Source organism: Bombyx mori, chromosome 17, assembly GCF_030269925.1.
Source record: "Bombyx mori chromosome 17, ASM3026992v2".
Taxonomy (NCBI): domain Eukaryota; kingdom Metazoa; phylum Arthropoda; class Insecta; order Lepidoptera; family Bombycidae; genus Bombyx; species Bombyx mori.
Window position 1 is genome coordinate 9,007,107 of NC_085123.1, and position 288,358 is coordinate 9,295,464.

Consider the following 288,358-nt stretch of genomic DNA (forward strand, 5'->3'; position numbering starts at 1 on the left):
ATTAACCAAAATATAGCTACTCATGATCCTCTGTTATCTTAAACAATACAGTGATAATATAATATATTTGATATAAAATTTATTGGTGGTGAGGCTTAATGTAAGCTTGCGCTGGAAGTTACCGACTTTTGGCCTGTTTGTGTTGCGGAGCAGTCGTGTATTCTGATTCCATTAGCCATGCCGCTCGGACTGAGGATCTGATATTGTGTCTCAAAGCGATTGAATACACTTTCTTATGTCTATAGGCTCGGATGACTACTTTATTATTAGTAATGAGATCGCCGGAAAAATATGAAAATGTAATAAATATAGCATTATCACAATTAGAAAAAACATAGCGCAGCGCTAGTGTAGCCTTTGACAGCCACGAACTACTAAGATAAATCTGTAAAAAAAAAATCCTTAGCGGTAGGCAGCGGTATCGACTTTTCTTCTGGCATAACCGAGGAATGAGGGGCTGGTATGCTTTTCATCAGACGGGCCGCTACACGCTTGTCTGTATTCAAAAAGCAACATTTTAATGACTAGGTCTAAAGCGTTTATAGCTGCAGCTGGACTGCGCCCCTCCTTCTGCTTATGTCCATGAGCGAAACTGACTATTTCCCATCGGATTAGCCGTATGTTCATCTATCTACAATGCCAACAAAAAAGTCCTCCCCAAGATTTGCTGTTAACACATTCACCGGTATATATTGCAGCAATAAAAAGGTATAAATCTCAATGTAAGTGCAGTGTCTAGACGTAGTGTGGTTTTAGGCGAGTCGTGAAGGGGATTTGTCGCGTGAACACGGCTTCTTAGTGCTGGCAATCTCGAGCACATTTGGTAAGCTTCTGCGCGCACTCGAAGGCAGTATAAACTTAGACATTGTGTGGGTATATAGCTGTAGGCGTGTTTTCTAGGTTGGATCTCGTAGATTATTTTATACGCAAAATATATAAAGTATATAAAAAATATAAAGTCTTGCAATAATTTTCAACTTTATTGTATTTAATGTATTGATTTTTTGTATACAAAAGCATATTCTCTCTGTAAATCTTATTTTAAGCACCGATATAGAAAAAAAATGGTGCAAATTGTAAGCATCTCGCTGATAAAAAAAAATCATTACATGTATTATATATTATATAACACTTTTCCGTCAAGTTCTGCAGTGACTGTGTACTGTTTTATTGATAGAATATTAAACTAACTTAAAGCCCACTTGGTATGAATGATCATCCAAGCTCATAGCCATTACAATAGCCATTGCTTTGGGGAATGACGTTAAGATTTTAATTATATTATTTAACGGTTTCCCCAAACCTTTACAGCGGAATCTGTAACTGCTCATGGCTGAAATATGTAGGTTAGTAGTACTATGACTTACAATGAATTCATACATACATACAGTAACCAATGTTTGGCGATCGCATATTCAAAGAACGTTACCACTAACTTTCCGTTCGAACTACATTCCCGATCCAAGTGCCAGATGTTGGATCCTCCCGATCCAGACTCGGTGCGCTAGTTACTCCGAGCACTGGTCACCGTTCTCGTCGGAATCATCGAATGGTACGAAGAATTCGAAGTGCAAACTGATCCGCACACAACCCACTGAGTTTCTCATAGAATTTTCTCAGTAGGTCGCAATTTTTTACTGGTGGTAGGACCTCTTGTGAGTCCGCACGGGTAGGTACCACCACCCCGCCTATTTCTGCCGTGAAGCAGTAATGCGTTTCGGTTTGAAGGGTGGGGCAGCCGTTGTAAGTATACTGAGACCTTAGAACTTATATCTCAAGGTGTGTGGCGCATTTACGTTGTAGATGTCTATGGGTTCCAGTAACCACTTGACACCAGGTGGGCTGTGAGCTCGCCCACACATCTAAGCAATAAAATAAAATAAAAAATCAATTTCTGTCAGGCTAGGCAGGCCCCGTGAGTTCGCCTGCCAAACTCCACGTAGCTGGTATTACCCCTCGAGAGCACCAGCGACTTGATAGATACAAAACAAAAACTATATAGCATCCACAGGAAGAGACTGGAAGGGTTGGTGCTTTTTTAGATAATACATAGCCGAAGTAATTTTTTCAACAACAAAAAGAAAAACATTTGGTACAGTTTATTTATATAGAAGTGATAAAATATATTCATATTTTACCTAAAATAATATTAATTTCCTATTAGTATAGGTATTAGTTGTTTTAGGTATACCAACCATTCTGTTGAGTGCCAAATTGTGTCACATGACATTACCATTACACGTCAGTTGAGTTCGAAGTGCCGGTCGAACCGGTAAAAACAAATTCGCTTACTTTAAGAATGACGAATTAAAATTTAGTTTTTGTATTTAAAAAAAACACTAACTAGTTTCACTGACTCAGGAATGAGTGTTTTAAAATCGATTCTCTCAATTGCTAACAAAATTTAATTTAACAGAACCAAACCAAAGTGAAACTTAAATACTATTCTAGTACTTAGCGAAGCTAACAACTTACCGTCTGTGTACAAACAGCTGTCCCAGCAATTATTTCAAGATTAGCATAATACGCGTGACGCTTTCAATCATAAATTAAAAAAAATATTTATTTAAATTTGTCTTTGACGGTTAAACTCGCATTTTTATTGTCTTTATTATATTTCAGATTTTTTTAATACTTTAAAATATTTTTCGAATACTTTAAATAATAGTGAATGTAGTATTAATTATGTATACAACTTGCTAAAGTTGCGAAGAAAATAGTACTTTTTTACTGATTAGTTTTTTTTATTATATCTATTTCTGTGGACGGGAAAAGAAGAAAAGATAAGCAATAAGTTGTCATAGCAAACTGTTCATTAATATAAAACATTACATAATTTTCTTTGACTAATTGCAAACACAAATAAATTTATAGTATACCTAAATGCATCGACTTCGCTTCGCTAAGACGGTAAACCGCTTAATAAAATTTTGAATGTCTGGAAAGTTTCTGATATAAAATATCTTTAAGTATTCTTCTTCGAAATCAAATCACGGGGCTTCCGTCGAGCCACTGAAGACACGACATTAGAACTTGTTGATGTTCTCTTGGAACGTTTTGATATTTTTCATCCTGTCCTCCCCGTCAGGTGTGTCTGACGATGATTTATATTGCAGCTCCAATGGTACCGAATGAATACTCCATTCATGCCGGGCCTTTTTTTTTTCAACGCGTTAATACAATTTCGTTTTCTAATAAAACACGCACTGTACCGTTTTCCCGGGGAACAACGTTTATTAGATAGTAATCCAGGAAAATAATGGTAAACAATTCCCGGTAGCCGGTCGGAACTCGTGAATCGGGAACAAAGGTGAATTGAATCTTTGAAGAGAAAACATACAAATAAGGAAATCGAATATCGTCGTTCATCTGATTTGGAATTCGTGTAGGTAATAAAGTGGGAGGGTGACGTCTTCCGCTTCGCTACCTTCCCTCTACAATGCTACCCGTATAATATATTTATTTATAGACATCATATTTTTTTATTTCACGCGTATCTTTCCTAGTATTTTTTCAAGGGAATATTCGTAGTCGACTGGTATGCGTATTGCGTTTTACAGTTTTTGTGTGCAAATATGATTTTTTATTTATTTGTTGCTTAGATGGACGAGCTCACAGCCTACCTGGTGTTAAGTGGTTACTGGAGGCCATAGACATCTACCTTGACATCACCTTGAAATATGAGTTCTAAGATCTCAGCATAGTTACAAAGGCTGCCCTACCCTTCGAACCGGAACGCATTATTGCTTCACGGCAGAAATTGGCAGGGTGGTGGTACCCACCCGCGCGGACTCACAAGAGGTCCTACCACCAGTAATTACGCAAATGCTGCCGGGTCAGCTAGGCGCTTATAAATAGATAGAGAAATATTAATCTTACTATTTTTATACGTCTAGACAATAACAACACTCAAAATTACGAAACTAAAAGTTTTTAAAAGTGCCGCTTCTAAAATATGAAAAGCGTGTCTTTAATGGGGCTTAGAATTGTTAATTATGTTTCAGAAAAAAAGTAATACGAACTGAGCTTAAAAGTTCTCGGTGTGTGCTTAACTGTCGCTGTTAAAACTTAAGTGCTTTCATGCTGTTTCAACGTTCGTCGAATAAGTTTCATACATGTAATTAATTATTCCGAATCAAAGTTTGGCTTTTAAAATAGAATTTTGCTTTTGTCATTTAGAGTTATGAAAGATTATGTTATAAGTAGTACATTTTCTGTACCTGCAGCTTAACCGTCTTACTTCTTCAATAGTACTTCATATTGAGATATTTATTTATGGCATATAATGTTATATGCAAGTGTACACATGCAATGTCTCGTATCCATGCATAGGAGATATTGAATGTAATACAGGGTGGCCCATAAGTCCTTTGAAAAGTAAAATTTGAATAAAACGAACAGGGCGCGCGTGAGCGGTGCAGGGGAAGCGGGGGGAGTAACTTCGGTTTCTGGGAATTTAGTCGCGATGGAGCGTTTTACCGGAGCGGACCGTGCGTTTTGTGTGCGCGAGTTTTATAAAAACGACAATTCGGCAACCGTTGCGCGGCGTAAATTTCGAGAACACAAAGGTTTACACAACTTTGACGACACTCCAACTCTTCAAAGGATTAAGAACTGGGTTGCTAAGTTCGAGGAGACCGGTTCGACGTTAGATAAACCGCGGTTGGGTCGCCCAAGGACGTCACGTACGGAACAAAACATAGACACAGTGACACAGTCTATTCGCGAAAATCCGACACAGTCAACTCGTAAGCGCGCCAGAGCATTAAACGTATCCAGGACATCGTTACAACGGATTTTGAAGAAAGATTTACATATGCACCCTTACAAAATTCAGTTGGTTCAAGAATTAAAGGAAACTGACGGTATTCAAAGACAAAATTATGCGAATGAAATGTTGAATCGGTTTACTTCCTTCAATAACATAATGTTCTCTGACGAGGCTCATTTCCATCTTAACGGGCATGTTAGTAAACAAAATTGCCGCTATTGGAGCCCCATCAATCCAAAACTTAAGCATCAGAAGCCTTTACATAGTCCGAAAGTGACTGTTTGGGCCGCTATGTCAGCCCATGGTATCCTAGGGCCTTACTTCTTTGAGGATGGCAGAGGGCGCGCAGTTACTGTTACGTCGGAGCGATATGTGGCTATGATCGAAGAGTTTTTCATACCAGAATTGCAAAACTTTTCAGGCTTTAATGCCAGGACGTGGTTTCAACAGGATGGGGCCACTTCTCACACCTCTAACACTGCTATGCCCGTTATCCGTCAACTTTTTCCTGGCAAAGTTATCTCTAAGAGAGGAGACATTTCCTGGCCTCCACGTAGTCCAGATCTGACCCCGATGGATTTTTTTTTGTGGGGCTACCTTAAGGCTAAAGTATACGACACAAACCCGCGGTCAATTGAGGCCCTAAAAGAAAACATCCGCAGAGAAATGACAAGCATTTCAGCAGTGACGTGCCGCGCAGTCATCGACAATTTTAGACGTCGTTTGCAAGAGTGCCGTGATCGCAACGGATTACATTTAGGAGATGTTATTTTCAAAAAATAATTCCCGTTTTTTAAGCTTTTTATGTAAATAAAAATTTAATTCATAATGTAATTAGTTTTATTTTAATAAATTTTTTTTCATATCAAAGGACTTATGGGCCACCCTGTATTTATTTTTATATTACAGGATCGTATCTAAAAATCATTTGAAATTCATTTGACATTTTGAACCCATGTTTTATGTTATTAATTATAAAATCTGCTGATTTTTCAATACTTTAGAATTTTCGTGGCGACGGATAGTAATTTAAGCGCAAAATGAAACCGTAGTAGTATTTTAATCAAATGTTGGTGACAGGTGAATTAATCGGCACAAAAACGACAGTCTGAAAGAAAGAGATCCATTTAATTTGGCGTCTAGACCCATCTACGCAAGTACAACTCAAGATTATCGTCTTCCAGTCCATTAGATTCGCAGCCAGACTAGTTCGACCCCGGAGAATTCTTTCCAACGTTAATTAATCAGGAGACAGGTGAAGTCACAACAAATGGGCACAACGCATTAGAACTAAGACGTTTCTGCCGTGTTTAATAGCCCCAGTATAAGTTGTTTTAGTCTTACGAGCTAGATGAAATATACATTTGATGTGGATATTAAATTTTGCTGACTTTTAAAATACAAAGTATGAGTACGACTCATAGCTGAATTGAATTTTTTAGCTTAGAGTATTGTTTATTGGAATGTGATTTCGAAACGATCCCACTTCTGAGTGGCCCAGGAAAATATATTTTATGCGAGAGATATAGGCCCTAGCCGTGTCATGTGGTTATATTAAACTTCTCAGAATTAAATAAGTTTGTAGCGTGAAATGTATCCGAGTCCGGGTTTTCCATTAATACTAATCTCTTTCCGTAGTAGCAATTATTTAAATTGAACTTTATTTCCTAACTATATATGGCACATCTTAGATGCGTTATTCCCAATTTTATGTAATGCTGTATTTAAAATTTAACCACAATATGTACAAGTACGTTCTGTACCATCCCTGCTAGCAAAATAACGATCTACAATTTAAATTTCAATACTCACGTAGTAATTAAAACCTTATTTGTAAATTTTCTGTGCACATAATTTTGGAACAGCAAGCCCTTTTTTGCCAATTCTTCTCAGACTAGAAACTGTATTCCAAATCGGTGGTGAAGTAATGACGAATAAAAACTTTTTTGATTTATCATTGTAAGCAGACTAGTGGTCCCGCAGTAGTCGAAATTCGATTATAATGAATTGAAATTAAAAGTTTTAAAATTATTATGGTTATATTGTCAAAGACTATTATACTTCTATTATATAATCACAGATTTCGCCAAGACTACACTATAGACAAATAATATTAAAGATAAACAATATTCTCAATTTGACCACAGACTTTAAGCAATAAGAAAAGGTTGACAGTAAACAAAGAGTCAACAAAATGGCGTCGCATCGCGAGAGCATCGGTATCGCAGGATTCGACTGATGCATGACCACGACCACTCTGTCAAGAGTGTACGAATAGGAAGAAGAAACAAAGAGTATATATATGTGTGTGTGTGGGTCAAATACATGGTAGTGTGTGTAATCTACATTCTTTATAAGTGTGGGAAATTTCATACTCCTCCGTCCGCGTAATTTTCGTAAAAAGGGGTACAAAGGGAATTTTTGCTTCATGGATAAGGTCAGAAACAATTGATTATCTCAGAATTCGAAGACGACAAATAACAGTTTAACTAATTAACATTCAGCCTTTGTTTTTCTTTGGGCTCAGTATCGTAGTAGAATGTCATTAGTAGCGAGTGGAGGCTCTCGTTATATTTTACGAGCTTATACAAAGCACGAGCAACCCTTTAAGTGAATCAACTGGCTCTTAATAGACGTTATAATAAACTTTAACGATACACTCAATGTTATTGTAACAGTATATAATTTCATCATATAATTGCGAGGTTTGTTTAGGTTTCTATTGTTGTTGTTTGCTTTAATTTTACTAGTTATTTTACGATTCATTTTCATATTCAAATTCATCATCAGATGTCTCTGAATGTTAATGGTTGGCAAGCGATCGTTGAGATTTTGTAATCATTTCACGGGATCTAAACCTTAATTGCAAATAAGTTTTCGAAAACACGAAACTTCAGAAAAGTCTTTATAGCTTTATGTCATTAAATTAACGTTAAAGTAATTAAAATAAACGCTATTAACCGCTTAGTGGCTTACTCAGAACTGAAATCACAATAGAAATTTTCAATTCACCAAAAATAGAAAACAAAAACCAAATATGTTGTATTTGTTATTTTAGTTATGTGTTATTTGTTCTACACACACTCATCACTTTTTATTATTATTCTCATTTCATTTTCATTTATTATTATCCTCTCGCAGGTCTGCTGGAAGAGATTTCTTAAAGAAATAAGCAGTGCCTTTGTACATAATTTTCCTATTACTCTGTACTATGTCTTGTTTTCTGTGTGTACATAAAAAATAAATAAAAAAAATAAAAAATATGATACAAATAGTATTTTTATCTATCAAAAGGTTTGTTCGCTTCAAGATTCAAGACTTAAGGAACACACAGATGTGGTCATTGGTAAACGTGATTTATTTTATTACTTCGACCGTTTACACGTTGTGTAACACTGAATCGATTTACGCCACTGATATAACTTCGAACGGAATAGCGGTCCTGATTTAGTATAGTACCTTAATAGAAAAATAGCCTTCTTCTTAATATGTATCTAATGATAATTTTTATTCTAGATTTAAAAAAAAAACATCTTTTGTGTTTCTAATGGTTTCTAAGATCATTCTGTTTCTGTTGTTATCGGTCATTGAAAATAATTATTGGAAGCTTGAATCGTCTGACTTATTTTTTTAAGCTATTGCATAGCTTCTATCGCGGGCCTTAAGCGCGGCGACTGAATCAAGAAATCCCGTAACGAAAATAACCGGACACCGCCACTACGGCTTCTATGTAGCTCGCGTTCACATTCACACGTTGCACTGGTGTAGTGTTTGTGAATAAGCGCGCGGCGTGACGTCGCACTGCATGAGTATCATGAAAAGTCTGCCCATCTCTTTCTCACACGGTCTAGCTTATGAGTGTGAAGGGGACAGTTAATGTTTTGCTTTTGTTAATGTTTATAAATATAGCGTGGTCTTATTTTTATTATTGTTTTCATATTAAATTATTATTGTCTAATTGTAATTGCATAAGTTGATAAAAAATGCTTTGCTTTACCTTACCGCGGCAGTCCCCGAGTGCCACTTGTCTTTTTTTGTCCAATTTGTATATATACTGAGATCTTAGAACTTATATCTCAAGGTGGGTGGCGCATTTACGTTGTAGATGTCCATGGGCTCCAGTAACCACTTAACACCAGGTGGGCTGTGAGCTCGTCCACCCATCTAAGCAATAAAAAAAAAAACAAAAAAAGTTGGTATATAACTTTAGAAATTATTTTTTTCACGTTATTTGAAATTAATATGAAGAATGGCGGTGGCAGGTTTTGGTCATAATCGTTTTTCGTGTCGTCTAGTCACGTCCTTTTTAATGGAACCCAGAGTAAACATGTCGAATATCTTGATAGGAACACGTTGTAAAGTTTTAAAATAAAGGGAATAGTTAGCTAAGACTATATTACTGATAATTAGTCACACTTGTTATTTAGATTCGAATATTCGACGAATAAATTTGCCTTACAATCTATCTACTCTCAATAGTAGACCTTATTTTTTTAGTGGAAAATCTGTTATCGCATTCTATAGATGAAGAAGATATACATAAATATATGTAACTTTATATGTATAAGGTTGAACTCTCAGTTGCTTTAGAAAACATCTTCGAAACTAATATAACTTTAAAAAATAGCAGAATCATCATCCTGCTATTTTTTATCCTATTTACCCGCATATAACATAATTTAAAATACTCGGAAAAAGTATATTATATTTAAAAACGGTCCAAAAATTTTAATGTGAATAAAAAGGTCTGTAATTGATATTGAAATTTATCTCCATAGACAATTTATGAATGCAAATTGTTGGCCTTTAGTTTTCTTGAAGCGTTTTATCTTTGAGCGGTAGCCGCAAACTCTGGCCGCCTCAAACGCAAATCGAATAAACTTGAATCTTTCTTGAAGATCTGATAGAATATGTATCAGTCGTGTCGTAGTGAGTAAGTTGAATAAAAATCTTCAGTAAATCTTTTCGGAAAACTACGTTACAAAAACAAGCCGTGAATCAGAATTAATAATTAAAATAATAAGGCATTCCACTCGATTGGTTTCGAGAAGTGACATCCCTATGCGTTGTCTTTCTTTCTGTATCTTCGTTATCTTAAGCCGATTCTAAATATTATAAAATAATTAATAATGAAGTCCTAACAGGGTTATAAAGATTGTCAAATGACGGGCTGTCCACACAATGGCGGAATAAGTCTACTTTTTTATTAAAATATCATAGGGAAACTTTTAAACAACGTCATTGCCATTATTATAGTACAGTGTTTCTTGAACACCAGATCTCAAAAATATTAAGTGTATTATCTTTTTTTTTTTTTTTTTTTTTTTTTTTTTTTTTTTTTTTTTTTTTTTTTATTTTTTTTTTTTTTTTTTTTTTTTTTTTTATGATTGAAAGTTTACTGGTGGCCCGAAGGCCTTTCCAGTTTCACCAGGACAGGTGGGCGAGCAAAGGCTCAGCCAAGAGGGGTGGGATTTGCTAACAACTGCCCGAGCGCCTCCGAAGGAGACCTAACAACTCAAGAGCAATTGTTTCGCGAATGAATCTACTACCGGATCGGAATCGCGACCCGCTGAGAAGATCCGGCGAGAAACTCAGCGGGCTGATGCATGGGTTAGGTTGCACGTCGACCTCTTTGTCGAGTTCGACGAGTACGGTTACCGGGGTCCCTAAGCCTGCCCCTAGTATTAGAGCTGAAGGCATCTAATGCAAAGGTTATTGGATCTGATGGATCCGTAAGGACGTGTCTAGGGCGTCGACGGTGACTGGCTCCTGCATGATCAGGATTCGGGGAGTAGTCAGCGGCGGCAACGATAAGGCGATTATCATGACGCATAGCCTTATCGAAGTATCGTTCCGACGCTGACTTCATGTATTTCCGAATTGATTCGAGGCCCAGGTCGTCGTGTAGGTCAACGTTCCTCACGAACCACGGAGCCCCGACAGCTAACCTGCAAAAGCGGGATTGTAGGGATTGGAGGGTGTCTATGTGTGTGCGGGCCGCGTGAGCGAACACCACACTCGCGTAAGTCATGATGGGCCTTATGCAAGTTTTGTAAAGTGTCACCTTGTTCCGAAGGGACATTTTACTCCGCTTACAGATCATGGGGTAGAGTCTACCGAGAATAAACGCGGCACGGTCACGGACTGATTTTATATGCGGGCGGAATGTCATCGATGCATCCAGGGTAACGCCCAGGTACTTGACCTTCCTGGCCCAGGGTATGGGTTGTCTAAAGAGAGTAATCGGGGGTGTGAGATTCCTCCTCCTAATCCGGGAGGAAATCCGTGTGGAGCTTCCCCTCTGAAATAGCACCGTAGTACTTTTCGCTGGGTTGATGTCTATGCGCCATTTTCGGAACCACTGTCCTAGGGCTAGGGCTGCGCTCTGAAGCTTCTTCGCGATTAGGGACTTATTTCTACTAGAATAGTAAACAGTCGTGTCGTCGGCGAATAAAGCTAAATGGGTCGGCGGCGACCGGGGAATATCGTTGACGAATAAGCTAAATAGGAGGGGTGAGAGGACAGAGCCTTGCGGGACTCCAGCTGTGAGAGGTCGTGGGGAGGAGCGGGTTCCCTCGACTCGATATCGAAAAGAGCGGTTCGACAAAAAGTCCCGTATGATGAGCACGAGACTATCCGGTACGCCCATGTTGAATAGTTTGAAAATCAAACCATTGTGCCAGACTTTGTCGAACGCTTTTGCGACGTCGAAGAAGAGAGCTCCCGTGTATAACGGTTTTGGTCGATTAAGCCCCACAAGAATGTGCTCCGTGAGGCGGTGCACCTGTTGAACGCATGAGTGATTTGTACGGAATCCGAATTGTTCATCGATAAGAATGCCCTTGGATGAGACGAAGTCTCTGAGGCGTTTGTAGAGCAGACGCTCATACAGTTTGCCTAGAGACATGAGGAGGCTAATCGGGCGGTAGCTCGTCGGATCATTTTTTGGTTTACCGGGTTTATGTATGCCGATAACGTCCGCTTCTTTCCACACCGCGGGAAAGATACAGTTCGCCATAGCGGCATTGAAAATAGATGCCAACATCACGATGAGTTGGACGGGTAGAAGTTTAATAACGCGGTTGGATATACCGTCGGAACCGGGAGCCTTGCGAGGACGTAGGTCTTTGATCAAGTCTTTAACTTCCATCGGGGTGACGGGTGGTAACGCATCAGAGGGTGGCAAGGAGGCTCTGCGTTCTACCTCACTGTCTACTAATTCTACATGAACAGGGTCCACGGATTGAGTGCTGGGCGTGCACTGGGTTTGCAATGTATCGGCCAGCAGCTCTGCTTTTTCGTCATCATCGAACGCCGCGAGTCGGCCTGAGGGGCCTACGAGGGGGGGCATAGTTACTACCGTATCCGATTTGAGAGTACGAGCTAAGCGGTAGTAAGACCTTTGGGAGGGCGCGAGTCCTTCTAAGAAATCAGACCATCTGGCATCTCGGACTTCGGCGATGCGAGACTTTACGTCGCGTTGTAGGGCACGCATTCGAATACGATTTTCCGCGGTAGGATACCTGTCGTAGGCGCGTATCGAGGCGTTCTTAGCTCTAAGAAGTTCCCTAATATCGTCGGACAATTTGAAGCGGTGAAGGAAGTCCTCCGCTACAACTTGTTTCGATGACCTATCTAATGTCGAGGTGATGTGTGACGTTAAGATGTCTATGGCTTCAGCGGTATCCTGAGGAGACGGGATAGAGTCCGGGTTAAACGGGAGCGATGGTGGATCAGATTCAGCCAGGCTGATGCCCAGCGTGTGCCAATCCACCACAGTCCTCGTGACGGGAACGGAATCGGGAGCGCGACCGAGCTTCATAACGACGGGACGGTGGTCTGAATCTAACTCTGAAACTACTTCGATCGAGTGTAAGCGCAGAGTTACGTTTTTTAATAACGCTATGTCGAGTATATCCGGGCGATGCGCGATATTTAGCGGGTAGTGAGTCGGGGTTAGCGGAGCGACGATATCGAAGGCGAGATCATCGACTAACGCGTCAAGCCGCCTGCCATTCGGGGTTGTGGTGTGTGAGTTCCACCTGATGTGTTTACAATTTAGGTCGCCCGCCAGAATGACAGAGCTCCCCATACCGAGCAGCGCCTCGATATCACTGCTTAGAACGATCTTATGCGGTGGAAGATAAACGGACGCGATAACGATCGGCGCGTGTCCCGTCAGTGAGATTCGGCACACTGATGCTTCGATATTAGCGAGCGCGGGAGGATCGAGCGGGACGCAATGCAGGGCTCTTCTATAGTAAATGACGGTACCACCACCACGGGCAGAGAGCCTGTCGTTCCTGACCATGTTATAGTTCGCGATTTTAGGGTCACGGCGCGCGGGCTTAAGTAGGGTCTCCTGCACTAAAAAGATATCAATTTGGTGGTCACGCAAAAAGTCAGAAACCTGATCACGTTGATTTGCGAGACCGTTGTATTATCTATGACCAGATCGAATTAGAGCTCGCTCATTCATCCCGCTACTATCACTACATAGTATAAAACAAAGTCGCTTTCTCTGTCCTTATATCTGTCTGTCCCTATGTATGCTTAAATCTTTAAAACTACGCAACGGATTATGATGCGGTTTTTTTAATAGATAGAGTGATTGAAGGGTTTTAGAGTGATTGAAGGGAAGGTTTATATGTATAATGACATCCATTAAATAGTGGAGAAATCAATAATAAATTACAGTTTCCGAAGCGAAGTGTTTAACACTAGCGACCCGCCCTCACTTATTTAAAATAAAGTAAAAATATCACAACTACGACGCTACTTCAGTTAAACTTTATAACATTGATTTACCGTGAGGTTTCAAATAAAAATAAAAACACTTTTTTATGTAAAACATGGCTTGAATCACCTTTTATTTGAAGAAAAAGCTGAGGTAATAAACAAAAAAGTTTAGGTAAGTCTGAAGAGTAAATATTTTCACACTACTTGTCGGTGGTTGTGGAACAAGAAGCCCTCGGTACGGGCACTCTTCCCCTGGAGGGATCTCTTTTGTACTTTATTGACATTTACTTTCTGAGGGTAAATAGGGCGTGAGGGGTCTTTCGTGTTTTTGCCGCATAATGCCACTTAACTCTTCCTATGCAGTTTTAATATGAAACTTGGTTGTTGTATTTTCGTGTCGTTTCTTCTATTGATTAAAAAAATCTTAGACCAGAATACGGTCCACGGTCAACGTCGTTTGTGGATATCAGCAATGCCGAGAATATAGGCAAGCAGTTGGGTACCGTTGTAGAATCTGTCCTCAAAGTGCATTGTTGTTTCATAAAAAATCTTTATGATCTAATATGATGATATTTACGAAACAACATTTTACATATATATATGTATTATACCACATATTATATATTGATACATGATTACTTAATATTTTAATGGCCATAATTTTTTTTAATGCTTACAACGTAAATTCGCCACCCATCTTGAGATATAAGTTCTAAGGTCTCAGTATACAGTACAATACCAGTATTACCTCACCCTCCAAACCGAAACGCATTACTGCTTCACGGCTGAAATAGTCAGGGTGGTGGTAGCTACCCGTGCGGACTTACAAGAGGTACTACCACCAGTAAAAATGGTGTCTTCTTTATGCTACAAACAGACTAAGCTGTGTTACTGAATATAGAGATATCCTTTATTTCACTAGTCTTTCATAAAACACTGAACCAGTAACGTCATTTACTTTCAAATCCAACCATAATATTTCTCAAATCAAAGTAGTCTTCAAAATATATTTCTGTATTACGGAGCTCGGTGAATTGTTACTGAAAGAGGTTTAAGAACGTTTTATCTATGCGAGCCGCCCTTTTGTTTTAGTCCAGCAACTTTGCGAACTAACTTCGGTTCGAAAGGAAACTTTGAGTTAATCTTTTGAATAGTATCGGAGATTTTCCGTTTCAGCCTGAGTAGTTTCACTGAAAGGTGGCTAGAACAGTGTGTCGGGGATAAAACTTGATGGAGACGAGGCGGGTAATGCAATATGTATCAGTTCTGGAGGACAAAAACAACGAAAGAAAATACTCCGTGCATCGGCATCGAATAGTTTCAGTGCCTATTTTTGTTTATGGGAAAATTTATTGTATTGCGAAATATAAATTCTCGGAAAACGTTTTTAGACTCTTTTTTTTAAATTTAATGTCTTTTTTACGTTTAAATCATACTAAAAAAGTGTAGATAAATATAAGAAAAGGGTAAATTAAAAATCAGTTTTTTTTTTTGAACACCCAAATTTATAGACAAAACTATGGCCCGCATAGTAGCCCCCGCTTATAAACATTGTGTGTGTTGTGTTGTAGTCCTAGGGTACCCCGTTGGTACATAGGGCCCTCACAAGTTGTCTCCACTTGACCCTGTCTTGCGCTTGCTCCTTGATATCACTCCAGGTCACGTCGGCATTCCTCATCTCTTTCTCCACGGTGCGTCGCCAAGTATGTACACGGGCGACTAGGTCTTCTCCTGCAAAACGGTTGCCACTCAAACGCGATTGATGCTGCGTTGACTCCGCATTTTAAATATTACTAGTGGTCCCGCAGAAGTCGAAATTCGACTATAATTAATTGAAATTATAAATTTCAACATTATTATGGTCCTATTGTTACAGATTTCGCCAAAACTACACTATAGACAAATACTCGTAATATTAAAGATAAACAATACTAACCTATTCTCAATTTGACTACAGACTTTAAGCAATAACAAAAGTTTGACAATAAACAAAGAGTTTATGTGTGTGTGTGTGTGTGTGTCAAATACATGGTAGTGTGTGTAATGTTTCTTTATTGATTTAATTTATCTTATACGCATAATTAAAAAAAAAAATAGCATTGTGCAGTTCTTCTCTATATTCTCTATAAGTATGGATAATTTCATACTCCTCCGTCCGCGCAATTTTCGTAAAAAGGGATACGAAGTTTTTGCTTCACGTATTAATATATAGGTAAACATTAGCAATGTCAAATAGTAGTCGTCAAAAAAATACTCTCTTAAAACCTACGTTTTACGGCTGCGGAAACCATTTCTTGGCTATAGTTCAAATGCGACAATTTCGAATGAGGACGATACATAATAGACTAGCAAATCAGTCCGATAAGTTTTTGTTAGTCTAGACATTTAAATTATTCCAAAAGAGTCGCATGGCTCACTTCGCAGTTAACATTTAAAGCGCTCGAAAAAGTGATAGACGTAAACACGTCCTTACGGATCCATCAGATCCAATAACCTTTGCATTAGACGCCTTCAGCTCTATCACTAGGAGCAGGCTTAGGGACCTCGGTAACCGTACTCGTCGAACTCGACAAAGAGTTCGCCGTGCAACCTAACCCATGAATCAGCTCGCTGAGTTTCTCGCCGGATCTTCTCAGCGGGTCGCGATTCCGATCCGGTAGTAGATTCATTCGCGAAGCAGCTACTCTTGAGCTGTTAGGTTTCCTTCGGAGGCGCTCGGGCAGCTGTTAACAAACCTCACCCCTTCTGGCTGAGCCTTTGCTCGCCCACCTGTCCTGGTGAAACTGGAAAGGCCTCCGGGCCACCAGTAATCCTTCAATCATAAAAAAAAAAGATGGACGTAACATGTAAATATTCGTTTACTCGCGAAAGTAAGCAAATCCTTTACAAGCCAATAAACCTACTTCTTTTGTCGGCAGATTCACTTTTACAGGTGTGTGGCAGGCAAAAGAAAAATATGATGTAGGGAAACGAATGCAAATATGTCAATGTCTATTTTTGGCGTTGATTAATCGCGAACCGTACACTTCCCGTTGCTAACATTCGAGAAGTTTTTGTTCCTCTAGCGGATTCGTGAAACTAAGCACACTGGTTTCCGGCTACAAAGCAAGATTTGACGGATTGAAATTTATAGGGTGCTCTTACGATTTTGTTTTGTGTTTTTCTGACACAGTCAGATATAGTCTGACCTACTTTTTGTACTCGTATGAGATATTTTTATTAAGCTACTTACAATGGAAGAAGTGATGTAGAAATAAGCGTTTCTGTGACAACGATGTGCAATGTTGTTGTTTGTTTTTATTTTCTATATTAAATAAAATTAAACATACTAAACTACTGAAACATTTCAGAACTATTTCAGTGTAGGTAAAATCACCAGAAATATTATTGTGGGAATTATTATAAATATTATTATTTATATATAGTAGGATATATACCTATACATATTATACATATATTTATTTATTTATTTATTATAGCATAGTATAGGATTTTTATATCATACAAGTGGCCCGCCCGCTCCGGCTCCGCTCGGGTATTTAACAAATATTTCAACGATATTTAACTATGTTTTATTTTTTTTAATAAAAGATTACTTATTACGGCATAACTATAATAGTTAGTTTATAGTAATATATATGCTGTCGTGACACTTTTTGTAAATAATAATGTGTTCTACAAAGTCGTGGTACATTATTTTATTCTATCATCAATAGTTTTCGCAGCGCACGCGATGTAAAGAATATTTTAGATAATTTTTTTACACCTTGGGTTTAGATTATTGGAGTTTTAGTAAAGATCCCTAATTTTTTTCAATATAGATTACAGCCTATGTCACTCGGGAATAGTGTAGCTTCCAAACAGTGAAAGAATTTTTCAAATTGGTTCAGTAGTTTCGGAGCCTATTCAATACAAGCAAACAAACAAATCTTTCCTCTTTATAATATTAGTATAGAAGTGTAGATTTTAAATTATAGGAGTATTTAATTTACGCAAATGGATAATACTCAGAGCATTGTCCTCATATTTTTACAGGAAGATGAATTAGGACACTTTGACGATAGTAAAACCACAATTTACCATAATTCGGGCCAACGAAACTAAACCAGTGGTCCGTGCTGCGTGTGGGTTGGCATCGAAATGTGATAGAGGCCTGTACTGGTGCCAAATTGCCCTGTACGCTTATCATGTGGATTACGTACAACGGTCCGCAGTCAGGCTTTGTCAGAAAAATATTTACGCTTTATATACAGCAAGTCTTAAATATAGTATACATTTCGATCGTTTGGAAATTCCATTGATTGGAAATGATGCGATTTCAAAGTTGTGACATCGATTTGAAAAATGATTTTACATTACACGCATCAAATCGAATCTCTCGACCTTCATTGAATGAAATATATTAATACTTATACTGTTACTAATTGATGATGAGTGAAAAAAAAGTTATGGCAAATAAAAAAGCAACTACATAGTGCTGTGTAGATTTTTTGTAAAGCTTTATCACTATGACGCCCATTTGCGTATATATTTTTTTACAGCGAGCGGATTAAAATAAAATCCCAGTTTGATGCGATGCATCGCTGATGGGCACACGACGTTGAAGCTGCTGCATATTTTTTTACATGAAATTGTGGATTTTTCCAGGCCAAAGCGCTTCTAAAAGTCGATGAGTCGGAAAGCATCGGTCTCTTCGCTCGATTTGCACTGCAAATTGATTTTATGTGAGAAGGCTACGGGCTTTCTTAGAGTTTGTTTGTCATCATTGCGGTCGATTTAAAGTGTATTTTACATACACTTGGTCTTTGTTGAGTATTTGTTGTTATTAGTAGCTGGATTTCAAATACCTCATACTTTTCTTGACCAGTTTTTATTAACGTAAAGGTTTCTTAAGTTTACCTTTAAAGAATATTATTCTCATGATACCTTATATGCTCTACCGATTTCTTACTACAGCGTTATTACTTGAAACTTGTTTTAATTTTTTAATGTGTGAATTTTTCTATGTTGTCTTTATATTAGTGGATATATTGGGTTAGTTTGAACGGGTTTACAAGTATCGTATACTTCTGCATTAAGTATTAAGGTTGTATTTTTGCATAAACTTGATACATAGTGATAAATAATTTTTTACTTCGAAAGTCTTTTCTGCGTATAGCGTTATATTTACATTAAACCAGAATTTATTTCAGTTTTGTCAACCTAACTTTCTGAAAAGAATAAGAGCTAAATAAAATACCTTTGTAGAATACGTTGAATTTAAATGCGGAAGTACCACGTTATCATAATGGATAAAGATTCATGCGATACTTTCTTGGAAATGAAATTATCTAATTTGAGGCTGATAAGGTTGATTCACGTATTGTGAAATGTAAATATTGTGAATTCATTTCATTACGGACAAAATTTTATAAGGTCAGTTGACATGCTTAGCGAAAATGAAATACTTTAAATTATTAAATTTTCTCTTAGATAACAATCAAAAACATTTTAATAAACATGAAATTTATTGGCGCACTGACAGATTAATATCTAGGTTTGGTTGTCACTTTATAGTACGGGCGGAACTTTTTACGAGAATTCTTTAAAAATATTTTTCCCTTCCACCCTAACATTTTTATTTTTCCACCCATAACATTTCTATACAATCGAGACGAGTTGCGAAACGGTCCCTTGGAACACGTAACATATCGTAAGGAATATTTCTATGGTGACAGTGGCGTATCTTCCGGTTGCATCCCACAGGATACGGAAACACAATAAATCATCGGCCATTGTTGCGAAAGCCCAATTGACGTTGATGTCTCGCTCTCTCCTCCGCTTTGTGTACTCATCGTTCTAGTAACAGTGGGATTTTCGTTTTTCTTTCTAAACATTTTTTTCTTTTTACTTGGTAATTCTATGTTGCTCAGATAAAATTTCAGAACTTTCTGGAGTGTTCCTAATTGAACCCAATTTAGTATTTTAAGATTTCAGTTACTGTACTGAATTTGTTTTTTCATATTTTAAAAGGTTAAAAGTTTTGTAATGAAATGAAACCAGCAGTTTGGGATTATATTAAAAATTGTGATATATTTCTTGTTAGACTATGAATATTTAACTGTACAAAATACATGATGTTCCTAATTTACATTTAATATTAATTAACAAAATATTTGTAATTATGTATCGTATAAGTATCATAAATATTATTCAATGGCAGGTGACGAGCGATCGTTTGTCAATGCCTTCCTTAACTTTACCGTAGCGAATTGTTGAGGCCTGAAACGTATTTTATTCCCTAAATTAAATAATATAATTCCAGATATATAACAAGTATTCTATGTACATACTAAAATTTTAAAAACATTACGAATCTCAACTGTCACTAAAATGTACTAAAATAATAATAAAAACCCAGAATAATAATAATAAATTGCAGAAAACCAAAAACAAAGAAATGTTAACTTATCTCTATCTACATAAACAAAGCGAAGTGATTAACATTCACAAAACAAACAAAACCTTTTAAAAACTACTTGTAAACAACGGCTTCCCTTCCCCATAAATCATACCAAGGCCCGAAAGTGTGTCCTTCCTCTGGCAAATCATTACCATCTGCTGCCCGTTTCAGCAGCTTTGTTCGAGGCAATAGCTGTGGTCTTTGTTGTTTTAAAGCTTCATTGAACTTTTGATCGTCGGACTCGCTATACGGGCCTTCGCTACGTCTATCCACAAATCTTCTGGCTTCCAATCGAGCCTCCTCTTGACGTATTTTCGACTTCTCAGCTTTCTTCGAATCCGTCTCGTAGTCGTATCGTGAGACACGTCGTTCTTGGTCACTGAAGTACGATATATTGGTCTCGTAGTATTTATCTTCTCTACGCCCGTTGTATTGTAAAGTGCTATCGTCGTAGCTTCTGTTTGTTCTGTTTCTGTTTCTTGTGTCTCGGGACTTCGACTCTGTGAATTCTTTTCTGACTTGACGTCTGTCTAATGAATAGTCGATCCTTGGTTCTCGTTCACGGCTCTCGAATTTCGGTCTTGATTCTTTCGTTGCGTTCCTGGATTCAGCTTGTGGGTATTCTTTCTTGTGATTCTTGTTGTTCTCAAAATTATTCGGCGAACGGTTTTTGTCGTCGACACTGGAGCGTTTTTTGTTGTATTTAAGAGTTCCTTCGTCATGTCCGTTGTATGTATTTTCGTCATGTGTTTCAATGTTATTACGTTCCATCGGAATACCGTAACGGTCAGTTGGCTGTTCGTTATCTTTGTACTTTAGGGTTTCTGATGAAGCCGAAAATGTTTTGATTTCCTTCGATGTATCTTTAAACGTTTTGAACTCCATAACCTTTGGTGGTGAACGTTCGCGTGTTGATGCCTTCACTTTTTCTGAAGATAACGTAGCCCTGACGTGTGGCTTAATAGGAGTTACTTCAATTTCTTCAAATTCTGGCATATAGGAGTTTTCTTTACGTTTCTTTACCTCTTCATCGCTCATCTGTGCTTGCCTACGCTTTTCAACTTCTTGTTGCTTCCTGGACGTCATATGATCATCAACTATAATGCAGTCATACGGGTCGGTACTCGAAGCTACAGAATTGACTTCTGAACTACTGTCATTGTCGTATCTCTGTAATATTTCTCTTCTTTTTACGGTTTTCATAACGAACCCTTCACCGTTCTCATCATTGTAAAAACTATTCTCAAAGTTAGTCTTTATGGTACTCGTATTGGTCAAATCAGAATGACGTGATTCGTTTCTCTGTACGAAGTCTTCGTGCTTCTCTTCGGCAATGGACTTTTCTGACATACTCTTCTTATTTATATTTTGTGTAGGTTGGTATCCTTCACGATTTTTACGGGCTTTTTCAATTTGTTCTTCGGTTTGTATCGATCCCAGGCTCCTTGCTTGCCGTATACCGTTGTTCATTTTCATTTCCTTTCTATCAATGGTTTCTTTTGAACGATGTTGAATGTTTTCTTGGACAGCAGGCGTTTGAATTTTCTCAGGTATAGCTTGTTTTCGTGTTTCGGGAACCTCGGGGGCAGGTCTAAGCTCTTTTTTTATTTTAACAAAAAGTTTCTTTTTGAATTCAGGTACAGTGTCAACAATATCTCTGTGCTGCCACAATGACATGCCTTCCATTATTTCCTCTGCGGTAGTCCGTCCGAACTTCCAGAATGATTTGGTTCTTTTGACTTTCTGCGAATCTTTGTCCATATCCAGCATGTTGCGTAATATAAGTTGTTGGTCGTCGGTCAGGTACCCGTTCGTGGTATTGTTGTTGTGCTTTGGACCTCGTTTCAAGCTTTGGGTTTTGAGTAGATATGCTTTGTGTTCAGCGGTTTTACTAAAACAAAACAAATAAAAGGAAATAAAACACTACTAGCGCTACTACAACATAAATAAAACAAAAAAGCGGTAAACAAAAAAAAACACACTACTCGAATGAACTAGCATTTACCTGATGGGCACTCGCAGGCGTTGAGCTTCTTCGTCACTGTAATCGATGTCTGGCTGCGGCGGAGGCTCGTTTGAAAATCCAGAATCATTAGAGCTGTGTAGCGATACGTTTCCCACAGCCCCGACTGCGCTCACTACGGTTTTAGCGGGACCAGTTTTATTTTGGGCCATCTATAAAACACATGTTTCGATTAATACAGATTAGGAAGCAAAACAGATACGTTTTAGGATTACGCTACTACCTGAGAGCGCATTGGTAGTGTTTGTGGTCCAAAGCTTCGGGTCTCAATGACAGCGTGGGTGGTGAAGCTCGCTGCTGAAGTCGAATTCTTTATAGCACTGACGCCGCCCGCCCCTGGGGTCGGAGCATGGAAAGTTGCACTTGCTGATGAGCTGAGCGCACTAGGAGACGGAGCCGGTAATGTTGGTGGAAGACCAGGAGAGCCATTCCCAAGACGACCCTATCACGGAAGAAAAACTCATGAAAACAAAAATGCTGAAGTATGTAACTCATCCCTTTACACATCATTTGGTAAAGCCCTGTTGATCCTATTAGAACATCAATGTTCGCATTGAGCCTTTTCAGATGTGAATGAACGCTGATGTGGGCGTTCGATTTATATTTACTTGAATCACGATTTAATGTCTCAGTTGCGATCAGATGAGGGTAATCACTTAAACGAATATGGGACAAAAACGAATTTAGAATAAAATAGCAATCTACCTAACGCTTCTAAATGCAAAAAAAATATTTTCTTTTCTTATAAACTTAAACCCGAAACTTTTGAAAGTGAATAAGTTGGGTTTTTTTAATGAACCATAAATTAGAAAGGATTGGGCAAAATGTTTTTTTTTTTCCTACCTAAGCCGATAGCCTTGAGAGGCTATTTCAGCGTAACTTTAACTAGTAGTAACCTGACTACGTTGCTAACACGAATCCTAGCAAGAGTCGTGCTTCGCAGAATGTACCGCCAACCCGCCGGACCGGAAACACGACCCACTAAGAAGATCCGGCGAGAAACTCAGTGGGTTAATTTACTCATCGAGCGACGGGTTTGACGAGAACGATGGCTGGGCAAAATTGGTGTATGCTTAATTGATATCTAAACAGAGTCGATCGGTAATCTTGAGTAGTACCTTAGAGACATGGTGTGCAGTGACCGTGTCGCCGAACATGCGTGCGGGGGGGTGGGAGTGCGGGGTCGGTGGCGCGGCGTGCGGTGTGGTCTGCGCATGCGCGAGCGGTGCTGGCGGGGGCGCCTCATTCGGCGTCTGAGCGCTGCTCCAACGCGCCGGAGACCCACTGGAACAACACCGACTTGCAACCTTGCGACTACCAGAGCTCACCGCGAATGAAGCTCCCACGTGATCCCAAATGGATTACAAGAACGAGAAGCCGTGCAAATTTTGACGCCCAATCGATTCGTACTGGTGGTAGGACCTCTTGTGAGTCTGCACGGGTAGGTACGAATTCGAGTATGTAAGTGTCTTAGGTAGAATGTGCTGTCACTTTTGTGAGCCCGCACGGGTAGGTACCACCTTCCTGCCTATTTCTGCCTTGAAGCAGTAACGTGCTTCGGTTTGAAGGGTAGGGCCAGCCGTTGTATTATAAAGGTGAGACTTAGAAGTCATGTCTGAAAGTGGGTGGTGGCAAGTACATTGTCGATGTCTATGGGCTCCGGGACCCACTAAAGACCAGGTAGGCCGGGAGATCGTACGCCCATCTGAGTGATTTTTTTTTTATTGCCCTTGTAGGCAGACGAGCATACGGCCCACCTGATGGTGAGTGGTTACCGTCACCCATGGACTTCAGCAATGCCAGGGGAAGAGCCAAGCCGCTGCCTACCGCGAAATTACATTAACAACATGAATTTGAACATACGTAGGCTCCTCGTTCATTATCGGTTCGGTGTACGCAAGAGGGAACCAGCCAGCGTGGTGAGTCCGCAAATTTTCTCCGTACTGCCATCCTTTGGTTCTCTCGCCGAGCAATGCTAAAACGTCTCCTTGTTGGAAGCTGAGCTGGTTGTCTCCGGCCGCAGAGTATGCGTACAAGGCTCTAGCCAGAGGAGGGTCCCGAGTGGTACACGTTGGGGGGGCTAATGAAGATGGACGGGTATTCGGACGCGACTCAGTTTGGATATCTGAAAAGCAATAGATTTGTTTTTGTATTTTTTTAATTTTTTTTATATATTTTGTACACACAGCTCTTAGAAGAAACACGACAATAAGGATACAGACTACAAGGGCGCGGAATAACAAGTTGACATACAGGTGTCATTTATATTAAGCAAGCCTTTCAAGTTAATGTAAATTTAAATCTATAGTAAGTATATTATGTAGGTAAAGTAGTATTTTTTTTATTGCCTTAGTAGGCACCATCTGATGATAAGTGGTTACCGTCGCTCATGGACGACAGCAATGCCAGGGGCAGACCCAAGCCGCTGCCTACCGTAGTAGTATTATATAGTAGTATTATTATATGCCATAGTGTTTTATTGGGAGATCGTAAGCATTTTGAGTCTCGCGTTGTTTTGGTGGTCACAAATAAATAAGGTATAATTTGAGGTGTAATTGTGAAATGAAAAGTGAACGGGAATATAAATAAATAAACAAAAACTTTTCAAGGCTCTCAATTATTTGCGAATTATATTACTCACCACCTTCGTTGTGTGAGCTTGCTTGTAAATTAAAATCGGATTTGGCACGAGACAGGCCCTGAGCAGGAGACCCGAGCTCTCCAATGGACCTCACATCGAGACAAGACGCGTCCACTGATCTCGTTTTCCTCAGAGCCGAACCTACTGAAGCTCTGTCGTCATCGTCGCCTGCACGAGGACTGGCGTATACATCTTCGTCGGCCCAAAATGAGACTTGCTGTTGACACAATCATTCACTATTTGATCCACAAGAATTCTGAATCACTGGACAAGTTTTAGACTAATAAATATGTAGTTAAAAACACCTAAATAGCAAATTGAAATAACCATTAATTTCATATATTTTTTATCCCGTTTATACTGGTCCGGATATTACAACGAAATCATAAAATTGCGTAGGTAAATTATTAAGTTAATCAAAACTCTTGAAGTCGGTAAAAACGAAATTCCAAGATTCACCTGCGTTACACACATACCAAACTAATAAAAGCGCTTCGAAATAAGAGACATGTTTTTATTCTACAGGGGTAGACCAGTTGACGACTTACTGGATATTAAAGTACTCCACATGCACCAAAATGTGAATAGCATTATCCACCTTAAAACATGAGACTGAAGTTTCAATTGTGCTAAATGGTAGAACCCTTCAAATCGGAATCGATGAATTCTTCGCGCTTGAAATAGGCAGAATGAGTGGTAGCTATGCGATCCCGATCGCATATCGATCTTACAATATGGTGGGTTAGGTATTTATCACACAATTTTATTTATTCTTTTGCCGTGAAATCATTCATTATTGAATTTAGCACAATATCTGTCGACCCGATTCGAATACCGGCCCAGTCGCAACGTTTATTACAAATATTATGTACCAAGTTTATATCGATCTTAAGCCATGACGATTTTCGAAATATAACACTGCTACTAAAATCCTCATTTTGATCTACATAATTTAAAAAGACTTTAGTGTCTTCCATTCCAGTATAAACTGCTGAAATATTTCAAGAGGGATATTTTAAAGTGACCATCGAATCTTACCCGCATCCTGCTAACGAACATCGCTTCGACGTTCGGTGGCAAGTACTCTCTGGTTCTAGAAACTTCGAGCCATTCGTCCAGACCCGCGCTGTACGCCGCCCCACCGGCGGTGTGGTAGGCGAGCCAATGCTTCGCAAGAGAGCACTGGCGTTCTAAAACGAAGCCGTAGCGGCGACGCTCTTGGGTCATAGCCTGAATGTAACACCGAAAGAGAATTTAATCAATATGAAATTTTGTAAGTGATTCATAATGTATTATCATTATAGGGTCCCCTTGATCTCTTAAACACGCGAAAAAACTGTGCGTGTCGTTATTGATTTCGAAATATTTTCGGATGGATTTAGTAAAATTGGCATTTCAAATTAAGTTTAGAACTGTATAATTTGTAATAGTACATTAGATAGATTGTACTAGACTTGAGAGTTGTAGACCTATTTCCATAGAATTTCATTGGCGTTCCATTACATTTAGTTACCTATGATGTATTTTTTCTCTATTTCAATAATGTCGTTGATGAGATTTGATTAGTGAAATCCGGGCACTATCTGATCAAAGATTCAAAGTGATACATTCATTTGTTAAAATAATAACGCACATTGATAGCATAAAATCAAACCTCTTTGAAATACCAACAAAAAAAATTGTACAGCGGTTCTCGACAAAAATATTGAGATAAAAATCGCGCGAACTCTAGTAACAAAGTGATAATAATTAAACAATTAAAATTAACAAAACAGGAAGTTGACATCATCACAATGTTAAAGGTTAAATGATCATCGTTAAGGATCTAATCTAGAAACATTTCTGAGGTGACACATATAAAACCCCCCTTTTTTTAAATCTGTTGATAATAATCATAATCATAAATCAATTGAATCGTAGCAAATATTTCTAGAATTTATACCAATAGGTGGCAATTTTAGTAAATAAAACTTTTCACACAAGTCTCCTTATACTCACATTCTTTAAGCTTTGTTCGCAGAACGCATCCAGTTTTGTTTTCTCTTCTTCCAAAATTTGCATATTCTGAGGAAAGAAATTACCAAATCGATGTAGGAACTTGATCAAAGTATGCGATAAAACACAAGATTTATCGGAGGACAGTGCATACCTTCATTTCTTTATCCATAGCAGAACCCACTTTGGTCACGTTCGTTTTCTTTTTCCTCTGTTTCTTTATTGTCGCAGCAGCCTTGCTGTAGCTCTCAGAACGCAATTTGTGTTGCTGTAAGAATCTCTTTTGTTCCGACTGGAAAATGTTTATGAATATCATAATCAAACTATTTACCTAACTTAGCAAGCTAGAGGGAGGTATGCTCGTGCGCACTAGGGACCACACAAACATCTATCTAAACACGACATCTATCTATAGAAACATCTATCTATGGACTATAGTCCAGTGGCTCTCAACCACCGTTACGCGATACATTGGTGTATCATAAACCCCTATCAAGTATGTTGCCACATTAAAAAAAACGATATTTTTATCGTTAAAGCGTTATTCCATATCTACGTACATACTGGTTTAATCTATAACAGTCTGCTAGATGCTAACCCCACAACTAAGTATAATAGATTAATGATGTAAAATTTAATTAATTTGTTTCTACAACCATAAATAAATACATGGAAGTATGTAAGGCTGCCCCGAATTTGTAAAAAGTATGTTAGTGAGTTGTTGGGTAAAAAAGATTGAGATCCACTGATTTATAGTGCGGGCTGTAAAGGCAATAAAGATTGAAGAAATTTGAAATTAGTCACGCTTCGATCTCGCAAAAAGCTCTTATTGACATGATCTCCGCGGCAGAGCCCGATAGCGGTCCCCAGGCAATTACCATCGTCAGAACCAACGTTCACTATTTTAGTCCATCGCTTTCTTGTATATTTTCACAAATCTAATATTATAAAGTATGGTGTTTGTCTACAGTACTTTGAGAATGACGCCACTATTAAGAATAAAAAATATAGAATAACAGAAATGTATTGAGTCATCATACCCACGACAAACAATACAATAAAGTTTCAAGGCTGAAACATTTGAACTGTTTAACACGTACTCTCACAGAATTAGATTCGTAGTTTATGTAATTTAAGAAACAATAGCGTTCATCCCTTTACCGTTATCCACTTATTATCTGAAATCGAGCACGTACATTCGTAAATAGAAAAGAATACGAACATTGCAATTTATTTCGGGAGGTCACTTACATTGTCCGAAAGTTTTTTAATAGAACTTCTTATCTCACGGGCGAACGCGACGCTAAGCTTATTTGAAACGAAGCCCTCTCAATCCAGTAAACAATCCCTTGTAACTTGGAACAGTTCACATAAAAGATTATGAAAGGGAATCCTATTGACTAACCTGCACTACTTTTGTATCTTTCTCGAGATTAGTTTCCAAGGGAACCAGTAGATCTACGTAGAACGCCTTCAACTGTAACAAACAAATAACTTTTATATTAAAAGTGGGTGTACGCAAATATTACACAAAATAATCAGCTTTTGTGTTCTATCGTTAGTTTATTTTGTTGGATCCTCTGTCGGAAATAATTGGACAAGCAATTACACAAATTATGGCTAAATACAACAAGTTTTAAAATAAATCCAAAAGTTATATTCCGATGCTAGGCTAAATAAGATAAAACTGCCAAACTTTTGAGGTAACATATCGACGCTTGAAAGGCAAACGTGACTAAGCGACAATGCGTGAACTTTACAGTAGACTAATTTATAGTTGAAATACCTGAAAAAAAAAATATTTTAACGAATCTAGCTGTAGGACTGAAATTAGTTTAATATACCTACAAATATATTTTTTTTGCGCATCGAATATGGTTATTGCCTATCATTTATGTACAAAGCAGTAATTGTCGCTTAGTCACTTTACCCTTCCAAGTGTCGATATGTAATTTTGAAACAACGTATCTGTGAACACACTGTTGATTTGTTCCTTTTGATTCTTTTTCTATTATATTTATTTCAGTTGATTACATTTAATACAATACAGCTGAATTTCGCTTAAACGTGGTTAAAACTTACTATGTTCATTTGTTGATCTTGTATTTCCCTGTACACTTCGACGACTTTCATGAGCGCCGTGCCTGTGAAATTAGTATTAATTTGGTTTGATTTTTCAATGTCTGTTTGATTTTGATATATCAAGTTGCGAAGCTCATGCTCTAGAGTCACGCGGTTTCTTCATCTTCCCTACAATTTCTAACAATTGAAATAAGGTTAGATTTAAAAATATATTATATTTTAATACTAACTAGCTGTAATACGTGTTACGCAATTATGGTCCTTTAGAACTTCTGAGTAACCGATTATCCGTTCTTGATGTATTTTACTAACAAGTGTTCTTTCTAACTCCTATGTTAAGTGTTGGTACCAAGATCAATTACAGGTGAGTACGGGTTGATCTCTTTAAAGTGTTATTTTATTTTTATCTCATTTATTCCAATGCAATTAAAACATCGGCCTTACGCATGAAAGCGGTATGATGGATAATCATTCATTAAGGTATCTACGGCCTTTGTTGATCAGTTGACATTGTATTAGTCGTGATCTTGCCTGTTTATTTACCATAACAACTAAATATACGTTATTGAAGCGAACAAAGTTTCAACGAGATAGATTCAAGAACTTCGATTGAAATAACATAAGAAACACACGAAGAATTTTTTTTTAGGTTTTTCTTATATTATTTTAGTTACCGTTATGGGCGTCTACCTATCATACACAAGAGAAGGCTAACCCTACTATAAACCAGTGGTTAAAAAAATCTTACCCTAAAAATGGTCGTATGTAACATTAGAGCAAATAAAAATTCATTATGTTTGTTGTATGTCCGAGCATATTATTTAGATATGCATTTTTTTTCCCTTGTAAGCCGACGAGCATACGGCCCACCTGATGGTGAGTGGTTACCGTCACCCATGGACTTCAGCAACGCCAGGGGCAGAGCCAAGCCGCTGCCTACCGCTTAATACTCTCCACAAGCCTCGTTTGAAGAAGGACATGTCTTAGCGCTCGGAAAACACCGAATGGTCGTATGTAACATTAGAGCAAATGAAAATTCATAATGTGTCCTGGATGTCCGAGTATATTATTTAGATCTGCATGCATACCTATGTCGGCGCAACCGCCCCATGTTCCTTGTTGCGCCTGCCTGCCCAGCTTCCCCACTGCGTCCACGTAGAGACGAGACGCCGCCGCCGCACCTACGTGCGAAATAAATTAATGGTTTTACTTCGTGACTGTACTCGACGAAGCTTTTGTAAGTAGCTTCTCAGTTTTCGTTTTCGGTGAAAAGGTAAATACGAAAACAAAAATAATATTAATGATATAATCAAAATGACTTTTTTTTCATAGTTTTAAAGTGTGCTGGCTAGGTGGTGCGATGACCTCCGCACGGTGGCCGGCAAGAAGTGGATGAGGAGAGCCGCAGACCGGGCTCAGTGGTGTGGATTAGGAGACTGTGGGCGACTGTGGGCTGTTGATGATGATGATGATGATGATGTGCTATGTGATAAAGCAAGTAAGACGTATTACGTCTACGCCGAAAACATCGACTATCGCAAATGTAATATTTCTTTTTTTAAGCGATTGGAATTAATATTTTTAGTAATAAAGTTTGTAATATAAATGTATATGTATAATAATTCAATTTTATAAAAAAAAACATTATTAAGCCTACATGTGATTTTTAAGATTGACCTAACAATGACGATTGCACGTGCGCGCCTGTTTGTTGTAAAATGTTACTGGTATGAAAAAGTAGTTGTACACTCCCAACCCCTATTTTCTCCTAATTTCGCAACTCCATTGTGTAGACGGTTTCTAGAATCCACATAATATTCATAGAAACACGAACAAAACAACATTATAAGGCTTCCCTTTCTTGTCATTTTTTCTATTAGCCACCTGATTTGTTCAATAAGAATAAATACTATAAAATTGGAGTAGAAAAAAAATACATTATATATTTATACATTAATAAAATCGATGCTAAAATCGAATAGTTAAAAAGAAACAACGTAATGATACATACATATATTTCACTTACGGCATTAAATTTTAAAATGTATTTATTTTCATCAGACAAATTATGTCGCGATTTATTGTTTAAACTATGTCGTATAGTAATAGTCAAAAATTAAGAATCGATCAATAACACACATATGTACGAGTATATACATGAAAATTTGGTTGGACTATACACAGTAATACTTAACCAGGATTTGAAAGTAGACGCTAAGTATTCACTATAAAAGACCAAAATCGCTTCATAATAATTCCTTAGGCATGAATATAAGTACATTTAAAACATTGTCAATTGTGATGTATTAAATTGAATAATTCATGGCTTCATACCCGTTCCAAGCCTCTTTATGTTGCTTCGTATTTCAAATTTGAGTAAAAGGAAAAATAAGGTGACGGATCTCCTATAATAAAATGGATATTAAATTGTAATATCTCCTCACATTTATATTACGTTTTCCTTTGATGTCTCGAGATACGCGGATTTAATCACATTTTAGTGTCCTTTTAAGAAATTTAGTTCGACACGGACATTGATAAAATCTAACTCGATCGTAAAGGCCGTTCGCGCGGTCATGTTTCAAGATGAAATGAAATTAGCCGCGCGTCGTCGTCAAAATAAAGAACAGGCTTCCGGAGCCGTACATATATATATACTTATATACTTAATATTAGAAAAGAGGAAAGATTTGTTTGTTTGTTTGTATTGAATAGGCTCCGAAACTGCTGAACCGATATGAAAAATTCTTTCACTGTTTGGAAGCTACACTATCCCCGAGTGACATAGGCTATATTCTTTTTGAAGTTATACTTCTTTAGGCGCGTTATGAAAAATTGATGAGAGTGAAATTTTACGATGCGCGCGCACCGTGACACAAAATTAACAGAAATGAAGTTGCCCACTAAATCGCTCATTACAATACGACCGACGTAACTTGGCGAGTCTGAATATAGCCGCAGGTGAACTTTCGCGCATGTACACTCGTAAAAAGTGTTATTAGCATTCATTAATAAAAATAAAGTATAACTTCTTACGCGCGTACATAAGTACACGCACCCTTTTTTTTAAAATAGGGATCCTTGCTAAAACTCCAATAATGTAACCCAAGGTTATTCAAAACTATCTTTATAATTTTCTTTTTTTAGTAAGCTGACCCAAATAGAAGGGTGATGTGTGTGTATTATGATTGTTAATTTGGATTTTTATTTATTAAAGACCCGAGCGAAGCTGGAGTAGGCCGCTAGTCTCATATAAAATCCGAGTTTATTGCCATGAGAGCGCCAGCCATAATACTCTAGATAAGCCAACAGAGACAATTTGGCACAAACTACGCCCCAGTTCTGTAGCCAAGTAAACGCTACACTGAGGAACGTTGAAGTTTTGCATATAGATGCGCCTATTTAGCTTACAGTACATAAATTGTTAAGCGCATCTCAGTGAATACATGTCACTCAGATTATCAATGTCACGTGTAGATTTCACTTTCTTAACATTACACAATACCTATTGCGGCGCGTAGGCAATCCAGCCCACACGATACGTTCTAAGCCCCAACAAAACCTTTAACCTTTCTTGTTTATTCATTCCTTGATTCCAAATGGTATTTATATACGTTTTCGAATATAGTTTTTGTTTATTGTTACGGTTCAATTCGATTCTTATATAAAACATTTGACATTCTTTGTTTTGAGAATGTATTGACGACATCTGAAAATTTGTATAGCTATTATAAAGAAAAACCTTTTCAAACTTTTCTTCTGATTCTTTTTTTATTTGTTTGGAGTTTTATTTGATTGGATTGATTCATTTGATCAATTACATAACAGTTTTCTCCTATTATAAACTTGTCATCTAATATATTTTTTTTATTTTTAAAATTCTTTTTATAACCAATCAATTACTTCCTTCGGATGAATTATCAATTTTCTGATTAAATCAAGTATGTTATTGAATTATTTGACCTAAAAGAAGAGAATAGATAGATATATTTATTAAAAGTTACATACCATGTAGAGCTTTTAAATATGCCTTTCCAGCAGTTATCATCTGCCGGGCACCCGGATTGAACTTGTCCAGGATATTCTGAAACAAAACAAAAACATATATTCACAACAGTACTAAGTGTACAACAACAAACACTCTCGGAATGACCTTAAATGAAACGCTAATCCTAATGTTGACCTTTTTAATCCAAGCTGCTAGCCGAACAAGCTGTTTACGCAACCTTTGCCCATGCCATTTTCAAATACTTAAATAATTGCAACAGGCTGTCCAGTGTGAGTGAACAAACCTAACAACATGCACACAAGAGTATCGTTCTCAAAAACGAAGATGGGTTGCTTGTGTTTATGATTCCTGATATCTAACTAATATTTTTTAAACTGCACAAAATGTAATATAATACAATTTAAAACCAAATGGCCAAATAAATGTATACCTAACATGTTTCACAAATGCGGTTTCTAAATTGTATTATAGAGTGTTGTTGGTCGTATAAAATGCTATGCAGTCATATTTTTACCGTACGTTTGATTCCCTGAACGGATATTTGAAAGCGCTATTTACGCCGCCGTTTCTAAGGACTCCCGTAACCTAATATCATGTTTAACCATGTAAAGTTTTAGCTCGTCTGCACTTATGCAATGCGACAATTATTATTAGTGGTTTCGCGTGAGACAAATTTTTTCGTTGCGGCTTCAAGTGTTATGAACTAAAACGAGAATTATTTTTGGAACGAAGTTCCTTATGGGACGATGTGGAGAGGTACTCTAACCGGGAAAAAACGTCCGTAACGTAAGATTTTTATTAGTAATGCTAAAATTGTACGACTTAACTTTGTAATAACGTACAAAAAATAATATATTACTATTATCTTGGATATGATTCTTTACATATTTGGAGATGCTCCTGATTTTACCACTTCAATACTTAATGCACATGAACGTAAGTGATTCATAATAATAAATGATTCATGAACTCATTTGTATATGGTTCATTAGATTTAAAGCCTACATTACATTAAAAAACTATTTTGCCCATAAATTGACTTTGGATTTTCAAAGCTGTTAGTAAATATTGACATGTTTCTACATGTAGAAATCGGGGACTTGGGCCGTAAATAGACTTTGATACTGGAATGTGGCCTTTCAAGGATGCTGCTGAGCGGTGCGCCGGCCTCGTTTGCTAGAAGGTGTGGCCGACTCGAGTTTGCCGTCTCACAGACTACATTCCTATACAAATAAACACTCTTTAAACCTATAATTCTTGGTAATCTCATAAAACTTTATAAATCAGTTAACTACACTGCACATGTAAAAGATAGCTTCAACGAATACAAAACATCTGCGTGCTTTGACTAAACAAAAGCGGCTATTTATTTACGAAGCCAATTTTTTAACAATATAAAGCGTCATTTCTTTTTACTAGACACTAAAATACGAAAAGGCATACTCTGATGCGATTGGTAAGTGCTCTCTATGCGTGTTTTGAGAGAGCGCGTTTCAGTTTTTTTTTTTTTTTTAAGATTTTGTAATATTTTACGCCATACAATCTTCATTATGAAAACTTTGATGGTGTTTCGCGAGCGTTTGCGCTTGGTAATTTATTTTGCGACGCGTTTAACGTTCATTCCGAGCGTGTAACCACTTTCCAACAAGTAAATATGTGAACATGAACATTTTATAGTATCTAGCTTGCGAAATTACCATAGTCGTTCTAAATGTGAAATCGGAAGTACACGCTGCTGTTAAAGGCATATCGGAGCATGTTCTCGTGTTTAATATCAAATTGGAGTCATTTTTAACTTTAATAAAAGAGTCTAACTGACAATGGCCGAAATAAGGTTCGCTATCGACCGTTCTAATCGCCAGCCATATTATAAAAGTAAATGCATTTTTCCTTTTGCCCCAATACCGCTGGTCTTCCTGTAGCGAGTGTGGGGTTGAACTACGTGCTAATGTGTTTTACGATCCCGCTGACTCAATTTTTTTATGAGGCATATTTGTGTAATGGTCGTTGATGTTACATTCATTATGTTTATCTGTTTTATTGTTGGAATGATTTCGAAGCAATTTGATTAATTTACTTGGTTACTATTACTATTAAATTGGATTTGTATATTTATAAACACCTACAATAAATCTAACATAAAATTTTGTAGATTTGAGTAAAAAAAACTTCTGAGACATACAAATATTTAACCAGTTGAATTACAAACACAATATAGCATCAACAAACTAAACTAGGCATCTCAGTTCTCAGGAGACGTGATTCTTGACGAGTTTAAATAAGTTATCTATCCCCATCTTCGTTCAAATACAGAGCGACTTAAATATATGGATTTTTGGTTGGGGCGGACTGAAGGTAATTTTTTACTGAATTCAGACGTACCTTTTTAAAATACCGTGTAGGCCGTTCCGGGTGGGCCCGTCTTGGCCGCTTATTGCTCGCGTAGGCCGCGTAAATCTTGAGGGTGTACAGTGACGCCCAAGGGTGAAAATAGAATCGCACTTACAAAAATTAAGCAACGGAAGGCGAACGGTGTTGTAGGGGAAAATTGTTGATGTGTTTATTTAAAATGCATTACGCGTGCATAACGTTATTTCGGCACATTTGTTTGGTTTAAGGCATACATTTACAACTGGTGGTAGGACCTCTTGTGAGTCCGCGCGGGTAGGTACCACCACCCTGCCTATTTCTACCGTGAAGCAGTAATGCGTTTCGGTTTGAAGGGAGGGGCAGCCGTTGTAACTATCCTTGAGACCTTAGAACTTATATCTCAAGGTGGGTGGCGCATTTACGTTGTAGATGTCTATGGGCTCCAGTGACTACTTAACACCAGGTGAGCTGTGAGCTCGTTCAACCATATAAGCAATAAAAAAAACATGTTTTATATTTGTTTTTAAAATCCAAGTTATGATATATTTAGAACAATAGCAACGTTATTTTGAAAATAATCTAACAAAAAGCTCTAATCTAGATTTAGTATAACCTAAAATCCTGTTTTAGATTTTAAACGTAAACATTTTCCCCCTTATTATCTATTATCTATCTATATATATAAAAATGAATTTCTGTTCGTTAGTCTCGCTAAAACTCGAGAACGGCTCGACCGATTTGGCTAATTTTGGTCTTGAATTATTTGTGGAAGTCCAGAGAAGGTTTAAAATGTAAATAAATATGAAAATGCTCGGAATTAAATAAAAATAACAATTTTGTTTTTCCTTTGATGTGTCGCCCGTCGGACGGATTCCTTTTGTTTGTTTTAAGTTTATTTTATACAAAAGTTTAGGTCTTTTATTTATCGATTGAGGCACTACGAAGTCTGCCGGGTCAGCTAGTTTTGGAATATAAAAGTTCTATTACAAAGTTTTTTCATTGCCTGAATCATACATAGTATGCTAAGCTAACTTTGCAAACATGATACAGGCGAGTTTATCCCATCTTCTTTATTTGTAGGGCACGTAGCGCACGACATTTGGTACCAAATTGCCTCGAGCAGGCTTCGTGACACTCGGCGTTGCCTCCCCATCCCTTTTTGAGCCTAATGCCCCTACGCACACGTACGATATTCTTTTTGCAAGCGCGCCCTGACGAAATAGAACCAACATTGAAATTCATGAGTCTTTATGACAACCGCTTTTAGACAAACATCTATATGTGTACTCAATTTGTATTTAGGCCATTCAAATGGCATGCCAATTCGTTTATAATTTACAATTAAATTTTACTAGGCGAAGGAGAATAATAATCATGCGAAAATCATTTTAATACTTGTATTATAGATACAGATGGAGCTTGCGTTGCCTGTATTACCTGTTATTAACTAATTAAAAGTAAGTTACATGCATTTGTAAAATTGATCATATATTCTGAAAACAAAGATAACTTAGATTTTATTTTATATTTCATTCGTCCAAGCATAGATTACTATTTTTTTTTTGTATTCAGAGTCACATAACAGTGTCATTACATGAGTGAAGACAGACTTGCAGTTTGAGCTTACACTGTTTCTTTATCAATTCTGATATTTGATATTTTGATACTCTTTTGGCGGACAAAGACTTGGTGCTTGTGGCAGAGAATTCAACCTTCAAATGCATTTTAAAAGAAAAACAACAGACCTTCGTTCTACAGTTAATTATGTATCGCCAGTACGTGTAGACATTATTTGTATTGAAGTAATATTTCTAATAATAGGGTGTCTCCGACTATTGAAATTTGTTGATTTATACATCCCGCGTTCAAAACGTTGTTGTTCAAAACAAACAAACTTACTGGTGGTATGACCCCTTACTGGTGGTAGGACCTCTTGTGAGTCCGCACGGGCTGATACCACCGCCCTGCCTATTTCTGCCATAAAGCAGTAATGCGTTTCGGTTTGAAGGGTGGACAGGCCGTTGTAACCTGAGACTTAAGAACTTATGTCTCAAGATGATGGTGCATTTAGGTTGTAGATGTCTATGGGCTCCAGAAACGACTTAACACCAGGTGGGATGTGAGCTCTTCCACACATTTAAGCAATAAAAAATAATAATCATAATGTTCAGTTAAAAACTTTAAAAACTCAAAGAATAAAAATTTTATATTATTAAAGTTCTTGAGATGCTGAAGCAACTAGTTGCTTTTAGCTACTCCAGCTTGACTTCGCTATTTACAAGGAGACAGCACAAACTTAGAGCCACAAACATTTCACGTTTGCTCTTTTATTTTATTGTTTTGTTAGCTTTGCGAAAGATATTTCAGTTCTACAAGTACTTCGACAAGACATTTAAATACATCGTGAGCCATTGCATATTTATTTTATTTTATCTACGCATGGCCATGAAGAGGATGCGTTTCTTGTTTTAACTTTATTAATGGCGCAGAAAGTTAGATCCAAATTCTGCATGTCAACTTAAGACAACACTGAAGTTCCTGATCACGAAGGAGCAAGTCATCGTCTTCGCCATAGATACGTCCGTTCGGATCTATCAGATCCAATAACTGTTGCATTAGATACCTTCAGCTCTAACACTAGGAGCAGGCTTAGAGATCCCGGTAATCGTACTCGTCGAACTCGGCAAAGAGTTCGGTGTGCAACCTAACCCATGCATCAGCCCGTTGTGTTTCTCGCCGGATCTTCTCAGCGGGTCGCGATTCCGATTTGATAGTAGATTCATTGACAAAGCAGCTACTCTTGAGTTGTTAGGTCTTCTTCGGAGGCGCTCGGACAGCTGTGAGCAAATCCCACCCCTCCTGGCTGAACCTTGCTCGCCCACCTGTCCTGGTGAAACTGGAAGGTCCTCCGGGCCACCAGTAATAATTCAAACATAAAAAAAAAACACTGAAGTCTTAATTGCCGCTGGAAACATGATTCCCTAGCGACATATGTAAATAGGTATGATGATGGACCACACATGTACGGATTGTAACATGTATTATTACAGGAAGAATTAGATAAGTGCGTAAGGCAGGGATCCTACTGCTGTGGTTGAGCAACGGAAGAGCTATTAGCCGCATGAGGAATGATTAGCTCGGGAAAGCTGGTTTTAAATACTCATGATACAAATCTGTATCCTAATTATAAGGCAAACCATGATCATATTGCGATAGTGTGTATGCAAAAGATATTTTATAGATGAAGCAATATGATTTCATTTTCAAGGTATTCGAAGCGCGTTGAAGTTTCAATTTCATTTTAAAAAAAAACGAAACGTCAATAACAGTTAAATTCCAATCCGAGCCCCACTTTTCTTCGACATCGGAGTTCTTAACGTAATCACGACTTGCAATTTGTTACGGATTCAACAATGCACCTCTTAAGTTCTACGTTGGAACAAAATAAAAGAGTTTCCTTTTTAAGTTCGCTAAATGAAGCCGACTACAAAAGGCGGAGCGGGGCGTAATTCAAATGAACGCTCGTCGACCGCTCCCCACTTTGATTCTGTACTTTGTAAAGTTAAATTTTTCCAAAGTTTCATTCGCAGGACTCCGCGAACACTCTCAACTTTTATATCAACTTTAAAATCTGACAACGGAATCTCTCTTTAAGTTCAATACAGTTGTTTAATGAGGTGGAAAAATAATCGGCGGTGCCGGAAGCTGGTAATGAAGTTGTAACGATATACCTACTACCGTGTATCTCTTGACGAGGTCAACACCTATGTATGTTATGTGAGTTGTGTTGGTCTGTAGAACGTTCAAGTACAGACATTAGAGTCTATTGTTTAGTGTTGTTGTTATGTAGATATCAACATTATTTATCCGTTCACTGTCGCATACCGTGACAATCATGTTATACACTTTATATCGCTAATGTGTCAATTTGAATAAATGGCAAGGTTGACTCTGTTAATGGCCGAATAATGTTTATAAGCTGCGCTTAGATTTCTTAACTTCATTATTTTGATTTTAGGCAATTGATTTAGATTAACGAATTTAACAAACATTAGAACGGTGATTAATCAAATAATAAATTTATAATTTTTGTAAGTGTATAAAAAAAAAACTTAACGATTACAGCACTAGTAGTTATGTCTTCTCTTGGGATCTTGATTTAGTTTTTAGGATATTATTCGAATTAGCAAAAGTAATTCATTCAGAAACCAATAAATCATTATTTTTATAAATAATTCTGCTGAAACCTTTGATATCTGACCTTATGTTTCTAATTTCGAGTTATTATATCTTAGCCGTATATTGATAATCTCCACGTGTATATCACGGATGTAATTATCGTACACAAGGCATTTGATTAACAGCGGCATTCTTTGAGAAAATTACACGCTATTTCTATTTCTGGAAATCGCGGTACCTTTCAATCTAATGCTCAATCAATAATGTAATAAATTAATTGAAATATCGGGGCTACGAAAGAGAAACAACATCATTAAAATGTTCACGAACAATAACGGGCTATATGTTATTTGAGAGCTACAAATTTATAATGTACAAAAACTTTAAAAAAAAAACTGGCTTTTTATCATACAGTAATAAATAATGTAAAAACGAAACAATCTTTGGCTTATGATCACAATTTATTGTACTATAATTCAATTAATTTGAATGCTATTTATCACTAAAAGTTCAAGTTAGATTTACCGTTGCGGTCCATAATGAAATAGCCACAACGAATTTGATCGTGGTACACGGTAATTTGCGGCTTTAGCATCGAAATTAGCTGATGTATTACAAAACCTATATTTGCGAAATTATTTAATCAACAAGCTTTATTTATCCAATTCAGATATTAATATTATCTAGCGTTCATTTATAAACCTAGAATAAGAACAAATTGAGAAGTTGTTTGTCAAGAAACAAGAGGTTAAGAAATTGTCTTAAAATTTCCACTATTACGAACCACTTACAGAAATGTGAAATAAAAAATATCGGCACCATATCCTTACATAAATGAAGCTATATTTTAAGTATTTACTATGGCACAGTAAAATATACCTAGACAATCCCGGCCCATCTTATATCAAGCCGTGACCTGAGCCGTAGCATAAGGCGCGTTTAACCTTGAGACATGTACCCAAAGTCTCAATGATGAGACTAAAATATGCGCCGAACACGATTATTTGAGGCCTCCGATTCCAACAGTACGGGAAGCTCACTACTAATTTTAATTGATTTAATCTAATCTAATCTAATTTAAACTATTATTAGTTGTTTATTATATGGTGTTGTAATGTGTTGATTATATAGGAGTCTAATCGAGTAGAAGGAATTAGCGTCAGACATCGATTCGACCGCTAGTCACGAAACAGCCGAGGCAGCCGCATTCCTAGCGTTCATGCCGAAGGTATTACAGCCTTCGAAAATGACGTCATCCTAACTACCTAACAGTAGAACTGAACGGATATCTATATATTAATACGTGAAGCAAAAACTTTGTACCCCTTTTTACGAAAATTGCGCGGACGGAGGAGTATGTACCTTACCACACTTATAAAGAATATAGAGAAGGAGTGCAGAATGCCAATTTTTTTTTAATTTATGCAAAAAAAATACATTAAATCAATAAAAAATACATTACACACACTACCATGTATTTGACACATGTACACACGCATGCATACTATTTGTTTATTGTCAAGCTTTTCTTATTGCTTAAAGTCTGCGGTCAAATTGAGAATAGATTAAATATTATTTGTCTTTATAAATATTTGTCTAAGTGTAGTCTTGACGAAGTCTTTGATTATAGAAGTATAATAAATAGTCTTTGACAATAGAATCATAATAGTGTACAGACGTGTAATTTCAATTAATTATAGTCGAATTTCGAGTACAGGGGGACCACTAGTTGACTTAAGTACCTGAATCCGTCATGGGGAAGACACTAAGCAAATGATTTTGAAAACAGATCTATATTTTATGATGCTTGAAAGATTGGACAAGATAAAGAATGAGTATATCAGGGGAAGTGTGCAAGTGGCCCCGGTAAGCAACAAATTAAGGAGCGGACGGTTAGCGTGGTATGGACATGTGATGCGTAGAGAGAAGATGCATGTAACTAGGAGATGTATGGAAATGGTAGTGCAAGGTAGAGGGGGAAGAGGTCGACCGAAGAAGACATGGATGGAGTGTGTGAATGACGATATGAGAGAGAGAGAGGAGTGAGTGTTGAGATGACGGCTGATAGAAGAGAATGGAAGAGAAAAATTAGCTGTGCCGACCCCACCTAATGGGATAAGGTGGAGAAAAAGAAGAGTTGCTTGAAAGATTAATTTCGAATATTTCCTTCTGAACATTTTCATGTGTTTGGTTGGTAAATAACACAAAAGTTGTCTTAAGCGAAACTTTAATAAAACACGAAACGCGGTTGAAACGAAATGAATTCCGAGGCATCTCTAGGAAGAGTTTCACCATAATGAAATTCTTTAAATATCGTTCTCTCCCTCATGGAGATTAAAATTCAAGTAATTGTGCGTGCGGTTTCACTACGACCAGCACAAGACTTTGAATAAAACTCGCTTAAAACCTGTATAATTTACTGAGCAAAATACATATGCATATTTTTTTAATTGACTATAACAATTTTGTACATTTAGTGTAAACAAAACTCAATATATAAACGCAAATAGCTTACTGGCGACTGTATTTTTTTTGTGAGACTCAAATATAATTGGAATATTTTTTTTTATAGGATTTTCATAAAACGTAGACTAGTAGCAGGATGTATAGTAAGCAAACGGCTGCCCCACACTTCAAACCGTAACGCATTACTGCTTCACGGCAGAAATAGACAGGATAGCCGTACCTACCCGAGCGGGCTCCGAAGACGCAAAATTGATTAAAATATAAAATTAATTATTTAAACTTCTAGTTATTATTTAGATTTCTGTTGAAATAACCAAGAGATTAAACTGTAATACTATCTGAAATTAACATTAGTACATATAACTTAACCTTGCATTTTTTGTTAATTTTTTTGTTTCGTAACCATTAGTGACTGTTCACATATAATTAACAAGACAAAGATTTTAAATGGAGCTATTCAAAAGATTTAAAATATGTGTAGACGGTAAGCTGTATGTATGACAGTCGAAGTAAATAAAAAAAATGTAAATAATTCCTCTTCACTACATAGTATAAAATAAAGTCGCTTTCTCTGTCCCTATGTATGCTTGAATCTTTAAAACTACGCAACGGATTTTGATGCGGTTTTTTTTAAAAGATAGAGTAATTGAAGAGGAAGGTTTGTATGTATAATAACATCCATTAAATAGTGGAGAAATCTATAATAAATTACAGTTTCCGAAGCGAAGTGAGGGCGGGTCGCTAGTTGGCTATAAATAACATTATTTTACGTTAATCCGTGTGCGTTGCCATTTAATTAATCAATTATCCCCGGTCAACAACTGTAACAAAACGGAGTTATCAAGCATTGTGCGGACATGACAGTGCTCATTGGATAATAAACTTTGTCGAATAGCACGGAACCCGGGACGCGGACATGATAAATGATTAAATTAATGTTGTGTACAATGAAGTTTATTGAAATTTCAAACACAGGCACGGTCGGGTAACAGTGTCGGCTATTAGTCGCCCGGGACACGTAGCGCTTACAACCTGCCGTGCAAATATTTATCCACATTGGATTTACGTGTTAAACGTACTGAATTGTAATCAGCTTTGATTGGGAACTCACCACCGGTTCCCATTATCCCATCCTGCCGACGGGTTGTAATGATTCATGTTGTGTAAACTTTTACATGATTTTCTGGGATCCGTTTGCTGTGATGTAAATTGTTAGCTTTTGGGACAAAGCTGAACATATTTCGAAGGTAAATACCTAATACAAATAGCAGCATTTGGTGTGGTATTTTTTATATTTTCGTTGGTTGGACGCAGCGTTTTTTAAGGTTTATATTAAAGTCTATTTCATTCTACAGTTAAATTTAACTACCGTTTACATTTAGATTTATTTGCACATAAGAGGAACTAACAATACCTTAGGTCAGGAAATTCAGTTGATTTACAGTTTTCGTTTTCACAGTAAAGATCCCAATTATCCGAAAGTTATTTGAAAGCCGATTAATCCTTAGAAGTAGGTTTAATCATAATACTACCATATATGTCTATACATACATCTATTTGTACCTTGAAAACAGTAGGCAACCAAGGGGCCTATCTTTTACTTCTTCGTACTGTTATTAGTATTGACCCGTTCGACCATAATCATTGGCACTTCAAAATTTACATTGATTTTATCTGTTTCCAAATGTTTTATTGATAGCACTTAAGTTCGTTTTATGGCTATTGAATATATAAAAAAATGGATGACAAATAGCTGAACAAAATCCACTAAGCCATTTTATATTTGTTTATTTAAATATAGATGTTGTCTGATGTGAAACAAATCCACTGAATTAATTTCAAATATTTTTTATGGATTGATTACGCTGAATTCTATTATTATCGTCTGATTTTATTTCACTTCTCCATCTCTCCTCGGGATAAGCTCCCAGCAATTTAATTAGGATATCACTGAGTCGCTCGAACTGTTGAAGCCGTAACTCGATATCCTCCAAACATCGTACGTTTAAAATTTTCACTGGGTATTATTGAGGGCCCGGATATCGCACTGTTTTGAATTCTATGAAAGCGTACCATCGGAGTATACTGGTAAAACTCGGTCACGTTCCGCTGTGATTTTCGTTGGATGTAAAAAACATTGAATTCTGGAAGGAAGAGCCTCATTTATTTTATATCGACCGATATCTATGACAGATACTTTTCCTGAAGTGCCAACTACAACTGCACTAAGTTTCATAACAATCCGATTAATGGGTTAGGAACGCATAGAAGACAAACATTCCTATATCTCTTTTTTTGTAAAAAGATATATTTTAGGAAGGAAGGATTACTGGTGGTTCGAGGGCCTTTCCAGTTTCATTAGGACAGGTGCGCAAGCAAAGTCTCAGCCACGAGCGAGCCTTCATCTATGGTTAGAACTTATATATCTACTTATACTTTTAACTTAACTACTAATTAATTCATGGTAAATAATTATATTGGAAACCTACCGCCACAAAATATTGTTCCTCCCCAAAAAATAACAATAACATCCACATACTTAAAATAAAATAATACTGTTGATTATTAATAGAACCCTATTAACAACGGATCGCATTTATTGTAACTTCAGATGATTATTTCTCTGTTACAATCCATTCACTTTTGCAGAGGACTGTACATAAATTCCGAAAAATAACATTAAGTCTATCGTCCTACCAAGTGCTCGGTAGGGGCCTTCCCTTTGTAGTCATTTGCTATAATTTAAAAATTGTATAATGGTGTGGTATTAGGACACGACAGGCTCGCGAGGGTGCAAGTTTGGCGTTTACCTCTAACCGTTATTACAAAGCAATTAAGACTTTTATCGCATATCTCGAGGTGACTACTTAATGTTCTGTTAGCCACTTGAATTCCAACCGATCGATATATTAGAATACTGGTGGTAGGACCTCTTGTGAGTCCGCGCGGGTGGGTACCACCACCCTGCCTATTTCTGCCGTGAAGCAGTAATGCGTTTCGGTTTGAAGGGTGGGGCAGCCGTCGTTACTATACTTGAGACCTTAGAACTTGTATCTCAAGGTGGGTGGCGCATTTACGTTGTGGATGTCTATGGGCTCCAGTAACCACTTAACGTCAGGTGGGCTGTGAGCTCGTCCACCCATCTAAGCAATAAAAAAAAAAAAGCTTAATAAAATATTGAAGTATAATAGCCGGCAAACTTCTTGAGCATTTGTTGATGTAGTGGGGGTAAGTTTGCGCATGGTACACTCACGTGCAAAAACATTATTTACCCTGCGTCATAATGCAATTAAATTATTAAAATCAACATATGTATTTATTTATATATTTATTAGAACATCAACAAAAAATATAGGTTAATAACTGTAATAATTTAATCTTGGGGTAAAATAGATATTCCTTCTATTAAGTCAAAACTAGAGCTGTTGCCAGATCTTCGTTCAGTTGAAGCGAAGCTGGTATTTGTAATTTTTTCTTCGTTATCATAATCTTGACCATCATCATCATCACTGTTTTCATCACCCGAGTCGCCATCATCGTGATAAGTCGATATAGGGCTCATCGGTGTAGTTTACAACTCGGTCGGTTCGGTCTTCTTTTTTGTCTATAATTAATTATTTTTTGAAGATATTCGATTCGTAGTAATCGAATGTTACTTTTTTCAATTACCAGCTTCCGATTATTGTCTGTTCTTTTTTTCCATTTAAAAATAAAGCCTAGCTCTTTCATAATACGTCGTAAGCTTCATTCCGAGCCATTAAAATTTATATCTTCTTTAAAATTTTCGAAGCCTTTCTACGGTACGGAGTTTCGCTGCTTGTTATGTAGTTATTATGATTACATCTTTTTATTACAGATTGAACGAAACTATGCATTCCGGTAACTTTCTTCTTCCCTGATCTTTTCTTACCCGGAGTCCGAAACACGGCGAGCAAGCCAGAGCCTTTAGTTTCGTTAATAATGCACCTAACAGTACTCACTGATGTTTTTGTTGCTTCCGAAGTCTGTTTTTCTTTTTCCATATCATTCTTCCCCTGTTTTATAATGAAGCAATATACGTCGTACACAGTTTTTCTACCCTTTCTTTTGAATACTATACCAGTTTGTCGCGGCATAGTGTATTTTTTATAAAAAATCAACAAACACTCAACAAATAGCAATGGCAACAAAGTCAACAAGCAATTATAACAAATAACTTAACGATTAATAACGATAGACTTTTCACTGTACGCAAGCGTACTTTTGGGAGCAAGCGGAACGAGGGCGCGGTGCGGGGCGCAAGGTTCGACTGATCTACCAATAACGCGCTCGATACGATTTCCCCTGCCGTCGCGCCTCACCCTCACCACCAAAGTGATCTAAAATTCGGTTCTGCGCAGTCAAGGTCATTTGCTCAAGATGTTTGCCGGTTACTATATAAATACTTAATCGTTCGGAATATCAATATAAAATATATTAAACAGGAAAAGTACTACCAACCTAACTATTTCTGTGGTGAGCACACACGCACTCCATTTCGATGAGCACTGCACTACTGTTGAAGCAACTGAGATATCGACCTCATGTCTCAATCACTCAGTATTAATTAGATCTTGTGTTTTCATAAAAATGCATACTAAAACAATTTGAAACGAAATAAAATTTATAGTTCAACTGAAATGATTTCTACCCTCACTTTGAGTTTAATTATACTTTCAAAGCACACATTTTTATTTTTAAGAAGTATTGTTGCAATTCAAGGAGTTCACTGCATAGACAGTATTTCGCTTAGAAAGCGAAAGGCAATTGTTTCTAATTGTTACGCAAGCGACTCTCAATATTCGTCGCAAACGCGAAGTAAATAATAGAAGCTAACAAAGGAAGCTTCCTTGTTTACATTTAAAAAGAAATTCAATCTGACGTATTTACATCGGAATTAACATTACAAAATACGACACCTACGTTTCACCTAACAACACATGTAATATCAAAAGGGAAACACGATTCCGTTACGATCGCGGCGGCGCGACGATGTAATTAAGAAAATATTTCGTGAAACGGTAGGTAGGTAACTAATTTGTAAATCATGTTTTCAGACGAAGCAGCGGTGATCGTACTGAACGTAGGCAATTATATAAACGACAATCAACGGTACAAAGGCGTCGGGGGAAGGAAAGTCTTCTAATATAATTATACAGATATGGCACGTTAACGCGGCGCAGTGTGACGGCTGACACGCCGCTGGCAAAACGCTGCGTTAACGTAATAATCACGCTCGACAGCACACGCTCCGATTACTATGAAAATTAGCGTCTTTGCCTTATCTCGCTTCTTAATAATCTTTTTTATCCATATCACAATATGTGGGGTGTGTTAGCGGTGCTAATACGCAAGTCGGTCTCAAATAACTGTGGCCGATCTTATGTGGAGCGTATCTGAGAATGTTGGAGTTAATTACGTTGCTACAGAAAATTAAATAATTTATCGTGTTCTAATTTTTTTAACAGTTACCATGAAGTTTACGATGCTTTAAAATGTATTTATTACTTCTAGTTTTTTTTTATAAATTCGTAGAAATTGATTCGATGAGAAGTCATTTCTATCGCTTGTTTGGTTCGAAATATTCTTCATGGAAAAGTAAGTTTTTTTATTTTATTTTTATTGCTTTGATGGGTGGACGATCTCACAGCCCACCTGGTATTAAGTGGTTACTGGAGCCCATAGACATCTACAACGTAAATGCGCCACCCACCTTGAGATATAAGTTCTAAGGTCTCAGTATAGTTACAACGGCTACCCCACCCTTCAAACCGAAACGCATTACTGCTTCACGGCAGAAATAGGCAGGGCGGTGGTACCTACCCGTGCGGACTCACAAGAGGTCCTACCACCAGTGAAAATTCGTCGAAGGTAGTTCCTCAAAAATTTTACACGAAAATCCCCTAATCCCAATTTGAATTTGATTCGTCTGTTAAATGTTTACGAGACAGGTGCTGGAGTCGTTAATTATCCAACAATAAATCAAGTTAATAGGGAACTTATAATGTAGGCGCAATTTTTAACAAGATTAAAAACCCCGGTGTCAAAAGTTAAGCGGATTTCAAAACAAAATTTACGTCTGTTTACAGCCAACCGCAGCGGGGCACTGATAAAACGAAAACGAAATCAGTCATGACTAAATTTGGATCTTTTGGCCCAGTTCCGTAACAATTTTCTCTAATGAGTTATGTCAACACTCATTATTTTTAAAACCATTATTCCATCATTTCGTTACGAGATTATGTCTTTATTTACTTAGCAACGTTAAATCGAGTTTTGACTAAAAAATCATGACCGAAAAATTATAACCGTTTTTAAATTCGGTTTTGTTCCCGAATTGTTCACAGTTTACATAGTAGATTATTCCTCTACGTATTGTTGACGGAATCCTAACGGCATTAAGGTGTGTTTTCACCTCGGGCATAGAATAAACAGTGTTTTATTTTTAAATAACAAAGGGAAAGCTCGGCGAAAACGCTCACAAAATAAAACTTCACGCTTTATTTCTACAAAGGGCTTTGCAGACAATGTTCTGTACTCTTTTATAATCTTCCCGGAAAAATCGCCCTTGATCCTGGCACACCTGTTAGTTTTCCACCTTTGTTGCTATTTTCTTCGATTTTCACGAGCACAATCTTTATTATAAAATATTCATGAAACTTGTGTTCGAAACGCCGGAGCTAAAATAAGGCTAAATGGTTGGTAAATATTACTATTTTTTTTCTAATTATTAATTTCTTATGTGCTATTTCTAGGACCGTTACCGAATACGAAGGTAGCTGATAATTCCAACACGAAAATACTAAAATCGCGAGAATAGTGTTTTAAATATATGTTTTTCATGGCTCCGTAACAGTTGATATACAACTCAACTGAGACAGTGACCTCGTACCTGAAACGGGGTGATAGAATTGACGATATGGAGTATTCCGGCCCCAGTAATCATTTAAGATAATAAGGCCTAGTTCGCTCATGTAAACAATTAATAAAAAGAAAGAAGAAAGTATAATATAATGGATGAGTTGGCCTTTTTCACAATGGACCGCATAATTGTTGCGTTGCAGAATTAGGGAGAATAATGGTATCTACATAGTCGGATTTGCAATACGCTGTACTGCAAAAAATTATGATTTTTGGCTAGTTTAATTTTGTGATACCTGGCAGCATTTTGTACTGTCAGTTTCATGAACAGTTTTCCTACACTTGGTAAATCGATCTCAATACAGTACGATATTACGAGCACTGTCCTCATTTCATTGCCGTTGAAAAGTCGAAATTTGAATTGGAGTAACAGTTATCCTACCAAATTTATAGACATTAATTAATTATCTTCGGTTTTTGCGTGTTCAAATTCTAATTAAAACTACTTTTACCGTTTAATCTCCCATTTTTTACTGTCATGATAATTGATCGTATTATTTTCGAACATTTCGCAGTTTTCGTGATCACGGATGTGGCCGTCCGCAGTAGTTTAAACAACTAATTATTTATCTTTCCAATTAATTTCGTCCTTGATGTGTTCGTAGACTTTGTAGCTTTGAAATACCGCGCACTATGACTAAGATCTCATAATCTACTTAAGCATTACAAGTCACTTTGAATTCGTCATGCAATTGCAAATCTTGTTTTATATGTACCTATGGAGAAAGAAGCTGTTTGTTAATGTTACGTACAGTTCTTAATATTTCTTAATTTATAATGTTGAATTTATTTTATGGATTCTAACAATGTATTACTTATTTCAATACTTCGTAGTCTATTGTTGGGTGTTAGTACTAAAATGCGGTACTCGCCATGATAATAATAATTGTAAATAACCACTTCGATAGAATTTTCAGGATACTTTGGGAAAGCATGAGAACTTTTAATAAGTTTTAATAATTTCAAAAGGGCAAAAATATTAGGAACGAATTGAAACAAAAATTTTTAGTAATAACTCATTAAACATTAGAAGTGTAATTTTAATAATTCTGAAAATTTCGAACTACTCGTAACTTTGAATCTGTTTCTCAAAACCTTTCGTAGTGATGAAGTAGGACTTTTCGTACCTCTCACTTCCATAATGGCACATTCTCGACATAAGCCAAGCAATCCCTGCTTTCACAAATTTGAATACTTCACTTTGTTCAGATTGATGAATATGATAACAACCTTATTAAACATTCAATTCGAATACACGTAAACTCGAGTGGCTCGAAATTCGCCAGTTAAAACTCTAAATAATTTTTGTGTAGTCTTGAAGCAACGCACCGCAGTTCTTACGTCTGTCATCCAGATTTAATATCACATCTCCCGTTTTGTAAGGTTTCTACCGGGAGGCAATTTCCCTCCTAAAATTGTATTTGGACGAATACGCGTGAACTTAATACGTATGCGACCTGAAAGACAAATTTTGCTTTTATATATTGTCGTTCACGAACATGAACGTTGCTTATCTCCTCGGTTTTTATGTTTTCATATTGATGGTTTTATGTTACGTATATATATACATGCCTATTATATAGAAATCTGTGTCATTTATAGGCCGGGCTAAAAGTAAAATCAACATGAAAGGATATGTTAATCAAGTAACGAAGCCACATAAAATATGAAACAAATTAGACGGGGAAATTCGTGATATCAATTTCATATATTATGTATTTTTGGAGCTTCATAATAACATGCGTGTCGTTTATCGTGCTCGTAACTTCTCAATTATAAGTCCTACAAAATAGAGTACCAATAAGAAATTTGATAGTTACGAATTATTTTAATTTGTCACAAAATGTATGAAGTTTTTAATAAAAAGAACCCTGGTCTTTAATGGAACGGCCAACTATAAGAGATTCCGAAATACATAGTTTCCTTTAACAAATCGACTTCTCTAAGGCGACCGGCTGCCGTCGTTTCTCAATCTGAGTTACTAGTGGAAGGAGGTGGCGGAAAATCTTCCTATATCAGATTTTATGGAAGGGTTAAGCGTTTCAAATCTATTCTGACGTTGCGTGTTATCTACTTTCCTTTAAGATTTGGGCTCAATATTTTAGATTGACTTGTTTCAGTTCTGTTATACAGATTTATGGGCATTCCATAAAATGTTGATACTGATATAAAATAATAAAAATCTGGTTTCTTCATATGAAAAATGTACCTCGAAATTTGAGTGCTTAAAATATTTATAGGTTCTGGAACTATAAACTTTTAAAATGATGCTAATCATTTTGATTTAAATGAGATGTAATACTTCTGAAAGCTTCACTTTTACCATGTGTACCTAAAATAATAAATAATAGTTTAAAAAAACTAACAAAATACGCTTTTGTAGAAAATCCAACTAAAAAATAGAAAACATAATTTTTTTAAGCCTGTTAGTTAATGCAAATAATTATGTGTTAACGCTGTTGACTTCAAAAAAATTACCTAAAATCGATGCCTCCAATGAACACTACGCTAGCTCCAAATTCGTAGGTTTACAGGAGAAGCGTTTAAACGAAAAAAGTTGATAAAATCTTTATTATTGCAGATATATTTATGGTTTTTTCTTGTGTAACTAGCTAATTTACTCTTGCTTCGAACCCCATCAATAATGATTTGTAATACTTTTAAAATAGTGAAGCGATTTACGTGAAAAACGAAAATTTCAAAATTTGGAGTTAGAGTAGTGTTCATTGGAGGCATCGAAATGTAAATTTAAAAAGAGTCAAATAAACGTTAGCCAACAAACTTCAAAGACCGTAATTTCATTATTAGTTATTGATTAATCAGTTTTTGATTTATTCAGTTTTATTAATAATGTCCAAACTAAATTTAGGTAAAATATTCTAAAATATATATATTTGAATATTGGCTTATTCAAATACTATGATGTCTGTCTCGACTGACACTGCAAATATTAAAAGTTAAACAGTTCATATTAAGAGCACTTCCTGGCTTAATATTGTACAAAAAGCTTTGTTAGTTTATTTTAAATGAACATTTCAATTTAATTTTATTGTGAAACTATCTTAATGAAACAAAAATGGCATTTAATCATAATAAACAAAGTTGATAACATTTGCATTATCCTCCAAGTTCGTCTTATCTTCTATCTGGGGAGGGCCGAGATTCCCTTATAGTAAGCCCTTCATTGTGGGGAAATCGCACGATTCTGACTGCCATCACTGACTAACAGTCATACAGCACCAGAGAAAATTTACATCAGCCGGTTTAATGTCGCGAAGCAATTTCATTTCGTGCAAGGAACGGGGCAAAACACGTCCAGCCAGCTCTGAGATTCGCAGTCCTGTAGTAAGCCTTCACGTGCGAGACCACGTAGAATGGTCACGTCAAATCGGTAACGATGCGTCGGGTGATACCGCAGCAAGACAAATGTGTCGCATATTCTGGAGGCGTCTTCTGCTATCTCAAAACCTTGAATTTCCCATTTTCTTTAACAACGTATAAAAAGTGAAGTAAATTGGTTTATTGTGCACTCTATATTGAGCCTGTTTTGTTTTGTAATTAACTTCAAAAAGCTCTGTAATGTTTTTTTTTCAGTCGGAATCCATTTATTAAACATAATGGTGTGCTTGAAGTATTAAGTTTTATTTTTTAATGTTAAATTGATCAAAGAATCAGTTGCAATCTTAAAACATTGGTGTGCCTTAAATTATGTAAACCTAAAATGTTATACTGAATTTTTTTTCGTATAGTTTCATAGTATTTGAAACATTGATGCCCCCCCCCTGAATGTAATTTTTTAACCTCATTCTTATTATTATTCAATTTCTCTGCTGTTTTTTTTTCATTTTGTTATAGAATTAATTAACGTACATGTAGGAAATCTTAAAAATTTTTTTTTGTTGGACAATTAAGCCGTATCATTCCTCCTAATCTATGTACCGCTAATCCTTTTCGTCAGGTATCAAATATGAAAAGATGACACATGAGTCGGTAATAATGTCATTTGGTAAACAATAGCTTTCAGCAGAGAACAGCACAGATAAAATTGAAAAACAGGTAAATATTAGCCACCGTTAGAAGCAATTTACCACTTTTATGGACGTTAAGTGACTTCATTACTTGTTTGATTTGCATGCATAGCGGCATAGCCTTATGCATATTAAATCCTAAATGGAATATATTAATAAAAGAATTCAAAAGAGTGCACGTTCAAAATTAAAAGCGAATTTTATTTTATTTTGCATTTGATGGTTTATTTGGTCGTTTTATGTGTGTATTAAAATTCACTGAGTTTCTCGCCAGGTCTTTTCTTAGTGGATCGCGATTCCGATCCGGTGGTAGATTCTGCGAAGCACTGGTCTTGCTAGGGCTAGGTGTTAGAAACTTCTTAGTCGCATACTTCATTGCTGAAGGTCGTGCCCCTTCAGCAATGAAATCTGCGACTAAGAAGAAGAAGAAGAAGAACCCGTGAGCTCACCTAGCAGTTCGCAAGAAGCTGGAATAACCCCTTAGGCTACCAACGAATAGGTAAGTAAAAAAAATGTGTGCGAAAATGAAACCTTATTTGAGTTGTTGTTAGCACGTCAGGGAAAGTTGCTACTATAGTACTATAAAATAATCCGGATCTGGAATGAAACCATTTCCTCGGTGCTTCCTAAGCACTATGATGTGTGCCTCACACGGGTCTTGAGAGAAATTTCCGTTGTGACCTGGTTGTGGTGTGGTCATGTCCGACAACGATTGCTTGCCATCTATTGAAACGTATACTAATCTATTTACTAATACTATAATAATAATAAAGAAATGACAGACAGATAAAGAGAGAAAGAACATACTCTATTGCACACCAAAACACAATCAACATCAGAAAACAGTCAACAAGTATATAATGCGGTCTTATCGCTAAAAGCGATTTCTTCCAGACAACCGTTTATCTCTCTCTCTTCAATCGGTCCCTCATTGCTGACGATCGTGACTCCGTTTGATTCCGTCAACTAGCTGCCTCCAATTAATTTATATTATTATATTAATAGTTTAATTACCCGAAATTCTGGACAGATAAAGATACAGCAGGTAGGTATGTTGCGGTGTACTATTAATAATTCATTCAGTTTAACGATTCATAAGCCTAATATTTATTGTTCTGAACATAGGAATAAAACTTCTAATTGTCTCGCTCGCGTTTACTTCAAGTAACAACATAAAAAGTTTGTAATTTATTGTGTCATGCGCAATACCATCAGAATTTTTTAATTATCCTGTCATCCTTTTTTTGTTTAGTCGCGTCCTTAAATACGGAAATGACGCTTCACTGTTGGCCAAAGTAATTAAAAATGCTTTTACTATTTATACTCAAAGTTGTATGTAAATTACGAATTTCATAACAGACTGAACGTATGCATAACTTGCATTAGAAATTTTAAAAGATAAACGTGATGCACATAATACTATGTTTACTAATTAAAATAAAATTAATTCATCACATAAAATGACGTTGTCATCTTTATTATGCAAGGAATACTTTCTCCAAACCTTAAAACATCTGCTTTGGCTGTATATGACATACAAATATTCACAGTACGTACGTATTCTACGTATAATATATATTAAACCAAGGATTTAGAGGATACGGAACGTGTCAACTGACAACAAAGCTATTTAGTTATGATGAGGCTAACATTTCAATATAAGGTGCCTAGTTTTTAATGAGAAACAAAACATCGATTTTATAAATAAATAAATTTTAGATAGCAAGCAGCGTAACCTTCGGTCTTTTAAAAGCCAATAAAATGTTCAATTAAGTAACTCGACGAGTACCGAGTGCCGACCCATGTACCCGAAATAATACACCTAACGAAATTAAAAGACCTCTAAAGATTTCCCCTCGCCCGTAATATTTTCGCAATGCTTTCAAAATTTAATAGCTACAATAACAATATTTTAACGTGATTTACTCATTTAGAATCTTAATGAATTTCGTGTTATACAACATCTCATTTACGTCTTTAATAATATGCATTCTGAGTATTAGATAACGCTCTGTGATTTGTATCGTTCGCGTTTTTAAAGATCATGTTTCCGTACGTTTTGTTTATAAATCAACCGATTTTTTTTTTTGGCTTTTCTACTTTCGCCGATTATTAATTGTCGGTCGTCGTCATAATATTCAAATAAACGTTGATATATACGATCCAATCAACGCTCTTTATGGCGTTATTTGGGTTACATATTTTTCATCTACATCCGTGTGAATGACGATTAAATATTGTGACATTAGAATGCTTAAACACAAAACGATTTTTAAAGTTCATCATTAATTAATTCGAAAGCCGAATCGTGATCGCTCCCGATAAAGAACCAATCTAGTTTGATAACACGAAGGAAATTAATTATTATTATAATGAAGGAATCGTAAAATCAACGACCGCTTTCGGGGCATATCACATTACCATATTTCGTCTAAACTCGTTTAAAGCCTTACAAAGTGACAAAGGAAAGTCCGTACGAGTGTGGAATGCCATATATACATATTTATAAAACACAATGTAGGTAGGTGCCGGTGAAATCGACTCGGAATTCTGTTATCGGCATTTAAGTTTCGGTGACCGTTTGACCTTCACATTTAAAGCGGTCGTGTATACACTGGCATCCTGATGAATGAAGTGAATTCACAATTGAGTTTTAAAATAATTTTAGTCATTATAGATCTCGGAACAAAATGAAGCTTAATCTATACTAATACTAAATATCATAAAGAGGAAAGATTTGTTTGTTTGTTTGTATTGAATAGGCTCCGAAACTAATGAACCGATTTGAAAAATTTTTTCACTGTTTATAAATTACACTATTCCCGAATGACATAGCCTATAATATTTTTTGAAAAAAATTAGGGATCCTTACTAAAACTCCAATAATGTAACCCAAGGTGTAAAAAAATTACCTAAAATATTCTTTACATCGCGTGCTCTGCAAAATTTTTTGATGATAGAATAAAATAATGTACTACGACTTTGTAGAACATTATTATTTACAAAAAGTGTCGCGACAGCATATGTCTAACTATTATAGTTATGCCGCAGTAAGTGTTCTTTTATTTAAAAAAATAAAACAACGTCAAATATCGTTGAAATTTTTTTTAAAGCCCCGAGCGGAGCCGGAGCGGACCGCTTGTAATAATATCAATAGAAACATTGTGAATTACATTTCACAACCAGAAGAGTTTATTAACAGTGATAATTGTAGTCCAGCTACCAGTAAAACAGCTTTAAAATATACTTAAACTATGTTTAAATTCTAAAATACCTATTGTTTTTTTTAAAGCTTAGATGAATGGACGAAGTCACGGCCTCATTGGTGTTAAGTGACTATCGTAATTGATGCAGGAAGAGCTATTTACTTTAATTAATAACTTTATCTTGTTAATTTTGTATAGAAACAATCTTTCATTCATCTATTACTACTATAAATACAGCTGTCATCGCATTTTTATCTTGGCTAATTTTTTGACTAGTAAATTGAACCTTTTTTTGAGAAATCTAAACACTTTACGAAACATTATGCTAGTATAATAATCGATTCACACTACTGTATAAAACACAAAAATTCATAGTGGGATTTGGAAATAATTTGAATCCACTAAATCTATAAAATTATCATCGTGATGAAATTGTATGTCATAAAAGATTTGAAAAACATGATAAGCCCTTACCTTATAGATTCCATCGACAAGTTTCGTAAGCTCCTCCGTCTCCATGGCTAGAGATTTTCAATAAACTAATATAAAAACTGTAGTTATTACACGGGAAACTTCATCGGGATAAACAGTGTATGCACAAACGAATTTCGACTTTAACACTTCGCACACATAATTCACATTTCAATGCACAGTATACTCGGTGGTATATCCTCGTTCGCTTCTCTAATCACTCAAGCAAACAAACTCACTTTCGAAGACATCTGAAACAAAGAAAAAACACAATTAACTTTCGATATTTAAAACAAAAGTGTTCTAATTTTGAATGGTATTCTTTTTGGTTAGTCAGTTGTGAAGGCGGGAATCTAAATAAATGTCACTTTAAAGTTTTTTTTTTTTTGCACCTGTTTATTTAAGATGTTATCTGTGGAGCGGAGCGTGCGTCCGGCGCGAGAACTATCTGTGTCTGTAGAGTCTCCTATCGCCTCGACTCCGTACGAATGACGATTGTACGTCGTAAAGGCATGCTAAAGAACTTAAGAGGCATATTATGAGATCACTACATACCCGTCGATGTCAACGCTATGTTTACGTGCATGAATTGTGGGTTATTTTATATTTTATACTTTAACATAGTGGATTATTGTGACACTGTGGTTCTTTATTAAAGGTTGAAATAGGTTGTCATGAAACCAGAAGCAGTCACGAAAATATGAATTCCAAACAAAAATGGAGCTTCAATAGTTTTTAATCGCAAATTATAAACTAACAAGCTTTTGCCCGCGACTCCATCCGCGTGGAATAGTTACTTTGGCATAACGTTAAATTTTACCCCCCACTTCATTTATGTAGAAAGTGAAAATATTTTTGAGTTATAGAATATTAAGGAAGCTATTTAAACCCCTATTATGAAACATTCTTTATTGGTGCTCCACTTGTATTGGTCTTACCGTGATGTTATAATATAGCCAACAGCCTTCCTCGATAAATGGGTTATGTAACATTGAAATAATTTTTCAAATCGGACCAGTAGTTCCTGAGATTAGCACGTTCAAACAAACAAACTCTTCCGCTTTATAATATATAAACTAATAAACTAATTTAAGTGTCAGCATTTAAGTTACAAAAAGATATTTTAGAGATTAGAACTATATGACAGATACTTTTTTTATTTTCTATTGCCCTTGTAAATGTAATTGTAATTACTTGTAATTACCAACTGATAATTTAATTTCAAGGGCAATATTGCAATCGACATGTTTAATAAATATCTACATCCAATTTGTTGGCAGGTGGTTTGAAACACAGTTCCGTTCACATTTGGTGATTGTATCTACCTAATTAAATTCAGGCGGTTACTAGACGAGAGTCTCGTAAACCTACGAATACCTACTATTAATTAAGAAAATTGGGCAAAACACAAATTATCTTGATCGATATGGAAATGTCATGAATATTAATTAGAAATTCATCAAATGAATAACGATCGTGTGAAAGGAGAAACAGCTTTAGTAACGTGATTTATTGGTATAGTTTTAATTAGTTATAATATCGTTCACTAATTAATTAAAAAAAAAAAAAAAAAATTTACGATAAATTTGAACAGATATCCACCAAACATTATATACGACAATAAACAAAGTATTGTTTGATACTTATACTTTACGCTTTCATTATTTACACCGCCTACACGGCAAAGGTAGGACCGGAATCGCCCACTTTAAATAATATAGATTGACTTATTCACAATATATTGAAAAAACGATTTGTTAAAACTTTTACTTTCAAAACGATGCTACAAAACAATTCAAAATGTTAGAGAAAATATCCTTAGTTACATAAAAAGCAACACGAAACGCGATTATCATAATCATAATATTATTATGCATAGTTCATTTCCTCAATTTAATGAAACTATCAATTTAAACATAATGAATGGCTTGAGAATTTATAAACATTGCTAATTAAGAGTCAAAGTTATGCAAAAGTTTTAAACTAATTCGCGATGGAACAACTCGTTAAAAACAGAGCATTTTTAATTATTTACATGGATAGAACGTAGTTATGGTCTAATTACTGTTCAATGGTGGAGCTCATAGGAGCTCACCATAAGAGATAAACTCAAAGTTTCTATTGTAGCGTTCTCTAACTATTGTACCAAAAATTTTCAATCATCAATCGATATTTACTCAAGGTAAGGTAAGTTAAGTTTATTTTTGGAAATTGTACATTTTTAATGCGAAAAGGTGATATATACATAGGAAGCCAATAAAAACGTGTTAAAAAGATTCGGAACGGCAGGCAGCCCGAAAACTTTGTTCGCCGCATGCCGCCCGACGAGGAAAATAAAAATACAATTTCACTGTGTATCCGTAACTTCGTTTCGAGGAAGAGATTTGCCGGGGCCCGCGACCCGACGACCTTGCATATGCATCCATTTTGTAAACGGTTTCGTTTCGGCTTTATTTTTTCTCTTGGCCCGAGGCAAGCGGTACTACTGTGATACGTCTGCGTATTTCAGTTCGAACTTACTCAAGTACGCTCCGAATTGTCTGATACGTATTCGGGAATCTTTATCTTTCCTCGTAAAAAAAAAGACTGCTAAAATCAAAATGGATTGATTGCTTTAGGTGCTTTTTACTGGTGGTAGGACCTCTTGTCCGTGATGCAGTAATGCCTTTCGGTTGGAAAGGTGAGGCAGCCGTTGTAACTATACTGAGACCTTAGAGCTCATATCTCAAGGTGGGTGGCGGCATTTACGTTGTAGATGTCTATGGGCTTCGGTAACTATTTAACACCAGGTGGGCTGTGATCTCGTCCAACCATCTACACAATAAAAATCTAGACCGAAGGCATATTTAATTACTAACATTATTTTTAATGTTTGCTCTGTAATTTTGGATTAAGAAAGTAGTAACCTAGGCACTAGACTAAAGCGCTTGTAAATAATAATCTCACACTAAGACGAGAACCCGTTGTAATGGTGAATATAAGCAGAAATCGGCTCGTTCGAGACGCGACGCCTGTTCTGCTGACGAACCTTGTTATCCAAATATGATGCGCTGCACGAAGCATGCATATTCATGGAGCTCTTGTTCAAATTTTCAATGGTAAATTTAATGCAAATATCTCGTCATCTCTAATATATGCTGTCGAACGCTCATATATTTTTGAGGATGATATCCTTTAGATAAGATCCCTCTTTCTGTCTTAAAACCCTTTAGATTAATACTTTAATCATTTGTTCTGTCAGATTACTACTTACACTTACTCCATAGATTTGTTTTATTATTATTATTTATATACACATGTAGGGTGACTTGTGACCCCGCACGGGTAGGTACTACCACCCTGCCTATTGTTGCGTTGAAGCACTAATTCGTTTCGGTTTGAAGGGTTCTTTTTATTTTATTGCTTAGGTGGGTGGACGAGCTCACCGCCCACCTTATGTTAAGTGGTTACCGAAGCCCATAGACCTGCCGCCACGCACCTTAACCAGGTTTAAGGGTGGGACCGTTGTACTGAAAAACTGCGAATTAGAACTCATATCTCAAGATGGGTAGCGGCATTATCGTGGTTGTTGCTTATGGGCTCCGGTGACAATTTAACATCAGGTTGGCCATGAGCTCGTCCACATAACTTAGAAAAAATATGACACCCACAGTGCTACACTTACAAACACACACATACACATACACGCACACACAACATATGAATTATTTGTGCTTATAACAAAATAAAAAATTATACAATTAAGGAAATTAGCGAACCATCCCCACCACAACTATCTGTTAGATTACTAACTGGGAAGACTTCAAACAATTGATTTGCATAATATAAAAAACATTTTAATATATTTTTTACTTGTCACGAATCTTCAGATCAAACAAAAAAAGAACAATGTAATGAATTCGGGAGGGAAAACCAATAACGTGGGCTGCGATCGCGCTCCTCTATGTAGAATCAGTCAAATGTCAAACGCACATGTGGACTGACCCATTAATGAGATTCCCATTCACTCGAGGGAAATTTCCTATAGTGTAGTTCCGCAGCTGGTAGACTGCTATGACTTGAACTAAATCATTCAAAGGCTCTGTCGCTCTATTATGCCACCGTGATCGACGTGTTTAATATCATATTGTTTCTAGACATAAAACTAGATTTTAGGTACTTACGTAAAATGGAACTTAGAAGTTAAAATATTTTTGTGATTCGTTACTTTGTAAGAAATAGCGTGTTGGACAGTTATTTTCTTAAAATTAATCACGAAACCGGTACTTCGTATTGGACATAAAAAATTAGCAACAGTAATCTCGACATTAACTGAAGAAGTTAAGCTTAGATTTTCAAAAATAAATTAAAAACAATTTCAAATTATTTTGTGTGCTACGTCACGTGATTTTTGTACAAATTGGTAAAATAAATTATTGCTTCATCGGCGTGCGATTAAGAAATTGCTAAACTTATATTGCGCATTTATTTGGTGAATGAGTCGACTATTATCAAAGGCGGCAATCTGACTTTTGGACAATGATTGGTAAATCAGAAAAAAGAATTATTGACTTTGTATTCCATTGGCAGTCACAAAACCCTTCGGAACGACATCTTAGATAAATAACAGGTTAACTATTAACCTTTATTTAATGCAGGTTTTGAACCGTATTCTTTGAAGGAGACGATTATATTCAAATAAATCTGTATTGACATATCAATAAAAAATTTTTGTCCAAATGTACAGATTGCCGCCTTTGATAATAGACGACTCGAATATTGTATTCTATCCAATTAGTTACAGTTATTAATGGAATACACAATACTGATTCTAAAACTAGCATTTTACATGGAATGATATCATTCCTTCCACGGTGAAGGGTCGTGTAATAAAAATCAAACCCGAAAAATTATAATTTGCGTAATTACTGATGGTAGGACCTCTTGTAAGTCCGCACGGATAGGTGCCAACCACAGCCCTGCCTATTTCTGCCGTAAAGAAGTAATGCGTTTCGGTTTGAAGGGCAGGGCAGCCGTTGTAACTATACTGAAATCTTAGAACTTATATTTCAAGGTGGGTGGCGCATTTACGCTGCAGATTTCTATGGGCTCCAGGAACCACTTAACACCAGGTGGGCTGTGAGCTTGTCCACACATGTAGAAAAAAAAAAAAATTCGCTAATATTTTTCGAAATAATATAACTATCCATAAAGCTACCAGAACTATAAGTAGCATAATAAGTAAGTAGGTAGAGCATCATAAGTAATAAAAGACAAAAAAAATCGAAAAACATTTTATACTTCTTCGTCTACTAAAGTATTATTGTTGCAATTTTGAATAACTCGCCGTGAGATCGCAGTGCCAGTCCACGCACGGCTGCATTTGACAACTAACAAAATTGAATTGCGTTTGAAAATGGCCGTCTCGCTCATACTCGTGACAAAAAATATAAAAACATGAGGTCATAAGATCGATAATAGAGACGTTTACTTAACTATTTTGTTTTAATTCAACAGCTTAGACTCTGTAAAGATTTGCTTGGATAATATGAAAAGATTTGCAATTGAATCTATAAATTATAACTTATTCAGATCTAAAATATATTTTTTTCTTTTAGGAATAAATAATTACTAGAGGTCACGCAGTAGTCGAAATTCGACTATAATTAATTGGAATTGTAAGTTTATACATTATTATGCTTGTATTTTATACTTCTATAATCACAAATTTCGCCAAGACTACACTATAAAAAATAATAACAAAGACAAACAATATTTAATCTATTCTCAATTTGACAACAGACGTCAAGAACAAAAGTTTGACAATAAATAGTATGCATGCGTGTGTGCGTCAAATACATGGTATGTAGTGTGTGTAATGTTTTCTTTATTGATTTAATGTATCTTTTATGCATTATTTAAAAAAAAAATTTAGCATTGTGCACTTCTTCTCTATATTCTCTATAGGTGTGGAAAATTTCATACTCCTCCGTTCGCGCGTTTTTCGTAAAAAGGGATACAAAGTTTTTGCTTCACGTATTAATATATAGATATAACGTAATACTTAAAAAAACTTAAGAAATAGTCGCAAATGAGTCTCTTTCTTTTTTCACACCTACTTTCGTTCATACGCTCCTATGTGTGAATTGTTTTCTACCAAGCAAATTCGTGCGCATAATTGAGGTGCTAAACACTATTTTCAGATATTTGTTTATCTAAATGGTTTTATATATATATATCGCATGACGACAGCTTGTTTGTATAGTAGTCACAAACCTGATTGGGAACTAACTAACGCAGTCGAGGGACAAATAGGAGTGAAATGTTTTATTGCGATTCGTCATTTTTATAGTGAAACAAAATTGACAGATTGTAAACACGAATTGGATTGTATTCGATTGAAAGTAATAAAGTTTATTGTTGAAAGAAATATTGTATCTGTTGTAATGTAATCTGCTATTTACTCTGACGTTTGACTTTGATTTTGTTTTGACTACTATACCACGGTCGGAATCTTTCTGAAATATTTAGTATTTGAGGTCTGCCTTCCAGTTCTTCTCTAGTACAATCCAATCAAAATGTACTAGAAAATTCTAGCTTGCGGCCGTTGAATGTGAATCTTTTAATAGTAATATATTTTAAATTTATTTATTTAAATGTTACTCACGAACATCAGCCAATTGAATAAATTTTAATTTGTTATTGTGTATCTTATTTTTTTCAAATAAATCTAAATTTGTAACGGATTTTAATGTGTGTTTTGTTTTTTATTATTATTATTTACTATTATTTTACTTAGTATTTTTTATTGGACATTTTAGCTTGACAACCATAAATTTATATTCTTTTTTATTAAATGCGGAAGTTACGAGTATACATACGGTTTGATCTCTTTTAAGTTCTGATACATTAATATAAGGCTTAATAGTTATACGATACGTCACTCACACACGCGCGCAATTACACTTACTCTACAATGTATACCATGATATGAACCAGATTTTAATGTTACAGTCAAGTATCACTACTCCGTATGTAATAATTACGACAGTAACACGTGTTCGGAGAGACACGACAGAGCCTACAATCTGACACTGTCTTAATTATGTTGTTAATTAAATAGCTTTTCCATTAATTACGAATATAATAGAATCGTGGCGCTTATTAGACTTGACTTAGCTAAATTTTAGTAAATTATATTATGCTGTGACAGCCACTAAGCCAATACTTATGGAAATTATATTGTTCATTTTTAATACATTTTACAAACTTAATTTTTTTTTATTGCCTTTGTAGGCAGACTAGCATACGGTCCACCTGATGGTGAGTGGTTACGTCGCCCATGGACTTCAGCAATGTCAGGGACAGAGCCAAGCCGCTGCCTACCGTGATTGAGCGATGTGATTGTGAACATTTTTGTAATCGATTTTGGACTGAAATGCAAATTAACGCAATAGATAGAAGATAAAAAGGAAGAAAAAGAACAAAAGTGCTGAAGAATAAATATATGATTGAGAGAAACAATTACCAAAATAAGAACACCAGCAATTAAGTGGAGAACTAATCTTTTTTCAAATCCTTCAGCACACTTCCATGATTTGAGCGTATCATGAAAAATGACTACCTGTGAGAATTAACAAATTCTACACTTTATCAATCTCAAATATTATTATTATATTATATTCAAAATATCAGAATTAGTTTGTGTTCTAAAATAATAACATTCTTAATAATATTATCATAATATTTAATTGTCAGAACTTCAATTCAAAGATTCAATTTCTATTTTTTTTTCCAGAGATTCCCATGAAGATGTTTCCCCGAAGAACCTGCAATTATCACAGTTCATCAGCTCACTACATGGCACAGACCGACCGGCTTTATTATTAATAATATTTTATTATTGTAATTGATTTTATTCTCGGGTCTAAGGACTATTTTTGAAGCTACATACTGATATACTATACACGTTTAAATATATATAATGATATTGAGTGCTTCAGGATAAATAAACAATAAAAGACTTAATTGCGTTTTCTGTTATATGTATAATGAGAAAACAACATTTAGAGCACTTAATCTAATAAAATTAATATTTTTAAACAAACTGAACTTTCTTTTTACTGAATGTGAAACTTCACTGAATGACATATAAGTTTTCTCTAAAAAGTTTATTAAAGGGAGACGATTTTTTTTAATACCGCTTAGTCGCACCCCCGATGCGTTTGTTCAATTGGCGAGAAATTGCGACGCGACTAAGCTTGCGGAAAATTGGCGATATCGTTAATATTCACCCGAAACCGGCGGTTCACGTGGCGACTACAAATAACAAGTAGACATCCCCTATCGATTTATGCTCCGTCGTTTTAAGTGATGTATAGGCCTCAAGTAGCCAACCCGCAGCTATCTATCGAAGATTATATCGTGTAACTGACGCAGTCCACTGAGATAGATTTGAATTTTGGTAACGCGATCTCTTAATATTTTATCGGAACATCCTTGTTTAGTACTTAATAATTCTGCTATCCGAAAATTTGGTGAGGCCATTAAAGTTGTTTTAATTTTATTTTTTATTGCCTAGATGGGTGGACGAGCTCACAGCCCACCTGGTGTAAAGTGGTTACTGGAGCCCATAGACATCTACGACGTAAATACACGACCCACCTTGAGATATAAGTTCTAAGGTCTCAGTATAGTTACAACGGCTGCCCCACCCTTCGAACCGAAATGCATTACTGCTTCACGACAGAAATAGGCGGGGTGGTGGTACCTACCCGTGCGGACTCATAAGAGGTCCTACCACCAGTATGCAGTAAAGTCTCCATAATTGAATCGTTGTTTCGGGGCGAGGATGCCTGAAAGGAAAATAGCTTATTCAAGCGACGTCCATAAAACATCGATATCTTGACAAAGCATAACAGACTCAGGTGAGAGACTAAGTAACTTTTTCCGGTGCGTTAAGCCGTTCGTCTCAGGAAATTGGTGACAAAAATATTCCGGTCATGCAGAGGCCCCTTGTTAACGCTACCCCAAGAATACAAGAAAATTCACCCCCTCCTGACGCGGCTCGTTTTGGGAACTCCTCGGTCTACACAAAGTTTTTATGGTAACATTGAATGGCTTTATTCAAGATGACACTATTTTCGTGTGCTTAGTAGTACGCTAATAAATAAATGAAATAAATAACCGGCTCAAATTAAGATTATTTGGGAAAATATAACAAGAATCTGACTTGCGTTAAAGACATTTTCAAGAAATATTACATTTTTTTTTTTTTATTGCTTAGATGAGTGGACGAGCTCACAGCCCACCTGGTGTTAAGTGGTTACTGGAGCCCATAGACATCTACAACGTAAATGCGCCACCCACCTTGAGATATAAGTTCTAAGGTCTCAATTATAGTTACAACGGCTGCCCCACCCTTCAAACCGAAACGCATTACTGCTTCACGGCAGAAATAGGCAGGGTGGTGGTACCTACCCGTGCGGACTCACAAGAGGTCCTACCACCAGTAAAATACACACACACAAATCCAAAACAACAGTCAGTGCGTCGGACTTACGAGCAGCAATAAATGTTCATGGAAAATGGTCATCTTTCCTTTGTTCGTACACATTGCTGTTAGCTATTTCATGCTATATTTTTTTTATGAAGGAAGGATCACCCTAGAGCCTTTTCGATTTCACCAGAACGGCAGGGGCTCAGCCAGAAGGAGCAGGATTTGATAACAGCTACCGATGGAGACCTAACAGCTCCAAAGGCAGTTGCTTTGCGAATGCATCTACTTTCTTACTTAATTTTAAACACTACGATTCAACGTTTTTTTTTTTCAATAACTCAGTGAAATTAATATTTATTATTCAGTTTTGAATTAGTAATCTTTAATTCACTCGATTCAATTTTGGTCATTCATAAATAGAACAGCGTTTTTTTTTTACTTATTGCTTAGATGTGTGAACGAGCTCACAGCCCCCCATAGAAATCTACAACGTAAATGCGCCACCCACTTTGAGGTATAAGTTCTAAGGTCAAAACTTTAATGAAATTTTTAGAGACTCCGTCGAACAATTCTTGTTCGTATTTTCAAAACGTATATTTCGACGACAATAACAACAATAACATTCAAAAAGCAAAATGTTATTTATATTTTTGCGTGTCTCTTTTCAGCGCGCTATAATCAAAGTTTATTGCCCATATTTCAAACTGACTAACGAATGGTTGAAAGCATAACCACGAATCCAAAATCAAAATATAACACAACATTACGCTCGGGAAATGATTGTCTGATAGCTAATATGCAAATACAATGTATATAGATAAAATAAATAAGGTTTATTCGTGTGTTTGTCCCTTATACGTTCCTTAGCCATTTGAAACTCAGTGCATTTATTGTTGGCGATTCATAGTTAGAACATTAATATCAAATTGCGCAAGAAAAGTTTTAACGAATTGACGTAGCTCAAACATTTAGCGATAACCATAAGGGAGCGTGGTTTCAGTAGTCAACATTTAAATCTATATATATAAAAATGAATTGCTGTTCGTTAGTCTCGCTAAAACCCGAGAACGACTGGACCGATTGGGCTAATTTTGGTCTTGAATTATTTGCGGAAGTCCAGAGAAGATTTAAATGGTAGATAAATATGAAAATGCTCAGAATTAAATAAAAATAACAATTTTGTTTTTCCTTTGATGCATCCCCCGTCGGACGGATTCCTTTTGTTTATTTTAATTTTAATTTAGGTCTGCTAGGTCAGCTTGTTATGTTAAAAGTATACTAATTACTGTGTTCTAAATAAAGAAACTACAAAATTGTAGAAAGTACCTCAACACGCTTACAAAACAACGCGAGAATCAAAGAACATCAAGCCAGTTAATTGCGCGTACAACTTCGACAGAAGTAGAAAAGTTCGTGTTTTGGTTCGGTATCATTGCGAGAAACGTTTTTCCTCATTAGTACCTTTCCCGGTCTTAATAACTGCGGCTAACGAACGATGCCACGGAAGAAATACTACTATTCCGTACCTACAGATTTGAAAAAGTTTATGTGGTCTCTTATTTTAGACAGCTTCGGGCACTTTCCGCAGAGGTCGAGGGTTTCGAACTAATTCTATGCCGGGAACGGGTTGTTCGCTTACCGTAAACAGATAAATATCCAGCAACATCAGCTTCGTACGTTTAGGGTTATCAAAGTATTTAACGAGGTGTAAATTAAGAGTTTTCTTCATCATGAAAAATATACTTTTTAACACGCTTTTATTAACCTGGTATGTATAATATGTAAGTTTGTTTGTTTTTACTGGTGGTAGGACCTCTTGTGAGTTTGTGCGGGTAAGTACCACCACCCTGCCTATTTCTGCCGTGAAGCAGTAATGCGTTTCAGTTTGAAGGGTGGGGCAGCCGTTGATACTTGAGACCTTAGAACTTATATCTCAAGGTTTTACAGCGTAGATGTCTATGGGCTCCAGTAACCACTTAACACCAAGTGGGCTCTGAGCTCGTCCACTCGTGTAAGCAAAAATAAAAAAGTGACGAGATCATTGAACGCCACGTTCACCGACTTCAAAATGTCCGATTAACTTGGAAATTTCCACACGCATCAAGGACCGATGACGTCACAACAATTTTATTACTCGTTCTAATATCCTGATCAGTATCAACAGAATAAAAAAGAGATGAAATTAATTGTTACGTTTGCTAATTAAGCGCGTTTTTTAGTACCTAAACCACATATATCTTTATATATATATTTCTTCTGTACGTGTGTTTGTCACTGAACTCCTCCTAAGCGGCTGGACCAATTTGAATAATTTTTTTTAAATGCGTTTGGGTGGCACCCTGAATGGTTTACGAATTAGCCTGGCAGATGGCGCTGCAGTCGGTATCTAGGTTATTTATCTTTCCTAGTATTAATTCATATGGCAAAACAACGTTTGCTGGGCCAGCTAGTTATATATAAATTTCAATCATGTCCTTCTGCGGCCACATAATGAGGCGTGCATACGGTATTATTCGTGCTAAGAATAGATATGGTTCTAGAAGGAGTTTGAAAAGGCCATGAATAAGGCCAAGGTACGAGAATGATTCTGAATTAATAAAATGCATGTCTACAGATTAAATATGCCGAAACGATACATCACCATTGTTACAACAGGTACTGTCAAATCCATGTTATATAAGTTAATATTAATGATTCTTTTTCTAATAAATAACTGGCTAGACTGCTATCGTGCAAAACCCTTCTAGGTTAATGCAAATATCTTTACTTATATTATTAATTTGTTACGTAATTAACTTCCCATTAAAATAAACAATATAGTACTCGAATATAACAAAACATGACGATTTCTCTTCCAAATAACCAACCGATTACGACTTAATTGCACCAGTTACATATAATACTGCCAATTGTCTGGCACAATGGCTACAAAACCTTTCGTTATTACGGGCAGGTAGGTATTCAAGGATTCTTCGATTAATGCTATACTCATGTGAAGTGTGATCGTTTATCTGGTACAAATCTTGTTCGAGGATTAATGTTAATATTGTAATGTAACTGAAAATAATTAAATGAAGATATTTTTGAAACATCCAATTATTCTCGACCTAGCTACGCATAGTAAGTACATGAAACATTAGTTATATAAGACAAAACATGAATATCTTCATTCTTTATTTGTACACACTGTTAATAAAATACAGTAATTGGGATAAGATATAAAAAATAGCGAGCTTAACTCAACAATTGAGTTATCTACCAGCTAACCGTTCTCAAAGAAGGAAAGCTTTACATTAGTGGGTAGATGAGTACAATCTAATTAGCAATAGAAATAACAAAAATAAACACTAATACATAATATCAAACTATATACATACACAATTACACACATAAATAACATAAACATATACATACAGATAATATCATGTCTATTAATTATACAGAATTTCATTTTTCATTTATTTTAAGTAATACTGTTTTCATAATTAATTTAATTACTCAAAGTTAAGCAAAAAACGCTATTTCATAACAGACTACTTTGACATTTCATCAGAAATTACCGATGTATCTAATTCCGTTCCTCCTTGACGCTGTTTACTGACTGTTTAAATACAACGTTTATATCCATTAAGGGCACTTCCGACACGTAACCGGGTAATCATATTCCGGGCAGGCACGGCATAAATCATAAGAGGATAACCGGAGGCAAAAAACAACGTGTTCGGACTCACGCACCTCCCTAACCACAGTTTATTGTAGGTTCCACATTCACTTTATTGCAGTGCCCGTACGATGTGGATAACACCTATTCGGCTTATTTAGTGCCCTGTTTTTGTACAGACTCATTTTGGCAAGGAGTTCGTTTAGTGGATTCGCCGCCGCAGGGCGTGAGTCCTGGAAAGGCCGCGTTTCTTTTGTTATACATATAATTCAAGGGCGCTTTTTACAACTGTGTTATTGTATATCAGATCAAAACGACCATTTCGGTATTCTTGTATATCGTGAGCAAACAATCACTTTTTCAAACACACTTTCATATTTAATCGTTTTAAGATTACGTTCGCATTTTTTTAAAGAAAAATATATTTCAAGATGTTGCCGCTCGAAGTCTTAGAGATTAATTAACTTTACTTCAGCCTACAGCACTAGAAAACACAATAGCTTGTACTTGTTCAGCCCTACATTACAAGTAAAACCTTTCAAACTAAAACGTGTTACAACATTTTGCGACAGCACACAGTTTTAACCTAGATACTTGAGTGGAATAGATTAGTAATATCAAGTGAAACAGTGAAGAAGAAAAAAATTAAGTCGACTGTACATGTTACGATTTCGTATCTACTTATACAAGTGTCTTTTGGTTGTAACTAAATTTTTGCTAACTATTCTTTTTATACGTAGCGGCCATATTGAAATCGAAAAAATTGTCATACCCTAACAGTTCGTAACGTAATGAGCCACTGCTATAAACAGCTTACTTAGAAATACATATGGAGTATGAAAGTAAATGGTAATGGACCGTGTCAAAGGACATGCGAGAGAAGGGTGTGAGTGCAGAGATGACATATGTTAGGCCTGAATAGAAAGCGAGGATATGCTACGCCGACCCCACAGACCACATAAGGCCAAAAAGACGAAGAAGGCTTCTTTAAATACGTATGTTAATTGCCCGGTAATAATCGTCTTCTCGCATTAAAACTGTATAATCTCAAAACTTACTCATTTTACAGGAGAGTTTTTTAAATGTTTAACATGTGATATTTTTAATATTAATTATATTTGCAACATTTATTTTTTTATTTTTTAACAGTTGTATTAGCTGTATTTTAAAGTAAGATAAAATTATGTATGAATTTTGTTAATAGTAGTCAAAAAAAATGTAAAGAAAAAAAAACTAAAACAAAACTACGCTCTTTTGACAGTATGAGTAAAATACTGGTGATACCAAATGATTCCGCATATTAATTCAATTTCGAATATTTTTGGAAATTGTACACTTTTAATGCGTAAAGACGTAATATGAACAATGCACTCATTCGGAAACAATATAGAAGGTTTGTTCAATAAATATCTAACGTGTTATCTTTAATTTTGTCAGACAGCACGATTCTATTTGTGATGTATAGATTAATTCTGATACATGGATTAACTTTGTAAGAAATAATGAGTTTCCCAAAGGCCACAAGGAGTGGTGTTAATGGTAAACCATTCTCGAAGTCGAAACCGCAATAAACTACGCTACACTTAGCAGAAATACAGTTCATGTTTTGTGAACCGGTAATGTATCGTGAATAGAACGACGACTGCATCACTTCTTCCAGGTCGCGATTATATTACATTGCGTGCTAAAACCAAACAAGAATTTAATAATTCTTATTTTTTATAATTTAATTTTAGAATACATCACTTCAACGACCTGTCTTCATTTTCAGAAATACTTTTTTTATTCCTTGCTTTTCAGTACAAGATGTTATTCCTTACTCGTGAAAAGTATTCGTGAGTACGTATCCGGTATTAATTTTAGAAGTATCTGTACCTGCCTTCGATATTTGAACCGACAAATGTAGATCACTATGATCAAACATACTGACATCCAAATCAATCATATTAAATTCTTTGCATACTGATTTCACTTTCTATTTCACTATTATTATTTTTTTCGATCTCTTTTCCAATTTTAAAAAGATAATTTCAAATAGGAAATTGTATCAACACCATTTGATATAAAGAACAATTTACCCTGTTCTTTAAAACAAGCATATGATTATTCATTTAAAATTAGAGTTTATAATTTAAATTTTAATCGAACGTTTCTAGGTAAGGAAATATCAACGAACGCCTACTAAATACCGAGGGCGGTAGCTCCTTACCTGTCTACTTTCGGCAGCTACTGGCTTAAAGCTCTTACACAGAATATAAACGTTCTTTAACGACCGTACCCGGGAATCGAGTCGAATATTTACTTTTTCCGACATCCGCATTCGGCAAGCTTAGCCGGCTGTCACCTCGCATCGCCACGGTAATGGATAAAAATGAAATGCTACTTCACGACAGTAAGTTGGATTTGTGACATGCGTTTGTTTTGACACATAGCTGAGACGGGCATCGCTTTAACGTTCCGTGCTGTAAATTAGTTGAGGAATAAATAACAAATAATAAATAAATATTTACTAACAATCACACCACGATAACTGGTCCCGTGGTAAGTTCGTAAAGAACTTGTGTTACAGGTACCAGATAACGGAAATAAATGTAATATTTTTATTATACACATACATATATTTTAATATACATCCATAACCCTGGAAAAGACATTTTTTTTTTACTTTAAAGACATTTTTTAGGAATGAATTAATAATGTGCTTAATTTGTTTTCTACGTTATAAAATTACGACTATTGATTTTTACGTATATTAAGAAAGCACTGGAATGGAGACCTCGCACTCGACGTCATAACGTGGGCAGACAACTAATAAGTTGGACCGACGACCTGGTCAAAATAACTGCTAAGGACTGGATGCGAAAGGCAAGAGACCGAAAACAATGGAGTGCATATGAAAAGACTTACACTCAGCACTGGGTGGACAGAGGTTGTGGAAGAGAGATATTTAGAATAGACGGGCCAACGAATTTCTTACTTGCTGTTAAGTGGTTCTGTTATAAAATACCTATACTACTACTACTACTATTCTACTACCCATCTAATGATTGAATGAAAAATTAAGTAATAGAATAGTGTTCATTTCAAAAAATACCAAACATACTATTGGTATTGTGGTAAGTATTGAAAACTGAAAAAATAGCACCAATCAAATCATACAAAAACGTCTTGTTAAATTACACTTTTACCAGTAAATACCTCTGAACTGAAAGCGTAATATAGCATTATATATTGAAACCAAAACAAATTATCTAAAACAGCTTTCTCAAACAAATACAATAAAATAATGTAGCGATAAAATGCAGATCGAACAAAATCACCGATCTAGACTTCACGGTGATCGCACAAGAATAGTTAGTTCGTTGACTCCGTTGCCAAAGTATAATGTTTTAACTTACGAAAACATGGAACGAAGACATTGTTTTCCATTTAACTTCCGCTGCCGTGTCCGTTTACCGACACAACTTGAGCGTTATTCAACGCAGTTGTGTTCGATCTTTATGTAAACTAAAGTTTTTCGAGAAGTCGTTTGCTGCTTAGTACTGTCGTGTAGCAGTCAGTTTGTTTTACTTTATTGGTGGAGGACGTCTTGTGTGTCAGCACGGGTAGGCTCTGCCTATCATCCGGCTCGAAGGGCCAACTGTTGTATTATACAAATCAATCTGAGGTTTCAGAGGTGACGGGACGTCTTGGCAGGATTTTCAATGTCTGTAAGTTCCGGTAATCACTTAACACTAACTTTAACAGTAGGCAGAGACTTAGCTCTGGCATTGTTGATGGCCATGAGCGATGGTAACCACTCACCATCAGGTGGGCCGTATGCTCTTCTGTCTATAAGGGAAATAAAAAAAAACAGTAGGTGGGATGTGATCAGATACCAAAATAGGGGAATAACATTTTTCTTACGGCTATTATATTAATGTAGAATCAAGATATAAGTTGCAGCTGTGTTAGGTGACGCTAATCGAATTATTATGGGAGGCGTCGTAACGCAGACATCGCACGGCAGCTGATTGAGCAGAATCATTAATGCAATTAAGTACAATACAATTACTGACAGGATTGTCAGCGATTACTTAGTTAGTGTGTCTGTTTAAATAGGGCCCATTGTGTTGATATTTCATTATGAAGGCTAAATTTAAGATGCGTAGGCGATCTCTTCATATTTATCATAACGCCAAAGTGAGCTTATCTGAATGAATATAGTAGTACTGTTCGTGGACCTTAGTGTGGTGTTTTTATTTGAAAAAAAAAAAGAAAACATATTTGAGAGAGAAAGAGAGAATACACTTTATTGCACACCAAAACACAATTTACATTCAAAAAACAATCAAAAAAAGCAGATACATTTGTACAATAGGCGGTCTTATCGCTAAAAGCGATCTCTTTTGGACAACCGTTTAATTTACAGAAATTCTAGAAAATATAAAAATATAGCAGGTATGTCGCGGTGTTTTTTAATTTTTAAATTTTTTTTATATTTTTTTTTAACCTAAGCTGGTAGCCTGGAGCGGATATTCCAGCGTAACCGTGGCTAGTAGGTGAGATCACGGGGCTCTAACCTGACGACGATGCTAACACGAACCCTAGCAAGAGCCGTGCTTCGCAGAATCTACCACCGGATCGGAAACGCGACCCACTGAGAAGATCCGGCGAGAAACTCAGTGGGCTGTGTCTGAAAGTTAATTTACTCGTCGAGCCCTTCATCGCAAGCGACGGGTTCGACGAGAACGGTGACCGGTGCTTGAAGTACCTAAAAGCACCGTTAGTGAATCGGGAGGATCCGAGATGACGTGTTTTGGGCGACGTCGACTGCTTTCCATTCTGTCCGCAGGATGGTGTAATATAGATAATACATTATTATAGAAAATATATACATACAATAAACAAAATATATACCGTCTACATATAATATGAAATATATACCATTATACATATTTACATACAATACATACTAATATACTGATCAAATCTCGAAAAGCACAGTCAAGTTGTTTTCGCGAACTTGGTGATCCACGTGGTGAGTAACGATGGTGTTCACGTTGGAATGCTTCGGTACGTCGGCCGAAAAGTTACCACGGAAACGGTGGAGGATACTTGCACTAATACCTACCCTGTATCTTCCTTAGTAAATAAAACAAAACCCTATCATACGTCACGTCCGTCACGACAAAAATGCTCAATAGCGACGAATCACGACAGGAGATATCCGATTTCCGCTAATGCAAACGTTTTAATCATTAGTTCGAAATAAGAAATCTAAAATTCACTATCAAAATTAGTTGTACGCGATAAAAGTAATAAAAATAAACTAAAATATCTTCATAAAATATTGAAACGTTAATAAACTATCCAATCTTGTAAAAACTACAGGTATTCCGCGGTTCCATCCGCATTAAAATTATAAAACGCATTCTAATTTTGCAGTCTCATTATTTGTTTTCGTACAAAATTAGATTTTTTAACATCGGTCTTTAATCTACAATCGAACAAATACCCTGACAAAACATTAACTAATCGAAGATTTGGTGTGATTTTTAGCCAAGATATATACCGTGATTTTTAATAAATATATCCATGCAAACACTTTTGTTATAATTGAGTATTAATTCGAATTTTAGTTAAGTAATTATTTTAAAACTCGTGGCCTAAAAGATAAGACGCCCGGTGCAATCGTATCAAGCAATGCATCGGTGGTAGCACCCGAAGCAAGGTACCAATTTTTCAAATGAAACACGTACTTAAAAATATTCACGATTGACTTTCACGGTGAAGGAATAATATCGTGTAATAAAAAATCAAACCCGCAAAAAATATAATTCGCGTAATTGCTGGTGATAGGACGTCTTATGAATCAGCGCGGGTAGGTACCACCGCCCTGCCTATCTCTGCCGTGAAGCAGTAATGCGTTTCGGCTTGAAGAGCGGGGCAGTCGTTGTACTGTAAAAACTGAGACCTTAGAACTCATGTCTCGAGGCGGGTGGTGGCATTTACATTGTAGGTGTCTGTGGGTTCCGTTAACCACTTAACACCAGGTGGGCCGTGAGCTCGTCCACCAATTTAAGCAATAAAAATCAATTTAAAAGAATATAGATATATGTATTCGTAAAAATTTAATTATTATACTGAACACTAACAAGTCGATTCTCTTATACTGTACTGTGGTAGAACATTCTAAACTATCACTAATCATAAAATTCAAACAAAAACGCACTTTTAGTTTCTTGAAATTACTTAGAAAGTGATTTCGTAACATTTACCGTTGTTAAAACTCGCCAGAACATTTATTTGACGAGAATAATCATGTTTTTGTATTTCTATCATATTACGAGTGGTTTCTTTTCCTCTACTACTCAATCGCTAGTAACGAGGTAATATTCCAGCTACACCAGTTTGAAAGATGAGCTCACGGGTTTTTGTTTTTTATTGCCTTTGTAGGCAGACGAGCATACGGCCCACCTGATAGTAAGTGGTCACCATCGCTCATGGACGTCAGCAATGCCAGGAGCAGAGCTAAGCCGCTGCCTACCATTAAGTACTCTCCGCATGCCTCGTTTGAAGAAGGACATGTAATAGCGCTCGGGAAACACCGTGGAGAGGAGTTCATTCCAAAGACGGATGGTACGTGGCAAAAAAGATCTTTGGAAACGCACTGTCGATGAACGCAGCGGTTCCAGATAATATGGATGAACTCCGCTCCGATGGCGGGAGGTGCGATGGTAAAAAGCCAATGAGGGGATCAAAGTATGTGCTAGTGTAATATGTGTTAACAAAAGTCAGATCTCAGCATGAATACATGCATGGGTGAAAAATGCAACGTTGGGGCTTAAAGTGGGTTCAAATCTATTTAATTTTTTTTCTCTTAACTATCCTAATCACTGCTAGCCTAAATGCCTATTCCAGCAACCTTCAGACGGGTAGGTGAGCCTACGGGTTCAACCCGGAAGAACTTTCTTCTTCAGAAATAAAGAAATAGGCTGAATCGGGAAATTCAAATTCTCGTTTCACCTCGTGCTCTCCTTTTCTTGTACACGCTAGAGGCCCCAGAATATGTAACAAAGTGTGTTCCCAGTAACGAAAAAGTGGGCGCTATGAAATCTAACTAGATACTACTAGTTGTGGCATCTGGTTAGGTCTATGAAGTATATTTTATCGTACATATTAACTTGGCAATGAGAATAGCAGTAACAGTTCGTTGATCGTCGCTCATTAGATTCCACAGAGGATACGTCATAAGCAAATCTATACTTAATATTAAAAGCCGAAGAGTTTGTTTGAACGCGCTAATCTCAGGAACTACTGGTCCGATTTGAAAATTCTCTCAGTGTTAGATAGCCCATTAATTGAGGAAGGCTTAGGCTATATAACATCACGGTAAGACCAATACAAGTGGAGCACCAATAAATAATGTTTCAAAATAGGGGTTTAAATAGCTCTTTAATATTCTATAATTCAAAATATAATATTTTATATATATATATAATATTTTCACACTCTACGTATATGAAATGGGGGTAAAATTTTGCGTTATGCCAAAGTAACTATTCCACGCGGACGGAGTCGCGGGAAAAGGCTAGTAGTCTATACACATAATTGCGTCGAAAAGAATGCTCTCGTTAAACTTTAACCGATTTCCAAAAAATGAGAAGGTTCTCAATTTAACTTTCTTTTTTATTGTTCCCAGGAGAAACGATTTTGACAATTCTTTCTTTGTTTGAAAGCTGATGCCCCTAAGGTGGTCTCTTTCAATTTTATCAAATCTTACTATGATGGTGACTATGGTGGCGGTTGTTAAGTTACCCTTAATAAAACTTATTTAAATAACTTCGACTACATTAATGGTATTCTCATTTTATTTTGTGATTTTGGTTATATTTTTGGTAAAATTTTGTATTACTATTTGTAAATATTTCGAACGTAAAAAACAAACAGTCTACAAACAGTTTTAAACTAGTCTAACTCCATTTCAGGATTTCAAGTAACAATCGCTGACAAATATTTAATTTAGAACTGCTGGGTTTTTAGTATACTGCGGTTCTCCGTCTGAGGATGCGGTTACCATAGCTCCTAAACCACAACATGAATGATGCGGTTAGATAAAAGGTCGAACTGCTTGGGAACAGCGACGGTCCTACCCTTTAAGCTGGAATTTACGGTTTCTTGACGGTCGAATTTTTGCAACTACCTAAATATATTGACAGTGGAATACTCTCAAATAAATACTAAGGCATATTCTATTTAATGAAACTTGCTGTAAAATAATAATGATACCTTACGTTTTAACGGACTTCAAAAAAGGAGGAGGCTATCAGTTCGCCTGTATGTTTTTTTTGTTTGTTACCTCATAGCTTTTGACTGGGTGAATCGATTTTGATGATTCTTTTTTTATTAGAAAGCCGACGCTTCCGTGTGGTCTCATTTCAATTTAGTCCAGTTCTGATAATGGTATCCATGAGAAAACCATATAAGTCTTAAATTTGCATTAAGTACGTGCGCGACAAATAGATGAATAACTCAATAACTCAATATCACGCCAACACATTTCGATGATTATTGTTTTTAGTGTATATTAATTTGTTTTGGATTATCTTTTTTTTTCTATTTGAAGTCGATTTTTGTTAAAGCATGTCTATTTACAGTTAGGAACTATAGGAAAGTGCCAATGAAGCCCTGAGCCGCACACACTTTTTCCTTGGTAATAAAAACGTCCCGCATTCGATACTAATTTTAAGGCTATAGTTTGAAAACTCTAAAGCTTTTTCGTGTTTAAAGTCTGTAACTATGTTGCGTTGTACCGCAGTAATCGGTTTAGAAGGTGGTTGTCAGACGTGCCGCGCCTAACGGGTGCACGCGTTGACATAACTACGGGCACACGAAAATACACTAGATTTTTTTTATTGCTTAGATGGGTGGACGAGCTCACATCCCACCTTATGTTAAGTGGTTACTGGAGCCCATAGACATCTACAACGGAAATGCGCCACCCACCTTGAGATAAATTCTAAGGTCTCAGTATAGTTACAACGGCTGCCCCACCCTTCAAACCTTTGAGGAGCACAACTAGGACTCCACGCTGTTTACTGCGAAGTATTTTCCTTAAAACTCATTTGAGTGACATGAGCTCTAAGAGAATACAGCAGAGGCCATTCCGGAGATTAGTATTGTGAATTGATTTGTTAGATAATATCGATCGATCGATAATAGCGATTCATGATACAAATATTATTTTCACGGAGGAACCTTTTAAAATGAAACTTGAATGGATTTCAAAACCATTCCCTCGATTATCTTAATATTATGTTGCAATTACTCAAATGATATCCAGTCAAATGATTAAGTGTTTTCGAAAACAAAAACGAAATTAAACAACTTCCTTTATGTAAAGTGCCAAGAGACGCTACCATCTTGGAGTTGTCGGAAACAAAATAAATGAGAATAAATCAATCGACAATGGCGTCTGCCTGTCTGATTTTTCAACAGATAACATGTCCCTCGGAATCTTCGGAGAAAACGAAAGATGTGCGTGATCACATGAATTCTAAACGAAATTGAAAGATATTCAATAACGCTGTTTGGCTCTGAGCTTTGAATGTTCGGTCATTGACCTGGTAGATGTCAGAAACAAACACATATCTAAGAATAATAGTTTGATACTTTTGAATTTCGTAGTATAATACAATGGTTATTAATACGGACACTATTTGTTAGCATTATAAATAATATCAAACATAGTGTTTTTCTATCGATAATAATGCTGCAAGTTATAAAAATTCAAATTAGTAGACCAAATCCATACGCAACTAATACTAAATTTAAATGTTTTATTATATTAATATTATCGTAAAATTAATTTAGTTACTTTTTGATTAGGGAGTAAACAATTAAAGGAGAATGCATTATTTTTCATTATTTTATTCGCGATCGTTTTTACAAACGGTAAACGGTGTTAGGGGATCGGTATACCTACCCGCATCACAAATTCCGTACATCAAGCTAGTTCACACGGGCTGCATTGTAATGGCCTGACCAGCCCAGTTCGCACATAAGTATAGTAAAACAGCGTACAAGACAAATACGAAATAACTGGGAACTATTTCGAAATTCGTAATGAGTACGCTAATATTGAATGATTAGTAAGAACAGGGTAGTACTGAACTTCATAGATAATTCTTTTTAAAATATAATAATATGGTCCCAAGGTAGTATCTGCTACTGTAGAGAGATGAGATTAAAGATGGCGGAGACACACTAACATCGAATACTAAATATCTCTACTAAAGATATTGGTTGTAACAAGGAATCAATCCTGAGCCTATAGTAACGTATAGTAGTAGGTTACACATTTTCATTTTACAAATTTTAAAATTTCAAATCACTAGCATCTTTCGTGGTCAAGGACAAAAAAGGCTTTTTTCATTTAAAATTTTTGATTTCAAACGTATAATCTATATATTAATACGTGAAGCAAAAATTTTGTATCCCTTTTTACGAAAATTGCGCGGACGGAGGAGTATGAAATTTTCCACACTTATAGAGAATATAGAGAAGAAGTGCACAATGCTAATATTTTTTTAAAATAATGCATAAAAGATACATTAAATCAATAAAGAAAACATTACACACACTAGATACCATGTATTTGACGCACACACGCATGCATACTATTTATTGTCAAACTTTTGTTCTTGACGTCTGTGGTCAAATTGAGAATAGATTAAATATTGTTTGTCTTTATTAATAATCTTTTATAGTGTAGCCTTGGCGAAATTTGTGATTATCGAAGTATAAAATATAATCATAATAGTGAACAAGCTCATTATACAATTCCAATTAATTATAGTCAAATTTCGACTACTGCGGGACCTCTAGTATAAGTTAATTCGCTACGAGTCTTCGATTTGTGAGTACGTAAGAATTGAGTATTACGATTGAATATTTATGAAATTTTTAAGAATTTATGACAAAAATACTTTAAAATACGTTCCTTGCGCTTCGGTCCATCGACGCGAATAACTAGTAGAACTCGAACGTATCCATAACGCGTCTGCGATTCGCATATTACCTGCTACTTCTGAAGAACCACGGTATTACTTTATTATATCATAGTTTTAACTACAAAGGAAGGGTCCGGGGGTATGCGGTTATCACTCACCTTTATAGGGCACTAATATTGAGTTACGATCGTTTCCAGAGCCCCCGTCGAGATTCTAATGATAATTGACGACGTACATTTAAAAAGACGAGTTGCCAAACTTAGATCTTATCGTAACGTAAAACGGGACCCTATTCCCGCAATATTTCACCCCTACCAATTTGAATAAGAAATCCTCTTAATATTTTCATTCCATTCGAAAACTCTTTCCGGATTCTTCGAAAAAAAAAAAAAAAAAAAAAACTTCACAGATATTATTAGCTAATGAAAAACGTTTTGATGAAAATTATTCGTCAGTTTACCGTGTTGTCGAAGCGTTTGCGTTCTAAATTAAACGTTGCCGCCACTGGAAAGCAATATTCCCCGGTCGGAGCGGCCAGGAAAGAAATAACAGGACGAGTAGAGACCAATGCAAACAGCTTGTACCGGAGCATCGTTTGGAAATACGCTTTGAGGCATTAAATCACCGTAACACAAATTCGTCCGGTAGCTCTTATAGACTCTTCAGTTTTATTGCTTTAGTTTCGCTATTTGGTCTGCATAAATAATATAGATATTGGCTGTGTTATCTTTTAAAAAAAATATCCAATTCACTAAATTTATTTAGACTTCGATCGAAAATTAGAGATAAAACATCAAATTAAATTATAATTCATAAAAATATATAAATTAGGCGTTCAAACACACTATACTTAAATAACAATATAAGCGACGAAAGGCTTACAATAAAACATTTTTCTATAACAATGGTGTTGTTAATCAAGAATGGGTCATCCGAGTCTCATCTCCTACGTGCTTGCTTAAAGATCAATACCGTCGCACAATTTAAAAAAACTTTTACAAGACCCTGGTTCCATAATAACGGTATAATTATGAACAATAGAACAAAAGACAAAATATACTTTCAAATTAACACAACACTAACGATAAGTTAGAACCGAGATAAGAGGCTACTTTCAGACTAGAGAGTAGCGTCGCTGTACGCTCCATAAACCATAAATCTGGAATGGAAAAGAAAAAAGGCGAGAGAGGCGGCCAAGCTGGTGCTATGGGCTTGTTTGTCGCACTCATATTGATTTATTTACGCTATAAATCTAGCACCGGATTAATCAAGCTAACTTCTGTCAGCCAGGCAATATGTCGATTGTGTTCCAAGGATTCGCGTACTAAATTCCGAACACATAAAACACGGTTGCGATAATTCGGTACTTGACATTTTTGTTATACGATAATATGCATTTTATTCATTCTGGTACATTCTATTTTGCTCACTCTTTTCGTGTTTGCTTGTTTGTAAACTCCGATGAAATCGTAAGATTCACAGCAACTGAGAAAACATAATTTAAAATACTTAAGATTACATCGAAAAATAGCATAGTTATTCACATACGAGAAATTGGTAACATTCTCAAAAAATTGCCATATGATGCCAAGAGTATTTATGTCCCGTTATAATAAACGTTTATAATAAACGGACACATCAAAGGAAAAACAAAATTGTTATTTTTATTAAATCCGAGCATTTTCATATTTAACTACCTTTTAAGCCTTCTCTGGACTTCCACGAATAATCCAAGACCAAAATTAGCCAAATCGGTCCAGCCGTTATCGAGTTTTAGCGAGACTAACGAACAGCAGTTTTAGAAGTCGTCGTGGCCTAAATAGAAGTCGTCGTGGCCTAAAAGATAAGACGTCCGGTGCATTCGTGTTGAAGCGATGCACCGGTGTTCGAATCCCGCAGGCGGGTACCAATTTTTCTAATGAAATACGTACTCAACAAATGCTCACGATTGACTTCCACGGTGAACGAATAACATCGTGTAATAAAAGTGAAACCCGCAAAATTATAATTTGCGTAATTACTGATGGTAGGACCTGTTGTGAGTCCGCGCGGGTAGGTACCACAGCCCTGCCTATTTCTGCCGTGAAGCAGTAATGCGTTTCGGTTTGAAGGGTGGGGCAGCCGTTGTAATTATACTGAGACATGACACATTATATTGAGACTGATCTCTAGGTGGGTGGCGCATTTACGTTGTAGATGTCTATGGGCTCCAGTAACCACTTAACACCAGGTGGGCTGCGAGCTCGTCTCCCCATCTAAGCAATAAAAAAAAAAACAGCAATTCATTTATATATATATAGATTTATCTAGAAGTAAAATTAATTATCAATGATAAAAAACGGGCTGTAATAATTGTAATCCAATGACAACATAAAGTCACTTAAAATTTTTCTTCTATGCTTCTCATCAAACAGCATCAGCGCTTTGCGGAAAAATGAGCATGTAAAGAAATTAAAGCAAGAACAACAGTGAGATTCCGACCAATTCTAATGTATTCAGCCGTATAGAATAGGTAGTTTGTTTTTGTTTTTATGACCAACAGACCATCATATGTAAGTAGATATTTGCTTAAAGTAGGTATCCGTTTTATGACCGCCGTTTATAGCGTCCACTCTGTAATGGAATCCTGTATAGAGGCTAAATTGTGGATCTTTTCGACGTACTAACTTAGGTTTATGAGTTGTTAAGAGTGTAACAGAAAGGGTACAGATGCAATACTTTTTTTTTTTTTTTTTTTTTTTTTTTTCCTGCCCTTCTCCCATTCACCTGGGGTCAGCGCAACATGTTTTCTCCTTCCATACTCTTCTATCATATACCATTTCTTCGCTCACTCCCCTCCTACCCATATCGTCTTTCACACAATCCATCCATTTCTTCTTAGGTCTACCTCTTCCTCTAAATCCTTCCACATTCATAGTTAACACTCTCTTAACAACCTCATTTTCATTCCGTCTCATCACATGTCCATACCATCCCAAACGTGCACTCCTCAGCTTCTCTGTCACAGGTGCCACTTTCAGACTTCCTCTAACATATTCATTCCGTATTCTATCCATTCTCGTTACTCCACACATCCATCGCAACATTCGCATCTCTGCTGCATGCAATCGCCTTTCATCCGCCAGTTTCGTTGTCCAACACGCTGATCCATACAAGACGGCAGGCCTTATTAAGGTCTTATATATCTTCCCTTTTAGGGGAAGAGGGATGTGCGAGTCACATATGGTGCCCGTGACCTGCCGCCATTTCATCCATCCTGCGTCAATTCTGTGCCTGACAGTACGATCCAGTTCACCGTCGCTTTGGATAACAGACCCTAGGTAGCGGAAGTCTTGACATACTGGCAAAGGTGTTCCGTCGAGGGAAATGGGTGCAAAATTGGAGAGACCGCCAAAATCACAGAACAGATGTTCGGTTTTCGATCTGCTGATTTTTAGGCCAACACTCTCCAACTTGCATCGCCATTTCTCCAGTATGTTTTGGACCTCGAGCCCGTTTTCTCCGACGAGCACTATGTCATCGGCAAACAGCATACACCAAGGGGGCTCTTCCTGTATCTCCGATGTCAAGGCATCCATCACAAGCAGGAAGAGATAGGGACTTAGTGCAGACCCTTGGTGTAAGCCCACTGCCACATTGAACTCGTCGGAATTCCCCGCGGCGGTTCGTACATACGTCCTGGCTCGACTGTACATGGCACAGATTAACCTCACATACTTACCAGGTATACCTTTCTCATTCAATGCCCACCACAAAACTGCTCTAGGTACTCGGTCGTACGCTTTCTCTAGATCAACGAACACCATATGCAGATTCCTGTGCACGTCGCGATGTTTTTCGCACACTTGGCGGAGTGCAAATATGGCGTCCGTTGTCCCGCGACCAGGCATGAACCCGAACTGGTTTTGGGTGATCTCACTTTCATCTCGCAATCGCTTTTCTATCACTTTCTCCCAAACTTTCATACTATGAGACATAAGCTTTATTCCCCGATAGCTGCCACAGTCTTGCACATCCCCTTTATTTTTGTATATGGGCACCAGCGTACTGATGCTCCATTCCGTAGGGATCACTTCTTCTTGCAGCAGCTTATTGAAGAATAAAGTCAGCCACTTATATCCGTCTTCTCCCAGTATCTTCCATACTTCCACTGGTATACCGTCTGGTCCTTCCGATTTTCCGCTTTTCATACTTCTCACTGCTTCTCTAACTGCTTCTCTAACTTCATACGTACTAATCTCATTCACAAGTCCGACGTTCTCTGGCTTCCTATTAATCACTCTATTCCAGTCGTTCTCCTCATTCATTAATTTTTCAAAATATATCTTCCAGCGCTCTTTTATTTCGTCATCTCTCATTAAAACTTTACCTGTCTCATTTTTCATACATCTGACATGCTTAATATCTTTCGCTCTTTCTTCTCTAGCTCTTGTAATACGGTAAAGTTCCTTTTGTCCACGAGGTCCATCTAAAGCGGCATACAACCGTTTCTGAGCGTCAGACCTGGCTATAGCAACTGCTTTAGTGGCCTTTTTCTTACATTCTCTATACTCATTCTTCCTAGCTTGCCTCTCACTTTCATTACCTCTTTCTAGTTGCCACTTTTTGAATGCATTCTTCTTTTCTTTCAATTCTCTCTGTACATTCTTATTCCACCACCATGTATCCTTGTCAATTATACCTTTCCCTTTTGATTCGCCGAGCACAGCCTTAGCTGTCTTCCTGACACTATTTGCCATTTCATCCCAACAATCATTCGCAGATTTCTCTTTCATATCCTTCATTTCCAAGATGTTTTCTATCATTATTTCCCTAATATACTTATATCCCTATCTTCCTTATATCCTTATCCTTAACTTATATCCTTAGCTTAATAAAATTGTAGACCTAAAATTTTATTCACAGCGTAGTGTTCGGACTAGTTCGGATTAGAGGCTTGACTCTGCCCCTGGCATTGCTGAAGTCCATGGGCGACGGTAACCACTCACTATCAGGTGGGCCGTATGCTCGTCTGCCTACAAGGGCAATAAAAAAAAGTCTTCGTAAGCCTACATTTGAATGTCATCAGACTACATAGGTTTCTTGAATTTAATTTACTCAAATTAGAAAGGAATTATCTACTGTCAATAAGAAAAATACGTTATGTTGCTTATTAAAATATAATTGCAATTCTGTATTAGCTGATGTATAAAACAGAGTAACTGTAGAGAGCAAAGAGTTACTTAATATTCAGTAACATGTGCTAAGTTATGAATGATATGGTATCAATATGTATGTTGCCGTCACATACTTTTTATTTATTTCCGAAGAAATTTTACTCGAAATTTAATTAAGGGACAGTTCTTACAGTACTGCTGCACCCCCAAAACTTACACTACATTTTTCATTCAAGGCAGATAAGCTAAAAAATTGCCGTCGCAAATAGGCATCAACATTGTTATTTCCATAGCGGAGCTACTGAACCAGTTGCTACTTTTTTTAATTGCATATATGGATGGACGAGCTCACAGCTCACCTGGTGTTAAGTGGTTACCGAAGCCCATAAACATTTACAATGTAGATGCCGTCACCCACCGAGATATGAGTTCTAAGGTCTCAATATAGTACAACGGCTGCCTCACCCTTCAAACCGAAACGCATTACTGCTTCACGGCAGAAATAGGCAGGGTGGTAGTACCTACCCGTGCGGACTCAAAAAAGATCCTACCGCCAGTAGTTACGCAAATTGTAATTTTACGGGTTTGATTTTTATTACACGATGTTATTCTTTCACCGTGGAAGTCAATCGTGAACATTTGCTAAGTACGTATTTCATTAGAAAAACTGCCATTAAGGACTCGTGTTTTTTTTTCTGTTAAGAGGCAGCGGCTTATCTGTGCCGTTGACATTGATACGTGAAACCAGGTAAAGTGTATTGTAATTTTCGAATCATAGTGAATAAAGAAACTAGTTTGCTATTTGGCACGTCTATTATATGATTGATATGATAGCTATAATTTTATATTTGCCCATACTTTCAAATAAGGCATTACTTCCTCTTGCTTAGTATTACATACACACAGTGACTTTCCTTCATTTATGTGTGATGAAAACGTTTTCCGCTTTCTTTTAGAAAATGTCTCTATTAGATTTTTCCCGCGCCAATAATCAATGTCACTTAAGAACCGAAGAGAAAATCTAAAATTATTGGTTTCAAAAATTATTTCAATATTACTTTGGATGATCTGATGATAATTTTTTTTTTTCTTGGAACATAGTTCAATAAGGAAATAGTAGGCGTGAGGAATTAAGTCAATCATTAAATGTTAAGGCAATTATTATAGTGAACAGGAAATCAAATATAAGCTAAATGATAAAATGCTTACAATTATTCTCAAGTAACAATAGTAATACAGAAAACGAGTTTGGTTCAATTAGGAAAATTTATGATTTAATTTTTTTTTTCTAAGTTTATAATGATGTTAATTATGAAGAAGTATTTTCGTACATTTATTTTGTTGTTGTATTACTAATGTTCACAATGCAATACATAGTCTCTTACTAATCTGAATTTTTAGACCGAGGCCTTTTGATATATAAAATTGATTACCTCGACCATCTGCTTTGTCTACATTTTTTTGTTATCAAAGTTTTATGCCTTAATGAATAATTCCTCGAATTCCTTAGCTTAACGTACAAATTTTCATAAAGATTAATTAAAATTCTTTCCTTTTAATCATGACTTAAAATAATAGGGATTCATTAACAGATATTACAAATCAGCTAAGCTATTAATCGGAAATCATCAAGGATATAAGCAGACGTTCAATCGCGATACCTGAAACACAGTAATACATAGTTACTGATTGATAAATGTACTATACATGCCATTATAGGTGCCATGTCCAGTACTTAAGAGTTACGATTGCTTGCAGGGATATCGTCTAGTTGTACCTTGAAGCTTCGACTAGAACGTGTAAGCCCACATCAGAAGCGTGAGCTAAACACGAGTCGAGCACACGGTGCTAACAAAAGCAAACTAATGAGGAAATCGTGTAGACATGTCGCTCAAACTCGATCGACTATCGGGTGCAGTGATTGAGTGAAAGTAAGCGTATTGTACGCCACAAGAACTGGTAACAAGATGTATGCAATACAATACAATAACAATATAACAAACGCTGTGTGTGAACTTGAGAGAAAACTGGAACGCGCGTGTTATGCCACGTTCGCGAGTTAAATTTAATTTTACTCACAAGTTTGACTGCTCTCTCCGTATTACGTTTTGCTTGTAATACGGCGTTTGTAAGCGGGGTATTTTCTGCCGGCGTTTCATCTCACCTTTTCACGTTATTGAACGTCTTAAACATTCCCGAAAGTCTCACAATAGGTATCCGGGAACAAGTTTTTAGTTGAGAAAAGCAACATTTCATTTTGTTCAGATAAAACGCCATTGTATTTCCAACTTTTTCGGACTATTTCTGTTTGGTTATTCAGTGTTTTTGTAACATTAACATTATAGCTATCGTTTCTGAATTTCACTAGAGGCGAACTTCCTAAAAAAAAGTTTGGCTTCGTTTAACAAACGGTAACCAAACAATAGCATTGTACAAATAAAAACAAGAAAATTAATAAACTTTAGTGAACTTTAAGCTCACATGTTTCGATTTAACCAATCGGACTATTTCAGTCGAGAAGGCTTCGTGTGTTTTTATTTGAAGGGTAGAATAGCTGTTCTTACAATGCAATTTGAGGTTTCGGCCTCATGTTTTAAGGTAAGAAGTTCCGCTGCGATTTTATAAATTCCGGCGCACCCACCCACCGCAACTTAAGCCGAATGTCAAATCGAGGTAAACAATAAGACATTCTGAAATATTTTAATCTCCGCCGTATTCAAATTACCCACGTATTATGCTGTTGGCAACTCCAACATTTTAGTATGGAAAATAAAACCATATGACTGGCAACATTGTTGTTGTATTTTCCTTTTTTCTTTTTTCTTGTCACCGCAAGCGTACGTCTTTATTATATTCATTAAATATCTAGTATTCAAACATAGAAATAAACCATATTGCAGCACAAAGCATAAGTTTTCTTTATCATCAGCAACTGGCCCATGCAGCCCGAACTAAATCAATGCGAATAGTTAATCAATGGTTCTACTCGTAGTATTCAGCAAGGATAATAATAATAGTTAGACTATAGTTGGACTATAATAATAGTTTCTCATGTCAAATGTTAATTGCGAGATACATACTACATGACCGTAAGTCGATTGCTACAAAAGTTTAAGCAAAACTTTGCGCAATTGTATATTCTGAAATTTTTTTTTAGAGATAATAAACATTTAGTGACCTATTCAAAATACATAAAATCATCACATAAAATACAATAGCTCTGAGATGCAAGCAATCTTGTTATGACAAAAAAAAAAACCTTTTTGCTTTATTCTTCAGAAAGTTCACCTGTGAATATTTGTCGGCAAACTACAACAGTTACTAAAAATTATACCATTAGAATATTTTCTTAGATTTTTACTTTTCGGTTACTTATCGCATATATTTGTAATATGAAGAGCCTACCTTATTTGGGCCGACTAAATTTAAGAACACAACTGGGTTATATACTAAAACTAATCAAATTATAATTTAAAAAATATTTATAATATTCAGGACTTTTTTTATGATTGAAGGATTACTGGTGGCCCGGAGGCCTTTCCAGTTTCACCAGGACAGGTGGGCGAGCAAAGGCTCAGCCAAGAGGGGTGGGATTTGCTAACAGCTACCCGAGCGCCTCCGAAGGAGACCTAACAGCTCAAGAGTAGCTGCTTCGCGAATGAATCTACTACCGGATCGGAATCGCGACCCACTGAGAAGATCCGGCGAGAAACTCAGAACTGAATATTCAGAACTGTTCAGTTCAGAACAGTTTTAACACAGATTTAACACAACTATAAAGCAACCGGCAAATCGTTTCCAGGCCACAAACCCAATAAGCAACAACGTATGGGAAAATTTTAATTGTTTCATTCGTTATACACGCACAGTTCACACGACTTTGGTATTAATTTCAAACGCAATTGCACTTACATAATTCCACCGGGCCAGACACGACACAGAATATTATTGTTTTGTTTTAGATGAATAAGAGCACTCCGTGCGTCTGACTTCTCGGGTAAATAGCGTTAAAACGTAAATTTAAAATGAATATTTGCGGCTTTCTCTATATTTCTGTATGTGTTAAGCTTCCTGAAGCTTTCTTGAAAGGCTTTTTAAACTGGCTTTTATAAATTTCACTCATTACTAAATTCATTTAGGGTACAATATTTTAATTTTATCTTAAACTTCCGCTGCGATATGTCTACATAATAGACATTATTATTTAAGGGATTTTTACCAAATACTCGACCCGTGATCGTGCTTGCAACAATATTAGGAACTGATGAAATATAATATCAAAATCCTGGCGACAGAACTCATTAAATAATTACGTTTATAATCTTAAACAGCACCTGTAACCGAATTATTTTTTATTTTTTGTTGCTTAGATGTGTGGACGAGCTCACAGCCCACCTGGTGTTAAGTGGTTACTGGAGCCCATAGACATCTAACAACGTAAATGCGCCACCCACCTTGAGATATAAGTTCTAAGGTCTCAGTATAGTTACAACGGCTGCCCCACCCTTCAAACCGAAACGCATTACTGCTTCACGGCAGAAATAGACAGGGCGGTGGTACCTACCCGTGCGGACTCACAAGAGGTCCTACCAATTGTAAAGTAAAGTACAATAAAGTACAATTGTAAGTACAAGTAAAATTGACATAAGTTAACATTTAAAATGTATAAATCTCACCTTCTATTTAGAGTAGCATCGACTGGAGTACACTTAACAGTATCGATATCGATTTAAGGCGTGATTCACAAGTAAAGAAAGCTATAAAAAGTAGGAGTGGGTAATATCGGTTTTGCCGCGTATCGAATCGTATCTATATATTGAGGATCAATATCGGATATTGAATCTATATATTTTCTGAATCTATATATTGATGGATGCTAGTAGATTTTCTCGATTCATGATATTTGAGATTTGAAACGATACGCTGATATAATATCGTAGTAGATATAGATAGATTTAAGTCAACGTTATACGGTTGGTTTTCTGATATCAATTTATAATATGATCTTAAAGTAATAAAAAGAACATGAAAATAAAAATATCAAAAAAACTTTCCTTCATGCTTTTACCAGGCTTAGGACTGGCTACATTATTTTCAGTTTTTAGTATTTTGTGTCTTAATTTAAAATTACAAAATATACCAAAAGAGTGTAGATTTCAAAAGTTTAATACAAACACAAGAAATAAACTCAATTATTTGGATTCAACTAAAAATAGAAATATGTGTACTTTAGAAATTAAACACAAAAAACTTTTAAGTATTTATAAACACTTGTCCAAAAATTGTAGTTCAAGGTCAAAGCGCGTGAAATTAAATTCAACGATGCAAATAGGCTATACTGCATTCAAGTTAGGGTCGAAAGTTGAAACTTCTTTCCTTAATTGTATCCTGCTGATACGCTAAGAATAATCTACAGACATATGGACTTAAATATAAGGTTTACAATTGTATGGATAATGCCTGTTTCTGTTTCATTCATCACATGATATCCCTATCGTGCGCTCACTCACTCTGGCCGATTCGATACGAACCAAACGAATATTGCTGATATTAACGAATCGGTACGATATGCCGATGCGCATCACATCGAGCAATATCGTGTATCGGCTGATATCGAAATATAGATTTCGATTCACGAATCGGTACGATATGGCGATGCGCATCACATCGAGCAATATCGTGTATCGGCTGATATCGATATATAGATTTCGTGCGGGGCGATATCGGATTCAACGATATTGCTGCGATATATAGATATTGAATCTATATACGATTTATATCACCCACTCCTAATAAAAAGGACCTACTTACGAGATAACGGCCCAAAGATATTTGTATCGAACTGTTATCGAAAGATAAAAATTGGATTCGCTTTCGTAACTGCCGATGATAACTTATTCGAAAATACCCATTTTGGTTCAAATTTATGGTTGATTTAAATCGTTTATTCCGCAGAAGAACTTCTATGAGACGACCGGTTATGGTAATGGCGACGTTATATTCGAAACAAATATAGTAGTGTAAGGTTTGTTGTCAAATAATGTAACTTGTTAATGCTAAGATAATTTTCGGATTGTCAAATAGCAACACTGTTGGTGGGAGCAATTACAGTAGTGGGGACGTGGCATAATAAAAAAGGCGGTAATCTGAAAAAAACGGGAAAGAAATCAGTGTATTCGGTAGTGAGCAGGTGTCTAAAGATTGTAAAAGTGGAGGTACAAATAAAGCAATACAGAATTGAGTAAACTACTGCACTCTGTGTATTATTTCCTGACTGTGGGAGTGGAGTTCTACATCAGGTACATACTTCGTTTGAATAATTTCAGACTTACTTATTTACGTTTCGGAGTTATAGTAGTTGTACGTAATATATATAAACGGATCCTCAGGGTGGCGGTGACAATTGAGACAATTTACATCCACACGAAATATTATATTCTCTTTAGTACACGTTACGGTGGGTAGAATACGAATGTAACAGAGATATGCTAACCGTCGGTATTTATACAATCATCTTGACCTATTTTAATACAAACTGAGTAGGTAATATTAAACATTGTTCATCTTAATTACTCTGCTGATTATTTACGTACAATTATTATTTAATAATATCGAATTATGTAACAAATAACATTAAGGCTTATTGCGCCGGAAGCTGTCAAGCGGAAGGCGCCAATAAAATATTATAAGTATAAAGAAAATATGAATGAACTATTTACTTGATTATGAAATTACTAATTATATTATAAGAATAATAAGTTCTATATATTTCCTAAGTTCGTAAATAATTTATTATGTGAGGCCGGAAGTGTTGCTCGATAACATTCGGCCATCCTGTGTATGCCGTGTCCCACGGCGATCAGCGCTGCTATTGGAGCCTGGTTTGTCGCTGGTGTATGGCACCTGAAATTGACATGTTTAAGCAGTAATTATATCTTGTATTATCTAATTCATACGACACACCTTTTATTTATCTTAGATACACACACACCTTCTATTTATCATAGATCACACACCTTTTATTTGTTGTAAATCACACAGCTTTTATTTGTTGTAAATCACACAGCTTTTATTTGTTGTAAATCACACAGCTTTTATTTGTTGTACATCACACAGCTTTTATTTGTTGTACATCACACAGCTTTTATTTGTTGTACATCACACAGCTTTTATTTGTTGTACATCACACAGCTTTTATTTGTTGTATATCACACAGCTTTTATTTGTTGTACATCACACAGCTTTTATTTGTTGTACATCACACAGCTTTTATTTGTTGTACATCACACAGCTTTTATTTGTTGTACATCACACAGCTTTTATTTGTTGTACATCACACAGCTTTTATTTGTTGTACATCACACAGCTTTTATTTGTTGTACATCACACAGCTTTTATTTGTTGTACATCACACAGCTTTTATTTGTTGTACATCACACAGCTTTTATTTGTTGTACATCACACAGCTTTTATTTGTTGTACATCACACAGCTTTTATTTGTTGTACATCACACAGCTTTTATTTGTTGTACATCACACAGCTTTTATTTGTTGTACATCACACAGCTTTTATTTGTTGTACATCACACAGCTTTTATTTGTTGTACATCACACAGCTTTTATTTGTTGTACATCACACAGCTTTTATTTGTTGTACATCACACAGCTTTTATTTGTTGTACATCACACAGCTTTTATTTGTTGTACATCACACAGCTTTTATTTGTTGTACATCACACAGCTTTTATTTGTTGTACATCACACAGCTTTTATTTGTTGTACATCACACAGCTTTTATTTGTTGTACATCACACAGCTTTTATTTGTTGTACATCACACAGCTTTTATTTGTTGTACATCACACAGCTTTTATTTGTTGTACATCACACAGCTTTTATTTGTTGTACATCACACAGCTTTTATTTGTTGTACATCACACAGCTTTTATTTGTTGTACATCACACAGCTTTTATTTGTTGTACATCACACAGCTTTTATTTGTTGTACATCACACAGCTTTTATTTGTTGTACATCACACAGCTTTTATTTGTTGTACATCACACAGCTTTTATTTGTTGTACATCACACAGCTTTTATTTGTTGTACATCACACAGCTTTTATTTGTTGTACATCACACAGCTTTTATTTGTTGTATATAACAGCTTTTATTTGTTGTATATAACACAGCTTTTATTTTTTGTATATAACACAGCTTTTATTTTTTGTACATCACACAGCTTTTATTTTTTGTATATAACACAGCTTTTATTTTTTGTAAATCACAGCTTTTATTGTTAACTGATGCAGCCTCTATCCTGAAATAGTTTAATTTTGTTTTATCAGATACTTGCAATTCTGAGTCAGTAGACTCATTTTTATTAGTAATAATTTCCACGCGTGCTTATTAATCAATTATGTTTCCATTCAATGATTTTGTCTCAGATATTAATTATTTTTAAAAAGCAATCTTTCGACCTTACAAGTCCACCCAAAAGTACATAGGACATGCAGCCCAGCTCAAAATATACAGAATTCATAAGAAATGTTTCATTAGTGTTAATATTGAGATAAACTTGTACCAAAGCAGCACTTTACTGTGATATTATACAGCTGTGTCCTAAATACATCGGACAAGTCTGTCTGTTATTTTATTTCACTAAGAGTACTATTAAAAGTTTCACTACTACCCACGAATTTAACAATTTTGTGGTATTGATATTAATCATTGATTCTCCGATTATTAAATCTATATCAGCGATGTCGTAATTCGTTATTTCCACAAAGCCACAATAATGTTGTCTATATGAACATTCACGGGGATGTTCCTAAAGAGGTCGACGAGTATGAGCCTCCAAAACCTCTCATTGTAACCACGGAAGACAATCTTTAATTTTTTAACTTATCAGCATATGCCACACAGAATATTTAATTTGCTGCCCATGTCTATGTATGCAATGAGACTAGAGCCATTAATTAACACTATTTTTTTTTTGCAAATCTATGCATACGCTGTATGTTGTAAATAAGATATTACTCACTTTTGGGTGTGAAGAGCTGGCCGCATACCATCAGCTGACCGACGTGTGTCCCGGGCGATGTCACACCTCGCAGCGCGGCTCTTTGCAGTTCTTTGTTTCATGACCTTCTCTTCGGCAGGCGTAACATTTCTTTGGTTGAAAGTCGGTCCATCTTGCAACTGGAGCAACAGCACCTTCTCTTCTCCATGTGGTAGCCATTCGCGGATGTGTAGTATAGTTGCGGTGGTGTATCGCACAATCCCTAGCCGACCCACGAAGACATATCTGCATGATGAACTGGCAGTCTTTGTTGCCCCATCCATATACGTGATCCAACTGGTCGATCTTGTGCAGCCATCCCTAGACGTTGTTAGATTTTTCATCCGGCCGGAACGTAGGAATAACCTCCGCATCGGTTTGGGTGACACGTCGCATTTTGTATCGCCTGTGTTTCTCAGCGGTCTCAAATCCGTCAATGCATGGGCCTGGCATAATCCCGCTTCTGAAGTATAAACGGATCCTCAGGGTGGCGGTGACAATTGAGACAATTTACATCCACACGAAATATTATATTCTCTTTAGTACACGTTACGGTGGGTAGAATACGAATGTAACAGAGATATGCTAACCGTCGGTATTTATACAATCATCTTGACCTATTTTAATACAAACTGAGTAGGTAATATTAAACATTGTTCATCTTAATTACTCTGCTGATTATTTACGTACAATTATTATTTAATAATATCGAATTATGTAACAAATAACATTAAGGCTTATTGCGCCGGAAGCTGTCAAGCGGAAGGCGCCAATAAAATATTATAAGTATAAAGAAAATATGAATGAACTATTTACTTGATTATGAAATTACTAATTATATTATAAGAATAATAAGTTCTATATATTTCCTAAGTTCGTAAATAATTTATTATGTGAGGCCGGAAGTGTTGCTCGATAACATATACTTTGTGAAGGTAATAACCAAATTTGATCCCAAAGAATTCCAAGGAACTTCAAACAAATTTCGTTGTATGGTTGATCCGTTGGGAAATATGAATTTGATTGATAGTAATATTGATTAATTGATTGAAAACGGCGAAATAAAATCATATTTTTTTTACTATTGCAGAGTTAAATAATTGTTTTTCATTATCGTTATGCCACTAAAGTATTTCCGACCAGGTGAACGAATTGACGTTGAGATCATCGTTGATGTATAAATATTTCTGGAATGTTCTACGTGATATAATTAATAGAGCCACCAGTAGTTAAGCCAAATAAGACTAGAAATATATTAGGGAATATCAAAATTAATCTCAAATCATCTTTAATAACTTAAGATTATTTTTCGATCAGCGTCTATGTCAATGACAGAACAATGTTTGAATTTTGCTCCATACTGCACATTGGGTGAGTGCCCAGTATTGTCGACCTGTGTCTTCTAGTGATAATTTATAACATTTATTAATTTTGTTGAATCGTACATTTAATTTCAAAAGAGCATGATCTTCTGTCAGATTTTTCTCAGAGGTGAAAACGTAGTTCAAATAGTGGCCAAAATCTTGACGGCTTTAAGGCGCTCGAAAAAACCTTTTATCTCCTTTTCGTGGACCCTAAAAATTAATCGTCAAATAACAATTTTACTAAGAATAATCCTATTTAGAGTAAAGTCAATTTAAAAAGCTAGTGTACAGTGGAGTACAGAAAAGAAATCCAAGTGTAGAGCGTGCTTGTTTAACACTCGTTGTCATGAAAATTTTAGGAATCGAACATCGTTTTATGTTTAAAAATTTTATACATTTTGCAAACAAAGCATTTTCATATGAATGTTAACAAGCACGAGACCAGAATAATGTATACATGAAAATTTCAAACTTCGCTCACTTTTCGTTCTTATCCCAAATATTATTCGTGAATAAATCAATTCACTGTTCCGAGAAACACACAAGAAATTTTAACGTAAACTGTAATACTTCGACAGCGCTTACTTCAAAATAAATTTGATTACTAGATAAAATAATTAAAATAACCTCCTCTTTCTCCTTCTTTTGATTTTAGATTAGATTTGAGATAAAGAAATTAAAGGCTACTACTTTAGCTACTCACTTATTTAAATATCTGTTGATGACGATATTTGTCTTTTGCTCTCTACTCTCTACACATACTAATATTTCAAATAAGTGATTATAAACTAGGCGCCTAATATATCTGTCCCATCTTTTTTTTTTTATTGCTTAGATGGGTGGATGAGCTCACAGCCCACCTGGTGTTAAGTAGTTACTGGAGCCCATAGACATCTACAACGCAAATGCGCCACCCATCTTGAGACATACGTAACTGAAACACATCACTCCTTCACGGCAGAAATAGGCAGGGCGGTGATTACCTACCCGTGCGGGCTCACAAGAGGTCCTACCACCAGTAAAAAATTTTTTCTTTATTTTTCTCCTTTTTTTCAAAAACTAGAGCTCATTTGTACATAAGTAACTTGTTGCATTACTACTGATTAACAATAAATTAACACTTAAACATACAGTACAGTCACCATTCCTATTCGAGTTACAGATTACGTTCAATGGAGAACAAAAACACTCACTACTTGTGTTGCTAATTTTCGATATGCCCCTCTCTATAGACTACGACATTATTTTAGAAGACTACAAAACTAGATATTTTTATTGCCCAGTTGTAAAATGAATTAATTTATATGCGCGTGGAAGTTTCCAATATATTTCTCCCGCAAACGTCCTTTGTAAACTGACTAACTTAACTATGGGCTTGCCTCAGTGGATCTTTCTTTACTACTCTTCTCAATCTTTATAAATTCTGTCAACAGAGTAATGGCTCATACCCAGCGTCATTACGCTGTTGATTCACAGATATGTCATAGAAAATTTCTCTAATTCAGACTTATTCAAGCAATTATTGGCTACACTGGTAGGACCTGTTATCTTGTAATCACTAAAGCGTTACTAAACAAACCTGAGCGCTTAGAAATTTTGAACAGTTGCTTTAGATCTGTTTTAAGATCGTGCTTGATCATGTCTCGTGTTATCGGAAAGAACTTGTAAGTGTACGACGAACCTTTAATTACGTTTTTACTTATCGGTATACTTGTCCTTAAAAACATGGAAGTTTAATGGCTGCTATTTAATATCTTTCATGGTCATTTTATATCTAGCCACTTACGTAATTATTTCTCTTATCCATCGATTATTTCCTATAGTACATATCCGCAAATTGATGAAGTTTCTTAAGCACATAATAGTTGTTACTCACACTCCTTCACTGTTCACATTGTTACGATTATATTCTATACCGTCTTCCTATAAAACTTGCTTTTCTTCTTTGCTCAGTACAAACAGTGATCACATTTTTTTCTTAAGCATCAATTTCATAATGCTCTTTTTTTCCACACCTTTAGAGTTTATTTTCAAACGATGAAAGCGAAGTGTGTATTTGATAACGACTATTATTATCACATAAATGTAAATAATAAATTTTAAGTCTAATAAATTGAATAAAAATTATTAGTTTCATTTGTCAACAATTCTCAGAAATCTTATGTCTATGGCGCTAATTAACTATCCGCTCTAATACCATTGATCTAGCAGTGCATTAAGTGCCGCTCGTCTTCAACGCTTGCATTGAATCTACTGTGATTGCAAAGAGCTGCGTCAGCCAAGATTTACCAATTAAGTGAATCGGGAGCGGAACCGCCCGCCCACTCAGCGAACTGCGAGCGCAGTTGAGCGCACCACCCGACTAGACCTACATATGAATACGTACTAATGTCGAGAGCCACCGAATACCCCACAAGAGCTGTGCTAACGTACGCAAATAAAACCCTAAAACGATTCCTCTATGGCTGTTCGTGAATAACTTCCAGTCAATAAGAGTTCGAAACCTGAAAAACCCCGCTGGTATGTCCTTTAGTTAACCCAAAAAATACGTAGATAAAACTGGAACAACTATGTCGGATACCGTTATGATACGAAATTTACTTTGCGAAAAATCCTCCAAAAACTTTAACACAACACGGATTTTTTCTCATAATACTATTAAATACAATTAGGGCTTTTGCAACGTAAAAGAGTATAAGTTAGGACTCGAAATTTTCATAAAAGTACTTATCAAGGCAAAAAAGTAATTCAATTCTAACGAGGTCGGCATGGAATACGCCAATAATAATGTCGACCGAACTTTCGAACCGGGCGGCACCCTTAGAGTGTTTGCAAAATAATGAGATTAAAGAAAGTATTTCTTTTAAAGTTATTATATACTATATACATATTACGAGCAAAAAACCCTGTACTCGATGTATAAAAAATAGGGGTGGGAACGTGGTACAGGTAAATTAAACAACAAAAATAAATATACATCACGTTTGAATGTGATTCTTTTCGCTCCCTGAGAACGAACACCTATCTTGGGAATAACATCCCTGTATGGAGCAGGGCTTTTATAGGAACGACGAGGAAATGAAGTCGAGAAATAATTGCTTTTGATCTTTTTATTTTTTTATGTTGAATAAAATCTGTGTTCAATTTTTGACGTGACAACGTCTTATAATTAGATGGAGCCGGCTGCACGCACGAAAAAACATGACTCATGCGGCGTCACCTCGCTCTGAGGCGTTCCATTTAAGGCTTGAAGTGCAACCGAGAGCGCGCAACGAGCGATAAAGAGGCACAATCGGCCTCTGCGTTCGGCAGCGTTTGACATCTGTTTCTCTCCTACTTGAGTGAGCGATGCATCCGCGTGGACAGCTGCTATACAATAATACATTTACATGTTTTTGTCAAGTAAGAAGTTCAGTGAAGAGTGAATGTGGTGTCAATTGTTTATAGCAACGATAATTGCGATAATTGAAAAATGAAACCGTTCCATCTGTATTTTCTTATGACATTGCCACGTTCAACTATCGTCAGTAAGCCGACTTTACGGATAACCGATTTTTAACTCACAAGCTGTCACGTGTACATGATGATTCACGCAACTTGGGCCATCAAATTTCCAAGTTTCCGTATACCTACACCAAGACGAATCTAATTTTGCTTAGACGTAAACAAAATAGATTATCTTTCGCTGACATAAACTCGTCTGTCGACATCAAAAATTAATTAAAACTCGATGCTAATTCGAGTAAGGCAGTGACAAATAACTCGACAACTTCCCGAATGTATTCGGCGTGACTCTCTTCGATACTAGACAGCAATTAATGTGCGGAGAAGATGAAATACTTCTGCGAGACAAACTTTAACGATTTATTTAGCTGAACTTAACATTTACTTACAAATAAACTTTTTAATCCGTTACATGTACATACATATAAACATACATACACCATTCCCGAAGCCAAGCCGTTTGATGATTTGTATAGATAAGTGCAAATAACTTGTCGTTTAGAAAAAAAATTTATTGAACGTGCAATACAAAGTGAGGGTAGTGGCCAGCGTTGCTCGAGGCCGTTGACATTGTTATTGTGTTTCATTGCATGTATAAAACATTTGAGTATTAGAAAGAAAAACGTGTCATCTTTCACGAGACAAACTTGAATTAGTTCTTTCGTTTTCGGTAACAGGCCCTTATCTATACATATAAATAAATATGGAGTGTCTGTTTGTAATATTGAAATAACCGCTTGTGACTACGTGCATATGAATATATATATACGGTACATACAACAAAATAACATTTTTTATATTTTTGTCGGTCTGTCTGTCTGTCTGTCTGTTTGTTCCAGCTAATCTCTGGAACGGCTGAACCGATTTTGACGAGACTTTCACTGATAGATAGCTGATGATATAAGGAGTAACTTAGGCTACTTTTTTTAGACTAGCTTCGCCCCGCGGCGTCACCCGCAGTTATTGTCGTACAACATCCGCCATGACTTGCCTATCAATAATAAAATTTAATGTTTCCGAAACGAAGCGATACTCAATAATAAAATTTAATGTTTCCGAAGCGAAGCGAGGATGGGTCGCTAGTACCCAATATAAGCCTGCAAACGTAAGCTACTTAGAATTCCGTGAGCTCGGAACCGATAAACCTTTATTAATACCACTCATCTTGTTATTGTGATCACAGCGCTTCATTCCAATAATTAACCCTTTAATTGAATGACTATTGTTTGCTTTATGTAACACTAAACTTCCTTCAGATATATTCCATCAGCTATTCAACTAAGATTTTGGTAGTTTCAGATTAAATCTTCAAAGGGGTAATAATATATTGACGCATGATCATTCACCTACATAACTGAGATTTTGCACACGTCATTGATAATTGTACAGCAAGTTACGTTAAAAAGTTGCGTTTTTCGTGAATACGAAACATGAAAATTCATTATAAAATGATTACCTATAGTCGGATTTTTTATTAGACGAAGTAAACTGACGTTTACTGTGTTGTCAGGTTTTGATGAAATAAAAATAGTGCTGTGACAAAGTGAACGATTGAAAAAACTCCTGAATTAATGAAATTGCCTCGATTGTCTAGTGAATAGTTGGTGTGCTGAATTGCCGATATCGGGTACGGGGTTCTTATTTTAGGCGTGCTTTGTACATACCAACGAGTTTTCGACGAAATATTTTGTTCCTATAGTATCTACCTGTACTGAATACCGAGTGTTTTAAACATTAAGAAAAACATTGCGAGGAAGCTTGTAAGACTGTCCTATTTCCAATACATCATATAGTTGAAATTATAGATGTATAAAATATAACAATTATAGGTATGTAATGAAAATAAAAAAACTGATTGTAGTTACATACTACTAGTAACATATATTGGAGCACTTTAATACAATTTTATTGTAAAATATAAATAATATTCTTTTATAGTTTGAAATTAATGATTAATTCTTCACACTCATTGTTCATTCATGTGATTGAACGAGAACTGAACGCATCACTATTACTTTAAATATAGCAACATTATTTCACAAAGTGACATTAGCTACTGTCAGCTAGCTTCGTCTAATTAAAAATCCGACTATAATTAAGGTATGATAGCCCATTGAGTTTCTCGCCGGATCTTCTCAGTGGGTCGCGTTTCCGATCCGGTGGTCGATTCTGCAAAGCACTGCTCTTGCTAAGGTCAGGGTTAGTAGCACTCCGGTTTGAGCCCCGTGAGCTCACCTACACGTTAGGGCGAAGCTGATATAGTCTCTCAAGGTTATCGGCATAGGTATGTTAAAAAAAGGTGTGATTTTAACAAAAAAAATATTAATTATTTTTCATTTTTTTTTATTGCTTAGATGGGTGGACGAGCTCACAGCCCACTTGATGTTAAGTGGTTACTGGAGCCCATAGACATCTACAACGTAAATGCGCCACCCACCTTGATGTATAAGATCTAAGGTGTCAGTATAGTTACAACGGCTGCCCCACTCTTCAAACCGAAACGCATTACTGCTTCACGGCAGAAATAGGTAGGCAAGGCGGTGGTACCTACCCGTCCGGACTCACAAGAGGTCCTACCACCAGTAAAATCATCATTAATCAAATGTCACCAGATTTACATGGTATCTACATATTTTCTGAAGCGTCTTACAAAATTCGCGCTACACAATATTTCTACAAACGGAATGTAATAGTTATTTACTTTAACTGTTCACACAAACATATTTCGGTTTGATTGAAACATAATAACTTGTGTATCTGCGTGTTTACAACATCGTTGTTACTGCCCTTATACAAATATCAGAATATATAGCGAGCGGATTGCAATCAACGTTAACAGGGGGATGATTAATTTCCATCCCCTAAACGCGCACTTTGAAATTCCGATCGGCCGCAGCACCCGTGTTACTTGCGGGTATTTGGTAGCGAAATACGCGTGCAATAAATGTCACCCGTGTCCCATGCTCTGGACGGTGTCAGACACAGGTGTCGCGAAATGTAATACACAATATCGCCTCGTCTAGGTTTTGTTTATCCGAAATTGTTCGCTGTACAACGTCCGTATTGCATTCTTTTGTCACAAACTTGTACATAGCTTCGTTCATAAACTTATACAACTTTTATGGATGTTTTAGATATACAGCTTACTAGATAGTATGTAGCTAAGGGTGCGATTAAGAACAGCTATGTAAGGTAAACAAATACCTCTAAGAGTTATTAGTCGTATCATGTATTTTTCTATTTTATTTTGAATTTTTGGGGCAAGGAAAACGATTGATTGCCCGACCCTGCTTCTCGCCTCCAAACATCGCTCGCATCAATCCTGCTGCAACATTTAGAGATAAGATTTTGGGATTCGAGTAACTCTTATCATATTACGATATCGTGCTTATGGCAGGCTGCTGTGTGCCTTCTATGTAGTGCTCTCATTGTTTTGAGTGACTCTAGATTTTTGTAAATTTAGAACTAATCTAAAATTATCTCAAATAATCTATAATATATATTGAGTCGAAACTATAATCTAAATATAATCAGTTTTTATTAAGATTATTATATTACAATAGCGATTTGATATATCGTATAATAGATCACGAAATTGGTTAAATTTAATAAACAAATAGAAAACACTCTATCATTTCACTTTAACTAATACATAGCATCGTTATTATTGACACGCGAACTCAAATTTTGTGCCGCCGACTCCTATTGAAGCGAAACCTTAGGGCCCACGAGACAGTCAAATAAGCAATCCCGGGAGAGGCAATCACGGGAACAATGAATTCCATTAAAACCCATACGTCGTTTACGAGGTAATTTCCTTTTCAAAGACTTTTACTTTGGACTACATTTACCATGCTATTAATGCTGACACGTAACGCCCTCTATTTTATTATTGGTAATATTTTTGACCCCCCTTACCAAAATCAAAAGATTGAATTATGAAATATAACTCTTAGGAATCTAGTCCACTATTCTGCCCAGGAGTGACAGGAAATATTCATATCTTTAGAAGTCGGCATGGCCTAAGGGATAAGACGTCCGGTGCATTCGTGTTGAGCGATACACCGGTGTTCGAATCCCAGGCGGGTACCAATGTTTCTAATGAAATAAGCACTCAACAAATGTTCACGATTGACTTCCACGGTGAAGGAATAACATCGTGTAATAAAAGTGAAACCCACAAAATTATAATTTGCGTAATTACTGGTGGTAGGACCTCTTGTGAGCCCGCACGGGTAAGTACCACCACCCTGCCTATTTCTGCCGTGAAGCAGTAATGCATTTCGGTTTGAAAGGTGGGCAGCCGTTGTAACTATACTGAGATCTTAGAACTTATATCTCAAGGGGGGTGGCGCATTAACGTTGTAGATGTCCATGGGCTCCAGTAACCACTTAACACCAGGTGGGCTGTGAGCTCGTTCACCCATCTAAGCAATAAAAAAAAAATTAAACCTTTAAGTTGTATTAATAGAACAGCCGTTTTAACAATATAAGACTCTTACTTTGTGAAATTTGGCAGCGGCCTTTGCAGCGTGATCTATGTACTTCAATGATTTCATTATTTCCTCTATCAATTTGCTGGTAGCCAAAGAGGCTATTCGCGCTGACGAGCAGATGAGCTCATGGGTTCAACCTGAGAGAATTTGCTTACCACAGCCCCAGCAAGAGCAGTGCTTCGCAGAATCTACCACCGGATCGGGAACCTGACCCACTCAGAAGATCCGGCGAAAAACTCAGTAGTCTATGGCCTATATACCTAAAATCAAACGTCCCAAAATCAAGATCGCGTTCCTATCCACATAACTATAAATAGATTTTTATGAACATTTCAATTTTAACGCAAAAAAAGTCATTCTGTATGTACGATTTACATTCATAAAATTTGCACGATACGAAATTTTATGGCTTTCAATACCATAGGTTTCATGTGGATATTATTTTTCCGAGTGAATTTCGTTGATGCTCTTAATTTTCTTTTTATTGCAGACTTTATCGAGAGTGTATGTGTATATGAAATCTATACATATAGCTAAATTAATTCAAATGATTTAAATATATTGTTTTGTACATCATGCGTTCCTCTCGTGTGCGGGCTGACATTGACAGTATTTTAGCTTTATCTTCTATATATTATCGCACTTCTGGTACTAAAACAGTAAACACAAAAATTGATAATGATAAGCAAATGCATGATGGATCAAATATCAGAAAATCGAATGAAAGCAAACCCCTCGAGTGCAAGCCAGTACGTACTCCGTCCACCACTATCCTTTATAGTTCGCAGTTTGATTCGTTTTATTTGTTGCCGGGTATTTTCCGGTCCCCGTTCACATGAATCAAACCGTACGGACTCATTTATTTGATACCGATGGACAAGATACACTAGACCACGCTAAATTCGTGCGCACCGACAAAATACGAGTGAGAGCGTTGAAATAGTGCGTGGTGGCGTTAAATTAATGTTGCTAAAACGAAATTGATTAAAGATTCTTTTTGAAACAGAAATGTTTCAATGATACATGAGTGTTTTGCAATTCACGAGCAGTTTTTTTATTTTTTTATTGCTTAGATGGGTGGACGACCTCACAGCCCACCTGCCACTTAACGGTTACTGGAGCCCTTAAACATCCACAACGTAAATGCGCCACCCATCTTGAGATATAAGTTCTAAGGTATCAAGTATAGTTACAACGGCTGTCCCATAGGAGTGGGTGATATAAATCGTATATAGATTCAATATCTATATATCGCAGCAATATCGTTGAATCCGATATCGCCCCGCACGAAATCTATATATCGATATCAGCCGATACACGATATTGCTCGATGTGATGCGCATCGGCATATCGTACCGATTCGTTAATATCAGCAATATTCGTTTGGTTCGTATCGAATCGGCCAGAGTGAGTGAGCGCACGATAGGGATATCATGTGATGAATGAAACAGAAACAGGCATTATCCATACAATTGTAAACCTTATATTTAAGTCCATATGTCTGTAGATTATTCTTAGCGTATCAGCAGGATACAATTAAGGAAAGAAGTTTCAACTTTCGACCCTAACTTGAATGCAGTATAGCCTATTTGCATCGTTGAATTTAATTTCACGCGCTTTGACCTTGAACTAGAATTTTTGGACAAGTGTTTATAAATACTTAAAAGTTTTTTGTGTTTAATTTCTAAAGTACACATATTTCTATTTTTAGTTGAATCCAAATAATTGAGTTTATTTCTTGTGTTTGTATTAAACTTTTGAAATCTACACTCTTTTGGTATATTTTGTAATTTTAAATTAAGACACAAAATACTAAAAACTGAAAATAATGTAGCCAGTCCTAAGCCTGGTAAAAGCATGAAGGAAAGTTTTTTTGATATTTTTATTTTCATGTTCTTTTTATTACTTTAAGATCATATTATAAATTGATATCAGAAAACCAACCGTATAACGTTGACTTAAATCTATCTATATCTACTACGATATTATATCAGCGTATCGTTTCAAATCTCAAATATCATGAATCGAGAAAATCTACTAGCATCCATCAATATATAGATTCAGAAAATATATAGATTCAATATCCGATATTGATCCTCAATATATAGATACGATTCGATACGCGGCAAAACCGATATTACCCACTCCTACTGTCCCACCCTTCAAACCGAAACGCATTACTGCTTCACGGCAGAAATAGCCGTGGTGGTGGTACCTACCCGCGCGGACTCACAAGAGGTCCTACCACCAGTACAGCTTTATGCTGTAAATGCAGCTTTGTGCTTTATGCAGTTACAGCTCTATATGGTGATTAGTAAGTGCTATGACACCACTGCATCATAAACTGGGCCCACTTTGTAATAGGAGATTGAAGTCTCAATTCTGTATTGTATTAATCAACTTCAAACGCGAATGTATGAATCTTACAGTAAAATAGGCTAAATCTACTTATTTATTATAGCGGCCCGCCCCGGCTTCGCTTGAGAAATAGCGCACGCGATGTAAAGAATTTTAGGTAATTTTTTTACACATTGGGTTACATTATTGGAGTTTCAGTAAGGATCCCTATTTTTTTTTTAAATATAATAAATATAGCCTATGTCACCCGGGAATACCGTAGTTTTCCAACAGTGAAAGAATTTTTTAAATCGATTCAGTAGTTGCGGAGCCTATTCAATACAAACAAACAAACATTTCCTCTTTATAATATTAAGTATAAGTATAGATGATTTTGATAACTCAGTAGGTCCTTAATCTTTAAGTTTGCAATAATCCAAATCAATCCAAAATAAAACAATAACATTTGTACGTTGTTCAAATACCTTTTTCCGGTTCACTATAAATCGTTCTTTCAAATGTAACGTTGATAATTTCACTAGCCATGTTATCTTTCATAGCTGAAATGAATTTATTTCTCAAATCGTTTATACTTTTGTACGTTACTTAAAATACATGGTGGTATGACCTCTTGTGAGTCCACGCGGGTGGGTACCACCACCCTGCCTATTTCTGCTGTGAAGCAGTAATGCGTTTCGGTTTGAAGGGTGGGGCAGCCGTTGTAACTATACTCGAGACCATAGAACTTATATCTCAAGGTGGGTGGCGCATTTACGTTGTGGATGTCTATGGGCTCCAGTAACCACTTAACACCAGGTGGGCTGTGAGCTCGTCCACCCATCTAAGCAATAAAAAAAAAAAAAAAACGTCGTTTTAAGCGACAGAATCACATTATTTCACAAAATTCTTCAATAAATTTACGAGCACGCTCATTTCCGTAAACCTAAATAACGTCTCAGTTGTAATTCTACAACTACAAAGCAAAATTTTATTATAGCTATACAAATTGGACTACCTCATTCACGAACTGCGTTAACAATTCGAACGATAACATCTATATAATTTACTTCATCTGCCTATTTAACGGCCTTATTTGATAAAAGCTATCTTATTTCATTAAGTAAATGAAGCGTCTTCGAGTAATTTCCTAATTAACACCGCAGAAAGTTTTGTTTAGATAGATTAGACTTGAAGCCTTTAGTAGACTCGGAAATACGATCAAGTTATCTCCCTTATGCAATAAATCAAACGAAGAGTTCTAAACTTATAACGACTAAAATAAAACGACATTTTCATTGTTTTTTTACTTAAAAATGTTTTTTTTTTTTATAGGTTAGCAGTAAATATTTTTATTAGTAATCGATAAGCCCCTAAAATAGTAACTAAAAAGACGGGTTGCGTTTGCAACCTTTTAATACGGCGGTAAATTTAGACACGACTCTCAAACATAAAAAAAACAGGATAACTTAATTTTCAAAAATGTAACACACGTTCCGTAAGAACTGTATAAAAGATTGCGTTTTTTTTTTAATTTTTTTTTTTTAATTGAGATATTGTAATGTAACTAATCTATACATATAAATAAAATTAAACAAAATTAGTGTGTCTATTTGTAGTATTGAAATAACCGCTTTTTTACTAAATGCATATGAATATATATACGGTACATACACCAAAATAACATTTTTTACAATTTTTGTCTGTCTGTCTGTCTGTTTGTTCCGGCTAATATCTGAAACGGCTTTACCAATTTTGATGAGACTTTCACTAATAGGTAGCTGATGATATAAGGAATAACTTAGGCTACTTTTTTTAGACTAGCTTCGCCCCGCGGCGTTACCCGCAGTTATTGCCGTACCGCGCGCACCATGGCGGGCTTCGCGTATCAATAATAAAATTTAATGTTTCCGAAGCGAAGCGAGGGCGGGTCGCTAGTATTAAATATAACGATGGCACAGTGCACTGTAATAAAAACATCTTAATGTCTAATAACAATTAAAATAAAGAAATTCCGGAAATACGAACGTAGCACGGGACGTGATTAGCGATAGACTTTTCGAAAATTAATTAAATGTTGCCTCGGACCTTACCCGGGGCAACTGCGACAATGAACGTGCCCAAAATACTTTCCAACTTCGTTTTTATTCTATTATTTTTATCTGGAATTCGTCGTTTGCAGCTATTTTTAAAAGCCAATGTTTTTTTCTATAGATCTTATTTGCATGTTTTGAATTGTTAAAATTAATATTAAAATTAAATGGTATCTCATGCGTCTGACGGTAATTAGTGTTAAAATAAACTCACTGAAATAAGCTTAAGACGAGACTCAACATGGTTTCTTAACGTAGAAATTCAAAACATACAAATGCGATCTACAAATATAAATATACAATAATAATATCGTATACTGGTTAAAAAGTTCTAGAAAGATCGAGATGCATGCAGATATATAAATTATATAACGATAAATTTAAGAACGGATTCTGTGTAAAATTCGATGTAATTTTTATTCGGTGTGTTAGTATTTTCTTCCACCTAACAGTTCCTGCCTTTTCATTTTTCAGAATTAAATTTCACCGCTCAGTTGGAAAGATGAAGAAGCTAGGACAGATTCTGTATTACTGTTGAGCACATGTTTATTGAGAATAGACTAAAAGTGTTTATTTACTTTGAATCCTATCAGTAAATAATGAAAATGTTAATGTCATACTAATACATTTTTTTTAAATCTTCCATTTACATGCGTAAAAAGATAATGCTTTTATTTTGATTTTCACTTTTGCATGCGGCTTACTTATAGGACATACTATACAAATTTCCTGTATCCAGTACAAATATATTTCGAGTAAAATTCCTTGGAAATTAAACAGACAGACGGTCTTAACGATCTTACGGTCTGGATGAATGTGTAAGGGTTCCGGTTTTCCCATTTTATAGCAGAACCCTAAAATTGCGTAGCGCTGTTTGTTACATTTCAAAATATATTCTCAGACTACTAAGACTTACACAAACAACGTGCATTTCGGCTTTTATAGCTAACATGCCATACCGTTTGCAATTGACGAGCTTATAATAAAACTAGCGACCCGCCCTCGCTTCGCTTCGGAAACATTACATTTTATTACTGATAGCTGAGTCCCGCGATGTTACCTGCGGTTATTGTCGTACCGCGGGAGACGCCGCGGAGCGAAGCTAGTCTACATAAGTAGCCTAAGTTACTCTTTATATCATCAGCTACCTATCAGTGAAAGTCTCGTCAAAATCGGCCCAGCCGTTCCAGAGATTATCCGGAACAAATAGACAGACAGACAAAAATTGTAGAAAATGTTATTTTGGTGTATGTACCGTATATATATTCATATGCATGTAGTAAAAAGAGGCTATTTGAATATTACAAACAGACACTCCAATTTTATTTATATGTATAGATGTATAGATAAAGAGTAGTTACTACGGAAAACATACTTTGGTAATTTACAATTGCATACCTTTAAGATGTTATGTGAAGCTAAAGAGGAAATATTAATTTCTAGTTAATTAATTGCTTATTTAGAAATAGCTTACGTTACAGAGCATGACGCGCCATGGTCTGCTGAATTAGAACAGCGTTCAACCTAATCACTAAGATTATAGTTTTTTTTTTTATGATGGAGAATGAATTTCTGTTGGCCCATAGGTATTTAAAGCTTTACAAGAATAGAAGGGCGGGCTTGGGTTGAGCCAGATGCGGTGGAGTTTGCTAGTAACTGCCTGAGCGTCTCCGAACGAGGCCTAACTGCTAGAAAGTAGCTGTTTAAAATTTGAATGATACCGCAACCCGCTGATTTTTTTGTGTGACAAAGATCTTTTTTTTTATATTGCTTTGATGGGTGGACGAGCTCACAGCCCACCTGTGTTAAGTGGTTACTGGGGCCCATAGACATCTACGACGTAAATGCGCCACCCACCTTGAGATATAAGTTCTAAGATCTCAAGTGTAGTTACAACGGCTGCCCCACCCTTCAAACCGAAACGCATTACTGCTTCACGGCAAAATAGGCAGGGTGGTGGTACCTACCCGTGCGGACTCAGAAGACGTCCTACCACCAGTAGAGCGTTAGCGTTAGCGTTAACGAGAGATCGAGTTGTTGATAAAGGAAGAAGTCGTTTAATGATAACAGAAAGCACATTGAGTCAGTATAGACCATTACCGCATCCTTTACTCCACGGGGAATGCCTTTAGATACTTTCGGAACGAGTTTTTAGCTCCTATCAAAATACTCGACCTCGAAGTGAATTTGCTAGTTTAATCTGAAACCTTCTCCGGTGTCGAGAATTTTCAAATATTTTTCCTTCCTCGTAAGCTAAGCGCCCAACATTACAGATATTCACGAACATCGGTGTTGGTTTTCATCAGTCGCCTGCTCTGATGAGCTACTATTTTTTGTTTTTGGTGCTACAAGTAATAAAATTTCGCGCTGAAAAGATTGATTATCTATATCAAGCATTCTATGAAACTACTAGTGAACCCTACAGACGTTGTTCTGTACACGCGTTTTAAATCTGAAATTTTCAAACTCTTTTGAGTAAGTTGTAATGATCTGAACAATTTTGAGAAACTAAAAAAAAAGACTACTATATTCAATTGTAAATCTAAATGATTCTCAAACTCACTGGATACACACAAATTTCAGCAAAATCGGTCCAGCCATTTAGAAGGAGTTCACTAACATATCACGGACCAAAAAATTAAATATTATTTGTTAATATTACAAAAATCGATAATTAGTCTTATCTTCAATACATTCAATTTTAAAAAAAATTACGTTATCAAAATAAATATTGGGATGTAGCTAAACAAACTTACATTATAACTGAATTTCTTCCCACGGTCCAATCACTTCTTGATTTACAGCAAGATTGTGAATACCTATAAAATGAAAAAAATATATTAATTCATCGTTTGAATCAGAAAGCGCGATCATTTGCCAAACCAATACAGCCAAGCCAAGGGTAACGATCCGTAATAAGAACAGCTTTATGCATTTCAACTTATTAACATCGACTTATTAACAACTTATTAACAACTTATTAGCATAGCTTTATGTGAAACTCAATAGAAAACCGGACAATTGTCATTGTTATTGCCCTTGTAGGCAGACGAGCATAGGCCCCCCTGATGGTGAGTGGTTACCGTCGCCCATGGATGTAAGGCATACACAAATTAATAGTACACACAGCGTAGTATTTCTGGCCATATTCACGGCCTGATTCGCTGCGGTACGATCAGTAGCGGTGTAAACTATACGTAATTTATGTACACTATGCTTTGTGACCATAGGAAATGAGAAGGATACTTATTTATTTTCAGTCGCTTACCGCGACTATGTAGCGTTGTGTGTCTAGGATAATATCACCTCCAAAAAGGTGACTGTTTTTCACGTTGACTCGCATTAGCTTGTTATCTCTGCCTTATTCAATTCATATCAATGTTAGTCCCGCTAGTTAGTTAGTTAGTAAATCAAACCCGCAAAATTATAATTTGCGTAATTACTGGTGGTAGGACCTCTTGTGAGTCCGCGCGGGTAGGTACCACCACTCTGCCTATTTCTGTCGTGAAGCAGTAATGCGTTTCGGTTTGAAGGATAGGGCAGCCGTTGTAACTATACCTGAGACCTTAGAACTTATATCTCAAGGTGGATGGCGCATTTACGTTGTAGATGTCTATGGGCTACAGTAACCACTTAAAACCAGGTGGCTGTGAGTTTGTCCATCCATCTAAGCAATAAAAAAAAATAGTAACTCTGCTTATAATAATTTATAATACGTAGGAAATCTGAAATACGTAAGACAACTGAAGTTCATGAAACAAGGAGATTATAGGACCATTAATATTCAAGTATGCATTTAAAGTATTGACCGAAATCGTTTGCCTCAACCAAAACAATAATGCGATGTCCGTTAATATCAATAAAACATGGCCGTTCTCCGTTTTAATTCCGCTAAAAGCGTCCATCTCATTGTGGTCGCTCCGATGATTTGGAACTACTGCGTCCCCATACAGCTGGTGTGTTGCAGACAGATTCATAAATTTATAATGTGGACGTTTAAAAATACGTATTTATCTGTAACATTAAAAAAAAACTATGAGTTTCGAGAAGTTTCAATATACCGAATAGAAGTATCAATGTAAAAGCCTTTGACCATGTGATTATTGTTGATGGCTTGTCCAATACCTTTTACAAATACAACAAAAGAGAAAATCAACTAAAATATTTTCTTTCGTCTACCATGTAGTGCATAAATAGGGACTTGTAACAAGTAGCTATCATACATAGAACATAAGATATTCGAGAGATGTCTGAATATCGCTGCCGCCATTTCTATGATAAGTTGCATATACATACTTAAACAAGTTCTGAACAATAACATACTCGACCGTCGGTCTGCCGAACAATTTCACTTGCTCGGTGAAAGATCTTTCTTTGTCTGTGTGTCCCTGTTATTATACCCAAAGACTCATAAAAATAAATTTTTGTTAGTGTATAATCGCAGACATTAACAATTTCATCCAAAGTCAAACACAGACCACAACAAAAGGTAGACGAGTACACCATATATCTCATATAGACTCCCATGTGCTCTCCAACGACCATTGTGAGTTAAAACGAAAGTCATTCCACTGATATCCGTAATCCTTTTGTAGTCCCATACCGAACACAAGTTTATTGTGTACGTACTGAATGAATGTTCTTTTAACTGCAAATCGAAGTTTTAAAACGACCGTCTACCGATTTGCTATTTAATAAAAGTAACTCTGTTTGTAAGTGTACCTACGTGTTTGTATGTGCCAATTCGAGCATAGAAAAACTATCGCTGTGTATATGTTGCATATAAACTCAAAGTAACTTTATTTATGCTCATTTTTAAAGTTCATGAACTCTTTTCACAAAAGTTTTTTGAATCATTAAATTTTAAAGGTGTAACCACCTTTTTTGACACAAATGTTAATGTAAACCTGGATTGCTTTTGCCTTCCAAACCAGATAAGCGTTCGGCCCTTCGCCGTTTGTCACGTCTATAGTACCATGAGCAGAGTTAAAATGCTACCCGCCAATAAAGTATTGTAAATCCTCGATAATCTTTTAGTATACAACAAAGATAAAGCCCTAGATCGGTGTTTCCCATCGTGAGGCCCACGCCCCACAAGGGGACAATTTCATAATTAAGGGGGCAATTTCACTAAATTAATATAGAAAATCTGTATTAAAATTATACTTAATTTGAATTTCAGTTTTTTATTATATGTTTTGAAACATTACTTACTGTGTTCTGATAACAATTTCATAATGAATTCTTCCTAAAACCTATCATTTATGTTTCTTAAGTGAACAAAACAAGTTTTTAATGTAAAAAATTATGTATGGTTGGCATAAACATTTTAGAAATGTTACAGTGGGGCAATGCACAAAAAAGGTTGGGAAACAATGTTCGAAATAATAAATTCAAAAAGTATGTTTTACACCCTTACAAGTATAATTATATGATTATCGCAAAAGGGTATAACAAGACAAGCGTGTCTTCCCCACAAAACTGGTTTTATTTTAATAAGGGAAAAACAAACACAGTTCGCATAATGAATAACATAATAATAACACACTCACGATTTTGTTTGACTTTCATGTTCCAATGTAACACAATATTCCAAATTTATAACATACAGATACAGATATTTTTGTGCCTTCTATAAATTATTACTTTTAATTGCGAAAACCATTGATTCTGTTATATTTTTTGACGAAAACGAAGCATATTCTAAACAATGACCATTTGTCGTTTATTCTTTTTAAGCTCGGGCTAGTGTTTTATCTTATACCTTTAAACGAGTAATTCTTGTATATATAGGTATATATAATCTGAATCTCGGAAACGGCTCCAAACGATTTTCATAAAATTTAGTACACAGGGGATTTCAGGGGCGATAAATCGATCTAGCTACAATTTATTTTCAGAAAATGTTGTTTTATTCGTGTTTTCAATAATCAACTTTATGACTCTTCCCGACATCTATTGGCGAATAATAAAACTATTTTTCTTAATTGAGGGCAACTAACCGCTTTAAGGACACAACAAGATGGCGTTATAAAAAAAAAAAACGAGCAAAGCTCGGTCATCATCTGGTTTTATCAAAAGAAAATAAATTAACAGTATTAAGTAAATTTAAAAAGACTAAATAGATTAGCGGTAGCAAAAATGTGACTTAGAGATTCGAATCTCTAAAATTTAGATTAATCACTTAGGTACTTCATTGATTACGATTAAATTCAGTGCTTAAACTCTATGTACATATATAAAATACGTTGCCATCGCTTGATTTCATTGCTCCCACGCAATTAGTATTTAGCCTTTGTATAGGTGTGGGTGTAATTATGTAATTAGTCTATTTTAGAGGTATTTAATTAAGATTTCAAACAACTGTAGATTTTTGCTGAAAACCTTAAGAAGTACCTACTTAGGTACATTTTACTTCACTCTTAATGTCCCTTCACAGTATTATACCCTTAAGCAATGTGGACAGAATTAGAAAAATCACTAACTTTTACTGGTGGTAGGACCTCTTGTGAGTCCGCGCGGGTAGGTACCACCACCCTGCCTATTTCTGCCGTGAAGCAGTAATGCGTTTCGGTTTGAAGGGTGGGGCAGCCGTTGTAACTATACTTGAGAACTTAGAACTTATATCTCAAGGTGGGTGGCGCATTTACGTTGTGGATGTCTATGGGCTCCAGTAACCACTTAACACCAGGTGAGCTGTGAGCTCGTCCACCCATATAAGCAATAAAAAAAAAAACTTAATAATCTCGTTGTGTATGGTTACATATTATATTGGCAAAGGGAAAATCCTCTTTGGAGAGACAAAAGTTATGACTGTCTTATTGCAAATGTATTCAAATTTATGGCCGATGTTGAATAACATGGGTAATGTGTTCGCTAATATTATGTTAATGTAGGAACTGAAATTATCCGTCTGTCTCCTAGTCATGACCCCGAATGAGTGTCCATTTTATGAATGAATCTAAACGATATTTAAACATATTATGTTACAACTCGAACGTATCTTTAGGAAAATAATATAACTATCCATTTCATTACTTAATTATCTAAAATATTATATTCATATAGACAAAATTTTCAATATTCGAAGAGCTTACGGTTCGACATTTAAAAAAAAAAAACACGCTCTAAATAACGAAAGAAAATTATGAAAATCAAAATAGTACAATAAAAATTTATGTTATTAATAAAGACGCCAAAGTACCATGCAACATGCAAGTTTTAATTTAATTATTCTCTGGATAGACCAACGTTAGCAGAGAGGCTCGGTATGTGCGGCGCCTTCCAAATGGGAAAACAATTAAACCTGCGGGAACTTCAACTGAGCGGCCGCATTGCGTATGTGCCTTGCAGTTCAAAAGAGTCTAGCTATTAATTTTTTTGCTCAGAAAGCTTAAAGTATATTTTCTTTGTTTGTGGTAGAGTAAATTGTAGGCACTACTGAACCGGACTATTGTTTGGAATGCAACGGAGTCAGAACAGAATTTAATCTAAATTGTTCTTGTTTTTCAGTGTTTTAATTTTATCCGTTGTACAATATATTTTTTGGGATGAAGTTTCTAATGGGATGGTGCGGAGGCGTACCCTAAGCGGGAAAAAACGTCCGTAACGTAAGATTTTTATTAGTAATGCACACAGTGTACGACTTAACTGTGATAACGTACAAATTAATAATGCACACAGTGTACGAATTAACTTTGTAATAACGTACAAAAAATGACATATTTTTATTACATATTTTTTATAAATCATTGTGAATAAAATAAAGTTGATAACTTTGTAAAGCAGTTTTTATTTTTATTTTTATCAATTAAAAAATCATAATAAAAAATGTATACCCGAATAATTATTTTCTTTATACCTCGAATAGAACTTAAAATTAATATTTTTATAATAAGGAACTTCATTTCTATCCGGTGTCCCACACCACACATTTTTTTTTATTGTCCTTCTAGGCAGACGAGCATACGGCCCATCAAAAAATCGATTATCAAAATTCGATTATCGAATATCGGATGCGACATCGAATATAATTGTAATATTTTTGTGACGTAATGAATAGATATTCTTTATTATATGGCGATATCATATAAAAATGTACATATCTCAAGACACTAAAGTAAACGGAAAGATCAATGTCAGATTATGCAATAAGGCATAGAGAATTATGTGGACTGGTGCCGAATGAAAATCACGAGATATTCGTCGCGTTGTTATCAAAGCATTCCGGATACGAATACTAAATGGTTTTAACAAATGAAATTTTTAAATACATAATGTTTCTATTAGCAAAACTTAAAATAAAAAAACAATAAATCACATTTTCGAGATTACCAGCGTTCATGTATTAATTAACAACTATCAATCGTTTATCGTCGAAGCTATCACCGGCGATTTTATCGGAACAGAATACACAACACGGATATGTAAAGTTGCTGTGACGGGATAAACGCCCAATATTGCATTAGGTCAGACAAATTGGGATCGGCCAGTGAATATATTACGGTCTCCGCTACTAGCCATCGGTTTGTTAATCGCCCTCGGTTATTTATGTTTGTTTTAACTGTTTATCTTTAGGGTGCGTATGACGAAGCCGTGATTGCAAATCGATCGCATTCCTTTTGAATACTGATTACAGGTTTCGAGAGGAAATACCTCAGCTGGATGATCATTAAAAAGACATTAAGTACTTCATTAAATTGCCGTTATTATCTTAGTAACTTGGGCTAATCGCTCAATAATTAGGATTTTAAGAATTAGTTTCCCAACGCTGAGGTATTGCTGTTAATTAAGCTAGTTATACGCGTTATAATTATTTTCGTAAAGTAATTTAAGTAACAGAGGCGATATTACTAATGTACAATAAGCGTCTACTTAACATTTACAAGTTGACACATATTTAAATTATAATAATTAACCAAGCTATATTAAATGGTATAGATATGTCTATACTGACATAAATAGTGCTAGAAGCAATACTGTTGAATATTATTAAAAATATGCTCGCAAAGAATTCTAACTGTAAATGTGTGTGTGTAATAATTTAATTTGTCTACTTATTTTGTATGGTGAAAAAAAATTGAGCCGATAGACTAAAAAGTTGATAACGACAGCCACTTAATTGAATGACCAGTATTATTAAGACAGATAAAAAAGTTATTTATGTAGGTTTATTTATTGACTTCAGGCTCTAATCTCGGCGGCCCATGCTGGAGGCGTGGACCTCGCCGTTTGGCGAACCCGTACTATGGTTTACGGACCGTCAAGGCGGTCCGCCCCATCCTTGCAGTTTGGTTAGGCCGCGACCGAAGACGTCACATCTTCCGGCTGATGCAGGTGCTCACCGACCACGGTTGTTTTGGCCGGTACCTGCACCGTGTCGAACGGAGGGAACCGATGACGCAGTACCACCACTGCGACGACTGTGACGAGCAAGACACTGCAGAACCTGCCAAGTGGTGGTACCTACCCATGCGGACTCACAAGATGTCCTACCACCAGTAAAAACTGCCGTTTGGTGGGTAGGGCCCTAAAACATCCCTGAACCCGCGGTTTGCTCTCAACATCTGCAGCGGTCAAGTCTCTCATACCCCGCGCGCCCACTAGGGGCGGAAGCCTCACATAAGGTTCGGCCCCCTGCCTGAAAAAAAAAAGAAAAGGTGCTTATTGACTATTCTGGTTTGAAATGCTGCCTGTACAGACCACCAACACCGTAGTGTATTCAGAAGTAGATGCATTCGCAAAAAAAACCAGTGTTGTACATTTAGCTACAATACATGCAAGATATACTTTTAAAATAGGTAAATCTATAATGGATCAATTCTATCTAGTAGTCAAACCATGAAATTTGTTTAGTTTCACACAACGTGCGACTGACTGAATCGAGATAATTAAAGTTCCATTTACATTGTATATATTATTACTTTTCCGCAAATAAATAAAGCCTCTTAAAGAATAGCATAAGTGAATTTTGGCCGAAAAATTCTATTTATTACAAGAAACTCAAGCAGGATAACAACGAAATGATTCATGATTAAAAAGACAATCACAACGTTTTGATCGTTTTGACTTTGACTAATATGTTTTTTTTTTCTCTTAAACTTTTTATTGGTACGACACATACGAAACTAAATCCACACACTAAATGTAGATTTGAAATTACAGTGCTAAATAGTAATGAAACTAAATCGCAAGCCAATTATATAACATAATTTAACCTGTTTAATAAAATTAATTGAACAAACACAGACACACAGCTTTATGTATTGTATCGCGAACTTCTAATCTTCTAAAACCATCGCGGGGCTTTAACGAGTTCTCTCCCTAAACATAAAGGCAGCCTAATTTAAAATTACGATAGGTTTAAAGCAATTCACGCTTCCATTTTCATGAACAGAACTTAAAATTACTTAATAATAAGGATCGTTCTTAGACTGTAACGCTCTTTGTATTTCCACTGTATTGTAGACAGTATGTTGATCACACGGCCTGTTTTATACACCATATAGGATTAGTTACCTACTTATAAACCTAATGAGCACTGAAGCAAGATCTACACAATACTATTATTTGTAACTAAGGTTTTGCTACAAAAAAAACTTTACTGGTGCTAGGACCTCTTGTGAGTCCGCACGGGTAGATACCACCACCCCGCCTATTTCTGCCGTGAAGCAGTAATGCGTTTCGGCTTGAAGGGTGGGGCAGCCGTTGTAACTAGACCTTAGAACTTACATCTCAAGGTGGGTGGTACATTTACGTTGTAAATGTCTATGGGCTCCAGTAACCACTTAACACCATGTGGGCTGTGAGCTCGTCTACAAACCTAATCAATAAAAAAAGCGTGATTTTTAAAGCAGCTGTAAGACGTTCCGCGAGTTCATACGAAACTATAAATCCTACGCGTTCTACTCTCTTTAATTACTAGTATTCGCTCAATGATTGACATTCTACTCGATAATCAATGATATCTCAAGGCATTTGATATATTACAATTTCTGTTTTGTTTTTTCATCGTAATTTTTTCTTGTTTGTATGGGAAAAGAGTTAAAAATGTAATCTTTGCGTTACGCTTATGCAACATTGCACCAACAATACGTAAAACCGTATTCTGAATATTATGTTACGAACGTAATAGTTGTAATGTATGAATTGTTTTGTTTTCTGTTTTAGCAGGAACATTAATCCCAAAACACCACAGATTATATACTTACAATCCAAATTATAAAGGGCCTAACAACACTGAAATTCCCGAACGATTGTCTTTCAATGCAATATGGTTCATAATACTAAGTGTCACTAGTATATTCCCAATCACCAACAAATGAACTTGCCTCTCTTATCTCGGCCTACAGATTTCATTCATTGTATGAAAGGATTTGCCTTATTCCTTTTTCGGGCTCTTTGCATAAAGTAGGCTCCAAGCATAAATTGTAGGGTAGGGACAAATTGCGTTTCCCACTGAAACGAATCCCGTGATATTACCGCTCCGTATTCGTATTCAGTTGAATTAAAGTAAATTAAACTTTTCAGGTGCTGCTCGGTTAGCTAACTCACTTCAATGAGTTGGATATGTTTTATTATAAGTCGCGTGCTCTTTTGAATTTTATGCTTCAATTCCGTTCTGTATCTGGAGTTGACTTTTTGTAGCTGATTCTGTAGAAATGCCTTCGGAAGCGTTGTACACGAGTCTCCCGTAGGTTAGATCTTTTTGATACATACGTTCTTTTTCTTTTTAGTGTTGTATCTTCATTTAATCTAGCTTCAAATCACAACGACGCTAAAGAAGTTTTAACTTCAATTCACCCAGAAAATAATTTACTTATATTCATCATAATATTTTAAAATAAAAAGTAACATGATTGTGTTCTAAAAAAGTGATTATGTTACATTAAGCTTTGCAAGTCGTCGTGGCCTTAAGGATAATACGTCCGGTGCATTCGTGTGTAGCGATGTACCGGTGTTCGAATCCCGCAGGCGGGCATCAATTTTTCTAATGAAATACGTTCTTGACAAATGTTCACGATTGACTTCCACGGTGAAGGAATAACATCGTGTAGGAAAATCAAACCCGCAAAATTATAATTTGCGTAATTACTGGTGGTAGGACCTCTTGTCAGTCCGCACGGGTAGGTACCACCACCCTGCCTATTTCTGCCGTGAAACGGTAATGTGTTTCGGCTTAACTATACTGAGACTCTATTTCGAGGTAGGTGGCACATTTACGTAGTAGATGTCTATGGGCTCCGGTAACCGCTTAACACCAGGTGGGCCGTAAGCTTGTCCACAAACCTAAGCAATAAAGAAAAGGTATTTACAAATTCAATGGCAACAAATAAGTTGAATAACTTTTATACGCTAGAACAAGCAAAACAGACGCATAAAGCGTTATTAATATATATTTTACAAAATAGCGAGAGAAAACCCGTTCGGATATTGACTTCGTCGTTTATAGTTTTAAAGGGTACTTAAACAGTTCATAAATCAATACGATATGTCGGGAAAATGCCCTGTTCATCGGAGGCTTTGCTTCGCTGAAATATTACCGGGATCATTTATACTTACAGTGGATATTGCTTGAGATAAAAAAAGTGGTAGTGTGTTCTTGGGAAATATGTTAGCAAGTCCGATCATAATGACACATCTAGAGTTGAGCATAGTATACATAAATGCAGAAGAAATAGTAGCAGTGAACAGCATTACTTTTCTTCTTGTTCGACTAATTAAACCCACTTAATACTCTAATTAGTTCCGAGAACGGTACAAAATATGTCTCATTTAAAACAACAGATAATTTATTAAAGCTACTGACGGACTTTGAGGTAGATAATTGAATCGCAAACGGAGATTAACTTTCCTTTGTCAAAAGTCAGCACAGAAATCTCAGCGCAGATTTCACAATTTAAAAAGGTAGTTAATGAAACGAAAAATAAAAATAAAAAAACTATGTACGTATTCAAAGTGAACGAGTTTTATTGTAGACCAGAAGGACCGCGGCACAGACTTTTAATTAAAGGGTCCCCTTCACACTCTGCATTATACAGGACATTTACACAACCACAGCTCTGTATATGTATGTTTTATCTTTTTCTATCGTTTAGCCATAACAAAACGTTGGAAGTAATGTTTTGACGTGACAAAGTCTTATAATTCGATGGAGCCGGCTGCACGCATGAAAAATCATGACTATTGCGGCGTCACCTCGCTCTGAGGCGTTCCATTTAAGGCTTGAAGTGCAAGAGAGAGCGCGCAACGAGCGACAAAGAGGCACAATCGGCCTCCGCGTTCGGCAGCGTTCGACATCTGTCTCTCTCCTACTTGAGTGAGCGATGCATCCGCGTGGACAGCTGCTATACAATAATACATTTACATGTTTTCGTCAAGTATGAAGTTCAGTGAAAAGTAAATGTGATGTCAATTGTTTATAGCAACGACAATTGCGATAATTGAAAAATGAAACCATTCCATCAGTATTTTCTTATGACGTCGTCACGTTCAACTATCGTCAGTAAACCGACTTTACAGACAACCGATTTTTTTAAATCGAATGATTATGTTCGATACGATGCTATTTCGTCATGGAAATCTTCCCTAAACAAACATTGGCATCGCCATGTACGCAACGAAAAAAGTCTGAGTTTCTCGCCGAATCTTCTTAATGCGTCGAGATTCCGGTCTGGTGGTAGACTCAGCAAAGCTCCGCTCTTGCTAGGGCTAATGTTAGCAAATTCTCTCAAGTTCAACCCGTGAGCTCACCTACGATAACCGTATAATAGTTGTTATATTTTACTGTGGGTATTTTTTTTTTTTTATTGCCTTTGTAGGCAGACGGGCATACGGCCCACCTGATGGTGAGTGGTTACCGTCGCCCATGGACTTCAGCAATGCTGGGGGCAGAGCCAAGCCGCTGCCTACCGCTAAAAGGTAGGGCGTCTTTTGAACTCGCACAAGTAGGTTCCACCAGACTGCCGTTGTTTTCAATAAAACGTTCGGAGTTAAAGGGTAGCACAGCCATTATACTATGCAATTAAAACTTAGACCTCATGTCGCAAGGTAGATGGTGGCATTCTCATCATGGGGCTCCAGTAACTACTTAACACCAGATGGACTATTCCAACACCAATAAAAAAAACATTTTATAATATTCCCATTTCATTCCTAGTACAATTAACAATTTCATACATCTGTGATTCCTATAAAAGAAATTTAATCTACGTTCAGAACACTTAATTAATAAAATTAAATGTAGAAATTATACACTGAAATATATGAAGTCCTTGTCCGCAGTCCATCATTTACATACACATATACATATGTAAGTTGAAGGAGCTCTACATGCGACGATTTGCAGTACTTTTTTTGAGGACCTCAACTCATAGCACTCATAATAAACCTTTTATCAACGATGCCAGAGACCCCACAACTATTCCTGAATTAATACAATAATAAATCTATTGCTCAAACATGTGAAGGGCGTTTTTTTAACGCATTAACACGCAATAAGACACAAACAAAAAAGCAACAAAATTATTAATTTTTTTGATGCATCAGACAATTTATCACGAAGAAAACCCTTTAAACAAAAGCCTACGGATATCACTTGTTATCATTGTTGTTTATATTCAATATTATGTAAACGACGTCTTGCTATTCATTCTGATGAACCATCTTTGTCGAAAACCCACAAAAGGAAGTTGCTACAGTAATTTTTGGTTAGTAATTTTCGTGAGTATTGTTATCACAGCGGGACGCCACAAAGAGCGTTCGTTGCTCTCTTAAAGTAAATTGAGCATCTCAGTAAATGCCTCCGGTAATTTCGAGCTTTACTTCAAATTTAGGACCCACGTAAGCCGCTAAGAAATTTAATCTTGGAAATTTATTCGTCCCTTTTTGTTGAAACGAAACAGTTTCGAGAATTTTAATTCATCGACTCAATAAATTTGTTGACAATGGCATCATGAATGCCCTCTATAGTCTCAGTGTTGCATCATAAGGACCTTAATAAACTAACATACCTACTTGGCTAACGTACTTATTATAGTAAAATCAAGACTATTTTAGAAAATATTTTGGACTCACTTTGAATCCTAAATTTAATACTTAATTAGAAAACAAAAGTTTCTGTTCAGTCTAAAATCAAATAACAGATCGATTTTAGGATAAACAGCAATTCCTAAGTTCATAATTTTTTTATAGAATTTTTTAAAACTAAATAAAAAAGATAGCACGAGAAATTCCGACAAATAGCAATTCAGACATCAACCTATAACCATAACCTAGTGTTGCAACATAAAAACTCAAAGGATCCGAGCTATTTAACTTGACTCGTATTCAAACCAGCATTGTTAATCAACCGTTGCATTGCATTGTGGACAAATGGCAATAATCACGGAAAATTTAATTACGCGAACGGGTCATAGCCCCGGATATCTAAACACAGTAGGACGAGGTATGCTTCGCATTTGCGGTGACGCGTTTTAATGAGATTCTATCTGCTTATTAGCCTGCCCCAATTGTCGATGCACGATTGGTTGTCTAAAACTGATAAAGGGCTATAATTTAATATTAACTTAGATGTTACGATTAAGCTATTGCATAGCTTCTATCGCGAGCCTTGAGCGCGGCGACTGAATCAAGAAATTCCTCTACGACTACTATGTAGCTCGCGTTCAACACATTCACACGTTGCGCTTGTGTAGTGTTTGTGAATAAGCGCGCGGCGTGACGTCGCACTGCCGCATGCACATCATGAAAAGTCTGCCCATCTCTCCCTCGCGCGGTCTAGGTTATGAGTGTGAAGGGGACAGTTAATGTTTTGCTTTTGTTAATGTTTATAAATATAGCGTGGTCTTATTTTATTGTTGTTTTAATATTAAATTATTATTGTCGATTTATAATTGCATAAGTTGATAAAAAATGCTATGCGCGGCAGTCTCCGAGTGCCACACGTGTTTTTTATGAAGAAATAGTTTTTTTTGCTTAGATAGGTGGATACAATTTCAGCGGCTACCGGAGCCCGTAAACATCAACAACTTAATACCGCCACCCAACTTGAGATATGAGTTCTAAGTTTTTAAAATACAATACAAGTAAGTTTTTTTTTTTTTTGCGTTAAGGCCTTACACGAGAAAATGCAACGTACAAAATTAAATTCGTAAGATAAAAAAAAAACGAAAACACGTAATTAAAAACGTATAATTAGAAACTGTAATAAAAAAATTTAATTCATGAATTACATATCCGCTGTTGTGTTATCGAAAGAATTGGTCTTGAAATAGCAATTTATTCAAAAAGCGAATTTCTGTAATGAATCTTACGATTCATACTATTATAATTACAAGCCACTACATGACACGCATATTTTTCAATTTAACGTTCTTAAATTGGAAATACTAATAAAATTAGAAATAATTTAAATTGAAATAATAATAAAGCAGCTGTAAATATGCCAGTTAATTCTGAAGTCTATAGCGTAAGTGCAACGTGAGGTAATTTTAAATTTCACTTAACTAGCGTCGGAGCAAGAGTCGATTTATGAAAAGGGAAAACTTTCCATAATGTACTACCACTTGCATGGAAAGCTGAAGTTTATTGCTAGTCGTGCATGGAACTAGCTACGTCAGTCTTCCGGATATACTGGGACATAATTTCTAAATCCGTTAAGGTTGGAAAATGAACAAATTCACAAAGAATTCACATAAAATACACAATGGGATAAAATATTTTTACTAACCTATTCCAAAGGCATTCGTAACGAAACAATATTATTGGAAGCGTTTGTTGTCTATATCTATACTAATATTATAAAGAGGAAAGATTTGTTTGTTTGTTTGTTTCGAATAGGCTCCGAAACTACTGGACCGATTTGAAAAATTCTTTTTCCATTAGAAGCCGACATTGTCCCTGATGAACATAGGCTACTTTTTTTTATTTTTTTTTATTTTTATTTTTTTGGTTTCATGTGTGTTTTAATGTTTCCGAAGCGAAGCGAGGGTGGGTCGCTAGTATTATGATAATGCAAAACTAGATTGCATTTTTGTTTTTGTACAATTAAATTACTAATAAAAAAAAATTAATAATAAATCCAATATAAGTAAATATGTAGTATTATACAAAATCCACATAATAGTAGTGATTAAGATTTCTTACAATGACATAAAATACCTACTGTAGCTGTAATTTTAAAGAAGTCCATTGAAAATAATTGTAAGAGTTATACAAGCAAATTGTTTTTATTTAATATCTTATATTAATTTCGCAGATAGTCTCATACTTTACTCGGTTTTAAGCGGTTACACTGGAGAAACCCCATTCTGGGCCTCAGCGTTACACGAATGGGATATGTACCAAAAAATTCGTCTATTTTGCTTGATTAACCTATTGAAATCTTAGCTTCATTGACAATGGCCAAGTGCAGAAAATAAGTTGAATTCAATTTTTTGTTTTAAACAATCATTGTAAACATCTGCAACACTTATTTCAATATACGTAACTAGCTCCACAAACGTGCGGATTAGAATTTAAGCATCCATAAAATAGGATCGATTTAGTGGAAATCGAGTGTAAAAAATAATTAATACTCTTTTGCTTTAGGATAAATGACTGTTTTTATAGGATTTTAATCAATGTAAATAGAGTATGGCCATCGAATCGTGGCACAACTACTTACAATGGCGGCAATTCAAAATATCTACAACTGACAACATTAAATATAGCATGAAAGGGTAGTTTGGCATTTTTATATTAATGTGACTATGTCATAGAAAAACACAAATGTATCAAATCGTGTTATGTTATCTTTAATGTTGCCAACTGAAGATATTTTGGATTGCCGCTATTTAGTTGTGCCATGATTCGCTGGCCAGACTATAAACTTAATCTCATTGAATAACGTAACGTAAAGCACCAAAATCTACTAACAAAAATCATTAAAAGAAATAAATAACTGTGCCATTTAGTTATGACACGAAATCATGTCGGCAACTGCGGAAATTCAAAATATTTTCAACTGGCAATCTTAAATATAACATGAAAAAGTCGATTTGGTACTTTGAGTTTTTCTATGGTGTAGTTACATTAATAATTTTACTGGTGGTAAGATCTCTTGTGAGTCCGCGGCTCCTGCCCGCCTATTTCTGCCGTAAAGCAGTAATGCGTTTCGGTTTGAAGGGCGGGGCAGCCGTTGAACTATACTGAGACCTTAGAATTTATATCTCAAGGTGGGTGGCGCATTTACGTCGTAGATGTAACCAGTAACCACTTAACATCAGGTGGGCTGTGAGCTCGTCCTGTGAGGCTGTGAGTTTTTATCTAAGCAATAAAAAATAAAAATAAAAAAGGCATGAAATAAAATGAAATGAAATGTGATGAGATAATATGGCAGCACGTAATGATTTATATTTTATATAAAAAAGTTGTCATATAAATATAGTTTTTCTTAAAAAAAAGTTTTCATTAAAATTAAAATAAGACTGACTGAGAAAAGAAGAAGAAAGGTCTTAGTTACCAGGTCATAAAATCCCTTAAAAAAATCATTTCGTGCGCAGCGCGTTTCGCATTACGTTGTTTTTAATTTTTGGCTTTCGTTCGTTTTCGTAAACAACCTAACGCGCGATTTCTCGTAACAGGTTCCATTTTTATTTTCAAGCAACCTGTTGCTGCAACAGGTTTCGTAAAAAATTACTCATCTTTAGTAGGAAACAGCCTCAAAAATATCGTTTTTATTAAAATATCTCGAACAATAAACATAACCTAAAATGTAAACATTGTCTGATTTTACCAATTTGGCCATTGCTGGGAGACCTGAAAATTGGGCTCATTAAACCTTCTTAGGTATTGCAACTTATGCCCAAATTCTAGCACTGTAACGCCAGGCCCAAGTTTTTATGGATTTCGGGTTTGTCCTTTATTAATTTAAGATCATCGTGTATTGAGGACGATTCGTCCGATTTCAATTCCGGTGGTAGATTCTGCGAAGCACGGCTCTTGCTAGGGTTCGTGTTAGCATCGTCGTCAGGTTTGAGCTCCGTGAGCTCACCTACTAGCCACGGTTACGCTGAAATAGCCTCTCAAGGCTATCAGCTTAGGTAGGAAAAAAAAAAAAAACGATTTCAATAAAAAGCACTTCTCTTTAAAGCAATAATAAGCTAAGATTTTAAGGTTTTATTGCATTTTTACTGCTGATTTTTGTACTGTTTTCACTTTATAATAAATGCAAATTACTGAGAGCGACATGGTTCCATTTAAATGAACTTTAATTAGCGCTAAGATATCATAAACTCCGAAAGGTAAATAACCCCGAAATAGTTTCGACTTCGTTAATTGGAATTAATATTCTTTATATTCATAATCGCCTAACATTAACGGCAGTATCTTAATTCAATTAGACGGATCACTTACCATTGAGGAGTCACTCAGTGCAATATTCATAGTAGGTATTCTCAATAATTTATACAGTACGTGAGATTTCAGAAGAGAATAAAGTTGCAACCTTTTTATTTTTTTATTTTTTTATTGCTTATATAGGGTGGACGAGCTCACAGCCCACCTGGTGTTAAGTGGTTACTGGAGACCATAGACATCTACAACGTAAATGCGCCACACACTTTGAGGTGTAACTTCTAAGGTCTCAAGTATAGTTACAACGGCGGCCCTACCCTTCAAACCGAAACGCATTACTGCTTCACGGCAGAAATAGGCAGGGTGGTGGTACCTACCCGCGCGGACTCACAAGAGGTCCTACCACCTACCTACTTACTATTAATGTAACATTTAAACGAACATTTAATTCTTAAAATGTGTGTAAAAAATTATCAAATTATGATTTATTAAATTTAAACAACCAAATTAAAAAAGTTCAATTCAAGTAGACTATCACGGTATTTTCAAAGATGTGACTTTATCACCGAATCAGAATGCAGTATCACACGTTATCCAAAAAAAAGAAGACCTTCCTTAAAAGTAATAACAAAAAAACAAGTAGAACACAAAAACAACATATTGAATCCTGCAATTCGTGAGAAGCTGATTTGATATTTGTTTTAAATCCTCCATTATTGGCAAAGGTATGTGCGTTGAAACCGTGCTATTAAAAGAAAAAAAACCGAACCGTCTAAAGCTAATGTGGTATTATTGCTGTTTTTTTATTTACTGGACAACCATTTACGACACCCGATTTTAAAATTACTTAACAACTCGAACTTGCATGCAAAGGATTCTTGAATACTTTGGCCACATCGCAAGGAAAGACAGTGACAACTTGGAGAAATTGATGGTCACTGGAAAGGTCGAGGGCAAGCGACCAAGAGGCAGGAACCCGACCCGTTGGACGGACCAGATTCGTGCAGCCCTGGATACCACAGTGCACGATGCTCTGCACTCAGCTGCAGATAGGAACAGATGGCGGTGCACTATGAAAAACAAACTGTTTCAAGGCCATGACCACGACCCTCAGGAACCCGACGCAAGGAGGAGGAGGAACAACTCCAAAACTATAGATGCTGTGCTTAATTACTCACATAATTGGATTTGGAAGTAGTGAGTGCGCCGTTCAACCCACAACCGTCTTTAAGTGTAACACGAACGTAACGCAATTGAATTTAAATTGTAGAATAGTTATGGAATTTGAATCGCTTCGGTCTAATTGTGTAAAGATCAGTTGGCAATATCAAGCAACAAGAGCTTTCGTGACTCAAACGATCTCATTTTGAAGAATCCTTAATTTATAGCAGTGATAGTTTATTGAAATGTATCAAATGAAAATAGTGATTTATTGATAAAATATTATTACTCATTCACTTATATATTGCTAGCTATGACACGCATGATTTTTATAACAAAATACAGTCATGAGATAGATCGTCTTAGACTTATTGTGAAGTTAGCTGAGTCGATGTAACGAAATACAAAATTGTCCACGGTAATTATGTTAAAATTACACTGTATACTTAAATAATTACTGATCTAGAGTTTTTAAGGCTGGGCAAACTATTACCTTACGCTTGTACCCTTGAGATCTTTGTGTTATTAATAAATTATAACCAAAAATTAGATACATCTAACTATATATATTGTTTACTCAGTACGCTTGACTAAGATGACGCCGGTCACCGTTCTTGTCGAACCCGTCGCTTGCGACGAAAGGCTCGACGAGTGAATTAACCCATAGACACAGCCCACTGAGTTTCTCGCCGGTTTTTCAGTGGGTCGCGTTTTCGATCCGGTGGTAGATTCTGCGAAGCACTGGTCTTGTCAGGGCCAGTGTTAGCAACACTCCCGGTTTGAGCCGAATGAGCTCACCTACACGTCAAGGAGAAGCTGAAATAGCCTCTCAAAGCTATCAGCATAGGCACTTCTACTGGTGGTATGACCTCTTGTGAGTCCGCACGGGTAGGTACCACCACCCCGCCTATTTCTGCCGTGATGCAGAAATGCGTTTCAGTTTGAAGGGTGGGGTAGCCGTTGTAACTATACTGAGACCTTAGAACCTATATCTCAAGGTGGGTGGCGCATTTACGTTATACATGTCTATGGGCTTCAGTAACCACTTAACACCAGGTGTTAAAGCCGTCAGCCACCAAAGCTCGTCCACCTATCGGGGCACTAAAAGAAAAAAAAACTAAGATGACTACTATTAACCACAAACGTTGTTCATTCAATGCAGAAATTTAAATTAAAAGATATCATGTCTGTTTGCATTGCATAAACGAGATGAAACAAATTAAGATACGTTTCAATATCAGAAGATGAAAACAAACAAGCCGTGTGTGTGTGTGTGTATACTCTTAGTCGAAGGCCAACTTGTTCGCTACAATCTCTTTGATAAACTTGTTCGTTGAAACTTTGGATTCTTGCACGGCTTGCAAACTTGCACTTAACGTGCGGCTTAATTGAATCGTCCAGAAGTCAATTTGATTCTTCACTGGAAACTTTGTGGCACTGATTTTGTTAGATGCTTGTTTGTAGAAATCCTTTTTATAGTAAATACTCAGCAAGTTATATAGGTTATGGAAACTTTGCTGATTTTTATTAGTTCATGTGATTTTTTTTTATATATATTATATTAAATGCATTCGACGTCATAGGAATGAAATTTTGAAAACAGGTATACTTTATTAGAGAAATAGGAGAAAAAATCGAGTGCAGATTTCCTTTGCTAAACAAATTTGTACGCGAAATTATTTAGACATTGCATTTCGAGATACAGGACAAACATATATATTGTTATTTATTTATTACAAATTAATCATGGTGGTGGTAATACTGGTGGTAGGGCGTCTTGTAAGCCCGCACTGGTAGAAACCACCTAGCCTGTCTATAGCAGCAATGGGTTTCGGCTTGAAGGCTGGGCAGCCGTTGTACTGTAAAAACTGAGACTTAGAACTTACGCCTCAAGGTAAGTGGCGGCATTTATACTGGGTCTATGGACTCTTGTGAACACTTAACACCAGGCGGGCCGTGAGCTCGTCTAACCATGTAAGTTTACAAAAAAAACAGTTTTTATTTGACGTACTTGTTGTTAATTGAAGTTTGTCATGACCTAGTTCCATTACCACAATAGATGGTATCGTCAAATTAATGTAATCAACAACAGCTCGAATTACGAGATAGACATCAGGTGTTATATGGTAAAAGCGCGAAGGGTGCTCGTGTTTGCATTACGATGAAATTAATGGATTTAGCGTAACGAACTTCATATTTAGAAATACATTTTAACGTAATTAGTGCGATGAAATATTGGTCAAATTTATAATCAACGCTCAACGTTTGCCGGCTAAGTGGAGTGTGACCGAAGTGTATTAAGTAAGAAATATTATTATGGTAATAATTTTGTCAAATCCTAAACAATTTCAGGTCATGTTGAGTTAGGATAATATGCAGCGGGCCGGGGGTCGGAGGAGGGCGTTTGTCCAGCTCCGGCTCCTATGAGGAGGCAGTCTCCTCCCGGTGATGGTCACGGGGCGACCTAAGGGGGTTGAGGCTGCGCCGCACGCTACCGTCACTCTAGCGCGCTGGCACCAGGAGGACGGGACGGCGCGTCGGTGGCTGCGGACTGCGATGGGGTCCGCATTTTCGTCGTCGCTGTCGTCGCCGAACATACTGTTGAAGAGCAACCCGGTCGGGGGTGTATCGCGTTCCGACCCGGCAGGCTGGTTCTGGCCCAGCGGGGTATCCCGGAACACCAGCGGCACCGCCCGAGCGGCCTGGTAGGGCCGCCGTACCGCGGAAACTGACGTCGTTGGTCGTCGACTATCGCCTCGACGACCCGTCGGTCGGGCGTCCTCGGGGTGGCGCCGCGTGTCTGGTTGTAGTGTTGACCGCGGGAACCCCCCTACTCTGAACGGGTTCTGACCCCGGACGGAGATCGGACGTCGGGTGTAAGAGTGCAGGGGAGTCGTTTAGTGGGTGGGCCCTAAAATCCTTGGACCCGCGATCTGCTCTCAACACCTGCAGATCGTTGAGTCTCACATACCCCGCGCGCCCCCTAGGCGCGGGGACCCCGTAGGAGGTTCGGCCCCCGGCCCGAGAAAAAAAAAAAGGATAATATGCAGGCTTGTATATTGATTATTTCCTACAGATAAACACAAATTACTTGGAGTTTCATATTCCAAAAAAATATTATCTAACAGAAAACACGTTATTGATAGAACACATTGAATTTTACTAGCAGTCTAAACGGCAATGGATTATCAAAGGCAATGGAAAACCAAGAACCGAAGCTGACGAGTTCTTAAGGGTCAGCTGAGAATTTGTCGGCGTGCAGGTTTTTGATTATTAGCTGCAACAAGCTGGAGCTTTCGGCTTACCTGAAATTAAGTGGTTACCGGGCTCCATTTGTTACTAAAGATGTAATGATAAGAAGGGTCTGATTAATACGCGGACAGAGAGTTATTATCATTAACTTTTGACCGCATTACAATTAGACCGCGGCTTTGGCGAGGCTGAGGACCCATAGAGCTAGGAACTGTCCAACGGCCAGGGCAATTGCGTTGTTAAACGATCTTCTGTCCGAAATGCAGGATGCTGACGTGTTTGCTGATAGTCGGAGAATACTTTTGTCTAAAATAATGTTATTTTTAGCATAATAATAATACTTAATAATTTTGATAATGTTCTTTTGTGTTAACGAGTTAGGCGTTTTGGTGCAAACTGTAAGCCTGACTTTGTATTGAATTGAATAAAGAAATAAATAGTAATAATAATAATGAAAGCCGAACTTTTGATTTACATAATAAACAATACATAATATGAATCTACAATAGTTTTATGTGAGCCGTGATTTTAACTACAAACAATGGAATAGGTAAATTCACTTAGAACTCTTTTCTTAAATATCATACAAGCTCGTGAAACAAAATTGTCTAACCGATTCATAATTCATCAACTCTCATTGAATCCATTTTTATATTTATACAAGCGAAACCATTAAACACAACAATAACAAACCGATAAAGTATCCAGTTGTTTACATCCACCCTTAAATTGTTTTTGGCACTATTTCAGCCATCATTCGCGCACTAAAACATATCATTTCATTAATATTCACTGGCTCTGCCAAAGCGGTTTCCTCTTGCATTGAATATCGAAATGTTGAAGTAGTCATTATTCTTATCTACGACGGACAATATTGATCTGTTTATGAGCGCGTGGTCAGCATTATTCATGATAAATTGATTATATGAATATTATTGTGTATTAGATAGTATCGGTCTAGATTATTCGATGAACGTATAAGGAAGGTTGGATTAGAAGATTTGTTATATTTTATATAATGTGTTTAGTTAGCCGTTATTTTTTTCAGAAATTAGCATTCATTTTGAAGTCGTCGTGGCCTAAAGGATAAGACGTCCGGTGCATTCGTATCGAGCGATGCACTGGTGTTCGAATCTCGCTGGCGGGTACCAATTTTTCTAATGAAATACGTACTCAACAAATGTTCACGATTGACTTCCACGGTGAAGGAATAACATCGTGCAATAAAAATCAAACCCGCAAAATTATAATTTGCGTAATTACTGGTGGTAGGACCTCTTGTGAGTCCGCACGGATAGGTACCACCGCCCCGCCTATTTCTGCCGTGAAGCAGTAATGCGTTTCGGTTTGAAGGGTGGGGCAGCCGTTGTGACTATACTGAGACCTTAGAACTATATCTCAAGGTGTGTGGCGCATTTACGTTGTAGATGTCTATGGGCTCCAGTAACCACTTAACACCAGGTGGGCTGTGAGCTCGTCCACACATCTAAGCAATAAAAAATTAAATAAAAAAAAAGCATATATAAACGGCTTATCGAAATAATTATTATAAAAGATCGGAACGTTTTTTTATGTTTTGTCTGTCTTTATCCTTGTATAGAGATATGTTATTCGGGGGCTTATACTAATCAATTTGATATTAATAAATTTGAAAATATTCTGGTGTTAATGAATATTTATTGATCATTAAATTTACTCAGAATTACGAAGAATTAATAAGACTCCCTTCGTACACATTATAGTCTTTAAAAACTAGAAGAAAATGTATGCGATTTTGAAAAAAATCATTAAGGTTTTCTAAATAAATTAAAAATGAATAGTCAATAAAAATAGCACTTTTAAAGTTCGCCCAAAAAAAAATTTCTGCCTTTAATTTTTCAAGTCAGTAGACAAATTCAGAATGAAAAATGTAAGATACTTCGATGCTTTGGTCGGTGCTTTAGGTAGTACTTTGGTTTCAACAACAGTTTGGACCTTTTTACTGTCTTTTAAAGTCCTGCGATGGTAAATAGTCACTCATGGACATCAGCGATACAAGGTGCACAATCAAACCTCATAACCACGAGAACCGAACTTTAAAATACATTTTTAAAACCTCGTAATGTTTAAATTTTAAATATTTTTTGAGAATTCCACCTGGAAATTCGTATTCCGTGTTACAACTACGGGCCGTAGTCAATTTGGTTTCCGGAACGGGCTTAGATTGTTCTCTAGTGCACGATAGACGCGGCGCGCGGGCTCTTTGTCTTGCAATCTCCTATGCCCGATAAACAAACCGTCCTATAAAGAGATCCGACCGGGAATAATTCGAAGAATCTTCGTAACGTTATGAGGAAAATACTAAGATAGAAAACGTTATCTATTCCGGCGCTGATTGGACAACATGTAGCTTAGATTGATTCCTTTGTTATCTATATATTAATACATGAAGCAAAAACTTTGTACCGCTTTTTACGAAAATTTCGCGGACGTAGGAGTGTGAAATTTTCCACACTTATAGTTTATATGGGGAAGGAGTGTAGAATGGTAATCTTTTTTAAATAGTGCATAAAAATACTTTTTTCTAAAGCTTAGATGGATGGACCTCACAGCCAACCTGGTGTTAAGTGGTTACTGGAGGCCATAGAGATCTACAACGTAAATGCGCCACCCGCCTTCAGATATATGTTCTAAGGTCTCAAGTATAGTTACAACAGCTGCCCCACCCTTCAATCCGAAACGCATTACTACTTCACGGCAGAAATAGGCAGGTTGGTGGTACCTACCCGTGCGGGCTCACAAGTCCTACCACCTGTTTATTGTTACATACAGCCTGTGGTCAAATTGAGAATAGATCAATATTGTTTGTCTTCAACATTATTTATCTATAGTGTAGCCTTGCTGAAATTTGTTATTATAGAGGTCTAAAATAGTCTTTGACAATGGACCCTTAATAATGTTCAAACTTTCAATTTAAATTAGTTATAGTCGAATTTCGACTACCGGGCGACCACTAGTTATAGTAAATCAGCTTAGAAGCTACATAATCTTTATCTGTCCAAGACAAGCGATCGTTTAGCCTACCAGGTGGAATTAGTTACTGCCGTCGGTCGCACCGGCAATACGAGAGCTACCAACAGGCCGTTGTGTGTTATAAAGTACCTTCCTTGGGGAAATAACACTACAGTAATTACGAAAAAGATATTATTACTTCTGGGAACACACATAGGCAAGAGATTTTCAGCATAGATAAAATACACAACTCAATCAAAGAACAAAGATAGACAGGACGGTGGTACTCACCCAGGCGGACTCCTAACATATCCTACCTAGGACCAATAATGAATAAGCTATGTATTTAACTTTTTGTAATATAAACAAAGCTAATTTTTGCGAATCAGTATTAAACTTTGTTAAAATTCAAATGTGTCATGAAATATTAAGCGACAGGCAGGGGCTTGGCTCTGTCCCTGGCATTGCTGACGTCCATGTGCGACGGTAACCACTTACCATCAGGTGGGCGGTGTGATTGTCTGCCTGCGTGGGCAATGAATAAAAAGAAGACTCTGAGCTTTATACGATTACATACATTTTTACTAATTTAGAATATTGAGACAAATCAGTCAAATAAATGCCCATCTTATATTTTAATAGTTTATATAGGCAGAAAAGCTGACGCCTACATCCATCACCGTTTCCAGTCGCAATATAAATACTTTGCTTATAAGCTGCCACCTCTCGGAGTTTCTACACCCACTTTACCGTGCTTAAAAAAAGTGAGAAACTTGAAAATGTAACAGTATTTCCTCAGCGAACCTGCGACCCGTCTCACTGAGTACACGCGTCACACTACATTGTACAGATGTACTTCTTAAATATCACTTCGTTCAGTCAAAATTCATTTCCTTAACACATTGTCGTATTCTGCTACTAAGTACCTGGATTGCCTCACTTTGCCTTTTTTTTGTTTGTTAAAGTACGCTTTAGTCTTTTAGGTCTCTTAGAAATAGTTCTCGGTATTTTCGGATTCGTCTTTCCCAGAGTCTACTAAATATTCCGGCGCTTTATTAAGAAGATCGAAGAGCGATATAATTACTACAGTGCACCGCTTAGGGCACCGGTGACCTTTTTTATTTATTTATTGCTTAGATGAGTGGACGAGCTCACAGCCCACCCGTTAAGTGGTTACTGGAGCCCATAGACATCTACGACGTAAATGCGCCACCCACCTTGATATATAAGTTCTAAGGTCTCAGTATAGTTACAACGGCTACCCCGCCCTTCAAACCGAAACGCATTACTGCTTCACGGCAGAAATAGGCGGGGTGGTATAGTAGACCTACATGGTAGTCAACGTGTTAAAAACGACTCCATTTTAATTCGTTAGAAACTTAATTAAAAATAAACCTTTCGAATTGCAGCTGTCTCCACGGCTATTCATTCTGAGCGGAGATCTCTCGTGACATTCCTCACGTACCTGACACCGACTGCGCGCGGGTCTGTCGAGAGTTACAAAAGAGTTATAAATCTTTACAAAGCTAATCCGAACGGAGTCCGTGAAAGAAAAAGTACCCGCAGAAGTGTATCACGTACTCGGAGTACTTTTATAAACTTAGTACGTTCGCGTTTAATGTTGTATACCATGGAAGCCGGATTGGGGGCTTATTTTGAGAAGGGACGAAATGGAAAGTAAGACTGTTAAGGCGGTATATGAGGCACATGCGAATTTGTTTATGGGGATTTTGTAATGCATTTCAGGAGCATATAGCTCTCTCTCCGGAATAAGAATGAGGATGTATTGAGAAAAGAAGCCTTAGAAGCTGTTTTAGAGCAGCATAGCTACATTTTAAATGTGTTTTGATAAGTTATTGACATTGTGAGACACCCATACAATGATTTTCTATGATACATAAGTCGTAATCAGTTTCATTTTTAACATCTATTTGGCGTTCGAAATATAGTTATTTAGGATTTCTCGATACTAATATGGTTTGAATTCAAATAAAATACACCATCCATTCATTCCATTCCAGTCATCTGTCTTCAGTTTTTCAGTTTCTTTTGCTGTTCTTATACAGACTATCAAAGGTTGTAAGCAAATACTCAGTCAGCTTTCTTCAATCTCCGTTCAATATTAAACAGCAAATATTTCAGCAAGGCGTGCTTGTTTTTGCGTAAATTTCTAACATCCGAAAACCTAGCCTATAAAATGCTTAGGATAAAACACTATTTTTTGTATATACCTACCATTCCTAAATATCGAAAGGCTTATTCTTTCACATATTTAATAGTTGTGTGGAAATCTCCAGTAACACCATCGAAGTCGTCATAGCCTAAAGGATACGACGCTCGGTGAATGCATGTCGTGCGATGCGATTGGGTCGGTGTTCGAATCCTGCAGGCAGGTATTAATTCTAATTTCTAATTAAATATACATCACGTCTAAATATGTATGGCACGTTCCATAGTAAAGGAATAGCATCGTGTAATAAATATTAAGCTCGCAAAATTAATAGTTTGTGTAATAACTGGTAGTGGGGCATATTATGGCCCGCATGGGTACATTTTAACCGTAACGGACAACCGTTACACTATATAATTGAGGCTTAGACCTCATGTCTCAAGGTAGGTGGCGGCATTCACGTACCCACACCTGGTGGGCCGTGAGATCGCTCAATCAATCGTTTCAATTTACCAATTATTTTTAAAGGACAGTGCATCTTCTAATTATGCCCTAGCCACTCAAATTTATACTCATACTAGCTGACCCGGTAGACTTCGTAGTGCCTCAAACGATAAATAAAAGACCTAAACTTTTGTATAAAATAAACTTAAAACAAACAAAAGGAATCCGTCAGACGAAAATAACAATATTGTTTTCAAACAAAATTGTTATTTTTATTTAATTCAGAGCATTTTCATATTTATCTACCTTTTAAACCTTCTCTGGACTTCCACAAATAATTCAAGACCAAAATTAGTCAAATCGGTCCAGCCGTTCTCAAATTTTAGCGAGACTAACGAACAGCAATTCATTTTTATATATATAGATTACTACATAAAAATACCTACTTCACTAGATAAAGTCAATAAGAAATGTAATAGATCGTTCGCTAAGATCCTTTTATATAAAGATGGGCAGCGGTAAAACAGAGGATTTTCCAAGGATTCCGGATCTAAATTGTTTTTCCTCCTTCAGACTGTTGTAGTGTACGAGGGATGAATAATATTTAAGGATGTTCTTTGTACTAATGATTCTAGCATTTTACGTAAATAGCCCTTACGTTGTGCAGACATATTGTTTAGTTTATTAGTCTAGAGTCTAGGAGATAATAGTGAGGCGTCCACTGAGCCTTCACGTCGCCAATACGTCTTCTAGGTTCGAGCAAAAATCATTGCTCATAATAATTTACGAATTACGAATCTTACGGAACTCTGAGAGTGGTTCACTGGGTTCTTTTATAATTATAGCATGAATATTATCATCGACAACTTGTGTTCAGATAACACAACCATTAGTGCTGGTATTCCAAAAGGGTTATTCTTTCATCTTTCAAATCACGGGTTTGTTGTCGCGAAGGATACGTGACATGGCAGTCATAAGAACATCGAACGATGCAAGAAGAGATTAGGTACGTAGTTGGAGAAGTATTTGTAACTGGTCTCCAAGGGTTGATTGATACATTTTCCCTCGCGCTATGAAATGTCCTTTTGAAATTAGGTTTCAACAGAGTTCTTAGTTGTCTCCTGTGAGTTGCGCTATTAATGCGTACTAGTGGTCCCGCAGTAGTTGAAATTCGACTATAATTAATTGAAATTGTAAGTTTGTACACTATTATGATTCTATTTTCAAAGACTAATATACTTCTATAATCACTAATTTCACCAAGACTACACTATAGAAAAATATTAATAAAGACAAACAATATTTAATCTATTCTCAATTTGACCACAGACGTCAAGAACAAAAATTTGACAATAAATAAATAGTATGCATGCGTGTGTGCGTCAAATACATGGTAGTAGTGTTTTTTTTATGAATTTCATGTATTTTTAGGCAGAATTTAAAAAAAATATTAACATTCTGCACTCCTATAATCTATAAGTGTGAGAAATTTCATACTCCTCCGTCCGCGCAATTTTCGTAAAAAGGGATACAAAGCTTTTCCTTCACGTATTAATATATAGATGACAGTAATAGCTTGTTCGAGTTCGTTTACATAAAACAGCAACACAAAACCGTTACCAGGTCGAAGTTGAAATTGTATTTGCATTGAACGCATACCATTCTAACCTTCAAACTGGAAAGTATACTAATTGGCAGAACTAGATTTATTTCACAGTGCTCTCTCATACATACTTTAAATTATAAAAAAAAAAAACGTGTGTCACTCGGGAACTGCCGCGGTAAAGCTATTGCATAGCATTTTTTATCAACTTATGCAATTATAATTAGACAATGATAATTTAATATTAAAACAATAATAAAACAAGACACGCTATACTAAACATTAATAAAAGCAAAACATTACTGTCCCCTTCACACTCATAAGCTAGACCGCGCGAGAGAGAGATGGGCAGACTTTACATGATGCGCATGCAGTGTGACGTCACGCCACGCGCTTATTCACAAACACCACACAAGCGCAACGTGTGAATGTGTTGAACGCGAGCTACATAGTAGGCGTAGTGGGGGTGTCAGGTTATTTTCGTTACGGAATTTCTTGATTCAGTCGCCGCGCCCAAAGTCCGCGATAAAATCTATGCAATAGCTTAAAAATCGTTGTTCGAACGTATTGCAGACCGGCCTTCTAAATTTTCATTTCTTGCAACAAACGCGATAGACATCTGAGTAAGTTATTATCATCATCATAATTGCAATACACCATTAAAATTCAAACTAACATTCAAATGCATTCCTGCACACAGTGTTACAACACAACGACTAAACAAGTCGGTATTTCGTTTTGCTTTTATTAACTACGTTTTGTAAGTAGTGGAATGAATTATGATTTTGATACGGCAATTGCTAGGCACCTGCTCGCAAGCAAGCAATGCGCTTGCGCAATAAATAATTTGACATAATAAATAAAGCCGCCACATTTTTTATTTACTTAATGGTGTATTTATGTCAGTCAACGACACAATCGACATAAAATAACTAACAAATAGAGAGACTTCTCTGATCTCTCTTCTTTATGATAAATTCGAACATTAATTATTTCGACATCACACTCTCGACCTTTGACATGTAAATATAATTATCTACCTGACTTTTGACACTGAAAATGATGGATTATCATAACGACGTGAAAACCTACTTGGTAAGTAATACAGAAATATATACAGTTGAAAAACAATTTCATTTCTAGAACAAGAGAGACACCTGCAGCCTAACTATGTCAAATTACCTAAGAACTTCGTGGTCATTTCGTACTATAACAAAAGCGAATGTTTTGCAATTCTAACCAAACAAAGAGCGCAGCACGTCTTCAAAGGACCATATATAAATCAGTTTTACGGCTTCTTAGACGTTAACTTATTATTGAATTAAAATAAACTGCAATAAGAAATGTTTATGCAAGGCCCGTCGCCCTTGACATATACTTTGAGTGTACTGGTGGCTGCTACAACAACTGGCTTTAATTGCATTATAGGCTCTATCCTCTAAGACATATGGTCCAATTGTAACGATTATGTTTTGGAGGCCCTACTGAGCAGATGTTGACAGGTATTTAAAAGCTCAACCACGTTCTATCAAATATGAATAAGGCCGCCCGCTTCACTTATGAAAAATGCCTCGAGAAATGCGTGTTTCTTTATCGTTAATAGACACGCTGCTTATATGTAGATATAAATGTTGGCGTTTATAAATGAATGAATTCATTGTTACTTTTTGCGAAGGACTTGTATAGTACAGTACTGGAACTTGCTGCGATGTGTTGATATGTTGTGTTTGCTGAAAATGTCCTATACCTACTAATATGAGTCTGTCTGACATGACTGCAGTGGCCTATAGCTACTGCGAATATTTTTTCTTGAAGTCACGAACTTTCTCTCCTTAACTACTTCATTCTCTCCGCTGTAATAACTTTGCTTAAGAAATCGTTGTAGCTTATGTATCAAGCCATTCAACTTTGCCAATGTTTAAATCTGGTATATAAAGCCGATTTTTTAAAGGAGATACTTAGTTAAGACATTTTCATGAACCACTTCCACAATGAAGGATAGTCATGTCATAAAAATATAACCTTTCAAATTTATATACTACTACTACTACTACTACTACTACTACTACTACTATCCGTTCCTGTTCCCATCATCTGGGGTCGGGTCTCCTCACTCTACGGCGCCAGGCTGATCTGTCCTGGGTTGTCGGTTTTGGCAATTGGGCTTTCTTAAGGTCTCTTTCGACGTTTGACCACCAGGTCGATGGCGGGCGGCCTCTACCTGTCTTTTGTTCTGGCAAGCTTAATGCGAACCTTTCAAATTTATATATTTTTATAAATATATTTTATTTATTATTACCAGTGGCTGGGCACACCGTAAGCCCTGGCGAGTAGCTACTGCCCATTTCTGCCGTAAAGCGTTTCAATTTTGAAACTTAGGATATTCACTAAAGAAGCTGAATTTGACATTTGCACATTGCAGCTTCAAATTAATGTTTCTAACTAGAATACTACGTTCACATTGTGATATCTACCGTTAACAATCTAAAACCAAGTATATAGTGAATTCAATGAAAACTAATTTTATCACAATTTAAGAATGAGATGCATCTTTTCCGACTGGTGGTAGGATCTCATGTGAGTCCGCGCGGATAGGTACCACCACCCTGCCTATTTCTGCCGTGAAGCAGTAATGCGTTTCAGGTTGAAGGATGGGGCAGCCGTTGTAACTATACTGAGACCCTTAGAACTTATATCTCAAGGTGGGTGGCGCATATACGTTGTAGATGTCTATGGGCTCCAGTAACCACTTAACACCAGGTGGGCTGTGAGCTCGTTCACCCATCTAAGCAATAAAAAAAATGCGGTCGTGTTAAATCGCGAGGTTGTAATAAATTTATAAAACAAATATAATTTTTTAACGATTATTGTCTGTTTATTTGTTGGCGTGTTTAGTTTTATTGCCGTTTCGTGAAGGATTTTATTAAATACGGCTTACAAAACAAAAAAACTTTCAAATTTTAATATTAAATTAGTACTTAAGCGAAAAATATTATAGCTGCGTGTTAACACAACATTAAATAGGATTATATTTAAATGCCAAATCACACTTTACGAAGTGTACATAAAATTGGTATCTCAACTTTTAAATAAATAAATAAGTGAAATCGGTTATTTATTGAAAACAATATTAATAAAACATTTACGTAATTACACGTTGAAGACGTCGGAGTAAATTTCCGAGACGAAGATGAGATCGTCAATGTAAATGCAATTTAAGGATATCTCTTGCCGCTGGGTAAGATCATTTTGCAAATTGTAGTGGCGTGGAGTGATAGGTAAATACGACCCGCGGCAAATGTAAAATTATCAACACATGTTTTCCTGGAACTTTAACTGCAATGCACCGGTTCGAAAAATAAATTATTTTAGTAGTATAATTGATATCAATCTATATGAAAATTCAAAATAAGCTAAATTTTTTAAAAATGTGTTTTTTTTAAAGAATTAAACTTTTTTGAACGGAAAAACTACTTGATCTTCTATCTCTACAGGTTAAAAATAAAAAGATCAGAAAGCTATGAATAATTTTTTGCTAAAACATTTTTTGGAGGCTATGATATAAAAGTCAACCTTATTTCGTTAAATTAGTGAAATTTGTAAGTTAGAAGTTACTTCACCTTGAAGACATTCGCCGAAGACAAGATTTTTCTAGGGTTGTTACATTACGCCGTAACAGATATCCAATATTTAGTTCTGGTAAATTAGTAGTTTAATACTTGTAACCACGCACTCTTACCACCACCTTACCAGTTTGACGCGTAGGACAGCGGTATGCAGTCTCCCAGGTTGAGCTTCGTGGGCGACCCAAAGTAGCGAGGCCACGCGGCGCCCTTCTGCACTAACGTGCTGCATGGAAGCGGTTTACGAAGCTGCTGTGTGAGAGCAAGCCGTTGGTGGTGTATCGCGTTCCGATCTGGCAAGCTGGTTTTGGACCATCGGGGTTTTCCAGAACACCAGCGGCACCGCCTGGGGCGGCCTGACGGATTGCCGTACCGAGACGGCTGACTTTCACCTCGACGATCCGTCGGTCGGGCGTCCTAGGGGTGACGACTCGAGTCTGGTTCGAGTGTTGACCGTGGAAGCCCCCCTCCCCCCGCGTGCCCCCTAGGCGCAGATGCTTCGTATGAGATGTGGCCCCCTGCCCCAATAAAAAAAGATTGAGCCCCGTGAACTCGCCCACACGCTCAGTGAAACTAGTAACCCCCCTGAGTAACTAGTAGGAAGTAGGAAAAAAAAACAATTCTATCAGTGCTATTGAGATTTAAAAGCGTCATTCCTTGTTGCATTGTTCATAAGCTGCCGAAACATCAGACCAGGTAGATCGTATACCTACTTTGACATAAAACTACTAACAATATACGTGATTAATTTTTAATTTTAACAATTCACTTATAGGCAACATTATTAATGGTTTTTTTTTCGTTTCTGCAAATACATGCGCTGTTAAACGGCACGCCCAAACAGTGCCAGAAAACACTTTTTTTTATTGCCCTTGTAGGCAGACGAGCATACGGCCCACCTGATGGTGAGTGGTTACCGTCCCCATGGACTTCAGCAATGCCAGGGGCAGAGCCAAGCCGCTGCTTAAACTACACTTTAGTGAATCTTATTATAATTAAATCAAAGTTTTAAAAAACAAATAATGTCATAATATTGTAGCGCGTAATTAAAAATGGTTTTCAATATTTGATCGAAAACGTTAATCAAATATAGTTTGTATGCGGATTCCTACGCTCTCAATGCGATCCCACCAACCATAGGCAAACATGAAATATAAATAACACACCTTTTTTTGAATCAATACAGTTTTTAAACGAAGTGCTTTTAAATTTTGTATTGATACACTTTTTGAACGAAGGTATTATTAATAATTTTTATTTGTGTAGCTCTTGCATTATAAGCAAAATTTAAATTACATATCTTATTACATCTTAATCGAATTTGTTTATTGTACATTAAATATATGATGGTCATTACCTAAATATACTATACTGGAGTCTAAAAAAGAATTTCCTGATTATTTTTTTCGATTGATATCTATCTACCTTGCATGCAACCATAAACGTCTACATTCTACAACTACTTAGCATTTGACGGATCATAGGCTCGCCTATCTTTCAATAGTAATAGAAAAAATTAAACCTATGATAAAGTAGATATAACAACTTTGTGCTAATGGTTATGCAAACCTGTATACATACATACATATATACAAACATTCTGCCGTTTTCGCAGTAAATACCTTAAGGATTACGTTAACCAGGCAGCCTTGACTTCATCGACCTATCCACAGAGATAAATAATATGTTTTTTTGGCGTTTGGATAATCTAGTAAATTAAAAAAAATATTATTTAATAATTAAAATAGCTTTTACCACGAAAGCTTTAATGTGGTCCTTAACTAGACCGTAAAAGTAGTTTAATTATGTCTAAGTGGAAGTACTAAATTAATTTAATGCTATTATTATGCTATGTAACATTCAATTATTCCACATGCTAAAGTGTAAGGTAATCGTTAATTAATCGGCTCACAGTAAACCGCGTTATGGTGTTATTAAAGTATATTACCATAATTTATTGCCCCAGCTCATAATGATAAATTTAACAGGATCTAGTTGTCGGTAGAGATTGTGTAATCATCACAGAGCAGACGCGTATTAGTTTCAGTTGACTTACAATTAACGTAATTTCCCAATCGATATTCTCTATTACATAACAAGTATCGTGATATCAAAGGAGTAATAGTCTTAAGACGTAACCACGTGCGTATCTTTGTGTGAAGTGGCACCAAATTCCATAGATTGTAAATATGAATACTGTCGAACATATTCGGAAAATTTCAAACAAATTCGAATTTTTTTTTCGGCTTTTGAGCGGCGGATAAGTTCACGGCTTGCTTAGTGTTAGATGATTACGGATCCTCTTAGAGTTCACAACGTGAATGTCACGAACACCATTAAGACCTCATTGATTATTATCAAAGTTCATCTCAGTTGTATAATATTACAGGTGTTCTGCTCTTCAAGCCGAAACAAATGGAGCATGTTGGAGCAATCTACAACTACACAGAGCAAATTGCTATTACACCACGGATTCTTCAATGTAGCAAGTTTGTATGGTGAGCCGATTTTGGAATTATCAATTTAGGTTTTCTTAGCAAAGTCCTTGCTGTAAATCATAATAATGTTAAGCATAATAATAAATTATATTGCCTTAAAAAAGATTCAGTGGCATAAATTAAACTTTTAACCGATTATAACAAGAATACTGCTTATTCCGCGATTTTATTTCCATTCTCAATTCCTTAACATAGCGCTATTCTCAGATTGTAGTTAAAACTTTGAAATAAATTAAAATACACAATCAATTTTAAACTTTGTTTGTCACAGGCCAAATGTGCGCAACGGAAAAGTGATCTGGTAGAAACTAAGAGCCGTAAATCCGAATTAAGTCAACACCCAAAACACGGGCTGATCAACATTTACATATTAATTACAGAATCCCAAAACATCAAGTCCAGAAGTTAAACGATGTGAAACCACGACACCTGAACATGACATTTGAAAAGCGAAGTCCTCCAAAATTACTAGCCAGTCAGAAGGGCTCAGACAAAATTGAGTCCCTTATTGCGGGGAATAAACCAATTTAGTGTGACAGTAACGCGTCCGGGGGACTACGAAAACTCGGGATTTTGAGATAAATGACTGACCGAACTAGCTATCGTATTGGAACTTAAATTTTATTTATTTATCGCTTTTACATCGAGAGCAAAGTTTTGAGTATATTTTTATATTTTTTACAGGTGGTAGGACCTCTTTTACTGGTGGTAGGACCTCTTGTGGGTCCGCACGGGTGGTTACCACCACCCTGCCTACTTCTGCCGTGAAGCAGTAATGCGTTTCGGTTTGAAGGGTGGGGCAGCCGTTGTAACTATACTTGAGAACTTAGAACTTCTATATCTCAAGGTGGGTGGCGCATTTACGTTGTGGATGTCTATGGGCTCCAGTAACCACTTAACACCAGGTGGGCTGTGAGCTCGTCCACTCATCTAAGCAATAAAAAAAAAAACTTTTACCGTTTTGCTTTACCCACATTATTATTCGGATTACACTTTTCTATCTAAGAAAATGCCCGCGGGAAGATGGCGTGCGGCGTTGTTTACCTTCCCCCTGCCGAAGCAGGTTAACGCCCCACTAATCAACTCACCTGCACTCTCACTCGAAGGTCCAAACCCCAACGGGGACAGAAACAGGGAGTACTAGAGTGGCTAAGGAAGAGCTCTCTTTCTCACACCGCGCTGCTTCTCTCTTTAGTAGCGGCAGGCTGCTCTTCCCAGGTGGGGAGGACAAGCAGCATGAATCCAGAGCGGTCACCGTCCTCGCCGAACCCGTCGCTTGCGATGAAGGGATCAATGAGTAAATTAACCCATAGACACAGCCCACTGAGTTTCTCAGCGGATCTTGCTAGGGCTAGTGTTAGCAACACTCCCTACCTACACGTCAAGGAGAAGCTGAAATAGCCTTCTCAAGGCTATCAGCATAGATAGTAAAAGAAAAATAAAGGGAAAAAAGTGGATCCGTTGTGTTTCTCGCTGAATCTCCTCAGAGATGGTCGAGCGGTTGTTTGTAAATCCCACCACCTTTCGGAGCCCATGTTCGCCCGGAGAAGGGTTCCTCGGTGAAGTGGTAAAGACTACGAGGCACAAATAAATCCCTTCATTTCCACTTAAAAAACCTGGTCCGTAAATGTGAGTACACAAAAATAATTTCTACCTTTTTCCTCTTTTCTACCTTTTTTTGTACCCCTTCCTATTTTTATTACCTTTCTTCAGTGTGTAAAATGATTCGTTTACAAAACAATAGATAATAATGGAATCGCATACTGAAATAAATGACTAATCAAATTTTTTAAGTGAGTATGAGTAAACGAAAATTGGAACCAAAGCATGCTATTAAATAAAAGACCATCCACATTGTAATTATGTTTTGTGTAAAACAAATTTTTAATAACATTAAATAAAAGTCAGGGAATCAAATAAATGGCCACTTCTGTTTATGTCAAGCTCCAATTCAATAATAAAACTGGCTGTTGACTTTAATTGCCTCGTTACCGACATTTCAGTACTTTCTGCATGCTTTTACCGCGGGTACTTAAACGATTGTTGATTAATCGACCATAAATGCCATTTTAAAAGACGTTAAGTTCACCGCAGTACAGAAATGTCTAATAAAAGGGAAATTTTATGATGTAACAATGTCGTTTTAAGAATCATATGAGTTAGACTATTAATTATTGATATGTTTGATTTATGACTATTTTCTATTTCTAGAGATTATGAAAACATCTTCCAGCGCAGCGGTAAATAGTTTCGGAGAAATAACATCTTGCCTCACGCCCCGCTGCAGAAGGATAGGTTCCGAAGCCCAGTCCTGTACTCGGACTGACATAGTAGCGTTTTCATACAAACACCTCAACACTTCGATATACCGATAATCAATTTGGCACCGTTGGAGAGACTGCAACACGGTCCAGATTTCAATCGAATCAAAGGCTTTCTCGTAGTCCACAAATGCTAAGCAAAGCGGCAGGTTATATTCCTCGGTCTTTTGTACAATCTGCCTGTGGGTAGGCCTCCCGCAAGGTGGGCCGACGACCTATTGAGATTCGCAGGGATCCGCTGGATGCAGGCAGCGCAGGACCGGTCTTTGTGACGAGGCTTGGGGGAGGCCTATGTCCAGCAGTGGACGTCCATGGGCTGATAGGATAGATTATGAGACAAACACTCGGGCTACCTGTTGGTAAATGGCTCTGCTGTGGAAAGCCGAGTATGACTTTTTTTATGATCGAGGGATTAATGTTGGCTCGGGGGCTTTTCCAGTTTCACCAGGACAGGTGAGCTAGCAAGGCCTCAGCCAGTGGGGATGAGATTTGCTAACAGCTACCCGAGCGCCTCTAATGGAGATCTAACAGCTCAAGAGTAGCTGCTTCGCGAATTAATCTACTACTGGATCAAAATCGTGACCCGCTGAGCAGATCCGGCGAGAAACTCAGCGGGCTGATGATTAGGTTTGGTTGCACGTCGAACTCTTTGCCGAGTACGACAAGTACGGTTACCGGGAGGCCTAAGCCAGCCCCAACCGTAAAAGCTAAAGCGAGTATGACTGAATGCTGAGAAGCGCCCACCTTTCAGGTATAATCTATTACACAGACATCAATATTCAATTCAACAATAAGTTTCTCTAATCTACCTAGTTCTATTTATTTATAGACTTTTAAAAAAAAATCACTTCAAGGGTGGCACTCATTATCTGCTAGGTTAGAGGGTTGGGCCTCAACATAGCGCTCAGTAAATTGCAGGCTCTGTGTATTCAAGAGTCTCGGGGAAAGCTATCAGCCGATGTCCATGTTCCTGTTGGAGGCGTCCGCATTGAAGGCGGGATACAATCAATTTATTTCGGCTTTACAATAGATACTCGTTAAATTATCTCATGGTCACTTTATTTAACTAGTCCTTTAGCTGTTAGACATGCCGGCGCATTGGATAGACCGTTCCAATGAGGGTTCCATCCGGGTAATACCGTCGCGTCTATATGAGAATGATGTAATCGATGGGCCTGTACCGCGTTCTCATATAAAAATATCATATATAAAGTCAAAGGTTGAATTATAAAACGACACTCTTCTCTTTCAAGGTCGTACGTATATTTTGGCAAAAATAGACACGATGGTGGTACCGACCTTTTCAGACTCACAATACATTCGACCATGAAAAATCCATTGTTATATAATGACAAATGAATATCAATTTACCAAAATAATTTATAAATACTTTTGCGGCTTGAACTCGCGTTTATATTTTTGATTACTGAGAGTCCTCTCTTATTTTCTTCAATTGGCTTTACGTTATTTCGACTGCGAAACCTAAATATCAGTTAACTGTAACCGCAAATCAATATAAAGATTCGAATATCATCAAAGATGTTTACCAATAATAAATTGGACGTAAACACGACCAGGCACAATTTTGTTCTAATAATAATTTGTTTTACTTGCCCGTTTTCATAAATTAACGCTGCCGGCGTCTATCAAAAGGGTTTCACGAATATATTTACGAAAATTATGCGAAACAGAACACAGAAATTAAGCATTAATTTGCTATCCTTCCAGCAGAAATTTACATATTCATCGAAGCGTCAATTCATTATTTGTGATCTACACGAGGAGAGGCGATCGTACTAAATGAGCTTGACTTCCCTATGCGGGCATTTACCGATCAATATTTAAATTCAACTTTGAGTGATGCTGTTAAGCAAACAATTTGATTTAACAGTCGAAGAGTCAAGAACTATTTGTATCTAAACTACATACTTTGTAGTGGTTTGACTGTGCCTGTGGTATTTACTATATAGAAAGACAACGGTAGACACCTTGAAGAATTATCTTGAAATTCTCATTAGATTTTAATACATTTTTACTACCTAAATTTTAAACACTTGCATGTATCTTATAAATAAAATCAATACTTACGATCTTGCATCCAATATTTTACTGAGAATTCTTCAAAATAACTTACCTGAAAATAAAGTGGATTTTATTATAATATTTTGTTTTATTAAAAATGTGTTGTTTAAAATTTTAATAAATTATTTTATTTGTTATTAGATTATCAAAATGATTCGCTTGTAACAAATATGCTTCGAATCAGTGGGATATATAAAACGTATAAAATACTTTTGAATAATAATATCACGTCCCACATTTACTGGATTTATTTAAATTTTATTCGACGATTTATCTTTTACAATCGAATTTAGTATCGAGAAAATGCGCTTCTCTATTAAATTCACATTCAAAACGAATTCTGATTGAATTTCACCAGCGTCTGGAAGTCTCACAGGTAAAACGGTGCACAAGTTTTACGAGTTGTTGTTTTTAGCGCACTAGATTAACATAATCATTCGAGTAGAAAATCGTTTATTGACTCGAATTCCGTTCGTGGCGGTCGTGACATCAACCAATACGTTGAACTAGCTGTAAACTATCTATATATTAATACGTGAAGCAAAAACTTTGTATCCCTTTTTACGAAAATTGTGCGGACGGAGGAGTATGAAATTTTCCACACTTATAGAGAATATAGAGTAGAAGTGCACAATGCTAATATTTTTTTAAAGTAATGCATAAAAGAACCATTATATCAATAAAGAAAACATTACACACACTACATACCATGTATTTGACGCACACACGCATGCATACTATTTATTGTCACACTTTTGTTCTTGACGTCTGTTGTCAAATTGAGAATAGATTAAATATTGTTTGTCTTAGTTAATATTTTATATAGCGTAGTCTTGGCGAAATTTGTGAATTTTGTGATTATAGAAGTATAAAATACAATAATAATAGTGTACAAGCTTACAATTCCAATTAATTATAGTCGAATTTCGACTACTGCGGGACCTCTAGTATATTCAAATTCATAACAATGCTTTTCAATACTTTTTTATGTGTCTGTATTTGTAAATTATGACGTGACCCAGCGTGTTTCGTTCAATGAGCTTAATGCGAGTTTTTTAACGTTCTCGATAGCGTAAAAGTTAACTCAAATACCTGGATAGGTATTCTGTCACGATGTTATATAGAAATATGTTTGTTTGTATGCGAATAACAATCACGTCCTTTCAATATGTTATATAATAAGTGAAGAGTTGAAGTGTATTATCTAATTACGTAGACTCGGAGATAAGGAAGCTAATCAACAAAGTAATAACGGGCCATTGCCTATATTAGTAAACTTGTAATGGATAAAACGATAACTTCTGACATAAAATGGAACGATATTGTAGATGGCCAATTACCTCTAATAAACACGAACCTATCCAAACTTAGGCTGTATTACACAGGTCAAATAATATCGGTAGGTAGACAGCTACTGAATTTCCAAAGTAATATTTTTGTTAAGAGCTGATAATTGATACTCTGAAACTCTCAACTAAGCGGCTTGGCTCTGCCCCTGGCATTGCTGAAGTCCATGGGCGACGGTAACCAGTCACCATCGGGTGGGCCGTATGCCCGTCTGAATACAAAGGCAATAAAAAAAAAAAAAAAAAACACCACATTAAAAGATAATTGGTGAACGAGTTTCAACGTATAATGAACTTTACGAACAATGTTATATTTTTAATATCCTCTTCAATTCGAGCGCTTTAAGGTTTGAATATGAATTCGATATAAAACGAACAGTTAATTGGTGTTGCCAAGATTCAACAGGAAATGAAACATCGAGGACGTCGACTTCAGAACTCGCACCGTACGTGAGCTTTGCGCTGTTCTTTGTTAATACTAACATTTTATCTCAAAGTTTTGCCGGAATTTTGTCTGTGAAAAAGAAAAGCTTCAGAGCTGTGCCTGTACAGGAAACTGATATGAAAACTATTTGGTGCTTAATTAAAATAAACTAAAAATCGACGATTTATTTTTCTTAACAACTGTATCGAGTAAAAAGTAATGCAACACTTCAGAATTTGTACGTCTATACTTAGTCTGGCCATAAATACTGTTACAATTAAAAATAAACAAAATATTACATTTTAATTTGGAATCTGTCATTTTTATATGATTGCTCATTGAGTTTTCTCATTTTGGCGCCAATACACTGTACAATATTTTGCGATATTAAAATGGAGTGGGGTGATAAAGAGAAACGAATCGCTGTAATTGCATTACACAAAGTAGGTGTGGAGCCAAATGCAATTTTTAAAACTCTCCATACGCTTGATATTAGTAAAATGTTTGTGTACCGGGCTATTAATAGGTTTTATTGATAACTGGCCTCAACGTTTAAAGGACTATATTGCAGCCAATGGAGACCACTTCGAATAAGCTTTTTATACTTTAAATTGTTTTACATTTATGTATTAAACTAACACACTGTAAAAGTAATAAATGTTATTTGCAATAGAATTTTTTTTATTTTTAATTGTAACAGTATTTATGGCAAGACTAGGTTTATATAAAAATCTATATATATAAAAATGAATTGCTGTTCGTTACTCTCGCTAAAACTCGAGAACGGCTGAACCGATTTGGCTAAATTTGGCCTTAAATTATTTGTGGAAGTCCAGAGAAGGTTTGGGGGTTGATGCTTCCCGCTTCCGTAGGTTTAACCCACGATTCCCTACAAGTAACCCCTGGGTGGTGCTAAACGGGAGCCGAAAACACAATCGGTGGTAGGACCTAGTCCGACTGGCTGGCGACCACCCTCCAACTAGAGTCTGCCGCCAAATAGCCTAGCTGTGTTCCGGCATGTGGGTTGGAGAGCCAGTTCTATTCCTTTCCTTTCCTCCTCCTTGTTGGGGGTGAGTCTTGGTGATACTTGGAACATGCAGAGCAAACGTGCGCGCAAGTCCGCGGGGCGTGGGTTGCTGACGGGGGTATAGGGAGACCCAGTGAAACGGTGCCTGCCGCCGCCCGCCGGTCAGTAGGGGACCTGAACCTGGGTGTCACAACTAAACTCCGCCCCAGGAAGCTGTCCCGCCAACCGGTGTAAAATCCTGTCATACGGTCGTCGTGCCGGAGTCGGAGACCGGAGTGGATCCCGGCGATCGTATGCAGGGTGGACTGGGGGCCCTTCCATGCCCTGCGTCAGCTTCTCGCGCAACCCCGGATCGAGTGTTCATTGTGCCCTGCGCTTTATTCAGGTATTGCCTTGATCTCACCTCTAGCATCCTACCTCTCCAAATCCTTACTCTCCAACTAAAATTAATAATAATATGAAAGTCGACAAAAGAAAAAGAGTTTTTTCGGCGGATCCCCATTCCACGTTTAATGTGGATTTCAGCAATGTCAGGGGCCTACACAGTAACCTTGACGCCGTACATCACCATCTTGAGACGGCGCAGCCTGCCCTCTTTTTCCTGACTGAGACGCAGATATCTGCCCCGGACGATACGTCGTACCTCGGATACCCCGGCTACGCATTGGAGCACACCTTCCTGCGTAAAGCCGGGGTGTGCGTGTTTATCCGGGAGGATGTCTGCTGTCGTCGGCTTCGGGGCCTCGAGCAACGGGACCTGTCCCTCTTGTGGCTACGCGTGGACTATGGGGGCTGTACCAGAGTCTACGCTTGCCTGTACAGGTCTCACAGCAGTGATGCGGGGTCAGCTCTGTTTGAGCATGTACAAGAGGGGACTGACCGCGTGCTTGAGCAGTACCCATCTGCGGAGGTGGTGGTCCTTGGTGACTTTAACGCTCATCACCAGGAGTGGTTGGGGTCCAGAACCACTGACCTCCCGGGTCGGGCTGCCTACGATTTCGCCTTGTCCTACGGCCTCTCACAACTGGTGACACAGCCCACCCGTGTCCCAGACATTGAGGGGCACGAGCCTTCTTTGTTGGACCTTCTGCTGACCACTCACCCAGCTGGATACAGTGTGGTGGTCGACGCTCCACTTGGATCGTCTGATCACTGCCTTATCCGTGCTTCCATACCACTCTCTCGTCCTAGTCGTCGAACGACGACCGGGTTTCGAAGAGTTTGGCGGTACAGGTCAGCAGACTGGGATGGAATGCGTGAATTTTACGCATCCTACCCATGGCTCTGCTTTTCCTCCGATGATCCTGACGTCTGTGCGGACCGACTTAAAGACGTGGTGCTTCAGGGAATGGAATTATTCATTCCTTCTTCTGAGGTGACCGTTGGGGGTCGCAGCAAACCCTGGTATAATAAAGCCAGTAGGGATGCTGCACGCCTCAAGCGGTCTGCATACGTGGCATTTAATGTTGCTAGGAGATGCCGGGATCCTGATATCTCGGAGAAAAGGCGGAAATTTAACGCCGCCTCTAGGTCCTATAAGAGGGCTATTGCCAAGGCGAAGTCGGAGCACGTTGCCAGAATTGGCGAGCGACTGAATAGCTATCCCTCTGGGAGCCGTGCTTTCTGGTCGCTAGCTAAGGCTGCAGAAGGTAACTTCTGCAGGTCTAGCCTTCCACCACTGCGTAAGTCCAATGACAGTCTGGCTCATAGTGCGAAGGAGAAGGCTGACCTTCTGGTCCAGCTCTTTGCCTCATACTCGACTTTGGATGACAGAGGAGCCACGCCGCCCAACATCTCCCGGTGTGACAGCTCCATGCCTGAGATTCGCATCACACAGCGTGCGGTCAGGCAGGAGCTTCGGCTTCTTGATGTCCATAAGTCGAGTGGGCCAGATTGCATCCCCGCAGTGGTTCTAAAAACATGCGCCCCTGAATTGACACCCGCGCTAACGCGTCTATATCGCCTCTCGTACAATACCAACAGGGTTCCGTCTTCATGGAAGACTGCTCATGTCCACCCTATCCCCAAGAAGGGTGACCGGTCGGACCCCTCGAATTACAGACCTATCGCGATAACTTCCTTGCTTTCCAAGGTGATGGAGCGAATCATAAACATCCAACTTCTTAAGTATCTTGAGGATCGCCAGCTGATCAGTGACCGGCAGTACGGTTTCCGTCATGGTCGCTCAGCTGGCGATCTTCTTGTATACCTCACACATAAATGGGCTGAAGCCTTGGAAAGCAAGGGCGAGGCTCTCGCTGAGCCTTGACATCGCGAAGGCCTTCGACAGGGTCTGGCATAGGGCTATCGAAGCTTCCAGCATACGGGATCTCTGAGGGACTCTGCAAGTGGATCGCTAGCTTTTTGGATGGACGGAGCATCGCAGTTGTAGTCGACGGCTGCTGCTCCGATACCATGACCATCAACGCTGGGTTCGGTGCTCTCCCCCACGCTTTTCATACTGCATATCAATGACATGCTATCTATTGATGGCATGCATTGCTATGCGGATGACAGCACGGGGGATGCGCGATATATCGGCCATCAGAGTCTCTCTCGAAGCGTTGTACACGAGAGGCGATTAAAACTTGTGTCTGAAGTGGAGAACTCTCTGGGGCGGGTCTCCAAGTGGGGTGAACTGAATTCAGTTCAGTTCAACCCATTGAAGACACAGGTTTGCGCGTTCACTGCGAAGAAGGACCCTTTTGTCATGGCGCCGGAATTTCAAGGAGTATCCCTGCAGCTTTCCGCGAGTATCGGGATTCTGGGGGTCGATATTTCGAGCGATGTCCAGTTTCGGAGTCATTTGGAAGGTAAAGCCAAATTGGCCTCTAAAATGTTGGGAGTTCTCAACAGAGCGAAGCGGTATTTCACGCCTGGACAGAGACTTGCGCTTTATAAAGCGCAGGTCCGACCTCGCGTGGAGTACTGCTCTCACCTCTGGGCCGGGGCTCCCAAATACCAGCTACTTCCATTTGACTCCATACAGAAACGGGCTGTTCGGATGGTCGATAGTCCTGCTCTCGCGGATCGCTTGGAACCTCTGGGTCTACGGAGGGACTTCGGTTCTCTCTGTGTTTTATACCGCATGGTCCATGGGGAATGCTCTGAGGAATTATTCGAGATGATTCCCTCATCTCCTTTTTATCATCGCACCTCCCGCCATCGGAGCAGAGTTCATCCATATTATCTGGAACCGCTGCGTTCATCGACAGTGCGTTTCCAAATATCTTTTTTGCCACGTACCATCCGGCTTTGGAATGAACTCCCCTCCACGGTGTTTTCCGAGCGCTATGACGTGTCCTTCTACAAACGAGGCTTGCGGAGAGTTCTTTATGGTAGGCAGCGGCTTGGCTCTGCCCCTGGCATTGCTGACATCCATGAGCGACGGTGACCACTTACCATCGGGTGGGCCGTATGCTCGTCTGCCAACAAAGGCAATAAAAAAAAATAAAAAAAAAAAACGTTTAAAAGGTAAATAAATATAAAAAAAAAAATTAAAATTTTGTTTTTGCTTCCATGTGTCCTCCGTTGGACGGATTCGTTTTGTTTGTTTTAAGTTTATTTTATACAAAACTTTAAGTCTTTTAGTTATCGATTGAGGCACTACGAAGTCTGCCAGCTCAGCTAGTTTATAATAAATACAAAAAAACATTTACAAGATTTCTAGAGTTTAATGTTAATGCGATTCGAGTTTTTTACATATTCCGTATATTTCCCGCTAGATCTCGCTGCAAACAAAAATGTAAATGATAAAATATCGTGCTCTGTATATTCGTATCTTTTTTTTTTGATTGTGTTGAAAAATTGCAGTTATTCTTGACGCCTTAGTAATAATTTCGGCAAAATATTATTATCATTTATGTATGACAGGAGTTTCATGAAATAGATGTATTTAAGAACAGTCACAGCGCAATGCAGCCACGATTCCCTATTTAGTTTGAAATAAAAATTCAGTTTAAAAAGAAAACTTTGGCAGCGCCTTTCTCTATGCAAACGAAGCAGTCGCGTCTAGGGTCCGACGGCGAAAGTTCGGTCGACGTCCATGTCTAACTTGACAACTACGTCAAGAGTCGCCACAGTAGCAACTGCGACACAAGGTCGTCAGAAGAAATTGTTATTTTATGCTTCGTTGGAAGCAGCTATTTAAGCAGCTGATGTTTTTTTTACACAAATAAGAGAAAAGTTCACGACCCCGTTTTGAATGGGTGATTTCTATCTAAGATAATCCTCGTTTTGATACCGTTTTGATCACGGAATAGATAAATAAAGTTGGAATGGTAATGTAGGCGGGGCAAGCGTGCCACAGTTATGATTGTACAAACATAACTCGACCGATCCTTTCATTCACCGCGTTTAGTGCGCTTCGGACTACTTTAGCGAACAGATCTCCGCTTTATAGTGCCGTGTTGTGCAATTATAACTTGTAAAACAAAAAATCAGTCCTCAAGTATAGAGCGAGGAGGTATATCTTTCGATCGGTAAGTCGAAATTACCATTTAATTACAATATTATTTGTCTAAAACATAAAAATATACTGAGCATTATGAAATTCCAAACATTAACAATATTATTGCAGCAAGTTATAAATAGCATACATTGCGCGATGTGTACTCGCCCAATGAACGCAATGACCAAGTCAGCTTCCAATGTACTACATGCATTGCGTTCTCTACACTTCAATCTTTGAAATTTCGGCGTTTGCCCTGATTGGCCGTGGTGCAGTTGTCGATAGTGAGGTGACCATGTGGTGAAATAAAATCATTGACAGAATTCTCGACTATATTTATATTTGACATGGATATTTTTTGCATTATTTTATATTTAATTAATGATACCTAGTATATTCTTAGTGAGACGTATTTTGAGTAAAATAAATATGTATTATTATTATTGAATTATTATCATTGAATTAATGTGAAGGTATAATATAAAGGGACATGTAGACCTCTCATTTACGGGTATTTACTATATTGTCTTAGACGTATTAAAATCTAAGTAAAATGCTATTTGACTTATGCAGTTAATTAAAAATTTTAGGTTTCCTAAAGAACCTAACGCCAGCGAACAATGGATTGACGTGACAGGTAGAGGAAACTGGAGACAAAGACGAGTACTATTTGCTCTAAACATTTTACTGAAAATGATTTTACCATAAAAAAATCAGAATACACTTAGTTTTGAAAAATTCATTCGCAATTAATAGCAAGCGCCAACTGCATAACAAATACGTTTTATTCCAGGGACAGTGACTATTTGTAATTAATAAAAGTAAAATAGTTTTTTTTTTCAATATTTATTCCATGTTTCATTTTCTCCATTCATTCATCAGATAATTTATCGACAAAGATTATCGATTTTATCAAGCACTAGCGTGTATGAACATTTTTATTGCCTTTTTGTGTGTGTGAGTGTATATGTCTACGGGTGTTTTGTGCTAGTTTGCGAACGAATATCTGTCCTGAGATTTATGTGTGGGTGTTTTTGTTGTGTGCGAAATACTTGTAATCACAGTATGTGTATGTGTAGAAATTAAAATAGTGGGGATGAAGCGGCGACACTGGTTCTAATACAAAATTAGAGCAAAGGCCTTTCCAACCTTATTTAACTATTCCGTGGTTTTGATGCTATATTTTTATATTTTCCAGAATTTCTCTAAATTAAACGGTTGCCAGGAAGAGATCGCTTTTAGCGATAAGACCGCCTAATGTACAAATCTATCTTCTTTTTGACTGTTTTTTAATTTGAATTGTGTTTTGGTGTGCAATCAAGTTATTATCTCTCTCTCTCCAAGACCCACTAAATACTTTAAACTAGGTACGTCGTAAGCTTCTATCATAATGTACCACATTATTGTTAGAACCTACAGAATCCCAAAACACGCAAACAAACTGCATTACAAAGAATATGTTTGAAAATTTAAAGGGTGATACAATCTGATTTCGTCTCTTATATTCCGTACAATTAAAAAGTCGTCGTGGCCTAAAGGATAAAACGTCCGGTGCATTCGTATGTAGCGATGCACCGGTGTTCGAATCCCGCAGGCGGGTACCAAATTTTCTAATGAAATACGTACTCAACAAAAATATTCACGATTGTCTTCCACGGTGAAGGAATAACATCGTGTAATAAAAATCAAACCCGCAAAATTATAATTTGCGTAATCACTGGTGGTAGGACCTCTTGGGAGTCCGCACGGGTAGGTACCACCGCCCCGCCTATTTCTGCCGTGAAGCAGTAATGCGTTTCAGTTTGAAGGATGGGGCAGCCGTTGTAACTATACTAAGAACTTAGAACTTTTATCTCAAGGTGGGTGGCGCATTTACGTTGTAAATGTCCATGGGCCCAACCACGTAACACCAGGTGGGCTGTGAGATCGTCCACCCATCCAAGCAATAAAATAAGTCATGTTTATGTAGTCATGAAGACGTCGGTTGTAGACAAGAAGTATATTATCTTGATCCTGAATATCCAAAAATTTTCACAGATATTCTAAATCCGATCGGTAATGAAAATCAAAACCCTTGGTACCGTGGTCACCAACCATTCGACCTACGAGATGTTAATTAGAAGTCCGAGATTCTTTATTTTCGTGCCTTTAACAGCACATAAAGCCAGGGGAGATTTCAGTATACAGTAATTTTTAAAAAGCTTCGTGATGCACGGCACGTTGCGTCATTTTCACTGAGCTTTAGAGAACACTGGGCTGGGCATTTACCTCAACTTTAGTCTCCGAGTATCCATTATTATGTTTTCATTTTTTTACTAAGTAACACAAAAGGCTTTGAGAATTCACCTCGACTGCATTGCGACAAATGTGTGTTGGAGAATTTTAGTTTTAATGGCTATAGCTAGATGTGTGAGGCATTAGAAGTATCGAACTATATCTGGCTTAATTTTGGACATCACGAATGAAAACTGTACACACGAACGAAGACTCACTTCTATATTATTTTCTATAGTAAACATCTGTGTGATTACATAATTTTTGCGGGATTTTCACTCCTTACCGTCAACTAGCTTATCTTCACAGAGCCTGAATAAAATCACAAACTTAAATTGAACAGCGAGCACCGCATGCAAGCCTCGTTTCGCAAAACTTAGTAGCAAAATTGGTAATAGAAAATGCATCAAGTGTGAAGGAACGGATTTTTCATTTGCAAAACCGTTGAATAAAATCCAACGCTCTCGTTAGTTTCAACATGATTTATATTACAAAATGCCTTACACATGTGCTCGGCGAGTGGTAGTTTAATAAACTGTTGGGCTGACAGGGTTATTGCATAGTTTTATAGCTTGTAACGAATTAATTTCAGCTGTTGGTCTTGTTGGTTTGTTTTTGCGCTCGATCAATAAATACAATTCGGTAAACAGTTAAGTCATTTTATGTTAATGTGAATCAGGTTTCAATCGAAATCAAATGCTATTTAAATCGGAGCTAGCTTATGTAGTAAACTGTCAGAACCTATACCGAATAACACTAAGTTCTTCAAAAGTAACCGAAATCAAAGATCCTATGGTGAGCCCATGCTTTTAGTGCGTAGTCTCGTTATAAAACAAACTATCAAACCAATGAAAGCAATGGCCTATCAGATTGCCCTCATTACCAGTCTTCGTGGAGAGCAAGCGATGAAATCTCACATTTATTGCCAAACCCAGACGTGATCGGAATGTCAACATTTCAACAGCCAGCGAATCTATGTGCATTTAATAATTCACAATGTAACTTCTCTAATCTCGCATTATTCGTGTCTTATCCACGACTTAAGGGTGAAACTTCGGAGTCTTGCCGTAATAAAGATCCTCAACTGAATTACCCTTAACGTTTTCTCCTGACGGCGCCTGTGTGTTATCACTAGTTCGGTTCCCCGGGGAGCAGTATTTACACTTGCTGTGTTATTCATGAACATCGTTTGAATAAAGATGAACGATCTCTGTACATCGATGTACTTATAGGTACATCAAACGGGAACGTGTTGTCATAATTATCTGCGTCATAAGAAGTGGAAATACTTTAAGTCTTAAGTCTTAAATGAAGAATAAAGTCCACATATCAACAGGAAAAAAAGGTGATCTCACGTTAGTTTATTTTAAATTAACGTTAAATAAGCAAATAAAAAATTTCAACTCGATGACACTGTAGGAAAAATCAAAATGAAAAGCTTAAAAAGAAACACTGCGGCGATGCCCCTTAAAAGGAACTTTTTTTAAGTTTTGCCAGTTAAAGCAATGATGCTGAAAATTTGCGGGCGATGTTTATGTTGCAGTAATTTATTCAGTGATATGATAGACAGCACGATTTTTCTCACTTCTCACGACGTGAGAATGCGTAAACATACTGCAATATTCAAGAAACGTCGAATAAAGATGACGCCATTACTGGGAGAGAAAAGCCGACAGTCGAAGTAAACTGTTTCGGGTTGACTTTGAAGAGCAGGAAATGACGGAAGGGTGGCACAGATATTCTGCGAAAAACGATTCGTTACACAATTCTAAAGTGCAAATGGTTTAGTACATCGACTTACTACCGTGACAACGTAATATAACATTATCATATGACTTACATAAATTAACGAATTACATCTATCAAACTTAACTTTAGTATTATATGCCCGTCCAAAACATCAAGAAGTGCACTTGCTTGCAAACAATCTATTGCAAAAAAACTAGAATAAATTATTTATCCCTTGCGACTGTTTACTTGTGACTTTGATAAAGCTTCTCTTGTTCTTAATATAATAGGTTGGGGAAAAAGTTTTTTCACATTTTTTAAGAAAATTCACAACATTTTTAATATAGTTTATTTACATTTAACTAAAGTATGTAGGTACCATTTTGTTCGAAAACTTTTTGGCATCTTGTAGGTGGCATACGAGATTTTGGACTGGTGGTAGGACCTCTTGTGAGTCCGCGCGGGTAGGTACCACCGCCCTGCCTATTTCTGCCGTGAAGCAGTAATGCGTTTCGGTTTGAAGGGTGGGGCAGCCGTTGTAACTATACTGAGATCTTAGAACTTATATCTCGAGGTGGGTGGCGCATTTACGTTGTGGATGTCTATGGGCTCCAGTAAACACTTAACACCAGGTGGGCTGTGAGCTCGTCCACCCATCTAAGCAATAAAATAAAATGAAAATAAAATATATGATCCCATTGCTATAGAAATTTTGGGGCTTCTGATCAAAATACCGGGACAATTGGTTTTGGCAGTAATCTCGTGATGTCAACCTGACACTGCCTAAAGAATTCTGAAGAGGCCGAAACAGGTGAAAATCAGTTTTGTGTACCCAGTTTTTTTCAAATGCGCCAAAACTGTTTTGTGGTCAATTCCCAGTTCTTCAGCTACGTCGTAACTACTGATATGCCGATCTTGCTCCACCTTTTCAAAAATGGCATCCATTTTATCCGTAATAGGTATTAGGTAATAGGTATTAAACCAAATTTGTGCTACTCTCGCAGACACAGCACTAGGTCCATAAACATCGCAAATTTTTTTCGCGGCTATTGTTGCATTTTTACCATTTTTGTAGTAAAATTTTAAAATGTATCGAATTTCTTCATTAAATTCACTCATCTTGACAGTACGAAAATATAAATAAAAATCACACATTTTCCTAATTTGAATTTGGAATTATCTTCTTTAAAATTTAAACTTTTAATGATACCAAAACCAGCCAGATGCAAATAGTATTAGTCAAAGAGATTTTATTACAAGTTCATACATACTATAATGCGAAAATACTTTTTCTCCAACCTATTATTCCGCTCACGCTTTATCCTGCATTCATAGTGTAAAGTCAAAAAAAGGTTGTTAATTCTTAAAAGAATGAAATTCATTCTACAGATGTTGCAGTTAATAGGTTCAACAGTAATATGCACGTGGCGCGTTCTGAAACTCCGACAACATTCATTTATCATGAGAGATGAGAGGCATAAGTAGCTGTAAAAGTGCTGCCCGTCTAACTGCAGGGTTGCCGCGTTATTTCTTTCGCTTTTATTAACGAGGATTGATGCGCCAGGTGTTGATGAGATGGGCATATTTCTTTTTACGGCTTAAAACTTTCCTTTTCCCCTAAAAACAAGCCTCCGCTAATTTAATTAACTAGAAATTCGTATATTAATTAATTACAACACTTTCTCGAATTTCACGTTCTTGTTATATTTTTAGGAGATCTTGTTACATTGTTTTGTTTTAGTAACGTTACCTAGTTTATTAGTCTGTTACTCAAAATTCTCCGGAAAGAGGACAGATAGTATTATTTTAAATCATCACATGACCTTTTTTTTTTGCTTAGATGGGTGGACGAGCTCACAGCCTACCTGGTGTTAAGTGGTTACCGGAGCCCATAGACATCTACAACGTAAATGCGCCACCCACCTTGAGATATAAGTTCTAAGATCTCAAGTATAGTTACAAACCTTCCCCACCCTTTAAGCCGAAACGCATTCACGGCAGAAATAGGCAGGATGGTACCTACCCGCGCGGATTTACAAGAGGTCCTACCACCAGTATTATTCGATATCTAAAGAGTGCCTGCGATAACTTCCAAGCTTTATAAAAACGGTAACATCAAGCACGCCTGCTCTCACGGAAATATCTAAACTGATAAAACTTTTTAAGCCGTCCGTCCGCTCCGTATCATACCAGAGCCGGCTTCACGGCAGTTACTAATTAGGGCTCTCGTAATCGCGTTTTGTTTTGTGTTATTTTAAAAGAAGTCACGTTGCTGCGGGACACGTCCCGTAAATTTGTTTTAAACATTTTACGTCTACATGTAAGAGTAGGTATGTTTTATTTTCAAACGTCGGCCAATAAATGAAATGATGGTATATATTGAAAAGTGTTCACTTTGTTTATGCTGTACTTTTTGTAAAGTGGACGTTCCTAACGTGAAAACGAGATAAAGCTGCAATCCTAACGTGTATCTATACAAATAAATAAAATTGGAGTGGCTGTTTGTAATAATACCCACTTTTAACTAAATGCGTAAGTATGTATACCACAATTACATGTACAAATTTTTATTTTTTTATTTTTCTTTATCTTTCGGTCTATTTGTCTGTCTGTCTGTATGTTCCGGCTAATCTCTGGAACCGCTGAATCGGTTTTGACGAAAATTTCTCTAATACGAGTAGGTAGCTGATGAAGTAAGTTTTTTTTGGACTAGCTTCGCCCCGCGGCGTCACTCGCCACTTAACACCATTTGGGATGTGGGCTCGTCCACCCTCATAAACAATAAAAAATATATAAAAATCCGAGTACTGACATTAGCAATGATCGTAAACAGAAAGAGCTAGAGCTGTATCTAGGGGTTAGGAAATTTGTTTGACTTAAACGCAAGATTAAACCTAAAAAGCAGTTTTAATGAGGAGTATAAAACAACTTATAAAAAGCAGAAATAATGCAGTAAATAAATCATGCATATTAAAATAATATAATATTAATATTATTCTGTTAGGAATCACCAAGTCTGCAATTGTCTGAATTGTCTATAGTTACCGTCGATCCTAGTTGTTGAAAAATTTTCCGAGTAACTTTTACCAAGCGCCCATTAGTTACAAGTTGCCATTTTTGGTTGAATATTTTCATCTTTATTCAAACGGGTCCATGAATAAAACAACCGATACGCTGAGTCGACAAGACATTCCTGGTATAACTTTGTTCATTTCGTTAACTTAATTAAAATAGAGGCTATGATATACGAGGTACATTAATTACAAAAACTTCGAAATTTAAATATATGGCAACGATTTTAATTTGAATGCGTTAAAATGATACATCCTTAAACTGAAATTTTAAATTTAGAATAACTTTCGTTCATCTCAATTAGGCTTTTCTACAATTTTATTTTCAACTAGCGACCCGCCCTCGCTTCGCTTCGGAAACATTAAAACACACATGAAACCAAAAAAATAAAATAAAAAAAAATTGAAAAAAAGTAGCCTATGTTCATCTGGGACAATGTCGGCTTCTAATGGAAAAATAATTTTTCAAATCGGTCCAGTAGTTTCGGAGCCTATTCGAAACAAACAAACAAACAAATCTTTCCTCTTTATAATATTAGTATAGATATAGATATTTCAATCGAAGTTAAAAAATAATAATTTTATCAATATAGCTACTTGATAGCAGTAGTAGTTTTATTTTCCAACTGAAAAGGCAAAGGTGTCGCACCATACAGCCGAATCTTTTATATTTATATTTTTTTTAATATGAAAAATGATAATATGAGGTGAAATGAAATGAAGTTGATTAATATGAAATAATTATGACATGAAATGAGATGATATGGGATGAAATGAATTACGTCCAACGGCTTTGTTTCGTTTTCCAACAATTGTGCACTTTCACAGATTTTAAAAAGTTAATAAACCACATTCTTAGACATTCAAGCCTGAAGAAACACTAAATAGACAAAACAAAACAAATCACACAACTTCACTTCTCGCGTTCGCGCCCAAAAGTCTGGCTACTTGGTTGAATGAATTGCCTCGTAGCAACCTTTTTTTTTTTCGTGGCTCTAATTTTGCAGACGAGCTCATGTAGTATTTGGTTTACTCAATAGTATTATAAAATGACTGATTATTTAAATCAATGATTCAAGGCTAGAAATAGGCAGTATTAGTATTTCATACACAGCATTAGTATGTAGTGAATGAATGAATGAATGAATGATTTATTTTATATCAGACAACAACAAGTCCATATGTGTACATAGTATCATTGAAACATAACAACATTGATACATTTATTAATAATAATTATCAGTTGAATACATTTCAAATATTCCATTCAACTGGATACTTACTTCGAACCAACCATTATTATTATTATTTAGTCCGCAAGTGATGCACCTCCCAGAGCAAAACACACATCCTGTCACAAATAATTACGCAGTTTATAGTAAGTTTTGCGGTTGTGAATTTTTTCACAGGATTTTATGATGGATGATGGTGTTGTAATGAACGTTAACATATTTTGTTAAGTAGGTAGGAAAATTGAGTGCTAGACAAAACTGACTCAGCAGAGTAGCAAGAGCTATATTCTTCTTTTTCAGGTTTCAGACGTTCAGACTGGCGGACATGAACCTCTCTCAAGGCCCACTATAGCGACTGATACTTCGCTGCTCACTGTGGGTCAGTGGATTCGAGCCTCAACCTTCAACAGGTCGGGATACCGTACTGACAGTAAATTACATAACAGTAACAGTTCTTACTGGTGGTAGGACCTCTTGTGAGTCCGCATGGGTAGGTACCACCGCCCTGCCTATTTCTGCCGTGAAGCAGTAATGCGTTTCGGTCTGAAGGGTAGGGCAGCCGTTGTAGCTATACTGAGATCTTAGAACTTATATCTCAAGGTGGGTGGCGCAATTCCGTTGTAGATGTCTATGGGCTCCAGTAACCACTTAACACCAGGTGGGCTGTGAGCTCATCCATCCATCTAAGCAATAAAAAAATAATCGTAAATGCTTTAGTTATAACATTTTTTTCTTCAATTTTACACAGGAAGCTTTTAATGTTGAATTTCATATTTCTTCCTTCAAAAGTGACGAACTTCTCATTTAAACTTTCAACCCCTAACTCCCTTCTTGAGGGTGAAATTTGGAAAAACGCCGAAATACGTATACATTTACATATTTCTAACCAGGTTTTAACCTTAGAAAGTATGTTTCCTACTTTGAAACTGACGGGATATAAAGGTTCATTTCTCATATCCCCTTATGGATGATGTTCTCAAAAAAAAACCCTATCATAAGTAGATGCTTGCAACAAAAAGGCATTTACTGTCAAAACTGCCAAACTGTATTAACGAATCTGTCATTCAGGACAGCTAATTATGTATGTATAGAAGAAGTAACGCAATTTTTACTGGTGGTAGGACCTCTTGTGAGTCCGCGCGGGTAGGTACCGCCCTGCCTATTTCTGCCGTGAAGCAGTAATGCATTTCAGTATGAAGGGTAGGGCAGCTGTTGTAACTATACTGAGATCTTAGAACTTATATCTCAAGGTGGGTAGCGCATTTACGTTGTAGATGTCTGTGGGCTCCAGTAACCACTTAACACCAGGTGGGCTGTGAGCTCGTCCACCCATCTAAGCAATAAAAAAAAATCATCTCTCATGTGCTCATATTATGGATGATGTTCCCAAAAAAAACCCTATCATAAGTAGATGCTTGCAACAAACAGGCATCTACTGCCAAAACTACCAAACTGTGCCTTAACGAATCAGTCATTCAGGACAGCTAATTATGTATGTATAAAAGAAGTAACGCAATTTATTCAAGAAAGGGCCCCTTCCAAAGTCACTTACAAGTAAATGTATTTAAAATTGACATCGACGATGACAAAAGGGTCCTGGTTATTATTGAATCAACGAATGTACGTGTGTCGCGGCCCGGAGCGCGTCAACACTTGCCTCCCCGATAAATAAAAGTGACTGAGCTGCGAACACAATTTAACTGGTAATAAAATTCACAAAGGGTATTGCTACTCTGTATCTATTAGGCCGGTGCAGTGCGTAGCGAAGACGCGATGCTCAAACAGAATGAGTATTGAGCTGGAATAACAATATTTTCTTTGGTTAAAACCGAGGGTTAGAGGATCGATAGTACAATTTCCTTTTATTCTAAAATCAGACGATTAAAAAGTCCGTTTAGTTATTATTAAAAACATGGAGTGTCGTTACTAGAATGCGACGAAGACACGGTGGAAATAAAGCTCGTAGTCTGATCCGCCTGGATGGGGCTACGTCGAATCTTCGTCGGACCTGTCGCTACCGACCCTCATGATTACGACGCTCAGCAACTATGAGTTCTGGGAGGCTATAGCATGAAGAGACCTGACACTCGACCCAAAAAATATATATTTAGAAGATACTGGTAGGCTCGTGGTGCGTAAGTCCATTTTTTTTATTGAGTTTATATGCTTAGTCTTTAAAGTGTATCCGATACATCAGAAATTATAGGTTATACAATTTTCAAAGTCCCTGTCTGTTTTATTATTTAAGCACTGACATTTATCTATATTCTATACTAATATTATAAAGCTGAAGAGTTTGTTTGTTTGAACGCGCTAATCTCAGGAACAACTGGTCCGATTTGAAAAATTCTTTCAGTGTTAGATAACCCATTTATTCAGGAAGGCTATAACATCACGGTAAGGCCAATACAAGTGGAGCACCAATAAAAAATGTTTCAAAATAAGGGTTTAAATAGCTCCTTAACATTCTATAATTGAAAAATATTTGCACTTTATACGTAAATGAAGTGGGGGTAAAATTTAGCATTATGCCAAAGTAACTATTCCACGCGGACGGAGTCGCGGGCAAAAGCTACTACTACATAAAACTAAGAATTTCATATCGCCACTGCGCATTCTCGCTCACGACTCGGTCGTGCGCGGACGTGCTTTCCGATCCGTGGCCCGCTTGCGAGCCGCGTCTCTGAACTCACAGTTGTGCTCGACAGTGTAGTGACCGTGAATACATCGTGCGTACAATTCGGTAGTGCGGACGTGCCGATCCGTTGGTTGCTTGCGATCTGCGTCTCGGAGTCCATTTTTGTGCGCTAAAGTGTTGTAACCGCGAACCCACCCTTTACCAACTGCCTTTTTCAAGGCAAAACCAATCGCTACGATCAGGCTTCCTGTGGCACTCACAGGCTAGCGATTTCCTAACCCTTCCCAAAACAACAGTCTTTTTCAAGACTAGACCCCCGCTCGCGATTCTGCCTGCTGTAGCACTATACAGCCCGAGCGGGTTCCTTTCCTTTTCCCCGCCGATTGCCGTTTTCACGGCATAGGCATTCCCCCCCCCTGCTCCTTGCTGTCCTGCAGCACAGGGGGGTTACAAATCCTATCCGGGGCCTCGCCTTTCGGCGAGTTCAACAAAAGTCCCGGGGCCGCCCCCCCCGGGCAAGAAGACCGAAGATGCAGAACAGTGAAAGTGTCAGTGACAGTGATTTTGTCGGGTTCCTCCGGGAAAGGTACCCGACAATTAGGGCCGAATATTTAGCCTATAGGGCCTCCCGTGGCAATCCCTCCCCCCCCGCGTCCGTCGCCGCGTATTTCAACCGTGCCTCGGAGGCACGCCGCGCGCCCCCCGCCGCCGCGTTAAGTTCGAGCGCACGTTCCGACGATGCGACTCACGAAGCGCCTAGCGCTACCCCCACCCCCGCGCCCGCGTCGGTTACGTCATCACGCGCTACGTCCGCCGCGACCTCGATCGTTTCAAGTTCAGGCTCCGATACCGAATCGGAGATGGATTTCGAATCCGCGTCCAGCCCTCAGCCCGGAACCTCGGATGGTTTCCAAACAGTGACACGTGGAAAGAAGCGTACTCGCGCCGTGGAGTCCCGGAACTCCACGACAAAACAGACGAAATCCGCGTCCGCCTCTCGACCGAAAGTAGTAGTTACACCGGAGTCGGACTCCGCGCGCCGCGTAACCCCACCGCCGCGTCCCAAGCCCGCGCCCGCTCCCAAAGTAGCTGCCCCGCCCCCGCTGATACTTCAAGAGAAGAAAGCGTGGAATCGCGTGTCCCAGGCCCTTCAGGCAAATAAAATTAACTACACCCATGCGCGTAACGTCGCGCATGGGATTCAGATAAAGGTCGCAACGCCGGGCGACCATAGGGCCCTCTCTTCATACCTCCGAAAGGAGAACATAGGTTTCCACACCTATGCTCTTCAGGAGGACCGCGAGCTCCGCGTAGTGATACGCGGAGTCCCTAAGGAGTTAGACATCGATTACATAAAGGAGGATCTGACCGCTCAGTCCCTCCCGTTAGTTAGCGTGCACCGGATGCACAGTGGGCGGGGCAAGCAGCCCTACAACATGATCCTGGTAGCTCTAGAACCCACCCCGGAGGCCAAAAAGAAGATCGCATGTCTCACGACAATTTGCGGCCTATCCGGGATCTCGATCGAAGCCCCCCATAAGCGTGGCACTCCCGGGCAGTGCTACAGGTGCCAACTCTATGGCCACTCGGCGCGTAATTGCCACGCGCGCCCCCGCTGCGTGAAATGCCTCGGCGATCACGCTACGATAGATTGCGTCAGAGATAGGGAAACCGCGACCGAACCTCCCAGCTGTGTCCTATGCCTTAAGCAAGGGCACCCCGCGAACTACCGTGGATGTCCCAGGGCTCCGCGAAAACGCCCAACTCACCCAGCTCCGCGAACCGTCGGCCCAAAGACTTCGGCACCTTCAGTGCCGAAACCCGCCTTCGTGCCGGCTGCAGTTCCCACGGTCTCGGCGTGGAAAAAGCCGCTGCCGTATACGAAGGCGGGAACGGAAACCGCACCCCCGCCCCCGCTCGTGACACGCCCCGCGCCCCAGCCCCTGCTCGCACCTCGCCCCGCGCCCGCGTTCCGTCCCCCGCAACCCTCTGCCGTCAACGACTTCGCGCTCGTACGTGACTTCGTCACTGCGGTGAACTTCGACCGTCTGCGATCGTTCGCAGACGCGATACGTAGGTCGGTAACCCCCGAACAGCGGCTCGCGGCCGCATTCGATCACATGGACGTCTACGAGTCCGTGTCCCGCACGTTATAAAAATCTTTACCGGTAACCAATGGCGCAAAAAGGTAGAGAAAAACCGTTTTCCCTTACGTTAGCATTCTATAATGCTAACGGACTCGCGCGGCAACGCGATCAAATTTTTGAATTCCTCCGCGACAATCTTGTAGATATTCTATTAGTGCAGGAAACCTGTCTGAAGCCCTCGCGTCGTGACCCGAAAGTCGCGAATTACGTCATGGTTAGGAATGACAGACTCACCGCCTCCAAAGGCGGGACTGCCATTTACTATAGGCGGGCCCTGCACGTTGTCCCTCTCGATACTCCCTCGCTCTCACATATCGAGGCGTCAGTGTGCCGTATCTCGCTGACGGGACACCAGCCGATCGTCATCGCATCCGTTTATCTCCCCCCGGACAAGCCCCTCCTGAGCAGTGACATCGAGTCACTGTTCGGCATGGGAGACTCTGTCATCCTGGCAGGCGATTTAAATTGCCACCACACTAGGTGGAACTGCCATCGTACAAACGTTAACGGTAGGCGTCTCGACGCGTTTATAGACGACCTCACCTTTGAAATAGTCGGCCCCCCAACTCCAACATGTTATCCGTATAACATCGCGCTCCGTCCGAGCACTATAGACCTGGCATTGCTTAGGAACGTAACTCTGCGCTTGCGTTCCATCGAAGCAATGTCAGAGCTCGACTCAGACCACCGACCTGTCGTTATGCAGCTCGGTCGCCCTCACAACCCAGTCACTGTTACGAGGACCATGGTGGATTGGAATAAGCTGGGCACGTGCCTAGCCGACGCCGCTCCGCCAATCCTCCCTTACGGCCCGGATTCGAATCCATCCCCCGAGGACACCGTCGAATCCATAAACATCATTACCGATCACATCTCTTCCGCGATCATTAGATCTTCTAAAGAAGTCGATGTGGAGGACAGCTTCCACCGCATCAGACTATCCCCCGATCTTAGGAATCTCTTAAGAGTTAGGAACGCGGCAATCCGGGCCTACGATCGTCTTCCCACGCATTCAAACCGGATTCAGATGCGTCGTCTACAACGCGAAGTCCACTCCCGCTTAAGCGACGCGCGTAACGATAATTGGCATAGTTATTTAGAACAACTCGCGCCCTCCCACCAAGCATACTGGCGACTAGCTAGGACTCTCAAATCCGAAACTACCGCTACTATGCCTCCCCTCTTACGCCCTTCAGGCCAACCACCGGCATTCGATGACGATGACAAGGCTGAGCTGCTGGCCGATGCACTGCAAGAGCAGTGCACCACCAGCACTCAACACGCGGACCCCGAACACACCGAGTTAGTCGACAGGGAGGTCGAGCGCAGAGCTTCCCTGCCGCCCTCGGACGCGTTACCCCCCATTACCACGGACGAAGTTAGAGACGCGATCCACAACCTCCAACCTAGGAAGGCACCAGGCTCCGACGGCATCCACAACCGCGCGCTAAAATTTTTGCCAGTCCAACTGATAGCAATGTTGGCTACAATTTTAAATGCCGCTATGACGCACTGCATCTTTCCCGCGGTGTGGAAAGAAGCGGACGTTATCGGTATACATAAGCCGGGCAAACCGAGAAACGAAACTTCTAGTTACCGTCCGATTAGTCTCCTCTCGACGATAGGAAAAATTTACGAACGTCTCCTTAGAAAACGCCTCTGGGATTTTGTTACCGCGAACAAAATTCTCATAGACGAACAGTTCGGATTCCGCTCAAAACACTCGTGCGTACAACAAGTGCACCGCCTCACGGAGCACATTCTGATAGGGCTAAATAGGCGTAAACAAATCCCGACCGGCGCCCTCTTCTTCGACATCGCGAAGGCGTTCGACAAAGTCTGGCACAACGGTTTAATTTACAAACTGTACAACATGGGAGTGCCAGACAGACTCGTGCTCATCATACGAGACTTCTTGTCGAACCGTTCGTTTCGATATCGAGTAGAGGGAACTCGTTCTCGTCCCCGTCAACTGACTGCCGGAGTCCCGCAAGGCTCCGCGCTCTCCCCGTTATTATTTAGTTTGTATATCAATGATATACCCCGGTCTCCGGAGACCCATCTAGCGCTCTTCGCCGATGACACGGCTATCTACTACTCGTGTAGGAAGATGTCGCTGCTTCATCGGCGACTCCAGATCGCAGTAGCCACCATGGGACAGTGGTTCCGGAAGTGGCGAATAGACATTAACCCCACGAAAAGCGCAGCGGTGCTCTTCAAAAGGGGTCGCCCTCCGAACATCACTTCGAGCATCCCACTCCGTAGTAGGCGCGCAAACACCTCCGCCGTTAGTCCCATCACTCTCTTTGGCCAGCCCATTCCGTGGGTCTCTAAGGTCAAATATCTAGGCGTCACCCTCGACAGAGGGATGACATTCCGTCCCCATATAAAAACGGTACGCGACCGCGCCGCGTTTATTCTAGGACGACTCTATCCAATGCTTTGTAGTCGAAGCAAACTGTCCCTCCGCAATAAGGTAACTCTCTACAAAACTTGCATACGCCCCGTCATGACGTATGCAAGCGTAGTGTTCGCTCACGCAGCCCGCACCCACTTGAAATCCCTTCAGGTTATTCAATCACGATTCTGCAGGATAGCCGTCGGAGCGCCTTGGTTCCTTAGGAATGTGGATCTCCACGACGACCTGGAGCTCGACTCTCTTAGTAAGTATCTACAGTCGGCATCGCTGCGCCATTTTGAGAAGGCGGCACGACATGAGAACCCTCTCATCGTAGCCGCTGGAAATTACATACCCGACCCAGTAGACCGAATGGTAAACCGTCGACGTCGCCCAAAGCACGTCATTACGGATCCTCCTGATCCATTAACGGTGCTTTTAGGCACCACAAGCACCGGTCACCGTCCTCGTCGAACCCGTCGCTTGCGACGAAGGGCTCGACGAGCGAACTAACCCATAGACACAGCCCACTGAGTTTCTCGCCGGATCTTCTCAGTGGGTCGCGTTTCCGATCCGGTGGTAGATTCTGCGAAGCACTGCTCTTGCTAGGGTCAGTGTTAGCAACTCTCCGGTTGAGCCCCGCGAGCTCACCTACTAACGTTAGGGTGAAGCTGAAATAGCCTCTCAAGGCTATCAGCATAGGTAGGAAAAAAAAAAAAAAATAAAAACGCCACTGCGAGCTGCCCTCTGCAATGAATAGGATGCTATATGGTTCAGAAGGAAGGGACCTTTCCTATCTCGATGTATATCGGTCTACTCACACATCGTAGTTTCCAATCCTCTGACTTCTTTGTGTTTTATGGACATCTACTTGTGAATATACCGTATTAGGTTAGGGCTCGATTCGCTGTCGGAATTCAATCTCCATTATTACGAATCAAAATGGATAAATAAAAACATTGTTGGTATAGGGCTTTTTCTGGTATCATTAAAATAAATAGTTCTTCTCATTAATTCTTTTTCATTGAACAGCACACGTACATCCAAAAAACCACAGATAACCAAAGAGTGCGAGAAACCTTTTTTAATCATAGACTAAACAAAATTCCAGCTTGGCTACTCGTAAATTTAATATAGTAGATGGGACATTGCTTCTTCCAACAAACATCAAGTATTAACTCAATTTTAAAAGTAATTCTCAAATAAGATCCACCGAAATCCCAACGGGAAAAAAATCGGAAATTATCAGAATTCCCTCCGATCTCGCGCCAAATCGGCGTAACTATATTACGCAAACTCGATATTTTCCCCGATATCAAAAATTTTCCTCGTCCATTAACACGTAAACACGACCGTGGGGCAGCAGTAAACATTCTACATCGGCATCAGTATTAAGCGTTTTCGCGTTACAACATTTTTATCTTTTGTTCGTGATTTCGTCATTGTTATAGCGAATCACTATGAGCAAACACAGCATTGTGTGTAGATAATCTGATATCAATTTCACGCGGCTCACATGAGGAAGACAAGAATAAACAGGACGGATCGCTGCGAATCGACATGGATCCGACACCCGTGTGAAATGTAACGTCTGAGACACGTGTCCATTGTTATGCCCACTACAAATTAATCATTATTTTTCCGTAGAATATTATTATTAAAAAACGTGTCATTCTGTTCGTAGTGCTAGTGAAAGCTAGTTAAATTTATTTTAATAATTCAATTATGCATTGGAGTAGAAAAAATCATGAACTGAGGGCGTAGGGACAGAGACAATGTAAAATCGGGCAATAGGGACCAAAGAATAGAAAATACGAAATAAAGTCTATTTGCATAAATTGAACGCTGCCATTGCAGTTGGCCGCTTTCCATAAGTTAAACAAAAGACGAAGACAATCCAATGAATTTTTATCGTGTTATCAGGAAAGTTTCGTGTCTATAGTGCCGTTTTAAATTAAATAAGCGACATAAGTTGCAATGCGTTTTAAAAAAATTGCAAGGCTTTCTGATATTGAGATTAACTTATTCCGATGATATACTAAGTGTATTCACTAACGACGGCTGTAAGTGAACTCCTCCTGAATACGAAAACAACCACGATAACACAATACTGTGTTCCATGAATTGTAATAATTCAAATAATTTTAGATAGTCTCGCAATCTACGGCAATGAAAATAACGACGAAAATTATGACGATATTCGATAAGCTCTTAAATAGAACAGGGCACCTTTGATTTAGTATTTATCTAAACTTCTGTATTCCTTTGATTATAAGTGATTTTCTAAAAAATATCCATTTTCCTAAATAGAAGTGCCAAAGTCAAGTGCCTCGTTAACAAATTTTAATGTGTATATCTATACTCACAGCATGGTCGGATTTTTTAATGTTTCGCAAATTGGTTTCCATTTATTGAAAATTTAATATAAAATGTGTTGCAGTAAATATCATGACAAATTTCCTAGGACATATTTGTTTTAAAAATTATTCCCTGTGCTGTCGCACAATTGTAATGTTAGCCTGGTCTTTTGCAAGGCGCTCACACATCGCTACAAATATAATAGGTTGGGGAAAAAGTTTCTTCGCATTTTTTAAGAAAATTCACAACCTTTTTTAATATAGTTTATTTACATTTAACTAAAGTATGTAGGTACCATTTTGTTCGATAACTTTTTGCCATCTTGTGGATATGGATGTGGATATGTATCTTGTGGATAGGGACATGATCCCATTACTATAGACATTTTGGGGCTCCTGATCAAAATACCGCAACAATTGGTTTTGGCAGTCCTATCGTGATGTTAACCTGACACTGCCTAAAGAATTCTGAAGAGACCGAAACAGGTAGAAATCTAAAGGTGCAAGATCAGGACTATACGGCGGATGCATTAACACCTCTCAGCCAAGCTCTTTTAATTTTTGCTGAGTGGCTAAAGATGTGTGAGGTCTAGCGTTATCATGATGAAAAACCACACCCCTTCTGTTAATTAATTCCGGCCGCTTTCTCTCAACTTCTTGCTTTAATCGTCAATCGTGAACATATTTTGTTGAGTACGTATTTCATTAGAAAAATTGGTACCCGCCAGCGAGATTCGAACACCGGTGCATCGCTCGATACGAATGCACCGGACGTCTTATCCTTTAGGCCACGACGACTTTTTTTCGCGGCTTGCGTTGCATTTTTACCTTTTTTGTAGTGAAATTTTTAAATGTATTGAATTTCTTCACTAGTTTCACTCATCTTGACAGTACGAAAAATAAATAAAAATCACACATTTTCCTAATTAAATTTGGAATTATCTTTCTTAAAATTTAAACTTTTAATGATACCAAAACCAGCCAGATACAAATAGTATAGCTAAAGAGATTTTATTACAAGTTCGTACATACTATAATGCGAAAAGACTTTTTCCCCAACCTATTATAATAACATATTGTTAAAAGAGAGAGTTGAATAAACATTTAGATAAACTTTGCAGAATTCCAAGTATTTTATTAACATGACAAAGAAATATAACAATTTTGTTTCCGAATTGTCTTGCGTTTATGTTGAAAGTAAAAATATGTAAGTGGGTCGGGTCGAATTCTCGCCGATTCATTGTCCATTCGTTCAACCATTCGATCACAGAAGAATATCTATGATCGACCGCTATGTGAGTGACTAGTGACGCTGATTATTGTACCGTGGACTGAAGGAATATACTCAAATTTCATATAAATAATGCACTTCACTGAACATTGTAATTGTACTGGTGGTAGGACCTCTTTTGAGTCCGCGCGGGTAGGTACCACCAACCTGCCTATTTCTGCCGTGAAGCAGTAATGCGTTACGGTTTGAAGGGCGGGACAGCCGTTGTAACTATACTTGAGACTTTAGAACTTATATCTCGAGGCGGGTGGCGCATTTACGTTGTGGATGTCTATGGGCTCCAGTAACCACTTGACACCAGGTGGGCTATGAGCTCGTCCAGCCATCTAAGCAATAAAAAACATAATATTCCATATATGTATATTATACATAAAACACAATGCGCGATGTAGCTCAATCGCATTAATTGTTCCCGTCAAACGAATAACAGCAGCGGCGTTGTTTTGTTTATCAGAGCAGAGCTCAAATCTCTTTCGCGGAATCGTTGTTGGTTTAATTAACGTTTCCTCGGATGTCACCATTAAGGCAGTGTTGTCTGTTCGCTACAAATACAATGGCAGCAATGAACCTTTGTTTGTGCTACGTAAAGACACTAAGACAATAAGTATGTATATATATATATACGCGTATAGGGGAAGTACAGGTGCATGTACGTGCGAAATTGACTATTCATAGCTCGATCGTAATATTTGTTTGTGTTCAAATGAATGTGCAATTTCGAAAAGGGCACATCTCTGAAAATGTAAAATGTTCACAAATGAAAAAAAAAACTGATTATATTTTCTAAAGCAGTGTAAAATTAAAAATATTAACTTTTGAGATATATTTTAGTGTTAATTAGCAATTGAAAATTACTGGAATTATTATAAAATGGGTGTAGGTAAGCCTCAAAACTACGTGTATATGAAAAAACGTATTTGACAAAATATGCGACAAGTGCCCTTTTCGAAATTGCATATTCAAATGTACGCTGGGGATGCTCATTTTTATAGCAATGAATGTTAATTTAATTAACAAAGAAACGTGTAAAATTTCTAAATTAAAATATTGGAAAACACAATATTGTTATGCTTTATATTATTTGTTCACTAATACTCCGGTATTAAATTCGTCGCACGTGTGTGTGTGTTATTTAAACAGAATGATCACAACCGCTAACCCAGTTCTATCAGGAAATGGGGTGATTTCACTCCAATCTTATTCAGGAGCCTGACCAATTTTCCTGAAACAATATAACACTTGCAATGAGTGTAAGATGCCTTCGTACCTTCGTAATGCGTGTCAAAAACATTTATCCAGCATACTCACCAGACACCTCCTTGAACCGAGTTAGTGGACGCTCAGATTTATCCTCCATTCACGATGTATCTAGCTTCATTTATGTTACCTAAGATGTAGCAGTCTCCTCGCCACAACAAGAGGGAATAAAGTGGGAGAGCTAAGCCATCAGTTAATACCCATTCTATTCAGAACTAAAAATTAATTATTACTTAATTGACCTAATAATTTCGCTTACTGAGAGTAAATAGATTTCACAAATATTTACAATGTTTCTTATAACATAATAAAAGCTCTTAAATATTCTTCTATTATTTATTTAATGTAACTATGAATATATTACTGCATTCTAAAATTCCGGTGTTATCGCTTAATAAGGTTTTGTCAGTAAATTTAGATGAAGTGACTCAATTTCGCGATGATAATAATTGGAATCGCGCGATGTCCCTTGTGTTATCCTTTTGTTCCGCTGAATAATGGCTTTGTAGGAAATTGGAAGCAGAACTAGCCTGAATACTGATACTATTTAAATGATATGCAAATTTCATTTATCTATGTTTAGTAATGTAACTATATTTTAATGTAAAATGTGTGAAGCTTCATGATCAGCGTGCCGCATAATTGCGTCGAAAGTCGAAATTGGCTCTGCATTACGTGCCTGCGACGTGACACTTCACTAGCCAGAGGAGACACTAACGATCTGGATAAGGTGGATGTATTTATAGGTCACTTGGAAGGAAAGTGGAATCGAGGGAGATCTGCAACCAAGACATTGCTAAAGTACGTTACGGTAGGCAGCGGCTTGGCTCCGTCCCCGGCATTGCTGAAGTCCATGGGCGATGATAACCACTCACCATCAGGTGGGCCGTATGCTCGTCTGGATACAAGGGCAATAAAAAAAAAAATTATGGCTCAACGAGGGCCAATGTACCCGCTGCTTGATATTTAATTTCAGCATTTCTTCCATTTTCAGAAGTATTGTCATGAACATCGTTCATGGTGACCGCGACCTTCGGTCATGAGGAATTGATCAATAAGAAAAAACTACTAAAACAATTAAAATATTCATACTATGAATTCAGATTACATAATGTATATTGTTGTTATAGTTGTTTTTTGAAGTTTATTTGTTTGTGATCCATACTCTCGCGTCTGTTTTGCGATCTAGTTGAAACTTGTATAATTATTTTTGGCACTTCTAGGAAGGCTTTCGGAATAGTAGGTATAAATGGTAGCACGTGAGCAGTTTAATCAATAAGGTCTTTTTAGTAGGATTATGGCCAGTTTTGACTAATAATTAATAACAAGATCTCTTGTTTGTTTTGTACATCAGCTTAGTAACTTTTGCTAATGACTAACAAACAAACTTTAAAAAGTACCCGAGCTTGATTTTGGGAGTGGGTAGATAGATAAGAAGCACAACCAATAAAGAAATGGCTTAAAAACATTGAAAATATTCAGCATATTCACTAGAGAAAGTAATTGTTTAACTACCAAGGTAACAATAAGGAAGTACCTATTACTCAAGCTCCGTACAGAATAGTGTGCACTTAAGAGAACATGTTTGTGGATGTGGCAATTTAACTAATCGCACTGAACTTTTGTTACGTCAATAACGTGGAATTACGAAGAAGCAAATGAGTCTTTTGACAAATACTATTTGTAAACTTTCTTTCTTTTTAAGTGGACGTTGCTTGCTTAAAAACACATTGCATTCAAATTCGATAAAGACTACCCATTCACTATTTAACTTTCTGGAGCTCATAGACAGCAGATATTACAATTTGATATTGTATACCTTGAAACATGACCAAGTATTTCTACTTGTCTTTTTTTTTTATTGCTTAGATGGGTAGACGAACTCACTGCCCACCTGGTGTTAAGCGGTTACCGGAGCCCATAGACATCTACAACGTAAATACGCCACCCACCTTGAGATATAAGTTCTAAGGTCTCAGTATATTTACAACGGCTACCCCACCCATCAAGCCGAAACGCTGCTTCACGGCAGTAATAGGCAGGGCGGTGGTACCTACGCGTTTGGACTCACAAGAGGTCCTACCACCAGTAATGTTGTCTAGTTTAAAGATCATAACAAATTGGAACGTCCCAATATATTTTTTAGTTTAAATGTAAAATATATCGGAGGTAATAGGCAAAGGTGAACAGCGAATAGAATAGAATAGTGAATTCTATAGACTAAATATAGTACCTACAAAAGATTTTGTAATTTTGCATTATCACGTCCTCTTATTACAAGAGCTATTGATAAATTGTCGATTTTTATCTACGCACGCTGGCAAGTCATTTTCGACTTTACCACAGTGAGAATAGGTTACTTTTCGAAATTTGTAATTGTTTTTCAATTAAATAAAAACCTTTCCTGATTATCATTGAACTTAAAAAGTAAAAATTTTATTATAAAGTTAAGTTTTGATCGGTCTATTTTGCATTGATCTATCACGACTGCAAGTCCATGGCTACAACTAGAACCTATTCTCTTTTGCTAATAAACAAGCGAACACACAATACGCCTTACTGCCAGCGATTTGTTATTTTTATTTATGACTAGCTGACCGGGCAGACTTCGTAGTGCCTCAATCGATAATTAAAAGACCTAAACTTTATTTAATTCCGAGAATTTTTATAGTTATCTACATTTTAAACCTTCTCTGGACTTCGACAAATAAGTCAAGACCAAAATTAGCCAAATCGGTCCAGCCGTTGTCGAGTTTTAGCGAGACTAACGAACAGCAATTCATTTTTATATATATAGATATATAGATTGATTACCTTAGCTTATTTATTTTTATTTATGCTTAGATGAGTGAAAGGGCACACGGCCCACGCGTTATTAAGCAGTTTCCATAATCCATACAAATTACAAAATACCTTGAGTACTGTCACCCATGAGCTATGAGATCATTAAAGATCGTATGCTCCATGGGAATTGATCTGAGTCATGTTTAAAATAATCCCGCCACTTCGTTTTTGCACTGTGTGCATTACCAGAGATTTTGCCTCATACTATCCGTCTCTGGAATGAACTTCCCTCCACTGTGTTTCCAGAGCGCTATAACATTTTTTTCGTCAAAAAAGGTTTGCGGAAAGCAACAAGGGCAATAAAGTAAAAATTAAAAACGTCAAAATCTAAAATGTTTTTTTTTATTGCTTGAATGGGTGGACAAACTCACTGCCCACCTGGTGTTACCATCTCACACGTAAATGCCGCCACCTACCTCGAGATACAACTATATAAGTATTTTGTAATATAACGGCTGTCTTTATACCTACACCTACTTATGCTTCGAGGCATAAATAAGCAGGTTAGTAGCACTTGGTCATTCTTGAGTAAGACTGTGTGTTCGGGATCGCCGTCGATCGTTCTCATGCTTGTTAAGCGGATTACATGTAAGCGAAGACCGGACATTTTGTGCCAGGGGCACGGAAAATTGTCGTAAATGTTCAAGCAAATGCGTTATGAAACAATGGGACGTTAGGGTTGACAGTGCTACGTTCTAGCCACAGTATCCATGATACTGCCACCGTGATCAGTCCACGTCGCTTCGAAAAAGTGCATTTTATTGTGTCAGCCCATTTATACAAATACATGTATCTGGATTGAAAACCTCAAACGCTCTTAGCTATTATGGAGATTTATGAGCACAAAATAACTATTTGAAACTATCATTAAAATTACAATTTCATTCAGATGAAATGAAATCGATTTTTTTTTTAAATTAATTTTTTTTAAATATTTACTAACAATCACGCCACATTAACTGGGCCCGTGCTAAGTTTATAAAGAACTTGTGTTACAGGTGCCAGATAACGGAAATAAATGTAAGATTTTTATTATACACATACATATATTTAATATACATCCATAACCCTGGAAAATACTTTATATTTATCATACAAATATCTTCCCTTGGCGGGATTCGAACCCGCGACCCCCTTGTGTAGTGACCATGTCACTTACCACTACACCAGACGGCCGTTTAAATTCATATTATATTTAAAGCGTTGTCATAAACATTGCATTTACATTATCTTTCATTATCAAACTTGGGCCACCCGACGCTGAATATCATACATCTTTCTCTTCTCTTCTTAGACTGTTCGCTAATCTTGTGTTGTGAAAAGGCAAGGGAATATGAAAGACGTTTATCCGCCCTTTTTTAACACAAGCGGGTGTGACGGAAGACAGCACTCCCTGCGACAATGTTTCTGATTCAAAGGAGTATCACAACGATCTATGAACAGTCAGTACACCAACGAACAAGATTCGGAAAAGATTTCCGTTCGAGTTGGAGTCACCTTCTAACTGTTTTCCACTTTAGAAAAAAAATGCATGCCAAAAAGTTCATTAAGTCATTTGGTCGTCTTAGGCAAATTGAAATCATAGAACCAAACACGGATGAAGCAAAATAAATTCCAAAAGTAGAAGCAGAAAGTCCCTTCCGATGGCACTTTGCAATGGATATAGAGAGAGGAGAAAGATCCTCAAGAGGGTTGACGTCAGCCAGGCGGCTGGTCTTATAACGCTATGCAGTAGGTATGCTACGAGAACATGCTGCACCGACCACCATTATCTGGGATAAAGGCACGAAAAAAAGTAGAAGGTCGTCTTTTGTAGTCGTCGTGGCCCAAAGGATAAGACGTCCGGCGCATTCGTATGTAGCGATGCAACGGTGTTCAAATCCCGCAGGCGGGTACCAAGTTTTCTAATGAAATACATACTTCAATGTATAAATGTTCACGATTGACTTCCACGGTGAAGGAATAATATCGTGTAGTAAAAATCAAACCCGCAAAATTATAATTTGCGTAATTACTGGTGGTAGGACCTCTTGTGAGTCCGCATGGGTACGTACCACCACCCTGCCTATTCCTGATGTAAAGTAGTAATGCGTTTCGGTTCGAAGGCTGGGGCAGCTGTTGTAACTATACTGAGACCTTAGAACTCATATCTCAAGGTGGGTGACGGCATTTACATTGTAGATGTCTATGGGCTCCGGTAATCACTTAACACCAGGTGGGCTGTGAACTCGTCCACCCACCTATGCAATAAAAATAAAAATTAATCTTAGTGGAAAAAAAAACCAAAATTTTATTATGCAATTATTTCCTCACATATTAACTATAAAATAAAATTACGACATCATTACTATGATGCCTCCATCCGATGTGTCAGTCATTGAACCGTGAAACGAAAAAAAATAACCTCATTAATTAACGAACGGATCGCGAAGTTTCAAAAGAATTTCATGATACAATGAAACAATATTGAAAGGTATTCAGTTTCAGTGATGTTCACAACACATAATTTAATTATAAAATCTATTAATTTACTTTTTTGTTTATTTTTTTTTGTTTTCCTGTTTGGATACAACTTGGATTATCATGAAATGATAATCGAAGTTCATTGACGCGATATCAAATTCAAATTCAAGCCGTATACTGCGTTTTTCATTTGTAGACGACTATTCGCTTTCTGGTTCAACTGAAAAACTTGTCCAAGCGATTAACCTGTGAATATTGCTATAATGTTAATAAGTTGTTATGTGAACACTCATGAAAACAGTTCGCGTCACGTGACAATGTATTGAAAACTCTCCCGAAAGCAAAAACAGTGCTATAGCCCCTAGTAATCTATTAGCACAATAAATTAATAAATAAATAAAAAGCACATAATTTAAACATTGTAACTTTAAAATCTGCCAATCGTATTACGAAAATTTCGCTTCCCTATGACTCTCCATTTATAGACTAAAATCTTGCAAGAAACTGGTCCTTAAGTAAATTTTATCAAGACGAAATAAATCAAATATTTCTCAGCTGGCGCATTCAGTGATCTTGATAACAAGTTTCTGGTGAGTTCTTCTACTATCAATTGCTCCATGATAATTTACGGTATTACAGGGGAAATAAAACGAGGAGTAAGTAGATATTTAGAATGTAATAGTGTAATGTAACTTGCGATAATATAACGCGGACATGATAACGCTATAATATAACTATAACGCGGACATTATGAAATTAAAAACGTTGCATATAAATAAACTTATATTATATCGCTGCTGTTCCGAAAATATATTTTGTTCCGCAAACTTCTTTGTACACTGGTGATAAGACTGGTGTGTTCCACGGCTAATTGCACGGCTAATTACTACCGTGCTTTCCATTTTTGATCATAAAATAATATTGCTTTCCTATTTCAATTTGTTTTTCCGGTTATAAATTGTCTTTAAATATCATTTGTCACCACGTAATCTGTGAACTAATCTACCTATCTAAGCTAAAAACATTAAATTGGACAACTAGTTAAAAAATACATTACAGTTATGTTATTTTATATATTTAAAATTCAATGAAAAATGTCACGAAAATTATTCTTATGTATCGTTTAGAATTATAGAATTTAATGTGAAAGAAGACAAATTATCAAATAACGGTACAATGACCCGGACTAAAGCAAAACGAATTTTGTACTCTGACATCGAGGGAAGATGCGTAACGGTCTAAAGAAAGAGCGTCGCCATGTAGTAAAGGACTTATCTACTTGATTGCGGTTACAAACCAAGATGAACTGCTTCGTTTAGCTTATCATCTTAAGTAAATTCTGGAAGCGATTGTACACCGACTGGGATAAGATAAGCGCTTTATTTTTTTAATTGAATTCATGCGTCATCGAATTCTTTACTATTATATGTAAAAGTAGGGTATGTAAGTATGTACCGTCTTTTAAGAAAATATAAGCTATACCCCATTTTGCGGAAACGTTTTGTATATTATAATGTTTTTTGGAACGAAGTTTTTTTTTTTTTTTTATTGCCCTTGTAGGCAGACGAGCATACGGCCCACCTGATGGTGAGTGGTTACCGTCGCCCATGGACTTCAGCAATGCCAGGGGCAGAGCCAAGCCGCTGCCTACCGCTTAATACTCTCCACAAGCCTCGTTTGAAGAAGGACATGTCATAGCGCTCAGGAAACACCGTGGAGGGGAGCTCATTCCATAGCCGGATGGTACGTGGCAAAAAAGATCTCTGGAAACGCACTGTGGATGACCGCAGTGGCTCCAGGTAGTATGGATGAACTCTACTCCGGTGGCGGGCGGTGCGATGGTAAAAACGAGATGCCAGTATCATCTCGAACAACTCCTCAGAGCACTCCCCATGGAACATACGGTACAAAATACAGAGGGAACCGAAGTCCCTCCGCAGACCCAGAGGCTCCAAACGATCCGTGAGAATGGGATTATCGACAATCCGAACGGCCCTCCTCTGTATGGAGTCAAATGGAAGAAGCTGGTATTTGGGAGCCCCGGCCCAGAGATGGGAGCAGTACTCCACGCGAGGCCGGACTTGTGCTTTATAAAGCAAAAGCCTTTGTCCAGGCGTGAAGTACCGCTTCGCTCTGTTGAGGACTCCCAGCATTTTGGAAGCCAACTTGGCTTTGCCTTCCAAATGACTCCGAAACTGGACATCGCTCGAAATGTCGACCCCAAGTATCCCAATACTCTCGGAAGGTTGCAGGGATACTCCTTGGAATTGCGGCGCCATGACAAAGGGGTCCTTCTTCGCAGTGAACGCGCAAACTTGTGTCTTTATCGGGTTGAATTGAACCAAGTTCAATTCACCCCATTCGGAGACTCGCCCCAAAGAGTTCTCCACTTCAGACACAAGTTTTGATCGTCTCTCTTGCACCGCGCTCCGAGAGAGACTCTGATGGCCGATATATCGCGCATCCCCCGTGCTGTCATCCGCATAGCAATGCATGCCATCAATAGACAGCATCAGTTACTTATGGGACGCTGCGGAGGGATACCCTAACCGGGAAAAAGCGTCCGTAACGTAAGATTTTTATTAGTAACGCACACAGTGTACGACTTAACTTTGTAATAACGTACAAATTAGTAATGCACACAGTTTACGACTTAACCTTGAAATAACGTACAAAAAATAACATTTTTTTTTATCATTCATTGGCCACGATCTCAAAGCGTTCGTTTGCGCAATACACTAACTCTTATGCAAACAACCGTGAATAAAGTGTACCACAATAAGTTCGCACGTTTCCGAATGACCGTGGGTCGTTGTTGTCCAGTTTTATTTTCTTTATATCTCGAATAGAACTTAAAATTAATATTTTTATAATAAGGAGCTTCGTTCCTATCCTGTTTTCTCACGATACGACACTTTTTTTTCTTAGGCTAGGGAAGGTTTTGGGCCCGTCCTGCAACACTCATATAAGTTTTACCTTAAAGTTGCGAGATGAATTTCAATTGAGACTAAACTTTTATGTCAAAGTAAGTGATTTTATTCATGTTACGCAGCGAACATGTTTGTCTAAATATACTGATATAAAAGTTATTACCCAAAGTTGATTTTTTCACAAACTACATATCTTAAAATACTTAAATAGTTTTTATAAATAATTTAAGTAAATTTTACAAGTATCTAGACGGGCGATTCCAGGGCTCAATTGTAAAGTTTTGCTCTAACCAAAACACACATACTTTGAGGAATTCAATCTAGACTAGTACTCTCAGAACGACCGTAACCCACGCCTATCCAGATTACCAGCTTCTTTGTACCAAAGGTCACGAGAACACGACCCGCATTGCGTAACGAACTCAAACTCATATGAAGGATTAAATGCAAGGAATCCTTAGATCGATTGCGTTTCCTTCTAAACCATTAAGTCAAGGAGCATATTGTAAGCCTTCTAAGATTATGAGTAAATGACGTCTGCAGAATACTCACAAGATTACCAGATTTATTAACTCAATCTAGAGCCGAATTGATTAAGATTCGTGATTCCTGAATAACAAATGAAGCTAGATTATTGTGTGCTTAGTTAAAGTTACGGCCGTGACGTTAATAATGTCGTTTTAATGTGACGCGTGATTTTGTTACAGTTAATAGTGTTTTAATGATTGCTCAGCCAAAACAAGATGCATTTCGGATCTTTTTAGTAAGTTCCAAAAAAAATTCTTGAAATATTATATTAATTTTTGTCTCTCTAACTATTTTACACATACTAGTGGGGAAGCTCTTGGGACTGATAGTATTTGCTAACATCTACTCTAACAAGAGGACTGCTTCGCTGAATCTATCAACGGATCGGAATCGTAACCCACTGAGAAGATCCAGCGTGAAATTCGGTGGGTTGTATCTATGGGAAATAATTGAAGGTCGACAAGTACTCACATCTACTTGTTATATATTTTTTACAATTTAAATAAATCAATTTGCTAATATTAGTAGTATACAATATAAAAACAACCAATCGCAGTTACACAGATTAAGCAATAGCATTTTTCTTTTATTGCTTAGACGGGTGGACGAGCTCACAGCCCACCTGGCGTTAAGTGGTTACTGGAGCCCATAGACATCTACAATGTAAATGTGCCACCCACCTTGAGATATAAGTTCTAAGGTCTCAGTATAGTTACAACGGCTACCCCACCCTTCAAACCGAAACGCATTACTGCTTCACGGCAGAAAATAAGCGGGGTGGTGGTACCTACCCGTGCGGACTCACAAGAGGTCCTACCACCAGTGAAAGCATTTGTCTGTTAACATCTAGAATACATATAAATTACAAAATCTCCTAGCTTATAAACATCAGTTGCGTTTAAAAATAAAATAAAAACTCATTTCATATGCTCTCACAAAATTGAAGTGGAAGCGCAGAAATTGTTCCGTCAAACTTCAAACAATAACCAACTGGTGCCATAAATAAAACGTTGGAGTGACTGCTTAAATGTAACGTTCCACTCATATAAATCTCGAGTAATTGGATAAGTTTATGCGAAAGCGAGGCGGCCTGCCCGGGAGTACAATGGCTCTCCCCGAGCCTGCGTTGTGGCATATATTCTCAATAATTTGGCTCGTCTCCACCACTATCTGACTATCAAGAAACAAAAGATTTTTCGAAATAACTATAAAAATACACGATACGTCTAACACAAAGGCAGATTACATAAGCTTTAAAATCAAAAACGTTCCAATTTCATAGTATATAAATATATATTATGTTTAATAGGCGAATTATAAAATTGAGGTCTCTATTCCTGTGTTTATCTTTGTCACAAGCCATGGGCATTGGCTTGGAAATAAAATTTTGTCAGAACGGACACTGTGAGCGTTGACGCTTCGTTTTATGGCCCTCGATTTAACGAAGATTTATTATTTTTCCTTTTGACTTAGTCTTATTCCAGTTCCACTCCGGCCAACGCTTTCGTACCTAATTCTAGAGGACGTGTATCTCTAAGTTTTATGGGATGTAAAATTTGTCCTTCGAAACAAACGATTTAGTGTTTCGCAACAGTGCCATTTATGACCTTTTTGTGTTTGTCTTTCCTTTTTTCCTACCTATGCTGATATACTTGAGAGGCTATACCAGCTTCTTTTTGACGTATAGGTGAGCTCACGGGGCTCAAATCGGGTGGCCCTAGCAAGAGCAGTGCTTCGCAAAATGTACCACCGGATCGGAAACGCGACCCACTGAGAAGATCCGGCTAGAAACTCAGTGGGTCTATGGGTTAATTCACTCGTCGAGGCTCGACGAGGACGGTGACCGGTGCTTGAGGTACCTAAAAGCACCGTTAATGGATCGGGAGGATCCGTAATAACGTGTTTAGGGCGACGTCGACTGTTTACCATTAGGTCTACAGGATTTGGGTATGGGTTTGTCTTAAGACTTTCACCAAGCTTACTGTATTTTGATACTTATCGAAAATCACGAAAAGTTTACATACAAAATATAAACTGCAATAAATTGTCTCCTAATTTTATTATAGACGCTACAAAACTTCGCGACACGTGCCCAAGATAAACAGCTAACCAGGTGCTACGCAGTCTGCTATACTGTATCCTCCGGCAACTTTATTTCATCTCCGACGAGACTCGCGAACGAGAAGCCATATATTTACAACCCCACGCACCTGAGATAAGTTTAATATCATAAGAGTTGCGACCGCCCATACCTGCTGTACTCTATAATGTATTCTCGGGTAATTGTTCTGAAGGGCTCGACTCTGTTATTCGATGAAGTGTAAAGGACCGGTAGATTTATACGACAAGTTTGAAACCGCGAACTACATTCATTATATTACGTGGACTTTTTACTATGGTAACGTTATTCTTTAATGTTCATCGTTTTCAAAGACATTCTGAAATTAAATGACATAGTGTACAAACGAGTTAACATAATTGTAATTTTTTTTTCAGTAATTCACTGAATGATTTATTTTAGTTAAAGACGGGTATTGGTGTATTACGGTTACTAATCAATTTTTAAAATATGTAACGTATACCTAAATATACCAAATAAAATTTAAAAAAGAAATGTAAAATTTTGTTTCTTTCAATGTTATATTTAAATCCTCAGAATATAAATCTTGTTCATTACACAATATCAAATCGGTACGCCTACTTAGAATGACTTTCAAAGGTCAACAATTCAGTTCGTTGTCTTGATCTGCATAATTTATCCCATACCGTGCAAGCTTACCTGAAAACAAAAAGAGATTTTTTTGTCAATATACTAAACTAAAATTACGCCAAAATTATCAGCCATGGCTAGTTAAATAATTAACACCGAAACGAAGTGAGTATATTTGAAACATAATTAGATCAAACGAAATACAATTAATAGTTTAAACAAAAGTAACAACAGATAAAACTTGGCCTATATTAGTCCCTGGCGAGCGTCAGGCCGCACTCATTCGGGAACTTAGGACCATAAAAGATAAAGGGCACATTACGGCAAGTAATAAGCGAACAACGGACCCCTAAATTGGGCAGACGCTAGTACTGGCCTCGATCTCTAAGCTCTTTCTCTACTCGGACGTTAAATATTATTATTCTATTCTATTAAATGCACAGCGCACGATTACTTCAAACGCTATTCCGAATATTGGATTCTGATTCAAACGACTGTACGAAAAAACAATTCGATTTCTGAATTACAATATGAAGGAAGGTCTTACATGGTTATAACTTAAACTAATGTTACATTCTTACATAAATGTTCAGTAAGCCATAGTCAGTCTAGTAGCTAAGTAGATAATTGAATATTTATACACAAAAACGACAAAACAATAAAATATAGTAATTTAAAACCACAGACTTGGAGTCAGGATCTACATAGAAATAAATCTCAGAGTCTTTCCACTAAGCTAATGATTTGAATTAAAAAAAAACGTGTGGCACTCGGGAACTGTCGCGATAAAGCTATTGCATACCATTTTTTATCAACTTTTGCAATTATAATTAGACAATGATAATTTAATATTAAAACAATAATAAAACAAGACCACGCTATATTAAACATTAATAAAAGCAAAACCTTAACTGTCCCCTTCACACTCATAAGGTAGGCCGCGCGAGAGAGAGATGGGCAGACTTTTTATGATGCGCATGCAGTGTTACGTCACGCCACGCGCTTATTCACAAACACTACACAAGCCCAACGTGTGAATGTGTTGAACGCGAGCTACATGGTAGGCGGAGTGAGGGGTGTAAGGTTTTTTTCGTTACGGAATTTCATGATTCCGCCGCGCTCAAGGCCCGCGATAAAAGCTATGCAATAGCTTAACAACAAAAATAAATCATAAAAATAAACCGTTTCGTGCAAATCAGAAAAGAGATTTCGTACAATACATTCACGAAGCGATTCAATCTGAACATCATTTACTGTAGCGTCACGAATACGTGTACTATCGGTAACCGATTTCCCAGTCGCCTTTTTGTCGGGTTGACTTTTTATTCGTCGCTGGACGGGGCCTATCTCGTATCTGCAAAAACTGGACGTTTATAGCCGGAGCCTTTAGCTATAATTTACGGGTAACCTTTAACCGAATCAGAGAAACAAAAAAAATATATATATTGGTGCCGTTAACGAAAAATGTTTTCGCTTTTGACGCTTCAAATATTACGACCGTAATAAAATTAGGTAGCTCTCGAGCGCTTTATAGGTTTGATAATTTTTTTTAGTTTACAAAATACACAGTATATATTCTCACCATTTATGATGGCAGAAGTAGCATGAAAGGATTACGATTTTCTTTTGTTTTCATCAATGAATAAAAGACCTAGTTTTTTGTGTCATGATACACTACAACACTCTATTACTGAGCTATAGTAAGTAACATTCAAAAGACAATGTACGCCGAAATAATAAAATAATTAATATAATTATAACAATTGCATCCGAAATGTTAAGCTCAAAAATTATTTCATGAAACAATAGCTCTAAATTAATACATTCATCTCATCAAAACAATAAAACAACATATAATCAAATAACAACTAAACACTATAAATAAAAATACACAGCTAATGCTTACTTTTCGTGAGTTAAGACCGTTTGCAATTCATTTAGTTTAGCGTTTATTGAAATCCATTCCCTTTCAACATTTATGTGTGGGTTCTAATGTCTTGTCCTACATAGAGCTGCACGTTCAAATCAAATGTCGAAATAGAATACGTAGCTTAAAACATTCACACTTAGAACAGCCATAGACAATTTAGAAAAAATCGTCATAAACTCTCTAGACTCTTTTTATAATTTTCCAACTGTAGAACATCACATTCAAACATATCGTGTTATAATTTAATGTACTAAAAGTGTTTGACGCAATAAATTCAGAAATGAACAAGAAATCCAAACTACAATGTAATGTAAAGCCTTAAATTTAAGCTAATCTTTAAATTGGGTAGTAAAATACATGTAAATAATGTGATGTAACATTGGAATGAGTGTGAATTGGAACAAGTGCGAATGAGTTGCTCGCTCCGGGCATTTCAATATTGTTAAATTGTTATGCTATATATGTTATTACTTATTGTAAAAATGAATATTTAAAAAATCTAATATTAAAAAAAAAAAAAAAAGACTTGCTCGCTGAGTTTCTTGCCAATTCTTCTCAGGACGGAGGCTAATTCTTGTGAATTGGCGGCAGTTCTTTTGACGTTCAACAAGTATGTACTTTCATTTATGTTGAATAAAACTTTTTTGATTTGATTTGATACATACATTTTATTACAGAGGCGCATAACACCTATTTTAAATATCTAGCGCCCGCTGTAGGTGTTGCCTTATATTGTAAAAAAACCTAAAAGCCATATACCAGACCAAATGATAAATTTAAACTATTCAAGGACCCACTTTTTCACAAAAAATGTCTTCGATATCTATCCAGATATTTTCATCTACGTGTTTCACTGGACGACTGGATAGTCGTAAACACGTAAAGTCAGTAGAATAGGTAAGAAAAAAGAAGAAAATCGCGGAGAATAAGATAATTCATTAATATATTTTTCTTATTCATGCTAGAGAAATGACTTTAATTACGACCGACTTCCGGTGAAGCTAGGTTAACCCCTCGAGGTTGCTAGCATAGGTAGAAAAAAAGAAAAATAATATTTAGTTATAATATAATTAATTAATAAAAAATAACGACCTTTTATGTTTGCATAATTACCTACTCGACTAAAGATAAAAAGAAGGTATCGTCAGTATCATAAGATATTGGACATCCGGATCATGTCATTGTCTATAAATAAAATTGCGTAACTCGAATTAAGTGAAAGTTATGACATATGTGCGTATAAAATACACGTGTGGCTTGTGGCTTAAGCCCGTCGCTGGTCATCTATGGGACAAATACGAAAGTGGCGACACGGCATTTTTTGTCATTTTCTCCCTCCGCTAACTTTCTCTGCGCTTGTCGCATTTCCGATACTGCATTACTTACTAACTTTATAAACAAATGATTGTCGTTATTATTATTATAGAGCATAAGGTACCTTTTTCCAAAACTGAAGACAGGGCTTAACGGCTACTTATTTCTAATATTAATATTGAGATATATTCAATGAGGCAAGAACAGTTCAATACATTTATTTCCTTGATCCGTTCGTCAACCGATTTTTTTTCCTTTGTAGCTATTTACGAACTCTAGTGTTATCAATAAAACATTTTCGTATAAGCGTAATTTTTTATACGTCTGTACAAAAAAATGTTCACTAACAAAACAAAAAATGAAATGTGAATCTGAATCTCGAGGTGTTAGTGCTTAAGGTCGAATTTTGACGAGCAAACAGTTTAAATAAAAATACAAACGTTCCACATTAAACTTCTTAAACTTCTGCTGGCTCAATAGGAATTAAATCCAAGCCCCAAGTGGCGAAAACGAAAAAATAATAATAAAAAATGCAGTCCTAAAAATAAACAATTGTGATCTTATTGTTATGAAGCACACAGTGTATACTAAAGTAGTGAACGAGATTAACGCTCTCATGTGACGCGGGGTTAATTTTTCAACTACCTTCGTGTTTGAATTCAGAAAATAAAAATATGTTAGTCGTGTTTTCGATTCCCTTAACAATTGAATTTCGTTTTTCATTGGGTAATCAAGCAGTAACATTACCCATCATCTCACAAACGATTGAATTTATTGATCAATAAAAATGAAACAATATGTGCCCAATACACAAAATACAAAAAGTCTCATATAGCATTAAATATTTTGTGGTTACTATAAAAATGCTACTCAGAAATCGATTTACAGCAAAATTTACAATAACGCTTAGAGTGATAATCTTGAAAGTTTTTTACTGGTGGTAGGACCTCTTGTGAGTCCGCACGGGTAGGTACCACCACCCTGCCTATTTCTGCCATGACGCAGTAATGCATGTCGGTTTGAAGGGTGGGGCAGCCGTTGTAACTATACTTGAGACCTTAGAACTTATATCTGAAGGTGGGTGGCGATTTACGTTGTAGATGTCTATGGGCTCTATTAACGACTTAACACCAGGTAGGCTGTGAGCTCGTACACCCACCTAAGCAAAAAAAAAAGAACAATTATTACACTACTTTTTTTTTTTATTGCCCTTGTAGACAGACGAGCATACAGCCCACCTGATGGTGAGTGGTTACCGTCGCCCATGGACTTCAGCAATGCCAGGGGCAGAGCCAAGCCGCTGCCTACCGCCTACAAGGGCAATAAAAAAAATCACAGACCGTGCTAAAGGCATTAATAAACTGTTTTTCTGGTGCAGTCGGGTAATATCACGCAGCCTATTAAAAGAAGTATCTACGCGCCTGCACCTTATGTCTGTCGGTTACGGCCCATTGCGCACCCCCCAGGTGATAAAGGCGTTAAATACGATTAAGAGATCCCTAATGGAACCGTCCCAATAATACCCGATACTCTTTCTCTCTCTAGCTTATCACGCGCTCCGTCCCAATTTCCTCAATTACAGGATCAAGTAGAAGTAATGAAATGACTCTAATCATTATCCCATTCTTTTCGTACGCCTTCGCCGGTCGCTTCGTGTAACATTAAAGACTACACCGGATTATCGCGAAATTTATTCAGCCGTTTAATTCCACCGGTGGATATTTTATTTCCAACTCAGCGCAATTTAGACTTTACGTTCACATCTATATTAAATGTATTCCAACAACTATACCGAAAAAGTATCACAACGTAAACTACTTTGATACTGGTGGTAGGACGTCTTGTGAGTTAGCACGGGTAGGTACCACCACCCCGCCTGTTTCTGCCGTGAAGCAGTAATGCGTTTCGGTTTGAAGGACGGGGCAGCCGTTGTAACTATACTTGAGACCTTAGAACTTATATCTCAAGGTGGGTGGCGCATTAACGTTGTAGATGTCTATGGGCTCCAATAACCACTTAACACCAGGTGGGCTGTGAGCTCGTCCACCCATTTAAGCAATAAAAAAAGATGTGTGGTGTCGTGGGACACCGGATAGGAACGAAGTTCCTTATTATAAAAATATTAATTTTAAGTTCTATTCGAGGTATAAAGAAAATAAAAATGAAGGTTTCGCAACAACCCACGGTCATTCGGTAACGTGCGAACTTATTGTGGTACACTTCATTCACGGATGTTTGCTCTGAAATCGTGGGCAATGAATGATAAAAAGATTGTTATTTTTTGTACGTTATTACAAAGTTAAGTCGTACACTGTGTGCATCTATACTAATATTATAAAGAGGAAAGATTTGTTTGTTTGTTTGTTTGTTTCGAATAGGCTCCGAAACTACTGGACCGATTTGAAAAAATATTTTTCCATTAGAAGCCGACATTGTCCCTGCTGAACATAGGCTACTTTTTTTATTTTTTTTTTATTTATTTTTTTTGGTTTCATGTGTGTTTTAATGTTTCCGAAGCGAAGCGAAGGCGGGTCGCTAGTTACTAATAAAAATCTTACGTTACGGACGTTTTTTTCCTGGTTAGGGTACCCCTCGGCATCGTCTCATAAGGAACTTTGTTCCAAAAATATTCACTATCAATAGTAATTAAAAAACAATAATTGCATTGTAGAAACTATTCATCACAACAGAAAATGAGAGGGTCCACTTCGAAGTTATAACGAGTTACAAGCGCATTTGGAATTCCTAGTTCCGGGCATCGAGGCTCGTCATGCAGCGCCGAAACATTCAACGGTTATAGAAGTGCAAATACGCATTAGATTGAACACACACATTCCGAGTGCAATCATTAAACTAGCATCATAGACGTGAGCGGGCGCGAGTCGAATGCACGCTGCGATTACTCTCGACCGAGAGGTTGGCACCACAATCGAAACTTTTGATTAAAATCAAGCAAACCTTGGTGCGCGGATCGTACGCTCCAACGGAAAACGAACATCTTTATTTGAACTACATATGAAATGTTCATATTGGGAAATACGATTGGAACACGATGTTTATACAATCGATTAACCCGTAGCGTGACCGTTGCCTCTAGAGCTCACACGTTTTGTAATAAAACGTATTATCGGATTTTGTGTAATACGATTTAATGTTCCCTTTGTAGAACTGAGTGTCTTATCTATGACGATAATATTTATTATTATTTTTCACTTCATATTACTATCAAATATTTGACCGAGCACCACAAAACAACCCCTCGTATTCGATAGCCATTTTCATTCAAAAAGCTCGGCAATATCCGGAAGGTTTTCTTTACGACCCATTCCTTTTTCGCGCCCACTTCATCATTTGTCCAAGAAAAAAAATTAAACATGTCAGCACTGAAAAGATTGATCGTCGTTTGGACTCGAACTCGAAATCATAAAACGCCATACCGCACGCTATGATTTTGTTTATCAATATTTATTGCCGACTAGCCGACTCGGCAGACTTCGTAGTGCCTCCTCAATCGATAAATAAAAGACGTAAAAGGAATCCATCCGACGGGGGTCACAACAAAGGGAAAACAAAATTGTTATTTTCATTTAATTCGGAGCATTTTCATATTTATTTACCTTTTAAACCTTCTCTGGACTTCCACAAATAATTCAAGACCAAAATCAGCCAAATCGGTCCAGCCGTTCTCGAGTTTTAGCGAGACTAGCAAACAGCAATTCATTTTTATATATACATATAGATTGCAATGTAAAATAAAGGGACTGTCTCTCTCTTTGTGAAAGTTGCATTAGAGAGAGAACAAAACGCTACATGCAAGAATCAGTTTAAAAAAACACCGTGATCGGTGACTATAGAAATTAATCCGATTAATGCGTCGGTTAGAGTAGCAACGCGGTGGACTCATCCAGTAGTCCGGACTCCCACCGGACGCGCCCCTATCAGCCTCTGGTGCGGAAATTTCATTAACGGCTAAGAATCTACAGCTATTCCAAGTATTCAGATCGCATTAATTTAGAATAATAATTAACTATTTGTTTCCTAATAATCAATTAATAAAATTGAGAATCAAATAATCATTTGTCCAATGTTATTGTATTCAATAAACGATGCATTCGTTTTCTTGCTGCTAAGGAAGATATCGCCTTAAGTTTAACCACTTAACCCGCCCGCCACACGTAAATATCTATAACGCTGGGGTATAGCCAAACTCTTTGCTAACGACGCGACGCCTTAATAATAGGTGCATAGGTTATATAGTAGCATCTGACTTGGGAGTCCGTTCCTACTCAGGGAAGCAAGGAAGCATGCCTTAGTCAGAAAGTAGCATCTGACTTAATAAGTTAGATGTCCGATGATCTCGTGATTAAACAAATCAGACGTCACATGGGTAAAGTATAATTGTTATCTAAATAATTTTGTGATTTATTATTTTAGCTAGTGTTTCATAAATTATTGGACACCAAGCGTCAACTCATTTAAATTATTAAATAAACACGTCACGAACCACAGATCACAAAAACATACAAAATTTACTTTGATGAAGCACTTATGTTATATGAAATGTCTTTATGTTTAATACACAATATTGTTACAAACGCGTAACCAGAGAATCCATGTATGAAAATTTAATCGAATACAGTGAAAAAAAGCCTTTCAATTATCCTCGTGAAGGTTCTAATGCATCACATACCGAATAAAATGTATTATTACATTTAAAAATGCAAACAAGAGTGATGAAAATTTTGTGGTTTTTTGTGGCAAACAAACTGGGTCGGCCTAAATAGATTGTATATTGACTAATAATAAAAAAAAGGTAGACATTTTTCATTCAGAGCCGTGTCTTTGTGGCCAGTAAGTAACCTTCATAGCTTATCACGGATTACGAGTGCGATTCCCAGTCGTCATGATATAATGTGGAGTTTTTTTAAAAATGGTGAGGTTACTTGTATTTCAGGGACCTTTCTAGACACACCAGGATAATTAGACGAGCATGGGCTCAGCCAGGAACTGTGGGACTGGTTAATAGGTGCCCTAACGGCTCCGATGGAGACTTAATAGCTCAAGGCCGGCTGCTTCGCGAATAAATCTACTACTGGAGTCATAGTGATATCGAATGAATCTTTATCAAATATTTTTGGGTTTGGCAGTCCGTATGTATGTTTACATATCTTAATTGTGATTTGCGATGTCCATAAAACAGGAAACTTTTATCTTAAATCCATTGAAAGCTAGACGATCGTACATTTATCGTCCTAAATTCGGTCAACATTCTCAAGAGTATTTTTTGTCGGAGGTGATTCCAGTACAAGGTTGGCAACGCTTCTTATTAAATATATTACGGAATTTAAGATTCAGCTACCGAAGTAAATATTACTACTATATATTAAGTAAATATTACTTCGGTAGCTTCGGAATACCGGACACTAAAAAAAGCGATTGAACGGAATTTTCTACAAAATATATTAATAATTAAATAGTGTAATGTAACAAAAATAAAAATCAGCCTAAATTAGCCGTGAAAAGTTCTCAGCAGTGGATCAGCTGCTTTGCGAAATACGTCGCGAGCGCGGGCTAATTAAAAAACATCATTAAAACCTTTAGTGTACTGATATATATAAACGGATACTATTTTCTATTTACGTTAAGGTAAAAATAATTACTGTTGGAGATTGGCCAATGGTTGGATTTCGTATTATATCAACAGACGTAACCTACGCAAATAATGTAAGATCCGGTGCGAGTCAACGAACTATTAAATGCTGTTAGCAGTGAAAGGTGTTTGTGGAGCAACTTGTCAATATTAATCGAATAAGCCATGATCATTCTGCTCAAGTTTATCCGCATTATGATTTATTTATAATTAAACCACAATATTAGATGTCTTAAGTTTGATTTTTTTAAGTAATTACTGGCAGTTTTTAGTGCCGAAGTTCTGCATTCTGATACAAAGCAGTAAAACGTCGAAGCATAGGAAATGCAATATTCATCTGCGAAGCACGGCTCTCGCTAAGGTTCGTGTTAGCAACGTCGTCAGGTTTGAGCCCCATGAGCTCACCTACTAGTTAATGTTACGCTGATATGGTCTCTAGACCAAGAGTGTGCAAATATTTTGACAGTACATTGCAGATGAAAATTTGACCTCGGGCCAAAAGTTTTTTTTTTCTAATTTTAAGTATCGTTTTTGCTGGAATTCAATTAATGAATTTTAAAACCAACATTTTTGAATCAAAATATTTATTTATCAAGTCACCAAGACAGACCTAAACAGAGTGTAGAATAGTAATTGGCTAATTTCAATTTCCTTTTTTTTCTCACTGTAACCTTTATGTATGTATCAAGTTAATTAAAAACATGTTTAAAGTGTATAGAGACCATGACGTATGTGCCTACCAACGTTGAGCGGCGAGATCGAAGGCGCATCGTCGTTTTTTTATTGCTTAGATTGGTGGACGTGCTCACAGCTCACCTGGTGTTAAGTGGTTACAGGAGCCCATAGACATCTACAACGTAAATGCGCCACCCACCTTGAGATATAAGTTCCAAGGTCTAAGTATAGTTGCAAGGGCTTGCCCTACTCTTCAAACCGAAAGGCATTACTGCTTCACGGCAGACATAGGCAGGGTGGTGGTACCTACCCGTACGGACTCACAAGAGGTCCTACCACCAGTAATAATAGTATACTATCTGAACTATCTTGACAGTGATGATGGTTCTTATTAAAACGAGCGCATACGCAATACGATCTACCATCATAATTACGCAAATTTGGAATGCTTTTTACTGAATTTAACAATTTTTTTCCTTATCTAAGTAAAAGTAGGCACGAGGGCTATTCTAATTTCGCTGGACTGGATAGTATGCTCACGAGGCTCAGTCTGAGACACTTTACGTTAGCTAGCTGTGATTTGCTGAATCTATCATCGGATCGATTTAGATATTAAAATTCAAAGTTTTTTTATTAGAATAAATGGGCTAAGCTTACTTTTTTTTCCCTACCTAAGCTAATTGACTTGAGAGACCTTATCAGTGTCACCGGGCAAGTAGGTGAGCTCACAGGGCTCAAACCTGACGTTGTTGCTAGCACGAACCCTAGCAAGAGTCGTGCTTCGCAGAATCTACGACCTGATCGGAAACGCAACCCACTGAGAAGATCCGCCGAGAAACTCTGTGGGCTGTGTTTGTGGGTTAATTTACTCGCCGAGCCCTTCGTCGCAAGCGACGGGTTCGACGGGAACGATGACCGGTAAACTTACATCACAATAGAACGAATACTATATATTTCAAAATTGTTTTCCATATTTAATAACTAACTAAAACATTAAAATAAAACACGTAAGAGAGAGCTCGTAAATCAGTTGTTTAATCTGAATCATTTTACATTTCATAATAGGTATTACTTTATTCACCATTTTATAAGTTGATATAAGTGAAAGTGGTAGGAAGTCAATATACCAATTATTTAGCTGGCTTTCGACATATTGATCTATTCGTATTTTGCGTAACACTAAAATATATTACATTTAATTTAAATATCAATATAATGATAGATTGCTTCAAGCTTTGGCGGTTACTTGTACACTTTTAATTTGACGGATTCTTACTGCGAATATAAATTAATTTTTTAGCGTAAGGTCGGAAGCTCATTAAATTTGAATAGCTTAAATAAAGCTATTAGTAATGAATATAACGGAACAGAACATTTGAATAATATCAGGGTATACGGGTCATTCCAGGTGAGCCTTGAAGTCCCTTGAATATTGCAATTTTTACGTAAGCATTTTAAGCCTACGGCGAATGTTAATTTAGTTCCATCATTCACGATTATTTACGTAACTTTATCTCATGAGTACTCATTACGTGTCATCTAATACTCGGTAATTTGCCAGTCTCCTACATGGGCATTTTTGTTAGAAACTGAGCTGCAACATTTCATTCTCATGTTTGATTTAGAATTCATTTAAGAGATACTTAATATATTTAAAAGAGAAATGCCTGTAAGTTTCTGTATTTCGGGCATCGGTGTATTCGCTCAATCACATCATTGAAATACACTGATCACTGCATTTTTTTCAATTAGATGTGTGATTCTAAGCACATAGAGGTCACAGTGTCAATGACGCCACTCACCTTGCGGCATGAAGGCGAATGTTTTTTGCCTGTTTATCTGTCGGTAGTCTCGGAGAGATAGTTAGGCTTCCCCTTACTTAGTGGGCTACTCTGAAAGAATTTGCTAAAATCTGCCCCAGCAAGAGCAGTGCTTCGCCGAATCTACCACTAGGTCGAAATCGCGACCCACTGTCAAAATCCAGCGAGAAAATCAGAGAGTTGTCTGTTAGTTAAGTTATGCGCCGAGAACGATGACCGGTGCTTGTGGTGCCTAAAAGCAACGTTAATGGATCAGGAGGATCCGTAATGACGTGCTTTGGGCGACGTCGACGGTTTACTGGAGCAACGGTGGTTGTTTGTCGCCCTGTCGTCTGGGTTGGGGATGTAACTTGCGCAACCGAAGTCCTCAGTTGTATTTTATAACAGTTGTCTCATACTTCAAACAGAATGCAGTGATTCGTTGCAGATAAAGCAAAATGGTGATATCTACCAGTGCATGCTCATTTATACGCCCTACCACTAACTAGTAAATGAAGTATGGACAATAAACCAGATCTTCGATTCATATTGACCATAATAATAGAAAAATACCAGTATATTGAAAATGTAAATAAAAAGATAAAAATATATCTTAATTAAATACATTTCTTTTGGTTAACTTCAGTACCCGGTAAACTACTTTCTATTCTTTTTATAACCATCATCCATCGTTTTCGTCCATCCTTTTGTAGTCTGAAAGAAATTTCTTTCAAGAAGAACTATCTGTACAATAATATAAGTTTATGCTTACGTAATAGGATCACTATGTTTTCGTGTATAGTAAAGCATGTTATTTGTACAAATTATAGGAAAAATAATGAATATAGGTGAAAAAATGGGGGCACTAAAAAATAATTGTTTCTCAAAGTGGGCAGTAGAGAAAATAAGTTTGAGAGCCCCTGGTCTAAAGAATAAGACGACTGGTGTAATCGCTATATGTAATATAGCGTATTCGTTTTTATTTCTTACTTATATGTGTGGACGAGTTCACGACCCAACTGTTGTTTAACGGTTCCCGGAGCCCATAGACAACTACAAAGTAAATGCCGCCACCCACATTGAAAAATGACTTCTAAGTCTCTATACTATAACGTCTGCCCCACCCGTTTTCTCCTTCCCTTTGCGAGTCGTAAACATAATTAAAACTATTTGTACGGTTTAATCTCGTGTTTATTATTCTCGTTTAATAATTTTAACTAACAAAGTCTGAGTCGTCCGTACCAACCGTATGTAAGTACTGTAAAGTATTCAAAATGTCGGATTACAAAAAATAATCAATAAACACAGAAGAAAAAGAATCAATAAATCTTAAAAATCGTTTTAATTCATTCTTACATTGACTAGTAGGTATATACAATGATTATTAAACTTTTGTAAGTAGCTGAAGAAATACACAGCTCGTAACCGTGGCCTCAAGCAATTCACGCGTGAACTCCAGGTGTGCGTGCTCACAGCGAACTTACGAAATTTGATGACGTAATTTTGTCTTTGAAGAATATTTAGACGCTTTAAAATTCATAGTTACCCGTGGAGCTATTTAAAATTTAATGGACCGATAGTAGATTTTCGAAAACATTCGTGTTTTTTTTTTATTGCTTAGATGGGTGGACGAGCTCATAGCCCACCTGGTGTTCAGTAGTTCCCGGAGCCCATAGACATCTACGACGTAAATGCGCCACCCACTTTGAGATATAAGTTCTAAGGTCTCAAGTATAGTTACAACGGCTGCCCCACCCTTCAAACCGAAACGCATTATTGCTTCACGGCAGAAATAGGCCGGTGGTTTTTCCTACCCGTGCGGACTCACAAGACGTCCTACCAACAATAATTACGCAAATTATAATTTTGCGGGTGTGATTTTTATTACACGACGTTATTCCTTCACCGTAGAAGTCAATAGTGAATACTTGTTAAGTACGTATTTCATTAGAAAAATTGGTATTTGCATCCGGGAGTCGAACACCGGTACATCGCTAGATACGAATGCATTGGGCGTCTTATCCTTTAGGCCACGACGAATTCGAAACTTCGACTTTGACTTGATGGTTGCAGTACCCTTTTATTATACTCAGGAACGCTACTGCCTATTCTCTGGTGATAGACCTTAGTCGTCGTTATGACACTGACGGTGAGAGATGGGGAGTGCTTTTCAAGGCAGAGCACGACCGCTAAAGCAGACTTAAATGCTATGTCTCGATGAACAGTAGTATTAGGCTGATAAGGATAACGCCATCTAACGCCGAATAGTCAAACGAATATCGAAGGATCTAGTAGCATCTAGAAAGCTCGAGAAGTGCAATGCTATCTGTAGTGCTGCAATCTATTGTCAGATAGCGGAAACACACAATACTAGACTATTGTGGAATATTCTTGACGATTCTGGGGATTTCGTCTCGACTATAAAAGCAGTGCAGAAGTGGAACGCATTCAGTTAGTAATCGGAACTACTCGAAGCGAAACAGCAAACGGATTACCTGAAGCGAAGCGGAAGAAGCGAATTGATAGTTTTAAGGTGTTTTAAGTGTTCTAAATGTTGAATACAGTTTTCAATTTGTAGTTCAGTAGAATTTTATTTATCCGGAACCCCAGCGCGTAACAGTAGCATTCAGATTGTATAAAGTAAATTTCACGTAAAATCCATGGAAAGATAATTAACTGTAACGTAAAGAAATGTAAAGTAATTTCAAAACGATCACTTTCTACAATTGAACGCTAATTTGAAACTCACATTACGGCAGAGAAAGCCAAAACAAATTTTTGAAAAAAAAAATTATATTGGTATCCAATGTTCTAGTGAAAGTTTCGGTTTTTATAACGAACATTCATCAAACTATCGATCGTTAAGAAGTAATTTGATGAAAATTCTAAAACTAAATGTTTTCAGAAAGATGGATTGTTTTTTTTAATATTTCTAAATTTTTTTACGAATGTTTATATACTGATAAATTAAATGTTAATTTTTTTTTTTTATTGCCTTTGTAGGCAGACGAGCATACGGCCCACCTGATGGTGAGTGGTTAGCGTCGCTCATGGACTTCAGCAATGCCAGAGGCAGAGCCAAGCCGCTGCCTACTTATAATTAAATGTTTACATAATATTTATAACTGTGAATATATTATTATATTTATAAATAGAGTAATAGTACTTTAAAAGTGGCGTAAGGGACGAAAATTAAAAACTCATGAAATTCAGCTATTTCCAAAGTAAAGAAACTCAATCCTGACGAGGGTCCTTCGACCGCACACATTACTTTTTTATTACACGATGTTTTATACCTTCGTCGTGGAAGTCGTTCGTGAACACGTGTTAAGTACATACTGCCCGTGAATTATTGGTAGCTGCCTGCGGGATTTAAGCACCGGCAAAATCGCATCGCTCGATACAATTACACCAGGTGTCTTATCCTTTAGGCCAGGGGCTTTCAAACTTATTTTCTCTACTGCCCACTTTGAGAAACAATTATTTTTACTGTCCCAATTTTTTCACCTACTTAAATAACACTATAGCGAGGACTCAGTCGGTGTCTAAGAGTCCTCCTAGATGAAATTACAAATCGCCTCCCAAGCTTCTGCACAACGCCCCCATTTTTTTCTGGGTTTCTTACCGCCCCCTTTAGGCCTGCAGCGCCCACAAGGGGGCGTTATCGCCCACTTTGGGAAAGGCTGCCTTAGGCCACGATGACGTTAAATCCCTATGTATAAACAGCATACATTTTAATACATCTTAAAGAATCAACATTAAAACAAATTTCATTATTTTAGTGACCTTAGTAGCTCCAGTACTGGATCGATTCTTGACAGGGGCAGTTCTGTCATTTGGTTTAGCTTTGTAAGTAGATCATTTCTCATACGCGTTTCCCGCACAGGAACAATTCTCGCTTGGAGCTTATAGCAATTTTAGGTCCCGGAATTTTGTTATAGCATCATCAGCATACGATAAGAGGATCGCGAGTAGTCTCAAGAAATCGTTCATTTTCATACAGCTAGGCACATTCACCATGGAGCATGACTTGTTTCACTAGCACTAATTGAAATTTCAAATATATATGCACAATCCATTTTATAAAATAAATATTAGTTCAATACCCAACGAACGAGTTATTGATCCAAAAAATTATATAATTACTACATACTATTAAGAATAAAATTGCAAGAAAAGTCACAAACACCATCGAAATAGTGAAAACAAATCATTTTCACGGTCAGTGAAGATCTGTCGTCAAAATATCGATTTTAATTATGTCCCGTGGCCGAAAATTTAAAGAATCAATTAATCTATACTAATATTATAAAGAGGAAAGATTTGTTTGTTTGTTTGTTCCGAATAGGCTCCGAAACTACTGGACCGATTTGAAAAATTCTTTTTCCATTAGAAGCCGACATTGTCCCTGATGAACATAGGCTACTTTTTTTAATTTTTTTTTTTGGTTTCATGTTTGTTTTAATGTTTCCGAAGCGAAGCGAGGGCGGGTCGCTAGTTATGCAATAAAGAGAATATATGTAACAACACCCTAGCACAATTGATTTTAAACTGATCTGAAGTTTAGCTTGAAATAACAGTAGCGGTAGGCAGCTACTTCGCTGTGTTCCTAGCGTTGCTGATGTCCATTAAAAATGATAACCACTCACCACCACTGCTCTGCCTACAAGACAATAAAAAAAGTTATCTGATCAAAAATACAAATCGATTTTGCTATCCCCACCTTAAAGGTCAAATAAACACATCAATTTAAATATTTCACATAAAATGGTGACATTCGCGTAATTAATGTAATATGGCAATCTAAAAATTCATTTATAGAATAAAAATTGCTTTTCAAACTGGTTCCAAGATACAAGGTTAACAGTACACTCAAAATTGCTTATTGTTGTTTTGCAAAAGTACAACAGGGTACTACTCTATTAGGGGTGTGCATTTAAAGGATTAATTTTGATTAAAAGAAAAAAACAAGATTACAAATCGATTAGCGGCATACTGTGAATAATGCGTTCTTTTTTTAATTACCTTATGTTTTAAGACCTTTGGTATTATAAATAAAATTAAAAAATACCGTAATATAGTTGCTGTTTTATATGTGTTATTGTTTACTCATTGTTACTATTACGAATAGAATAATACCTGACCGTTGGTAGCCTAAGGGGGTAAACCAACTACGCGCGGGCCGTAAGGTCAGCTCAACCTGAGAGAATTGCTAACACTGGCCCTAGCAAGAGCAGTGATTCTCTGAATCTACCACAGGATTGGAATGGCAACCCATTGAGAAGATCAGGCGACAAACTCAGTGGCTTAGTTAAAGTTAAATCCATAAATACGCTCAAGATACTAATTACGAATTGCATGATCATTGTAACTATATATGACCACATAATCGATAATTAAAATGCGCAATGCAAAAACATACTTTGCATCGGTAAAATAATTATTACCTTGAAAATAAAGATCACGTAGATAAATCGTACTATTTAAGTTTGTTACTCAATTCATTTTTAGCAATGGCGCTAATTGACGCGTTATCTTCAGTCTAATTACACATCACTATTTGTGTTAAAGTACTAACCTAAAACAAACAGTTTTGTTCTCATTCGCCGTTCACTTCGAAAACTGTAAATTGGAGATCAAATTTTTATGATTCTATAAAAGTTATTTATAGTTGCGTCGCGAAATATTTGTTTCTATCAATGTTTGAATCGATTTTCATAAAACGATATATCAAAGCGGACATCCCTGGTTGTCAATAACGGTACCGACATGGCGAATTCCGACACGTCCACTAACGGTCCGTTCTCCTGTCTCCTAAGAATGCCACTCTAAAACCGCTCATCTGCCTTGCGTGAATAGAATTTAATAAGAATCGAGATGGCTATGAAATTAAAAAAATTAAAGAATGCCTTTATCGACATGGGAGATGTATCGAGTTAATTACATTGACTATGTGTGTTGGCGGTCAAGTTTATCTTACTGCTTTGTATACGAGTTTGAGCTCCCCTTTATTTTGTTGTTTGATGATCACTGCTCTAAATTGTTATTTCTTGCGTATTCAGCGTGACATGTATTTTCTTGACCAAGCTTACCAAAGTCCTCAACAGAGGAGTCAAGAGCGTCCTCATTAAGACATAAAATGCTATGAAATGCATCTTTAATGAATACGAATGAATGAGACACGAAGTTAATAATTACTAATGGATCAATACGTGAAAAATTACCTAAATAGGTAATCTGGCGAATTGTAGATGTCAAATAATTTCAGTAAAATATGTTTGTTCACATAATTGTTTTTCATTTAGTTCGTCGCCTAACCACAGATAAGAAACGATGCCTTCTCTAATAAATCGCCAAACAGCCTCATTTGTATAGCCGATATAGTTGCCATTAATTCAAAATTACAATTGTTATACGAAACAAGATCTAAAATGAGAACTTTTTGTAAACGTACATAGTCGACAAAAAGTAATCAAAGTTTTCTTCATTAACCTATATACGGGCTGTATACGGTCGAATTCGCATATACAATAGAACCTCACACCGTATCGAACAACCTTGGCGAGCGAACATCTCGCAATCAATAATTTTTCTGTTGCGCACGCTTCAAATAAAAGTGCCGGTTTCCTAGTTTCGAACTATTGTAATCATTTTAACATTGGACCGTGAAATGTTTCTCAATGTTCTTAATTACCAACGTTGAAGTGAGTTTAAAGTTAAAAATAACGCACACATGTAACTCAAATGCTACAAAATTTATATAAAAGGTTTTAAAGCTCCAATTTTAAGCTAGTATTAATTTGCCGAAGTGGCGGAATTAAATATTTAATAATAATAATCAACTTTACAAACTAATCGATTTCTTTCATCGTTCAATTATTGTATATTTACATATATATAATATAAAAATAGTTTTTTCTCTGCAATCCGTAGACAAAGTGTTAACTAATAATTTAAACGTGACAAATCACGCAATCAGCTAACTGCATTAGGAAGAGTTTAAGTGCTTATTATTACAGCTTATTGCGCTTTTACTGATCTAAGCAACGTAATATTATAAAACTCGTCCATGACTTTAAGCCTAGACAGGGATATTGTTATTTAAAAATCGGAGCGACAATCGGATTGATTTATTGTGTGCTTTTACGCGCTAGATGAATACGACCTCAGATTACCACCACAAACCACCAACATTGAGACATGAAGCTGTAATATCAATTGTACTTTATAACGAATGTCGTTTCAAACAGAACGTATAATTGTTGCCGCGCTGGTTAACAATACGTCTTAAACCTAGAGTTTATAGCCGAATAATCTAAACAACCACAGATAACAAAGTCGTCGTGGCCTAAAGGATAAGACGTCCGGTGCATTCGTATCGAGCGATGCAACGGTATTCGAATCCCGCAGGCGGGTACCAATTTTTCTAATGAAATACGTACTTGACAAATGTTCACAATTGACTTCCACGGTGAAGGAATAACATCGTGTAATAAAAATGAAACCCTCAAAATTATAATTTGCGTAATTACTGGTGGTAGGACCTCTTGTGAGTCCGAACGGGTAGGTACCACCGCCCCACCTATTTCTGCCGTGAAGCAGTAATGCGTTTCTGTTTGAAGGGTGGGGTAGCCGTTGTGACAATACTGAGACCTTATAACTATATCTCAAGGTGTGTGGCGCATTTACGTTATAGATGTCGATGGGCTCCAGTCACCACTTAACACCAGGTGGGCTGTGAGCTCGTCCACACATCTAAGCAATAAATAAACAAAAAAAGAATAATAGTTGTGATAAGGAAGACATTGAGTTCTTTGATACTAATACTATGTATAATACATTTAATCTACGTGTACTGAGGTAATAACTAAAATGTCTGAATCTGGGGCGTGACTCGCGGTCTGGTCCTTCGTGACGACTCGCGGTGTAAATGTCGCAACGCAATGAAATGTAACGTAATCGAAACGACACGAAAACGTTTTTATCGACTTACTCTCATTGATGTAAGCGTGTCACGATTTGGGGGTTAACTACTCATTTCGGGCCACTCGATCCCGCCAACTCCGAAAGTGAGAGTTCAATGATTTATGTCTGTTTCCGGCGGTTTTCTAACGTATTAAATATATTGATAGGCAACGATGACACTTTCACTGAAGATTTCGGATTTTGGATACGACGATCGAAACGTACTAACGTGTAATTATTGGAACTAGAGGTCCAGCAGTAGTCGAAATTCGACTATTGCAATTAATTGCAATTCTAAGTTTGTACACTATTATGATTGTATTTTATACTTCTATAATCACAAATTTCGCCAAGACCACACTATAAAAAATATTAACAAAGACAAACAATATTTAATCTATTCTCAATTTGACAACAGACGTCAAGAACCAAAGTTTGACAATAAATAGTATGCATGCGTGTGTGCGTCAAATACACATGGTACATGGTACGTAGTGTGTGTAATGTTTTCTTTATTGATTTAATGTATCTTTTGTGCATTATTTAAAAAAAATATTAGCATTGTGCACTTCTTCTTTATATTTTCTATAAGTGTGGAAAATTTCATACTCCTCCGTCCGCGCAATTTTCGTAAAAAGGGATACAAAGTTTTTGCTTCAATTAAGATTTACATATTATGCAACCAAATTTCTGGCGAATTAAAAACCTCTTGGAACATATCCGTTTTAATATAAATTAAAAGATACAATGAAACGGATATCTCGTGCGTTAGAGAAAGGATTGTTGAATTATCAGTTGGAGAGGTCAAACGGGTTGTATGCGAATCAGAACAATCGAACCCGTCAGAGGTCTATTTCAGATAAAGGCTACTCGTTACACCGTCGCGTAATAATGTTTTTATCGATCGCTCTGTTCGTTGGAGAAAACTCTTAGAGTTCAGTTTTTATCGACATCAATGGCAAAAACAACCGCGCCCAGCTTTCCCTGATTACTGCGTTTAGAATGTAACGGTGTAAACCTGTTATTCTACGATGGTATTTACATGCTGTGGGCAACGACAAAAATAGTATGATGGTCTTAGTGAAATCTTGTCATGTGGCATATGTATGGTTTTTATCGACCGTAAAAGCATTTAAATCTTAATTTACATTGAAAATGCAACAACTCTAATCTACATAAAAAAAAACTTGATTGATTTCACGACATGTATTTTCGTCGAATTGATTTTAAAGCTTTCTTCTGTAAAAGCAATAATGACTGAGTCTAGTAGATTTAATATTCTAGCTATTATATGATTTAGCAAAAATATTTAGAGTATTATAAGTTTTTTTTTTATTCACTACAAATAAATAACCAGTTTTTGTGGAAAAAATAGTTATTAGCGCTGCCTTAAACTCTTTGTCAGTTACTATACTTCTAGTTTTTTTTTATTTATTTTTATTGCTTAGATGTGTAGACGAGCTCACAGCCCACCTGGTGTTAAGTGATTACTGGAGCCCATAGACATCTACGACGTAAATGCGCCACCCACCTCGAGATATGAATTCTAAGGTCTCAAGTATAGTTACAACGGCTGCCCCGCCCTTCAAACCGAAACGCATTACTGCTTCACGGCAGAAATAGGCGGGGCGGTGATACCTACCCGTGCGGACTCGCAATAGCTCCTACCACCAGTAAATTGTAATCAGTAGTTAAAGCTTCGGTGTAAACATAGATCTATGTGAGGAGCTCCACCCCTGTCATTAATCTCGTGTCTCGCTAGCCAAGTCACGCAGCGGAAGGGCGAGACGCGACCGAAACTTCGAAAAATCATGTCTGTCCCGAGTGCCAAATTACACTCTGACCGATCAAAATCAATATCGCTTTACGATTTAAAATTACAATCTCGTCCCTGGATTGCCATTTCGTTCTTGATATTTCCCAACGGTATATCAGTCCATATACCGATTTTAGACTGTACTATATTAAGATCAACTTAATTTGATATTACGGAAAAATGCAAATATTTTAATGTAAAATATACTGGTAGTAAACACTATCATTGTTTAATGTTCCTATGTTAGTAACCTCACTCTAGTAGATTCACCGAACATCTAGACCATCTCACAGGACTCAGTCTGGCGAATTGTCTAACACCAGTCTAAGGAAGGGCAGTGCTTGCCTGAATCGCCCACCGGATCGGAATCGCGATCCACTGAGAGGGTCGGGCGAGAAACTGAATGGGGTAGTTTAATGTCTCAGATATTTCAAAATAAATACAATTTGAGTTGACTATTAAAGACACATGACGCAAATGGTCTTTATTTCTATATAAATAGCTTTCTATCTATAAATTTAACGGATCGACGAATAGAATTTCAATAATGTTATGTAAACGAGACATGATGATTATGATGATAATGTATTTTTAAGCTTAAACTAATAATAACACCATAGCCGGATTGCCTTCAATTAGAATAAACACACGCCTCCGAAAACATACTAAACTATGCAAAAACATTACAAGCAAAAGAGTAGCATTTATACAATGCATATTATACAATGCAATTCAATACATATTATACAATGTATTCAATACAATTTCTTTAAACTTTGCAGTTTTTTTGCTGTTATCAAAATTATTTTGATGTGTGTATTGAATAAGTTTTATAATAATGTTTTCTTTATTTCTATAGTGGTAACTTCATAACTTTGTTAAAAGTACTATATTTTTTATCTATTTCTAAAAAATTATCTAAAATTACCACCGAACTAATAACGCATGTACAACAATAAATAGTAAATACTGAGATTAACTACAAACATAATTGCTTTCAAGCGTATAAAAAAATAATTTTATTGTTCATAGCATCTCATTATTATTACCATTCTCAGTCATTCTGTTGCTTTCATCTGATAAACTTTAATTTACGCTTTCCTACTTCATTTTACGCATATTTTTATCTCCTCCCCCCCCCCCTGAGTAATTACATTTCCAGATAACTTTTCCAAATTCTAAGATACTGTGATTAAAGACGGATTTTTTTTTTCTTGACGAAAGTAAATAAGAAGAATAAATGTAATCACGTCGAAACTTTTATAAAAAATTTTCGCGGATGAAAAGTCGTCGTCACAAATTCGATTTATTTTAAATAGCGTGAGCAGGAAAAATATTTCGAATTCATAAGAGAGCCCCAATCTAACCTCCGTGTCGGACATTATATTACCATAAATTAATTATGTATTCCGTCGAACATAAACATAACTTTTGAAATTTTATTTATAGTCTAAATGTCAATATTTGCGAGTCCTATAGTTGAACTCGTTAATTCCATCCACGGTGAAGGCGTATCAAGCAATACTCTTAGTCAGTTATTAAATGGAGACCTAATTAACGAAAGCCAACAAGTAATTCATTAAAATATTAAAGATATCATACAATAAAATATTCAAGTTGACACGATAGATTTTGTGAATGTATCATAATTATTATTACTGCCATGGTGACACCATAAGCTCGCCAGTCACTGTGCCCCACGTGGATCTATTGTGACCACCTCAGAGTATTAAATCTCTTCTTGTACCAGGCCAAATTCAACATAAACTTAAATACTTTTCTTGAATAAATATTGTTTACCTCCTCGGGGCAGAGAACGTGCTCCCCAAGCAATAAGTATCTTTTTCGGCCTCAGGCCAAGCATCCCCGTAGAAAGTATATAGGGTTTCTTTCTCGCAGTACCTGTCGACTGGATTAGTTCTTCTATATCGTTCCCTCACTACTGAGGATCGCGACCACATGTGACGTTCTTCCACTGTGTTCGATCATGGGTGGCATGGACCGCATGGTACAGACTAATTAGTAGCAAGGTCGAATCTGTGCATGTGCCGTCGCAATGTAAACAGCCCCAAAATAACAATATGCCACACTACACATTTTTGTAATACAAGTAACCCAATATTTAAATTAAGGGAGAGAATATAATATGAAACCGGCATGACGCAGCCTGTTTGAAGTCAGACGTGGAGTCTGTCAATTTTTTTGTGACCCATTTCAAACAAGATAATCTACCCTTTATCTTACTTTCAACTAAAGTCATATCTCAGAAACCATACCCGATACTTCGAAATAATATATAATGTTTGTGATATTAGATGAACGTTTATTCAAAATTGTTTTTTATAGCGCTTTCATTATTATAGCCGACTTGAAAAGAAAAGGAGATTCGCAATTAAAAAACCTGTGTTTTATTTTCGGTTAGTTAGGTGGCCGCGAAGTCATATATGTATGTATATATCCTACTTATCAAACGGGAATGTGTGACTGTCTCATAGCAGAAATAGGTTGGATGTTGCTACCGGTACGAACTCTTAATACGTTCTACCGCAGGTAAATATAATATTAACAATAATGAAAAAACGACATATAATATTTTTGACACTGCTAATAATTTTTTATCACTTTAACACAACCTCTTTGTTGTGTTTTTTATTTTATTTTCCCTATACTTTTTTTTATTACCTGCTGAAGTCGAAACGTTAGCAATCATTATAGAGACAGATATTTTAGTGCAGTAAGTTTCACTTATTGCCTATTACCTACTACGAGTATATCTCACTACATGGCCAAAAACTACATACATATTTTAAATGCAAATTCATGTAAACAGAACAGTTCCAAATTGTATTTTTTATATGTTAACTGTTCCGTCTTTTAAATGCCATGGTAATTTAATACTCTAAGTACATCTCTGCATTTGATACCTACGATGCATACTGATCAGCGGCATGTCAATACACTCCAAATTTAATATTTTTCACACAAGACATTATGTTTGATATGTTCCAACGATCATATTTGGAAGGCTTTTAAGAATAATGTGCTTTGAGATTATTATTTTTTTTGTACAGAAAGGACAGAATAAGCCCTCCTTCAACCTGATACGTGTGAGAGCGAATTAAATTTCTATCCCACAAATACATTATTATATTTTCCTAACCAAAGAACAAAAATCAATCCCGATTTCATTCAGTCCGACCTAGATCAAGATTGGACCTAGATCAAGATGGTAAGTTATGTATAAGCCGCAGTGGAATGATGTATCAAAAAAAAGAGGCTATAAGAGAATATATGAACGAATCATTCCGCTTAGACAACCGCTGGGCAGTGTAATTCTGATTATCAAACCTTGTCTCTATAGCTTACTGATCGAAAAATGTTACAGGTCATTGTTTTATAGGTCCTAATAAAACTCATTACTCAACTGGATCTCTTTGTCTCAAAGGGGATATTAGCATACACATGGTGATACCTATGGCCTCCGAGTACCGTTAACCCATAGCCTATGGCTTCACGCAAATGTCACACTTGTAAGAAGAAAACATGCTCATAACAGCCCTACCTATTCGCTGATAACCTAAGCTACGGCCGGATGAGTAGGTAAGTTCACGAATTCAACCTGAGAGAATTTGTTAAAACTAGCCCTAGCAAGAGCAGTGCTTCGCAGAATCTACCACCGGATCTGAATTATCACCTACTGAGAAGATCCGGCGAGAAACTCAGTGGGCAACAGTTTGATCAAATTAAAAACGCAATATAAACATACATATATTATCTTTATCATCAAAGACCCATCAAAATATAACAGATCGCTTAGTGTATAACAACCCACCACTAGCAAGAACTCAATCAAAACACCATTTTAAGGCGAATCATTGCCAACAGCAACTTTCTTCTAACTTAAAAATTTCTTTGCCGTGGCATATGGACAAATTGAACATTATAAAGATTATTCTTTTAGCCGTTTCGTTACGAGACCCTAAAAAGAAATGAACGTACAAGCGCTTCAATTTTGAATTACAAATATGTTCATAAAATAAATAACTGCCGCGGTATTATAAAATTAGCATTTTTATTTTTCTTGTGAATACTTTTATTTTCCGTTCCCCCATTATAAGCCGGCTAGAAGTCGTTTATAAACCAATTTACATTAATCACCGAGATTTGTGCTTATAAAATTCATGACTTTAGACTAGTAGCTATGTCAAACGTATAATTAATATAGAAAAAAATGTAATCTTTGAAATTTACAGCATTTATGCGACGCATATAAAACTTTTGAATATTGAAATGTAAATGTACTTACCGTTAAAGGGAATTGAACAAGCACATCAATAGTCTAGACACAGTTTTAAATAAAAAACCGTGCTGATATCGAGATGCGTCTAAAAGTTTTCGTTTATCACGCGAAGAAGCCTGTCCACTGTTGCGAAGCACTTCAAATGTTAACACCAAGCAACAAAATCTGTACACAATGTAAAATTTGTCACGTCCTAAAATGCAATTTCACTTTCTTTTCGTCCGTGGTCATTCATGAATAGGGTAAGGACGTCACGATTACGCCGCCGGTGCGTGATCTCGACAAAACTTATGCCGTAGGGAGCAAAAGCCGCAACGAGAGAATCCAGCCGCCCTGATTCATGCACGCCGCCCGACCGTCGAACAGCGACTGTGATAACGACATTAACGACACTTCCTACCAATGAACCTGCAAAACTCATAGACAGTAAGCTCGCCTCTCTCTCGCCGCTTTTCGACGCACGCAACAAACGCTCCTTAACCCGATATGAACTCTCGCGTCAACACAACAAGACACACATTCCCTTTGCTCTCATTAATACGAACGTGTCTCGTTCGAAACGCGTAACGAGTTTACGGTACGTAAATCGTAGTGGATTTGTTTTTCGGAATCGCCACAGTAATCCGGTTCTTCGCTCCGGAGCCCACAGAGCCCTTTTTTCCGAATCAGTTCCCATTAAATAAAGCCTTCCATTCTTACACTAGGTTGCCGCCCGGCCGCTGGTGCTAGAAGCGCGGAATAACTGCGATGGACAAGATGTCAACTTTCTAAACTAAATCTATAAAGTAGTAGTGTTCGAATTGAGAGTTACGTCATTGTGGTGCGCGGTGACCACAATACAGATATTACAGTTTTATTGAAAAAATATTGAGACTAAAACGCTGCGTGTTGTAATTTTGTAAAATGATTTTGTTTCGCGGTCGCACTTAACATTTTCCGTCTCGTAAATTGCGGTTTTGCTTTCGGTGTCAATTACGCGGGTTGCGGTGGAAGCCATACTCGGCGGCAAATTGGATATCAGCCCTCTGAACCAGATTATACCACCTTTTGAAGGCTATGCGTGGTTACGCAAGATGCTCGTGAGTGAGGTATCCAAAGTTAAAATTAGGTTAAGACTTTTTAAAATAGCCTTTTCGTTTATAGAATGCATAGAAATGGCATTATGGTATATGTGATGGATATAGTAAGGAAATACGTAAAGGCAACCAAATATTGGACCCGTAAGCCTTTCCTAGTGAACCCGCAACGATCACAAACTGGGTCAGCGATGTTCCCTCATAAAAAAATCGGTTCAATGCACATGGGACGTAAATCCATTACATTAAAATTTTAAACATTTATTATATAGGTAAAATATTTAGCTTTGTCTTAAGCCTCGCTTAATAAATTGCATTATCAACATGGATAAAAAATTCTCGTTTAGCGTTATTGAAGACTCCTGTTGGTCAGGAGGAAATCACCGAAGATCTGTCTATGAATTAGGAGTCGTAGGCAGGAAGGGTGGGGCAGCCGTTGTAACTATACTGAGATCTTATAACTCAAGATGGGTGGCGCCATGTACGTTGTAGATGTTTATAGGATCCGATAACCACTTAACACCATGTGGGCTGTGAGCTCGTCCATCCATCAATAGCAAAAAGAAAAGAAAGAAAAAAAAGGAATTGAAATAACTAAAAATCCCTATCGCTCAAAAACCAACGTCTGAACCTCAAATGAAACAGGACTAAAATGATGCTGAGTGAGGAGTTTCGCGTGAAGTATCACTAACCGCCACTGTATCCCCATGAGACCTTAAACCGACAACGGTACTATTTATGCCACTAATCATCGTGTCTCTCGATGGGCGGTCTTGCAGTTGCTCTTGTGTAGGAAGTGTGTAGACCAGTTTATAGACGTTAAATAAATCGCGATATGTAAGGGACCCGAAGTATCTCACAGATCGTTTGGAACCTTTGGGTCTGCAAAGGGACTTCGGTTCCCTCTGTATTTTGTACCGTATGTTCCATGGGGAGTGCTATGAGGAATTGTTTGAGGTGATACCATCATCTCGTTTTTACTATCGCACCACCCGCCACCAGAGTAGAGTTCATCCATACTACCTGGAGCTACTGCGTTCATCCACAGTGCGCTTCTAGAGATCTTTTTTGCCACTTACCCTCCACGATGTTTCTCGAGCGCTATGACATGTCCTTCTTCAATCGAGGCTTGAGGAGAGTATTAAGCGGTAGGCAGCAGCTTGGCTTTGCGCCTGGCATTGCTGAAAGCGGACCTTTTGCTCGTCAGCCTACGTACAGCCGTCGTACAGCCTAGATCCCTATCCCATCCTCCAACTTGATGGCTACGGGACGTACAAAAACACTTCCTCCCTCGTCTCGACACTCGCTTCTGCAAGATATTATAAAATTCTAGAGCAACATTCTGGAAAACTCTATAAATAAAAAATAAAAACAAGTTTGTACGAGGCTTAAGTTAAAGATGTGTTCGTTCGATATCATAGGGACTTTCTGCTTCCATAGCTAGTTTCGTCTCCACTTCGACATGAGTGACGACTGTAATAAAAGTGTTTCAAGAGAAAACCAATAAAACGAGTACGTTGTTTTGCGCGGATCACTGAACTGTTAATTCGAAATGTAAGGAAATTGGTTAACTTCGAATGAAATTTACATATAATATTGACAAGCTAACAGGAAAAGAATGAAGGAAAGCGTTTATTTGTTATTTGAAGATGTTTATACGTATAAACAAGTATCAAAGAATAATAAAAACAAATATGTATTGCGATACGAACCTTTTTGATAATCTGAAAAGAAATAACACAAAAATATTCGTTACAAATTAGGACGAATTAATATAAGAACCATTTGCTTTCTTAAAACTAAGTGAGATCAAACGAGTTTTGACTGACAAAATGTTTCAATGAGACAAATAAAACACGTCTTTCTCAAACAACAATAATTTAATTTCATCATTTTCCTGCTCTTCTCCCGGTCACCTGTGGTCGGCGCAACATGTTTTGTCCTTCCATACTCCTCTATCATATACCATTTCTTCGCTCACTCCCTTCTTACACATAATATCGTCTTTCATGCAATCCATCCATTTCTTCTTAGGTCTACCTCTTCCTCAATATCCTTCCACATTCATAGTTAACACTCTCTTACCAACCTCATTTTCATTTCGTCTCATCACATGTCTATATCATCCCAAACGCGCACTTCTCAACTTCTCTGTCACAGGTACCACAGACTCCCTCTACAATCTACGACAATAATTTAATTTATATTGTTTTTTGTTCAGTAAGGTTTATCTATAAGTATATATTATGTCAACCGGTTTCATTAAATTACATCAGGGATATATTTTTTTCATAAAAAATCAAAATCATTAACTATATTATTCGAAAACAAAAATCAGAGCAATTTCGATGGACACGTCTGATAATACGACGCTAGAGTCCGGCCAGTACGATGAGGGTGCCACACATTTTATGACCCTGTTATTTTTTATGTTGTCAGCAGTTTGCACGCCATGGTGATTCTCACTACAATTTGACATGAGCTTGGTTTCATACTCAATTTGTTAGTTATTAACAAAGTGTAAATGCAAATATTAATTGTTATAAGTTGATGGTATCTGAAACTGGAGCGCTCTTTTTACGAACGAACAACAGTATTGTGAATGGCAGTCGTTTAAAATTTGTGTACATAGAATTTCTACTGGTGATAGGACCTTTTGTGAGTCCACGCGGGTAGGTACCACCGCCCTGCCTATTTCTGACGTGAAGCAGTAATGCGTTTCGGTTTGAAGGGCGGGGCAGCCGTTGTAACTATACTGAGACCTCAGAACTTATATCTCAAGGTGGGTGGCGCATTTACGATGTAGATGTCTATGGGCTCCAGTAACCATTTAACACCAGGTGGGCTGTGAGCTCGTCCGCCCATCTAAGCAATAAAAAAGGATGTTTTGTTATTATAATTCTAAAAATTTATAATGACTGCAGGAGTTCTGTCTACGTCATTTCATCGATATTTTAATAAAAATAAAAGAAAAACGAATTATAACATCAATGAGAACATGTAATTTATAAAACAATTCTGCTACACGTCAAGGTTATATTCTATCAGCCTCAAGTGTATCCTCGAATATTTTGGTCACATCGCTGTGAGGTTGAGACCTTAATCACCATGAAGAGTTGTTGCTTGTGGAATGCAAAAGATTACGAAGTCACAGTCGATATATGGGTCCGATTGGATTCGCTCCGCGGCTTGTCCCCCAGGAGAGCCCAATATCATATGGCCTGACAGAGAAGGTCTTAGTCACGGAACTATAGACTATGTATGTTTATCCTTTTTGATAATCTTCAAACCTTATTTTTGCATTTCGTTTCTTAAACACAAAAACGTTTAAAACCATTTCATTAATAACTCAATAATAATTTTACGAAGTATTATATTTTTCTAACATCGAAAATTTTCATAAGAAAAATTTAAGAGATCATGATTTATTTAAGAGTAAACGTGAATTAGATACCGAAACGTTATAAATGTTGGGGAAATCGAGAAATAGAACCGGAATAAAAGTAGGATTTGCGATTTCTGAACGAATCGACAGGAAATTTCCTGTTTCGCAGGAAATCGAGACCACAAACGGGAAAACTACGCACGCTTAGACACTGTTTGTTTAAAATTAATACTGCTTTCATTTTACTCGTTTAAAACATGACAGATTACAGACATGTTTTATCTCTTTGAAGACTGCTGCGGAAGTATCTATATATTAATACGTGAAGCAAAAACTTTGTATCCCTTTTTACGAAAATTGCGCGGACGGAGGACTATGAAATTTTCCACACTTATAAAGAATATAGAGAAGAAGTGCACAATGCTAATTTTTTTTTTAATAATGCCTAAAAGATACATTAAATCAATAAAGAAAACATTACACACACTACATACCATGTATTTGACGCACACACGCATACATACAATTTATTGTCAAACTTTTGTTCTTGACGTCTGTTGTCAAATTGAGATTAAATATTGTTTGTTTTTGTTAATATTTTTTATAGTGTAGTCTTGGCGAAATTTGTGATTATAGAAGTATAAAATACAATCATAATAGTGTAGAAACTTACAATTCCAATTAATTATAGTCGAATTTCGACTACTGCGGGACCTCTAGTAATGAAAATTAGGTGACATGATGTTGCGTACAGTGATATTACTTATCTGTTAAAATTATAAATTTACTGCTGTGTGTCGTTTAGAAAACCACCATTGAATCTCTTCATATGGGTATAACGCTACTCATGAATTCCCAAAGAAAGGCAACAGCGTTCTATGAGTACGCTATCGTACTTCGATCGGCAGTTGGTATTTATTGGTGGTAGGTCATATTGTAAATCCGCACGGGTAAGTAGCTCCATCCTGCCTATTTTAGCGTCAAAGTAGTCGTTTATATTTTCTAGCTTGATAGGAGGGACAGCCGTTATACAATTGAGACTTCGACCTCATATCTTAAGATGAGTGAATGCTGCCACATTGCGATATCTATGGAGTCTGCTAATCACATAATACTGATTTGGCCGTGAGCTCCTTCACCCTTCTAAGCAATAAATGAAAACCGGGGCGTCTTTTGAGCCCGCACGGGTAGGTACTACAGCGCTGACTATTTCTACAGTGAAGCAGTTATGCATTTCGGTTTGAAGGTCTGGGCAGCGGTTGTACCGTAAAAACTGAGACTTAGAACTCGTATCTCAAGGTCGGCGGGTGACAATTACGTTGTTGATGTCTATGTGCACGAGTAATACATAACACCAGGTGGAGCGTGAGCTCAGCACCGATCTGAGCACAAAAAATTTAGTCTTCTATTTTTTTTTATTCATTTTCACTTATAAATAAGCAAAGTACAAGTACTACTGAAATATGATACCATAATTATTTCAGTTGAAGCTTTAAAGCTCATTTGAACGAGAATTAAAAAATTGAAACATATTGTTATACCGGTAAGATTCTTGAATGTTCTAGAATATTTCCTCAGTGTTCCATTTGTATCGAGAGCGTTTAACTGGCTTCAACAATATTTTTAACATAAGCGGAATGCGGAGAAGAAGAATGTTCTAAAAAATTTAGCACATTGTCGAAAAAACCTTAAAGCGTGACATAGGCGACATGAAGTGGTGAGTGGTTACCGTCGCCCATGGACTTCAGCAATGCCAGGAGCAGAGCCAAGCCGCTGCCTAGCACTTAATACTACCCACAAGCCTCTTTTAAAGAAGGACATGTCAAAGCGCTCGGGAAACACCGTAGAGGGGAGCTCATTCCATAGCCGGATGGTACGTGGCAATTAGTATTTTGTAAAGAGACTGACCCCAACTAGTAACAATATTATTAGATACTTAAATAAAATGGGCTAACCGGGCTTAACTAATCTCCGTGAACTTTTAAAATTATTCGTATCGAACAATTCGTTTTTGTATCATATAAATGAGAAATGTGGGTAATAAATACTCAGACGCGACCGTTGCTGGCTGATTGCCCAATTATTGGAAATCGCCAAATTAATCCATTACTAGTTGCGTAATTAACGAAATTTATATTTGTTAGCTTAAAATAATGTTTTAGTGTATGTACTATTTACTGTTCCTCGTTGTAAATTTCGCGCTTTCTATTCGCTTGATATCCAAAATTTCAAAGTCTATTTTGTATGTATACCTATTTTGTATATAACCAAGACCTGCTTGCGCACATCCGACTTTTTTTGTCCCGCGAACTTCGACCAAAACACTTCGAAAACAGTGATTCATAATAATACGACTAACGACTATAAAAGACTACATCAACTAATCGTAGTCAAATCTCAAAACATCACCGTGGTTACTGGTAATAAGATAGGAGGGATGGTGGTGTGGGATTGTACCCATTACCATTCTGCCCATATCTGCCGAATCTACTTTACTCTAAAGCCTAGGATTGGCATCAATTTGCGATCTACTTAGTCTGGCCATAAATACTATTACAATTAAAAATAAACAAAATATTACATTTGAATTTGGAATCTGTCATTTTTATATGATTGCTCATTGAGTTTTCTCATTTTGGCGCCAATACATTGTACAATATTTTGCGATATTAAAATGGAGTGGGGTGATAAAGAGAACCGAATCGCTGTGATGGCATTACACAAAGTAGGTATGGAGCCATAATTTAAAAGAGAATAGGGTGGTAAAATCGAAACCACTACTGAAGCGGTACGCAAAGGGAGGTCATAGAAAATTTTTTTTTACGGATGAGAAATTTTTTACAACTGAGCAACATTTTAACAAACAAAATGACCGTATTTATGCTCAAAGCTCTAAGGAAGCTTCGCAATTAGTAGACAGAGTGCAACGTGGGCACTATCCGACTTCAGCGAAGGTTTGGTGGGGTATTATTAGCTATGAAGGAGTGACTGAGCCATACTTTTGTGAAAAAGATATCAACACATCGGCACAAGTGTATCAAGATACCATTCTTGAGATGGCAGTGAAGCCCCTTAAAACCACCATGTTCAATAATCAAGAATGGTCCTTCCAGCAATACTCGATGCCAGGTCATAAAGCTCGGTCTTCGCAGTCTTGGTTGGAAACGAACGTTTCGGACTTCATCAGAGCTGAAGACTGGCCGTCGTCTAGTCCCGATCTTAATCCGCTGGATTATGATTTATGGTCAGTTTTAGAGAGTAGGGCTTGCTCTAAACGCCATGATAATTTGGAGTCCCTAAAACAATTCGTAGGATTGGCAGTGAAAATTTTTCCCATGCGTGCTTATATTGATAACTGGCCTCAACGTTTAAAGGACTGTATTGCAGCCAATGGAGACCACTTCGAATAAGCTTTTTATACTTTAAATTGTTTTATATTTATGTATTAAACTAACACACTGTAAAAGTAATATGTGTTATTTGCAATAGAATTTTATTTTTTTCCTTTGTCTCAGTATTTATGGAAAGACTAAGTATAGACTACGGTAAACTTATAATAGTAGGTGGGTCTTAGGACACGCATGATACTTCTAAGTCACGATCAAGACTTTTATATTATACTCTTAGAAGTTACGAAATAATATTAATACTAATTTTAGTACCCACTTCACCACCAACATGTAATGTAGCAGAACTATAAAGCACGTGCTTCACCCTATAATCCCTACATTAAAATTAAAACGCTGAACCTGTTAAGAAAACCTCAAAGATAAATATATTATAAGACAACTCACAAAGAACAGAAAGCTTTCAGTATCGACTTGTGACGTCACCGTACATACCCGACAATATACTCAAACTCTCCTCCGCTTCAATAGACGTACATGAATTATTCATAGAACAATGGTCGTGCTGGATAAGAAAAAAAAAATACGAAGTTTTTCTTTAAAAATATATGAAGTGCCAGTTTTTCGGTACAAATTTATCAAATAGATATAAAGTTTTTGAAATAATTGCTTTGAAGCTAATTCAAATAATATTATGGATTCGTTTGTATTAGGGTATTACGCCACTTAGGGTACCAATGACCTACATTGCAGTCAACATGTCAATCAGATCGTTCGTCACCACGGAAAGTAGGCAGCGGCTTGGCTCTGCCCCTGGCATTGCTGAAGTCCATGGGTGACGGTAACCACTCACCATCAGGTGGGCCGTATGCTCTTCTGACTACAAGGGCAATAAAAAAAAAAACTTTGAATGATTCCAAAAATCACAACTCAAACGAGATGAGATCAAACCGTGACTGTATTTTAAAATATCGTTGAGTTTTATAAAGATATGCACAGACTTGGTAATATTTTATTTACTCTTTCTTAATAATAGGCAAGCATAACAGATAAAAATAAAATCTCTTACTGGTGGTAGGACCTCTTGAGAGTCCGCGCGGGTAGGTACCACCACCCTGCTTATTTCTGCCGTGAAGCAGTAATGCGTTTCGGTTTGAAAGGTGGGGCCGCCGCTGTAACTATACTTGAGACCTTAGAACTTATGTCTCAAAGTGGGTGGCGCATTTACGTTGTAGATGTCTATGGGCTCCAGTAACCACTTAACACCAGGTGGACTGTGAGCTCGTCCACCCACCTAAGCAATAAAATAAAATAAATAAATAAAAAATACGATGAAAACTATATGAAATTATCAAATTTCCATAACTAAATTTAATCTTAGGTTTGTTTTAATAATAAATTAAACGAACAGAGATCATATCTTGCAACTACGCGAATCAAAATCTGTCAAATCAGAATTACTAAGTAAATTTACATTAAATATTCACGTTAGATCAAAGATTAACCAAACAGATTTAGTGACTTAAAATGTAAAGCAAATTTACGTTTCATACGAACCTTCTTGTCTTGATATCAGATAATTTTGTATTTAATTACTTTCTGCCAACAAATATTTTCTAGAACTCTTCGCTTATATTCCTATTAAGACGTATGTTCCAACGTAATAAAGCACCCAAAGTGAAACAAACAAGGCAATTCTATTTCACTTTCTTGTTCACAGGAAATAATTACGCAGCATGTGAAATCGTGAACTTTGTAGCAGACGAATTAACAGCTAATCTATCTTATCCTTTCGTGATAATCCAATTAAATTACCTAAAAACTCGTTAGCAAGGGCGTTTCCATGGAAACCATTAGGATTTTTCTCATTTTACTTTACCGAGACAAGAGCTCCTACCGTTCACTCCTAAACTAATTCTCTAGGTAAACAAAAAAATATTTGAACGAATTCCCCTATTGTTCTAACCATTGCATCGGGCAATTTTATCGTAAACAATGAGGCTTTCTTGCGGGAAGTTTCCCCTTCTTCAATGCAATTGCTATTTCTAAGGAGTCAGCGGGTCGGTATAGTGTCGCCAGCAGTGCGATCGATGTCATGTGAGTCGAGACTTAACGGCTAAGTTGACATTCTAGTGGGAAATTTCGCGGAGAAAATGCTTTGTCGCAATTATGTATAAGGGTGGATGGAATATTTGCTTGTATTCGTGTATTTATAAGACAACGTTCCTTCAGGTTTCAATGTAATTTTACACGTACCTATACAGTTCTTCAATTTATTATTTTGAAATTGCATATTATGTTATTGAATGACATATCGCAATGTCACCTTACTTAAGTATTGTTACGCGCTGGGGTTCGGGTATAAATAAAAGTTCGACCAAAGTACAAATTAAAACTCTATTTAACACTTATAACACTCACAGAACACTTTACACCTCGTAATTCCCTTCTTCCACTTCGCTTCAGGTGATCCGTTCGCTGTTTCGCTTCGAGTACATCCGATTACTAACTGCCTCCGTGTCATCTCTATAACACTTTTATGGTCGATTCGACATCCCTAGAATTATCGAGAACAGTCCTGACAAGTCGAGTAGTTTCGACGTGTGTTTCCGCTATTTGACAATAGATGGCGTTGTACTTCTTGAGCGCTCTCGATTTTACTAGTTCTTTGGATGTTCGTTTTTGCTATTAGACGATAGATGGCGTTGCTCTTACCGGCGTAACAGTATTTAAGTATTTTTGTTACTGTCGTTGTTGTTGTTAAATCTTGTTGTTGACTGACTCGGTTATGCAGTAGTTAGCGCCCTTGACTGTTGAGCCGAGGGTCGTGAATTCGATTTCCACATCGGGTAAACGTTCGTGTGATGAACATGTTTGTTTGCTTTTTGTTGGGGTGTTTTTTATCTACATATATGTATATAAATACTTAAAGGTATATAAGTATCTATGTCAGTCTCTAGTATCCATAACACAGGGAATCCTAATTTGAAACTGGATCACCGTGCGTGATTTGTTCCCAGTTATTATTATTATTATTACCTGAGTAACGGTCACCGGATTCGACAGACATGCGGTCGAAAGGTCACTAAACAATGTATACTTCGACATAATATCTCATCGAGACTGTCAGCATTCTAGTTATAATAGCAAGTACAATAAAAAAAACTAATTAGCTTGTTTGTTAGCAACTCATTAAGCTCAAACACGTCTGGAACACACAATACAATGAATCGTCGAACAAAAAATACAGTTCAACAAATCGCGTCGACCGCGGCCCATAAATTCGCAAGAAAAAACTGCAAAGCTTTAAACTCGTAACAAAAAGCTGAAATAATACGGGTCATTTACCACAAGTAAACTTGTTTTAATGGACGGCATACATACAGCGCTACTTAATTATAATGAAGCGATCGTTCACACTGCAGGATCTGCACTGTGAATTAAGTTTTAATGTTCATTATAGGATCGTATGCAGAAGTTCATTATCAGCTAGTTAATAACTAATGAGTGGAACTGTTCTGTTTGTAATATCGATTTTATGCAGTTGTCAAAGTTAGTATTAACCCAGTTCAGAAAAGGAGGAAGTTCTCAAGCGCATTTGTTTTGTTACGCATGGTGCGCATTCCTAGAACCTTTACTCAAGAATGCTACTGCGCTATTTGTAGAAAATTTCTTCAACGTCCTAAATTCACAAATTATAACAAACGTCGGAAATAATACTTCAATAATTGCATACCACTTCTACTGGTGGTAGGACCTCTTGTGAGTCCGCACAGGTAGGTACCACCACCCTGCCTATTTCTGCTGTGAAGCAGTAATGCATTTCGGTTTGAAGGGTGGGGCAGCCGTTGTAACTATACTGAGACCTTAGAACTCGTATCTCAAGGTGAGTGGCGGCATTTACGTTGTAGATGTCTATGGGCTCCGGTAACCACTTAACACCAGGCTGTGAGTTCGTCCAACCATCTACGCAATAAAAATAAAAATAATAATACATGAGTGGTGTCCTCTTGAAATAAATTGAGAGTTAATGTGAGACAACAGTTTTAAGATGCTTCCTGGCTTAGCAATAAAATACGTTTAAAGTACCTCTTCTATGTACGGTATAAAGGCAAAGTGCCCTCAGTAATTCAGTGCTTGAAATTAACATGCGTTCACAAGCTCTGCATGACTTGTTTTAAGCTCAGTAATTACGATTGTTAACATACATTTATTAACACCTGATTCTCGTGGAAAATTAGATTCACGTTCACGTTTCCTCTGGAATATTCTAGTGAGTAACAATGTTGCAAATGTGTTAATTCGAAATGAATAAGACGTTACGCTAATAGTTCGTTTTTTTTTGCTCTGAGCGAGTAGTCTAGCTCACGGCGTCTTAGAGCCTGTTAGAGGACACCATAGACGTGAATGTGGCACACCACGTTAATACCTATAAGGCTTTTTTTAGGGAATATCCGTTATGAATGGATTGTTCTGTCTCTGGAGGAAACCGAAGAACCAATTTCGCGATGTTGAATAGAACTAGAGGTTATTGGCCACCCCTAATTACGATAACCGTACGATACGATTTTTACTGGTGGTAGGTCCGCAAAATTATAATTTTCGTAATTACTGGTGGTAGGACCTCTTGTGAGTCCGCAAGGGTTTTCTTTTTTTTTTATTACCCTTGTAGGCAGACGAGCATACGGCCCACCTGATGGTGAGTGGTTACCGTCGCCAAAGACTTCAGCAATGCCTTGGACAGAGCTAAGCCGCTGCCTACCATCACCCTGCCTATTTCTGCCGCGAAGTAGTAATGCGTTTTGGTTTGAAGAGCGGGGCAGCCGTTGTAACTATACTTGAGCCCGGGGACTACGAAGGGGGCGAAAGGGTATATCGACCACTTACACAAACAATAACTTAACCAACCGCTAAATTGCTAAGCATTTTGAGTCAATAAGAAAAAAAGACCAGAAATAAGTTAAAAAGAGGTTACTTACTTACTATAGAGGTTTAAAGTATCAGTTGAGTCCGCGCGGGTAGGTACCACCACCCTGCCAATTTCTGCCGTGAAGAGCAGTAATGTGTTTCGGTTTGAAGGGTGGGGCAGCCGTTGTAACTATACTTAGACCTTAGACTTAGACCTTACAACTTATATCTCAAGGTGGGTGGCGCATTTACGTTTTAGATGTCTATGGGCTCCAGTAACCACTGAACACCAAGTGGGCTGTGAGCTCGTGCTCCCATCTAAGTAATAAAAAAAAACCACAGGAAGAGGTGGATTGGTGTTATTCTACACCGGCACTACAATTGGCAAGGTTCTATCAGTACAACAAAGATATATGCTGGTGTTAAACAGCAAGTTGACATAATATAATCTAATATTATCCAACCGAATAATTCCGACCTATGAAATTTAAGAAAGAGGTAACGAAACACGATCGATCAACCAAAAACCTACTTTATTCGGTTGTAACAGGTGTTACGTCCAGCATAAATCATTGTCAACATTACGCTCGGCTAATGAAACGAGACGCATTGTTCCCGTGCTAACCAAAACAAGCAGCGTATCGGAAATAACAAATCGTGAACGCTTATAAAAGTTGTGAATGTCTAACGTCTCTGTGCCTGTGTACATAGCCCGTACATTATTCTCTTTGAGGCTGTGTTTTCAACCGTGCGATAAAAATTATCCATCAAGTAAATGATTACACAATTAAACAAAAAAGTGACACAATTGTTTTTATTTGATTCGTCTCATTGTATTTTTTGATTTACAATTTTTTTATTCATTCGGAAGAATAACTGTTTTGTGATAATTGAAATACCGGACTTAATACTTTACTAAAAACATTAGAATCTTAGCAATCAGTACAACCTTTTTTTTTTCTGAAAAAATAAAATTATTTTGAGCTAATACAATATTGAGAGCACGAAGTTCCCAGTTTAATTTGTATTTCTGTTATATTATCGTCACATAAAATTAACTTAATACCATTAATCCAGCCGTGAAATGGTTTGAGATTGGCTGCTGAAATTGTTCAATTATGAGCTTAGTATTTTTTTAATTAACATTTCTGTCCGTCTTAAATACAATCGAATAACCTAAAGCTTTAAGACTAACTATATATAACTCGGTCACTTAGAAATGACGGGATATTATCCTGCGAAGTTTTTGGAACCAAGTTCCTTATGGGACGATGCGGAGGGGTACCCTAACCGGGGAAAAACGTCCGTAACGTAAGATTTTTATTAGTAATGCACACAGTGTACGACTTAACTTTGTAATGACGTACAAAAAATAACATATTTTTATTATATATTTTTTATAAATCATTGTGAATAAAATAAAGTTGATAACTTTGTAAAGTAGTATTTTTTTTATCAATAAAAAATCATAATAAAAAATCTATACCCGAATAATCATTTTCTTGATACCTCGAATAGAACTTAAATTTAATATTTTTATAATAAGGAACTCCCTATCCGGTGTCCCACGACACCACACATCTTTTTTTCTGTTTCTGAGCCATAGCCATTTGCAAGTCACAAAAATGATCGGACGTTTACTATAAACAAAAACAAAATCTAAATTCTGACTAGAGCACAATTACATGGTAAAGTGAAACACGAAGCTCTAACAGTCATAATATTATTTTTCCAAAAATTGTTTCTAGTTTTTCTTTTACCAGTAACAATTTTTTTTTCTAATAATATCAAAAAAATGTATGTGTACCGAAATTTGCTCGGGAGTTTCGGAATAATTTTGCTTGTTAGCGAACTTAGGGGACAGTAACGCTCCGTGAAAGGCCATCAATATTCAGTAATCCCTTTTAATGCCGTAACAATAAAATTTCAATTTGACGATGAACAAAATGCTGATACTGTATTCTAAATGTAATTTTATTAAACAAAAATCGAAGAAGAACGGTAAATGCTGCAAAATATATTTTAATAAAATATATTTTGCAGCATTTACCGTTCTTCTTCGATATAATTATTAAAGTATATTTTAGTGAATCTGTTTTTTTTTGTAGCATGTGTGGCTGGAGGTTATCTAGCCACTCACGCTCACCTGGTGTTGAGTATGATTAATCACCTAAATGCCGCCACCAACCTTGAGACATGAGTACTAAGTCTGAGAATTACAGTACAATACCTTCCAAACCGATACCTATTACTGCTTCACGGCAGAAATAGGCACAATGGTGGTGTACCTACCCGTGCGGGCTCACAAAACGTCCTACCAGTGATTACGCAAGCTATAATTTTTGCCGGTTTGATTTTTATTACACGATGTTATTCTTTCATATCTTTCTTGGATAAGATTCGTAGGCATTTATTAAGTACGTATTTGATTACAAAAATTGGTACCTGATTGCGAGATTCGAACACCAGGAGAGTTGTATCGCTCTATACGAATGCCCCGGCGTCTTATCATTAAGGCCACGACGACGAATTCGAACATTACTTTATTTAATAAGTAATTAACCTTAAATAAACCTTAGTCTATTTAAATTTAAATAAAAATACAATATAAAATTTTTAAATTTAATTAGCGTTGAGATGCTAATTTCATACTGGCATTGGCTAAGTTACATTACAAATCTCATGAAGCTATATGAGTAAGAGAAAGAATCTATGGAGTAAGAATATAAATAGGTGTTCATTCAAAGAGATTAAATTCCAAAGATTAAGGTGTATTCCGAATTAACAATCAAATTCTAATCAAGTAGAAATAATATAACAATATGGTAATAACAATTGCATATAAATATTAATTTTATATGCAAAAATTGAAAATACTTTACACTGTAAGCAGCAGATAATGACGTTATTAAAAGATGCTTTGTGGAATTTCGGAAGCTCATTACATCGACGGAATTGGTCGGGTTCCGGTCATACGGTGCCTCGCAACGAAAGGTCAAAGAAAATGTCTTTTGACCCTTACTTTGTCTTCAGTCTGTGATATATATGCCGGAGTGTTCAATGCAGACGCCCGTACATTCAAATATCGTCTTCTCGCATTAAAACTGTATAATCTATTTACTAATCTTACAGGAGAGTGTTTTAAAGGCTTAACATGTGATATTTTTAATATTAATCATCTTTGCAACATTTATTTTTTTATTTTTTACCAGTTGCATTATCTGTCTTTTAAAGTAATATAAAATTATGTATTAATTTTGTTAATAGTAGTCAAAACATGGGTAAACTAAAAAAAAAACTAAAACTAAACTACGCTCTTTTGACAGTATTTATGAAAAATACTGGTGATACCAAATGATTCCGCATATTAACTCAATTTCTAATATTTTTGGAAATTGTACACTTTTATCGCGAAAATACGTTAAAAGTTAGAAAATCTTTATGATTTTATGTCGAGTTATGTTTTCATTAAAAATATTATACAATCAAAAACTTTTTTGTATCTCAGCTCTTAATTACTTCTAAAAATATGTTATTCCCCAAGTCGCAGGTCGTTTTGACACTAACGTAACTCTGTTTAACGTTTGCTAGTTCTAAAGGAAAATAATAATTTTGAGGCAAAGCATCAGGGGTCCTGAACACTGCATTTGGCGGCTTTTGAAGGATATTGAAGGTCCATATATATACTTTTTAACATTTTAGAACATAATAGGTAGGTGTTTATTCGATATATATTTTTGAAGGTGCTTAATGCGTTCGGATAATAAAAGACTTTGCAAATAAATTTCTGTATACGTAGTCTTTGGATAATGATAATGCTATAAGTGATGAAAGCAAAGTTTTTTTTTTCACACTAAGGGAATTAATACACATGTAATCCGTTCGTTAACTCTGCGTTGCCGTCGTCACGGTCATAATCGACAATTGGCTTTAAAACAACATACTAGTCTTGTCTAAAAATAAGTCAATAAAATACAATACATAAACTCTTTTACAAACTTTAAAAAAACCGGCTAAAAACAAGCTCTCTTCGTTCATAATTTGAGTAATCTTATTTCAGAATTGATGTTGATGAGAAAAGCGTTTGAAATTGCCTTCGTCCCGAGTACTTCAGACTAGGCGACAGTCTAGACAAATGAGAAAAGTGTATTTCAATGAACGCGATGAAAACCGTTTAAATTTTTTGTACTTTCTTTCAAGTTGTTTCATTTCAGCAAGGACAGCAAATAAGCTGAATTCTCCTGGCGTTTAAATCTTAGCAAATGTTATTTTAAATCGCTTTTTGATTTATTTATGAATTTTGCTTCAGTAACAAGATCTATGAAAATCATTGTTTCCATATAACATCAGTGCGCTTAGTGCGAGTTTTTTAACTTTCTCGATAGCGTAAAAGTTAACTCAAATTTGTAAGTAGTTGGAACGGCGCCCCTAGAGGCACGCGTAGGCACACGCTCCAACCCCATACAAATTTGAGTTAGCTTTTACGCTATCGTAAAATTAAAAAAACTCGTACTTAGCACACAGATAATAATTTACCAAAAGTAGAGTGTTTTGTAAGTTTGCAGGTCTGCATGGCTAGGTACCATTCCGCGTATTTTTGCCGCTATACAATTGAATTTAAATATCGAACTCATGTCTCAAGGATGATGGCGGTATTCACCCAATGTTTAGGAGCAACGGTAAGATGTTCTTAATAAACAGTCAGAATCTTTGATGGGCTGGGTGAGTCGTGGCGGAGGATGCCTCACCTTTCGACTGGTGCAGGTGCTGACCGGGCACGGAGGCTTCGGGAAGTACCTGCACCGGATAGGAGCTAAGCCAACGACGAGGTGTCACCATTGTGGACACGACCTGGACACGGCGGAGCATACGCCCTATCTGCCCCGCTTGGAAGTAGCAGCGCCGTGTCCTGGTCGCAAAGACAGAAGCGGACTTGTCGCTGCCTGGTGTCGTGGCGTCGATGCTCGACGGCGAAGAGTTCTAAAAGGCTATGCTTGCTCGAGCTCTACGAGTGCACCATCTCGCGGAAGGAGGCGGCGGGACGAATGAGGCAAAGCTCTGCTCACTACGCAGAAATCCACCGCCGCCGAGCAGGGGGTCGGAACCCAGGTCCCATCCGTGATTTAGCCCCCTAAGAGCTTCGGGCTCCACCCGCTTTATGCGGGGAGGAACCCAGGCGTGGGGCGGCTCCCGGCCCGCCGACCGAGGGAAGCGGTGGTCGTGTCGACGGCGACCGCCGGTCCGGTGTCTGGGGAACGGCGAGATAGATGTAATATGCTCTGCGTCAACCCTGTCCCGCCGTCTTAATAACTCCAACTGAGCTTCGGCCCGGTCCGGGGTAGGACGCCGGCTGTGAGCGACAGGAATTTTTAGTAAGGCTCAACTCCCACATACCGCCGTGCGGGAGTGGATCCGGTGATTTTATCCAGTGTAAAAAAAATCAACTAATGTAGTTTACGTGTAGCTGTGTTCTAAATAATTAATTCAAAAAATTCTTTTAACTGCTAAATGAGTTAGCTAGTTTATCTATATAATTCTAGACGAGCACCTCATGCAAACGAAAATAGTGATGCGATGGTTGTTGCATCATGAAAATTAAAACAATTACTAGGAACGTTATACAAATGTTTATTTATTTATTATATAATTTGACCATTAAAATAAGTTCCACAAAAGTAATCCTTTACCTCCTTTACCTCCTATATCTCCTATATAGAATATGCATTCGCCTCATGCTGTGAGCACAAAAAACATTAAAACATACTAATCGAGGTTGTTTTTTATGATTAAAAGATTACTAGTGTCCCGGAGCCCTTTCTGGTTTCACCAGGACAGGTGGGCGAGCAAAGGCTCAGTCAGGAGGGGTGGAATTTGCTAACAGCTGCCCGAGCACCTCTGAAGGAAATCTAACAACTCAAGAGCAGTTGCTTCGCGAATGTATCTACTACCGGATCGGAATCGCGACCCACTAAGAAGATCCGGCGAGAAACTCAGCGGACTGATGTATGGGTTAGATTGCACGTCGAACTCTTTGTCGAGTTCGACTAGTACCTACGGTTACCAGGATCCCTAAGCCTTCTCCTAGTGTTAGAGCTGAAGGCGTCTCATCCAAAGGTTAACCCAACAAAAGCATAGCGATGCTCTTCAAAAGGAGTCGCCCTCCGAATATCACTTTGAGCATCCCACTCCCGACTAGGTGCCCACTCCCGCGCAGCCACATCAACCAACCTTGAGATAGAAGTTCTAATGTCTCAGTCTTTACAGTACCACGGCTATCCCACTGTTCAAATCGAAACGCATTACTGCTTTACAGCAGATATAGCCACGTTGGTGGGTCCATACCTAGAGTATCGTTTGAACTCACAAGATACCCTACCATCAGACTTTACCCCAACTTTGTTCGTTTGAAGAAGCTTTTATCCAACAACCCAATAAATATAGCATTAGCCAATAATAAAAATCAAAAAGACAATAAATAAAACATTAAATTTAACATCTTTCGCAAAGTCATAAATCGCTTTAAACATATTTGCGATATCCGATGCATTCATGAAACATTACCAGAACAATGCGATAAAAGACATGCGTATAGTCAGTGTTAATACATTATCAAGGGTATAGCCACGGATATGACCAATCATTCATGTTAAACGCCAATTTGTTTTATCAACCTCAGGTCATCCAGGTCATCAAACTTGTTGTCTTCTATTCAATTACGTATTAAGTAATGAACAATAATTTCGTTAATCACAATAAAAATACAATAAATTTGTTTAAAAAGGCAATCCTTCTCTTTAACAAAGGCAAGACATCTCTTTTATTTTCTTGTTCTTAGTTCTACAATACGATGGTGGTACAGCCGGCGAGAAACAGTCATCCGTTCTGTTTTAAAAACTGGGGCGTTACACCCTACAATTGAAACTCGGACCTCATGTCTCAAGATGGCATTCAAGCTGTGATACCTATGGGCTTCGGTAACCACTAAACACCAGGTGGCTCAAGGGTTTCTTTAATTATCTAAGTAGTGCAATTAAAAAAATGGCCAAAATTGTAATTTAAATGAATTTTCATTACATTCATCTATACCCACATACATAGTTACATACAAAACGTAACACCGGCTCCACACGTTGGCCCCATCATTCTCGCTCACGACTCGGTCGTGCGCGGACGTGCTTTCCGATCCGTGGCCCGCTTGCGAGCTGCGTCTCTGAACTCACAGCTGTGCTCGACAGTTTAGTGACCGTGAATACATTCTCGTTTACGACTCGGTTGTGTGTGAACGTGCCTTCCAATCCGTTGGTCGCTTGCGACCTACGCATCGGAATACACATTTGTGCGTGATAGTGTTGTGACCGTGAATACCCACCTCATACCAACTGTCTTTTTCAAGGCAACCAATCGCTACGATCAGGCTTCCTGTGGCACTATCACAGGCTAGCGATTTCCTAACCCTTCCCAAAACAACAGTCTTTTTCAAGACTAGACCCCCGCTCGCGATTCTGCCTGCTGTAGCATTATACAGCCCGAGCGGGTTCCTTTCCTTTTCCCCGCCGATTGCCGTTTTCACGGCATAGGCATTCCCCCCCCCTGCTCCTTGCTGTCCTGCAGCACAGGGGGGTTACAAATCCTATCCGGGGCCTCGCCTTTCGGCGAGTTCAACAAAAGTCCCGGGGCCGCCCCCCCCGGGCAAGAAGAAAGAAAAATGGAAGACAGTGAAAGTGTTAGTGACATTGTCGGGTTCCTCCGGGATAGGTACCCGTCAATTAGGGCCGAGTATCTCGAGTTTAGGGCCGCTCGTAGTAATCCCTCCCCTCCCGCGTCCGTCGCCGCGTACTTTAAACGTGCCTCGGAGGCACGCGCCGCGCCCCCCGCCGTCGTATCAAATTCGAGCGCACGTTCCCACGATGCGGCTCACATAGCGCCTAACGCTACCCCCACCCCCGCGCCCGCGTCGATTACGTCATCGCGCGCTTCGTCCGTCGCGACCTCGATCGTTTCGAGTTCAGGCTCCGATACCGAATCGGAGATGGATTTCGAATCCGCGTCAAGCCCTCAGCCTGGAACTTCGGATGGGTTCCAAACCGTAACGCGCGGCAAAAAGCGTACTCGCGCCGTGGAGTCCCGGAGCTCCACGACGAAACAGACTAAATCCGCGACCGCCTCCCGCCCGCAGGTAGTCGTGACACCGGAGTCGGACTCCGCTCGCCGCGTAACCCCGCCGCCGCGTCCCAAGCCCGCGCCCGCTCCTAAAGTAGCTGCCCCGCCCCCGCTGATACTTCAAGAGAAGACAGCGTGGAATCGCGTGTCCCAGGCCCTTCAGGCCAACAAAATTAATTACACCCATGCGCGTAACGTCGCGCATGGGATTCAGATAAAGGTCGCAACGCCGGGCGACCATAGGGCCCTCTCTTCATACCTCCGAAAGGAGAACATAGGTTTTCACACCTATGCTCTTCAGGAGGACCGCGAGCTCCGCGTAGTGATACGCGGAGTCCCCAAGGAGTTAGACATCGATTACATAAAGGAGGATCTGACCGCTCAGTCCCTCCCGTTGGTTAGCGTGCACCGGATGCACAGTGGGCGGGGCAAGCAGCCCTACAACATGATCCTGGTAGCTCTAGAAGCCACCCCGGAGGCCAAAAAGAAGATCGCATGTCTCACGACAATTTGCGGCCTATCCGGGATCTCAATCGAAGCCCCCCACAAACGTGGTACTCCCGGGCAGTGCTACAGATGCCAGCTTTACGGCCACTCGGCTCGTAATTGCCACGCGCGCCCCCGCTGCGTAAAGTGCCTCGGCGATCACGCCACATTAGATTGCTCGCGAGTTAGGGAAACCGCGACCGAACCTCCTAGCTGTGTCCTATGCCTTAAGCAAGGGCACCCCGCGAACTACCGTGGATGTCCTAGGGCTCCGCGGAAACGTCCAACCCACCCGGCTCCGCGAACCGTCGGCCCAAAGACTTCGGCACCTTCAGTGCCGAAACCCGCCTTCGTGCCGGCTGCAGTTCCCACGGTCTCAGCGTGGAAAAAGCCGCTGCCGTATACGAAGGCGGGAACGGAAACCGCACCCCCGCCCCCGCTCGTGACACGCCCCGCGCCCCAGCCCCTGCTCGCACCTCGCCCCGCGCCCGCGTTCCGTCCCCCGCAACCCTCTGCCGTCAACGACTTCGCGCTCGTGCGCGACTTCGTCACCGCGGTCAACTTCGACCGTCTGCGATCGTTCGCAGACGCGATACGTAGGTCGGTAACCCCCGAACAGCGGCTCGCGGCCGCTTTCGATCATATGGACGTCTACGAGTCCGTGTCCCGCACGTTATAAAAATCTTTACCGGTAACCAATGGCGCAAAAAGGTAGAGAAAAACCGTATTCCCTTACGTTAGCATTCTATAATGCTAACGGACTCGCGCGGCAACGCGATCAAATTTTTGAATTCCTCCGCGACAATCTTGTAGATATTCTATTAGTGCAGGAAACCTGTCTGAAGCCCTCGCGTCGTGACCCGAAAGTCGCGAATTACGTCATGGTTAGGAATGACAGACTCACCGCCTCCAAAGGCGGGACTGCCATTTACTATAGGCGGGCCCTGCACGTTGTCCCTCTCGATACTCCCTCGCTCTCACATATCGAGGCGTCAGTGTGCCGTATCTCGCTGACGGGACACCAGCCGATCGTCATCGCATCCGTTTATCTCCCCCCGGACAAGCCCCTCCTGAGCAGTGACATCGAGTCACTGTTCGGCATGGGAGACTCCGTCATCCTGGCAGGCGATTTAAATTGCCACCACACTAGGTGGAACTGCCATCGTACAAACGTTAACGGTAGGCGTCTCGACGCGTTTATAGACGACCTCACCTTTGAAATAGTCGGTCCCCCAACTCCAACATGTTATCCGTATAACATCGCGCTCCGCCCGAGCACTATAGACCTGGCATTGCTTAGGAACGTAACTCTGCGCTTGCGTTCCATCGAAGCAATGTCAGAGCTCGACTCAGACCATCGACCTGTCGTTATGCAGCTCGGTCGCCCTCACAACCCAGTCACTGTTACGAGGACCATGGTGGATTGGAATAAGCTGGGCACGTGCCTAGCTGACGCCGCTCCGCCAATCCTCCCTTACGGCCCGGATTCGAATCCATCCCCCGAGGACACCGTCGAATCCATAAACATCATTACCAATCACATCTCTTCCGCGATCATTAGATCTTCTAAAGAAGTCGATGTGGAGGACAGCTTCCACCGCATCAGACTGTCCCCCGATCTTAGGAATCTCTTAAGAGTTAGGAACGCGGCAATCCGGGCCTACGATCGTCTTCCCACGCATTCAAACCGGATTCAGATGCGTCGTCTACAACGCGAAGTCCACTCCCGCTTAAGCGACGCGCGTAACGATAATTGGCATAGTTATTTAGAACAACTCGCGCCCTCCCACCAAGCATACTGGCGACTAGCTAGGACTCTCAAATCCGAAACTACCGCTACTATGCCTCCCCTCTTACGCCCTTCAGGCCAACCACCGGCATTCGATGACGATGACAAGGCTGAGCTGCTGGCCGATGCACTGCAAGAGCAGTGCACCACCAGCACTCAACACGCGGACCCCGAACACACCGAGTTAGTAGACAGGGAGGTCGAGCGCAGAGCTTCCCTGCCGCCCTCGGACGCGTTACCCCCCATTACCACTGACGAAGTTAGAGACGCGATCCACAACCTCCAACCTAGGAAGGCACCAGGCTCCGACGGCATCCACAACCGCGCGCTAAAATTTTTGCCAGTCCAACTGATAGCAATGTTGGCTACAATTTTAAATGCCGCTATGACGCACTGCATCTTTCCCGCGGTGTGGAAAGAAGCGGACGTTATCGGTATACATAAGCCGGGCAAACCGAGAAACGAAACTTCTAGTTACCGTCCGATTAGTCTCCTCTCGACGATAGGAAAAATTTACGAACGTCTCCTTAGGAAACGCCTCTGGGATTTTGTTACCGCGAACAAAATTCTCATAGACGAACAGTTCGGATTCCGCTCAAAACACTCGTGCGTACAACAAGTGCACCGCCTCACGGAGCACATTCTGATAGGACTAAATAGGCGTAAACAAATCCCGACCGGCGCCCTCTTCTTCGACATCGCGAAGGCGTTCGACAAAGTTTGGCACAACGGTTTAATTTACAAACTGTACAACATGGGAGTGCCAGACAGACTCGTACTCATCATACGAGACTTCTTGTCGAACCGTTCGTTTCGATATCGAGTAGAGGGAACTCGTTCTCGTCCCCGTCAACTGACTGCCGGAGTCCCGCAAGGCTCCGCGCTCTCCCCGTTATTATTTAGTTTGTATATCAATGATATACCCCGGTCTCCGGAGACCCATCTAGCGCTCTTCGCCGATGACACGGCTATCTACTACTCGTGTAGGAAGATGTCGCTGCTTCATCGGCGACTCCAGATCGCAGTAGCCACCATGGGACAGTGGTTCCGGAAGTGGCGAATAGATATCAACCCCACGAAAAGCGCAGCGGTGCTCTTCAAAAGGGGTCGCCCTCCGAACATCACTTCGAGCATCCCACTCCGTAGTAGGCGCGCAAACACCTCCGCCGTTAGTCCCATCACTCTCTTTGGCCAGCCCATACCGTGGGTCTCTAAGGTCAAATATCTAGGCGTCACCCTCGACAGAGGGATGACATTCCGTCCCCATATAAAAACGGTACGCGACCGCGCCGCGTTTATTCTAGGACGACTCTATCCAATGCTTTGTAGTCGAAGCAAACTGTCCCTCCGCAATAAGGTAACTCTCTACAAAACTTGTATACGCCCCGTCATGACGTATGCAAGCGTAGTGTTCGCTCACTCAGCCCGCACCCACTTGAAATCCCTTCAGGTTATTCAATCACGATTCTGCAGGATAGCCGTCGGAGCGCCATGGTTCCTTAGGAATGTGGATCTCCACGATGACCTGGAGCTCGACTCTCTTAGTAAGTATCTACAGTCGGCATCGCTGCGCCATTTTGAGAAGGCGGCACGACATGAGAACCCTCTCATCGTAGCCGCTGGAAATTACATACCCGACCCAGTAGACCGAATGGTAAACCGTCGACGTCGCCCAAAGCACGTCATTACGGATCCTCCTGATCCATTAACGGTGCTTTTAGGCACCACAAGCACCGGTCACCGTCCTCGTCGAACCCGTCGCTTGCGACGAAGGGCTCGACGAGCGAACTAACCCATAGACACAGCCCACTGAGTTTCTCGCCGGATCTTCTCAGTGGGCCGCGTTTCCGATCCGGTGGTAGATTCTGCGAAGCACTGCTCTTGCTAGGGTCAGTGTTAGCAACTCTCCGGTTGAGCCCCGCGAGCTCACCTACTAACGTTAGGGCGAAGCTGAAATAGCCTCTCAAGGCTATCAGCATAGGTAGGAAAAAAAAAGGAAAAAAAAAAAAAAAAACACGTTGGCCCCAACGTGGCTACCAACGTTGAGCGGTTAAATTGGTGAAGTGTCCACACGTTGGCTGTTAAACTAGTTCCTTTCCGACAGAACCAACGTGAAGATGTGCGATACCAAAATTTAAAATGCTCTAACCGCTTTTACCGTACTGAGTGCGTATAATTTATATTTGTTATTGAAAAAAAAGAAAAAGCCACGTCAAATGCGATGTTCCGTGCGGGTTGCAATTTTGTTGATGAAGACATCGCGACATGCATAGTCGACGCATATTGCATCAAATATTAAGTGTATAATCTAATTAATCTATGAACGGGACTGAGCAAAGCGCCAAATGTGGACGGATCGCGAACGTTGGCACCACCACAGATTCCTTTGATAAAACCGACACTCGACTACCAACTACAAACGTTCGCTCGCAACGTTGGGGCCAATGCTATTTTCTAGATCCACACGTTGGGCGAGTGGCATTGGGGCCTATGTTGGGGCTAACGTGTGAAGCCGGCGTAATGAAAAGCGTCGTCTAAACACCGAATGTGGCCAGTTGACAAGAAACACTATTTCAGAACTAATGAAATCGGTTAAAATCGCAAGAACAAAGCACTCGCTACTAATGTTTCAAACAATAGAATGAGTAATTTGTTAATTGTCGTCAGGTAAACATTTTATTATATTTTTGAACGAAACGACCTAAAATCCACAACAGCAAACAAAATTGTTTGTTCACGTGTAGTTCTTCGATGTTCATCAGCATTAATGATTCATGTTTGTTATGACTAAGTTGATACAATACCAGTTTAGGGTTTCGTGGTAGAATTAGAAAAACACGGAAACTATAAATTTCATGAGTTTATATGCGCATAGAGAACTATAATAAAAAGAATACAAAATATTAACAAAAAGGAAAACCAACACTTGAACAATTGAAAATGAGAATACACAATGTAGTCGAAGTCAGTTAAATGTGCATTATTAAGGATAACTCAAAAACTATGGACATGAGAATCACTAGCTCCCAAAAAATCAAAATCGGTTACCTGGAAAAAAGTTCTGACAAAGGAAAGTAGCATCGTAAAATAAAGTCGAATTGATAACCTCCCCATTTTTAAAATAAAGGAGATGGCTTTAACAAGTTAAAATCAGTTATTTTCAATTAAATATTAATCGTACTCACGTACTTTCCCAGATTTTTTTCTAATTGTTATTTGTAGCTTGTCATGATTATTTCGCTTCGCTACATTTTGTACGAGTACAAGAAATATCCACACGATCATCGTTCCTTAAACAGTCCGTGAATTCACTTTGTAATGTTTATCATATGTGCTCCAATAGCTAAACACAGGGTGGACTATGGGCTCCTAAATCGTCAATATACATCTTCTGATTAATAGCTGGCCAAGTGATTTCAATCTAACTTAAATATGTTATTAGTAATCTATAAAAGCATTGTATTAAATCGAGTTGAGTGGCTGCAAATAGTATAGAATTAAAATTAATTATATGAAACGTTTGAAAACGATTTTGACTATTGTAAGCAATTGTTTTATTAGAAACATGTTTATTATATACCTACACACAGTTCTGATTTTAATTTCACTTATGTCTTAAACTAAAACCGTAACGCAAAGTTACTTCGATAATTATTCTCATTACTATTAATCATGTTTACCACAGCTTACTAATTATTGTTTAGCTATTTTGGGACTCCGGACCCAATCGAATTAATTTGAAGCAATTTCGCTGCGATACAAAACAAATATTTGCTAATCATTGTGAAGCGTTTGACTATAATCTTTGTTTGTTTTATCGGGAACACGATGTACGTACATAAGTAATGTTAACCCTCCCAATAAAAGCGGTCAAGCGCTGCCTGGCCTCAGTATCGCGTGAACCGACGCAATTACACGGCGTGCGAACACCAGATATCAAGAACCACAAGCGGCCACGGCTTCGAGCTCAGTCGTCGCGGTACATTCGTTAGATTTACCCGTCCATTCGTAAAAAAGTCTGTTATAACAGAAAAACAAAAAAAATGTTTATTTCGCGTGCGGCGTATGTTACGCTGGTGTGCGTTCTTGCAGCGGCCAAAGACTTACCGCATCCACTCTCCGATGAATTCATCAACACGATTAACCTAAAGCAAAATAGTTGGAAGGCGGGACGTAATTTTCCGCGCGACACATCGTTCGCGCATCTTAAGAAAATAATGGGAGTTATCGAGGATGAACATTTTGCGACCCTGCCAATAAAGACTCATAAAATCGATTTAATCGCCAGTCTGCCGGAAAACTTCGATCCCAGAGACAAATGGCCTGACTGTCCAACGTTGAATGAAGTCAGAGATCAAGGGTCTTGTGGCAGTTGTTGGGCTTTCGGTGCCGTCGAAGCTATGACAGACAGAGTATGTACCTATTCTAACGGAACTAAACATTTTCATTTTTCTGCCGAGGATTTGCTTAGTTGCTGCCCTATTTGTGGACTGGGATGCAGCGGAGGAATGCCGAGACTAGCTTGGGAATATTGGAAGCACTTCGGTCTAGTATCAGGAGGTAGTTACAATTCCAGTCAAGGTTGCAGACCTTACGAGATCCCTCCGTGTGAACATCACGTACCCGGCAACAGGATGCCCTGTAGCGGTGACACGAAGACTCCAAAATGCACAAAAAAATGCGAATCTGGATACGACGTTAATTACAAACAAGACAAACAATACGGAAAACATGTATATACTGTGTCCGGAGACGAAGACCACATCCGCGCGGAATTGTTCAAGAATGGTCCCGTCGAAGGTGCTTTCACAGTATATTCAGATTTGCTGTCGTACAAGAGTGGTGTATACAAACACACACAAGGGGACGCTCTCGGCGGGCACGCCGTCAAGATATTAGGCTGGGGTGTCGAAAATGATAACAAATATTGGCTTATTGCAAACTCGTGGAACTCAGATTGGGGAGACAATGGCTTCTTCAAAATTTTGCGCGGCGAGGATCACTGCGGTATTGAGAGCTCCATTGTTACGGGTGAACCGTTCTTAGATGAACACTAGGTAATAGTTAAAATCAATATTTTTATAATAATCATTTTACGTACCTTAAATGGTGGATTAATTTTAAAAATGTACATTTATAACTCAATAAAAACTTTGATCGTAATACCGTATTTTGTCTATTTTAAAAAAGTTTACCCGATAAGTATGATTGTACACGCCTAAGAATGTGTTCCCGATCGAAAGGTGACCACCACTTATCGCCAATGGTGGGACAGCTGTTATACTATAGAATTGAGACTTAGAGCTCATGTCTCAAGGTGGGTGGTGGCATTTACATTATCGATGTCAATGGGCTCTAGGAACTACAGAACACCGGGTGAGCTGTGAACTCACCCGGTGGTGAGCTCACCCCTTACTGTTGGTAGGACCTCTTGTGAGTCCGCGCGGGTAGGTACCACCGCCCTGCCTGTTTCTGCCGTGAAGCAGTAATGCGTTTCGATCTGAAGTTCTTCGACCCGTTGTAACTATACTGAGATCTTAGAACTGGTCAATGATCAACTGATCTTAGATCAAGGTGGGTGGCGCATTTACATTGTAGATATCTATGGGCTCCAGTAACCACTTAACACCAGGTGGGCTGTGAGCTCGTCCACCCATCTAAGCAATAAATAAATAAAAACCTGTCTAAGTATATTTTGAATCCTGGTATAGTAACATCGCTTGACACAGATACAGCGGACGTCTTACCTATTAGATCACAATACTCTCGGAGTCGTCTATTGACCTTAATTTTTAAATGGTTCGTTTTCTATATAACAGTTTGCTCAGTATTTTCATTATGTGCTCTTTGTAATATTCTCCGAAATGTTCGCCATATTATAAGTGTCTACTAATTGTGTAAATAGAAACATTTTTACGCTTAATTTCACTTCATTTTATTTATTTTGACTTTTCAGTCATTGCCATTATTTTCTTATGTTATGACGATCGATGATTGCCGATGAGTTCTATCCAAAACGTGTATTTGTTCCAGTACTATAAAATTGATTTCTATTTATATCTGATCTGGTTGTTCATTAACGCGATTATAAGAAGAAAATGTATGACGGTAAAATGTATTTTTATTGCATAGATAGGTGAACAAGTTCACGGCGTCATTAATGTGCATCGTCGTGTATCAATTACAGTTACCTACACTGGAAAAACATTGATCCGCCCACAAACATATTAAAGATAACGAATAAACAGACATTTAAAATAGCATGATCCAACCAGATGGCAACAACAATAGCGTGATAATTACGATTCATTTTAAACTATCGAAGTAAAACAGATGTGATATTTTATTGCTTAAATGGTTGGGCGAGCTCACAGTCCATCTGGTATTAAATGATTACTGGAGCCTATAGACATCAATCACCTAAATTCTGTTATCCATCTTGGAACATGAGTTCTAAATTATAGTTTTACACTAAAATAGCTGCCCCACCGTTCTAACCGAGACGAATTACTGATTCACGGCAGAAATATGCAGAGCGGTGATGATACCTGCTCGTGCGGACTCACAAGACGTTCTACCGCTAGTAATTAGGCAAATTATACGAATATATTTTGTCGGTTTGCCTTTTTTTATTACACGATATTATTCCTTCACCATGAAAGTGAACAATGAATTCGTGAGCATTAAGTACGTGAGTAAATATTGTTATATAAATTTTGGAAATATGAGTCGTCTATTATCAAAGGTGGCAATCTGTGCATTTGAACAAAAAAATGTTATTGATACGTCAATACAGATTGATTTGAATATAATCGTATCCTTCAAAGAATACGGTTCAAAACCTGCATTAAATAAAGGTTAATAGTTAACCTGTTATTTATCTAAGATGTCGTTCCGAAGAGTTTTGTGACTGCCAATGGAATACAAAGTCAATAATTCGTTTTTTTGATTTACCAATAATTGTCCAAAAGTCACATTGCCGGCTTTGATACTAGTCGACTCATATGTACATATATACAAAATGTGAAATATTTTTTTCACCTCGGCAGCTCAACACACCGCTTTTGCTGCGAGACAACAGTGAACAAAACGCGATTTTGATTCGAGCGTGGTCAAAGTAGCTTTTTAATTTTTAAATCTTCAGTGCCACGAATTAACATTGTTCAGCCATAGATTTGAAACATTTGAATGTTACTGTGCTTTGTCTCTTTCACATGTATATAAAAAAGCGAGTGAGAAAAACAAACCCCTTCGAAATTCGATTTTGAAATTCGACCTCAAAGAAAACACGTTCTGAAACGCGTAATACCCTAAAATTTAAAGATATTTATAATAAAGAAATTACGTTTTTTTTTAATAGCTATTTCAATCTATTCGTGTTCGTTTCTATATCTCCTAAGTAATATGCGTTTTCACCTCAGCCGTGAGAGCACATATTACTTAGGACTCACTGCTGAGGTGAAAAGCAATGTGTGCTACACGAGAGCAAAGTTTTTTGCATCTCGTGCTGTTGAGTCTCACACTGCGCTCAGGATTCTAAATATAGAATCCTAGAATCCTAGAATATAGAATCCTTCGCTTGCTCGGGGCTCAAAATCAGCACTCGAAACAAAAAACAACTTTGCTCTCTTGTTGGCACAAATAACTATTTGTATACCGTAAATAAGCAGACGACTTCGCGTATCTGGTGTTAAGTGGCTAGCGATAACCATAGACAACACAGTCTACTCTGCCAACTACCTTGAGGCTTTAGTTTGGTTTCATTTTTTATTGGAGTAAATAAATTAGTTCATCGTATCCTACTATTCAGGCCGCGAGTTTTTCGGCGTAGAAACAGACAAAAGTCAAGTATTGTGTTAAAGGCCATTTTATTAAGACCGAAACACATGAATATCTCACTGCGTAAGAAGCAGCGTGCTGTGTATACCTATTACTTCTTCTTTTTCGTCGCTTTCTTCATTGCTGAAGGTCGTGTCCCTGAAACTTGACCGTTGCCTGTCTCGTGAGCTGTTTCCATCTCGTCCGGTCCTCAGCTGCTCGAATGGCGGTTGCGACTGGCAACCCAGTTAGAGCGGTTACTTGATCACACCAACGGCTAGGTAATCGGCCGCGGGGTCTCTTTCCTTCTACTTTTTACCTATTACAATCAGTCTAAAACCTTCACTTTCCCATTGGCATATAATTTTACTCATTTCACTATAATTCGTTTTACTGAAATTTAAATTTGTTGTTTTTTTATTAAATACATACTTTTGATATACCTAGTAGTATACTAGTCGTACTCGCCCGCTTTGCTGCGCATTTAAAATTAACATTATTATTTATTGTCATTATTATTAGGGAGTCCAACACTCATATAAATATTAGTCTATCCATTAAATACATGTATTTTCTACATGAATTCCAAGTTTCAAGTCAATCGGATGCATGGTTCAGTAGTTATAACGGAACATCCGTAAAAACCACAGTAGATTTTTATATTAGTATAGAAGAGTATATTATTAATAATACTAGTATAATAAGTAGTGTAATATTAATAATAATAGTACGCAGAATGAGGCTATTTTGATTTGGTGAAGATGTACGTTCTGGCCGTCCAGCTCGCATTATCTGGTTACCGTAGCCCGGGGACTACTCGTACTAAGGGGGCAAAGGGTATATCGACCACTTAAACAAACAATAACTTAACCAACCGCGAAATTGATAAGCATTTTGAGTCAATAAGAAAAAAAGACCAGAAATTGGTTAAAGAGTTTACTTACTTACTATAGAGGTTTGAAGTATCAGTTGGCTCAGTCTATGGGCTTCAGTAACCACTTAACACCAGGTGGGCTGTGAGCTCGTCCACCCACCTAAGCAATAAAAAAGAGCGATAAAAAAAACGATCTCACTGCCCACCTGGTGTTAAGTGGTTACTGGAGCCCATAGACATCTAAAACGTAAATTTTTTATTGCCTAGATGTGTGGACGAGCTCACAGCACCTCTGGTGTTAAGTGGTTACTGGAACCAATAGACATCTACAACGTAAATGCGCCACACACCTTGAGATATAAGTTCTAAGGTCTCAGTATAGTTACAACGGCTGCCCCACCCTTCAAACCGAAACGCATTACTGCTCTTCACGGCAGAAATAGGCAGGGTGGTGGTACCTACCCGCGCGGACTCACAAGAGGTCCTACCACCAGTAAAACCACCCATCTAAGCAATAAATAAAAAAGTTCAATTCGAAAAAGGGGATCCTGTGTCCAAAATAGTTTGTAAATCCCTACCGTAGCCCCACATTAAGTCTCTGTTGTACGGCTATCCTATTTTTATTTTCTTATATCACTTTACTTAAGAGTTACTATTAGTACTAATACTCTTTTAGATTCCAAAGATTAAAAAAAACCCTTTCTACACAATCAAGCTGTGTTCCAAAAGTAGCAAACATTAACGAAAACTTTTACCATTCAAAGACCTTGCTTAAAATTAAACAGAGGTTGGCTTCCCAAGCGCGACTCGTAAAAAGGCTAAAAGAGTTTGCCGCTTAATACTGTTCTCGTGTATTCGTAACACGATTAAAGATACTTATCTACTCGGATACCTATACCGGGCTTAGAAAGTTAAAATGTATAATTCAATGTCTCACTCGAATGATTGCTTCGTTTTAAATTACTTATCCTTGAATTAAGCTTTACAGTCTTCCATTATATTAAGAGATAAACACGTAAAATATTATTAGTTAATTAGGCTCTGTTTTACATTGTCAAATCCCGTTACGGATACCCGACCACCGTTTACGGGATCCGGACTTCTGAACCTCCGAAGACACTACTTCTTGAGTAAGGAGCGTGTGGCCACGTGAACCACACGCTAGTACCCTACACAGTCTGCCGACTAAGTCCTAACGAGCTCCTCCTGTACCGACTAAGCAAGACCCACGACACAGCAAAAACGCGCGCCGCGAAGTCAACTGGGTTACTGTTGGTAGTGCGTCTTGTAATACTAAAGGGAGGACGTATTGTGAGTCCACACGAGTAGATACCGAACTCACTCTCAAGGGAAACACATGCAAGATAAGAACAAGTAGATACGCGCTAACCCCGAAAACTCCTCTACAAAGATAAATATTGTTTCCGAGTGGGAATCGAACATAAGCCGCGTCGTTCACTAGTCACGGTCGCTAATCACTTAACCAAAGAGAAAATACCTATACTTTTTAAAAAGCGGACCGCTCCGGCTCCGCTCGGGTCGCTAACAAAAATTTCAACGATATTTGACGTTTTCTTTTGTTAAATAAAAGAACACTTATTGCGGCATAACTATAATAGTTAGACACTTTTTGTAAATAATAATGTGTTTTACAAAGTCGTAGTATGTACATTATTTTATTCTATCATCAATAGTTTTCGCAGGGCACGCGATGTAAAGAATATTTTAGGATTTTTAGGTAAATTTTTTACACCTTGGGTTACATTATTGGAGTTTTAGTAAGGATCCCTAATTTTTTAAAAAAAAATTATGGCCTATGTCACTCCGGAATAGTGTAGCTTCCAAACAGTGAAAGAATTTTTCAAATCGGTTCAGTAGTTTCGGAGCCTATTCAATACAAACAAACAAAACTTTCCTCTTTATAATATTAAGTATAGATGAAACTCATAACGCTATTTATATGTATGTACGTAAAAAAATGAACTGCTGTTCGTAAGTCTCGCTAAAACTCGAGAACGGCTGGACCGATTTGGCTAATTTTGGTCTTGAATTATTCGTGGAAGTCCAGAGAAGGTTTAAAAGGTGGATAAATATAAAGTTTAGGTCTTTTATTTATCGATTGAGGCACTACGAAGTCTGCCGGGTCAGCTAGTGTGTAATAAATATACTTATGCTTCTCATGATTGGCATTCTAATAGTAATGTATTGACATCATGACGATATCTGGCTTTTACGCTGTTTGTTTGCCTGACCCCATATTAATGAAGTCACTTGATAAGGTATATAAAGCACTGAACTATAAGTAACATCGCAAATATTACATTTCGTTGTAACGAGTTCAAAGACCTTTATTTTCACATCTATAAGGCAAACACGTACTGTTTAAATATAATTCATTATAACACAACACACTTGGTATGTCCCAGTTTTATTATTGACCCAAAGTTCAAAATGAGATCACAGAATGAAATCATTCAGTACATTAACAAAACAATAACTATAAAATTTATCAGTATATCATCATACGGGGTCAAGCTTGTAATTAAACACTATATATTTATCATATTTTTAATTTTATTTTTTTATGATTGAAGGATTACTGGTGGCCCGTAGGCCTTGCTAGTTTACCCAGGACAGGTTGGCGAGCAAAGGCTCACTATCACTATATTTAATTATGTGTTTGAAGGGGTTTAGGGGGTTGATTGCTTCCCGCTTCCGTAGGTTTAACCCGCGATTCCCTACAAGTGACCCCTGGGTGGTGCAAAACGGGAGCCGAATACATAATCGGTGGTAGGACTTATCCGACTGGCTGGCGACCACCCTCCAACTAGAGTCCGCCGCCAAATAGCCTAGCTGTGTTCCAGCGTGTGGGTTGGAGAGCCAGAGTTATTCTTTCCCTTTCCTCTTCCTTGTTGGGGGTGAATCTTGGCGATACCTGGAACATGCGGAGCAGACGTGCGTGTGAGCTCGCGGGACGTGATTGTTTGACGGGGGTATAGGGAGACCCAGTGAAACGGTGTTCGCCGCCGCCCGCCGGTCAGTTGGGGACCTGAACCCGGGTGTCACTACTAAACTCCGCCCCGGGAAGCTGTCCCGCCAACCGGTGTAAAATCGTGTCGTGCGGTCGTCGTGCCGGAGTCGGAGACCGGAGTGGATCCCGGCGATCGCACGCAGGGTGGACTGGGGGCCCTTCCATGCCCTGCGTCAGTCGCTCACGCAACCCGTGGTCGAGCACGTACTGTGCTCCGCGCTTTAGTCAGGTATTGTCACGATTTCGCCTCGAACATCCTACCCCACCCAATCCCACTCTCCAAATAAAATAAAAATAAAAAAATAATGAAAGCTCGAAAAAGGAAAAGGGTTTTGTCGGCGATTCCCCATTCCACATTTAATGTGGATTTCAGCAATGTAAGGGGTCTACATAGCAACCTCGACGCCGTACACCACCATCTTGAGACGGCGCAGCCTGCCCTCCTTTTTCTGACGGAGACGCAGGTATCTGCTCCGGATGATACTTCGTACCTTGAATACCCCGGCTACGTATTGGAGCACAACTCCCTGCGTAAAGCCGGGGTGTGTGTATTCGTCCGGGCTGATGTCTGTTGTCGCCGTCTACGAAGCCTCGAACAACGGGACCTGTCCCTCTTGTGGCTGCGCGTAAAACCAGGGGGTTGTACCCGAGTGTACGCGTGCCTGTACAGGTCCCACAGCAGTGATGCAGGTTCAGCTCTGATAGAGCATGTGCAAGAGGGGACTAACCGCGTGCTTGAGCAGTACCCATCTGCGGAGGTGGTGGTTCTTGGAGACTTTAACGCTCACCACCAAGAGTGGTTGGGGTCCAGAACCACTGACGTCCCAGGTCGGGCTGCCTACGATTTCGCCTTGGCCTACGGCCTCTCCCAGCTGGTGACACAGCCCACCCGTGTCCCAGATATTGAGGGGCACGAGCCTTCTCTGTTGGACCTTCTGCTGACCACCGATCCAGCCGGATACAGTGTGGTGGTCGACGCTCCACTTGGATCGTTTGATCAGTGCCTTATCCGTGCTGCCACACCACTCTCTCGTCCTAGTCGTCGAACGACGACCAGGTATCGAAGAGTTTGGCAGTATTTGTCAGCAGATTGGGATGGATTGCGTGAGTTTTACGCATCCTACCCATGGGGGCGGTTCTGCTTTTCCTCTGCTGATCCTGACGTTTGTGCGGACCGTCTTAAAGACGTGGTGCTCCAGGGGATGGAATTGTTTATCCCCTCCTCTGAAGTGCCCGTTGGGGGTCGCAGCAGACCCTGGTATAACAATGCCAGCAGGGATGCTGCACACCTCAAGCGGTCCGCATACGTTGCATGGGATGATGCTAGGAGACGTCGGGATCCTAACATCTCAGAGGAAAGGCGGAAATATAACGCCGCTTCCAGGTCCTACAAGAAGGTTATTGCCAGGGCGAAATCGGAGCACGTTGCTAGAATTGGCGAGCGACTGAAGAGCTATCCCTCTGAGAGCCGTGCTTTTTGGTCGCTCGCCAAAGCTGCAGAAGGTAACTTTTGCAGGTCTAGTCTCCCACCACTACGCAAGTCCGATGACAGTCTGGCCCATAGTGCGAAAGAGAAGGCTGACTTTCTGGTCAAACTCTTCGCCTCGAACTCGACTGTGGACGACGGGGGTGCCACACCACCGAACATCCTCCGTTATGATAGTTCCCTGCCGGAGATCTGCTTTACACAGTGTGCAGTCAGGCGGGAACTCCGACTCCTGGACGTCGATAAGTCGAGCGGGCCAGACGGCATCCCTGCAGTGGTTCTGAAAACGTGCGCCCCTGAACTGACGCCTGCGCTAACGCGTTTGTATCGCCTCTCTTATTGCACTAACAGGGTTCCGTCTTCATGGAAGACTGCCCACGTCCACCCTATCCCCAAGAAGGGTGACCGGTCGGACCCATCGAGCTATAGGCCTATCGCGATAACTTCCTTGCTTTCCAAGGTGATGGAGCGAATAATTAATATACAACTCGTGAAGTATCTGGAGGATCGCCAGCTGATCAGTGACCGACAGTACGGTTTCCGTCACGGTCGCTCAGCTGGCGATCTTCTTGTATACCTTACTCACAGGTGGGCTGAAGCCTTGGAGAGCAAGGGCGAGGCTCTTGCTGTGAGCCTTGATATCGCGAAGGCCTTCGGCAGGGTCTGGCATAGGGCACTTCTGTCGAAGCTACCATCTTACGGAATCCTCGAGGGTCTCTGCAAGTGGATCGCTAGCTTTTTGGATGGGCGGAGCATCACGGTCGTTGTAGACGGTGACTGTTCTGATACCATGACCATTAACGCTGGCGTTCCACAAGGTTCGGTGCTCTCCCCCACGCTTTTCATCCTGTATATCAATGACATGCTGTCTATTGATGGCATGCATTGCTATGCGGATGACAGCACGGGGGATGCACGATATATCGGCCATCAGAGTCTCTCTCGGAGCGTGGTGCAAGAGAGACGATCAAAACTTGTGTCTGAAGTGGAGAACTCTCTGGGGCGAGTCTCCAAATGGGGTGAATTGAACTTGGTTCAATTCAACCCGTTAAAGACACAAGTTTGCGCGTTCACTGCGAAGAAGGACCCCTTTGTCATGGCGCCGCAATTCCAAGGAGTATCCCTGCAACCTTCCGAGAGTATTGGGATACTTGGGGTCGACATTTCGAGCGATGTCCAGTTTCGGAGTCAAAGGCAAAGCCAAGTTGGCGTCCAAAATGCTGGGAGTCCTCAACAGAGCGAAGCGGTACTTCACGCCTGGACAAAGGCTTTTGCTTTATAAAGCACAAGCCCGGCCTCGCGTGGAGTACTGCTCCCATCTCTGGGCCGGGGCTCCCAAATACCAGCTTCTTCCATTTAACTCCATACAGAGGAGGGCCGTTCGGATTGTCGATAATCCCGGTCTCACGGATCGTTTGGAACCTCTGGGTCTGCGGAGGGACTTCGGTTCCCTCTGTATTTTGTACCGTATGTTCCATGGGGAGTGCTCTGAGGAATTGTTCGAGATGATACCGGCATCTCGTTTTTACCATCGCACCGCCCGCCACCGGAGTAGAGTTCATCCATACTACCTGGAGCCACTGCGGTCATCCACAGTGCGTTTCCAGAGGTCTTTTTTGCCACGTACCATCCGGCTATGAAATGAGCTCCCCTCCACGGTGTTTCCCGAGCGCTATGACATGTCCTTCTTCAAACGAGGCTTGTGGAGAGTATTAAGCGGTAGGCAGCAGCTTGGCTCTGCCCCTGGCATTGCTGAAGTCCATGGGCGACGGTAACCACTCACCATCAGGTGGGCCGTATGCTCGTCTGCCTAAAAGGGCAAAAAAAAAAACAGGAAATTTATATAGATACCGATCGGCAAAAGCTACAAAATGATATTTTTTAGTCTAGCTACAGGTAAGGGAAGTAATACATGGTCATCAGCAGTGTCTGGACTATATCTAGACCGCTGACAACATGGAGGACATGTTATTGCGCTCCAAATACAGTGGAGGGGAGTTCAATAAAAATCTGGATAGTACGTGGAAAAAACCAACTCTGAAAACGCACTGTGGACTTATGCCTATTCCAAGTAGTAGTAGATGTACTGATCACTTTTCGATCAATTTTGAAGTCGTCGTGGCTTAAGGGATAAGACGTCCGGTGCATTCGTGTTGAGCGATGCGCCGGTGTTCGAGTCCCAGGCGGGTACCAATTTTTGTAATGAAATACGTACTCAACAAATGTTCACGATTGACTTCCACGGTGAAGGAATAACGTCGTGTAATAAAAATCAAACCCGCATAATTATAATTTGCGTAATCACTGGTGGTAGGACCTCTTGGGAGTGTCCACACGGGTAGGTACCACCACCCCGCCTATTTCCACCGTGAAGTAGTAATGCGTTTCGGTTCGAAGGGTGGGGTAGCCGTTATAACTATACTGAGACCTTAGAACTTATATCTTGAGGTGGGTGGCGCATTTACGTTATAGATGTCTATGGGCTCCAGTAACCACTTAACATCAGGTGGGCTGTGAGCTCGTCCATCCATCTAAGCAATAAAAAAATAAAAAAGTTGTTTTATAGTACTATTGTCATTGTCACTCCGTCTTAATGTAGATCCCCTCAAATCACGCCCTAATGTAACTACTTTACCCTAAGACAGGACATGGGCTTATTCAACCAAAAACTAAATAAAAAAAGATTTCGTACAGAAAAAAGTTCAAGGACAAATAAAGTAAAGCATTGTTAAATAACATTTTATTTCATTAACTTCTTTATACAACGAATACGCGTTCAAACTTTCAAGTCAGAAATGTAATACGATCAGATTAGGTACTTAGTCAATATTGAATAATAATAATTTATTTTTTATTAATTTTACATTATTTAATCTGAAAAACGGGTTTCTATTATTATTATTATTATTTTCTAATAAGCTTTCCATTAAAAAGAAACGGTTGAATTCTATTTTACGTCTATTTATTTCACAATTATATTTAGGGTTATAACTCGTTCTATTAATACATTTCTGACGTATAAACGCGATGATCAGCTGTTCCGCCACTATAACTAACATATCACAAATTACGATTAGTTATATATTCAAATATACATAGTCTATTTTGAACTATAAATTAAGATATTATTTCATGTACAGACTTCATCACGATCAGTAGACGAAGGTATAAACAATTACCAATTACACTATCTTGACTAGGGGATGTGCAGAAAAATTTTGGAAAGGGCATCATTGATGTGTAAACATTGAAAAGGAAAAAAATAAAGCAACAAAGCAAAACCGTATTTAAAGCTAGTCAAATAAGGTCGACTCGTAATATTTTCCATTGTATAAACAAAATCATTGTACCGCGCCCAACTGCACATCATTCGTATGCTTAAAAACACGAGATAGTGTAATTGTTAACAATAAAATAACATAGCATATCAATAAATGTTATACCAAAATAAAATAACGCACTAACATCTATAATACACATACACATAAACTTTCATCAGTCTGTAGGAATATTAGTTTAACAACGATGTCGATTTGGTAAATCTTCTTTTTTTTTTAATCTATATAATTCAAAATATTAATACTTTTATCCTTGAACATCACACTATTATTTAAATACAAAGCTTTCTGATCATTCCCTTAATAGATATCAAAAGAAGAAGAAAAACAAATCTAATCTTAACTGACGCGGTTCTGTGTTGCCATTCATTAATTAGCTCCTCAATCAAATTTGGTTTCAAATGACAGAAGACATAAATTAATAAATTCTGCCAAATAGACTATTCTATAGTGTAATATTCTTTTTTTAACGTTGGCACTTCACTACTGTTTACAGGAAAACGCCAGCAATTCAATTCACCTTAATTTTGCGATATTGAATCAACTCAAAATCTACCTTATATTAACAAATGCAATGTTAATTTTCGTTCAATATAATCGCACGTTTAAATACGGTAAGCCAAGTCTGATAATTATTCTCTATATATCGTTAAAGCACTTAAGCCGAATACATGAATGATTAGTGAAGTACCAACATTTGATGATCTCGAACTTCAAAATCAAAAGCATATATTATAAACTATTTTTCGCGTACAAAAATATAATTTCCTCACATAGAAAAGAACATGATTAATTCATAAAATTCATATCGGCATTAGAAGCATAAAGTTCGTGATTTAATTCAATCATGATCAAGTTCATTGACCCGTGACATCAAACTTATCAAATTTAACAATTTAAAATGTAATTGGTTTTAATGTATTATATTACATATCTGCGACCATTGATTAGTTTGTCATGTCAATTGTAATCTACGTAACAGAATCTTTTCATGTTATTTCAATTAATGTAATTTTAAGTTTTTATTTATTGCGTACGTGGGTGGACGAGCTCGCAGTCCACCTGATGTCAAGTGGTTACTGGAGCCCTACTACATCTATAACGTAAATGCGCCACCCACCTTGAGATATAAGTTCTAAGGTCTCAAAAGATTAATTAATGTAATTAAATTTGTAACGGATTTCAAAACGCAAAAAAAATGTCGTCGGAACTTCTCGGTAGGTCGCGACTCCGATCCGGTGGTAGATACAGCGACGCAGTTCTCTTGTTAGGGCAAATGTTAGCAGTCTCTCAGGCTGAGCCCCGTGAGGTCGTCTACAAGTTCAATGAAGCTAGTGTAACCCGTCAAGGTTGCTAGCAGTAGGTAGACAAAAAAAATCAAGGACCTATGACGTTATAAGTTTATTACTTTAGTCTAATCCGCTGACCAGAATCAAGGGCTTAAAAAAATAATTGCTTAATTTTTAGTTCAGTTTACAGCTAACCTATTAATTTACACACCCAGAGATCGAGACCAAAATTTTATTATTGGAAAAAAATATCCCCCCTTATGCTTCTCATGTCGAAAGTTTAAAAAATCATGTAGAGATGTAACAGTAATGTAACACATAAACAGTCTTGATATTCAATCAAAATGATATCATTCCATTAATTCAAACCATTTACCAATATGATTTCCTTTATAAATCACAGCCTCGACGATTGAAACGACAGACCTTAACGGCGCTATCAATCTCCTGCTATTTACAATTCCGATTAAACGACAAACCAAGAAGCAAATGTTTTCTATAGCATACTGTTTCTCTTATTATTCGGTTCTCCGTGCAACGCTTCAACATCGTACGAAATTAACATTATTCAAAATGAACATTGTTAACAAAGATGATTTTTTTAAGTATTTCGTTCGTTTTTCGCGCGTCTTAGACATAATCAAAACCAATTTTCGATTTAATCTCTCGTTTCTTTTAATAATTTAATTTCGCCGGATTTTTTTTATTGCCCTTGTAGGCAGACAAGCATACGGCCCACCTGATGGTGAGTGGTTCCCGTCGGCTATGGACTTCAGCAATGCCAGGGGCAGAGCCAAGCCGCTGCCTACCACAAAAATACTATAATGCCAAACAAAAAATACGAGATTAAACCGATAAATTAGTTTATTTTATTACATATTATTAAGAAATTTCGAAGTCAAAAGCATAAGGTCTGATTTCATTTTCTGTTATAATTAGCATTAGCTCTACGCTATATTGTTTATCAATTCTTTACACTTACGCTTCCAATGGACGAATGCATTAAATAGACTAAAACCCATTACAATAAGAAGTCTTCAATTCGAAAAGTTTTTTAATCACGCATATCCGACCTTTTGCCTGTCGAAAAACTAACGACAGATCAGTAAAAAAAATGGAACGTTCATGAATTTAGCTTGACACGTAGAGATACAGTTATTGCCCCAAAATAAGTGTTCAAGAAACCTGGACATTTTTATAGCAATTTTATAGGGTCATACTAATAACAATTCCTTTTTAATCTATTATTTTAAGAATACTTTGATTGCGATACGACCAAGATATAACATGATTAAATCTTCAATGAAAATAATTGAGAGATCCACTTATCTTTCGGGGGAAGGGGGAGGGGAGTTGGGGGGCGGGTGATTTCGTCAACCGTCTATTCCAAGATCTGTTAAAGCACTCATCTCGAGACGCCAACCGCACTTCTTCAATCTTACATCGAAACGGCAGGGTTTACGTCATGGAATCATATCTAGTGTCCGGTGTGAGCGGCTCCGCTTCGTCTCCACGTCCGAAGTGGAACGCGTCCCTGAAGCTGTCGTGAAGTCGTTCGCTGAACGTTTTATATTCCGGATTCTCCTGGCCGAAATCGAAATCTGCAACTTCTATCGTGTACCTGTAATATTAATAAAAATATGATAAAAAATACGAAATCTATTCTATACTAATATATAAATCTACAGTGGTTTTTACGGATGTTCCGTTATAACTACTGAACCATGCATCCGATTGACTTGAAACTTGGTATCCATGTAGAAAATACATGTACTTAATGGATAGGCTAATATTTATATGAGTGTTGGACTCCCTACACCAGTTGCGGGGGCGTTAATAATGAGAATCTTTGTGGAGGTGAGAAATAACAATGTTAATTTTAAATGCCCAGCAAAGCGGACGGGTACCTAGTACCTAATAAAATTAAAATTTACAACAGTACACCTTATTACAGCATTAATTTACCGTTCAACGTCCTCGCCGAACCCGTCGCTTGCGACGAAAGGCTCGACGAGTAAATTAACCCACAGACACAGCCCACCGAGTTTCCGGTGGTAGATTCTATGAAGCACTGCTCTTGCTAGGGCCAGTGTTAGCAGCACTCCCGGTTTGAGCCCCGTGAGCTCACTTACTCGCCCGGTTACGCTGACATAGGCTCTCAAGGCTATCAGCTTAGGTAAGTAAAAAAAGCAATGGTTTCAGGTGGAGCAATCAACGTAAAACCTACTAACACTCCTTCAAACATTGGCGTGTACTAAATGAAAACTTCATTGGCGCCATTGTGATTTGAAACTCAACGAATAAGCGACACTAAAAAGAGCCAAACGAGCACATACATAATATATATGATTTCCGCCAGCGAGAGCGAAATAGAATACTTATAAGTTTCACTTCTACCGTGTTCGTATTGTGCACAACAAATTTTATATACCCATTTATGTACGTAATAAAAATTAAGAATAAGGATTATTAGTTACTTCGATCTCGTGTCTCAAGGACTATGGTGACCTAAATAAAAAAAAAAAGATGTGTGCTGTCGTGGGACACCGGATAGAAGTTCCTTATTTTAAAAATAATAATTTTAAATTCTATTCGTGGTATAAAGAAAATAAAACTGAAGGTTTCGCAACAACCCACGGTCATTCAGTAACGTGCGAACTCATTGTGGTACACTTCATTCACGGTTGTTTGCATAAGAGTTAGTGTATTGCGCAAATGAACGCTCTGAGATCGTGGTCAATGAATGAAAAAAAATATGTTATTTTTTGTACGTTATTACAAAGTTAAATCGTACACTACGTAATGCACACGCATTACTAATAAAAATCTTACGTTACGGATGTTTTTTCCCGGTTAGGGTACTCCTCCGCATCGTCCCATAAGGAACTTCGTTTCAAAAAATAAATGAATAAATACGCAGCAGTAAAACTTGAAATATTCCACAAGTATTGTTAATGTCAGTAATGTTTTTTAAAAATACAAATACCATGAAGGTTACATACCTTGATCTGTGTTGATAATATGCAATACCGAACACTACGAGAATCACCGCAACGAGGCAGAAAAACACTGGCACCACGATCACAGATAACTGCGTGGGTACCGCAGCTGAAAACATTATTATTTCATTATAATCTATGGAACACATGTTTATTAAATATAGGAACAATATCGCACAAAAAAAATTCAACGATACCAGTTTTTAACGGGTTCGTACCGTATTATAATACATCACAATTAATGACAAGCTATTGCAAGGCCTATGGTAACGGTAGACTGCAATCTTCCTCTTCTTGAAAAAAGCTTCTACAGATCTTTTCTTTTTGAGCCCCATAAATAGTAGTTTGTACGCCAAAGTTTAAAACAGTTCGTAAATTGAAACCACAACAAAAAATACGTAATTACTGACATTAAGATATATTATAAGGCCCGCCATCGCGCCTGGAACAAAGCCAGTATGCAATTTATGACATCCATGGAGCTATTTCAAATCAGGTAGGCCATGGGGACTATTTTCCTAACTAAAGCAATTCAATAAATAACTAAATCGGGGTATTCACGTATCGTTGCAAACCGTATCGCGGGTCTTCAAATTTGGGAGGTAGTAAAACAACCTTCTAATCTAACCTAACTAAGTCGTCGTAGCCTAAGGGATAAGACGTCTGGTGCATTTGTGTTGAGCGATGCACCGGTGTTCGAATCCCAGGCGGATACTAATTTTTGTAATGAAATACGTACTCAACAAATGTTGACGATTGACTTCCACCGCAAAATTATAATTTACGGTTTTTAATTTATTTATTTTTTATTGCCCTTGTAGGCAGACAAGCATACGGCCCACCTGATGGTGAGTGGTTACCGTCGCCCATGGACTTCAGCAATGCTAGAGGCAGAGCCAAGCCGCTGCCTACCGATGGGCCGTATGCTCGTCGCCTACAAGGGCAATAAAAAAAGCCTTCGCGTTATATCTCCAGTACTTTATCCATTGCAAAGTGCAATATGGAAAGACGTTTTTATGTTTCTTTTAGTTCAACCGTTTTTTTGGCCTATGCATTTTATTATCATAAACATTTACATTAAAATTTACATTCTGATATACCAAAAAGAAAAGAAAAAAACATTTCTATTCTTTTTTCCGTATTTTCATAATAAAAACCATAGTAAAAGACAATCAAACAGTATTTATATTTAATATAGAAGATGATGCCTACCTCGAGTCGACGTCGAGGAAGGCAAAGTTGAATACTTATACCTAGTCTTGCCATAAATACTGAGACAAAGGAATAAAATTTTTTTAGCAAATAACATTTATTACTTTTACAGTTTAATACATAAATATAAAACAATTTAAAGTACAAAAAGCTTATTCTAAGTGGTCTCCATTGGCTGCAATACAGTCCTTTAAACGTTGAGGCCAGTTATCAATAGAAGCACGCACTCTTTCCATGGGAAAAATTTTCACTGCCTATCGTACGGATTGTTTTAGGCACTCCAAATTATCATGGCGTTTAGAGCAAGCCGTACTCTCTAAAACTGACCATAAGTCATAATCCAGCGGATTAAGATCGGGACTAGACGACGGCCAGTCTTCAGCTCTGATGAAGTCCGAAACGTTCGTTTCCAACCAAGACTGCGTAGACCGAGTTTTATGACCTGGCGCCGAGTCTTGCTGGAAGGACCATTCTTGATTATTGAACATGGTGTTGTTAAGGGGCTTCACTACCTTCTCAAGAATGGTATCTTGATACACATGTGCTGATGTTTTGATACCTTTTTCACAAAAGTATGGCTCAGTCACTCCTTCATAGCTAATACCCCACCAAACCATCACTGAAGTCGGATAGTGCCCACGTTGCACTCTGTCGACTGATTGGGAAGCTTCCTTAGAGCTTTGAGCATAAATACGGTCATTTTATTAGTTAAAATGTTGCTCAATTGTAAAAAATTTCTCATCCGTAAGCAAAACTTTTCTATGACCTCCCTTTACGTACCGCTTCAGTAGTTGTTTCGATTTTACCACCCTATTCTCTTTTAAATTATCAGTTAAGAAATGACCAGTACGTCTCTTATAGGCTGCAAGTCCTAGGTCATCTTTTAAAATACGCGACATGATTCTAGGTGCAATCTTCATCTCCCGAGATAAAATATTTTGCTTTCGGACAGGATTTCTTCGAATTCTTTCCCTTACTGCTTTGACCACCTTTTTCGTACGAACACTACGTGGACGGCCAGATCTTTTTCTGTCACAAACAGAGGAGGTCTCATTGCACCTACTAATAGCCCGGTACCCAACATTTTACTAACACCAAGCGTATGGAAAGTTTTAAAATTGCATTTGGCTCCATACCTACTTTGTGTAATGCAATCACAGCGATTCGGTTCTCTTTATCACCCCACTCCATTTTAATATCGCAAAATATTGTACAATGTATTGGCGCCAAAATGAGAAAACTCAATGAGCAATCATATAAAAATGACAGATTCCCAATTCAAATGTAATATTTTGTTTATTTTTAATTGTAACAGTATTTATGGCCAGACTAAGTATTTACTGGATCTTATAAAATCATATGATAAACAAATTTAAAGTCACGTCAACACTTTCAACTAATATGTTATTGTTATGGAATTTTTGGCGGGAACGCGAGGAGTGAAGTTGTGTGATTTGTTTTATTTTGTCTATTTAGTGTTTTTCCAGGTTCCAGTTTTAAATGTGTAATAATTGTGGTTTATTAACTGTTTAATATCTGTGAAAGTGTACAAATGTGGGAAAATGAAACAAAGCCGCTGGACGTAACTTCTCGGGATACTCCAAAAACTCCAATGAAAACATCTCAGTAAATGACCAACATTTTACTGAGATTACATATCATCCCATATCATCTCATTTAATTTCATCGCAGCTAATTAATGTCCCAAATTAATCATCTTCATTTCATGTTATTTCACTCCATAATATCATTTTTCATAAAAATAAGAATATAAATTAAAATAAGACATGACTTAAAGGTATCAGTTACCAGGTCATAAAATCTCTTAAAAAAATGTTAATGTTATAAAGATCTGTATGTAATGTTGCAAAGATAAAAATATACAAACAATATGAAAAAAAAGGGTGCGTGTACTTATGTACGCGCGAAAGAAATTATACTTTATTTTTATTAAATTTATTTCTTTTTTTTTTAAATATTATATAATTAATAATTAATATTTAATGTTAATAATTTAATAATATTTAGTATGAATTATATTAAATAATAATTTTGTCATTTATATTACTAAATAATACATACGGATAGTTAACCTCAATTGTATTCGAGCACTTAGGAAGGTTGATGAGCAGTTTTTTCACAAATATTTTCTAATGTTAATTAGTATTGATTTAAATATTCAATTTAAATCACTTCTGATTATAATTCAGACGCACATATAAAATTCGCACTTGTTTATTGAAAACAAAATGAAAACACGTGTTTTAAATGTAGAAACTCAAAGCATGTGGATAAATATTATAAATATAAATAAATACACAGTGAACAGAGGCGGCGTGCGTGCCAACATGCGCCACTAACAGAGGTTCCATTTCTGTTTTGTTGGTAGCATTTTTTACGAGTGTACATGTGCGAAAGTTCACCTGCGGCTATATTCAGACTCGCCAAGTTACGTCAGTCGTATTGTAATGAGCGATTTAGTGGGCAACTTCATTTCTGATAATTTTGTGTCACGGTGCGCGCGCATCGTAAAATTTCACTCTCATCAATTTTTCATAACGCGCCTAAAGAAGTATAACTTCAAAAATATATACACTAATGTGTGTTAATTGGTTAATTCTCCGTCCTTCAGGCTTCCGGAGCAACGAATCGACAGAATTTTTATCTAGAATTAATTAATGTACCGAAAACAGTTTTATATTATTGCGTTGATGGGTGAACTAGCTCAAGGATCACTTTCTGTAAACTAGTTACCTGGGTACACAGACATCACAAGGTTGTATGTTGATACACACCCGTGCGGTCTTAAAATAAACCTTATCACAAATTTAAAAAAAATGAAATTTTTGCAGGTTTAAATTTTCATTGCACGATGTTATTCCTTCATCGTGGAAGTTATTCGCATACATGTATTAACCCTTTTAGTGCTGAGCTTATTTTCATATATTTTGCAGAAATTGCCATAGAATACTTGAAAAAAAAAAAGGTACTTTACTCGACTGTACATATTCTATGTCACATTTTCTAAGAGAAAATTTCTGTAGTAGCTACGCGAGAAATGATCGCTTTTATCTTTAGGCATAACAAAGATAATAATGTAACAGTGCTACAATATAATGATCTACTCTTCCATAGCCCAGATAGTGGTTACGGCTGTTAAAATACTGTCAAATATAACATACTTGTGTTATTTGTTATTAAGTAAATAATTAACTACTTGTAGCTTGTCATTGGTAAAATAAAATATCGCTTACTCTTCTATTTTATATCGTTTTGATGATTCGTCGAAATAAAGTTTAAATGTTATCGCCAAAAAGATATAAAAACGTTTTAATCGTGTATTAAATTCGTTACAATTTGAAACTTCAAATGATTCTTTAAAATACTTTAGCACTTAACTGGTTGTCATTTCTTTTCTATCTGTGCAGATAGCCTTGAGATGCTAATTTGGCTTCTCCTTGACGTGTAGATGAGCTCATGGGGCTCAAACCGGAGTGTTGCTAACACTGGCCCTAGCAAGAGCAGTGCTTCGCAGAATCTACCACCGGATCGGAAACGCAACCCACCGAGAAGATCCGGCGAGAAACTCAGTGGGCTGTGTCTATGTATTGGTTGTAAGATTTAGTACCACCATCCTTACTTTTTAAGAGGCGGTCACGCGCCTTTCAATTAGGTATGACAAACACATTACGACGATACAAATAAAACTTTGACCTCATGTGTCGATTTCGAGGATCACTTAATAGTGGTTACGTGGACACGACACGTAGACACAACCGGTGGATCGTGAGCTCGTTCCCCATCAAAAGTTACAATAAAAAATTAAAAATATCTCACCTCGATAGATAGTAACAGTCTCCCTAGAAACGATCTTCGTTATTTCATTCTCAATAATGATGACGACAGTGTGCTGGTCGCTGTCCGGGAAATAATGAATGAAACGGAAATCTGTCGCGTGTGTTGTTGTTGTCTTAGCACAAGTTTCGTTTCCGGTCACATTGTATTGTCCCACTTTGTACTGGACACAATAGTCGAATGGAGGCGATCCTGCGTACGTGACCTTAAGATCCAATAAATCTCCGTGCTGTAGCCAATTTCGGCCACTAATATTAACTGTTGTTATAGGCTCTGAAAATTTAAAAGCACTATTGTAATGTAAAAGTATTTTTGAACGAGATGAATACAATTGCGTGAAGAAATCACAATAATTTACGAAAATTACAGCCATTTGTTACATTTACACTAAATTTACATATTCGATCGCGGCCTTTCCTAGGTCAAACAATAAGTCTTAAGCACTCTCTAATAGGAATAAGTCTCACCTCTAACACTGACTATTTGTTCAAATCGCCCGACTGTGTAATTTTCACCGACAGTAATCGTATTATTGCATTTGTATACTGCTGGCGTTTTCTTTGAAGTTCTGTTCGAAATACCTCTTTTTTTAATTTTATGAACTTCCGTAGAATTTTTAATTACAGTGGCCGGTGAAGGTTCTGTCGCTGCAGTGGATCCTTGTTTAATTGTCTTCGTGCTTAAAGTTTTAGGGCTCGTTGAAGACTGGGTCGTTGGAGGTTTGGGTGTCGTGGTAGTGGTTGTTGTTGTTGATGTTGTGGTAGTTGTTGATGTTGTCGTTGTGGTTGTAGTTGTAGTTGTAATAGGTGGTATTGGTTGATTATTAGCCACTACAATAGCCTCGACATGGTGACTGCTCATCACGTCACCGTAAGTGTAATTAAATGAGAAATCTATTGTGTTATCATATAAGACACAATCTATAAACCAGTAGGTGTTAATCGTAGACGCGTTTTGCTTCAAAAAACTCATTTCCTTTTCTGGTAGCTTCACATAGTGATACACTGGTTTATTGACAGCAACAAAACTATTTGGCCTGTCTTTATTGTTCTGATTCAGAACTAATTTACCATTTAGCGAATCTGAAATTAATATGTTTTAGTTAATATTGCATCATGATTTTAAATAAACTATCAAGTGAGTCGACTATTATCAAAGGCGGCAATCTGACTTTTGGACAATGATTGGTAAATCAGAAAAACGAATTATTGACTTTGTATTCCATTGGCAGTCACAAAACTCTTCGGAACGACATCTTAGATAAATAACAGGTTAACTATTAACCTTTATTTAATGCAGGTTTTGAACCGTATTCTTTGAAGGAGACGATTATATTCAAATAAATCTGTATTGACATATCAATAAAAAAATTTTGTCCAAATGTACAGATTGCCGCCTTTGATAATAGACGACTCAAGTGTAAGAAACATCAAGTCGTCTTGGCCTAAAGAACAAGTAGTGTACTTGTATCAAGCGGTGAAACTTTGCCAGTTTTTTAATCCCACAACGTATACATTCTTATAATGAAGTAATGTATGACACATATTAATGAAAGTCTTAGAAGACTAGACTAGACTCAGATGATGTTGGCGAATACAATGCCTGCAGGATTGATACCTAGTACCATAGTACACCTTGTTAGATAATTGACGAGGTTCTGACAATCAAGACGTGGCGGAGTAACCATACACCTAGATCATACACCAAACTGAACATTCAGTCTCCCAAAAAAAATCCTCAAGCGGTCAGTTTAATGATGAAAATTGAGATAGGTCTGGTCATAAAATTGTGTAGGCTTTTGGTCATTGTATGGTCAGTCAAGCGAACGATTCATACAGACTAGAGACTAGACGTAGTAATAACAAACAGTTCAGACGATTAATATCATAACCTGATCCATTATATGAGTCGACTATTATCAAAGCCGGCAATGTGACTTTTGGACAATTATTGGTAAATCAGAAAAACGAATTATTCACTTTGTATTCCATTGGCAGTCACAAAACTCTTCTGAACGACATCTTAGATAAATAACAGGTTAAGTATTAACCTTTATTTAATGCTGGTTTTGAAAATTTATTGCCATGGAAAATTTATTGCCATGATAAAACAAGCAAGCAAAGATATCTACATATTTTCAATCAAGTTGAAATCTTATCTGTTCAAAAAAAACTGCACCAGAACAAGCCATATTTGTAAAAGGTAAATAAATAAACCACTTAATAAACTCAAAAAATTTTCAAGTCAAGTGTTTTTAATCGCACTAGTCGATATTTAACAAGAATTCACTGTAGAATGGGCAAAGGGATTCTCTATTTTATTGAAGCATAATGGAGCTCCCATCCTGCATTTAGTAGTCATTACTGGGCTCTTATCTAAAACATACATTGTTATTAGTATGCATGAATAATATTTTATTATCTTTAAGGCCAGTTGGGGATTTTGGTTGTAGATTATTATTCATCCTTCATCAGGGTTGATAGATTAATAATGTAGGGTATTATAGGCTTTTGCTCCAAAGTGGTTATAATTTCTCTACTTAGGAATGAATTCATATTACATTACAGACTTGGTTGGAAATTATAATTATAAACTTTCTCTAAGCAGTCTAAGCCCCAATTTTAACCTAATTTAAAGACAATAAGCCTGAAATAATCTTAAAACGTACCTGTTAACTGAAATACAGTTTTACTTGTTGAAACTGGCCACCATATACCTAAGAAATTCTTCTCCAGGGAAATTTTAGTAACATATTGTCCAGCTTTATACAAATGACGTGGATATTCTACTATCCATGTACATGAGTTTTTCGCTTCGATAAACTGCAGTTGATAAAATATTAGTTCTTTTAGTTATATATTTATTTATGCCAACCACTGATAGCAGTAAATAGTAAACTAGAGAAAACCATACAGAAAATGTTTTAGATTTCATCTTTAATAAAATCTCAGAAGGTGCAGAAATGTTTGTTTACATGAGACAAATAGCTCTTTTAATTATTATTTTTTGTTATCAGTACTCATGTTATCCATAAACTAGAGCCCATTGACAGCTCAACATGAATGCCAACACCAACATTTGGATTTAAGACTCAACTTTATTGGAACAAAAGCTATACGGTCCTTCAAACTACAATTCATTGTTGCTTCATGGCAAAAATAGGCAAAACTGTGGCATCAAATTTATTTATTCACATAGTTTCTGGAACTTAATATTTATATGATAGTAAGTCGGTACTTACAGACTCACTATGTCGCAAATCATCAAAAAATGAATATTTAAGAGTTTCTTCGTTGTAATCTGATACAATTGCTCTAAAAGTAACGTTGGAGCCCAGCACAGCAGGTCCATTGTTTGTAATTGACAGTTTCAAAGCAGAAACAGCTAAAATATCATTATTATATATTAATAAAGCGATAAATCCCGGAATTATTAAGTAGTTCTGGTAAACGTGCAGAAAACTCACCTATGTCTAAGGTAAAAGTTAAAAAAAGGTAACAAACAAAGGGGGCCATTATGAAACGTTTGCAAATTCAGATTTATTACTTTAAAAACTGAATAAAATAATCCAATTTTATTGTAATTAAAACAGTTACACTACACAAAATGCACATTTAATTTTCAAAACCAATTTGTCAATCGCTGCGCAAACAAAACGAAAAATATATGAAAATCATGAATTAATTTTTATTTACAGATACAGACAGAACTCGGTGTTGCCGGTGTTTTTTTGGTGTATTTTCTGTGCAATTTACTGTCATTTTATACACGGCCCTAAATCATAGACCTTTTAGGTTTCATATTTCAGTGCCCTAAATACACTAATGCAAGGTAATTTATTTTAATAGGTAACATTTGACAATTCATCTAAATTCAACAACGTAAACTTGTAACGCCGGACATAAAATAATATATTTTTTCGTTTTGTTAAAACTGCACACTATTTTCAATTACCATTACATATTTATAATATTATATAGTAATAATTACCGATAAGATTGTTACCAATTTATATAATTTTTATCTATAGTCGATAAGGCAAGAATTGATGTTAAGGTACTTAATAGTTTTAAAAATACGCCTTTAAAGAAAATTCAACTAAAAAATAAAAAGTAAATAATAGTTTAAAAAAACTAAAAAAAAACGCCTTATATAGAATTGAACTAAAACATAGAAAATAACTTTTAATAAATTTAAATTGAAAATAGTGTAAACATATTTAAATTTTATTTAAAAAAAAAGCGTGGGGTATTTAGCCACTAAGCAAAAATTAAGAGAGCTTGGCTGGGAGGCGATAACGCTTCCGCCGTATGGTCCTGACCTTGCACCTTCAGATTTCCACCTGTTTCAGTTTCTTCAGAATTCTTTAAGCAGTGTCAGATTAACATCACGAGAGGACTGCCAAAACCAATTGTTGCAGTATTTTGATCAGAAACCCCAAAATTTCTATAGCAATGGGATCATGTCCCTAACTACAAGATGGCAAAAAGTTATCGAACAAAATAGTACCTACATACTTTAGTTAGATGTAAATAAACTATATAAAAAAATGTTGTGAATTTTCTTAAAAAATGCGAAGACACTTTTTCCCCAGCCTATTATTATGAAATGAAATGTAGTTGATTAATATGAAACATGGTGTGAAAGCAAGTCCAACTTTAATAAGTTGAGATGTTAAATCTGGTAAAAGCAACTAAGCCATCCAAGCTCCGTTATGTAATTGATGAACTAGAGTATGGACACGAAGTTGTTCGATTGCCTCCCTGCCATTGTCAGTATAAAGCCACAGGGACAAATAAAGGATCATGCAGCAAAGAACAATACTGAACCACTCTTCAGTACTGCTAAAATGATGATGAAGACTAGAGAAACCTCGTAGAGAAAACAAAGAAAATTGTTTTACAAGATTTTGATCGAAATGTGAGAATAAACAATATTATTGAAAAAAAAATGTGTGCGTGTACTAGTGTACACACGTAAGAAGTGAAACTTATTTATGGCCTTATTTTTCGAAAAATGATCTACATGCAACTTTCTAGAAATTGGTTAAATAAAGTTAAATTAGATAAAGTTTAAACAAAAGGATTTTATTATCATAGACATGAATACAAAAAAGTTAAATTAGATAAAGTTTAAACAAAAGGATTTTATTATCATAGACATGAATACAAAACAGATGGCGCGTAACGGAAAAATGTGACGCGTAACCGAAAAACGTGACGGTAAATTTTTTTCCAACGCCGATAAGGAAGTTTCACTTCAATGAATTATTACTATATCTGAGTGCTGACAGCAGATGTGATGATGACAAAACTAATAACAGTTCCGATACTTCACGAATAAATGTAATATTTTTTGTTAAATTATGTACTTGTCTTATTTTGCTCTTTAAATTTCCGAAAGAAAAAATAATAATGGGACAGGGATTCGCCTGATGATTTTTAAAATTCACATATGTTTCAAGTCTGTATCGATTCATTCGCTTTAATCGATGTTTTTAAGCAGGTTACCTCACTATGAAGATAAAACTGACAGACGTCAAATGTTACTAAAATGCACTGAAGTAGGTATGCAGCCTAGTCTATGCTAAAATTACCTCTACATTTACCTACTTAAGTAATATCATGGAATAAGTACGGTACCTACAACTAACTCTATGCGTAATATAGATTTACCTTAAAGTTAACTTTTTGGCGGGAACGCGAGGAGTGAAGTTGTGTGATTTGTTTTAAGTTGTCTATTTAGTGTTTCTTCGGGTTTAAATGTGTAATAATTGTGGTTTATTAGCTGTTTAATATCTGTGAAAATGCACAAATGTGGGAAAATGAAACAAAGCCGCTGGACGTAACTTCTCGGGACCCTCCAAAAAGTCCACTGAAAAAATTTTACTAAATGACCACCATTTTACTGAGATTATATTTATCCCATATCATCTCATTTCATTTAATTTCATCCCAGTTGATTAGTATCTCAAATTAATCATCTTCATTTCATTTCACTCCATAATATCATTTGTCATAAAAATATGAATAATATAAATTAAAATAAAACATGACTTAAAGGTCTCAGTTACCAGGTCATAAAATCTCTTAAAAAAAACCTTAAAGTTAGTATTTTAAGTAGTAGTAGTATTAGTTGTGGGTGCTTATTAACTCCATGGGATTTACTATTTTATATTAAAGTATAATCTGTATTGGCTCACTGAATTTGGCCCCCCTTTTTTGGATTAACAGATTTTTTTATTTTTAATTATTTTTTCGTTGTTTGTTCGTTAATGTTCGAATGTAAAAATAGTTGGTTCGTCTTTTGTTTATTTATAATTAATTAAACAAATGATCACCCTTAAGTTGGCTCCCTTTACTAGATATCTTTATTTTTATCGCTACAAACATGCTACGGACAAACGACGAACAGACAATTAAAAAAAAATAATCGAAAATCAAAAAAAGAGGGGCCAAATTCAGTGAGCCATTGTTGAGTCATGACGTCATGATAAACTTAATCAATGTGTAATAGACAATATTTTCTAAATGAAAACAGATTGCACACAAGAATGATCGAATGTTAGCGATTTTTTTAATTATCGATATTATGTTTTGAAATCATCGATTAACATGCCCAATCGAAATAGTCAATCCGCAAATTAGCAACAATCAAACTTATTTGATAACGAATGTGATTGTTGTACGTTTACGCTTGTAACAATTGTATATTACCTACGGTGTTACATGGTAATTAGGTGCAGTGAAAGTGAAATTAATTAAAAATAATGAACTTTTAATATCAAACATTATTGTTTTCGGTTCAATTGAGAAGATGGCTACCGTATTTGATAGCCCGTTTATACGACAACGTTTACATCGACTTCGACATCGTGATTATGATTTCGACGAAGACCAGAGATTTGGAAGATGTGATTGCACTAGCTATTCCTATTTCGTACTTTCCATGGTTTTGTTTTCCGTGGGTACAGTAATAACTGTATTAGCTTTGGGTGACGGTGATGGATACATTCTCAACAATTTGGGACACATGTGGCTTGTAGGTCCGATTTTTATATGTTCGGGAATGATGGTTGCTGTTAAAAGTATGTTGTATTTACGAAGAAAAAGTGTTATTCAAATGCTTTTACATCAGAGAGCTATTATACGGGTGAGTCATGTCTGTAATCACGATACTCTGTAATCATTAAAAAAATTCCTTAAGAAACCTTTAAGCTTTGGAACTCATACATTAGCGAAAGCCTCTAGTATGCTTCTAAAAACATTAATGATAATAGCAGGACATTCTCATTTACATAAAAATGAGAAATGTGCACATATTTGTACAATTACAGTTCTACAAATTTTATCGGAAGTAGAATATTTTATGTGGTGAAGTTTTCTTTATAATGAACATTAGGCATGTTACATGCAGATACCAAATTATGGCCATAAATATAGCTAAAAAGAAAAAAAAAACAATCTTTCTTAAATATTATTTTGAGTTTGAAGGATTAAATTACAATTACTTAGGTGAGTAGTGTTTGTGCTCATTGAATTAATAATTTTACTATGCTTTTTACTGAACTGTTAATAATTTTACTGAATCGCCTTGTATCTCTTCCTGCATGGATTGTTCTTATAAATACCCTTCTGAAAAAGTAGTAAGACTGAGATAAAAAATCATAAAAATAAGAAGACATTATCACTACTTGGCAGACGACTGAGAACCGACTACTTTCTTAAATAATTCGCTACAGCAGTCACAGTTCCAAAATAATATGAAAGAGTAAGTTCATTCAGTGTGCAAACCACGTCATTATTATAAACACACAATTTGTCACTTTTCACCTGAAAATTTCAACAGCTTTAAATAATTTGAATTATGTTTACTGCATATAAGAGTTTACTAAACGAGACAAGGATGTAATTGTCAATTGCTCAAATAGACTGCTAGACATTTTTTTTATAGAGTATGCTTAGGAAGAATTGTGTGACCAATTCAGTAATAGATGCATTCATAAAGGTGGAACCATAAACTTGTCTATCAGCATCTGGAATAAATAATACAATAACAATACAAATTTTTCAAACTTTTTTTACATACGATGTTGCATTCTATTATCATTCAGATGTATTTTAAACATAATATGAATGTCAGAATTTCATTAAATATATTTTTTTATTTAAACAAAGTAACTTCAGTAAGAAAGTCAAAAGGTTCAAGAATCCTATATGAAAAATGTTTTCATATTGTCCCAACAGACCTGGCATTGCTGAAGTCCATGGGCGACTGTAACCACTCACCATCAGGTGGGCCGTATGCTCGTCTGCCTACAAGGGCAATAAAAATAAAATAAAAAAAGACCGAAAATTAACTAAATAGAGTTATGTACTTCTTTTTTCTTTTATAATACGAACCACTTTATTAGGCTATTAAGTTCTCGCTGTTTCGTTTTGAAAATAAAAGCTTTATTTCAATTAAAGGAACAAAAACATTTTATTCACAGTATTGACCATCGCTAGTGACTACTTTCTCCCATCTTTCTGGCAGTATATGAATTCCGTGTCTGAAAAACGATGTGTCTTTTGAGAATATCCAAAAATCGGTCCATTTTTTAGCTTCTTCATACAAATGAAAGTGCTGGTCAGCTAGTGCAGCATGTCAGCATGTGCCATCAAACAGTATAGGTAAATATCAGAAGGGGTTATGTCAGGTGAATATGGCCTCGCCGCCTGGCGGCCCCGCCTACGTGCGACGGACCGTCGAGGCGATCCGCCCGGTCCTCTCGGACTGGGTGAATCGCGACCGAGGACGTCTCACCTTCCGAGCGACGTAGGTGCTCACGGGACACGGCTGTTTCAGTCGCTACCTGCACCTCGTCGCCCGGAGGGAGCCGACGCCGAAGTGCCACCACTGCAGTGGCTGCAACGAGGACACGGCGGAGCACACGCTCGCGTACTGCCCCGCTTTCGCGGAGCAGCGCCGCGTCCTCGTTGCAAAAATAGGACCGGACTTGTCGCTTCCGACCGTCGTGGCTACGATGCTGGGCAGCGACGAGTCCTGGCAGGCGATGCTCGATTTGTGCGAGTCCACCATCTCGCAGAAGGAGGCGGCGGAACGGGATAGGGAGAGTTCTTCCCTCTCGGCGTCGTGCCGCCACCGCCGAGCCGGGGGTCGGAGGAGGGCCTTTGTCCAGCTCCGGCCCCTATGAGGAGGCAGTCTCCTCCCGGTGATGGTCACGGGGCGACCTAAGGGGGTTGAGACTGCGCCGCACGCTACCGTCGCTCTAGCGCGCTGGCACCAGGAGGACGGGACGACGCGTCGGCGGCTGCGGACTGCGATGCGGTCCGCATTTTCGTCGTCCCTGTCGTTGCCGAATATACTATGGAAGAGCAACCCGGTCGGCGGTGTATCGCGTTCGGACCTGGCAGGCTGGTTTTGGCCCAGCGGGGTATCCCGGAACACCAGCGGCATCACCCGAGCGGCCTGGTAGGGCCGCCGTACCGCGGTGACCGACGTCGTTTGTCGTCGACTATCGCCTCGACGACCCGTCGGTCGGATTCGGAGTGGCGCCGCGTGTTTGGTTGTAGTGTTGACCGCGGGAACCCCTCTACTCTGACCGGGTTTTGACCCCGAACGGAGATCGGACGTAAGACTGCAGGGGAGTCGTTTAGTGGGTGGGCCCTAAAATTCCTTGGGCCCGCGGTCTGCTTCCAACACCTTGCAGATCGTTGAATCCCACATACCCCGCACGCCCCCTAGGCGCGGGGACCTCGTAAGACGTTAGGCTCTCGGCCCGAAAAAAAAAAAAAATGTGAATATGGCGGGTTATGTAAAACTTTCCATTGAAGCATTTCCAGGTCGATTTTCACTGATTTTACAACACGAGGCCGAGCGTTGTCATGTAGCAAAATCACTTTGACGTGTCTCTGCTCATATAGTGGTTGTTTTTCCTTTAAGGCTCGGCTTAAATGCATCAATTGAAGTTAATAGGCATCCCCCGTGATAGTCTCATTCGGTTTGAACAGCTTCTCATAAATGACACCCTGCTGATCCCACCAAATACAGAGAAGAAGCTTCAAACCATTAATATATGGTTTTTCAGACGATGTTGATGCATGGCCGGCCATAATCCCGGGCTTACCCCAACATTTTATACGCTTGGGATTATCGTAGTGTATTCACTATTTATCGCCAATCACAATGCGGTGAAAAAACCTTTTCTTTTCTACCATTGAAGCAGTAGTTCACACATGAGAAAAAGCCGTTCGACGTCTCTCGGCTTCAATTTGTACGGTACCCAATATTCTCGCTTCTGGATCATTCCTAAAACTTTTAAACATTTTGAAACATTTGACTCATCTACTTGTACACTGAAATATGGTTGATGAACATATTTTGTGTAATATATTACTATTTGTTAAGATCACATCGAGTTAATATCAGATCGCGGATTGCAGTGAAAACTGGCTATAATTGCAAATATTGCAACACAATGTGAACCACATGCTGCAAATCTGTGCCTAGAAAGTTTGTTACTAACAATCACGTCATTTAGGATCCTCCCGATCCACTTACGGTGTTTTTAGATACCTCAAGCAGCGGTCATCGTTCTCGTCAAACCCGTCGCTTGCGACGAAGGGCTCGGCGAGTAAATTAACCCACAAACTCAGCCCACTGAGTTTCTCGCCGGATCTTCTCAGTGGGTCGCGTTTCCGATCCGGTGGTAGATTCTGCGAAGCACTGCTCTTGTTAGGGTTAGTGTTAGCAACGTCGTCAGGTTTGAGCTCCGTGAGCTCACCTACTTGTTAGGTTACGCCGACGTAGCCTCTCAAGGCTATCAGCTTAGGTAGGAAAAAAAACTAACCACATGAAGACTATCTTTGCTTAATCCTATAATTTCCACTTTAATTAAAAATTATACATTTTCTGATTAAGTAAAAAATTACTTTTATCTCAACTTTTTTTTTAACAATGAAAATATTTACTGTAAAAACTGTCAACTTTTTTTTTAACAATGAAAATATTTAGATTATACTGTAAAAACTGTTTAATCACATTTCAGATCGATGAATTCCCTATGAAATTGTAGAAATGCAATAACAATAATAATTGCATGTATTGATGATGATGAAGATGAATTAAAAACTTAATGTAGTTAACATAAAATTCAGTAATACATTAAACTCATTGGCAGTATTTGTTAATCATATGACCCGTGAAAATTAAAATTTCTTAATTATCTATACAAAACTTTGATCTTGACACTAAAAAATGTTTGGATTTTATACCTTCTATCCAGGCCAAGGTGGAAAAACTTAGCTATATTGTCTCGTTTTTTGATAAATGTTGTCTTAGTAAACAATGTTTTTTTTTACAGGATATGGCTGCAGTCCAGGCTGAACAGGCATATAGTGGACATATGCCTCGAACAGCTTCAAGTGTTACTCTTCCCCCTTCTTATGATGCTCTGATTTCTGGTGCTGCCACAAGCAAACCACAGCCATCTAGCTCCGAGCCTCCACCTCCAACATATGATGAAGCTATGTATCTTATAGGTGATGAGAAAATGAGAATCGAAGGTAAAAATGACGAAAATCCCAAACAGGAAACAAGTAATCAGTCTGATTCAGATAGTAAACCATGAAAGGAAAATCAAAAGGGATATACTGAATTAGTTCTGTAAGGAAAACATAACTCTTCCTTTTGTACTTATTAATATTAGATGCTTAGTTACTTTGGTAAAGTATTCTCGAATGTGCCTAAAATATAAATTTCTTAGTTATTATATTGTATGTAAAAGGTTACATTTACTTAATACCCTTAAGATATGTATACTTTTAAACTTGTAAAAAAATTATACTAACTAGCATTTGCTTGGAACTGAATACCACAAAGCTATTATATACTTGTTTTTATTTATTTATTAGCTGTCAGAGAAAAGGTAGAAATATATAAATAACAAATAATATTATATATTATTGTGCCTGTATGATGCACATTGATTTTAATTTAACATCTGTACATGACAGATTTTTGAAGCAGATTGCTATGACATAATGTTGACTTAAATAATGTTATTAATAGATAATATAAAGCATTTCCGCATTTTAATGTTATATAAATGTTAAAAAAACCTGTTTATTTGATGGCTAAAATGTTGCTATCAAAAATTATCAAAATGGTAAATTGATTTATTCATCAAATATGATGTCAATTCAGCCTGTAATATTTCGATCAGAAGTCAAGATAGCATGGACCACTCCCAGTGTTATATAAGATCATAGTTGTCACTCAATTATATATATAACATAGTGACTGCCAATTACAAGATAACTCATAGGTTGTTTACCTGCCCAGGTCACCAGCTCACTATGCTACCTTGCTGCTCGTTTAGAGATCAATTTTATACAGCTATGACAAAGGTCATAGAATAATAGTGTAGATATAAATAGTTGGACTCTGGGAGGAGAAGAAAAATCAGGGTTGGCCTAAATGAACAGAAAATTTATTAAGACATGAACAAAATATGTACTTGATTAATATGTACTATAATTAACGTTTTTAATAATATAATATGATTAAATTAATTAAATTAGCTTCTGGGACCGGAATCCTTGAAAGTGCTGTGGCAGTCAACTTGTTAAACTAGTTTTGTAATAATGAAAACTATTGCATTTAATGACTTTTTGAATGAATGATTTTATTTTGTCAAAAATTAAATTATGTATATCGGCGCAACTCTGCTATTTAGATAACTAAGATGGTTGGAGTTAACCGTTTCGTCAATGTTAAAATTGTTGGATAACTGTTAAGTCCAATGCATGTCAACAATTGTGTAAGACGGTATTCAGGAAAAACTATCTTAAATTTAACTAAACCACGTTTTATTATAAATACGAGTTACTTTTGTTGCACAACACATTCCGGATCAAGCACTCGAACGGAGCGGACCTCTGTGTGCTTAGTGCGATTTTTTTAACGTTCTCGATAGCGTAAAAGTTAGCTCATATTTGTATGGAATGGGATCGTTTGCCTATGTTTGCTGTTAGGGGCGCTGTTCCAACTGCATACAAAATTGGGTTACCTTTTACGCTATCGAGAACGTTAAAAAACTCGCACTAAGTACACTGATGGCGTCAGTCTCTCCGTCATGTATTATGTATTTCATCGTCATGTATTTATGAATCCAATCTTTGTTTGAAACTATTATTTTCCAATTAGTCTAAATATCAGATTTTCAATTGTATTAAGTAATAACAGTTAACAATTGTAATTAACTACATACTTCATTGGAAACTGAATTGCAGTCTGTAACAATTATTAAAATTATTTTTACGGCTAGTTGCACTTAACATGAGATTTTTATGGTCACAAACTACAAATGAGGTTACGAATCGCCTGGATTCCTAAAATATTAGGTTTCTAGCGAAATTGCTATTTAGAATACAGAAAATTAGTGATTTTTCGATAGATTTTTTTTATTACTCGAAATATGCACCCATGGCATTGGTGTATCTGTGCCTGTGATTCTTCAACTTTTTTTGCTGAATGAAAGGATTGCTGGTGGCCCGGCGGCCGCTCCAATTTCACCAGGACAGGTGGGCGAGCAAAGGCTCAGCCAGGAGGGGTGGGATTTGCTAACAGCTGCCCGAGTGCCGCCAAAGGAGACTTGTTAACTCATGGGTAGCTGCTTCGCGAATGAATCTACTACCGGATCGGAATCGTGACTCACTGATCCGCCGTGTAGCTCAGCGGGCTGATGCATGGGTTCGGTTGCACTAGTACGGTTACCGGGGTCCCTAAGTCTGCTTCTAGTGTTAGAGCTGAAGGCTTCTAGTGTTAGAGCTGAAGGCGTCTAGTGCAAGGGCTATTGGATCTGATGGATCCGTAAGGATGTGTCTAGAGCGTCGACTGGCTCCTGCATGATCAGAATTCGAGGAATAGTCAGCGACCGCAACGATAAGGCTATTATCATGACGCATAGCCTTATCGACGTAACGTTCCGACGCTGACTTTGTGTTTTCGGATCTATTCGAAGCTCAGGTCGTGTAAGTCGACGTTCCTCACGAACCACGTTGCTCCGACGGCTAACCTGCAAAAACGAGACTGTAGAGATTGGAGGGTGTCTATGTGTGTGTTTGGCCACTTGAGCGATCGCCACACTCGCGCAAGTAATGACAGGCCTTATGCAAGTTTTGTAAAGTGTCACCTTGTTCTGAAGAGACATTTTGTTCTTGTTCATTTTGCACTTGTGTAGTAAACGGTTGCCGTCGGTGAATAAGGCTAACTGTGTCGGCGGCGACCGAGGAATTTCGTTAATTTGCGCGGAATCCCAATTGTTCGTCGATGAGAATGCCCTTGGACAAACTCTTCAAATATATTTTGTACTGCGTCTCGGGTATTACATTTTTTCCCTGAGAAGAAGCTATCCAAACTTTGGAAAAAGTAGAAGTCTTTCGGCGTGAGATGGTTGGTGACGCAAAACTTCCAACCCTAGCACTTGTAGCTTAGAAACTGTCTGTTGTGCTGCATGACGTCAATCGTTGTCGTTTAGGAGTAGCGGGGATGAGCGATTAGCCATGGCTAGCCGGATCCATCATTGTGTCCAGTTTCTCCCAGTACACGTTCTGTTATACACCAGTACACCAGTAATGCTGGTGTCGTTTGGTAAGAAGCTGTCATGAATTATACCAAACATGATCCACGACTTTTTAGGGATAAGTTTCCGATTGGGGCATTCCCTAGATGCTGAAAAAAAATGAAGACCGCTTGCGATTGTCAAAAAGAAAACATTTTTCGCCCTCAATGACAATGCCGTTCAAAATGGCTTTGTTACTGTGATTGTCGCGCTGGCGATCGTTCATTTTGTGCTATTCCCACTTTTATTTTTATTTTGCCTTGCCAATTTGACGCAATTTCACTAAAATTGTTTTGATGCCAACGTTGAAAGCTTCTGAAGGTTGCAGTGTTCACACCGTACACATTATTTATGTTGCGATCGTTTGTGCGGTATTGCTACCACGACGATGCTCGTATTCCATAATAACTAATAAACAACTAGTTGAATTTGAACATACAATTCCATATTTTTAATGCAAATTTAATTTTAAATCAGAATTTATTGCCAGCCGTATGTATATAAATTACGTTTCAAATGACTAGTATTGTAAAACGGAAACTTCATAGGTAAAGACCTATTATATAAAATAACCGCATGATTAAGCCGTAAAAATATTTTTAATGGTATGTATGAACGACTTGCAAAATACCGTAATGAATAGTAGTAGTAATAGTTCTAAACATTACTCATGCACTTTACTTCCAGTTTATATTTTTGTGATCAAATTTTAATAGTGTTCAGTTATTAAACCCGTATTATAATATTGTCACAATAAATTGCAATTAATGTTATTTATATTGAATAAGAAAAAATAAGTACTTTGGTAATTTGTCGTCGTCTATTACTTTTTTGAAAACATAATAATACAGATACGTGTTCAATTTTATGGTGCTAAAACACTTACAGCTTAGCTAACGAAATAGTAATAAAATGCCTTTTTAATTGTAAGTTAGGTAAAATTATTGCTATAAATAAAGTACTTAGTATACCTACAGTAGTAGGTACTGTTATGTGGTTATATATTTATGAACCTACACAATATTCATGGTGTGACATGAGGAAAAACTTTCAAAATTGTACTTATATTTGAAGCCAAATGTAGCGTATTCTGCGCAAAATTGCATTGTATTGAAGGTCATAGTGATAAGTTTATTTATTATTTACGTTATACTCGTGCGAATGCTCTAAGGACAGCCGTCCGCTTATTCCTACGCTCCGCAATCTGCATGCGCGATACGCCGGGAGTGGACTCTGACTAAAGCAAAATTAGCAAAAGTGCATGGATAACATAGGAAAATTATCGCATGAATCCATAACGCCATCTGTGATCTATAGTAAATATATGTAGATGGCATTTTGCTACTTTAAAAAATGTTAATGAGTAATTTCATCAGTTAAGGGTGTCACACATGGCGTAGACACTATAATATTTTATCTTAACAAACAATATCGCTCGCTATAGATTTTGTGTGAACTATCACACATGGTTATAATAGTATATATTTTCATAATATTATAGTATCTTCGCCGTGTGTGACGCCCTTTACAGTTGTTTTAAAGACCAACTGTACAAACATTAGTTATTAACAATTTTATAGCAAGGTTCAAACTCAACACTCCTAAAAAAGCTTGTTTTCAAAAGCCACTCGACCATCATAATCAAACATTATTATTTTTCGAAACAGATCACTAAAGATTGTTTTCAACTAGTATTATAATAGTAAGCATTGTGTAGATATTTTATGATTTAGAAGTGAAATAATTGGATGCAGTTAACCAATTTTACTGCTTGGATTGAAATGGTAGTTCGGAAAAAAACAATTAGATTTTAGCCGGGCGTTACCTAAGTCGCATGTAGTGAATAAAATCAATGTCATCTAGCTTAATTTAGATCTGTTTTCATAGGACTATAGAACTTCGATATCCATGCAATTCTGCAGCTGATCGTACCAAAAATAATACATTAATTATTTTTGTTCTTTATTTGATTATTATACTTATTTAGACGTGTGAATATTGTTGCCTTATGTATCGAATAGTGGAATATTGTTCTTCAGTATGGTTTTAGCACATTCAGTGGTCCAACGTATTTGGTATAACGGTTAAGTCGTAATTATATAATGGCTTTTAAATGAATAACTGTTAAAGGGAAGCAGATTGTAAAAAATGTATTATTTTTATGATACCAAAGGAGTAAGGAGCAAATTTTTTTTAACGGCGTACATATTGTTATATTATACCGTTTTATATGTTAAAAATACTTCAAATCAATATACATAGTTAGTATAGATCTGTTAATGTACTTGAATGTGATTGTAAGTTTAGTTATGATTTATTTTATCTATAGATCTCCCTTGATTAATTATACACTATTTTGAGTTACAGAATGTTTTATTTAAATATTTAATATACCCGCTAATTTAGGAATCGCATAAATTTTTTTTTTAATGATTCTTAAAGATATTCTACAGTGGTCAAATATACCTCTACTCACAATCTACCCACATATTATTTAAACATCATAAACGGAACATTTACACGCATAAAATTAACTAACTAAAATTCTATCCAACTATTTATATCCAAAGAAAAAATAGTGACGTGTTTTAATCTGCAAGATCACGAACAATAAATGACTTTTTTCCCCTACCTATGCTGATAGCCCTGAGAGGCTATTTCAGCTTCGCCTTAATGTGTAGGTGAGCTCACGAGGCTCAAACCGGGAGTTTTTTTTTTTTATTGCTTAGATGTGTGGACGAGCTCACAGCCCACCTGGTGTTAAGTGGTTACTGGAGCCCATAGACATCTACAACGTAAATGCGCCACACACCTTGAAAAGTATTGCTAACACTGACCCTAACAATAGCAGTGCTTCGCAGAATCTGCCATCATGACTTACGCGAGTGTGGTGTTCGCTCACGCAGCCCGCACACACATAGACACCCTCCAATCCCTACAATCCCGGTTTTGCATGTTAGCCGTCAGGGCTCCGTGGTTCGTGAGGAATGTCGACCAACACGACGACCTGGCCTCAAATCGATCCGCAAACACATGAAGTCCGCGTCGGAACGGTACTTCGATAAGCTATGCATCATGTTAATCGCCTTATCGTTGCCGCAGCTGACTACTCTCCGAATCCTGATCACGCAGGAGTTAGTCACCGTCGTCGCCCTAGACACGTCCTTACGGATCCATCAGATCACATAACTCTTGCATTAGATGTCTTTAGCTCTAACACTAGGAGCAGGCTAAGGGACCCCGGCAACCGTACTCGTCGAACTTGGCAAAGAGTTCGACGTGTAACCTAACCCATGAATCAGCCCACTAAGTTTCCGGATCTTATCAGCGGGTCGCGATTCCGATCCGGTAGTAGATTCATTCGCAAAGCAGCTGCTCTTGAGTTGTTAGGTTTCCTTCGGAGGCGCTCGGGCAGCTGTTAGCAAATCCCACCCCTCCTGGCTGAGCCTGTGCTCGCCCACCTGTCCTGGTGAAACTGGAAAGGCCTCCGGGCCACCAGTAATGCTTCAATCATCAAACAAAGAATCTGCCACCTGATCGGAAACGCGACCCACTGAGAAGATCCGGCGAGAAACTCAATGGGCTGTGCCTATGGGTATATGTGACAACGGTTAGGTAATGTTTTATAGGTAAAATTTTATGATGAATCACTTTATCTAATGTTTTGAGTTTAATTTCAATTTTATATCCTAAGATTGTTTGTTATAATTTTCACATTCCGTTTAAGTTTAAACGCTCACACAGAAAATCACTGTAACTAAAACATACTCAAATTTTGGCATATAATAGGGGTTAAAGTATGAAATTGCCATTTCATTGTAATAGGTACTTCGAATTGACATAGTATTAGAACCTTCATGGTTTCAGATTTTTGGGTGAAACTTTTTTCAAAATAAATCGTATTGACATTGACAATATGAAGTTCTTCTTTTAAAAAATGTGCAACATTCGATTATCGACTTTCAGATGTTTTTTTTATTCAACTTAGACAAGAAAGATGGATACTTAGAAAATTCGAGTGATTTTTGAATAAGAGTTCCGATGCGAAACTAACGCTGCAGAAACAGCTCGCAATATCAATGTTGCGTTTGGAGAGGGGACTGCTAATGCACGCAGCGTGCGATTTTGGTTTAAACACTTTTGTGATGGAAATTTTGGAACCCACTTGGAAGACCGCTCACACATGTGAATAACAATGAATTGAAAGAGATGGTGGAAGCCGATCCGAGCCAAACTATACAGGGATTAGCGGCATGGCTTGGGTGTGGGTAAGGCCTTGAAAACATCCTTGGGCCCACAGTCGGCCACGGTCTCAGTCGCGGATCAGTCCCACATACCCCGCGCGCCCCCTAGGCGCGGGGACCTCGTAAGAAGTTCGGCGCGGACCGAAAAAAAGGCTCTTTTCCTACAAGGGATGCAACATTGCAAATGATATAAAATAGCTATGACTAGAACTAGAACAGGTCCACATTGCTGAGCAGATCAAATATCTTGATGGGGTATAATTTCAAACTCACACGGTTTTGTCAGTGAATTAGACGCAGACTTTAATAAGCTTTAATTTGTATTCACAGTGTTAAATCTGTAGCTGTTCTGCCGATTTTGCTGTGATAAACAATGACCAAGGAACAAATTATTATTCTGAAGTGAAACTTCTAATGCGACTTCCAATTTAACGTTACTAAGTATACTAGAAAGAGACCGAGCGAGAGTGAATGCGCGGCACTCGAACGCATGCGCTTATACCTATTACAGGCCAGCGCGAGCGTTATAGTAGGAGAGCTGGCACCAATTTTTGGGTAGGTATTTGAGGCAAGCTGAAAACTTGTCACATACCTCTCCTATTATATTCCAACACGGAATTGCAGACCTGGCTGGTGAGTAGTTGGGCTAAGTCAACCCCTACATTTTTAAAAATATTAATTATTTTTTCCCAAAAATATATTTGAGGCAATACGCAATTTACATATGTTGCAGTGTAATACTTAATAAATACGAAAAAAAATAAGCCAGACAATTCAATCGGGGTTGTAACATTACCAAAAGGACAGATCATTTCGGTAGGGCTTTCTACCTGCCAGGTGATCAAACATATAATGGATGGGTACGGGCCTGTACTGCTATAGACAAGCTGTAGTGTGAGAAAAAAAAACAATTTTTAGTTTTGAATGTAGGGGCAACAGAATGAATTGAAAAATTGTTGAAAAAGAATTTCATTTAAAAAGAAATCACAAAAATATGTCCCTCTAACGTCCATAAATCAATACAATCACTTTTATGCAAAATGTATTTAGTACAAATTCAGAAAATTTTATATTTTTTACTTCGAAATTCTAACTAGAAACCTCATGGGTTATTGTAAGTCACGTGGCCTCGCTAGAGCCAATAGTAACGCGGCAAGCAAGAACGAAGACAGCTTGTCTATAGCAGTACAGGCCCGTACCCATCCATTATTTGTTTGATCATCTGGCAGGTAGAAAGCCCTACCGAAATGATCTGTCTTTTTGGGAATCTTATTTTTTAGCTATAAATAACACTCCATTAAAATTTCAAGCTGCCTCAAAAACATTTTTTATGATTTTTAAAAAAAAATTTTTGCCCGCGTCTGGTAATGTTACAACCTCGTTTAAATTGTCTGGCTTATTTTTTTTCGTATTTATTAAGTATTACACTGCAACATATATAAATTGCGTATTGCCTTAAATATATTTTTGGGGAAAAAAAATGTAATATTTTTAAAAATGTAGAGGTTGATTTAGCCCCGCTACTCACCAGCCAAGTCTGCAATTCCGTGTTGGAATATAATAGGAGAGGTATATGACAAGTTTTCAGCTTGCCTCAAATACCTACCCAAAAATTGGTACCAGCTCTCGGACTATTAGCAACGAGTAGCGTCCAATATTTTAATGAAGTAGGTACATATTTATGTATTTAAAAATACATATATATATATTTATTTTCCTATTTGTAGTTTAAAATATATATAATATAAATGTCGAAGATGTCGCATTTCTTATACACATTATTCCCTATTACAAGAGCAATCTGATTCAAGGATGAAAAATGAAGACAAATGCTACACATTGAAAAAGAAGTTTCAGCTCATTCACGTGCACCAAGTTGCACGCGCACCGTTTTTTCTCTAGGAGATACATAAATCAAGCTTAGAAGACAGCTTAAAGCTACAGTGCCATCCCTTGTTGAAGTTTGGCAACAATTATTATTAATTGTACATAAAATTTCAACCAATGGCATTTAATGACCTTTAATTATTTTTTTACTATTTAAAATGTAATGTTTACATCAATTTCATAGTTGAACAGAAATATAATTTAAATACAATTTTACATTACACATGACATTTTCATTATTTCGAACCAGTTAATAAGTTCATTCATTAGTTACACAGATAATATGAATGTCTTGAAAATTCTGTGGCTTTTGCAAATAAAATAAAACAATATCAATACAATGGTGTTTTAATTTCATATTGGCTGTTTCCAGACAATTCAAACTAAGCTGTCACCAATGTTATTATTAACATAATTTCATTAATAACATGATTTCCAGCCAGGTGCACTTGTAACAACCTTTACATTACATACATAAAGTTTTCAGAAAAAATGTAAAATCAAAGGTACAATCTAGTCTTGAATCAGTAAACAGAGCTCAGAGAAAAAAAAGCATCATCAGTTTTAACAAAGCTATGCTGAAAAGTTTAATAATTCAAATAATGAATTAATGAAATACTAATTTCTATACATCTTATGCTTTACTTAGTTTTTTTCTTTTTACTTTTATTTTTATACCATAGATGAGTTAAGAAACTCATACCCCCTGACACTAAGTGGTTGCCAGACATGGCAAGTTTACATGAGTTACCCATTTATAACACAATAAAACTCATTAAAAATTAAAAGAATGCCAACAATAAATTATCTAAGACCGTAAAATATATTTACAAATCCATGGTAAACCTGGTTTACCATACCAAACCATGGTTCATAAACTGTCCTAAAACCAACATATTTATTATGAATGTTTTTATTCCAGAATATTGTTTAAATGCATTATTTCTCTATCCTGTGAGAGTACAATTTTTTTTGGATCATAGGCAGACATGCATGTGACCCACCTGACAGTGAGTGGTCACCATTGCTCATGTACATTCACAATGCAGGGGCATTGCCAACCCTTTGCTTACTGACTGTAAAATTGAATAATTAAAAAAAGCTTAGTTTCTTATGACTTAATTATTTATCAATTAGTCCATTCATCACGTTATTAAATTATGTAAGTCTACCAAAATATTTAGCACGAAGACTCACATCTCTCAGTTGTGGCCATTGCACTACAACAAGATCTGCAAAATATTGGAGAATTTTCCCTGTCAATGACAGTGATCTTACTCTACAAATACTTTCAATGAAAACAATTCTACAATCCAGTAAAAATAAGATTCTCAATATAAATGCAACTACACAAATTGGAATACAAGTTCCTGGACCGTTACAGAAAATAACATTCGGCTTAAATTTATAGATAACAGGAACAGTAATTAATGTAGAATAAATTGTACTGAATACAGAAGAGAAATAGGATTGGTTGACTTTTCTACTCCTGGGTATTTTATTAAGCAAATAAGTACTTTGTTTGTTTTCTGCTTCAAAAATTTTTGATTCACTGTTGATATCGTTATCGGCAAGAATGTACAACCGTGGATAGTATTTCCGACAATTTAAATTCCTCATGAAACGCAGTAGTTCAGTTGTATGGCCACCGGAGCCAATGCAAAATATTGTTCGTAAATTCGAATCTTGATAAAGTGCGCACTCAGTTGTAAAAATTTTAATCAATAAATAAATAACTCTGGCTGTTACTCCGATCACTAGAGCAGTAAATATTAAACATAGAAACGATAAAATTTCCATGATGTGAAATGGCCTTTTGTAAATAATTCAAAATTTATGTAGGTGCCATAGGTGCTAATACCATAAAGATTTTTTTTTGGTACAATTTTTCCTTGTTAGGAAAGGCAAGGGGATCTAAGCCCATAAAACCTTTAATACCATAGAGTTTTTTTTTGGTACAATTATTCCTTGTTAAGAAAGGCAAGGGGATCTAAGCCCATACAGCCATTAACACCTTTATTATCTATGATCGACACCATATGTGTTTTTAGTGTGGGCATTTTTGGCGGGAACGCTAGGGCTCTTTATGCAATTATAGTTGACATTGAAATATATTTTTTTTAGATTAGATATGCAATATCAAGCTTCGATCTTTAATTTAAAAAAAATTAAGCTAATATTTTTTTTTAAATATAAACTTCAAAATATTTGAATTTATAACTGTGTGACTTACATATCTTTATCATTTTCACATTGTTATTCAAGTAATATAGATTCTTTATTAATTAATTTCATAATTAGACAGTATAAACGCACTTGTTAACAAAACGCTAGTTTTTTATTTATTTTTTATTTATAAAATTAGCCGGATACAAGTCCATTGGCCGTCTACATATTATAATACAATAATAAAGTTAATATTTACAAAATGTCATACAGTATACAAAATTATTAAATTCCCGGTTTTTTCTCAGGTTTTCATGTTATTTTTTTCAGGTCAGATTTTTTCTACAGTCGCTGTAATAAATTTATATAAGCTCGGGAAAAGTCTTTCATTGCTCAAAAGTTCTTGAACGCGGCGGGTTAAGTCCTCTGACACTGACACATAAGTGTCTGACACTGAGAATGACATTCGTAAGTCATCATCTTCAAGGGCTGTTCTTGTTTTCGTTAATTCAAAATGTTCTTCCAGTTTTTCTGTTATTTCTGTTACTAGGGTCAGTCTTTGTGTGGAAAAGTTGGAGCATTTCAATATTATGTGCGTCAGGTCTGCATTTTCATCATTACAGAATTGGCAGTGGCTGCTATTTGTTATTTTCATTCGGTGCAAATGGGCAGGTGTCAGGCAATGACCAAATCTCATTCTGTTTATGATTGTTATGAATTTTCTTTCCTTAAATAATTTGATATTGCAATACCACGGCTTGCATGGGATCTTCTTTTGAATTTCCTTATACCATATGCCTTTATTCTCTGAACATAATTGCCAGTAACTCTCCCATAGCTGTCTTTTCTCTACTTTAAGTAAAGTTACATAGTCCGTGAATGGGACTTTCAATACTTGCGAGTGGTCCTCATCATGTTCAGCATTTGCCGCCCTATCTACTGTCTCATTCCCACAAATACCGCTATGAGATGGAACCCATTTAAATGTTACAGTTTTACCACTATCAAATATAATTTTTCTTATTAAATATATTAGATAATTGAGCTTATAACTTAACTTATAATTATCTAAAGAGAGAAGAACACTCATGGAATCTGAAATAATAAGTACATTCTTTTTCTCCTTTTCCATATCACATACATACAATAAACATTGATAAATAGCATATGTCTCTGCTGTAAAAATAGTACAATGATTATCTAATTTAAAACATTTAGTTAATTTCTTTTGCGGGTCATAATAAGCTGACTTAGTATTATTACCACTTTTGGATCCATCAGTATACAACACATAAAAATCATCTTTTTTAGATAGAAACTCATAAAATTCAAATTTACTGCCAACATGGCTAACATCTATTTCCATTTTAGCAAATAAAGAATAATATGAAACCACATATAAAGGCCATAGATCATTTTTGTAAATATTCTTTGTTTTCTTAAAAACTAAATTAAAAACACCTAACAGTTCTGGAAATTGTCCTGTAACCACATTATTTACAGTTATAAGTACATTGGATTGCTGAGAAATAGACAGAGTGTCAGGCAGTTTATTTTTTTTTTTTTTTTTTTTTTTTTTTTATTGCTTAGATGGGTGGACGAGCTCACAGCCCACCTGATGTTAAGTGGTTACTGGAGCCCATAGACATCTACAACGTAGACGCGCCACCCACCTTGAGATACAAGTTCTAAAGTCTCAGTATAGTTACAACGGCTACCCCACCCTTCAAACCGAAACGCATTACTGCTTCACGGCAGAAATAAGCAGGGCGGTGGTACCTATCCGCGCGGACTCACAAGAGGTCCTACCACCAGTAATTACGCAAATTATAATTTTGC

At 37.6% G+C, this 288,358-nt stretch overlaps 4 protein-coding genes and 5 long non-coding RNA genes across 13 annotated transcripts in view; 5 read left to right on the top strand and 4 right to left on the bottom strand.

The window, feature by feature from the left end:
* Window positions 1-82, top strand: part of LOC134200451 (uncharacterized) — a 3,094-nt gene extending 3,012 nt beyond the window's left edge. Inside the window, exon 2 of the long non-coding RNA XR_009975388.1 lies at window positions 1-82. This exon is cut by the window's left edge and continues 500 nt beyond it. This is a non-coding gene — a long non-coding RNA (uncharacterized LOC134200451).
* A 19,473-nt stretch (window positions 83-19,555) lies between these two features.
* LOC101737413 (uncharacterized) lies at window positions 19,556-214,951 on the bottom strand. 2 transcript variants are annotated; one of them, XM_038016693.2, is made up of 16 exons: window positions 214,550-214,951; window positions 111,256-111,318; window positions 56,365-56,612; window positions 32,702-32,777; window positions 29,782-29,874; window positions 28,694-28,755; window positions 28,017-28,088; window positions 26,766-26,903; window positions 26,615-26,680; window positions 25,655-25,846; window positions 24,617-24,833; window positions 23,839-24,100; window positions 23,094-23,259; window positions 22,199-22,417; window positions 21,958-22,127; window positions 19,556-21,843 (listed from the first exon to the last, which is right to left on the bottom strand). In XM_038016693.2, the coding sequence occupies exons 3-16, from the start codon at window positions 56,407-56,409 to the stop codon at window positions 20,025-20,027; spliced, it is 3,597 nt and encodes a 1,198-aa protein (XP_037872621.1). In that variant the 5' UTR covers window positions 56,410-56,612; window positions 111,256-111,318; window positions 214,550-214,951; the 3' UTR covers window positions 19,556-20,024. The 2 variants fall into 2 exon arrangements, with proteins under 2 accessions (XP_037872621.1, XP_037872620.1); XM_038016692.2 differs by lacking the exons at window positions 111,256-111,318; window positions 214,550-214,951 and adding an exon at window positions 56,754-56,887.
* Window positions 47,169-64,447, top strand: LOC134200452 (uncharacterized). The gene is made up of 2 exons (XR_009975389.1): window positions 47,169-47,333; window positions 64,139-64,447. It is a non-coding gene; the product is annotated as an uncharacterized LOC134200452 (long non-coding RNA).
* Window positions 214,952-241,664: 26,713 nt separating the features above from the next.
* LOC692390 (cathepsin B) lies at window positions 241,665-242,857 on the top strand. Its single transcript, NM_001043385.1, is given in 1 exon segment — window positions 241,665-242,857. A coding segment is annotated over 1 exon segment (1,014 nt). The 5' UTR covers window positions 241,665-241,737; the 3' UTR covers window positions 242,752-242,857.
* Window positions 242,858-243,924: 1,067 nt separating this feature from the next.
* On the top strand, window positions 243,925-245,051 carry LOC134200454 (uncharacterized). Its single transcript, XR_009975395.1, has 2 exons — window positions 243,925-244,381; window positions 244,744-245,051. It is a non-coding gene; the product is annotated as an uncharacterized LOC134200454 (long non-coding RNA).
* Window positions 245,052-253,628: 8,577 nt separating this feature from the next.
* On the bottom strand, window positions 253,629-267,337 carry LOC101737556 (uncharacterized). The gene is made up of 7 exons (XM_004932413.5): window positions 267,063-267,337; window positions 266,838-266,980; window positions 266,265-266,418; window positions 264,064-264,678; window positions 263,579-263,869; window positions 258,533-258,638; window positions 253,629-257,151 (listed from the first exon to the last, which is right to left on the bottom strand). The coding sequence occupies exons 1-7, from the start codon at window positions 267,109-267,111 to the stop codon at window positions 256,989-256,991; spliced, it is 1,521 nt and encodes a 506-aa protein (XP_004932470.1). The 5' UTR covers window positions 267,112-267,337; the 3' UTR covers window positions 253,629-256,988.
* A 2,600-nt stretch (window positions 267,338-269,937) lies between these two features.
* Window positions 269,938-280,591, top strand: LOC101742468 (uncharacterized). Its single transcript, XR_009975390.1, has 2 exons — window positions 269,938-270,748; window positions 274,962-280,591. It is a non-coding gene; the product is annotated as an uncharacterized LOC101742468 (long non-coding RNA).
* On the bottom strand, window positions 271,060-274,990 carry LOC134200453 (uncharacterized). Of its 4 annotated transcripts, XR_009975393.1 has the most exons (5): window positions 274,873-274,990; window positions 274,160-274,314; window positions 271,999-272,147; window positions 271,429-271,631; window positions 271,060-271,230 (listed from the first exon to the last, which is right to left on the bottom strand). It is a non-coding gene; the product is annotated as an uncharacterized LOC134200453 (long non-coding RNA). The 4 variants fall into 4 exon arrangements; XR_009975392.1 differs by lacking the exon at window positions 271,429-271,631 and having other exon boundaries at window positions 271,060-271,428; XR_009975391.1 differs by having other exon boundaries at window positions 271,060-271,631.
* A 4,092-nt stretch (window positions 280,592-284,683) lies between the features above and the next one.
* LOC101737702 (UDP-N-acetylglucosamine transferase subunit ALG14 homolog) lies at window positions 284,684-286,234 on the bottom strand. The gene has a single exon (XM_004932414.5). The coding sequence runs from the start codon at window positions 286,151-286,153 to the stop codon at window positions 285,512-285,514; it is 642 nt and encodes a 213-aa protein (XP_004932471.1). The 5' UTR covers window positions 286,154-286,234; the 3' UTR covers window positions 284,684-285,511.
* Window positions 286,235-288,358: the final 2,124 nt, after the last annotated feature.

Coding starts and splice junctions, on each gene's coding strand:
- LOC101737413 (XM_038016693.2), bottom strand. CDS start 56,409: ATGGAGACGGAGGAGCTTACGAAACTTGTCGATGGAATCTATAAG. Junction 24,834..25,654: donor TGTTCGTTAGCAGGATGCGG/GTAAGATTCGAT, acceptor TTGTGTCAACAG/CAAGTCTCATTTTGGGCCGA. Junction 23,260..23,838: donor ATAATGAACGAGGAGCCTAC/GTATGTTCAAAT, acceptor GTGTTGTTCCAG/TGGGTCTCCGGCGCGTTGGA.
- LOC101737556 (XM_004932413.5), bottom strand. CDS start 267,111: ATGGCCCCCTTTGTTTGTTACCTTTTTTTAACTTTTACCTTAGACATA. Junction 266,981..267,062: donor AACTTTTACCTTAGACATAG/GTGAGTTTTCTG, acceptor ATGATATTTTAG/CTGTTTCTGCTTTGAAACTG. Junction 264,679..266,264: donor AACTGTATTTCAGTTAACAG/GTACGTTTTAAG, acceptor TATTAATTTCAG/ATTCGCTAAATGGTAAATTA.
- LOC101737702 (XM_004932414.5), bottom strand. CDS start 286,153: ATGGAAATTTTATCGTTTCTATGTTTAATATTTACTGCTCTAGTGATC.